Source organism: Microtus pennsylvanicus, chromosome 16 (assembly GCF_037038515.1).
Source record: "Microtus pennsylvanicus isolate mMicPen1 chromosome 16, mMicPen1.hap1, whole genome shotgun sequence".
Classification (NCBI taxonomy): Eukaryota; Metazoa; Chordata; class Mammalia; order Rodentia; family Cricetidae; genus Microtus; species Microtus pennsylvanicus.
The window spans coordinates 5,752,259-6,035,647 of NC_134594.1; the positions used below are offsets into that span (position 1 = coordinate 5,752,259).

The 283,389-nt window shown below is 45.0% G+C and overlaps 1 protein-coding gene and 1 pseudogene across 4 annotated transcripts; one reads left to right on the forward strand and one right to left on the reverse strand.

Annotated features, from left to right (window-relative positions):
- The first annotated feature begins 3,079 nt into the window (after window positions 1-3,079).
- Pld1 (phospholipase D1) lies at window positions 3,080-204,075 on the forward strand. 4 transcript variants are annotated; one of them, XM_075950991.1, is made up of 28 exons: window positions 3,080-3,217; window positions 11,880-12,028; window positions 78,121-78,308; window positions 78,635-78,762; window positions 83,157-83,302; window positions 83,836-83,941; window positions 85,702-85,767; window positions 96,341-96,399; window positions 97,712-97,804; window positions 102,067-102,219; window positions 104,660-104,809; window positions 105,755-105,838; window positions 112,184-112,265; window positions 120,224-120,334; window positions 125,866-126,066; window positions 127,481-127,694; window positions 128,476-128,589; window positions 136,842-136,970; window positions 137,891-138,009; window positions 139,583-139,696; window positions 152,151-152,261; window positions 155,368-155,456; window positions 167,740-167,853; window positions 170,146-170,195; window positions 181,860-181,994; window positions 193,181-193,334; window positions 199,635-199,752; window positions 201,253-204,075. In XM_075950991.1, exons 3-28 carry the CDS (start codon window positions 78,149-78,151, stop codon window positions 201,475-201,477), a joined length of 3,225 nt encoding a protein of 1,074 aa, XP_075807106.1. In that variant the 5' UTR covers window positions 3,080-3,217; window positions 11,880-12,028; window positions 78,121-78,148; the 3' UTR covers window positions 201,478-204,075. The 4 variants fall into 4 exon arrangements, with proteins under 4 accessions (XP_075807106.1, XP_075807110.1, XP_075807107.1 ...); XM_075950995.1 differs by lacking the exon at window positions 128,476-128,589 and having other exon boundaries at window positions 3,083-3,217; XM_075950992.1 differs by lacking the exons at window positions 3,080-3,217; window positions 11,880-12,028 and adding an exon at window positions 42,269-42,440.
- On the reverse strand, window positions 197,215-197,612 carry LOC142836600 (small ribosomal subunit protein eS27-like pseudogene; annotated as a pseudogene).
- Window positions 204,076-283,389: the final 79,314 nt, after the last annotated feature.

Genomic DNA, 283,389 nt, shown 5'->3' on the forward strand with positions numbered 1-283,389 from the left:
TTTCTTACATCTTATATTAGCCCATAATTTTTGTCTGTATTAGCCACATGGCTTGGTACCTTTTATCAGTGGGGCATTCTCATCTTGCTTCCTCTATATTTGGGCGACAACTGCAGATGAGGCTTTTCTCTTCCTAGAATTCTGTTCTACTCTACTTCCTGCTTGGTCGCCACATCTCTACTTCTTGCCTGGCTACTGGCCAATCAGTGTTTTATTAAAACAATATAATATAAGTGACAGGTTACAAGACCATTGTCCCACAGCAGAAGCTGAAGTTAGGCCCAGGCCCAGGCCCAGTGACTTTCCCTTTTCCTACTGTCTGCCAGTTCAGATGTATAACTCTTGGCTCCTTCTCCAGCACCATGTCTGCCTGCACACTGCCATGCTTCCCACAGTGAGGATAATGGACTAAACCTCTGAACTGTAAGCAAGCCCCAATTAAATGTTTTCCTTTATAAGAGTTGCTATGGTCATGGTTTCTCTTCACAGCAATAAACCTCTAACTAAGACAGAGATCATTGCCTGAGATAGACCCCAAAGCTCCCATTCTTCATCTGTATCTGTTTTGTGCAGACAATGCCATCCCTGAATACACTGGATGTAAACCATCTAGTCAAATTTATATTACCAAACAAAACAGCTTTAGATTTTGCTATATGCCATGAATTGAGATGACATGCTCAACTCATAAGTCTTTTAGTACATTAAATAAGTAATTTTTTTTCATTAAAATTGTTCCTAGAGTCTCCAAAAACTTTGTATGTTTGCAGAATACAAATGCAAATATTATGAAGTGAACATATATTATTTTTATATTCAGAAGAAAAGATGAAAGTTTTAAAAGATTTAGGAAAGAAAACAGGTGTGATTAAAAGCCCCAACTCTGACGTAAACATGTGTATTAGTTGCTTTTCTCTTTGATGTCACCTGCCAAGAAGCTGCTAAAAAGAAGTGTTCATCTGGCTCACAGTTTGAGGTGTACAATCCACTATGACAGGGAAGGCGTGGTGGCATGGACAGCTGGTCACATTGTCCTGAAGTCAGGAAGCAGGGCCAGATGATGGCTGACATCCAGCTCCCATCCTAGCTCTGTCCAGTCAGGACCCCAAGGAATGATGCAACCACATTCATAGCAGGACTTCCCTCTGCGTAAAACCTTCCTGGAAATGTCTTCACTGCCCCTGCCCCTGCCCCCCAAGAGGTATTATTGGATGGCAATTCTACATCTAATCGGGTTGACAATGAAGATTAAGCATCACAATAAATGAGACAGAATTTCTTAGTCTCCCCTCCCCCAACCCAGGCAGGTCTCAAAGTCTTCTCCAGTGCTGGTAGTCTAGACTTTTCTTAGTCAATTATTTTTTGCTTGACACCCATGAAAAGAAATAACCATCACAAAATCTCTGAGGACAGTAGCAACAACCTTTGGAATTCTAGTATTGTCTAAAATTTATGTTAGCTACATCCTCACTTCCCTGCTGGGTGACACCCCAGAGGGGCAGAATTCTTGTTATTGTTTTATTTTACAGTCTCGGCTAACGGAAAGACATATTGTTACGTATTAATGCCAAATGTCTCAATGACGACTTTTCAGAAATCAGGATGTAATTTTCCAGCTTGGTGCTCAAACATCTCCCATCAATTAAAGACAAGCTTGTAAGAGTGCAGTGGCTCATAGGCCCATGCTTCTCAGATCCCTGGGACTAATGAACCAGGGAGGGGGGGGGAGAAGGAGGTTCACGGAGCCTTTCAGCCACATGCTTGTCAGAGTATTGCCAAACCTCTCTTAGGCAATACCCTGCTTCTCAGAAGACTGTGCATATAATTGCAAAAATCTGTCAGAATCACAGGATTCAAAAGCCATCAATATTTATGTCAACAAGGAAAGCGTGATGGCCGCATGAGTCCTCGATCACTGGGAACGATGTGCTCAGAGGAGAGGAATGCAGAGGGCTGGCGGCTGCCGCTTACAGGAAAGCTGACCCCACACTGTAATTTCACCTCCTCTGGCTGCACTGAAATATTATATTTTTCATTCCATGCAGTGTCGTGAGCATAGAAGGATATTATGTAACTGGGTCTGGCTCACTGTGTAATCGTCAACAAACAGTTTCAAAAGGCCAACGGCATTAGCAGTTTGATGTACAGGGGACCAGCGCATCTTTGGGCACTGTCTGGGTGCAGTGTTGTGCAACCAACTTGGAACTGACCTGTACTCAAAATTATATTCCAGAAGGGCTTCTATTCAAACCACATGGCCACTGGTGTTCTCTTGATGACGACTATCTTAAGTGGGCTAAATAGCAAAATTGCCCTTTGGACGGTTTCGTAGGTGTAATGGGAATTTCTCAGTCTTCTTCCCATTTCAGTTTTGGTTTTCCCACTAATTCTGAATCCCCACAGATTTCTGGATTACACCCCGCTGATGGCAAATGGGATGGAGAAGTGTGGGTGTGAGGTGTGAGGGCAGTGTGTGACTGAGATGGGAATCATCGAGTTTGAGCTCCATCTGGTCCTCACAGCCAACCAGGTATACATACAGCAGAGACCCATCTACAAGCAACAGCGACAACACCAAAACAAAACACCAAAACAAAACAAAACACCCGACCAAATGCACACACGCATATGCGCACACACATGCACCCTGCAGCAGGGATGGGCAGGGAGAAAGAGAGCAGTCTTAGCTAGGTGGACCAGGCTGCTTACTCCATTCTTTGCAGACTCAGTTTGTTTTCTTGTAAACAGGCAGTAACACCTACCGTTGGTTTGCAAGGAGGTCACAGCTGACCTCCACAAAGCCTCTAGTTAAGTATGTAGCTTCAGGCCAGGGATATTTCACCAGTTGGCTAGCTACTTGCTTGTAACACGCGTCCAGTCTTGGCGACTAGATGTCATAGACAAGGACTGGACTCAGATTAGGGAAGTGAACTTGGTAAGAAGAACGCTAGCGTGAGCCCCGCGGATAACTGCGGCTGAGTTAGGAAACTTGGGGCGAAGAAAGTCTAAGAACCGAGGCGTGTAGGAAGGCCGGCGGCAGAGGCTCTGTCAGCGCGGCTGGCCGGCGCCGCCCCGCCCCACCCAGCAGACGGGTTGGCGAGTTCCGGGCGGCGAGTCCCCGCGCCTTCCCCTCCTCCAGCCGCCCTAGCTGCTCCAGCTGCGCGGGGAGCCCCGAAGCCGCTGCCGCAGCGTGTGTGCCAGCGCCCCAGGCCCGCAGGTAGGAGCCACGGGGGCCAGGCTTGCGGGACTTCCGAGCCCGCAGGGCGTCCCGCCTTGGCGCTTCGTCCTGGCCCTCTTGGAACGGACCTCAGCAGCCGCGTTCCAGGAGGTCCCCCGGGACCCCACCCCCTCCCGCCCGTAGTCTTAATTCCTGCAAAATCTGCGCTGGTAAGCGCTGGCAAGAGTGGCTCACACTGTGGCCGCAGGCGAGGACCGCTGCCCGGAGCGCAGAGCCGGGTCAGCTGCTGGTGCCCTAGACCCACTTTATCCTCAAGTCCCTGGAGATCCCTGGCGAGCTCTGCAGAATGCACCCCACCCCACTTTCCCGGGCCGGGTGCAGTAGGTCTGTACGCTCCCTCTAACTAGACCGTCTCGCGTTCCCTGAGCTCCTTAGCTCTGTGGGCTGACGCGGATGGCGATGGCACCAACATCCCGGGCCAACCAGGAAGTGCTGCATTCCAGCGGCTTAGAGTCCCGCTGAAGCACAGTCCCGGGCGCTTAGCCACACAGCTGCTGCCTCGCGGCCAAAGATGTGCCGTGTTGAAGTGGAGGGACAAGCGTGACAACTAAGGGCAGGGCTTGTGTTAGGGGGTTGTTATTTTAGCTTTAACCCAAGATAATTGGAGACAGTTCTCTGGTTAGGGAGTGAGGTCCTCCAAGCTGTGGGACTGTTGGTTTGAAACAGTTTTCTGTAGCCCAGGCTGCTCTCAAAGGCTACGTAGCAAAGGATGAGACCTTGACTCCGGGTTCTCCTGCCTCCACCTCTCAAGTGCAGGGGTCACTGGTCAGAAATTTTTAGGATTTTTTTTTTGCCAGGCCCTTCCCCATTATCCTGGGGCTACCTGCCACGCCTGTTTGTCCATCTCCCCCAGTTTCAGCTTGGCCAACTCCTGATGACCTTCTAAGGGTCCCAGGAGACTAAACTGCCCGGGAACTTCAGAGACGCTTCAAGCGAGGTATGTTAGTGGCGCTGCTAGGCGAGCCGGAAGAGAGCAGGGATCCAGTTTCAACTATTCTGTGCGACTCTTTATACAAGCATTTCTTTCCATAGTCAGTGCTTTGGGACACACAAGTGAGTTTGTAAGCTGTCTTTAAAGGATGTGTGGGGACTTTTAAAATTGTTATGTAAGCTAGTATCTGAGTTTTTACGGGCCAGTACAATTAGCTTTTCCAAATAAAAAGGGGGCAGTGAAGGTTTTGAGGGGATGGCCTCCTTGCTGGCTTGTTTCTGGCATTACAATGTCTGCACACACTGGTGTTAAGTTCCCTACAGGCTCACGTAGGGGTATTGATTTACCGATAAATACACGAGTAGTATATAGTTAATGCGGAATCCCACTCATTAGAAGTTTACTTAGTGTGTATTTCTTAATCTAAAATTATAAATGGTCTTATGTAACCCTGTAGAATAAAAACATCACAGTGACAATATTCATCTATCTTTAACTTCAATGTATTGTAAAGATTTATTTTGATTTAATTTATTTAATTATAAATATTTAATTATGTGAATGCGTTATTCCCGGTGCGGATATGTGCAATTGAGTGCTAATGCCTAAGAAGGCCAGAAGAGGGTGTTGCCTAAGCTGGGTGCAAAGAACTGAGCTGAATCCTTTTTGCAAGGGCAGTGTGTGCCTTAACTGCTGAGCTAACTCCAGTCCCATTTCCACAGGTTCTGAAAAAGTTTTATGTTTTACTTTTATTTTGTCAAAATACACACATGACTTTGCCATCTCAGCAATGTTAAGATAGATGTTTGGATGCACTCAACGCAGTTCAGTCCCTGGGCTGTCATCCGTCTCCGTTCCCCAAAACCTCCCAGCTTCCTTGCAGGGATTAATAACACTTTAATAATGATGACTACATTGCAAATTTCAGTTTTCTCACTGAGTGAGGTCGGATTCCTTTTTCATAGCTTTAAAGAAATGCACTTGAAAAATGCTGTTTTGAGATAGGGTTTCTTTCTTTTTTTTTTTCGAGACAGGGTTTCTCTGTAGCTTTGGTGCCTGTCCTGGAACTAGCTCTTGTAGACCAGGCTGGCCTCGAACTCCTAGAGATCCGCCTTCCTCTGCCTCTCGAGTGCTGGGATTAATGGCGTGTGCCACCACCGCCCAGCAAGATAGGGTTTCTTGTACAACCCTGGGACTTACTATGTGGGTGAAGATGGCCATACCTGTGCACCCCCTCAATGCTGGGCTCACAGGCATGACCACCATACCTGTGCACCCCCTAAGTGCTGGGATGATAGGCATGACCACCATACCTGTGCACCCCCTGATTGCCAGGCTCACAGGCATGACCACCATACCTGTGCACCCCCTGATTGCCAGGCTCACAGGCATGACCACCATACCTGTGCACCCCCTGATTGCCAGGCTCACAGGCATGCACCACCATACATGTGCACCCCCTAAGTGCTGGGATGATAGGCATGCATCACCATACCTGTGCACCCCCTGAGTTCTGGGATGACAGGCAAGACCACCATACCTGTGCACTCCCTGATTGCCAGGCTCACAGGCATGCACCACCATACCTGTGCACCCCCTAAGTGCTGGGATGATAGGCATGCATCACCATACCTGTGCACCCCCTGAGTGCTGGGCTCACAGGCATGCACCACCATACCTGTGCACCCCCTAAGTGCTGGGATGATAGGCATGACCACCATACCTGTGCACCCCCTGATTGCCAGGCTCACAGGCATGCACCACCATACATGTGCACTCCCTGATTGCCAGGCTCACAGGCATGACCACCATACCTGTGCACCCCCTGATTGCCAGGCTCACAGGCATGACCACCATACCTGTTTTGTGTTGTATGTGCTAAGTGAACATTCCATCAATAATGCTACTTTGTCAGCAAGACATCACATTAAAGAGTGAGAAAGGCGTAACCAGATAGATGGAGTGAGGAAGTCCGCTTGAAGGTCAGTTGGTAAGCTAATTTGAGTTTGTGGTGGGAGTACTTTGTGAGCCTGTCTAGGGGTAAGAAACGGGAAGGGAGTTATTCTTAGTACTTCCTCCTCTGGAGACGTAAAAACAACAACAGAATCTCAGTCACTTCGTCCCCTTTTAGCAGTACAGTGGGACCAGTTCACACCATGCATGAGCCCAAGCCATGGCACAGTTTTAGTACCCAAAGATCTTTCTGATTAAGCCAGTTGCTGGGTTTGGCAATTTCCTGTCCTCCCCAGCAATATGCTAAAGATAGTGTCAGAGAAGCCAGCACATGAGATACGGTCTTTAAACCTGTGGCTCCCCTGAGTCACTGTGTGCAGAAGAGCTGTCCTATGGGAGGTCAGGATTTATGTTTACAGTCCTGTGAGTCTCAACAGCACAAAGAAAATGTATTTGCTAAGGTGTTGGTTAAGAGATGTTCCAAAGGGTTCAGATGAGAAGCAGAACCTCAGGTTCCAATAAGCCTGGGATATTTCTGATTAGAATAGGGAATCGGATGCATTGCCTCACATGGTTCAGTGGGGATGCGCTATAATGTCACGTCTGCCCTGAACTCACAGTGCACGTTCAAATCTGGACCCCAGATGCTCCAGTGGTGGGCTCCCTGGCAACAGCATGTGTTATGTGAAACTTGGTCGAGTTTTAGATTTATTGGATAAGCATTAAGATGACAAAATAAGATAAACGGTAAGGGCAATCAACACTTACATGACGTCCACGTGGTTTTGGACTCCACTGAAAGCCTGTGAAAGCATCTCCTTTACACAGAGAAGGCAGTTAGAGGCACTCGGTGTCACAGTTAACACGAGCTGGGACTCCAACCCTAGAGCTTTTACATTGCTGTCTCTTTAAGAGGTTAATCTTGGATTCTGCCTCCCTAACAAGCCACCTTTCCAGGTTTGTTTTTATTTATTTTTCTCATTTTGTCCTTGTTCTTGGAGAAGGGAAATCAGCCAAGAGCAGCCTGCCTTAGTTCCTTAGAGGTAGTTCTGCAACAAAGACTTAAACTGGTTTTTCGAGACAGGGTTTCTCTGTGTAACGCTGGCTGTCCTGGAACTCACTTTGTAGACCAGGTTGGCCTCGAACTCACAGAGATCTCCCTGCTTCTGCCTCTTGAGTGCTGGGATTAAAAAAATGTGCTGTCACACCCGGCCTTGCAAACTGTTTATTAAGGACAGAAAATGTATGCATCAAACAGTGATTCTTTTAAAAGTAGGCTTGTGTCGATAACCCCTTTAGAAAAAGGAGACCGAGGATCAGCACAGAAAGGAGAAAAACAGCTATAGATACTCCAAGTAGACAGAGGCAGTAGCAGAACCTTTGGCAGGTCTCTGTAAAAGTGTGGAGACTCCTAAGAAGAGCAAGATTTGGGGAAAATCAAACGCGTTGGCTCTCTTCAAGTGGTTTTAATGTTTAAACTGTTGTTAATCCTCCTAGTTTGCTTTCTAGTTCTGTGATGAACCCCGTGACTAAAAGCAACTTGGAGAGAAAAGGGTTTGTTTCCGCTCAGACTTTATAGCGTCACTGAGGAAGTCAGGGCAAGAACTCAGGACAAGAACCTGGACGCAGGAACTGAAGTAGAGGCCATGGAGCAATTTTTATTGACTTTCTCCATCTGTCTGCTTTCTTTCTTTTCTTTTTTTTATTTTAAATTTGTTTAGCACTCGGCAGGCAGAAGCAGGAGGATCTCTGTGAGTTCTAAACCAACCTGGTCTACTGAACGAGTTCCAGTACAGGCTCTAAAGTTACAGAGAAATCCTGTCTTGAAAAACTAGAAAAAAAGTATATATGTGTGTGTGTATACATCTATATGTATATTTATTTATTTATCTTATATCCCTGCCACATTTTCCCCTTCTTCCTCTCCTCTCAGCCCCTCCCCCCATACTTTTGTCCCCACCCACAAGCTACTCCTCCATTTCTGTTCAGGAAAGGGCAGGTCTCTCTTGGATGTCAACAAAACATGGCATATCAAGTTTCAGTAAGACTAAATCCTCTCCATGTATTAAGGCTGGGCAAGGAGATCCAATATGAGAAGTAGGGTCCCAAAAGCCTGTAAAAGGGTCAGAGACAGCCCCAGGTCCCACTATTAGGAGTCTCACAAGTAGACCAAGCTAATTGTAATATATATGCAGAGTGCCTAGGCCAGTCCCATACAGTTCCCTGGTTGTTGCTTTGGTCTCTGTGAGTTCCTATGAGCCCAGGTTAGTTGATTCTATGAGTTTTCTTGTGGTGTCCTTGACCCCTCTGGCTCCTGCAGGATTTCCTGACTTCCACCTAATATTTGGCTGTGGGTCTCTGCATGTTTCCATCAGTTGCTGGAGGAAGCCTCTCCGACTGTACCACTGGGCTCTCAGTGTCCTTACTGGAGGCAATGACTTCAGGCCTGTATTAGCCAGTGGGCATGGGTTAAATCTTGAGAGCTCTTTCCCAAACTCATTCACAGATGCCTCAGATTCCCCACCTGTATAGTGAGGATACAATGGCTCTCTCAAAGCATTCTCAAAGAAGTGCGGGAAATAGTGTCTGGGCAGCGCTTAGAGCTGGGGACATCAAGATGGCACCATAAGTGTCCGTTTTTCCTGTTTTGTACACTGTTGCCTTCACCCGCCAAATCTGGCAGGAGAAACATTCTTGATAAGAGCAAGCAAAGTGGAGTCAGTGCTAGAATAGGCAATGGAGTTTGGCCCCATGGGGGTAGGCACTCAGCAGGAATCAGCTGTGTCTAGGTGAGAGACCCTCATAGTGGAAGTCAGTGAGAAAATTCTGGTGGCAGAGCTGGTCACACTGAAGATAGAAACCATGTGCTTCTGATAATTCCAATTTTAGGGTATGTATGTTGACATTAGCTTGGTAATTTTTTTTTTTTTTTTGGTTTTTCGAGACAGGGTTTCTCTGTGGCTTTGGAGCCTGTCCTGGAACTAGCTCTGTAGACCAGGCTGGTCTCGAACTCACAGAGATCTGCCTGCCTCTGCCTCCCGAGTGCTGGGATTAAAGGCGTGCACCACCACCGCCCGGCCATTTGCTTGGTAATTTGTTCTTTTTGTTGCTGTGTTACTCCCAAGTTACTGATCCCCCAAGAAACAAACTCCACGGGACCAGATTCCAATGTAAAGCTCAAGAGGGTTTTTAATATTCAAACTCGAGTTTGGACCACACCTCCAGCATGCCAACACAGTGGGTGAGAAAGTGCAGCTCTGAGCCTGGGAGGGGAGAGCTTTTAAAGGGGAAACGTCATAATCAGGGGAGTTCATGTCCCGGGTCTTGGGACTGGGTAAGGAGGACATAGGATAAGGTAGTTTCTGAAACCATTGATCAGTTTTGGGGCGTAAAACCCTAACAAAGGGCCATTAATAACTGATAAGGTATCTTCAAGGACAGGATGCTTCCTAGGAACATGTGGACCTCATTAAATTTTATGGCCCTCCTCCCTAGTTTCTTAATGGGCCATTTTCAGGGTGTCCATTCAAATTCTGCACATTTCTGGAGCTGCCATGGGCCCCTACTCATTCTACGGCGTAAGATGAAGCCCCTTCCTTACAATGGAGTTTGCAAAGTCAGACCCTCTCAGTCGCTGCTTTCGAGACAGACTCTCATTGTGTTGTCCCGGTTGTCCTCTTATTCCTGCCTCTCCAATGTTGGGGTTTTCCAGCGTGTGGACATATGGACATGCATTTTTCACGTGTTTCAAGAATTGTAAAACAGTAGGGTGCACTATCCATGTAAGAGTGAGCCAGCTCATGTTGTGTTGAGAACACTCTCTTCATGTTCTGCAGCTTTGTGAGAAGAATGCCCCCGGCAATATCAACTTCTTAGCCCCTTAAAGCATTTAAAATTGTGTCATGTGTGTGCATCGTGTGTGTGATGTGTGTGCTTCCTGTGTGTGGCGTGTATGCGTACACTAGAGAAGGGTGTTGGGTGTCCTGCCATTTCTCCACGTCTTGTCTTCTTGACTGTACTGTAACAAGGAGAAGGCCAAGCCTTTGCATCCAGCCAGGTTCAGAATTCCAGGGGATGGGGGCAGGGGGGACAGAAGTGGGGGTGTGGGGCAGGAGTGGGGGGCGGGGGAGGGGCAGGAGTGAGGGTGTGGGGCAGGAGTGGGGGTGGGGGGCAGGAGTGAGGGTGGGGGACAGGAGTGAGGGGGGGGACAGGAGTGGGAGTGTGGGGCAGGAGTGAGGGTGGGGGGCAGGAGTGAGGGTGGGGGGCAGGAGTGGGGGTGAGGGCAGGAGTGAGGGTGGGGGGCAGGAGTGGGGGTGGGGGGCAGGAATGGGGGTGAGGGCAGGAGTGAGGGTGGGGGGCAGGAGTAGGGGTGGGGGGCAGGAGTGAAGGTTGCACCCACGCCATATGCCTTGCATCCATGTAGCCCTAGGCTCAGTCGCCAGCACCAGAATCCTCTCTGCTCTAGAACAGAACAAATAACTATGATTTTGTCTTAAAGTCAATAAATCTAAATGTAAAAAGAAACCACTAATATGTCATGGCAGAATGGAATCCATATGATCATTTCACAAAGAAACTTGGCAATATGGTTAATATAGGCAAGTATTTTGATTTAGGGAATATAAATGGAAATAATCCAAAGGAAATAAAAATGTATATAGAGAACAGCCTATTTATTATAATATTTTATAATAATAATTTTTTTTATTTTTTGAGACAGAGTCTCATATAATCCACATGGGCCTTGAACTCACTGTGTAGCTAAGAATGACTTCACATTTCTGAGTCCCCTGCCTTCACCTCCCAAGCACTGAAATTACAGATGTGCCCCCACATCCCAAATTATAATAATAGTTTTGAACCTTTTGTAACTAAATTGGTTCATTCTGAGAGCTGGTTTTTATATTTCTCAGGAATTTGCTGAACTAACTGTGACAAGCATGTCATTATTAAAAGTCAATATTTCTGGGGCTGGTGAGATGGCTCAGAAGTTAGGAGCAATGGCTGCTCTTCTAAAGAACCTGGGTTTGATTCCTAGCACCCACAAGGCAGCTCACAACTGTCTGTAACTCCAGTCCACAGGATCCAATGCTTCCTTCTGCTTCCATGGCACTGCATGCACATGGTCTGTGGACACGCATGCAGGCAAAACACCCATAAACATTAAAAAAAAATAAAAATTTCTGAATTTATAATTCCTAAATTTACATCAAATAAATTATACTGACAACAAAGACTACAACCTCTGAAAACTCATCTTTCACGGGTTATTACATTCACTGCCTTCTGTTCTTTTGAAATTATTTATATATGTTGTTTTTGTGTAGGAGAAATGCTGGAAGAACTACATTTGTCTTTCTAAGCTGCATGGTCTGTAGTGATGTAAAATTGGTAGTGTGAGAAGAGCTCGGGTGGAAATAGGTACATCCTGGAAACAGGCAGACGCCAGGCTAGGCCGTCCTCTCCTCCCCTCCCCCACCTGGTTGGTGAGCACCTGTCTGCACTCCAGGCATATTATGTATGGCACTCCCTGCTTCCATGACTTTGGGCCTAGTTCTTCCATTTTGCCTTGGGTTACTTTAATGGCAGGGACCTGAGCTCGGAGAGCAGGTGTGTGTCTGCTGTGTAGTAGGTGTTCTTGAGTTACCTGTTAGATGACCCTGCCTGCATTTCATCAAACGCACCCATAACTGGTCTGAGTCTGGGTTCCCAAGTCACCCCTCTGTGACTTCTCACCTCTCTTCTCTGCCCTCACAGATGCTCCGCGCTGAGAAACCTCTGACGTTTGGAACGAGGACCACAGTCAACAGACAAGAGAGAAAACCCGGAACTTCCTTTGTGAATGCCATCATTCATTATCTTGAACGCACAGGGACTTGATTCCGCTGCTCGTATTTGTCCTGCAGGTGAGTTACCTGTGAGGGGAGGGAGCGAGCGGACTGGAGTCAGCGTGAGGCAAGTGTGACAGACTTGGAGGCCTCTTCCATTTTCGTATCCGAACAGTAGTTTTTGGTTGCGATGCTCCAGGTGAGGAGGCCTTCTCCTACACCATGAACTACCAGGAGCCTGGAAGTGTGTGTTGGTGATGTGTGTCCTGCCTCACCTCAGTGGAGGAAACAGGATCGTGTTGGCTAACAGTGAGGCCATTTCTGAGGCATATCTGTTGCGAACAAAGTTAATAGATGACAATTAAAGCCTTCACCCTGCGTTCATAGGGGTCCCTGCTCATGCTGGCATTGGGCTGTCTCCCAAGCACAGAGTCTTTGATGCCAAAAATGTTCAGTGGAAGCTAGTGAGTCTAGGAAGTGATTCTTGTGGTGTATTGCTGACGTTCTAGGATTTGTAGGCATGTCTGCACTTCTGATTCGTGGGCCGCATGTGGCTGAGAATAGATACACTGTAAAATTACGTGAACCAGGAAAGATTTTTCTAACTTGACGGTGCAGTTCTCAGGAGTGGAGTTTGTAGATGATGACATCATGCCAGTCCTGTGACATCAGAAAGCTGGGTATACCTGCGTGCATCCATTCGAACCAGGTCTGGACCGTGTAGAAGAATAGCGCCAGGTCACCTGGAGTGGCCTGGTGTTTTGATCTGATAGTAGGATTCAGTTTTCTTTAATAGTAATCTTCAAACAATATTTATTTTTCCCTAAACTTATGTGTTAAAATCTCCACCCTCAACGCTATGGTGATAGGAACTGACATCTTCGGGAGGTGATTAAAACATTCCAGGGTACAGTGGGAAGGGACCTCATACGCACAATAATACTGTGTAAAGTATTTTTTAAAACCCAATTTTATATACTTAAAAATTGTGTTTGTCTTAGATCTACAGACGAGGTATGGAGGTGATAGAGAATGTCCCCAAAGGGACACCAGGGGTGTCAGCCTTTGGCTTCCCTGGATACGTGGGTGAAGGACTGACTCTGTTGGGCCCCACATGCGTGGCTGCGCTGTCTACGGTGCATCTGCAGTGCTGTATCTATCTCATTACTAGCTAACATCCTTGCTTTCTTCAGAATTCATTTGCTCCGTCTGTGTCCTATCCAGGACATCACCTCAGAGTTTGTGATTTACCACTAAGAGCTTCTGTGCAGTGCTGGCTCTCCTGTCCAGGGCGTCCCTTGTTTCTGATGACCTTGGCAGCTTTGAAGAGCACTGACTGGTTGTTTTGTTGAATGTCTGTCATTTGGGTTTCTTGATGATTTCTTATGGACGGACTGGGTTAGGCGAGGGAAACCACAGAGGTGAAATGCCGTTCCCTTGACTTCATGATCAGACGACTTACGCGTGACATTCGCCTTGATCGCTGGCCGAGGACATGTTTGTAGCTGTTTCTATTATGAAGCTAAATTTTCTCTGCCCTGTCAATGGTGCACACATCTTGTGAAAACAGTCATAGTTTGGGTGCAAGTTGTTACGAGACACTTCTTAGGAAGGCAGGTAGCTACTGACATTTGGAATTATTGAGCACAGAAAAATTGTCCAGAACTCATTCACTTATTTATTACTTAATTTATTTATATTAATTACTTATATTTATATGGTATGAACTAATGCTATTTATCTTATATTTTGAGTATTTATTTATTATCCAGGTCTATCTCTCTTCTTCAGTTATATTTTACTTTTGAGCAATGTTATTTGAGTTCTGCTCTGTGTGTGCATGTGTGTATGTGTGTGTATGTGTGTGTGTGTGTGTGTGGTTTGTGTGTGTGCTGAGGTGGAATCCAGGACCTTGAATATGTTAGGCAAGACTTCTACCACTAAGCTACCAGAAATTGTTTAAAATGTTAGTTATTTCTTTTTGATTTTTAAAAGATTTATTTATTGTTTATACAGTATTCTACGTGCATATATGCCTGCAAGCCCTAAGAAGGTACCAGAACTCATTATAGATGTTTGTGAGCTACTGTGTGTTTGCTGGGAATTGAACTCAGGACCTCTGGTAGAGTAGTTAGCTCTCTTAAGCCTCTAGTACTGTTAGTTATTTCTTAATATGATGCTTTCTTCCTAGGTCCAAGGACTCAGGGAAACTGCGAGTCTTTTGTAAATAAAATGATCATGTGTTTAGTGAGTGGGAATGATTAGAAGTGATTACTTTATTATCATCATCATTATCATTATTAATTATTACAGGGTCTTCTGTGACTCAGAATGGCCTTGACCTTACTGCGTTGAAAATAATGACCTTGAACTTCTGATCTTCCTGCTTTTACCTCTTAGTGCTAGCATTACAGGTGTGTATCATCTTACCTGGTTTATGTGACTTGGAGACTAAGCCCAAAGCCTGTGTACTCTGGGCAAGCACTACCAACTAGACCAGCCTCTAGAAGTAATAAGTGTTATTTTATTTCTTTGTCATAGAATATAAACCACGTTGGTCCAGGAAGAGGCAAAATGCTGTACTTAAGGCTTGAATTTTATCTTGTCTCTGGTCCCCATGGCTACAGCCCTCAGCTGATACGGATCAAGGTTGACATCAAAGAACCAGTAAAAATGTCTTAGGCTGATTGGGGTCTTCAGATCTTCTTTCCCTCATGGGGTGGGCCTGGAATTGTTTTCCAGGCAGAGCCTAGTGGTAAAATGCAGGCCCATTGCTCTAGCTTGAGAGTTCTTTGATGGGGGTTGTGTAAGTGGCGGACTCCTGGGCACTGACCTGTTATTGTCTCTAAGCTCTTCCAGAGCATTAGCATCTGTTGCCTCTGTGTCTAGTCCTCCCCATCTCCTGCCATTCTGCTTATATGGTAGACCAGTCTTTCTTAGATTACCTGGATTCGGTGGCTTGAGTATGTCCTCTTTACTTTTAAAGTCTCTCTTTAATTTTTTTTATTATTATTTTATGTGCATTGGTGTGAAAGTGTTATATCCCCTGGAACTAGAGTTACAGACAGTTGTAAGCTGCCATGTGGGTGCTGGGAATTGAACTCAAGACCTCTGGAAGAACAACAATGCCCTAAACCACTGAACTATCTCTCCCTACTTTTAAAGTCGCGTTCAAGAGTCTGTGATATTTATATTTGTCTGTTTTAAAAATGAGTCATGGAGGGCCGCGGCAGCTAGGAAAAAAAAAAGAGTCATGGAAAGTGACAACCTCATGACACATTTGAGGAAGGTTAGCAATAAGATGCAATAAAGCTCTCAAATGTTCCAGCAATGGAAGAGGAATAAATTCAGTCAACTTCAGTTTGCTTTACATTGGAGACCCTCATTCATGGTAGTAATGCAACCTTTTCCCTATTAGTAAGATAGTTGAATATACCTCTTACCTTTCTTGTTTGTGTGAGAAAACACCTGACAGAAGCCACTTGAGGGAGGAGGGCCTCATTTGGGGTTGAGGCGCAGTCTGTCATGGTAGAAAGTCTCTTTGACAGGAGGTGGAGGCAGCTGTTCGTATGGCGTCCACAGTCAGGAAGCAGACAGTCAAAGATGTGAGTGCTCAGCTCCCTTACTCGTTTCTATGCAGTGTGGGATTCCAGCCCATGAACTGGTGCCACCCATGTTCCGGTGCCCATGGAGGTCGGAGGAGGTGATGAGGTCACCTGGAACTGTAGTTAGTTGCAGGTCATTGTGACTTGCTGGGCATGGATGCCAGGAAGTTGGGTCCTCTGAAGAGCAGCAAATGCTCTGAACTGCTGAGCCATCTCTCAGCTTCCGAGAGCTGGGATTTTGTGCTGAGGTGTTCTGGGCTTTGGACTTGGTCAGCAAGCACGGCCATAACGGTACTTATGGATGGCCACAGCAATTTGATGGTAGGCTTGGGAAGAAAGCCATCCCAGGAGAGCAGTTAAGAATTACTGAGTCAGCCCCACCCAGGTGTAGGATGGACTGAAGAGCCTAAGGTGGCAGGTCCTCGTGGACCTGCGGCAGGTGTGGGGACTCTTCCTTTTTGGGGGGAGAGGGTGAGAGAAGGAGCAGAAGAAAGGATCGATGCAGTCAGAAGTCCTTCTTCTCGGAACCATTTCTATAGACTGGTACCGAAGTACCATACATTCCAGTGTTATTCTCAGCTCCTTGGGATTATGTGTTCAATTTTTAGGAATGTTAAGAGTACGATCTTAAATGCAGCAATGGTTTAAAATTAAACACAATGGATTATAAATCCAAAGATTAAGCGTTCAGAATTTCATGCTGCATTATGATTTTATGTGCTATTAATTCCTCTGCTTTCAAGGACACTCTTTTTTTTTTCAAGGAGCAGAGCCCACCCGAGAAAGTGCTGCTATTAATAAGCCATGCCTTACTCTATTCTTTTTGTCTAGAATTACTTCCCAAGCTCTCTCAGGTTTTATGTGGATGCAGTTGTCCGTGTGTACTATTCTGTTGTCTGAGGTTTCTGTCCTGCCCAGTTCCCACAGTCATTAAATTTCAAAGAAATCACACAGAGGTCTACATTAGGTATAAACTGATTGGCCCATTAGCTCAGGCTTTTTATTAACTCTTATAACTTATATTAGCCCATTATTCTTGTCTATGTTAGCCACATGGCTTGGTACCTTTATCAGCAGGCAGTCACACCTTGCTTGCTCTGTGTCTGGATCTCGACTCACTTTTATCTACTTTTCAAGGTAGAAAGACCACGCACTGTGCTGACTCATCTCTCCCCACTGCCTTAGAAGTTGGACTTGGCCATGATAGGAGTGTATCTACATGGAAATTGAAAAAACACTGCACACTATAGTTGGTTTTTGTTGTTAGTCCTGAGAAGGTGGTGGGTAAACTGTTGATGGGCTGGGTGGTGCTGGAAGTTGTCACACTGTGAATAAACAAATAATGGAGAGTTCTTTTAGCAAACTCTGATACAAAAGCAAGATGTTTAGAAGGAAGCATGGGATCTTCTTTCACCATAGTTTGGCAATGGATAAAAGAGTTCAGCAGAGCCTAACAGGACCCGGTAGAATCAATTTACTACATAAACTTTATAATGAAGACTTTTATATTACAGAACACATATGTATCCAGGTACACATAAATACCCATGTAGCTCAGATGATAGAGAATATGCCTCACATGCACAAAACCTTGGCTTTTAGCCCTAGCTGCACTACCACTGTCGTGAGCTCCACACTGAGGGTCATCTTTGTATCCTGCATCCGGGCAACAACATGACAATGTCAGCCCGGGCTTGCTTGGCTTAGTCATCCTTGCTTGGAGGAAAGCGTGAGGTTAAGAAAGCAAAAGCGACAGCTGATAGAGTCAGGAGAGCATCTGGTAAATACTGAGTTCGTCCCATGTTTATTTCTCATAGGCTTTATACACCCCAACCCAAAGAGGAGGGGGAAGGCAAGAGACTTCTTTACCAAGACACAAAGAACAAACAAAGTAATTACCTTCTCAGTGCTCAAAGCACCTAGTAGCCACACCCTAGGTCAAAGCATCCTGTTAGTAGCCACTCCTTAGGTCAAACCTCCTGTTAATAACTCCGAAGGAATAGGTCTGAACTCTGACCTTCAGTATAGGTGGGACAGATCCACTTCTGTGGGCTCCCTCCACACCTCATATGAACCAGGCACAGTGGAACATCCTGTAATCCCAGCATTTGGGAAGTGGCAGAGGACCAGATGTTCAAAGTACAAGTTTGGGTTACATGGTGAGTTCAAGGCCAGCCTGGGCTGTAATTGGAGTCTTGTTAGTGCTGGCCTATCTGCTTGGAATTCTTTTACTATTATTATTGGAACTCCTTCAGTGTTACTATTATTACTGTTAATTCATTTTTATGTGTACAAGTGTGTAGCATGCAAGTATATATGTGTGCACATGCATTCCTGGTGCCTACAGATGACAGAAGAAGGCACTGGAACTTGGTTTACGGCCAGTTGTGAGCTGCCTGACATGGGTGCTGGGAGCCAGACTCCGAGAACACGACTTGCGCTCACCGTTGAGCCATCTCTCCAACCCTACTTTCAAGAACTCCAGTGCGTACGAGTGTTTGGGAAATTACAGGATTCTGCAATTTTCTGCAACCCCAGAGTCACAAGAGACGAAACTGACGCTCAGAGTGGAAAGACCCAAAGTTCTCAACCCGGGCTTAAGGCGGAGCTGAGTCGTTTCTGTTTCTTATGAGCCTGTGTTACTGGCCCTGGTGTCCACAAATCTCTGCACTCTGGTCCCGGGAGTCTATTGAACTAAATGTTTCCTCCTTCTGCCTCCCAAGACGAGCAGCATCCATTTCAGCTGTGATTCTTTATTGCCTGAGACACTTGGTTGCTCTCTGAGAACCAACAGTAGTTCACTTTTGCTCAACAATTGAATCCTATCTCTCAAACATTGCTGACCGTGTTTGTTTGTTTGTAGATAGGTTCTCATGCACTATGTAGTTCTGGAACTCTCTACACAGACCAGGCTAGCCTCAGAATTCACAGAGATCTTCCTACCTTTGCCTTCTGAGCGCTGGAACTAAAGGAATGTACTACCGCACCCAGCGTTGCCTACCGGTTTTTGTAACTATTTATGATTAGTGCCGTGGAGGACAAATTGAGGAAGAGCCATTCCTTATTCAGAAAGAGCTTATAGGTACTGGGAATTTAGCTCAATGGTAGAGCTGGGTTCAAACCCAGAGAACTCAAGGGGAAACAGAGAACTGTCTAAGCACAAATATATCAGACACGGTATGACTGGGATGTGAAACCAGGAAGAGATGTATAAAGTATCTGCCCTTCTTATGAGAAAATATGCATAGCTCACTTGTTAAGCAATGCTCACATTCACAGTGTACGGCATGAGAAGAACAAATGAACATATTAAGGAAATGACACCCCGATGCCTACAGCTTCTATCTCAACCCCATGAGGAAGTTCTTCCAGCCAGGTCCTGTGGAGCTGCTTCATACCCAGGAGGCCCAAAGGAAACCAGCCCCCTTTGTCTAAGGACACTTCAAATATCTCCAGGCAGGCAGGAATGCTGGCTCAAGCTATAATCTAGCACTTGGGAGGCACAGGCTGGAATATCAGGAGTTCAATGTCACCTTCATTTGGGTTTTGCCCAGCTCTGGTATGCGTAGCCAACTGCAATTGGTGAAAGCAACCCGTTTTCTTTGCAGTGCAAGGAGGAAGCAAATGTGAAGTCTGACACACTCCTGCATGCCGCTTGCTTGCTAAGCATCTTGCTTATGAATTCATTGATTTGCTAGACGAACATGCCTCAATTGTTTACTTATTCACAGTGTGACAGCATCAGGCAGCACACATCCCATCCACATTTGCCCATCACCTTCTTAGGACTAACAGCAAAAATCAACTGTGGTGTATACAGTGTTTTTCAACTTCCACATGGACATGTTCAACTTACGGGACAGTGGGGAGAGGCAGCAATGTGTGTCACGGCGTGTCACACTGGTGAGCAAGCCAGAGTGTCCTGGAGAGCAGAGGGATTAACAAGATGGGAAATCATAAGGCTGCCATCAGCTTTGAGTAATTTTTAATCATTGCTACATCTAACAACTGACTGGTAGCGTTTTCAGGTTTTCCTCCAGAGCCCAGGACACCACTGGAGTTACGTTTGACAGTGTGCTCTGACAGCAATTTGAAGAGATGTCTGCCAGAGGAGGGAAAAGGCTCTAGTGAGAGTAATAATGGAAGAACATGACATGGGTCCCCAGACCTTAAATGAGGTCCAGGTTAATATAGAACAGCATGGAGATCTACCTGTAGGACTCAGATCATCTTTGAGGCAAGATGTTATTCATGTAGCCCAGGCTGGCCTCCAAAAACTCTTTCACATAATCAGTGCTAGCCTCAAACTTGATCCTTCTGCCTCTAACCTCCCAAGTGCTGTGATTTCAGGCATGAGGCTCCATAGTCCTCTTTAAACATCTGGCCTCAAGCTTGATATTCTCCCGCCTTAGCCTCCCAAGAGGCTGTGACTTGCATACACCAGACCCCCCCTCCCCCCCCGCCAATTCAGGACATTTAAGAAAACTCTCCTCTGTGTATCCTTGCTGATATCTTGGCACCACCACACATGTTCCTAGAGCCTTAGCCCATTCACAGTCTTTTGCTGTGCTCTCTGCTTGGTGACCACCCACTACCAGGTGACCACCCATCTCCTGGTGACCACCCACACCTGGTAACCACCCACTGTCCAGTGACCACAACCTGGTGACGACCCACACCTGGTGACCACCTGTAGCAGGTCAGATGCCAGGATTCGTATTCTCAAGTGTGAGCATCTAGGCAAGAGGACCGTAAAGGATGCTGGGGTTCTATCTGCACTCTGCAGCACGTTCCTAGTTCCCGATGTTGCCTGGAGATAATGGGTTTGGGTCCCTGGGACTCATATCAGCAGGGGGAGAGGCAGCCCTCGCTAATTCTTCCTGTGGCCTCTTCCTGCAGTGGCTGCTGTAGTCTGCCTTTAGGCCGGAACACAGCCTCTTCCCCCTCCAAAGGCTCCTACAAACTCTGGGCTTAAGACCCATCTCCCTTTGTAGATCCCCAGGGGCACACTGATCCCCAGGATCCCAGATCCATTCTTGCTCCTAGAATGTACGATGTTCTTTTTGAGTTGTCTCCCCCATACTTCATAGATGACGTACAGAGAAGTAGGTAAGAATGGCCATGGCCCTGGTTGCTGGTTGCATGGAGGGGCCAGGGCTTGAATTGGAATCAGCTTAGATTTAGGCATAAGACAGGAAGGGAGGACCAATTAAAAATTCAATACACTTGATTTGAACTTGATGAAATAAATACCTGTGGGAATTCAGGGGGTCCTGGGTAGACGAGAGGGAGGGTGGCGAATGGAAGAGGGAAGCTTTAAGTTTACAAATGTCTCCTAGACTTCCTTCTCTGTGGACACAGAATGGCAAGAGACTTAGGTGCCAAATAGACGTAAGGAGACAGAAGAACTCTAAGCAGCGTCAGTGTTTGAAGGAGGGTGTTGGCAGAGAAGCCCAGAACTCAGAAGCCAGGCCCCTTGCTGAAGAGAGTGTGAGAGGAAGGAGGCTTGGGCCCAGCACTGACCCAGGCTGGGAAGAGAACGGCCATTGTGCTGTTCATCCATTCAGAGCTGGCATCGTGATCTGTAAATCATCCCCTCCTGCCTCTCAAGAGGGATCAGATTTGCTGCAGTTTGGGGAATGGCCTGTGAACACGATCGTGCCTTGTCAGTACTTTGATCTAGCCTTTTACAGTCAGCCCTAGGAGCTGAAGGTCTCGGCAGGTCTGCTCTGTAGTCTCTCCTTTCCCCTCGGTCACTGCCTGGTCCTGGTCCTTTGTCCCCTGCTTGATGTGTCCGTCAGGTTCCTCATTGTGATCTAGTGACACAGTAGATCTCAAGCTGGCTCAGGATGTGTGACCCTCCTGGTGTGTGAAGAAGACTGCGGAACAGATAAGTTTCTGAGGGGCTGCATGGTTGGCGTTCAGCACAAAGCACACTGGTGAGACGGCTCAGGAGATAAAGATGTGTGCCACCAAACCTGACGACTTCAGTTCATTCCTGGAACCCACATGGTGGAACGGGAGAATTGACTCTCCTGAGTTGTTTTCTGGTCTCCATACTTATGCTGTGATACACACAGAGAAAAACTCTCTCTCTCTCTCCTCTCTCTCTCTCTCTCTCTCTCTCTCTCTCTCTCTCTCTCTTCTCTCTCTCTCTCTCTCTCTCTCTCTCTCTCTCTCTCTCACACACACACACACACACACACACACACACAATGAATAAATTTATTTAATGGTATGCCCTGGACATCTAAGAGGTTGTTGGTTTGGGAAAAAGATGGCTCTACCACGGAGAAGAATGCCCTTATCGGGAGATATAGCAAAGTCCATTTTCTGCAGACAGATCTGTGGGATGAGTGAGAACAAGCAAGTCTGGATATAACCACAGGCTTGCCGTATGAAATTCTATTCCACGGGAATTAAAGTTTGTGGCTTTGTAAGGCATTTATTGCAGATGGTAAAAGCTTTTCTCATATTCTTTTGCCAAAGCCTAGAAGCGTGTAAAAATAAGGATGGGCTTTTTACTGCGGCTGTGTGTCTGTTCTTATCCCCTTAAACATTTAACGTGTCCCCTGTGCACAGCAGTGACATTTAAAGTTGCTATAACACAGCAACTTAAATGTAGAAGTCTCTTACGAAGAAATCAGGAAAGTGAAAGAAAGACATTTAGGGATTGTGTTTTTCTGGGAGTGTTGCAGTTCCCAAGGTAGTGTTCAACTTCTCTTGCAAAAGCAATTTAGATGCAGACACTTGAAAACTGGCATGTCTGGACCAAGGTACCTTCTGCCTCAGCAGTTCTAATGTGATGTCTCCAAGATGTGGTCCTTGTCGGAGAGGGAGTCTGGTGCTTGACACGTCCAGTTCACATTGTGGGCAAAGAATGAAGGTAGGCGGGGGAGGTTCTGTCTCCCTGTGAAGACCTGCCTCATTATTCTAACACGGTCACATCTTACTAGCTAAAGCCCGTCAACAAAGCTGCTGCACCTGGCCACTCTGCGAATCTCTTAGTTATTATGAACCCCATTTTCAAAAATTGAAGTAACAGTCTTGCTTTTGCGTTGCTATTATAGCTATATACTCAGAAATGTCCCCTGTGAAAGGGGTGTCTTTCTGGATGATTTCACACCAGGAACTAGCTAAGTTTGCTGCCGACGTGGGGTTAGTAAGTTACATGTATTTAGGGGTTTCTTACAGGGAAATGACTTACTTACCTGTAGGGTTGGATGGCCAACTAGGAAGTACAGACAGAATTACCGTGAGCACAAGCGGAGGCCTGAGTCGCTGAGGTGTGGGAGTCCTAAGAACGGTCCTGCCAGGGGAACTGTCTTGTTTCCTAATCACCCTGGATGCAGTCTCCAGAATCCCTTCACAGCATCAAGGTTAGTGGCTGATTGGTAGCTAGGGAACACTATAAAAAGACTGCTGCCTCCTTCCTTGCTTTAGCTCTGATGAAACAGTGTCGTAGAGGCTGGCCCCAACTAGACACACACAAAAGCGACATGTTGGGGACTGTGGCTCATTGCAGTGAGGTCAAGATGCCACCTTACTATTTGATTGCCAAGTAGTGACAGATACAGGGTAGAAACCAAGTCAGCGAGTATTTCCTCTTTTCCGGTGTCTGACAGAGCTCTGTGGATGCTATTGTAAGTATTGCCTCAGATGGCAATGTGGAACTAGTTATGCAGTTTGTTCTTTTTAGTATTTTGTTCTTATATTCCATGTATCATAGGTAGTTAAGACTTGATGTTTTTATGTTTCATGAGATGAGTGAAGAGTTTTGAGGGCCATCTGCCATTGTGACCACATCCAATGCAGCACTGTTTTTAGAACTAATGGAAATATAACTCAGTATTTAACTACTTAAATGTTTTTCCTTATCTGCACCTATTTTGATCTTCTGGATACATATGATAACTGATCTTTTTCTTCTTTATTTTTTACATTTGTTTCTGTGTGCATGTGTGGATGCATATGTATGTGTGTGTGCATATGTGTGTGTGCATGAGTGTGTGTGTGCATATGTGTGTGTGCTTTTTTTGTGTGCATGAGTGTGTGTGCATATGTGTGTGCATGTGTGGATGCATATGTATGTGTGTGTGCATGTGTGTGTGTGTGCATGAGTGTGTGTGCATATGTGTGTGCATATGTGTGTGTGCATATGTGTGTATGCATATGTGTGTGTGGATGCATATGTGTGTGTGCATATGTGTGTGTGCATGAGTGTGTGTGCATATGTGTGTGTGCATATGTGTGTGTGTCCATATGTGTGTGTGTGCATGAGTGTGTGTGTCCATGGGTGTGTTTGTGAATGCCCAGAAAACAACTTTTCAGAGTCAGGGTTTTCCTTTCGTCATGAGTGTCCCAGAGATAAACACATCGTCAGGCTTGGTAGCAATGCCTTTACCCACTGGGCCATCTTGTCACCTCACTCCTGACTTTATCATAATAAAACCATACATTTACAATGGGCAAAGCCCACCTAAGTACGCTTCACTATGTACAATTAAAAGAAAACATTATAAGCAATTAAAACATTGTATTTTACCAATCATTTTTGGTCAGCAAACTATTTAAAATAATCAGTGTTGCTCTTTCAGTTCAAAGTTTAAAACAAAGGAATCTTCTACACTTATCTACAGTTATCTTAAGAATAATCCCATGCCTCCATTTTTGGATGCCAGAAGTATAGGGTAGAAATATAGTCACTTAGATAATAGAACCTGGCATTGAGTTAATGTTTGGGAGGTTTAGGGGTCTACTTATTTTTGTTTGCTTATGAAAAGCAAGAATCACTATTCTATCACTTTAAGTTCTTTTTCTTTTTTCTTGAAACTGGGTCTCTTCATATAGCCCTGTCTGTCCTGGAACTCACTTTGTAGACCAGGCTGACCTGGAACTAACAGAGATCCACCTGTCTCTGCTTCCCAAGTGCTGGGATTAAAGTCCTGCACCACCAGGCCCAAACCCGGGAGTTCCTTTTTAATTGCATTTCTATGCACTTATTTTTTGTGTGAGCCACAGCACGCACAGGGTGAGAGGAGTTTGTTCTGGATCCACCATGTGGGTCTGCAGGATGGAGCTTAGACCCTTGCTCATGGTCTGCACCCAGCTTCTGGTGCCCATACCTGCTGAGCCATTTCACCCCCAGATTTAAATTCTTAGAAACAGAAATGGGTAACTCGCTGTAAATGCTTGTTTCAAGCAGAGATGGTCCTTTATTGTGGGAGCTTCTGACCCAGTTGAGCCCATTCTTTCTTCGGGCGCCATTTGCAATGGAGGCTTGTGTTCATCCCTACAGTGAGTAGTGCTTGTTCTTTGCTTAGTGGGAGCTCAGAAACGGACACTGCTGGTGAGACTTTCCCAGAATGTGGTTCAGAGGTGGAGAGGCTGGAAGGCCATCAGATATTCATGAGAGATGTTTATTTTGCTTTGTTTGAGAAATGGTCTCACTGTGTACCCCTGGCTGGCCTGGAACACTCTGTGTAGACCAGCTTGGCTTCAAATGCACCGAGATCTGCCTGACTCTGCCCCTTGTGTGCTGGGGTTAAAGGCAAGCAGAGTTTCAAGTGGCCTGGACTGGCCTTCATCTATCTGTATACCTGGGGCAGGTTGTGAATGCCTGATCCTTATGCCATCTCCACCCCCTAGTGCTGGGTGTATAGGTGCGTACATGAACCACTTCAGGATGGCATCTTCTACATGCTCTCCCTCCCCAGCACAGGAGTTACAGTGCAGACACATAGCCATGCCCTTCCTTCACGTAGGTGCTGGGAATCCAGTCTTGGGTACTCTTGTTTGCAAAGCCAGCACTTTACCCACTGAATGGTCTGCCCAGCCCTTCCCTGATCAAAAGCAGCATGGCTGTTCTTGGAAGGCACTAAGCCAACGTGCTCAGGTGTGCCCCACGGGCATCACGCAGTATCTATGACTTGCCAGAAGGAAGCGGGAAAGGGCTATAACAAAGATTTTGAGAAAGCCCTGGAGGAAGAGACCCAGATCTTCCTGGGAGATGGTTTCACCACAGACAGACACACCATACCTACATTGCTAAAGGTGGGTGTGGTCTCTGAGGAGAAGAGGGAATGTTGCTCAGGAGTAAGACAGGAGCTGAAGGCTCACACAGTTACTCCTTTTAGATCGCCACATTAATAGTGATCATTAGAGATACCTTGCCGCTGCTGTGTTATCACAGGTTTTGTTCCTGCAGCTGCCTTGCTTGCCCCCATTGCCATTCAAATGTGCACCTGGTTTTGCTCTGTTGGTAGTGTTCTCGGTAGTGCCCACGTCTGGCAGGGAGTAAGTGGGAGAGCAAATACGGTGCGTGCAAGAAGGAGCTAAATAAAGATGCAGCTACCTAGAGTTCAGTTTCTACAGTTCTCCCATGCAAGCAGCAGTGAGGTATCTCAAGAAATACCCTGGTCTATGTCTACGTGGTTGAGACCGACCTCTCATTACAAATGCAGCAGGCAGCATTTCAGTCATCTGACTGCGCCTGTTTCTAAACCTCTGCATGAAGCTGAAGATAGGAGGGGAGGAGGTGGTGGGAGGGCTCTGCTAAATGGAGCAGTCAAACACATTGATCAATAACTAAGGGAACAAACAAATAAATATTTAAGACTATCAAATATAAAATGCCTGTGTGTGCACACACATGCCATGGTGTGGGTGTGCAGGTCAGAGGACAGCCTGTGGCGGCTGTGTGTGCACACACGTGTCATGTTGTGTATGTGGAGGTCAGAGGACAGCCTGTGGCGGCTGTGTGTGCACACATATGTCATGGTGCGAATATAGAGGTCAGAGGACAGCCTGCGGGGGCTGTGTGTGCACACACATGTCATGGTGCGGGTATAGAGGTCAGAGGACAGCCTGCGGGGGCTGTGCGTGCACACACATGCCATGGTGCGGGTGTGGAGGTCAGAGGACAGCCTGCGGGAGCTGGTTCTCTCCTTCACCTTCACCGTCACACAGCAAGCACCCTTACCCGCCGAGCCACGTCTCTGACTCATTGTTGCAGTTTTAATTTCCCTGGTGAATATGAAGAGTTAGGACCTCATCGTGTGCTTGCTTTGTTTCCCCAGAGTCTCATGTAGCCCAGGTTGTGTAACTGAGGCTATCTTTGAACTCTTGATCTCTTAAATTCCACAATAGCAAGGAAGTTCCCTTTTCACTTCCATATTCTCAGAGCTGAGAACGAGACCTGACACACAGGGAGCAATGGGGAACTTCTAGCCTCTTTCCATAGGCCTTATTGCTTTCTTCTCCAAGAGAATCTCAGAAGGAACCCCCTCTGCTCACTTACAGTTGGAAAGCCCTTGTGTGCTTTTTTTTCTGACTATCTGGGGGATCCCCCACTGCGGGATCCCCCATTTTCCGGTTATTGCCTTGGGCCCTTCTCTTATTGTCGTGGCAAACCATGTGACACAAAGCTACCCAAAGGGAGAAGGATTTCTCTGTGTTTGCAGCTTGAAGGATGCAGCCATTGTGGCAGGGAAGGCAGGACAGTAGGCCGTGATGTATCAGCATTCGGGAAGCAGAGGATTGACAGGATTTGAGGCTGGACACTAAAGCCTCGAGGCCAGCCCCGGTAGCGCTCCTCCTCCAGAGAAACCACCTCCTAAAAGTCCCACAGCCTTCCAACACAGACCCAGAGCTCAGACACACAGGCCTATGGAGGGTATTTTACATTTAAATCACAACAGCGCAGAGCCCTGTGACCAGGATTCCATCTTCCCTGGGAACTTACCTCATGCGTGAGTCTCTCCCAATGTACAGCCCATCTCTTGACCAGCCTTCCTGTGGCCTTTGGCTCTCCTGATTCGGCCAGCTTGTGTGAAAGAAGCTCTGGAGGCTGCAGCCTTACCTCAATGCTGTCTCCTCTCCAGCTTGCCAAGGTTTCCTGGAACCCCTGGCCTCCGGATTACCCAGTCCAGCCAGGAGTCTGTGCAGCTGCCCTGCGGCCTGGCCTGCTTGCATCTGTTGATTTTTTCCTTTCTTCTTCTCCTGTGTTCTTCCCATGAGCACCATTACACGCTCTGCTTTTATGCATCTGGCCAACTCCTCCTTGCCTCAGTGAGAAATGTGGATGCTGACTGACCTCCCTGTCTCCCTGTCCCTTTCTAATCTGCTAAGCCCTTCCTCAGAGGTACCCTGCATTTCTCTCTGCAGGCATCGGCCCTGTGAGCTCATGGAACACTGTTCATTCTCTACCTCTAGATTTAGTTAGGCGGTCTTTCCAAAACTCAGATTCAAACTTAAAATTTTCTATGCTCCTCATTAGATTCAAATCTGTCTCCCCCACTTCCCCAGTCTTCCTCTACAGGGATTTTTGGTGCTAGAACTTGCCTTGTACTCTCTCGCTATGGAACTCTCTCAGTAGGATGCTCTTCCTCTCTTGTAGATAAGCATCTTGTACCTTTGTAGAGTCTACCTCGATGCACATTCTCTTGCAAGCTGGGTCATGTCTGTCTCTTCCCTGCGCCCAGAGTTCTGTGCATGGTATGCCTCATGAGCTCTTCAGCTTTTTGTGGTCCATTTCTTATTCAACTTTGAACCTTCAGTGTCTACGGATTTCTTAGCACATTGTAGGTATTCAGTGGGAATTTGAATAAAGGTCCCACTAACAGATGCAGAGCCATGGGTTACAGGCTCATACCTGTAACGTCAACATTTGAGAGCACGAGGTAGGAGGATTTCCATGTGTTGGAAGCCAACCTGGGCTATATAGTGAAGTTCTAGGTTAGGATCAGCTGTAGGGTGAGATGCTGCCTCACAAACAAAAAAAAAAAAAAAAACCAAAGATGCAAATGTTAGTCCTTCTGCTAACAGAAGGTTTTTGTGTTTTGTCTATTTGTTTGTTTGTTTTTGGGACAGACTATCACTGTGTAACAGTCCTGGCTGACCTGGAACTCTCTTTGTAGACCAAACTGACCTTGAACTCACAGAGATCTACCACCACTGCCCTAACAGAAGATCATTATCTATTGTTGCTATTGCTTGATTTAGACAGGTCATTTTGTACCACAGGCTGCGGGCCTTGAATTCCCAAGATCTTCCTGCCTTAGCCTCCAAAGCACTCGGATGACAGGCCTGTGTCACACACTCGGCTAACAGCGGAGAATTTACGCTCAGACACGTCGGGAGTAGCATGAGCAGTAGCAGCAGCAAGATGAGACGTTAGTAAATGGTCTTCTTTGTCATCTCAAGCCGTGCTTGACAGTGGCTGCTTTGATACATGTGGAAACCGCTGGCCACTGTCAGAGCTCTTTGTTCCGTCAGGTCCCTGCGGTGCTTTCCTGGTCAGTTATCTGAGAGATGCGACGAGTTTAACACCATTTCAGCCCTAGTAGAATAAACATTCCCACATTACTTTAGGTTTTGTAGATTGCCTATTGCAGTGGTTCTCGGCCTTCCCAACACTGTGACCCTTTAATACAGTTCCTCGTGTTGTGGTGACCCCAAACCATAACATTATTTTCATGGCTACTTCGTAACTGTAATTTTGCTACTGTTATCTATTGCAATGTGGACATATTTGGAGCTTGGAACCTGAACGCAGTGCCTGTCAGTCGCCCTCCTCTGTGGTGTTGTGACCACAGACTCCTCTGTCACTCTTCTCAGGAAGAAAAGGCAAAAGCTAATTTTGTTCTTAAAGGCTTGTAGTTATAATAGTTTCTTTTCAAATATCATTGCCAAGGATGGGGTCAAACTGAGTGGGTAGAGTGGTTGCCTACTGTGCAGAAAGCCCTGGGTTCGATCCCCAGTCCTCCATGAATCATGGAGCAGTAGTGCCCTCCTGTAACCCCAGACTCAGCAGGTGGAGGGGGGCAGATCAAAAGATTGAGGTCAACTTTGGCGACAGAGTAAATTGAGGTCAGATTGGACTATTTAGGACTCTTTCTCCAAGGGGAAAAAAGATCTTTATCTTTTTTTTAAGAAGTCAAATTAATTCTTGTATCTAAATTTCATTAACTTATCAGGAAAATATATTTACTTTCTCCAAATGATAATTTAGGAATATTATTATTATTATCTTTCTTTTTGCATTTATTTGTGTGTGTGTGTGTGTGTGAGAGAGAGAGAGAGAGAGAGAGAAAGAGAGAGAGAGAGAGAGAGAACGGGGAGAGATTTGGGAGTCAGATTTTTCTCTTCTTCACGCAGGTGGGGCGCAGTGATCCAGTTCACACTGTCAGTGCTGGTGGTAAGCCCTCCTACCCACTAAGCCATCTCGCCTCCCCCCACGGATGCCATTCCTGTTACTAGGAAGATGGCTTCTGTCTGTCAACTTGCATTAGCCTCCTCTGTGATACTCTGCCCACCCCCCATGCAGCAGTCATGCACCTACCATAAACGTTCACAAAGGTCTTTGTTTTGTTTCCTGGAAATGGTGATATCTAAGTGAGTCAGAGCATGTGCGATATATTCCAGAAACTTTTCCGTGTGTGCAAATTCATTGTATCTCCTCCTAGGCAGACTATGCATGATCAAGAGGTTGGTTTTTTTGTTTTGTTTGCTTGTTTTTGTACGTAATCAGCTCTTGCAGTAGGAGTGGGGAGAAGTATTGGCCACTTGGGGGCACCCAGACATTTATTTTGCAAGGACGATGGAGGTATTGCCAAGGGAAAAGGAAGAAAGGGGAAAACAACTCAGGGTAGACGGTATTCTATCATAGGAACCCAGACAGGAGGCCTGTGTCGGAGGCAGATACCCATACTCTAATGAATCCTGACGCAATGAACAGAATCATTGAAAGCCTGGCCAAGTGATAGTTCATGGGAATTTCTGCATAGCAGGCGGCCTTGGGGATCTCAGAGGAAGCCAGAGGTGATAGAGCAGAATGGTCGTGATTGGCCAGCTTCCCCAGTAGGCCCACATCTATTTCTGACCTGTGCTGAATGCCCGATTCCCTACTGAAGTTATACGCTCATCAGAACTGTTCAGTGCATTCCTAGAAGAAGGCAGAGATGGCAAAGGCTGGAAGGTGTGAGTTAGCATGAGGCATTGTGTGTGCTGGAAGTCTGCAGATGCCCCTCCATTCCAGTGATGTGCAGAGCATTGTGTGTGCTGGAAGTCTGCAGATGCCCCTCCATTCCAGTGATGTGCAGAACATTGTGTGTGCTGGAAGTCTGCAGATGCCCCTCCATTCCAGTGATGTGCAGAGCATTGTGTGTGCTGGAAGTCTGCAAATGCCCCTCCATTCCAGTGATGTGCAGAGCATTGTGTGTGCTGGAAGTCTGCAGATGCCCCTCCATTCCAGTGATGTGCAGAGCATTGTGTGTGCTGGAAGTCTGCAAATGCCCCTCCATTCCAGTGATGTGCAGAGCATTGTGTGTGCTGGAAGTCTGCAGATGCCCCTACATTCCAGTGATGTGCAGAGCAGTAGAGCTGAACCGAGTGCTTTCCAGGGCCTCTGTGTCTGCACACAAACATATGTACTTGTGCATGCACACACACACATATACACACGCATGCACACACAGAATTTTAAAAATAAAAAAGTAATGAAAATATACTTAATGAGGTATATGTGTGTGTGCGGGGGGGGGGTCCTGTGAACAAAACTGCAAACATAAAAACCTGAGTTCCGTCCTAAGAACCCACATTTTAAAAGTCAGGAGCGTGCAGTTTTGTTGACAGAGATTGACAAAGGTTCTGTCCCATCCAGTTCCACAGCCGTTTAGTCCCAAAGAAACACACAGAGACCTACATTAATTATAAGCTGGTTGGCCTATTAGCTCAGGCTTCTTATGAACTAATTCTTACATCTTTATTTAAAAACATTTATTTATTATGTATGCAATATTTTGTATGTGTGTATGCCTGCGGGCTAGAAGAGGGTACCAGACCTCATTACAGATGGTTGTGAGCCACCATGTGGTTGCTGGGAATTGATCTCAGGACCTATGGAAGAGCAGGCAATGCTCTTAACCACTGAGCCATCTCTCCAGCCCTAATTCTTACATCTTAAAATAGCCCACAATTCTTGTTTGTATTAGCCGCACAGCTTGGTACCTTTTATCAGCAAGATATTCTCATGTTGCTTCCTCTTGGTCTGGGTAACGACTGCAGACTAAGCCCTTCCTCTTCCCAGAATTCCCCTATTCTGGTAGCTCTGTCTTTACTTCCTGCCTGGCTACTGGCCAGTCAATGTTTTATTAAACCAATCCAAGTGACAAGCTTTAATAGGGTAGAAGACCATTGTTGTATAGCACAGCTTATAACCCCAGTGTTGGGAAGCAATGTCAGGAAGATGACTGAGGGTCAGTGGTCAACCTGCCTTACTGAAGCAGCAGGTTTCAGGCCAGTGAGAGATTGTCTAAAAAAGAAAAATCAAAACAAAATGAAGCCAGAGGGCATGCCTTGAGGGCTAATAACCCAGAATTGACCTCTACGCCTACACGCACACTACACCTGCACACAGGTGTGCTTGTACACACATGTGAACCCTCCCCCCACCTATAACACGGTTAATATAGCATAGCTATCCTAATGAACCATACGGGACACTGTAGAATACCCTGATTACATGACTGACCAAGGAGGGTGGCCACTGCCCAGCATGACTAGAGAGCATTTGTCACTAACCCAGACGAAGATCCAAATTCGAAACTGGAGGGCCAGTCACTATTACCTGCACTTGGCTTTGGCTTCATGGTGAAGCTGAGGAAATGTGTCCAAAACTGTGTAAATGGTTGGCTATCTAGCTTAGTGTGATTGGCTGCAGCGTTTGCAGGAAGTCAGCAGGAAGGGTCCCGATTACTCTTCTAGTGGGAACTTCAGGTTGATGTATTTTCTTGTCTCTATTGTAGATGTATGCATATATTCATACATGAAAGACCTGATCTTTATTTGGGGTACGTTAACAACGCAGCATCCTTACATAGCATCTCATCACGTTTTTGTAGGATGGAACCATTAAGACTGCCCCTTGAGCTTCAGTGCTCTCTGGCCGTGTCTGTGTTGTTTAATTACCTACTTGGCAGGTGGGATTCTATAATGCAGAATCCGTGTCCTATTTCCTGATGTGGCTCCTCCTTGGTTCAGGAAGACAAGCTGGGACTGGGTGTTTTCTTTAGTTCTATGGATTTACAAATTCACTTTTATTAATGCAGCCAGGCATGAGTGATTCACATGTTTGTTTAATGTTAAAATAAGGGCTGGTGAGATGGCTCAATGGGTAAAGGAGCTTTGTGAATCCCAATGGTCTATTTGACCCTGGGGCCCACATAGTGGAAGGGGAGCCAACTCCTATAAGTTGTCCTCTGTGGACACACACACACACACATACACACACACACACACACACACACACAGAGAGAGAGAGAGAGAGAGAGAGAGAGAGAGAGAGAGAGAGAGAGACAGACAGACAGACAGACAGAGACAGAGACAGACAGAGATAGAGAGAATACATAAAATATATTTTAAAGATTAGCTACATTTGAGATTATTCTCTCTGCCTCTCTTCCTTCAGACTTTTCAACTTGTGTTAAAATCAAGACCACACAGGCAGAGCTCTGCACTTCCCCCCTAGAGCTGAGTGTGCCCGGAGAACACCAGCCCCCCAGACCGATGACGTGTAATTGGGCCTCTTCCCACTTCCTCAGCTTGCCTCCACTCAGAACTCTGTATACATTCCCCAGTGAGTTCATGGTCTTATCTTCCTGCAAAACTTTGTTTCTTCCCCAAACCTACATTTTCTCCTTCCTTTCTCAATAAAGACCTTGTGTGACATGGAGAACCTAGATGTAGTCAGCAAGAACGACCCTATCTCCACAGGACCAAACCTTCTGTATCCGGCTGTCATTCTGTCCCTCCAGTCCCTGGTCTTTCATGGTGTGTTCCCGTGAGTTACCTCTGTCTTACACCCAGAACACCAATCTACTTCTGCCCATTCAGAACTCCGCGTCCTCCTACATCCAACATCATTAGACTTCCTTTGCTGATTGGATCATTTTTATTATTCACGCTTTCCATAGTAGCCTCTGGAAAGATTTGCCCCGCATCATGCTAAATGAAATAAGCTAAGCTCCCAAAGACAAATACTACTCGTTTTTATTTATATATGAAACTAAACTGTTAATATCATAAGGTAAAAAGTGAATAGTGCTTCCCTGAGCCTAGGAAGGGTGCTGGGGAGGGAAGACAGAGAGGTGAGGGTTAACAGGAACCAGGATGCATTTTCATGGGAAGATTAACATCTGTAGTCTTTAGAGAGTACAACATGATAGTCTATATACAGTACAGCGGGGTGGTGTATATACAGTACAGCGGGGTAGTCTATATACAGTACAGGGGGGTAGTCTATACACAGTACAGCGGGGTAGTTTATATACAGTACAGCTGGGTAATCTATATAGCGGGGTAGTCTATATACAGTACAGCGGGGTGGTGTATATACAGTACTGCGGTGTAGTCTATACGGTACAATGGGGTAGTCTATACACAGTACAGCGGGATAGTCTATATACAGTACAGGGGGTAGTCTATATACAGTACAGGGGGGTAGTCTATATACAGTACAGGGGGGTAGTCTATACACAGTACAGCGGGGTAGTTTATATACAGTACAGCTGGGTAATCTATATAGCGGGGTAGGCTATATACAGTACAGTGGAACAGTTAGGATTGACATCATCTATTAATATAGTATTTTCCAGTTCCCTATGTAAACTAATTCTAAAGTTTTGTGGTGATGGGTTTGTTATTTATTGTGACCCGATCAGGATACATTGTATACTTTTCCTTAAAACTGTCACACTGTACCCCATAAATATGCACAATTCCTGTGTTTAATTTAAAAAATCTAAAAACATCCCCTCAATCTCTTGTCTCCTCTATTTTTCCCATATATCTATTATTTTTTGTGTGCATATTTAAGACATTGTTTCAAGCAGTGCAGGCTGGCTTTGAATCACTATGGAACTGAGAATGAGCTTGAATTCCCGACTCTCCTGCCTCCACGTTGCAAGTACTGGGGTTACAGGTGTGTGGCATTAAACCCTGTTGACAGTTTCTGTGGTGCTAGGTTTTGAATCACAGCCCAATCTGTGCCTCCGTTCTTCAAAACAAAACTCTGTGAGTAAGTTAATTGGTTCATCCTGTTTCCCGTTCCATCTTTCACACCCTCCCCCTTCATCTTATTATAAACATTTCAAACTTAGGGATTGATGAAGTCTTCAAGTGAGCAATTAGAGATTACAAATACCCCCCAAGCTTGCTATTTTGCTTGGATGCCTACAGGAAGCCTTGGCTTCCCTGACAATGGGCTGTAATCTGTAATCCAAATACACCTTTCTTCTCCAAAATGGTTTTTGGACCTTTAAATTTTCTTTCTTTTTTTTTCTTTTTCTTTTTTCTTTCTTTCTTTCTCTCTCTCTCTCTCTCTCTCTCTCTCTCTCTCTCTCTCTCTCTCTCTCTCTCTATCTTTCTTTTTGAGACAGGGTTTCTCTGTAGCTTTGGAGCCTGTCCTGGAACTAGCTCTTGTAGACCAGGCTGGCTTCGAACTCACAGAGATCTGCCTGCCTCTGCCTCCCTAGTCCTGGGACTAAAGGCATGTGCCACTATTGCCTGACCCCAAAATGGTTTTTGGTCAGTGTTTTTATCACAGCAATAGAAAGCAAACCAAGACACGTGGCTTTTTATGGTCTCTCTTGAGTGGCATTTGCCCAGTGAGCCTCCTCTGGGCACTCCAGCTGAGGAGTGTGTCACCTTCCCGCTTCCCACTGTTCTGACTTTCAGCCCTCCGCTCTGCGTTTCAGGGCATTAACGTTGTATGGTTTTGTATTTAAGTCTTTTTGTTGTTGTTTGGTTGGTTTCCTATTCTAGTTCTGGACATCAAACCCAGGGTCATGGCATACTAGGCAAACACTCTAGCACTGGCCTATAGCCTCAGACTACATGTTTTAATGTTTGGTTTTCTTCCTCTGAGAGACAGAGATGATAACAGTATCTACCATACTGACTGCATAAGATGTTGAGGGTGATACATATTGGTGCTGTCATATTGTCAAATTGCTTATTTTGTGACTGTCAAATAATAGAGAAGACTTTAATTGCTTAGAATCAATATATTGCTTCACCATGAGAGATGGGATTTGTCTATAAAACACTTCTGGCAGTGACTGCTTTCAGAGGTATAAGTTGGAATCCACAGGTCCCGAAGTCTGCACAGATGGTCCTGATACACAATGGCCTCACCTAATGACGTTCTACGTTGTGGCATGACTGGACCCACACACCACCCTGTTTTCCATTTTGGTGCAGTATTCCCTGAATGACAGGACATCCAATCTGTAGTATAGGTAGGCTTTGTGTTGTTTGACTCTTCCAAACTCTAGGCTAATATTAAGTATTCTTGGCATCGTTATGGTAATAAATTAAATTATTATAGTCAAACTAAGCAGAATGGGGCCCAGGTTGCTGGCTCAGTCCTGGTCAGCCAATGTCCCTGAAGTGAATCCACCCCTGCTCCCATGGATCTTGCTTCCTCAGGCCCACTCTGACTTAGGTAGCTGGTTCAGTCCCACTCCTGTGGAATGTGTTGCCTCTGGTCCTCTCCAGCCCAAGGTGCAGTTCGTTGCCTCAGGCCTACTTTGGCCTAGGTTACCAGCTTTGACACGTTTCTGTAAATCCTGGTCTGGATCCGCTCCTGCAGAGGACCCTGGCTTGGAATTGGCTCTGCAAAGGTCTCTGGCCCCAGTCTACTCCCTCAGAGTTCCCAGGCTCGGGTGCGCCCAGACCCACAGAGGAACTGGCTCAGGCTTACTCCCTCAGAGGTCCCAGACTCATGCTCAGACCTGCAGAGGTTTCAGGTTCCTGCCTGTTCTCTTTGATGAACCAGACCAACGCTCGGCTCCACCCTCCATTTCTGAAGTACTGGGATTATAGATGTGTACAACCAAGTCCCAAAGCCGGGGCTTTGGAAGGATCCTACCAAATGGGCTACATTCATAAATCCCTTCAACTTTCATTTTCAACTCCTTGATTTCTCTATGGGTTAAAGCTAAAAGGCCACTAATGTGAGAAGAAAGCATGATTATATGGTGAGCAGCCTGTGAGCTGATGGCCTATTTAAAAAGGCAGGCTACCTGGGTAAACTTGAGATAAAATTTTCTTGAAATAATAGAGTTTTGCATAGAACTACAATAAATATAGAAATGTTAAAGAGGCAGGAGAGATGGGTCAGAGGTTAAGCATACTTGCTGTTCTTTAGAGGACCTGATCTTGGTTCCCAGCACCCACGCAGCAGCTCACAACCACATGTAACTCAAGTCCAGAGAGTCTGACAGGCTTTCCTGGCATCAGGGATCTACATCACATACACACACACACACACACACACACACACACACACACACTCACACATGCACACACACACACACACTCACACATGCACACACACACACACACTCACACTCACACACACATGCACACACACATTCAGACAGGCGCACGTCCACATAAATAAAAAAAAATCTTAAAAAAATCCAAATATATGCTTTAAGGAGGTTTAAACCCCAGCACTTTCAATTTGTGCTCTCAGTTCTCAGAATGATGTTACATTTTGGAGGGTGAGACTAGATATCAAAGTAATTTGCAGTCGTTAAGGAAATAACCCCATTAAAGTAAGAACAGCAAAGTCTACAAACAGGAGGAACCATGACAGCTGTGGCAGACCAAGGAGTAGACGTGGCAACACTGAGTGTCATTGTCCTTTCTGGCCATCCTGGCAACGCGTGTCACAGATCAAATATCAAATGCCAGTTGGCAGGCACAGAGAGCGGAGAACAAAGCCCCGTGTCAGATAGTCCATCTAATTCCAAACTAATTGCTTTAGCAGAGGCTTCTGTTTGTGTTAGGGATGATGGGAAATTAAACAGGTGTATATTGTAAATCCCATAATTCACACATTGACAGTCATAAGAGCCGTGGCTATGAACAGAAGCCTGGGAGAAGGGTGGGGTCGTCAATAGGTCTGTACTCACTGGGACTTCTTATGATGGCTTCTGTCTGGCATGGTGACAAGAGTGGCTCTCCTGTGTTCATGGTTGAGGATCCACTATGTGGGTCGTGGATGCCCCAAGCCGACAGGCCTGGCCCAGTGTGGGGGTCAGGGAATGGAGTGGTCTTACCCGATGGCTTCTGCTGAAGTTCAGAGCAGGCTGGGTTGCCTGCCAGTCAGCTGAGGAGCTAGTGCTTGTGGAAGTTTGTTTACATATGTTGTTTACATCAGTGAAGTAATGGATGTTTTTATTAGGGGATAGAGTCAGGGGCTGGGAGGAACACGAGTTAGAAATCCTGTTTTTGAATTCTGCAACTGAATTCTGGTTTCTACTCACTAGTGTTTTCTCTTTTTGATTTTCTTTTTAATTTTTCTGTTGTGGGGAAAGCATGCACACGCGTGGAGGTCAGAAGATGACTTTGGGGAGTAAGTTCCGCCCTTCCACCTTTACATGATCCTGAGGATCAAGCCCAGTTCTCCAGGCTCTGAGCAAACACCTTTACCCAGCGAAGCATCTTGCCACCCTGGGGCTCCTTTTCTGAATGCCATTCCTAAGATCCTTGTTTGTTTGTTTGTTTGTTTTGAGACAGGGTTTCTCTGCATAGCCCTGGCTGTTTTGAAACTTGTTCTATAGACCAGGCTGGCCCTGAACTTAGCTGCCTGCCTCTGCCTCCCGAGTGCTGGGACTAAAGTTGTTATCCACCACACCGTGTACCACATGACTTTAAACATTTGATCTTCTTGCCTTTCCATCTAGAGTCCTGGAATTATGGGCATGCACTACCCTACCTGGTTTATGTCTTGCTGGGGACTGAACCCTCAACTATTTATTATTGCATCTATTCACCATTCGTGTGTATATACATGTGTGTGTACACCATATGCATACACATGTGTGTGTGGAGGGTACAGGAAAGCCTGCAGGGTTGGTTTGCTTCTCTTCCTCTATCATGTGAGTCCCAGGGTTTAAATTCCGGTCTTCAGGCATGGTGGCAAATATATTTATTCAGTGAACCGTCTTGCCTGCTGGCCTCCTTAGTTATTTTTTGGAGACAGGCTCTCTAGTCCTTACTGACCTTGATTTCAAGTAGTTGAAGATGACCTTGAACTTCTCATCCTCCCGTTTCTTCGTGGGATTATGGCCTTGTCCCACTGTACCTGATTTATGCTGAGCTAGGGGTTGAAGCCAGGATTTGTGCAAGCTGGGCAAGCGCTTCATCAGCTGGGCTTTACCTTGACCCTGAACTTGGACATTTAACTACACTGCCACGTACCTGTCCTTCTTTATTGTGAGTGCCTTCTGTCTTCTACGACTCTGCCTGGTCCTGCTTCCTAGCCTCTTCACCATGCTCCCCAGTCAAGTCTTGACTAGGTGAAATTAGAGGAGTCGCCTTCCTCCCGCCTTCCCCATGACATCCTGCCAGTTTTCCAAGCTGAGCACACTTCCTTCAAGGATGCTCACTGCCCCCCCATGTCCTCATCTGCCTTGGCAGGATGAGCAAGTGCCTACTGTCTGGGCACACCTCCCTTCGCCTGTCACTTCCGGCTCTCAGTCTTGTGCTGCTTCTCTGGAGAGTCTGCTGAGAGCTGTCCCAGGTGTCTCTTGTTTGCCTCCCTTCTCTCCTACACCAACCAGAGTCTGGCCAAGGACATGGCCAGTTCAGCACAGTGTCCTGCTGTGGCCAATGGCAATCACTACAAGCCTTCCCTGAATACTCATGGGTTTGGATAATATGCATCCAAATGTATAAAGTGACATGATTTGCCTGACACACACCTGTCTTCCATAGGCTTTAACTGGCCTCAAGCAAGACTCCTCATGGTCCATGATGCAATGTCTCTGCTATTTCAGGCGCTGCTGCGTCAGGCGGTCACTGTTTTACAGTCTAGCAGCGATTATGCTGTTAAACTGTAATTGCTCAGGGATAATGACAGGAAAAAGTTTAGACATGGTAGGTACAGACATTCCCCCACAACTGTTTTCTGTCATACATGCGGAGGATCAGAAGCTCATGGTTAGGGCCAGTGACTTTCTCTCTGGCCTGACTCCGTGACTGTGTGTCAGGACACTCTTCCTCGGACAGCTCTGCTTCCTGGAGTTAGTCGGGTGTAGCCTTGTGGTGTAAGGCACCTGGCTTCCATCCACCCTGGCACTTAGCAGGAGCTCCAATAGTGCCGCCTTGTTCATTTTAGTTAAATGCTTCAGCTGATTTAGAAGCCGCATCCCAATGTAATTCCATTTTGCGGGGGTTTTAAATATGTTCCACCCTCACTGAGGTTGATATCGGGTTTGAGTTTTAGAAACATTAACTTATATGACACTCTCCTGGACACACCTGTGGAGGTCAGAGGACAATCTCAGTCCCCGCACGCTTGTGCTGTGCACCTGACTGGTTGGCTCTGGAACTAGCTGGGAGTCTTCATTTTCTACTTCCGTGTCTCTGAGAGATTATAGACCTGTGCTACCGCGTCCAGCTTTATGTAGGTCCTGGAATTTTAACCCAGAATCTTGTACTTGCAAAGTGTTCACTTTACTGAGCCATCTTCCCACCCTGAATTACTGTTTTATTTCCCTCTTTGAGGCAGTCTCGGATAGCCCAGGCTATGTCACACTTTGTAGCTGAGGATGGCCTTGAGTTTCTGGTCCCTTCTCCTGTCTGTCCACCTCCCTAGTGCCAGGATCACAGGAGAGCTACCTCACCTGCTGGCTCTAGAGAACAAATCTAGAGCTCTGTACACACCAGGCATGCCTAAAAGAAGTAAGTTATGACAGAAAAACAGAAAAAATAAATCCTAAAGATAGACTTTTTTTAAAACAAAATTGATACAGGGTTTCTCTGTAACTTTGGAGCCTGTTCTGCAACTAGCTCTTGTAGACCAGGCTGGCCTCAAACTCACACAAATCTGCCTGCCTCTGCCTCCCGAGTGCTGGGATTTAAGGCGTGCGCCACCACTGCCCGGCTAGACTTTCTTTTTTAAGATAAGGTTTGACTGTAACCAAGGCTGACCTGGAATTTAAGATCCTCCTGCCTCCCCTTCCCGAGTGCTGGGATCACAGGTGTCCATCACCACATCCAGGGGAAGGAACTTTACGGAAAGAAGGAGGCTCGCTCCCACCACTAGCTCCTCAAGCTGAGTGGAGGGTCTGCTTGTACATTTCTGTTTCAAAGCTGGTGTGACAGGGTGACTTCTTGTAGGTGGGAACATTTTAATGATCCCTACTGCACATCACTTATGGCATTGACATCGTCATAGCTGGTTCTTCCTTCCTGTTTGTTCTAACTCCGGGCAGGACTTCCTTCCCTGGAGGTCTGTTCCACCAGTCCTGGCTGCTCCTGTTCCTGCCAGCAGGTGGGGTGCTGGGACTTTTGAAGCCACTAGCTACCTACCTGCCTGAGGCTGCTTCTCTGTGTGCAGGGATTCTCCTGTTGAACCCAAGCCTGGGGGAGGGAGATGGAGGCGGCTGGTGGGTCTGAGCTCTGTCTGGGTTTTCCGGACCGGCGTTGTTGAGCTAGTGTGCTCAAGTCCCTTATGTTGCTCAGGTGCTGATTAACTTAGTTTAGCAGAAATGCATCTAAGTCTGCTTGGTAACCAGTGGGGCGGTTTCCCTGGCCCTGTTTAATTCTGGGTTGCAGTGTAGAGGAAATCAGGACCATTTTGTTGAAGCAGACCTTATGTAAATAAATTAGAAGGTTCTGAATAAAAGAGTAGCAAGTCCTTGAAATCAGCATTGTTCCTGGGTTTGAAAAGTAGGGTCAGCCTCATTTATGGTGAGTGCACCTTGTTTGAAAGTGGAGAGACAGTGTTCTGGATCAACATTGACTCCGCCGCTTGAAAAAAGTTATCAATTACATTTCTGTGGAATGAAAGTTAAAGTTAGATGGCTTATTTTGAAACTGTGGTCTATGTTATCGAAAGATAACGATCCGCGTGAAAATACCTTTTTAAGATTTTATTTATTTATTTTTTTGTGTGAGTACACACGTGTTTGAGTGAACATGTGGAGGTCGGGGATGATCCGTGGGAGTCAGCTCGCTCCTTCCCGTGTGGGTGCTGGTGACTGGTCAGTCTTCAGGCTTGGCAGCAAGGGCCTCCTCGATGGGCCATCACGCTGGCCCCTTGAGAAAAACCTTTCCCTCCTGTGTATCGAACACGATGAACTGATGCGGCAAAGCTGACTTATAGATTTATGGACACCAAGTCAGACCTGACGTTAGGAGGGCCTTTGGCTGATCTTCCCCGTGAACTCTATTAACTTTTGAGCTTTTGTGAGTAATGAGGTTAAAGCTCATTCTATATTATGTTAAAGTTGAGAGCTAGCGATAGTATGAGTTTGGCTCTGGGAAACAATAATGCCGTACATCTCTCTCATAAAATGTGAAATTACAGAGCTGTATGTTTCACGATCAGCACCACTTATAAAAGTCATTTCATGACCCCAGTAGAGAGAGACAGTACCACCCTTGTTTTACATGAATCAGCCCCTTAATACAGAGTCTAGGGGAGACAAGCTCATGAGCCGTCTCTTTGTTTAAGTGTGTGCTCTGGTTTTCTTGGGCGATCAGTGCAAAAGTCCTGAGCCTTAGCTCACTCTCCCTCTGCCCTCTCTTTCACACAGCAGTGTCTACTTAGCATATGGGGTGGGGTTTCTAGTTCATTACTGCCTCTTACTGGCTGCTGCCCTCCGTGGGGGCTTGGCCACCTTGAATTGCCTTTAGGGAGCCTGCCAAAGCTGAGCTTGGAACAGGACGGCTTTCCCTGTTTATGTGGATTCTTGGGGTGACAGTTTCCCCCCATCTCAACTCTCCACCGCTTTGGACATTAGTTTCATAGGAAGGATTCATTCTTTAGAGTGAAATGGAGCGGCTCTCTTTGCCAGGGGCCTCAGGTTAGTAACGCTTTGAACTCTTTTATGTCAGATTTTCTTTCTGTGCTGACAGGGACTTGGGGTGACAGAGACAGAAAGGAGGAGGCTTGTCCTGCTGCTGTGTTAGAAACAACCTTTTGAGTCCCTTGATCCTGCGGGACTGGAGGCTATATTCTTCTGACTAGGATATTTTTCTGTCAGTCCAAATGGAGCCAAGAGGAAATGTGTGTGTTGGAGTCGTAACTTAAAGGGTTGCAACTGTTTGTAAGCATTATTTATTTAGTTATTTTTACTTTTTTTTTGTAATGGCTTTCTCTGCGTCCTCCACATCCAGCTAGGCAGAACTCGATTTTAAGCATAGTGATTTTGTTTTAGCTTTTGAACGGAGCAGTGTGTTGTCTTCTAGCAAGTCCCCTTTTCTCTCATTCTGCCTGCTGGATACAGTTTCCCCTGGGGCCTACTCCTCACAGTTACGGTGGCTCAGATGTCAGCTCAGTTTTAGTTTGGAAACCCTGGTGCTTTGCTAGATGCCTTGTGAAATACCTACAATACCACTGAGGTGGATCCAGCATCCAGGTGGGCTCAGAGGGGACCCAGTTCCTCCCTTGTTTGTTGTGTCTGTTCACGGGTAGCTCCTGAGGTCACCCTAAAAATAAACACGACTGTAAAATTGGAGTGTGATGTGTAAGATGCGAAAGTCATGTTATAATAAAAAAGAAATGAAGCTAATAAAATAAAGTGCCAAGAGAATAGCTCGCTCGCTTTCCTGGAGTTAAAGAGACAGGTAGGGAGCAATTTTGCCTCTCTGCATTTGCCCTGAAGCCATCTCGCACAAGACCACTCTGCAAGAGGGGCTCCATTTGCCACTGCCTGAAAGTGTGTGCTTTTTAGGAACTATGGCTTCTCTGCCTTGTGTGTGTAAGTATGCATTGGTTCACGAGGATGAACTAATGTTTTAAAATATGCTAATATGTGTCTATTATTGCCACTCTCTTTTTTCCCCGATGGGACAGGCAGTGCGCCAGCATCTTCTATCATCTTTTTCTTACTGGATTTTAAAGATGAAGGGAAAAGGGAAGCAGAAATTGTGTGTGTGTGGTACATGTTTGGTACATGTGTGTGGTATGTATGTGTGGTGTGTGGTATGTATGTGTTGTGTGTGTGTTATGTGTGTGGTACATGCATGTGTTTATGTGGTACCTATGTGTGATACGCGTGTTTGTGGTATGTGTGTGGTAAATGTGTGTGGTATTGTGTGTGTGGTGTGTGTGGTGTGTGTGTATGTGTGTGTGTGTGTGTGTGGTATATGTGTGGTACCTGTGTGTGGTACTTGTGTGTGGTACCTGTGTGCGGTACATGCCTGTGTATATGTGGTACATATGTGTGATACGCGTGTTTGTGGTATGTGTGTATATGTGTGTGTGGTGTGTGTGTGTGTGAGTGTGGTATGTGTGTAGTAGATGTGTGCGGTACATGCGTGATACACGTGTTTGTGGTATGTGTGTATGTGGTATTGTGTGTGTTGTGTGTGTGTGTGGTATATGTGTGGTACCTGTGTGTGGTACCTGTGTGTGGTGAATGTGTGTGTGTGTGGTATATGTGTGTGTGGTATTGTGTGTGTGTGTGGTACCTGTGTGTGGTACCTGTGTGTGGTAAATGTGTGCGGTACATGCGTGTGTATAAGTGGTACATATGTGTGATACGCGTGTTTGTGGTATGTGTGTATATGTGTGTGTGGTATTGTGTGTGTGGTATATGAGTGGTACCTGTGTGCGGTACATGTGTGTGTATATGTGGTACATATGTGTGATACGCGTGTTTGTGGTATGTGTGTGGTAAATGTGTGTGGTATTGTGTGTGGTATTGTGTGTGTGGTGTGTGTGTGTGTGTGTGGTATATGTGTGGTACCTGTGTGTGGTACCTGTGTGTGGTACATGCATGTGTATATGTGGTACATATGTGTGATACGCGTGTTTGTGGTATGTGTGTGGTAAATGTGTGTGGTATTGTGTGTGTGGCGTGTGTGTGTGTGTGTATGTGTGTGTGTGTGGTATATGTGTGGTACCTGTGTGTGGTACCTGTGTGCGGTACATGCCTGTGTATATGTGGTACATATGTGTGATACGCGTGTTTGTGGTATGCGTGTATATGTGTGTGTGGTATATGAGTGGTACCTGTGTGTGGTACATGCATGTGTATATGTGGTACATATGTGTGATACGCGTGTTTGTGGCATGTGTGGTTCATGTGGTATATATGTGGTATGCGTGTGATACGTGTGTACACGTGTGACGTGTGTGTGTGCCTTTAAGGTTCCTTCTACTTCCTGTCTCTCTGATGCTGATGCTATAAAGAGAAGGCTGTACGCCATCTCGGATTATAACCATGTACTTTACACCTCAGACAGCCGCAGTTATTGTCCCCGCCTCCCCAGATACTTACTCTAACCTCAAATGCTCCAGGCAAACTTTAGCTTCCTGAAAAGACAACGGGGCCCTGGTTTTACTGCCCTGCAACTATACACTATGTGTTTGCTTCCACTGCATTTGGCTATGCCGTTGTGTAGTTATTAATTATTGAATTCTTTTGGGGTGGGGTTCTAGATAGGGTTTCTCTGTGTCGCCCTGGCTGTCTTGGAATTCATTCTGTAGAGCAGGCTGGCCTTGAATTTAGAGATTCATCTGCCTCTGCCTCCCAAGTGCTGGAATAAAGGCATAAGACACCATGCCTGACTAAATGCTATTAATTTAAATCTTAAAAGAGAACACTTATCAATGTGATTGTTGATGCCTGGTGATTTTTAGAGAAAAACATTAAGCCATTTCACACACTGATCATTTACCTGTGCTGAGTAGTATGGGCACATCCTTAAGAGTCTGACTATTTTATGCCTTCTGGCCATCTCAGCTTGTTCTCGTGTACTGAGCTTTCTCACCTAGCAATGCCAACCTCTGCTTGACAATAGAACCACACCAAATGACAAATAATATGAGAAGTGGGAAAATACAAGTACAAACCAGATTTAGGGGCTTTTCCAGAGCACGTAACTCAAAAAATTACGTTTTTTTTTTTTCAACATGAGGAATATGAAGGCCGTGCGGCAGTGTTGGGTGTCTGCCAACCAGGGCCGAGCTATCTCAGCCATCTAGCCCTTGACGGTCACAAAGTTCTCACCATCTTGACAGACTGGCCTAGCACATCCTGGATCCCTGCCGTTTTGGCTCAGGTTAAGCAGCCATCAGCCTTTGGCTGATTCTATAGCATCATATCTCAAGTGGAGCCCTGAGCTGGTTAATTTTTATCCACATCTGGTTTCCAGTCAGGTGCTCAAGCTGTCCCGTGTCCATCACGAAGGCTATGGCCCAGCTGATGACCCCGAAGCATGCGATGCCAGTTTTTCCTTTAGAGCGAATCTAGGTCAAGGTTGGAGACTGCCTTGGGCAGACTATCCTCCTTGAGTTAGCCTATGCCGGACACTCAAATGGCGCTAGAAGGAAAGAGAGCTGAGAGCAGCTGCCATTTTCACTTCCTCTTCCAATTCCATCCATGCTTCTGCTCACGCCTGTTCTCAGCCTTCATCTTCGCTGGAGAAGGTTTGGGAGGTCCTTGTGTGTGGTCCTGTCAGATTTTATTTAGGGACTGTAGTGATCACTGTGTTCTCTGCCAATGCTGTTCTTAACCCCGTGGTTCTTGTCCTTAACCGTGTTTACTCCAGACACTGGCCTGCATAGTCTTGGACTCACACACCAAGCATCGAGAAATGGAGTGATCCCGTCCACCTTGGGGATCCACTGTTTTCAGAATGACAATGAGAAACAATTTCCCAGGACAGATTAGTCTCCGGGAGCTTAACAAACCACACCCTTACCAGCTCTGAAGAACCCAAAGGAAGTTCGAGCTGACCTGTCCTGGAGTGGCAGTGACAGCCACAGGAAGAATGACTGCCACTCAAAAGGCACTCTCTGGTGTGGCTGCTCTTCTGAGCCTTCTATTCCATGCCCCATCCACCCCTAAAATCTTGACTAATTGTCCCCGTTTTACAGTTAGCAGCTGCCTCACAGAGTCCAGTCAGGCTAAATCAGTGGAAGACAGACAGGTTCTCTTTTTTAGAAAACGTGCCCTGGTGTTTATCATTCATGACAAGTGACCATGTCAATGCTGACGTCTGTGCTGATATTCCTATCATAGGTACATCGTCAGTTAAGCTCTGTCACTCAGGAAGGCATGCCCTTCCTGTCCTTTCTCCACGTGTGTGAGCTTGTTCTGGGCTTCCCTACCTCTCTGTTGATGACCAATGGCCACAGCCCAGTGACTAATCACAGCTTGTCTGTGGTCCATAAGCAAGACCAGTAATGGACTGGGGAGATGGCCAGTTCAGTGGTTGTTCATCTGTGGTCCCAGCATTGTGGCGGCAGACACAGTAGCACATCCTGGGCTTGCTGGCCAGCCAGTGTAGCCAGATAAGTTTCGAAAGCTCCAGTATCCAAAGTAAGGTGGAGAGTGAGTGAGAAAGATGCCTGACTTTGGCCTCTTTTTTCCTATGCTCATGCTCAGGTGTGCAAGCTTGTCCCCACCCCCGCCCTACCCCTCCCCCCTCCTCAAACATTGCCTACTAAGGTTAGAGGTGGCCACTTGGAGTGGAGAATGAGCTCTACTGGCCTGCATTCTGTCTCCTACTGACCAAAACTAGACTTGAAATGTTTTAGACTCTTTAAGGCTAAAGTTATCAAATCACTAAGATTAGGAAACTTCTTATTTAGTTTTGTGTTTTCGTCATTCCTGCCCAGCATGATTTCCTGCCGATATAGAAAAGCTCGAGTTATTTGGTCAATCCTTGGGCTTTCTGAAGCTCTGCAGAAAGCCAAGAGTATGAGATGTGTCGTTCCCTTAAAAATGTAAATGCTCATTTCAAAATGTTGGGTGAACAGCTTATGCTCGTTTGGCTAAAACATTTGGCAAATACATTTAGAAAATTTAATGGAACATAGTAGTGTAGTAGTGTAGTAGTGTAGAGTAGGGGATGGGTTTTGTTTGTGTGTATGCCTACCTCCCTCTCTGTCTGTCTGTCTGTCTGTCTGTCTCTCTCTCTCACACACACGCACGTAGAGACAGCGGAGGGAGAGAGAGAGGGTCTCATGTATCCCAGGTTGACCTCAAACTCAACATGTAGCCTGCAATGATCTAGAACTTGTGATCTGCTCGCCTCCGCCTTCCCCACGCTGGAGTACAGGTGTGTGCCATGACACCCAATTAACACAGCGCTGGGTCTGGGCCCAGGGCTTCATGCGTATTAACCAAGTTCTACCAACTGAGCTCCCATACCGGGCCACAGGCGTGAGTATGGGTAATCTCAAATTTTTTAATTTAAAGTTTTTTTTCTTCCCTTTCTTCTTTTTCTTTTTGGGATATCTGTATGTATATCCTCATCTGTCCTGGGACTTGCTGTGTAGATCTGGCTGTCCTCTAACTCACAGAGGTCCACCTCCTTTGATCTCACAAGTGCTGAGATTAAAGGTATTTGCCACCATGCCTGGCTAAGTTTTTCTGTAATAGGGATTTATTATTGTTGTTGTTGTTATTGTTGTTGTAGTATTTGTGTGTGCCAATCCAGCTGTCTGTGTGACCTGTGTGGAGGCCAGAGGTTTTTATTGCGATGTCTTCCTTAATTGCCCCTCCGTCTTGTGTCTTGCTACTCCGAGTCTCAGCCACACTGAACCTGGATTCAGTACTTTAGGCTTGACTGTGACTGTGGACAGTGAGTGTGAGCCCTTAGGACCTCAGCATCCTTGTAGCACTAGGGGACATGTTCGTGCCACTGCCTGGCTGCCACGGGGAAGCTGGGGATCCATACTCATGCTTGCCTGGCATGTGCTATCCACTGGACCATCTTCCCAGTTTAAGAATTCATTATTTATCATGCACATCTAATCAGATCGAGGTTGACAGGAGAGAGTTAAGGCAAGATGACTTTTACAAGATGGGATGATTTTGCTGGGCAGTGGCGGCACACGCCTTTAATCCCAGCAGTTGGAAGGCAGAGGCAGGTAGATCTCTGTGAGTTCGAGGTCAGCCTGGTCTATAGAGTGAGTTCCAGGACAGGCTCCAACGTTACAGCGTTACAGCGAAACCCTGTCTCGAGAAGCAAAGCAAAACAAAACAAAAATAACAAACAAACAAACAAAAGATGGGGTGATTTCACTTAATACTTGAAAGATCAGTCTAAGAAAGGCCTTGGGATGTGTTTCCCACACATCCAGTGTGTGGGGACACTTGCTTAGTCTGACAGCAGTGATGGCTGGGCAGGAAGAGCATGCCAATGTCCTGAGGCTTCCTTAGAGAAGATGGGATAACGAAGATGGGAGAAACCTGGGAATGGCCAGTTTTGGTTTTTCATGTTCTCATTTAGTAGAGGTCACTGAAGGTCGGGAGGAGTGAGCTTTTGGGGCCATAGGTTCCAGTCCACTCTGTGGGGAGTTTTTGAGTTTCTGCCATTGTCCCATAGCTACTGTTTCTACTCTTTCCTTCTGTGCAATTTAGCAAATTTCAATGACAATGAATGAAGCAATATTTCCATTTATTCTAGGTTAGGAAAAGTCAAAATCAAATAAATTACCTAGTTCTTCCTAAATAGTATTAAAGGCTGACCACCATTTCCAAGGAAAACCAAACGGCCTCCAAGCATAGCCACGGTTCTCATGATAGTTGTTTGAACATTTTGTTCTTGGTCTGTACATCTGTTTCTGATGTTTATTCTGGAAGAGAGCAGTCACAAGGGGTAACTAAAGGATATTTGATCCCGAGTGTTGGATGTTATTTTCTCATTGTTTTCCTTTTCTTGAGGCAGGATTCCATGTAGCCCAGGCTGGCTGTAAACTCCTGGTCTTTTTACACCCTCTTCTCAAGTGCTAGGATCACAGTCCTGCACCACCACTTTTAGTTTGCAAATTATTTTATTATTATTTTTATTTGCTTGTATATATATATATATATATATATTTATATATATACATACACATGTCACGTGTGTATCTGTGCACATGGAATGTGTGTCAGGCAACCAGAAGACAAATTGCAGGAACTGTTTTTCTCCTCTCATCATGTACTTCCTATGGAACTTGGATTCCAAGGCTTAGCAGCAAGCGCCTGAAAACCTGCCCAGTCATATCACTGGCCCTGGAAATTGTGTTTGATCATTGTTCTTGATATTACATAATTGATAAGTTATGAAGTTAACCCTTTAGATCTGCATTTGAGTGCTGTTCAGCATGAAGTTATATGGCCATCACAATAATAATTCATTTTTAAAATATTTTCATTGACCTCTAAGAAACTTATCTCCTTTTTGTACCAGCCCTAGGCAGTCATTGTTCGCCTATCTGCTTGGGTGTTACCTATTCTGAACAGTTCATCTGAATGGATCAGTAAATAAGACTCCTGGAACTTTTAGTTAGATGCTCACATGTTTCTGCATTGGCAGAGGCTGCGCTTTAACCGGCTGCTGTTTCAGCCTGCAGATGTGGCTCTGCGGTTACTAGCCTGCTTCTCTAGCAGTGGCCCGCTGCTCAGACTGAAGCCTGGCGGGAATTCCGTTCCTGCAAATACCAGCTTTGTTGTTACTGCCAAACGCAGATTTTAATTAAGTTTGTATTGTTCTATTTATCAATAAGACTCAGGAGTCAAAGGCTGGGGTGAAAACCTGCTAGCTCAGAGAGGCTGAGTAGCAACTAGCTGACCTTCTCTCTTTGTTGTGTCTCTGAAAGAGAGTGTCCTTGTGCTCCCCTACACTAAGTCTCTCCCCCCTTCTTCCTGTGTATCTTTCTGTTGTTTTACAGACACCCTATGACTCTGGCAACTAGTTGCTAACTTGTACTCCTACCCAGGGCTGATTTTATTTAATTAGCACAAAGGCAAAGTAGCGGTTTACAGTGTGTCAAATATCCCACAATACCCAAAAGCTGCTTCTGTAAGCATGTCCCGGTCACTGTGTGGTCTCTCCCTTCTCTGGTGTCTGGAAGAGTAGGCGTAAGACCAAAGGATACAACGTTGCCACCTATCTTACTAAATTTAGCTATTTTGTCTTTAAGAGCTCCAGATTCTTTCCCTATTCAATTTTTTTTTTAATGAATGGGTATAGATAGTATGAGATGGTTATAGGTTCTGTTGTAAAAGTGTTGGGTAGACCACTGGTATCAATTTTTTTGAGATGAGAAAATAATGAGCAGAGTGATCAAATGACAGCCCAGGCTGGCAGAAATGTTGATGGTGTTTAGTCTATTTTCACACCTATGGGGTACGGACTCAGTATTAGGGAGGTCAGAACTTCGCTAAACAGCATAGTGCACCTGGTTGTGTGTGTGCATATGTGTATGTGGTGTAATGTAAGAACTTCTGAGTTAACCAGAATCAGAGCCCAAACTGTCTTCAAAACCATACCACTAGAAATTAACATTGCCTAGTCAAGACACAAAGTTTCCGTGTAATTGTTCTGGTTTATAGATGCTACTCCCACATGCTAGGCTAAAGTGCATACTCTTGTTGATAGCCCTGATCCTTGATACTCATGATACTTCTGCATAGAAACACCACCACCTAAGCAGACAACGCCTCTGACAGTCCTGGCTCTCACCCTCTGCCACCCTTGTTCAAACATTCACAGTCTTGCTTATTAGCTTTTGGTTCATGAATTCTAACCCATCTGCACCTGTTTCTGTTTCCTGGATTGTGCTTTCTATTCTGAATGCTCAGTCAACTCCTGTATGTCTTCAAGACCCCTTTACAATATCCCTTTCCAGGGGCAGGCTTCCCAAGTGCTTGGGTTGAATATTCCTACTCTTACTTCCTACGGCACTCCCGTCGGCCGTTGATGCTCAGAATTCGCCATCACCTCCCCTGACTGTGAGCTCCCAAGGGATACGTTTGACTGCCATTGTTGCCTGAAGCCCTCTCTAGCACCTGAGACAGTCATTCAAGAGGGAAGAAGAGAGACAGTAAACTGACTGCCTATGAGTTACTAATTATGCAAGGTTTATGAGCTTAGTTTTGGATATAGAATGTGTAGCCTGGTCTGGATTAACTGTGAGCCAATGCAGACAAACAAAAAGTCTGTACTACTCCTAAATACAGAACAGCCCCACCTGGATATTAAGACTGCTAGGGCCTTCCGTTGCGTTGCGTAATGGCACCCTTCACCTTTACATCCCGACATCCTGAGGGAAGCAACGGCTTTTCTGTGGCGCAAGGCTAAGCCCAACCTACCACCTTTGCCCAGAGAGATTTAGATAAAATTAGTTAGACATTTGACAATGTGGCCAGATACCTAAGTTCATGATAGAGTTAACTACTGCTGTATAAATCCATGCTGATAAGCTAGAGTCCAAAGTCATGTGTCTGCTTAACTCTACGGCTTAAGCAGCAACTCATGGAGTATGGACAGAGGCTGTTTCTCAGTGCATGGACAGAGGGGTCCTTTGAGAACAGGTCTGTTACTGAGGCAGCAAAGGAGACAGTCTCTATCTGAACAAGAGTGCCTCGCACCAGCTGTTTGCTGTAATACATAAAATGGTGTTCATGTCTTGGAGCTGAGTAGGGATATATAAATGAGGACCCCATTTTGAACCCTGGAAAACACACACACACACACACACACACACACACACACACACACGTAGACACTCTTTGTACATATCTTAAATGGGTTAATAAAGTAGGCTGGAGAGATGTCTCAGCAGTAAGGAGCCCTGGGTACTCTTCCACATGATCTGGGTTCGATTCCCAGCAACAGCTGAGTGACTAAAAACTGTATAGAACTCTAGTTCTAGGGGCTCTGATGGTCTTTTCTGGCATCTTCACACACTGCACACACATGGTGTACAGATACACATGTAGGCAAAACACACATATACAATAAAAAAAACAAAAATTAAAGTAAATCTTTTAAGAATTAATGAATTTGGGGTCCGGCTGGATTCACTGTCGATGGAATGAGCCCCCTGCTAGTGGTGGTCTATATGGATCTCTAATCCTGAGAGCTGACCCTCATACATGGCTGCTTTGTGAGCCCTGAGACCCCACAGCCCAGCCTCTCTCCCTGAGTTTCACTTGGCCAGCTATAGTGACATTTTGTTTATGTCTAAATAAATAAAGCTTTCCTGAAGATCAGAGAAGCAGAGCGGCCAGCAACTAAAGAGTTCTTTTTACCTCTACTAATGCTCAGACTGAAGGGGTGATCCTGTCCTCAGACTACACCTCCAGGCTTCATCTACAAACCTCAGACTGCAACTGTCTCCAATAAACCTCAGACTGCACCTGTCTCCACTAAAGCTCAGACTGACTGAGCTCCTGTCTCCTCCCGCCTTATATTCCTGTCTTCACCCAGCCATATCACTCCTGTCTCCACCTCTCTAGTGCTGGGATTAAAGGCACAAGATTCCCAAGTGCTGGGATCACCTTTGTGTGAGTTCTGTTTCTCTTTTAGACAGATTTGATTTTGTGTAGTCCAGGGTGGCCTTGAACTAACAGAGATTCCTCTGCCTCTGTCTGAGTCTTGAGATTAAAGGTGTGTACCATTATTGCCTGGCCTCTAGTGGCTTTGCTCTGCACTCTGGTCTTTAGGCAAACTTTATTTGTTAAAAACATAAACAAAATATCACTACAGCCAACCTCCTCAATGTAGCATGAGTCTCTGCTTGCCAGATCTCTTGCAACAAGACTAGACCCCAGCAAATCCATCTTCTTCTTCCTTCCTTCTGTACTGGTGGGTTAGGAAGATACTTCTGCTCTGTGTGGTCCCCAAAGGACTGGCCCAGGTCTGAGGGACCATGGTAGCTGTAGAGTTCTGAAGCTAAAGTGGATACACTCTCTGTATCGAATAGGAGGATCCTCTAGGAAGGGCTCACATGGGTGACATGGGCAATAAACACTTGGATTTCAGACGTTGTGTTTTCCGATGCTTACTTTTGAATGTCTCTCTGGGTGACTCTTGAGAGTCACATGGATCCTGCTGAAACACTCACACTGTGGTGGATTGGATACGGGTGGCCCTCACATTTGCATGCTTAGTCATCAGGGAGCGGAATGACTTAGGAAAGATTAGGAGATGTGATCTTGTTGGAGGAAGTGTGTTTAGGGGAGGGGTTTTGAGGGTTCGAAAACTCATGCCAAGTCCAGAGTTTCTTCCTCTGCCTGTAGATCAATCAGGATGCCGCTCTCAGCTGCTGCTCCTCTGTCGTGACTGTCTCCATGCCTCTGTCAGGACGATAATGGACTAAGCCTCTGGAACTCTAAACCAGTCCCCCATTGCATGTTTTCTTTGTAAGAGTTGCCTTAGTCACAGTGTCTCTTCATAGCCCTAGAACAGCAGCTCAGATACATCCTGTGTTCTCCATTCTACCCTCTGGAGCCACAGAGGCAGTATCTATAACCCTAGTTTTTGGACTATTGGAAAGGTCTCTTATTTTAGCTGAATAGCCACAGACTCTGCCAATTGCACCTTGTAGTACTACAGCTTCCAGATATAGTGTCAGTCTGATGGCTGTTTTCAGGCTAGCTGTGGTTCCCTTTGTTCTTCCTATTGAATGTCGTGCTTCTGACTTGAGGCCTGGTATCTCAACTGCTTTTCAGGGCTGTGGCCGTCATTCTAATTCATCCCTAGTCTGCATCAGCTCTGAAAAAGCAATGCAGTTCACATGTGCCATTTTTATAGTTACAAATTTGAGAGAGCGTGTGAGTATGAGAGAGATAGAGATAGATAGAGAGAGAGAGAGAGAGAGAGAGAGAGAGAGAGACAGAGACAGAGACAGAGAGAGACAGAGAGAGTCCAGAGAGTGAATCCATGTCTTCAGACATGGGGTAAGTGCCTTCACCTACCGAGCCGTCTTGCAAGTCATATTGCGAGGCTTTAATAAGGCCTGTTGCTGGCTGTCGTTTGGACTGAGAATATGGGACTGGTAGGAAGACCCACAGACATGATTTACTCCTGACATTGCTCTGACCTGTGGGTTTGCCAGGTCAAGGACTCTTTCACTAGTTAATATGTATCTGAGTTGCAGTGGCCTCTGGACTTGGCATTGAGTCAGATTCCTTGGGACCATGCTGCCCAGCTTTGCTTAGTTTCCTGCTGGCCCTACAGCTTCGAGCATGCTCACCGACTTTCTTTACTGTGATGCAGTTCACGGACAATCCCAGAAGTCAAAGGATGATTCTGAACAGGTTAAGAATGTGGAGAATACAGAGGCTGGGGAGATGGTTCATAGGTGGGAGTGTTTGCTGTGCAAGCTTAAAGTCCCAAGTTCAAACCCCAGCACCCATGTGAAAAACCAGACATGGCAGCTGGAGCCTGCCACTCCAGTACCATGGGGAACAAAGAGAGTAGGGTTGCTAGGGCTCACTGGCTGCCTGCCTACCTCCCAAGTGCTGGAAGGATAGGTATGTGCCTCCACTCCGGGTTTTATATGGTGCTGGGGATCACTTGGTCTGTATGCCAGGTGGGCTTAATAGATGTCCTCAGCCCTTTAAAATGGGAAATGAAGAAAAAGGCAATTGAGCATCCTTCTTGCTGGGCCTCTCTCTGTAGGCAGAGCTCTCGCAGTTTGGTAACTCCAAGGACGCGGGAGAGCCAGCTCACAGGAGAGCAATGCTGAGCCAGCTGAGACCAGCCAGGTGCTCCTCTCGCCTGACTCGTCCACTTAGGGCACAGCAGCTGCCCTTTGCTTTGAAGCCGAGTTTCCTGTCTGAGATGATACGCCATGCAAAAAGTGAACCACGAGCTCTATTGAGGATATCTCACTTAAATCCAGTATAACCCGGAGCTTATGTTAGGCTTACTGTTGTCCACGTGTTTACAAGTATGTCAGTATTCAAACTGATGACTCAGCCCTGATAAGAAACCAATTCTGTGGGCGAGGAAGGTGGCAGGCTGGAGGTTAGCTTTGGCGGTGTTCTTTGGGAGCCTTCTGTGCTTTCTCCTTTTCTCGCTTGAGCCCGTCTCTCACTCGGAACTTACGGCTTCCGTTAGGCTGGCTGGACAGCAAGCCGCAGGGATCTGCCTGTCCCTGCTTCCCGAGCGCTGGGATGAAAAGCGTTCACCTCCATGCCTGACTATGAACGTGAGCGCTGGGGATTCAGACTGAAGACGACGAGCACCTCACTCACTGGGCTGTCTCCCTAGCCCCGGCAGAGTGTATTTTTGTTTAATTGTTTAGTGATGCCTGCTTCCAAAGACACAGGCCAGCAGATTTCAGAACCACGTGGAGTCACAGAGCACTCTGTACATATGATGTTGGCTTTTGATTTTGTTTTGAGACAGGGTCTCTCCCATTTAGTCCAGGCTGGCCTCAAAGTTGAACACTGCCTGTGGACTCAGTTCTTGCCTCTGTCGTCAGCTCCTTTGGGATCCTTATACATTCCCTGGACCTGCCCAGGCCAAGGCAGGGCTCTTCAGCCACAAGCTGGCTGCCTTCTCTCTGGAGCCGGCACAGTCTCTCTTCCTTCTCTATCTTCTTCTTTCTATTTTAAAGAAGTGTGTCAATTGGAGAGAGTTCAAATTACGACTCTGAAACTCAAACTGATGCACACATAGCCCCCAAACACCTCATTAAAATGTGCATTTTGGTTTCTGAGTGTGGCCAAGATCCTGCTTTTACTGTGAGTGGCTTGGGGGTCCCAGTACTGCTGGCCCAGGGCGAGAACAGCAGAAACTCTGAGCCTCATTGCCCAGCTTCTCCAGAGCTGGGCTGGAAAGCATCAAAGCAAACACCGGGCAGACGAGCCTTGTATGTTTCCTGGCCACTCTGATTATGTTGGCCAGTTCCTAGAGGCCGCACTCACTGGGCATAAGAACTCTTCCAGCTGGGCAGTGGTGGTGCATGCTTTTAATCACAGTACTTGGGAGGGAGAGGAAGGTAGATCTCTGTAAGTTTGGGGCCAGCCTGGCCTACAGAATGAGTTCCAGAACAGTCAGAGCTGTTACACAGAGAAACCCTGTCTCGAAAGAAAACAAAAACCAACAATAACAACAAAAAAGAACTCTTCCATCCTTTCTGCCACCAAACAGACGACTCACAGGTGCCTGTTAGTAATCTCCGCAAAGCCTGACTTGTTCATTCAAAACATGCAAATCGCATGAAAGTGTACTTTTAGTGTTATTGGGCTGAGTAAATGAAATATGTGTAAACACCTACTAAGCTCTTGCTGAATATTAACAACATGAAGGGATTCAGGAAGCATTTATTGGACACCTACTGCATGAATGTAGGAGTGTATGAAGAGTAAAGTTACTCATCTAATTTTGCTATTGAGTTTTGTTTTAATTTGTGTTGTTCTGTTGGGACATGGTCTCATGTAGCCCAGGCTGGCCTTGAACTTCTAACCCTCTAGTTTTTACTTCTAAGTACTAGAATTATAGTTTTGTGCTACCATATCTGACTAGGGGTTTTTTGGTTGTGTTTTTTTTCTTTTAATTTAAAGGTTATATTTACTGAGGGTGCACGTGTGTGTGTGTGTGTGCACACACGCGCATGCACGTACATGCTATACCACATGTGTGGAGACCAGAGGACAATTGTGAACGTTAGTCTTGTCCTTCTACCATGCTGGTCCTGAGTTTCAAGCTCAGGTTCCTAGGTTTGGTGAAACACATTTTTCACCCATTGTTCCGGTTTTTTTGAGACCAGCTATGTAGCTCAGGGTAGCCATGGACCTATTCCATCCTCCAAAGTCAGATCTACAGCTTGACTCTGCAATCAGTGCTCTTTCTGTCTGTAGTGGCTGGCAGTTTCTTAAATCGAGAGGGTTCTTTAAGACAAAGCTGGTTGTCGACCAGCTTTAGTTGCATGGAACCCGTGTGTTTGAGGACACTGGACGAAACATCTGATTTCAGAAGGTTTTTATGAGCACATATGTCAAGTTAACATAATAACATGTTGCGTTATTATACTTTCATACATGTATGCAATGTTTTTGATCATATTCACCCCCTAGGACTTCCTTTCGTCTTCCTCACCCCTCCTCTTCTGTACAGGATCCCAGCTGCTGCCGTCCCTTTTGAATCCAGCTTTTACAAACAAAATATCTCTTCCATTTAGTTCCATGAGTTTGAGAGAGTTAGCTCCAAAGAAGGAAGTTAAAAGGTAGTCTTTTGTTTCATTTCGGTTTGCTTATGAGTGACCTGCTGGCTCGAGTAAGCTGGCAAAGAGGTCCAGCTCTTCTGCACTTGCTTCCGTGACCGGCATCCACCTATTAGGATGGTTTACAAAGCCCCTGCCTTCGCTAAAATAATTTCCCAACAACCTTGCATGCTGCCTCTATTCTAACAGCCCCTAAGCATAGTCACACATGTGTGCTTAGGGAGTTACGCCCCTCTGCTTTTCCCCTCCTCCGGTACCCTTGTTTGGAACTCTGTCTTACAAAGGAAGTGACCACTGATGGGCAATGTTTCTTCTTTTTTGAGTCACTGAGGCTTGAATGATACTCTTCCTAAACGTTTCATAGTGTGCTGTGTGGTACATACTAGAAAAGATGCTTGTCTGGGGAACGGACCCCAGCAGGACGGTGCTGGGAAGAATAAGTTACCTCTGAGCAGAGCTGGTAGCTGCTGGAGTTGAAGGTGAGGTCCTGCGGCACTGACCGCGCTCTTTGCGGCCTTTGACGATGTCTCAACCCTTCCTGTCTTCATGGTTTAAGTAGTGATTTTTTTTTCCCGTAAGGAATGTAGAAATGATTTGTGCTCCTTCCTTGGGCTCAGAGAAAATCGCCTGCTTTTCCTTTAAATACTGGTACACGCTTTGACTGTTTTTTTTTTAATTGCTTATTCTTTTAAATGTTTTTATAAATGTTTTTATTGGTATATAGCTCACTCATCATAAAATTAACCCTCTTGAGGTGTATAATTTGATGATTTTAGCATGCTGTCAGAGTGGTCTCTGCAAGCACATCTTCTCTTCTCTGCTTTCTGTGTGTGCCCAGACCTTTCTAGTCTATATTTTTATTGCTTTGTTTTTGGAGACAGGGTCTCTTAGAACCAAGGCTAACTTTGAACTCTGGATCTTCCTGCCTCTAATTCCCAAGTGCTGAGATTATAGTTGGATGCTGTCATGCCCAGCTCTTCTTACTGTTTTCCAATACCTTTTCTTCCTCTTACATAGTTGAACAAGTAACAAAGACATTTTAAAAAGTGTTTTATAAATTTATTGTATGTAATTAAAAATAATATCAGATCCAAAAGAATTATTTCAACATTGGAATAGTTCTACAAATTGCTGTTTGCAAAGGAAAACAGACAAACAGAGGTATCCATGAATGCAGAGATGTAAGAATCCAGGGTTTCTGGAGAGACAACTGCGGATGCTGGGAACTGAACTCTAGCCTTTAATGGCTGAACCATCACTCCAGGCCAACAAAGACATCTAAACTCTCTTATGACATTCCTAGTTACTTTGTGACTTTTATTAACTTTATGTCAGTGGCATTTTAATGGCTGAATCAATAAATAGTCTTGTCAACGGTGTCGCCGGGTTGTTAAGCCTGGCATGCCCTTTGTCATGCTTCCAAACCTTTCTTCTACTTGAGCACATGCCCCATACCCCACCCTCCTAGCTGACCTTACTTTACAGACAGGACAGAGTGTGTTTGTGTCTCTACTGTGTCTCTGTGGGTTCGTGTCTGTGTGTCCACCTGTATGGACATGCTCTACACCCCACCCTCCTAGCTGACCTTACTTTACAGACAGGACAGAGTGTGTTTGTGTCTCTACTGTGTCTCTGTGGGTTCGTGTCTGTGTGTCCACATGTGTGGACATGTATGTAGTGTCCAGAGGCCAACTTCAGTTATCACTCATTCCTTAGGTGTCTCTCATTGAACTGGCACTGCCTGCACCACGAATCCACCTCCCAAGTCTTGGGACTGCAAGCTCACATCACAATGCCTGGCTTCTTATATTTGTAACGTGAGGTCTGGGGATCAGACTCAAGGCCTCAGTTTTGCCAGGCAAGCACTTTGCCAACTGAGGTGCCCTGAGTCTACCACCACAGCCCTGCAGCTGGTCTCTGCTGACCCTGCTCAGGCATTGCTTTGCACGTCCGAGGCTCATCTGGAAACTATTCTCCCCTGGAGGGACTTGGAAGGAGGAAGGAGCTGGTTTTCTACTTAAGCAGAGGATGTTCTGTATTTGCGAGTGAGCATCATTGTTTAGAAGGGCAATAAAATAAACAAGCACAAGTGATGTTTCTTACCCTATCAAATCCCATTTTGAGTCATCAAGTTTCTTGCTGAAAAATCAGTTACCTGCGCATCCTCAGGATCAAGGCCATCTTGCACAGGAGACCACTGACTATGAGACCCTAATACCACTTGCCCCTACCCAGTGCCTAGACACAGAGCACCTTCTCTTATGTCCTTAATCCTGCTGTGCTGAGGGAAAGAAAATATTGTGGTCATAGAAGAGGTGTTTAGCTCTTGGCAGGACTTACTAGCTGATTGATACCAAGAATTAGGGAAAGAGAATTGCTAAGAATGAGTCCCAAGATTCCAGTCTCTGCAGCTGTGTAGACAACATGTCTAAGTTATTCAGGAAGCGAGCAAAAGAAGAAGAAATGTTCTGTGGTTAGAGGAGGAGAGGTCTGTTCTGAGGCCTGGGCTGGGACTTGGTAGAAAGCTTGTCTTGCAGGAATGGGGCCTTGGCTTTGGTCCCCAGCACCAGATAGACTGGGTGTGGTGGCTCAAGCCTCGTACTTAGCAGGTAAAGGGAGGAAGATCAGAGGTTCAAGATCATCTCTGGCTACATTCGATCATGTCACAAAATATAACATAAAACAATGAAATCTATATTGGGCATAGCGAGTAGAGATTACTTATGGGGTTGGCTTTGGGGAAGTTCACAAGCAGATGTATGTTAGAACTGACTCTCAGGAAAAAAGCTTGTCTCTGGGACAATTACTGAGAGTCCAGGGGGCACCAATAGCTGTCAGCACATGGATGGCATCTGTCCATAGGAGTCTTTTGGGGGACACATCGAGTGGAAAGAAATACACTCGTGGTGGGCCCATAGAGGCACCCACAAAAGGACCCGCTGGACTGTGTCGTCACCACTAAAGTGATGACATCAGTGGGGGAAGTGTATAGAGTGAGAAAGAATGATTCTACCTGCCAAGTACGAGACTTGAGCCACCGCACTCAGTTTATCTGGCGCTGGGGACCGAAGCTAAGGCCTCATTCCTGCAATGTCTTGAAGAACCTCAGTGTGCAAACACTGTGCAGCATCAGGACCCCATTGTGGTTGAGGAGAGGGAAGGAGAAAACTAGAACACGGTGGAAAGTCACCTGAGGAAGGAATGTGAGCAGGAGGAAAGCAAGGCTGGCCCAGTAGAAAGGCTTCATGAGACAAGCGTGTGGCGGCAGCCTGCAGATTTTACAAGTCCAGGTGGCCTTGACATTTGGTGGAGGGTGAAAGTGAAGAGGGTTGCGGAAGGAGCAAGCTGACATTTCCTTAGGAGGTCAGCCTTGAGGGAGGGTCAAGAGAAACATGGTGGACGGTCCATAGATGACAGCCTGTAAAGCCAAGGGCTTTCTGCAGCCACCCTGAGAAGACTTGGGTGGGCACCAAGAAGGCAGATGGTTGCATTGGGTTGGCATTGGACAGGACTATGGGACCTACAAGTGGAGATTTGGGGCAAGAGAGGACGATGCATGCATTTGGCTCTTTGAACAGGCGTGCAAGGCTGATGGAAAGTCAAGATATTGTTGGATACTCAGTGTTGCTGGGTACCAAGGGTGTACTTAGGTAAAGGTGGCTTGCATAGCTTTCCTACCAGATAGGATTGTGATTTCCTGGTTTGAGGTGGAATGTGAGTGTGCGTGTGTATGTGTGTGTGTGTCTGTGTGTGTGTGTGTGTTACGTCTGTCTGTCTGACTGACTATCTGTTGTGTTCATGTTTACATTCTCATGAGCAGTTTGCTTAGGTAGAGAACAGGGAGGTTGATTTCTGCATCCCAGGTTTGGATGAGGAGAATATAAAGGCAACAATTTGTAGATAGTGGGGAAACCAGTGACCGTGAACTGCGGAGGTCAGGATTTGAGTCTCAGGCCGGCTGGTGGCACAGTGCCATAGGCATTTTGAACCATTACTTCTTGAGATGAAGAGAACTGAGAATACTGTTTTTTTCCCAAGTGGGATTAGCAGGAAAAGTCAGCTCGGTATAGACATGAGAACTGTTCTTGTTCTCTGTCCTGCTCACACCGCCTATCTAAGTCTTGTTTGCATCTATTCACTCCCTGTTTCCGCACAAATGGTGACGGGAACCAATAGAAACTAGGGACACGGGCCGTGGCCTTTCACTTGAAGGAGCTCAGTCTTCTAGAAGGGACACAGCCGAGCAGAAAGGTACACATCCATACTTAAAGGACTCACTGGGTTATCATAGAGGCACTAAAGAAAGGCACACATCCTGCCAGCCAGGCCTGGAGGAGGAAGTATCTGATAGGTCCACCCAGATGTCTGAGTCTATCAGACAAAGAAGATGAGGGATGTGGAGGAAGCTCAGTTGGCATAGGGTTTAATCGCCTGAGATCCATACCCAAATCCCTGTTTAAAACAGAAAAGAAAAACTAGGCATGGTGGTTCCATTCTATAATCCCTTGTGGGGAGGCAGAAGCACACAGATTCTGGGGATTACTGGACATTCAGCCTAACCTATTTGGTAAACCCAAGGCCAGTGAGAGACCCTGTTTCAAAATAAATGCGTAAAAATGAAAGAGAATGGTACCTAAGGAGTGACACCAAGGGTTGTCCCCTGCCTTCTACAGGCACAGACATATATGTGCACATGAACACGTGAACACACACATGCACACACAAAAAGACGATCTAAAGGAGGCCAAGCCACAATGGAGCAGGGCTGTCTATCCAAAGGTACAGGATTAAGCATGCAGAATGAAGCCCGTCTAGTTCCGTCCAGCTGAGCAAGACAGTGGCTACATTCAGAAGTTGACCACGGAGGAGTCACAGTAAGAGAGAAGTGTTAGCAGAGGGGACCTCACATGCAATAAGTGCTTGTTGTAAGAGTCGAAGGAAAGCCGGAAGTTGGCCAGGAAGTTGATGATGCATGGGGCAGAGAAAGGAGGGTTGGACGCAGGTCTGGGCAGCAGGAACGGCTCCCCCAGAGGTTTGGTAAAGAAGGTCCTCATTGTCCAGGTAAGGTGAGAGAGAGAGAGAAGTGTCGTTCCTAAATCCCACCTCTCCACTGTGAAGGAAAGGAAAGGCATTGGCCATTTACACGCCAGCCACAATGTGGTGCTCGGTACTCCGAGTGCTCGGTCACTGAGGTTGAGGGACTGACTGTTACACTGACAGGAGCCTCAAGCTGTCCTGAGAGTGTCGTGACCAGAAAACTAGATGGTGCAGTCAGCTGGCGGGTGAACACTGACCCTATTCATTGGTTTGGCGGCCTGCCTGCCTGCCCGCCTGCCTTGCTGCCCGTCCACCCACCTATCTCCCTTCCTCCTCCCTCTGCCTTGGTTTCTTTCTGTCTCTCTCTTTCTGTCTGTCTGTCCTCTCCTCCTTTCTCTCTCGTTTTTGGAAATAGGGCCTCACTTTGTAGCCTAGATTGTCCTGGTACTCACACTATAACTCAGGTTGGCCTTTGACTCACAGCCTTCTTTCTGCCATAGCCCCCCCCAAATCCTGGGATTACTGGCCTGGATCGCCACACCTTGTAGCGTTTCTTTTTTGTTTCAGGGATGCAACCTGAGTCTCCCCGCCTTGGGCAGGGTGTCTGTGAAGACAGTTGTTCTCAGGAGAGCTCTGATCCTCAGCCTAGAGCAGGACAGCGAGCCTTCTAGAGTGAGGTCTGAACTGGTTCTTTCCTGCAGGCATCCCGTCTACACCCGCTGGGTGGAGTCTGGAAGCTGAGAAGCTTAAATCGGTTTATCCTGCCTGTCTGGTTGGCTTGCTGATACATTCGCAGAGGTGATTCACACTTCATGCTGTGGAAAGAACCCACTCCTGAAACACGTCTGGGCAGGCAATTTGTGAAGATGACAACTGTTTTCTTTTATTTCTTCTGTGTGAGTCTCAGGCTCTGTCTTCGCAGGGCATCGAAGGGAGTTGGGCGAAATGAGTGCCAAGGCGAACACATGTACTGGCTTTAATGACTACAAGTGATGCTTACTGTGCCTTCCTTAGTCACTCTGAAGGGTCCCTAGGTTCTTAGCAGTGCCTGCCACCAGATGCAGGAGCTACAGGCACTTACTGAATTGTGTCACGCTAGCTTCTGACCCTTCGTATAAATGCACACACATGCCTGTCCACTGAGTGAGGCATTGGATTAATTTTATTCTTCTCAATAGATACTAAAGGCATGAGGTGGAACAGACTAGATTTTTGTTGTTGTTGATGATAGTTGTGGTGGTGGTGTTGGGGTGTGTGTGTGAGAGAGAGATAGAGAGACAGAGAGATAGATACAGACAGAGAGAGACGGGTGGAGGGGGACAAAGGTCAACCTTAAGTGGTTCCTCAGGAGCTATCCACTTTATCCACCTGTTTTTTTGTGAAGGTCTCTACCTGGGCCTTAGAACTTGCTGGCCAGAAATCCCCTGCACTCTGCTGATCCAGACCACAGCTCCCCATTGGGAGCTCGAGTTACCATACCTTTTAAAACTCAAATTGTACACTTGCAAGACAAACCAACTGAGCCATCTCCCCAGTCCCAGGCTAGACTTCTTCTAGAGCTGCCTAGGAGCTGATAGATTGCAAAGTTTGGATGCAGAGACTAAGGAAAGTGTAGTATTGGGATCAAAGAGGAAAATGGACTACAATCCTAAAGAGAGGTCCATAAGGGATGCTGGGCAGAATTTCATTATTCTCATTCTAGGTTCCTAGGGTGCTCACAGCCGGAAAGAATGAAGGGACCGTGGCCTTACCTCAGGAAGGAAAAGACTGTTGCTGGGCTTGCTTGCTGGAGAGCCGTGCTGGGTTATTTTTCCGTCTCTCTGGCACTGAGCAAGCAGGTCTGTTAGTTGGTTTTATTTTTCACTTCCTTAGACTGGACTGCTAGTGCCCGATGACTGACTTGCTGCCCCTTTGGTGACAGTCATTGTTAACTGTTAATACGGGCCTGTGCTGACGTCATACTTTGTGTTCTCTGTGCACTGTTCCACCCTCCAGTGGAACCCAAAAGCTTGCAGAGCTTCAGCAATACAGTAATACGTGACCTAAAAAGCAATATAGTATAGTATAAATGAAGTGATATAAAAAAGTAATTCAGTGTACTCTAAGTGGAACAAAAGGTTTCAGTGCCACCATTCAGGGGTCAGCATGGTTGGGAGAGTGCTAACATAGCATGGGGAAGGCCCGGGGTTCTAGCTCTAGAACTTCGTAAACCTGCCAAGGAGGTCGATGCAGGAGGATCAGAAGTTCAAAAGACTGTGTGAAAGGCGAGTGTGCACACTGGTTGCGAATAAGCCCAGTAGGGTAAGGTGGATGAGGGGCTGCGGAGTGGGCGTCCTCAGTAGATTCAAGTCTTACCTTTTAACTGACGAGTATTTTTTTTTCATTCAGTAAATACTGCTTGCTATGCATGATCCAGCTGCCCCACCCTGGAGTAGAGGTAGAGGCCTGTCCACACAGAGGTACAGGTGTTCCCTAAGAGCCTGACTGTGGAGGGCAGCCAGCCAAGGGAGGCTTTGTCATTTGAATGTGGGGAAAGCAGAAAAGCCTTAGGCAGGGCTTAGGAGGAGACATCAGGCAGAGAAGGGGGAGGGGTGTTCTAATGTGACAGAGACAACAAGGGTGACAGGAAGCCCAGGCCTCAGGGACAGGGTGCCCATGGACCGTGGTTGATCATTGCTCAGATCATGAAATAGCCGTGCTCCTCCTGAGATCCCACACCATGCACGCCTCGTCCTTTCCCCAGCTGATGAGTGATTTGAGCCACCTTTACCTAGAGGTCTCACTGTATCTTTATCTCTCTATTGACCTCCATAGTTACTTTTGTTCTTGTAACAAAACATCTTGTGGGCAGTCCTCGTGCCTCTGCCATTTTTTTTGTGCTGGGATTACACCTGTGGACCTCCACCCTTTGCTAAAACATAATTTTGCTGTATTGATTTCCTGGGTTAGTTTGTTTGTTTCTTTCTTGATGTTGTTTTGTTTAAAAATACCCCTCACACCTTTTTTTATTATTTTTTATTTATATATATTTTTAAGACAGAGTCTCTGTGTTAGACAGATCAGGCTGTCCTAGAGCTTACTATATAGACCAGGCTGACCTCAAACTCACAGAGATCCACCTGCCTCTGTCTCGTATACACAGCATTTTGGTTGCTTTGTTTGTTCTAAGACAGGGTTTCGTGCAGTCTGGGATGACTCTAAGATTCCTCTGCAGCTGAGGATGCCCTTGAACTTCTCGGCACATCTCCCCCCTGAGTCCAGGGGTTATACGTGTTTGCCACTAGTGTGTAATGCTGGCCCTAAAGCAGGCTCTCTGCTCTCATACGTGTGTGCTTCATTTCTCCAGTGTCCTTTATTTTCATCACTGTTTCAAGCCCATCTGAGTATGTTCTTTTGCACCCTCATGGAGGAATGTTTTAGACTGTGCCTGAGGGAAGACTTGTGGGACAGTAGGTTGTGCCATCTCTGGGTTCCCTAGCTGCCACCATACTGCTTCAGGAAGGTTATTTCAGCCACCTTGTGATGAGCAGTGAATGCACTTCATTTCTTCACCAATGTGAAGTATCTGTGGCTTGCACGAAGCTTAGCCGTGCCGTGGGGCGAAATGGCCTCTTATTGGGTGAGAACCGGAAGGACCGATTCTCTACAGTTACCTTCCTGAGAGGCTGATATGAGCCCAAGCCTACTCTCGATTATCTCTGGATCCGTGTCTTTCATATTTATGGATCTTTTCTGCTACTCATCTTTTCTCTCGATCTGGAGGGCTTTTCAAACTTATATAGTTTTACCATTTGTCTAATAAAAGTTTTAAACTTAAACATGGTTGAATTTCTCAGCATTTCCTTAGTGACTTTTCTGTTTGTTTGTTTGTTTGTTTGCTTGATTTTCTACACACAGGGTTATGTTACATAGCCCAGGCTGGGCTCAAATTTGCCTGAGTTCCTCTACCTGTTTCACCTGCGTGCCAGGGTTAAAGCCGTGAGCACCGACTCCTGGCTGTAGTCTATAATTTGCTGTTATGCTAGAGCCATTTTCTCAAGGTGCTGTTAGCAATGTTTTATATTTTATTTTAAAGGTTTAAAAGTTTGTGGTGCACATTTTAGACTTTAATACTAAAAACACATGTTGTCTATACTATAATCTAGAAGTGTTGTTATGGGAAATCTCAGAGAAAGAATGAATTTTAGTTAATATTTCTTTATGAATTGTCAGTTTCAGCATCACTTACTGAAGAATCTGATCTCACCAATGTGTTCCATCACTGTCATAAATGAGAAACTCATATTTGTACACTTGATCTGGGGATCTTTATTTGGTTTCCAGTTGTTTTACTATATCTCAACATTCCTCCAGACTTATAGAAATTATAATACAGAAATTATATATATATATACATATATATATATGTCAGAAGAAGACACAACTTATTGACTTATTTTTATAACTTCTGATATGAGTTTTAATATTATCAAGATCGGTAGGATACTATATGGAATTTTAAATAGTAAATTCACATTGAACAGCAAATATTCAAGATCATAATTTTTGAACATCTGGACTTTCATTATCCTGTGCCCTCCATTTATTTATTCTTTTTGTTGTCCCTGAGTTTTAGTAAACAATCATACAAAACATTCCAGATTAGTGAGTTCTTTGAATTTTCATTTGTTATCTGTGTGTGCGGGGGGGGGGGGGTTAAGTATGTATATATGTATGTGTGTATGTATGATGTATATATATGGACATATGTAGTATGATACATGGGAAAATCAGAGGACAATCTGTGAATTGGTCTTCCCACCCGTCTTTATGTGGGTTCCCGGGATCTAACTCAGGCCACCAGCCTTTCATGGGAAGAACCTTTTTGTTGTTGTTTGTTTACTCTTCTTTTGGCTTTTTGGGGGGCCCACCACCCACCTCCCAAATAAACCACACACAGAGTCTTATTATTCCTATGATTGCTGGGCCCCAACTTGGCTTGTTTCCACCAGCTTTTCTTACCTTCCATTATCCCCGTCCACCTTTTGCCCCGGGGCCTTTTCCTCTTCTCACTTCTGTAATCTGACTTCCACTCTGACTCTAGGCTGACTGGGTGGCTGGCCCCTATCATCCCCTCTCCTTCTTCTCTCTTGCTCCTTCTTCCTCTCTTCATACTCTCTGCCTGCCAGCCCCGCCTAATCTTTCTCCTGTCTCCCTATTGGCCATTCAGCTCTTTATTAGACCATCAGGTGTTTTAGACAGGCAAAGAATCAAGGCTTCACAGAGTTAAACAAATATAACATAGAAGAATGCAACACATCTTTGCATCATTAAACAAATGTAACACATCTTAGAATAATATTTTACAGCACCTTTACTTGCTCAGCCCCTAAAATAAATGGGTTTGAATCCATATCTCCTCCTCTTCATCCTTCTTAACCTAAGTAGGGTAATTCATGACTGTCTTCGCTGTTAGTGACTATACACAGTCATGTAGGATGTTTTTCAGATACTCTCACACCAAGCTTGGTTGTTTAATTGTGTATTTTTCAGTGCTGGGGATCCAGTCCAGGGCCTCAGGCTCCATCCCCAGCTTCCTACAGAACTGACCTGGTAGCACATGCCTATAACTCTAGTACCCAGAAAGTGGAGGCAAGAGGATCGAATAGTTAAGATGATCCTCAGCTACACAGTGGGTTTGAAGTGTTCCTGAGCTGCATGAGATCCTGCGCCAAAGCAAAATAAACAAGTAAAACCAACAATGGCCACAAAGAAAACCTCTTTGAGCCCTTCCAACTTCAAGTGCATTGTACCTGTTTGTACAGCTGGACACCGAAGCTTCCCTTCATTATTGTTTTTCTTCTCCCTGACATTATTACCCTTGATTGAGTATTTTCGTAAAACAATTGCAGCGTATTCCATGATTCTGTGTCTGTCGTGGGAGGGGAGCACATGTCTTCTTTCATCTGTTCTGTCCCCGGATGGCAGCAGGGGTGGGGACACCTGTGTTCATCTGTTCTGTCCCCGGATGGTAGCAGGGGTGGGGACACCTGTATTCATCTGTTCTGTCCCTGGATGGTAGCAGGGGTGAGGACACCTGTGTTCATCTGTTCTGTCCCCGGATGGTAGTAGCAGTACTTTAGGGGTTTTGATTGATTGGCATTGTTGTTTTTGAGACAGGGTCTCTTCATGTAGCCATGGCTGTCCTGGGACTTTTTGTACAGCCCAGGCTTGCTTCAGACTCACAGAGATCCCCCTGCCTCTGCTTCCCAGGTGCTGGGATTATAGGCCTGGTAGTTCTAACTATTTTTACTATGGCTGCTTTCTTCCCTGAAAAGTTCTGTGTCTTATACAGACAGCCCCATACAGACAGCCCCATACAGACAGCTCTTTAGAGACAGCCCCATACAGACAGACGGCCCCATACAGACAGACAGCCCCATACAGACAGCCCCATTCAGCTAGAGGAACGTGATTCTCAGGTGTAGACTGTTTATCAAGATTTCCTCAGGTATCTGAAGTCTGACTCCATACAAAGGAATGGGCAAACAACCCACATCCTAACAAGTGTAGGCAACATAGAGGGCCCTTTCAGTGACCCAGCAGGCTCACCTACAACCCAAGGGAAGTGGACACACACACACACACACACACACACACACACACGCCATCTCTTCCAGGCATTCTCCATGCTAATTAGCTCTCACGTGCTGGTTGATAGACACAGAAACATCTGTTGAAGCTTCCTGAGGCAACATAGTTGAAACATGTAAGAAGCGGGAACCTCAGCTAAAGGACCGGCTCTATCATATCAGCCGGTGGGGATGTCTGTGAGATGCTGTCTTAACTGACGGCTGATGTGCGTAGGCCCAGCTTACTCTGGGCAATGCCATCGCTGGGCGGCCCATCTGGAGCTGTATAAGAGGGCTGACTGAGCAAGGGAAGCAAACCAGAAAGCAGCTTGCATTCCTGTCTTGGCTTCCCTTCATGACGGACTGTAAGAAGAAATCATTTGTTCGTTTCTCCCAAAGCTGTTTTGGCCATGGTGTTCGTCATAGCAAATAGGACACATCCTGTGTGAGAAGCAGAGCTCGGGTTAAAATGAGGTTTGTGCTATGCCACCAGGTCTTCTAAGAACTATGCCACTCCGCATAAGCACAGGAACCAGCAGTAAGGACTGGATTTTGAAGACGAGCTGGTGCTGAATGCTACAGGAAACCCTGTCACTGAGTCAGGCGTGAGACCCTGACTCAAAAATACAATCTCAGCAGCTAACCAACAGAAGGTCCCTTCCCACCTTTATCCTATGTATATGTATACATCTCCACCTTTATCCTATGTATATGTGCATCCCCACCTTTATCCTATGTATATGTATACATCTCCACCTTTATCCTATGTATGTGTGCATCCCCACCTTTATCCTATGTATATGTGCATCCCCACCTTTATCCTATGTATATGTGCATCCCCACCTTTATCCTACGTATGTATGAATCTCCACCTTTATCCTATGTATATGTACACATGTCTCTTATTTACTTTCTCTCAACAGCTGAGGTTTTTAAGTAGTAAGAAAATGAATTTTCTCAGTGTGCTCAGTCCAGCAGAGCTGGGTTTGGGAGTCTCCGGGCTCTGCCAGAGCTCAGCTGGTATTGAAGTTCTCCAGAGCCGTGTCTCCTGCTCACACATGGGATGGGAACGGTGCATGCGTGGGCTGCATAGGACGTCAGATCCGCATAACTGTCTCCATGATATCGATCAGACTCTGCCAGGGACGGGCCGTGTGACAGAAAATCACACGCAGGCGTCAGGTGCAGCTTTGGCTGCTCCGGCCACCGTCACCACATCTCACCGAACCCTTCCTCATTTGGGATTATCAGCAAGACCCTCCCTGACTCGTGAAAATAGTTTCAGTGGATTTTCTGAATGGCTGAAAGGAAATAATTCCTTTCTGTCATCTCAGCACAGGTGGATGCCGTTTGTGTGTTGAGGGAATGCACCTATTTTGTCCACTAAAGCACTGGTGGACTAAGATTATCTTCTTGATGTTTCCGCCACCTTGTTTAGTATAGCTTTTTCCACAAGGGTAAAGATTTTTATAAATTGGTGTGTAGTTGGCACCCTTTCTTGAAACACAGTGTGTAAATATTCAGTTCTTGGCTATACAAAGTTGAACGTTTATTTATGTGGTAATTTGAATGACAGTGATCATCACAGGCTCTTGGCTATACAAAGTTGAACATTTATTTATTTGGTAATTTGAATGACAACAATCATCACAGGCTCTTACATTTGAATACTTTGTCCCCAGTTGGTGAAACTGTTTGGAAAGGACTGGGAGGCAAGGTCTTTGTTTGAGGTTTCAAAAGGCCATGCCCTACGCAGCTAGTCCTTGCTTGTGTCTCATGTTTGTAACTCCAGTTGTGAGCTCATAGCTACTGCTCCAGAGTCATGCCTACCTACCTGCTGCATGCTCTCCACCATGACAGTCATGGATTCTGACCTTCTGGAGCCATGAGCTCCGAAGGAAACACTTTATGTTTTAAGTTGCCTGGGTCATGTTGCTTTATCACAGCGACTGATTGGTGACTAAGACAATTTAGAATAGAAAGGGGCGATGTTCTGAAGCTTGAACATAATTTTTCATTCTCAGATATATAAAGAATGCATCTGTAGCTTATGTTGCAATGGTTGGCCCAGAGTAGGAATTCAATGAATGAGGACATCACTTTCCCATAAGTGTTGGATGTGCCTCTGGAAACAAAGTCAATAGAACTGAGACAAACTAGAATCAGCTGGTTCCTACAAGGGGAGCAATACTCAGCTCTAGGCTGCACCAAATTAGATGTGTTGAAAATTTCTTGCCAGGGGATATGCACCTGGGTTGTTTGGAAGGGTATCCAAGTAGGTCCAAGGATTTAGGGAAGTTTTGGCGTGAATCAAGAAGTTTTTTTTTCTGTCTCTAGGGTAGTCCCTTCAGGAATCAATGGCATCTATGGGGACTATTTGCTGCTTCTGTGTCTTAAAGCTGCCCTGGTTACTTGAGGTCAATATTGACAGTGGTTGTCAGGGATCATTATCATAAGTATGCAAATGACATACAATACCAGTTGAGATTTGCTAATGGAAAATTAAGCATGAATATGGAGAGGTAGCTCATTGGTTAAGAGCCCTGTCTGCTCTTTCAGAGGACCCACATTCAATTCCCAGCACATTCATGGTGGTTCACAACTGTGTATAACTTCAGGCACAAGGGATCTGATGCCCTCCCTTCTGGCCTCTGCGAGCACTATGTACTTGTGTTGTACAGGTATATAGTCAAGCAAACACTGTGACATAAGATATAAATAAAATCTCAGAGGAAGACAGCAGAAAAGGAGCCATGTAAACACCTTCCAGTCACTGTGGGCTGTTGTGCCTTTAGCTACACAAGGGAAAGAGTGTATCTCTGGCTCCTGGGCTCAAAGGATCTGAGCTCAGGTTGCTTATCAACCTCTTCTCTGATCTTGCCACCTTGGGAGGAAATCATACCGTTGTTAGACATTTGCTATAAAGTCTTTCCCACGAAGTCTGGGGAGAAGTAACGGAAGATTACTCTGGAATGGCCACATCAGCTTTGATGTGGCGTTCTGAGAGAAGCCAGACGGGGCCTAGAAATCACACTTAGAGCCAGCCAGAACAGCAAGCTGTCCTCACAGGCTCTGCGCCAGAGAGGAATGCGTGATTTCATTTCACATCATCTGCTTTTCTTGGCAGGGTTGCAGGTGCAGGACAGATGAGACAGGCCTGTGACTTTTCAGGTCAGCCAGTGCTCTGCTGATAGCTGGTGGCCCAACCTCCTGTCTCCTTGTCTGCTTTTTGGTATTGTGAGAGTCACAGTCAGACTGGTTTGTGAAGCTGTTGCTAAGCTACTGGAGGTGGTACAGCAGGAGCCCTTGGCAAAGGCCTGGTGCACTAAGTTCCCATAGCAATTCTCTGTTGGTTGCCAATGATCCATACCATTCATGCTGCCTTCTCAGGGCCTTTTCCCACCAGAAGGTCATTGCATGTGATCACCTCTGCAGGTTACGAGGAAGGCATCTTTCTGAGGTTTGTATTGGATTGCCTGTAGATAGCAGATTCCCTGTGGACAGCTTGCTTATTAAGTAATTTATTAACAAATAATTGCTGAGTTGTATTCTGTGAATTCTGAGTGGTCGTGGCATTGCCACATCCTTCCCCAAAAGAAACCCCATCCCCTGGAGGGGACAGGTGAGCACACACTCAAAATGTTGCTTAAGTGGACAAGGCATCTTAATGCATGCATCATAGGACACTCACAGACCCAAGAAAATACATGCTGTGTGAGAACAGAGGTCCATTGTGGGGCTTTAGACTCATAGGTGTCACCAAAGTCACAAAGAGGACTGTCCTCCCATGTTAATCACTTTTCTCACTGCCATGACAAACACGTGGCAGAAGCAACTTAAAGAACGAAGGCTTTATTTGGTTCACAGTTTGGGGACATAGTTCATCATGAGAATGAAGACCTGGAGCTAGGCACTTCAGGTGATGGGTCACATTGCAGAGAGAGAAGAACGCGGAGGTTCAGCTTGCTCTCTTCACGCGCATTCAGTCCAGGTCCCCAGCCCCTGTGAGTTCCTACTAATCTTTGTGGACATTATATTCTTCTTTTAAAATTTTCTAAGATCCAAGAAACATTAAAAGTTTTTTAAAACTTGTTTTTATTTTTCAAAATATATAGTTGGGAATATGAAATATACCAGTACTTTATAAAAAGTCAGTTAAACTAAAAAATATTTATTCAAGCTTTATTGTATCACTGGATATTTAGACCAGTTTTTGAATTTTCAGTTATGAATTTTATGCTTTAGAAAATACAAGTCTGTCCATGAAAGTAAATTTTGTGCAGTCATAAGGAGTTCTGTGATATAGATGGCCCTGTCATCATAAATTATGGGAGACCATAAATCCTATTAATTTTTTTTTCCAATGGCTTAATTATAATTCACATTCATAGTTATGATTTGGTTTTGGGCTTTGAAAACCATCCTTTTGCTAAGCATGACTAACACGGGAAAACATGGAAGGACCCTGTAGATTTCATGGGAAAAACATGGAATGACCCTGTAGATTACCCAGAAAGGATACAGGAACCAAGACACAGAATTAATTTTAAAGGAAGAAATGCTAGAGTTTTTGTTATTGTTCCTTTTTAAAATTAGATTTACCTTTTTTTCTATTAAATTTTTTTGTATAATGTACTTGCTATGCCTTAATCATATTCCTAGTGAGAGTGAGTGACCTTTCCTCCTCAACCTCTAGTGGTATATGACAGATTTGTTAACTGAACTTTGGAGTTAGAGGGTTGGCTCCCTCACGTCCCGGACATGGGACCATGTCCTCTCTTTCCTAAGCTGCTCTTCAGAGTATGGCTGCCAGCAGAACCCAGCTCCCAAAACAGCTATGGAATTGTACAATGCCCGGCATGTGACATATTCTGCAAATGTTAACTCATGTTAATGTCTACCTTACCATCCATGAGTATTATTGCTACTTTAGCTAAGAGAATGTTTATGTGTTTATTATGTGAGAAAGAAAATACCTGTTCTTTTTCCCAGCCGGTGGTAGAGGCACACACTTTTAATCCCAGCACTTGGAAGGCAGAGGCAGAGGCAGGCGGATCTCTGTGAGTTTGAGGCCAGCCTGGTCTACAGAGTGAGTTCCAGGACAGCAAAGGCTACTACATACAGATAAACCCTATGCAAAACAATAACAATTAGTTTTTTTTTAAATTTTGAAGAGAAACCCCTATTTCTTTGCTCCCTTCATTGAATGATGACATTATTAAATGGTTGCTGCAAAGAGTTTTGATTCTAGTATTCAAAACCAGAGAAAAGAAAGAAAGAGAAGCCACCTTATTTACCTCCCAGATAACGAATGCATGCAAACAGAATTGCAGCCCAGTTGTTCTTATCTCTCTGCCTATAGCACCTCCTCTTTGTGCAGGGTGAGGCAAAGACCCCCAGTGTAGACTTATAAAGAGATAAGGGAATGCATTCTTATCTCAGATGGAAACACTAAAGGGCTTATCACACTGCTGGGTAACTCAGGCTATAACTATAGCAGCTGCTCTCCCCCAAGATAGAGGAACAAGCATGAACTCACCATCTGATTATGAACACCAGCAATAGAATTGTGGGATACAAACTCATGCAACTGTGTGGAGTCCAGGAAAGCAGCAATGCTCAAATCATGCTTCTGTTTCCCTCCATTAGTGCTAAGATTTTTACAATCTGATGTGTAAATATGCAAACCCTTTGGGTCCCCTAAAATTTCTTATGATCCTTTGTTATGATTCATGGAAATTCTGGAAGCTGTCCTGACACGTTTCCATCTCTATAGTGATTGTGGGTTTGGATGATCCTCCCCAAGGTGTGGTGTTGAAACCAGAGGACAGCTCTTATTGTCATAGAACACAGGCATCATAGAAAAGATTAAATTTCTAGTCATTCAAGCCATAAAATAAAACCAATGAGTGTGAACCTCAATAACCAAGGTTATAGCATATTAGAATCAGTCAATTCCACTTTAAAAAGTCACTCCTCCTTAGAAGAGATCATTCATTCAATGGTTGGTTAGGAGCAAGTGGTAGTTTGAATAGAAGTGGCCCCTATAGGCTAATATATTTAAATAAGGGAGTGGCGTTATTTGAGGAGGATTGGGAGGAGTGTTCTTGTGGGAATTTGTGTCACTGAGGGTGGGCTTTGAGGGTTCAAAAACCCAGGCTAGGCTCAGTATCTCTCTTCTCTTGTTGTCTGTGGGTCTGGATCTGTAGAACTCTCAGCTACTCCTCCAGCACCATGTCTGCCTGTGTGCCGCCATGCTCCATGTCATGACGGTAAGGAATTGAATCTCTGAAACTGTGATCAAGTCTCAATTAAATGTTTTCTTTTATGAGAGATGCTTGGTCATGATGTCTGACCAAGACAGAGCATGTTTACTCTTGCAGAAGACCTGAGTTCAGTTTTTAGCAGCCATGTAGGGAACCTTAAAACACCTGTTACTCAAGCTCCAGGGTCATTGATGCCTTCTTCTGGACTCCACAAGCACTCCCACACACATAATCACACACACACACACACACACACTCACACACATATTTTAAAAGACATCTTAAAAATATAAGAGGTGACTCTGACACAAATTGAGTATCCTTGGACAAATATCTAAATTTCATAGAGCAATCGTAACTCTCAAGTATTAAATAACAAAATTGTGTTTATCATGCAATAAATACTTTATACTAAATATTGTGGGTTTTTCTTTTACTCTTTCTGCTTCTTTTCTCATTTTTCCTTCAGTTTTCATGTGCTCGCATGCTTCTTTCCTCTTGGCCTGAAAGAAGATATTTATTTTAGGACGGGCCAATGCCTTTCCCCTACTCACCCCAACATCGAGTAGTCTCTGTGTATTAATCACATTTTTAAAGTCTAGAACTTGGCCCAAAAGGAAGGTCATTTGGAATAACCTCCCTTTGCTATGCTGAGGAAGTGGAGAAAGTTAACCATAAGTCTATTTAATCAATAAAAATCTCTAAAATCTTTAAAAGTAAATGAATGGCAATAGTATGATATAATTTCTGACTTGGTTTTCCTTATCTCAGTTCCTCTTCCCGTTACCTTGTCTTTTAAATAATGCAAAGCTTCATGGTCTGCCTCTAATAAGTGACTCTTTGTTGAATTAGGGGAAAAGGAAGCAAATATTTTCATTGTGACCCAAGGCAACACCTCCCCGGTAGGAACTGAACAAACAGACAGTTTTGGCTAGAAGGCACTCCACCACCTACTCTCTCATTTAAATGCAAAACTACTTGGAGCAATTGCTGGAGATAGGAAGATGGTTAAGTTATCATGGAGGCTAAACAACTACGGCATCTTCTATATATAGAATTGACTATATATAGTTAAAGTGACCCTAGAGTGAAATTCGTAAGCCAAGACCCCAGGACTGAAATAGTTTTGTCCTATGAACACTAGAATGTAGGAAAATTTCATTTCCTGTTCGGCTATGACAGTTAGCATGTACAAAGACTTGCCCCAGGATATGTGTGAGTATCAGCCCTTCTAGGCAGTTCACGCATCTCCAAAAATTAGATACTTTGGAGATGAGAGAATTGCAAGGAAGGGACAGAGGTAATGATAGCCCAATGATTTGACTACAGTAAGGTATAAACTTAAATTTAACCTTCTTACAGTCAACGCAGTGTAAGAGTGGGTGGTTCCTCAGTTCACAGGGAACCCCAAAGTATAATCACATGCACAAGGCAACGCAGAATTTCCCTCCTCTGCCCATCTTTGCATTTGATCTGTCAGTGTGTGTGTGTACATGTGAGTGTGTGCATGCTTGTGCGTGAGTGCATGTGAGTGTGTGTATGTGTGCCACGGCACACATGCCAGAACATGACTGCCAGGACCTGGCTCTAACCTCCACTGTGGGGTCCAGCGCTGAACTCAGCTTTGTACATGGCAAGTGGTTTTATTGACTGAACTGTCACACAGACCCCATATTTAAAGTTACATTCGTTGCTTCTCATCCACGGTGAATGCTAAGTTAATGCTTGTGAGACAGCAAGCATGTGTAGAAGAGTTGGCCATGTGAGTCTCCTCTCAGCTTAGGCCCGGTTCTATCAGAGGTGGTTTCTATATTGGGCGATATGGACTTTTTAATCCAACTCTGACAGCAGTGCTCAGAGCTTACTCCTCCGGATTTTAAATGGAAAATAAAGTCTATATGAAGTCTTACCCCTGGGTACTGATGTGCAGTGACTCATGTTATGAAATGTCAGGATGAAATAGATCCAGCTTTCATGAAAAGGGGAGAGAAATAGAATCTCAACCCCTCTGGAAGCTTTAGGAACGGGTGTATTAGTCTGTTTCCTTTCCAGACTGTGGCTGTAGCCTCACGGCTCCTAGTGGTTGTGCACATCCTGTGGGAAGTTAGCTCTTGAGAAAATGTGAGACGGTCATACAAATCTTATTTTAATTATTGTGTGTATGGTACACGTGTGTCATAAGACTTCTGGGTATCAACATTTGCCTTTCCAGCAAGTTTTTTTTTTACCCACTCAGCCCTCTCATCAGGCTATAAATAAGATTTCCAAATCTGAATATTTGGATGTGGAAAATTCCCTCTATTTTCTTTAAGAAAATGCTGCTTATTTTACATGTATTATACATTTTATATACACTATTCTGCCCTTTCTCTCTCTCCTTTCTCTCTCTCTCTCTCTCTCTCTCTCTCTCTCTCTCTCTCTCTCTCTCACTTTGGGTCTTACTATGCAATCTTTGCTGGCCTGGATCTCACTCTGTAGCCCGGACTAGCCTTGAACTTACACAGATGTTTTTGCCTACATCTCTAGAGTGCTGGGATTACAGGTGTAGCCCACCATGCCAGGCGATTTTCTATTTTTAATTTGAACATATTTATTAAACAAGGAGGCATAGCTTCAGTTCTGCAAAAGCAAATGTATCTGAGTGATGCTTGTCCTTCCTCCTCAGCCCCTCTGCCTGCCTGTCAGAAGTCAGCATGTCACTGAAAAACGAGCCCAGGGTAAACACTTCAGCACTGCAGAAAATTGCCGCCGACATGAGCAATCTGATAGAAAACCTTGACACGCGGGAACTCCACTTTGAGGGAGAGGAGGTGGATTTTGATGCCTCTCCTGGAGACCCCAAGACTCAGGAAGGTAAGGACACACAAGACATCCTTATGGTTGGTTGCAGGGCACAATGGTAAATAACAGAGCAGCCACCTTCCTTGGCGGGAGGGCTTCCAGAAACTTACTTATTTTAACTATGATTCTATTTTTTTTTCTTTTTTATTCTGTCTGCTCATGGCTTTGTCTCTGTAAGACATTGTTCTCTCTGGTGACCAAATCCCACAGCCTACATGACCAGGCTTCATGTCCCGCAGCAGCTCTGGGACACTTGATCAGCCCCACCTTAGGTTTTACAAAGGTGCAGGGTGTTTTTGACTGTGACTGGAATAACCTGTTCCCTCTGTCCTTTGCAGAGTACATCCCATTCTCTTCGATTTACAACACACAAGGATTTAAGGAGCCCAACATCCAGACCTACCTCTCCGGCTGTCCCGTAAAAGCCCAAGTCCTGGAAGTGGAGCGCTTCACATCGAGCAGCAGGGTCAGGGCACTTTGGGTTCACCCAGTCCAGGGGTTTTTGCCAAGCATGCATCCCTAAACAGCCTGACTCCCCCTTCCCCGCCCGATTGTGATCCTGCTGGTTGAGCTTTAGTTGCAACTTCTGTGTCCTTGGCTTTTTTAACTCTGCTCTTTGGGGCCAACACCCAGCTCCCAAACAGCCACTCCTAGACTCCTTCTTACTTATGAGCCCCCGGCCGTAGCCAGGCTTGTTTCTAGCTTCTCTTAACTTAAACTATGCCGTCTGACTTTTGCTTCTGGGCTTTTATCTTTCTCCTATATATCTTTCTTTACTTCTTACTCTGTGGCTTACTGTGTAGCTGGTTGTCTGACCCCTTACTGTCCTCCTCTCCTTCTTTTCTCGTTCCTCTTCTTCTCTTTTTATTTATTCTCTCTACCTGGCAGCACTGGCTACTTCCCTCTCCTGCCTAGCTATTGGCCATTTAGCTCTTTATTGGACCCATCACGTGTTTTAGACAGGCAAAGAATCACAGCTTCCCAGAGTTAAACAAATGCAATGTAAAAGAATGTAACACAAATAGCATAAAATATCTCAGAGTAACTAACCAAACAAGTGGAAGACCTGTGTGACAAGAACTTCAAATCTTTGAAGAAAGAAATTGAAGAAGACACCAGAGAATGGAAAGAGCTCCCATGCTCTTGGTAGAATTAACATAGTAAAGATGCAATCTTACCAAAAGCGATATAGATTCAATGCAATGCCCATCAAAATCCAAGCAAAATTCTTCACAGACCTCGAAAGAATGGTACTCAACTTTATATGGAAAAGAAAAAGAAGAAGAAGAAGAAAAAAAACCCAGGATAGCCAAACAATCCTGTAAATTAAAAGAACTTCTGGAGGCATCACAATTCCTGACTTCAAACTCTACTACAGAGCTACAGTACTAAAACCAGCCTGGTATTGGCATAAGAACAGACAGGAGGACCAATGGAACTGAATTGATGACCCGATTATTAATCCACACACCTACCAACACCTGATTTTTGACAAAGAAGCAAAAAATATCAAATGGGAAAAAAAGCATATTTAACAGGTGATGCTGGCATAACTGGATATCAACATGTAGAATACTGAAAATAGATCCATGTCTATCATCATGCACAAAACTCAAGTCCAAATGAATCAAAGACCTCAACATAAAGCTAGCCACACTGAACCTCATAGAAGAGAAAGTGGGAAGTACACTTGAACTCATTGGCATAGGAGACCACTTCCTAAATATAACCCCAGTAGCACAGACACTGCGAGAAACAATATGTGGGACCTCCTAAAACTGAAAAGCTTCTGTAAAGTAAATGACATGGTCAACAAGACAAAACAGCAGCCTACAGAACTGGAAAAGATCTTTACCAACCCCACATCAGACAGAGTGCTGATCTCCAAAATATACAAAGAACTCAAGAAATTGGTCATCAAAAGAACACGTAACCCAATAAAAAATGGAGTATAGACCTAAACAGATAACTCTCAATAGAGGAATCTAAAATGGCTGAAAGACACTTAAGGAAATGCTCAATGTCCTTAGTCATCAGAGAAATGCAAATCAAAACAACTTTGAGATTTCATCTTATACCTGTAAGAATGGCCAAGATAAAAAACACTGTTGACAACTTATTCTGGAGAGGATGTGGGGTAAAGGGAACACTTCTGCATTGCTGGTGGGAGTGCAAGCTCGTATAGCCCCTTTGGATGTCAGTGTGGTGATTTCTCAGAAAATTAGGGAAGGATCTTCCTCAAGACCCAGTAATACCACTTTTGGGTATATATCCAAAGGATGCTCAATTGTGCCGCAAGGACATGTGCTTAACTATGTTCATAGCAGCTTTGTTTGTCATAACCAGAACGTAGAAACAACCTAGATGCCCCTCAACAGAAGAATGGATAAGGAAAATGTGGTATATTTACACAATGGAGTACTACACAGCAGGAAAAATAATGACATCTTGACTTTTGCAGGCAAATGGATGGAGCTAGAAAACAGCATATTGAGTGAGGTAACCCAGACTCAGAAAGAGAAATATCATATGTACTCACTCATACGTGGTTTTTAGACATAAAGCAAAGAAAACCAGCCCACAAATCACAATCCCAGAGAACCTAGACAACAAAGAGGACCCTAAGAGAGATTTACATGGATCTAATCTACATGGGGAATAGAAAAAGACAAGATCTCCTGAGTAAATTGGGAGCATGGGGATCATGGGAGAGGGCTGAAGAGGAGGGGAGAGGCAGGAAGGGAAACAGAGAACAATGTAGAGCTCAATAAAATCAATAAAAAAAATACTGCAATATATTTGCATCCTTTAATGCTCCAGAGCATAAACAAATGCAGCACACCTTCAACCTGTAAGTCCTCTTCATGGCTCAAGATTGCACCTCTTCTCATACACTCTCTTCTCATCCTCTGCCTTTTCCCCTTTATGAACAGTGCTCCTTGTTGTTGGAGATGGGGCTCTCATGGAGTTCGGCGGGCATCTCTTGCTCCTCCTTCTTCCACCTCCCCAGGGTTGAGATTATAGGTAGGAGACCCTATGCTGATACAATGTTTCTTTAGCTTGGTTAGCATTCAAGGGCAGGCGAGGTGGTTTAGTAGGGAAAGGCGCTTGCTGCCGAGCCTGAGAGCTTGAAGCCAGGTGAGGGAGTGGAGACCTGCCTCCTGGATGTTGTCCTTTGACCTCCACTTGAGTTCTGTGACATATAGACACACCCACAGGCACACAGACACTTACAGAAATAAGTAACTGCATGAATAGAAACAAAGAAATAAAAATAATATCATTCAAGACAATTTGTTGATTTAATAACTAACTGGCAAGATGTCTCTTTGTCTCCAGTATTCTTTTTCACTGAGGCTTTTGGGACAAATGACGAACTGAGGTGCCCATTTAATATATCAAAGCAGACCTGGCCACCAGGTTCTCCCAGCATCCTTCAATCCCTACCTGTTACAGGGTATGATTGGCACACCCCGAGCCCTACCCATGACTTCTCCAGCCCAGGGCTGGACTACCCTTTCCCCAGCTGCCCTTCCCTATAGAATCCAGTGGTTTTGGTTAGCCAACCCTTTTTGTCTACCGTTTACTCTCCTGGATGTCCACTCCGCCTCTCCTTATGTGATCTGGCTCAGGGTCATGTCCACTCTAGACTCTCCAGATGCCCCGCATCTGCCTATTCTCTCCCTTTTATCCACAATAAACCTCCTCCACCATACCTAGGTGCAGTCATGTCCTTCCTTTTTATTTTTTTATTGCATTCAATATCCATTTTAACTGAAGGACAAGTAAAAGTCAAGAGAAATTTTACTTTTCCTAAGGCTTCTTTAGCAAGAAAATATGAGTGCTACTTATCTCTGAAAACAAAACAAAACAAAAATGTCTGGACATTGAATTGTAGGTGCTTTATTCAGAAGCGCTGCTGAGAGAATTCTGTTGCAAATTTTGTCTCTGATTTGTTTTTGGGATTCCACTCCAGTCTGCTGACCCCCACTCTCCAGCCTCCTGGACCCCACTTTTCAGTCCGCTGGGCTCTCTTCTCAGTTCCCTACATGTGACCTTCAGTATCTGGAGCTCCACCCTCAGACTCTGAGACTCCATCCTTTCTGGTTTCTCTGGGCACTGAAAGGCTTTAGACAGAGTAAGTTACCTATGTGGAGCAAAGCGGAGTGCTCAGAAACAGACTGGAGTAGGAGAGGGTCTGGGCAACTGCTTGACTGGTGCTGCTTGGATTTCATAGTAGTAGGGGACCTTTGTCCCTCCAGCGAGGTACTAGTCAAGATTGGGTGGACATCGCAGTTTCTGCTCACAGTATACACGGAATCATAACCTTCGGTCAGGGGCCGTTGACTTCCCCCATCCCCCAAACTTCCCTATTCCTCTGCATCCTCCCAGTATTTTTTTAATATTTATTTATTTATTTATTATGTATACAATATTCTGTGTGTATGCCTGCAGGCCAGAAGAAGGCACCAGACCCCATTATAGATGGTTGTGAGCCACCATGTGGTTGCTGGGAATTGAACTCAGGACCTTTGGAAGAGCAGGCAATGCTCTTAACCTCTGAGCCATCTCTCCAGCCCCCCTCCCAGTCTTTTGAGGGCAGGTGGGCAACCACTTTTAATGCTGGTTTAGAGGCCTGATCTGTCTGATCTGCTATGCGGACTGTAGTTGACACCACCCTGGTGTCCAGCCTGTGTTCTGGCCTCTTCCTTCCCCCCACCTCCTGCTCTTCCTTTTCTAAGAGAGAGTCTCATGTGTTCTTTAATATCACTCAGCAATTAGCTGTTGCTTGCTGAGAAATTTCAGAACTTTCCCCATCTAAGATAACAACCATTTTTTTTTAAACATCTATCACTGCAGATGCCAAGTATCAATCTGTACACTATTGAGTTAACACATGGGGAATTCACATGGCAAGTTAAGAGGAAATTCAAGCACTTCCAAGAGTTCCATAGAGAGCTGCTCAAGTATAAAGCCTTCATCCGAATCCCCATTCCCACCAAAAGGTAAGTACGGCAGAACTAACATGGCTACCCCACTGTGCATGGACGGGGATATGTTTTATTCTTTCCTGGGCTGCCTATCCATTTTGGGTAGACATTTTCAATAGCAGAGCTATTTTAAAAGTAAGTCACCTCAGCTGCATGCATTGGCGCAAGCCTGTGGTCCCCAGTGCTTGGGAGCAGGGGACAAGAGGACCAGGAGTTCAAGGCTAGTCTTGGCTATATAGTGAGTTGGAGGCCAGCCTGGGCTACAAGAGACTTTTTAAAAAAGATTGATTTACTTATTATATATACTATATTCTGCACTAGATCTCATTACAGATGGTTGTGAGCCACCATGTGGTTGCTGGAAATTGAACTCAGGACCTTCGGAAGAGCAGGCAGTCCTCCCAACCTCTGAGCCATCTCTCCAGCCTTACAAGAGACTTTTAAAACATTGACAGGAATGAAAATAATAAGTCATGACATGACAGATAATATGAGGTCGTCAAAGAATAGTTAAATAGCTGTTTGCATTGTGTGTGTCTGTCCTCTAGACATACTTTCAGAAGGCAGAATGTCAAAGAAGAGCCCCGAGAGATGCCCAGTCTGCCCCGTTCATCAGAAAACGCAATCCAGGAAGAACAGTTCTTCGGCAGGAGGGTGAGTCTTTCTCTGCTGTACTTATTACTATTTGTGTGTGTGTACAGTGATCCAACTGCTGTGTGTGTACAACTGTAAAGTCACTTTTCTCCTTCCATCTTTTCATCGCTTCCCAAGATCAACCCCAGGTCTTCAGGCTTGTGTGGGAAACCCTTTTTACCAGTTGAGCCCTCTCTCTGGTTCTGGTCTTGAAAATTCTTTCTCAGCGCTGAAAGGGTCCAGCACCTAAAGAGAGGGGTGTAGCTACCCCCACCCCTATTGATGGCTGGTTAGTCTTCTCTGGACCTTACCCATCGCCTGGTCTCCCAAGCCAAGGAGGAGACAGAGTGCCTGTCTGATGGATGACGGGACAGCAATCTCCCCAGTAGAACTTCCCTGGGTTTGAGGAGAGACAGACACTCAGCACATCCCAGTTGGTTTTGAGGTCCACTCCTAAAAAGCAGATGCTTCCACCCATTTATTTGATTTCCAATAGTTCGTTTTAAATATATGTGAAACCATTTTCCCCCTTAGACTGGTGGTTATGGTCTGAAAACAGAGAGATGGAGCACAGAAGATACAGGTCAAGGGCACAGCTCTGCCCACCCTGCTCCGTGACTGCTGCTACCAAGGCAGGGGATAGTTTGTATTAGCATATTAGTAATTCTGTTGTTTTTATCAGCTCAGTCTTAGAATCTGAAATATGTGTTCTTCAGGGAAAAGAGAACACCAGCTAGTGTACCTGAAACCCTGTTTAAAATAAAAATTTAAAAAACTTACCTATTATGGGCAGTCCTATTCTGCTAAGTATGGAGGAGGAAAACCAGGCAGCTTGAGCCCAGCAGTGACGTCCTTTAACCCAGCACCCGGGAGACAGAGGCAGGAGGATCAACGTGAGTTCAAGGCTAGTCTGGTCTACAAAGCGAGTTCCAGGAGAGCCAGGACTGTTACACAGAGAAACCCTGTCTTGAAAAACCAAAAACCATACCAATTTAAAAACCAAAACCCAAACCACACAACTCAAGGCTTGTTCGCTTTAATGTTAACACTGCCACCCTGACAGGGTCACTAGGAGAGGAGCTTCTATACGTGGCCAGGAGGGGTCTCTAGATTAGGCTTACTGAGGGGAAGAACCACCTTAACTGTGAGTGCCTGCAGGCTAGGGTTTAGCCATGAGTGCCAACGGGCTAGGACATAGCCATGAGTGCCCATGGGCTAGGGTATAGCCATGAGTGCCCATGGGCTAGGGCGTAACTGTGAGTGCCCACAGGCTAGGGTATAGCCATGAGTGCCCACGTTCTAGAGTGTAACCGTGAGTGCCCACGGGCTAGGGCATAGCCATGATTGCCCACGGGCTTTTACCATTGAGTGCCCTAGGCTAGGGCACTGGACTGACTAGAAAGGACCTCCTGCGTTCCCCACTCTGGCTCTGCCCGAGTCGAGTGACCAGCCAGCCTTCCGTTCTTGCCCCAACCCCTTCTGCTCTGCAGTGGACAGCGTCCTCTCCAAGGACAGAGTTAACCCTTTCTTGCCAGGTGTTTCGTCACAGCAATGACGGAATAACACAGGCAAAGACCTAAGCATATTGAAAGTTAAGTATTAATAGCAAGAAGAGGCTGAAATAACACCCCAAGAAAATGACGAGTGTTCTACCTTCCTGCCTTAGACAGAGTGTAGTGACTGACAGATGTTCGGTGAGACCTGATCCCATCACTGTGATTGTTAAATTTTGTACAGACATGATGATGTTCAAGTGTTTCCAAAAATATTTTTTATTGTAGAAGCAACTGGAAGATTACTTGACAAAAATACTAAAGATGCCCATGTACAGAAACTACCATGCCACGGTAAGTACCCTCAGTGGGCCTGAAGGAACCCATGAGACCCTGAGCTGTAGCTAACTGTGGATAATTTCTTGAACTTGAGCGCTTTTGGCTCTTGAGCCGCACTAAATTAGTAAGGGCAAAATTGTATTGGCAGGCCATCTGGATCCAGCTTACAATGATGATATTGCTGTCACTAAACTATTCAGTAGAACTCGGTATGTCTGTGGCAATAGAGTCAAATGAAGTTGAAATGCTACCGTGGGTTAGATACCTAGAAATCAGCCCTCTTCTCCGTGAAACCATAAAACATTTCAGCGCAAACTGTCAAGCAGGGTTGCACACTGCACACCCCCAGATTATATGGAACATAACTTCACTGCTCTCTGATTGGTGTTTTCCTGTGAAAGTGAATAGCGTGGGAAAACTAGGGAAAGAAAGACCTCTTGCAAAATGTAAGAAAAGAGCTGAGAACAGTGGGGACCGAGAAGAACCACAGGGGCGGGAGCCAGGAAGGCCTGCTGGGCAGCCAAGCAGGGGGAAGCCTGCTTTGCAGGGTCAGCAAACTGAGAGCTTTGATTCGGAGAGGCCCTCGATGGGGAGGGGAGTGTTTTTTAAAAGATTAGCTTTCAGTTCTGCTGAGATCTGAACAAGGGCGAATGTCTGGATTGTGATATTCCTCTCTGGTAGCGTAGACAGTGAGGTTGACCACACGAGAGTGTTGTGTGTTGTGTGTAGAAGGTATGAGCCTGCACAGGTGCTTCTTGGCCTCTACCCTTGAGAATGGTGGGCCATAAACATCAGGACTGAGGAGGGGAGAGGAAGGGAAAGTGCCTGGCTCTGCTGTTTCTTATGCCAGAGCTTCCCCACTGCTGTCTGCGGGGGGGGGCCCAACATGTACCCAGCTGCTCCCTGTTTACACACATGGCCCGAGCCAGGTTCTCATGCTTCCGTGGTGGCCTGCAGTGCGGTGGTCACAAACCTGAGGAGCCTTTCCAGGCTTGGTAATCCTGGCATCTCAGCAAATCCACCAGTGTGGGTCTCACCTGCAGCTCTCTAGAGAAGAATGGCGAGGCGTCTTATTCCATCTAGGACTTAGGAATTTGTAGTGTTGACAACCGCCACTATTTTAGCGAGGAACGCGGTTCCCAGCTGTGCTCCTCCCTTACTGCACAGCTGTGCAGATGTGACCTGACACCCACATGCACTGTCTTCCCTTTCTCTTGCTCCTCTGCCCACGACCTGACTTGCACCTTTGCTTTTGGCCTAGAGTAGCAGTCGGTGAGCCCAGGCTTCTGCCCTCCCAGCCGCATCATTACATGTTGGAGTGTTATACGGACTGAAGGATGTGTGGATCTTAAAAAGATGTTCGCTTTAATTACTTTTCCAGTCACAAAAAGATCTTTTCAAACTGAAGCCACATTGTATTTATAAACCCAAGGCTACCTTAGAAGCACCGCCTTTGAAGGAGAAAACCTAGCTCCCGACCTAAGGAACATACCCTTCTCGCTTGTTCCTGATGGTTGGCTGGTTGTTCCTCCCTAATGATTCAAGCAAGGGTACAATTGATACATCTTAATTCGCTGACATTTCCCCTCGTGGTAAATTTCACCCAGCCTCAAGACCAGATACACAGACCGCATATTGTTTTGTAAAATTAGATTACTGTCTCTGCATTTCCTGCAACATCGTATGCCCGGCTCTGTCTCTCTCCAACTGACTTTTTGACACATGATCTCTCACTGAACCTGGAACTCACCAAGGTTGGCTGACGGTGGAACTCCCTCCTCCAATGCCTGGGATTGCAGACACTTGCTGCCGTGCCCAGGGTTTTATATGGGTACTGGGGTTCTGAACTCAGGTTCTCATGTTGACAAGATAAGCACTTACTCACTGAGCCGTCTCCTCAGCCCTTAGCTCAGACAAACCATGGGCCACAAGTCAGGGGACCGGATAGCATGTGTGTTTGTTTACCTCTAGGACTGTGCAGATCTGTGTCTGAGAGCTGGGGATGTGACTCAGTTTAGAGAGCGCCCCCTAGGTTCAAGGCCCAGAACTGCACAAACCAGTTATAGTGGTGCAATGCTGTGTCCTCAGTGCTCAGCAGGGAGAAGGAAGCAGGGAATTGCAGATTCAAGGTCGTCCGCAGCTGTGTAGTTTGAGGGCACCCTGGGCTAATTCCACAGATGAGACCCCTCTCCCCCCCCCCATCTCAAACCTACAAAACAGCAAAATGAACACCTGTCTTTGGAACCTGCGTTTTTAAACAGAAGTTTGGCTGATTCACATCAGGAGGATTTGGGAGCTAAGTTAAGCTAAGCATAGCTAAGTTGCCATGGTGACAGATGTCAAAGGCCCAAGATGGAGTTGCTTTTGCAGTTTTGCTTTAGGAGGGTTTACCTAGGGGGAGCTGGGCTAGGCCTCGAAGCTTTTGAAGCTGGCCAGGACTAGTTCTTCCCTCTGTTTTTACACCTTCCTTGGTTGATTGTTGATTTTGCGTGTAGACAGATAACGACATTCCCTCCAGGGTTCCTGGAGACTTCTTTTGTCTTTATTTCCTTCTTATAGCTCTGACAGAGTAGCCTAGCTTTCAATGTCAGTCTCCCCAGGGAGATTACCTCATTAGTTCTTACTAATTTGTAAAAATGGCCAAACGTGTCAATGCAAAAATGCGTGCTCACCTCACAGGAAATAACAGGTGATTTTGGAGCCAAACCTGAGTGGTCACACGTTGGGAACACAGACTCAGGCTTCCCCAGATACCATGTTCCCCTGTGAAAGTGGTTATGTGAAACTTTAATAATTACAGAGCAAAGAACGTCCTCAGTCAAAGTTTATCCACCGTGGGGACCACAGGTGCTCAGGTGACTACAAAGCGGGTGGCTCAGACATAGCTTTAGGTAATATTTGATGAGTTTCTTAGCCTTTGGACTTATGGGAGCTAGTGGCTGGTTAAGTTTGCCTTGTGATTCTTTGATAGTCTCAAGGAAGTTAGGTCAGACGCCGGGGATGACGATGGCTGGTTTTCAAAGGGACACTGAATAGGCCAAGATGATTTGGCTGTGGTCTGCAATGTTCTGTCTCGCTGTAATTACTCATTTGGTCTTGTGAAGTCTTTAACTCAAGGACATGTTTCCCTCTTTTTATCATCTTTTTTGAGATTATCACAGTGTGTTTCCCTTCTATGTGCACACACGCACACACACACACACACACACACACACACACACACACACACAGTGGCTATCTGACTGAGCTGTGCAACACCACGCAGAAAAAGGCAGGCAGGAATTCTTGTGGTCTGCAATTGTTCTAGGGTTGGGTGTCATACAGAATTCACAATTTGGGCGTTTTAGGTGCTAATTGGAAAATGCTTTTCTCCCAGAGAATTAAAAGAAGTGGGATAAATAACAGTCAATGTGTTGTTCCCCTTAAGATTAAAATCTGGACATAGAACAAAATGTCCAGTTTCTGAGACAAAGCCACAAACTCCTGGGAGCCCACAGCAGTCTGGACTGTCAAGAAGCCCGTATTAAGATGACTTCTCTCCAGATTAGCTTGAAAGCTTAGATAAAGCATTATAAACACCTCTTGGATCAATAATTCTGAGTTCACTTCCTCCTCCCTTTATAGGGTAAATAAAATTAACTGGAGGTAAGGAATAGGTAAGGAATACAGAGGCACCGTTTCCATAGCAACAGAGAGAAGCTGTGCTGATTTGAAAAGCTGCATTTTCAAATTAAGTGATTTGGGTATTGTTTTTCCATGACCGAATCCTTGCGGCCGTGGCGGTGGGGCACATGGACGTGAGCCTTTGTCCACCCTCTTCCTTCTCTCCGTAGTTAGGATGTCTTCGTCTCCTACAGCTGTGTAAGCTGCTGCGTACAGGAGAGAGGCAGCAATCCTTGGAGTACCTGGGCCTGTCTCTCCCCATCCCTACCTGCATGAGGTCCTGCGGGAAGCTTGTGTCTTCCTATGTCTTATGTTTACTGTTCCGACTTCTTTTCAATTCTGCCACTTGAGGCCTGAAGGGGGCTTCTGGAGGTTGCTATCCCTTATAACACCAAGATGGCCAAAAAGGACATCGTGGGCATGACTGATAAATCATCTCCATAGCGGTTGCTACCCAGAGCATTTGCAGTTTGCTGGTTGGCATGGAAGCCTTGGCACTCCCTCATTTTGCTAGCTTTTAAGTAACCAGTTGTTGATAAGGCATGGTGGCATTTTGTGCCAGAGACCCCTTTCCACCCAGTGCTAGGAACATTTGTAATTGAATTTGTTGCAACTGCCTCTTCTTCCAAAATGAAACCAAGACAATATCGATTAGTTCTTTACTCTGTAAGCCCTGTGGGAGACTGCTCAGACAAACCGGTTTTTAGTTTTAGTTTGGGCGCACCTGTCTCAGTGGAGGCCGAGTTCTCACTACTGACAAACCACCGAGAAGGCTACAACATATTCTTTGAAACTTGGTTCTTTGTTAATTAGTTTGGCCTCTCACGCACCTCGGCACATTCGCTTTTAGTGTGATTAGGTCTGTAGTAGATGAGGATGGTGGAGCAGCCTCTCGAGTGCACCGTTTGTAAGCTATCAAGACCCCCCATTTTATGGTATGTGTGTGTGTGTGCGTGTGTGCGTGTGCACACATGTGTGTACGTACCAGGCATATATTTGTTCCACCACATTCCCATGAAGGTCAGAGGGCAGCTTCCAGGTATCTGTTCTTTCCTTCTATCATGAAACATGGAGTTTGAACTCAGGGCCTTAGGCCAGTGCAGCAGGCGCCTTTACCCACAGAGCCATGCTGCTAGCCCTGGTGTGGGCATTTTGAAACTGGATCTCACGATGTAGCCTTAGCTAGCCCATAATTTACTGTATAGACCAAGGTGACCTTAAAATTGTAGTAATCCTTCTGTCTCAGTTTCCTGAAGAAAATTCTAAATTTTAAATTAACATGCACGAGAGATGGCTCAGTGGGTAAAAGTTCTTGCTACCAAGCCCTATCTCCAGGACTCACACTCTGTAGGAGAGAGTCCATTCCTAAAAGTTGAAATCTGACCAAAATACAGGAGCCGTGGCAATTGAGTGTACACACACACACACACACACACACACACACACACACCCCAAATAAACAAAACTTTTTTAAAAAAGAAAATATCTATATATTAATGGACATGTGGTTCCCTTAGTTATTTTTTTTTAATTGTTTGAGACAGTGTCTCATGTAGCCCAGGCTAGTCTCCTGCTTGCAATGTAAGAGAGGCTGAACTTGACTGAGACCAGGGTCCAGAATTACAGGCACGCAGTACCACACCTGTGTTGTTGAATATTAGCTGAAGATGTGGTACACTTGTTTATGCTGTTGAACATTTGTTTAATGATGCAAAGGTGTGTTCCATTCTTTTATGTCGCATAACTCTGTGAAGCTGTGTTACTTTGCCTTTCTAAAACACCCGATTGGTCTAGTAAAGAGTTAACAGCTAATAGCTAGGAAGGAGAAAGGATAGGTGGGGCTGACATGCATAAAGAATAAATAGGAGAAAAAAACCAGAAGGAACGAGAAAAGGAGAGAAGACACCAGGGACCAGCTACCCAACTACATAGCCAGCCATGAAATAAGAGGTAAAGAAAGATATATATAAAATAGAGAAAGATAAAATCCCAGAGGCAAAAGATAGTTGGAGTAATTTAAGAAAAGTTGGCTGGAAACAAGTCAGGCAAAGGCCAGGCATTCATGAGAAAGAATAAGCCTCCGCTTGGTTTATTTGGGAGCTGGGTGGTGGGCCCCCCAACAAGTAAAGAACAAGAGCATAGAGGAAAAACAAAACAAAAACACAACTACTGAAGGCGTAAGTCACAAACAATGCGACACCAATTTGGGATTATGATTAATAGGGTGATATTTATTTAAAGGGGAAAAAACTTACAGATCACTGTCCCAGGCAACAGCCCTCTACGCAACCAGGAGTCTAGTCGCTGGCAGAGCAGGAAGTGAAGAGAGAGAGAGGAGAGGGAAGTGGCCGCTTTTTTAAAGGGAGAGAGACCATGCCCCAATGGGCTGGTATCTCAGCGGTGATAGGCTGGAGGAGTGGGAGGACCTCCCGCAACAAACTACACACCTGTTTATTGTTTGTTATTATTTTTTGTTGTTGGTTTTTGAGACAGGGGCTTAAGGTGAAGTTCAGGATGACCTGTGGCTTGCAGGGATCTTTCCCTTAGACTTCTGACTGTTGGGTTACAGATGTGTGTGCCACATGCCGGGCTGTCAGGGTTACAGATGTGTGTACCACACACATACTGTCTGGGTTACAGATGTGTGTACCACACACAGACTGTCTGGGTTACAGATGTGTGTACCACACACTGGACTGTCAAGGTTACAGATGTGTGTACCACACACAGACTGTCGGGGTTACAGATGTGTGTACCACACACAGACTGTCGGGGTTACAGATGTGTGTACCGCACACATACTGTCGGGGTTACAGATGTGTGTACCACACACAGACTGTCGGGGTTACAGATGTGTGTACCACACACAGACTGTCGGGGTTACAGATGTGTGTACCACACACTGGACTGTCAAGGTTACAGATGTGTGTACCACACGCCAAGCTGTTGGGTTACAGATGTGTGTACCACACGCTGGGCTGTCAGGGTTACAGATGTGTGTACCACACGCTGGGCTGGCTTTCCTGGATCGTTGCTTCCATGTCTTATTCTTGCATTTACAAGTTCTGTGAAGTTACACAAATTCTCTGTCCCACAGTAATAATTTCTTATCAGGATAGACATCATCTGTCTGCTCCTTAGAGATAAACTGAAAGGCTATGGTTTAGAATTCTAAAAGATTTTGGATCTCACACCGACAACCTGTCGTTTCTAAGTAGCTACATTTTCCAGCTGAATTTCTTCACAAATCAGATAGAAAATGGGTAAAGCTGAGTCAGTATATTTTACATGAGAGATAAAAATCTAGACTTTCAGGATCCTTCTTTTTAAAATGCCGTGTGGAGATAGATTCAGTGGGGAATCAGGGGGGAATTTTAAAAAGTTATTTAAATCCTTTTAAATGTAAAAAGTTTACTTTTCCCAAGAAGACGTGCAAGTGTTTCATTGAACCTCTCGAAAGTCCTGACATAACTGAGGCACTTTTTTTTGCCTGCAAATTTCATGATTTTCTTTTCTTCTTTTTATTGAGCTATATATTTTTCTCCACTCCCCTCCCTTCCTCTCTCCTCCCCTTCTACCCTCTCCCATGGTCCCCATGCTCCCATTTACTAAGGAGATCTTGTCTTTTTCTATTTCCCATGTAGATTAGATCCACGAATGCTGAGACAGTTTTTTTTTCAAGGCTGTTTTTTTTTTAAAAAAAAAACACAGACAAACATTTCAAGGAAATCTGCTGTTTTCTTTTGTTAATCCAGTTAGAAGCCAGGTACGGCTTCCTCTACCGATCCAGCCCCACCCTGCTCCTGCTCCGGGGTTTTAGGACTACCACATGACTAGATGATTCTCCCACTGGACTCTTTGCTGGTGTAATCTCCCATCTGCTTCCCCACCCTGGGTAAATAGCTTCCCTGTCAAGGGTTTCTATTTTGAATACACTCTGTGGCAAGAGATGACTTTGAACTTCTGATTTTTCTGCCTCCACCTCGCTAGTGCTGGAACTGCAGGTGTGTAGTACAGCGATCAGTTTATGAAGAGCTGGGGGCAGAAGGCAGCCCTCTGCCAGCTGAGCTACATTCCCAGCTTATCTTGGTTTCCTCTCTGGCTATTGCTGACGTGATCCAAGCATCACCGGCACACCTGGGCTGACAACGCTTCAAAGAGAAACTTGTAAACAGGGAACATTCCGTGTTCAATTCTAGGTGTTGCGAGCATTTTCTGAGACAAACCCTGGCCTGTGTTAAGCACTGCATGTGATAAATTCACATCTTTCCTCTCATCCTCCATGTTTGCAGCTTGCCCTCTCCTCATTATTATATGCAGGGAACTCATCTAAGTAAGATAAATGTTGAGCTGGGTATGGTGGTGCACACGTGATTCCTGCATTCAGGAGGCTGAAGATATGAGATCTGAGGTCATTCTGAGCTACCTAGGTAACACTTGTCTCAAAATCAAAACACAATAACAACATGGGGGGGAGGAGGGAGGGAGGGAGGAAGAGAGAGAAAGAGAGAGAGAGAGAGAGAGAGAGAGAGAGAGAGAGAGAGAGAGAGAGAGAGAGATTAAGAACACAAACAGAGATGAATGTTGAATGACATACTGACTTTGGTTTGGTTTGATTTGATATCAGTTCTATTATCCCTGGCTATATGGTCTGGTCTTGGCGGTTTAGTTTCCCTAAACCACCACGAATTGGAAGATTAGAACTTTTGTGCCAAACTGAGTCCATTGACTGTTTTTGTGTGTTTTCTCTTAAGATTTTCTTCCTTCCTTCCTTCCTTCCTTCCTTCCTTCCTTCCTTCCTTCCTTCCTTCCTTCCTTCCTTCCTTCCTTCCTTTCTTTCTTTCTGTTGGGTCTATGGAGGTCATGCAAAAATGGGGGACAGACCACCAAAGTCTATTAAACCAGAAGCAAACTTTATTCCAGGAAAAAAGTAAAAAATTAAAAAGTAAATCTCCATGGGGCACAAAAAGCTTAGCAGCTAGCTGGGACAACAGCCAGAGATGGACTTGTAAGGTTGTGGCAATGGGCTATTTCCAGACTCCCCTTTTTTTTAAAGCAAGCAGCAACCATTAGGCATGAACAAAAGAATTTTTACAATCTCGAGGTAAAACTCAGATAGAAATAGCCTCTTTTATAATTTCCATTACCAGGGTCTTCTAGTTAGGCTAGTGTTTGTATTTAGCCCATTGCTTCTCTCTGGCACTTGCTGCTGGTGTTTGCCTAAGCTCTGCACCCCCCTGAGACAGCCAGTTTCGCACAGCAGGGAAGGGCATGGGAAAATTCACAACCAAAACGTCAGGGACATCCCATCATTTAAAAGTTAACTCAGTTCACATCGATGGCCATCATGAGTGGCCAGGGGTTATCTGAAAGCTGACCCTCAGTTTGCAGAGCGCCGCTTCAGCCTTGCAGACAGAGCTATGGGTTGTAAAGCAGAGTAACCCACTGTTAAAAGTTAATCCTTAAGCTGCCTAGAAAGCGGCTGGCAGCCTGCTCTCCTTCTCCTAGGCTTACAACTTTATGCTTCTTTATTTCTACATTCTTATTTCTGGAATCTACTTTTCTATATTCTTATTCTTGAACTCTTCGCTTTCTGTCTTAGTTCCTGTCTTGAGACAGGGCCTCACGTAGTCCGTGCTAGCCTTGAACTCAGTATATAGCTGAGGATGACTTCGAATTTCTGGTCCCCAGATTTCACCCCCCCCCCCAGTACCTGAGACCTGGTTTTATATTTGCATCTGGTGTTCACAAAGTCTTACTCGCTTCAGCCACACCCACATGTGTATCCCCAGTCTGTGTTCACACCACAGGGGAAGACTGGGCATTAGTAACAAAGAGTCAAGGGCACACAAAGATCAAAGTATTTGTTGTTTTAATGCAAAAAGCTCCACCTACCCTTGCTGTTAAGCTTAGTCTCTTTTTTCTGTTGGGAAAATACCAAAGCATGTGTAAGAGAATCGTGAAGAAGCATTTCATACAGTGTGAGCCTGTAGAAAGCCCTTAGTAAATGGTACCCATGAGAGTCATTAGCTTCCTTTCCAACTCACTGAGAAGTGATTCTGCCAATGGGGCTTGTAGCTCAGATCTGTAAGCTAAGCTTCTCCAGAGCTTGAGGAGGAAGGGTTCAGGCCTGGGCTACAGAGTGACTCCAGGTCCAGCTGGATAACTTAGGGAAAGTCCGTCTCCAAGGAAAGAGCCCTGGATCATGGCTCAGCGGTAGGGCCCCTGCCAGGTGTGTGTGAGGACCTAAGTTCGACCCCTAGCACTGGGTGAAATTCTGCTGCACCTGATGCTGCTGGTCTCTTTGATCTCCAGGGAGTTTGATTCAGAGCAGGTCTCCATCTTTGCTCTGCAGCTCGACCGCATTCTGTCCGTCCTTTCCCTCGTCCCCCACTTCCACATGCCCTCAGTCTACCTTCTAGAACCCTTGCCATCCTCTCTTCATGCGCGCTTTATTTTGTATGCACTGTACCATGAAACCCTCTCCCTGGCAATGAAAATGGAAAAGAAAACAGCGGTTGGGAGTAGCTGTCCTCTACAGTCTGCAGAGTTCTGTCTCCACCCATCCCGTCGTGCACAGCACTTTCTTGATTGTGTGCTCATTATGCAATTCCTTTTCATTTTTTTCTTTTTGGAAACGGAGTCTTATGTAGCCCAGGCTGACCTCAAATGTACTTTACTGTGTAGTAAGCTTAACCTTGAACTCCTGATCCTCATTCCTTCTCTCGAGAGCTGGATTACGGTGTGAACCAAAGCATTTATACCTAGTGGCTCCTAATACATGGCTCATGTAATTCATGAATGTCTTGTTTTTCTTCTTCCCTTCCTTCTCCTCCCTGATGCTTTCTATGTTTTCTTTCCTTCTGATATACTTTGTTTTCTAAAGTGTTTCTTACGTTTTTTTTTCCTTTTTTTTTTTTTCCAGACAGAGTTCCTTGATGTCAGCCAGCTGTCTTTCATCCATGATTTGGGACCAAAGGGCCTGTAAGTTCCAGGGTTGGGTCTTTACAAAATGTGTACGGAAGCTGGTGGGTATGATGCCACAGCCTGTGACAGTGATGGGCAGCTAGGCTTCCCTTCCTGGGACTTCTCCCGCCCCACTAGTGAGATGCTCACATGGAGAAGTGTGTCCCCTGCAGGAAGCAGGGGCAGCAGCTATCTCCTCTTTCCGGTAGACTAGGAACACTCAGTCTACATAGTCAGTACTCTCCCAGCTGGGAGGATCAAGTGCATAAGATGCCTCCTCCCAGTCTCTTCCGCAAGCTGTTACCACCCCCTTTCCTAAGTACACCAATGCAGTGCTCCGTCACACGCGCTGTACAAATAGACTGGGGATTGGCCCAGTGGCTGCTTTCCCTTCCTGATACCAGGGCTTGCTCCTACAAAGGGCTTGCCCTTTTCAATCATTATTTTACTAATTTTAATTGTGCGTGCATGTATATTTGTACGTGGGTCTGTGCACACAAGTGCAGGTGCCTCTGTAGAAGGCGTCTGGTCCCTGGACTTACGCGTGGCTGTGAGCCGAATGACATGGGTGCTGGGTTCTCCGCAAGAGCGGTGGGTGTTTTACTCACTGAGCCATTGCTCCAGCCCCACAACTTACACTTTTAATTTTAGTTAAGCGCAATGCTAGTAGCTATTTCAGAATTATCTTTCTTAAGTTATTGTTATTGCACATCTTTCAAAATTAAGATGTTGACTTTTTGTTTGTTTGTTTTGAGACAGGGTCTCGTGTAGCCTAGGCTTGCCTAGAACTCTTTTATGTAGCTTGGGATTACCTTGAACTACTGATTCCCCTGTTTCTACTACCCAAAGGCTGGGTTGATAGGCATGGGCTACCATGCCTAACAAAATACCCCACTTGCATAGCCAGTAGCTTTGGTCTCCTTACTTTATATGGCTCGATTGATCACTGTGTGTGATGCCATATAGAAATGTGTAAGACCCTGGGGGGGGGCAAACCCCATCTCAGGTGCAGCCATGGTGGCTACAGGGAGGATTTATCCTTAAGATCCTGGAGCCAGGGTGCAAAGAGCCTACATTGTGCCCAATAGAATCACCGATCCACAAAGGCCGAAAGGGCTACATTTGAATAAGTGTCTGTAAGAGTCTCTGCTGGTGGGCCCTACCTGATAGAGAGCAGTGACCAAGGGGATGGTGAAGGGAGGGACGAGGGAGTGGGGGTGGGGAGGGAGTTACCTGAGAGACAGTTTATATAGTCTCTGGCTGTGAGCTGAGCACGGCATGTGTGAACTGTAATTGCGAACTTCATGACTTGATGTGGTCTCTCCTTCAGGGAGGGGATGATCATGAAAAGGTCCGGGGGACACAGGATACCAGGTCTGAATTGCTGTGGCCAGGGAAGAGCCTGCTACCGCTGGTCAAAAAGGTAGGACTCGCGGGCGAGTTCTGTGTATATGATTGAATACATTGAGCATCGGGGTGTTTATATACTAGCTTTGCTTGTTTGTTTTGTTTTGACTCAGCCACAGTGTGTCTAGGTGAACCCTGAACTCCTGGTTGTAACAGTATTTTCTTATTGGAACCGCAGGTCACAAATAACAGCACAGAGACTTACTATTAATCATGAATGCTCAGCCTTAGCTTAGGTTTGTGCCTAACTAGTTCTTATAACTTAAATTAATTTTTTTGCTTGTTTGTTTTTTTTTTTTTTTGAGATAGTGTTTCTCTGTATGATGGAGGAGGGACATCTGTCTATGTGTTACTTTCATTGGTTAATAAAGAAACTGCCTTGGCCTTTTGATAGGACAGAAAATTAGGTAGGCAGAGTAGACAGAACAGAATGCTGGGAAGAAGGCAGTGAGGCAGACGCTATAGCTCTCCTCTCCAAGATGGCCGCAGGTTAAGATCCTTCCCGGTAAGCCACCACCTCGTGGTGCTACACTCATTAATAGAAATGGGTTAATCAAGATGTGAGAGTTGGCTGGGTGGTGGCGCACGCCTTTAATCCCAGCACTAGGGAGGCAGAGGCAGGCGGATCTCTGTGAGTTTGAGGCCAGCCTGGTCTAGAAGAGCTAGTTCCAGGACAGGAACCAAAAGCTACGGAGAAACCCTGTCTTGAAAATAAAAAAAAAAAAAAGTGAGAGTTAGCCCGTAAGAGGCTAGAGCTAATGGGTCAAGCAGTGTTTAAAAGAATACAGTTTCCATGTGATTATTTTGGGTAAAGCTAGCTGGTGGCTGGGAGCTGAGCCATGGGAAGCAGCCACAGCTCCTTCTGCAGAAGCAGCCCACCGCTCCTTCTACATCTGTAGGTTTTGTATACCAGGCTGGCCTTGAACTCACACAGATCCACCTACCTCTTTGCCTTCCTAGAGCTGGGATTAAAGGCCTGTGCCACCACCATGCCAGCTAAACTCACAGATTCGCCTGCCTCTGCCTCCTGAGTGCTGGGATTAAAGGCGTGTGCTACCACCTAAACCCATATTTTTAAATCTGCATTTTGGCTTATAGTTTGTTACCTCATCTCCTTCCTCCAAGTCTGGCTGTTGACTCAGCTTTTCTTCTTCCCAGAGTTCTCTCTCTGCCCAGAAGTCCCACCTATTTCCTGCCTAGCTATTGGTCATTCAGTATTCTATCACACCAATCACAGTGATGCATCTTCACAAAGTGTACAGATAGCCTCGGCACTCCTTCCTCCTCTTCCCATGCGGGGCATTCCAGATATTTACCACCGTGTCCAGCTCTCCAACGTGACCTTGAATCTGCTTAGAATATAAGCAGTGGTCCCTTGTCTTCTTACCCTCAGCTGTACAGAACACTGGGTAGAGGTTTAGCTAAGGATACAGGGAGTTTCTTAGGGAAATAGTAGCAGAGGAAGACAGGTAGAAAGAACAAGGATGGGAGCTCCCGAGGATCATGGGTAACATAAGCTAGCCATGCAAGCAGGAAAAGCTGCCATGGCTTCTTTTTTCCAGCGGTGGCTTCTGGAGGTGGGTTTCCCAGCCTCCCGTGGCTCTGCTGGCCACTCCTCCTCTTTCCCAAGTCATCTGCTGCCTGTCACGTCTTCCTAAACGTTCTGCAGCTGGGGAGCAGACCAGACTGGAAGAGTCAGTGGAGTCGTTGACTCGTCAGGGTCAGCACCACCTTGTTGGGGTGACTCACACATGCCAGTAACTAATGAAGGAATCAGTCAGTGACTGAACTGTGCGACCGTGGTGTGTTGTCACCTGCCCAACTAAAACGCTCTGAGATTCCAACATCTTACATTGATACAAATAAAATATACACACAGTAGGAGAATTCAGCCTTTTAAATAAGTCCATCAACGAATCCTTACTAAAGCTGCTAGCCCCTCTAGAAGCAAGCCCGTGGGCTCACGGAGCTCTGAGGGAAACGAGGTCATATGGAAGTGGAGAAGCAGCAGACGTGGTTTGGATCTAGGTGGTGATCTGGATGATGTTGGGGAGACTCCGGCACTGTGATGGCAAGGGCTCTGAGGTCGCAGCACTGACTGTAGCCCCAGGAGTCTTGGCAAAGATCCTAAGGATCCAGTTCTGAGCTCTACCCCCCAGAGAAGGGCCGACAAGGGACAGTAAGGGAAGATTTTGTTACTGATGTAAACTTGGAAGGAATCATGTTTCAATTGAAAAAACTATGGTTCTTCCTGGAAGGAGATTTTGCCATTTTAAACTTGGTAAATGTTGTGTAGAGACTATAGCTTCATCTCTGTATTTGCATGTCCTGAGTCACAGCGGAAGACATCATAGATAGACGATCGTGTTCAGGGGACAGTTAGTGTGGGACTCCTCCTTATTGCGCGAGTGCTGCTTAGGAGTAATAGGAGTTACTTATAAAGGCGACATTCATTCACAGTGCTTAGTTCTCAGTTTTTTAAACCTTTGGCTGGTCATGTGGTACTTGCCTTTAATTCCAGCACTGGAATTGGATTGGAACTTCAGTCCTCCTGCTTTGGCCTCCCAAGTGTTGAGATTGGAGGCATCAGCCATCCCCACACTGCTGAGATCTCACTTTTCTTTTTCTTTTTCTTTTTTTTCCCCTGAGAAAAGTCCAAGAGGCTCAGTTCCGTTTGGTGTGCTGCCCCTCTAGGGCATTACCCTTTGTGGTTCACACTTGGTTCGCCCTGACCTTGACCGTCTTCCTGTTAATATCTGTGTCATCTGTACTTCCTTCACTGTGGCCTGTGGTTGGTTGTTTTTACTCTAACTCTTTGGGGGGCCTGCCACCCAGCTCCCAAATAATCACATGGAGATTTATTCTTTCTTATGAATACCGGACCTTAGCTTGACTTGTTTCTAGCCAGCTTTTCTTAACTTAAGTTATCCTGTTTACCTTTTGCCTCTGGGCTTGTCCCTTTCTCTATTCTGTATACCTTTCTTCACTTCTGACTTTGTGGTTGCTGTGTAGCTGGGTGGCTGGCCCCCAAAGAGTTAGAGGTGAGTCCTCTCTCCTTCTCCTGCTCTTGCTCCTCCCTCTTCTCTTTTCTCCTTCTATTTATTGCCCTGCCTGTCCCTCTCCTGGTTTGCTATTGGCCATTCAGCTCTTTATTAGACCAATTTGCTGTTTTAGGCAGTCAAAAATAACACAGCTTCACAAAGTTAAATAAATGCAACATAAAAGAATGCAACACATCTTTTCGTCGTTAAACAAATGTGCCACAGAATGAACAAATGTAACACATCTTCAACTAAGATTTCACAACAGTCGGCTAGCTGCCCCATCTCCTTGAGCCAATCAGGAAAAGCAGCCTACACGAGAACCCAAATGGAGGCATCAAGACTGTAGAAGGTGGATCTGTCTACATTGAGTCTCTACTCGTAAAGCCCGTTGCTACACCATGGCTAGTAGTTTCAGTTGAGTTGTTCTAGATTTATCTTACATTTATCTACTTATTTGGGGGTGGGGCCTACCCTTGGCCAGACATCAGCTCTTTACAGCCAGGACCAAGGTGCTGCTCCTGCACACATCTTCCCTCTAGCACCTACCGGTTTATCCAGGACGGGTCCTGGCTGCTGCCTTCACGAGGCTCACCGGCACTCTGGGAACAAATATTTGAATGTTTTTTGTTTGAATTACGTTTATGTTGACATCCACTTTACCACTCTCTTCCATTATGAAGCTCTGAGTGTAGCATTGAATGGAGCAGCTTTGAGAGCTACTTCTGTACTGTTGAAAATTATTCATTAATGATCCTTAAACCAGAACTATTTTGAAGTGAACAACAGACTATGTGGAGTGTTGGATGTAGTTATTAAATGTTTTAGATTCAGTTGCCTTTATGGTAGTTTATGTGAGCAAACACCGCCACGTTCCATTCTTCAGCAAGGGGCTCTTCAGTTCTTCCTGTTGACATCGGGGAAGTGTTTCCAGGAATGAATGAATTCTTTTTGATTGCTTGGTGTCCACACACAGAGAAGGACAACCGGAAGGCTTGTTTTTGTAGTAATTACTCTCCGTCCTGGGAATTAAACCCAGGACCCTGTGCCTGCTAGGCTAGCATTATGCCCTTGAGCCATGTCCCTAGCTCCTGTTTCATGGCCATCTTTAAAAGGCACAAATCCATCAGGTGAGACATGACATTATATCCGTGATCTTCCAGAGTGTTTTCTCACGACTTGAGTAGTAACTGGCTTCAGTTACTTGGCTTTGAAAGCTCCTGCCGTCTTCTTCCAGGTGGTTAATAGTGAAGGATTCTTTTCTGCTGTACATGAAGCCAGACAGTGGGGCCATCGCCTTCGTCCTCCTCGTAGACAAAGAATTCAGAATAAAAGTGGGAAGAAAAGAAACAGAGACGAAATACGGACTCCGAATTGATAATCTTTCAAGGTAGAAATTTCTAATGTTTAAAATATATTTTTCCCTTCCTCAAGACCAAAATTTTCTCTCACCTATGAGGAGTAAATTAGATTTAAATGTTCATAATTGTTGCTTGGAGCTCATCCTCAATCAGAAGTAATGGAACTCTGTGTGTGTGTGTGTGTGTGTGTGTGTTCGTGCATGCGTGCGTGAGTGTGTGATGTGCATGTGAATTAATACAGGTACCTGCAGAAGTTAGAAGAGGATATTGGATCCCCTGGAGCTGGAGACCAAAGTTTGTCAACTCATCTACCAGTTTGTTGTGTGTGATCACTCTCATCCATATGAATATTTATAATTTATCTTTACACGGTTACAACAGGAATGTATATCTCCTAACACATGTTTGTACAGTATTACATGCATGCTTGTACAATATGTACATGCATGCTTGTGTATGTGCATGTATGTAGGGTGATACGGCGTAAAACAATATTGAGCTTCCTACTTTCCTTGAAGAAGGTAACTCTCAGGCTATTACTGAAACGGCTTTGTTATTAGTCTCCATATCTCCATTCCCCACACCAAGTGAATCTGTTTAAACCCAGGATTCTCCAGGCTTCTTCCAGGCAGAAGTGTTCCTTGTCATCTTAGCCAACAAGACCAGCTTCTCCATTGTCTTGGGGTTGTTTATCTCTGTTTGTTTGTAGACACCCCTGCTACAGCCTTTCGGTTCTGTGTTGGCAGTTCTCCTTACCATCCCTTCACACAATTTGTTTATTTATTTTTGCCTCCTCCCTCTTGCTTCTTCTATTATTTATTCGCCCATTTATTTGTGTGTATGTGTTGAGCCAGTCCTTTCCTTCCACTGCGTGGGTCTGGTGGATCGAACTCCCTTCATCAAACTTGGTGGCATGTATGTCTACCCATGGAACCACCTCACTGGTTCCCCCTTGTTAAAGATGATGATGATGATGATGATGATGATTATTATTACTAGTATATACATGTGTGAATGAGGGTGCATGAGCACCACTTCATACATGTGGGAGCCACAGGGAAACTTTGTGAAGCTGGTTCTCTCTTCACATGGGTCCCAGTGGTGGGATTAAGGTCATCAGGCTTGCCCTGCCCTGCTCTTGTCTGCTGAACTATCTAGCCATCCCTCATTCCATTTCTATGCTTGGAATAGTTTCCCTCCTCCACCACTAGGCCTCTAATGATACCCATCTCTTCCACACAACCATCTTCTCAGGACATCAAGGCAACTTCTGAGCCCTCTTGCTCCTCATGACTCCATTGCTATGCATGTTGGGGAGGCTTCTTTCCCACCCCAGCCCCTCTCACCTCCCTATCCCCACACCCACCAGCCTTCTGCTGGACAAAAGCTTTCAAAGGCCAACATCCATCTGTGCTATATCGAGAGGAATGGTTTGGGCGCCCTCGATCCTTATAAATAATTATAGAATCTGTGCATATGGCCCCTCCCTTGCTCTCCATGAGAACTGCCGCGTACCCTGCCCGCCAAGCATTCAAACAGAAACGAAGCTCTACTTCCCACTCAGTCCCATTTCTATCGGCACGGGGCACGGGACAGCTAGTGCCAGCGCCTTGTCCTTTGAACTTCGGTTCCAGTAACTGTTTTCACTCTTGGTAATAGCCATTTGTTCTGACACTTGGCATAAAGATTCTTTTTTTATAATCCCCCAGAATTTATTCCCAATATTTTTAATTCTGTAGCAGGTTAAAGTAGCTTGCTCAAGTGATAGATGCAAATGGACTTATTCCAGAGCAAATTAATTAGCCACGAGGAGTGATTAATTTTCAAGCTAACCTACATCATTAAGATACATTTTCTAGGTTTCCTTAGCTTTGGAACGTGCTTTGTCCTCAGAGGGGTCCCCTTCTACCATAAGATGGCTGCTCAACACCCTCATAGCGCACTCAGTGGGAGGAAGGGAGTCTTTTCCCACACTGCTGCGTTCTCAGATCTACTCTCATGGGGTGGGGCTGACTTCTGTGCCCTTGCCCCAGCCCACTAGGACTAGGGGAATGGGGGATGCTACTTTGCACAGCTTTGCTGGCTTCCAAGAAGGAAAGGAGATCTCCCCTAAGGACAGCAGAAGTCGGGGTGGCCAGTGCAAAGGGACCAGCGGCTCTGACAGAAGGGTTACCTCACTCTGTACTTGCTCCACAACCCTCTTCTTCTCCCAGCACGGTTCAGTGTCTACATCAAACCCCTTCCCCTGTGCCTGCGCGCTTGAGTGAGCAGGGAGCCTGACCAGGAAGTTCTGACCCAGTGAGCACTGTGAGGAACTCTACCGAGGTGTTTTAGACACTTGCTTTTCCAAACGTTCATTACCTAGAAATGTTGATTCCTGTTTGCTGCAGCGTGCTTCATCTTTAAATTTGTATTAAGAGCTAGAACTCAGAGTAAACCTCCAATGCCCACTTTTGCTTTTCTTTAAAGGACACTGATTTTGAAGTGTAACAGCTACCGGCACGCTCGGTGGTGGGGAGGAGCCATAGAAGAGTTCATTCAGAAGCATGGCACGGACTTCCTCAGAGACCACCGCTTTGGTTCCTACGCCGCTGTCCACGATAACACTTTAGCTAAATGGTGAGGTGTTTTGCTCACAGGTGTTCGTCTGGTGTTATGATGGTTTAAATTTACCTGGAATCAGCCTCGAAACTAAACCAGTGGTTTGCTCAACTGATGGATCATATTTAAAGATATGATCGCAGCTTCAATTTTGTTTTTTGACCATCTTTAATGGTGAGCTTACAGGCCTTTAGGTTTTGATGTTTGATTTGTTTTGTGAGAGAGGGTCTTGTGAAGCCCAGATGGACCTTGAACTCCTGATCCACCTGCCTCATCTCCCACAGGCTGTGACTGCAAGCCTGCATCACTGTGCCTAGGTAGAACTCTGGTTTTTAAGATCAGGTTCAGGACCGGGTACATAGCACAGTTACTGTGTTTACTTAGCATGCATGAATTCCTGCTACTCCATAAAGCCAGGCATGATGGCACAGTTTATAATCCCAACAACTGGGAAGGGGAAGCAAGCGGATCATTAGCTTAAGGTCATGTTTAACTTCATAATGAGCAAGAGGCCGGACCTAGATACCCAAGACCCAGTCCTAAAAAGAAAAGCAAAGTGTAACTTCATATATCTCTTAAAGGTAAAATGGGGCTTTATTTAAATCATTTATTGTTTTCCCCCATGGATATGAGCTGGTCTGTTTGTAGGCTCAGATGAGAAACCTGTGTAATAAGGAGGCCCCATGAGAGTGATTGACAGGCTGCCTTCTAAATGAAGATTGCTTAGGTCTGTCTCCTGACTGCCTTTCCTATGTAATAGATGGAGACACGATCATGTTTTCAATCTTGTTTCCAGTTACTCAAAGGAAAACAGTGGTGATGTAGACCAGGCAGAGCCCTCTGTATTTTGCCTTGGCCTAGGGTGTGTTTTTCCTTTTTGTCCTGTTTTATAAAATCAAAAAAAAAAAAAAAAACAAAACCAAACATCAAAAGAAACCAATGAACAAATCCTTTTTCTTCCAGGTATGTGAACGCCAAAGGTTACTTTGAAGATATCGCAAATGCAATGGAAGAGGCAACGGAGGAGATTTTCATCACGGATTGGTGGTTAGTATTTTCCAGCAGAGTGCTGTCTGGAGGCATCTCTGTTTAGAAATGTGCTATTGGAGGATCCCACACTGTGGAAGTCAGCAGTAGTCATGATGGCTTGGCCAAGTCTCAATCAACTAAACAGAAGACTCCAGAGAAAGGCTTCCAAATGCTCTATTGGTCTCTTGTCTAAATGCCATGACGGAGACAGTCTAGAGGAGGAAAGGTTTGTCTGGCTCCCAGTTTGAGGGTCCGTCCGTCATGCTGTGGTGGCTGGACCTGGTGCTAGCCCATGAGGGCTGTCACTTGGTATGCATGGTCATGAAGCAGAAGAGGTGAACGCCTGTGTTCTACTCACATTCTCCTTTTGATCCACTCTGGAATGCCAGCCCATAGATGATGCTCTCCTGTATTTAGGGCAAGTCTTCCCACTTCAGTTAACCCAGTATCAAAACTCCCTCATGGCCCTGCCCAAAGCTGCGTTTCCAAGGTGATTCCAGACTCTCTTAAGTGGACAACCAATGTTAACTATCACAAATATCTTATTAAAGTATTTATCGTGAATAGTCTTGGAAGCAGGCACGCAAATATTTGTGTTGGTATACTACTGTAGAAGAGTGGCTGTCCAGACGGGAAGGTCCATCCTCTCTAGCCATCCGTCTCTTACCATGTCCTCCACTCGGTCCAGGAAGCAAATCCTGAACTTTTGCTTTGACACTGAAATAGTTGCTCTTGCTGTTACTGTTGGAAGGACTGGGTCTAGGCAGCTCTTCTGGCCTCCCATCAGATTTTAACTGTCTCGCCTGTTGTGAAGACCCCCACAGGCATCACGGTGCTCGCTTTACCAAAGTCATTGGAAATCTCCTATCTAAAGTTCATGAGTTCTCAGGAAATGCCACCTGTGGAGTTGGTGTTAGTTTGGTATTTGTAGTCTAACTTCAGTTCCAGCTACCATCATCTTAGAATGTTGAAGCCCATCACAGATTCCAACATTGGCTGATTTGGAGATGAAATGGCCAGGAATACGCTGTCCTTGTAGAAACGGAAGTGACTTTCTAAATGCACTCTACCCTTTGAGAGATAAGGTCTTGCTTTGTAACGTGGGTAGACTGGGATTCACTGTATGGCCCAGGCTGGCCTTTAATTCCCAGCAGTTGTCCTGTCTCAGCATCCCACGTGCTGGGGACTTCTGACTTGAACCATGCCTGGCTCTGAACTTTTGCTTTCAGCTCTTTCTTACTTCTTTCAGATATTACTCATAGACAAAGCTTAAAAATCCCTTCCTGGTGTGTTTCCTTCTAATGCTAGACTAGGAGACAGGCAGAGAAATAGACGTGGGTGTCAGGTCCACGAGGGTGGCGCAAAGATGGGGACAGACCACCGAAGTCTAGTAAACTTTATTCCAGAAAAAAGAAAAAGATAAAGCACCGCAGGGCACAAAAGCTTGTCAGCTAGCTGAGACCACAGCTGGAGTTTGGGCTGAAACTGTGGTAGAAGTCGGTTTCTGAACTCTCCCTTTTTATAGCAAGAAATAAGACACCTTAAACATGAACAAAGGAATTTTTACAATCTCGACATAAAACTCAGATACATATTGCCTTTCTTTACAATTTTCATTAACAGAGTTTCTCAGTTACACTAGGTTTGTATTTAATCCATTGTTTTTTCCTGGTTCTCCCTAATTGTGTTTACCCGAGCTCCACACCTAAGGCTGCCAGTTTCTCGTAGCAGGGAAAATGCATAATGGGAAAGTCACGTCCATCCCATCTTCTGAAGGTTAACTCAGCTATCTTCATTGTTAATCAGGATGGCCACGGTGTTATCTTAGCACTGACTCTTAGTTTTCAGAGGGATGCTTTGGTCTGGTAAACAGAGCAGCCAGCTGTAAGATGAACTAACCCACTGCTTATAACAGCTCCTTCAGCAGCTGAGAAATAACTTACTACGAATGATTGGTCCTTGAACTGCTGAGGAGGCTGCTGGTAGTTCATTTAGGTTTACAACTGCGTGTCTTTCTTTCTGCATTCTAACTTCTACATCCTAATTTCTGGTACCTACATTTCTATATTACCACTTTTATTTCTAGACACTTCCATAGGGAGCCTTCTAATCCTAGACTAGGAGACGGGGGAGAGCATTGGACGTGGTGATTCTTGGGGATTCTTCTAATCCTAGACTAAGATATAGGGAGAGCAATGGACATGGGGATTCTTCCAATCCCAGACTAGGAGGCGGGGGAGAGCGATGGACGTGGGAAGCCATTTTCTGGTTCCCTTCAGTGCTATGGAAATCTGTAGCTCTGGGTCCTCTTTCCAGTTTGGTGCTAGTGACGTTCTGAGAGAGATGATTCTTTGTCATAGATGGCCGTCTGCAGTACCTGTGGCTTTTACCAGTTAGCTGTCAATAGCAGATCCCCTTCATGACAACCGGGTAGTCTGTAGTCATTGCCAAATACTGAATACTTTCTCAGAACTCAGGAAAGTACGTCCAAAGCTCAGTGTCGCACTATATCCATCAAAATACCCCTAAAACTTCAGCCAGGACATGAGCGAGAGAAAGGAGCTTTTCCGATGATGCCATATTTTCCTGCAAGAAAGAAGCGTCTCTTTTGGAGGTTCCGGATGGTAAAATTCAGACTTCCATTTAAACTCGGAGACAGGGAGAGAAATAGACGTGGGTGTTGGTCCATGAGGGTGGCGCAAAGATGGGGACAGACCACCGAAGTCAAACCTAGAAGCTGTAGCTGGAACCTATGTGATTTCTGCTCTACTTTCCGAAGGAGAGGGAATTAGGTCCTGTTTGTTCCGGCCACAGCCCTGGCAGGCCTCTTACTACAGCAGGCGTTTTGAAGTGAAGCCCTACAGTAACTTCCTCTGTGGTGAAGAGACTCCTCAGGGGCCATTATCCCGGAGTGCCTGCAAAGTGTCTTGTGGTTTTACTGTTTGTTTGTTTATTTATTATCAGTGATTCCTTTAAACAATGAGCATATTCTCATGTACTTTTTGGGTTCTTGTTTCCTATTTTAGAGCCCCCCCCCATTGGCTCTGGAGAATTTCTTCTGGATCCGACTGTCTTAATTATCAAGGATTTCTTTTTTTTAAAAAAATTGTTTTTTGCTTTTTGTTTTTTAACTGCTTTTCTTGTTGTTGTTTGTTTGTTTGTTTATTTATTTATTTATTTGACAGGGATTCTCTGTGGCTTTGGAGCCTGTCCTGGAACTAACTCTTGTAGACCAGCCTGGCCTTGAAGTCACAGAGATCTGCCTGCCTCTGCCTCCTGAGTGCTGGGATTAAAGGTGTGCGCCACCACCATCTGGTCTGATTATCCAGGATCTTGTGTGTTCTAGTTAAACAGCATGTTTCATTCTGGCCTCCAGCATTCTGGAGAGGAAATTTCAGCAATAAACTATTTTTCTCTTTAGTGCTTTCAAACTTTTCCAACTGTTTGGTGTTCAGCAGTTGGGTTATGATTTGGGAGTTTATCGTGTTTGGTACTCTGAGTTTCTTCTGTCTCTAGACAAATTTGAGATGATCTTGTCATTGTTTCTTCAGATAAAAAAAATTTCCTCTTCTGACAGGCAGTGTTGGCACATGCCTTTAATCCCAGCACTTGGGAGGCAAGATAGGTAAATCTCTGTGAGTTCAAAGCCAGGCTGATCTACGGAGCAAGTTCCAGGACAGACTCCAAAGCTATGGAGAAACTCTTTTTCAAAAAACAACAAAAACAAACAAACAAATTTCCTCTTCTAAAGGTTCCAAAATGCAGACAGTCTCCAAGGCTAGCTTCATATTTTTAAATATTTTCTCTCTTGGAAGTTCTATTGGATAATTTCTTTTTCTCTAAATTTACACTTATTTTTTGTGCACGTGTAGGTTTGTGTGTGTGCATGCATGTAGAGGTCAGAGGACAACATGCAAGCATCAGTCCTCTCTTCTCACCACATGGGTCCCAGGCCTCAAACTCAGGTCATCAGGCTCGGCGGTCATCACTGTACCCGCCAGCTTCCTCCCCAGCCCCTATCAGTAGAAACTGATTTCTATTTAGCTACCTTCATAACCTTCGTTCTGGTTTTGAGCTTATGAAGCGAAGTCTGGTAATTTTTTTTTTCTCCTATTTTTGTGGTGATTGTCTTTTTGTCTTAGAATTTTCCGATTCTGGATATCATCTGTTTCTCTGAGAGTTTCTCTCTTCCCGTTCATCCTTACACATAGTTGTATTTTTATATCTGCTAAGGGATTAAACTAGATAATCAGGTCAGGGAGATGACTCAGTGGGTAAAGGCACTAGCCACCACCATTCCTGATGACAAGACTCAGTACTGGAACCTACGGGGTTAAAGGAGAAAACTGACTTGTGCAGATTGTCCTCTGATCTTCAAATGTGCGGCGCGCGCGCGCACGCGCACACACACACACACACACACACACACACACACACACGAGAGAGAGAGAGAGAGAGAGAGAGAGAGAGAGAGAGAGAGAGAGAGAGGGGTGGGAGGGAGAGGGAGAGTTTTTAAATACATGTAAATAGTAACAATCTCAGCATCCATGATACCTATTGTTGGTATTTATTTCATGCAAATTGATTTTTTTGTTGCTGTGTGCCCAGTATTTTTTAAAAATTTTATTGTAGAAAAATTAACATGATGATGTAAGACTTTTAATTTTACTTAAATCTGTGGACAATATTTTCTTTATTTTTTGCTTTTGTATTTTTTTCTGTTTTTTTTTTTTTTTTTTTTTAGTCAGGATTTCTCTGTAGCCCTGGCTGTCCTGGAACTCACTCTGTCTAGCCTCAAACTCACAGAGATTCTCCCATCTCTGCTTCTAGTATGTTAGTATTAAAGGCATGTGACCCTACCGCCTGGCTTTTATTTATTTATTTTTTAATAGAGTGTTTTCTTTAGCCGGCAATGGCCTCATTTAGATTAGGCAGAAAGTTAGTTCTGAGCAGCATTGGGGGTGCTTAACAATTCTTTGTAGATTTGTTTCAATTTTGTATGTATAAGTGTTTACTGGCATGCGTGTATATGCACCCTGTGCTGAGGCAGAAAAGGGGGTCAGATTTCCTGGAACTGGAGTTACAGGTGGCTGTGAATTATCTGTGAGTGCTGGGAATTGAACCTGGGTCCTCGGCAAGAGCAACAAGTCCCCTTAATAGCCAGGCCTTCTCTCCATCCTCTAGGGGTGGGGTTTTAAAGCCCGTTTTAGTTCCGGTGCCTTTGCTCGGCTGTTGCCTGAGCTATATAATGTGCGCCACCTGGTGGTCGATCTGGGACATGGCAGCAACCTATTGGTTCAGCCTCAAACTCCTTAGATGAATTTTGCTGTGGTCGAATCCCCGAGGGAGCAGCTTGTGAAGGAGCCAGGAGACTGTAAACAGCTTCATGGGACCGCTTTCCGGAGCTTCTCCCCTCTCCACGGTCGCCCGACTGTTTTCTAATTCCTCACAACTTCCCTTATTAGTACACTCGCTTGAAATGGGAGTTTTGACTCACCCAACCCTAACGTGGGATCCTGAAACTGGGCCAACGGAAGTAGCCATTGTGGACGTAGGTCACCGTCTCGGGCTCAGTTCTACTCTAAGGGGATTCTTCCGTGCCTGTGGCTTCCCTGCTGCTGCTCTGGCCTCTGCATTGCATCCTGTTCTTTCTTGTTAAGATGGAATTAGACTTCTCTCTGCTAATCCCATTTCGAGGTTTTCCTTCCAGACCAAATCACCAATCAATCGATTACATGTACTTCAGATTCCTTTTCTGTCTTTCACTGGGCCTCGGTTAACAAACATTGCCTAGTTCATTTAAATTTTTAGTAGTGTCTTGTACCGATCCACATAGAGCTCTTCATAAAATTGCGTGTTATGCATGTTATGCGTGTGTTATGCGTGTGCAGGCATGTGCCCCAGCACCCATGTTGAGGACAGAGGACAACTTGCAGGAGTCGCTATTCTTCTACCACATGGGTCCTTGGGATCGAGCTCAGGCTGTCAGGCTGTTACTCGCTGAGCCATCTCACCAACCTCCGTTAGGGTCCTATATGTACATTCTGATAAATTTCTTAGTAAGCACTTTAATTATTAAAAATATATTTCTTTTTATTTTATGTGCATAGGTGTTTTGCTTGCAAGTATATCTGTGTGGCTTTGAACTTGTGATCCTGCTGTCTTCACCTCCCAAATGTTGAGATTAGGGGTACGGATCTTGAATTATTTTTGGTTGGACATAATTTCTTCCATGAGTTTCTCATAGCCTTGGGGAAGAGATCTGACACGGTAGACTTAGCGGCGTGTGTCTAGGTCTGGTCTGTGACACAGAGAAATTTCTCTTTTGTTTCAATCCCTTTTCTTTTGTTTTTGTGACTTCAGGTTAAGCCCGGAAATCTTCCTGAAACGCCCAGTGGTAGAGGGCAACCGCTGGAGGCTGGACTGCATCCTCAGGCGGAAAGCGGTGAGTACTGCCCCAGTGAACACAAATGTTTCTAAACTCCTTCATGTAAGCATGGAGCTGGGTCACAGCTGGAGAACTTGCTTAGCCTGTATGAGGCACTGGCTGGGTTTTATTCGAAGGAGCATAGAAAACCAACTGTCGTGACACACACCTTTAACGACAGCCCTTAGGAGGTAAAAGAAAGATTAGGAGTTCAAGGCCAGCCTAGGCAGTATGGCAATGTCAAGGTCAGCCTGGGCCTTTTGAAAGTGTCTCAAAATAATTTTTTTTTAAAAAAATATACTTATAACTTTTTACTTTAGAGCAGTGGTTCCCAGCCTTCCAAATGCTGCGACCCTTTAATACAGTTCCTGATGTGGTGACCCCCCCAAACCATAAAATTATTTTTGTTGTTACTTCATAGCTGTAACTCTTTTCCAATGGTCTTCTTAGGCCACCCCTGTGAAAGGGTTGTTCAACACACGGCTTGAGAACCGCCGCTATAGAGCTTGCAAACCAACTCACACACACATACAACACATGCACACACATGAAACACATGCACGTGTGCACACATGTGGGGGGACTTCCTGTTTGCCAGTTCATTTTAGAGAAAAGCATATGGGGTGGGAAGATGGCTCAGTAGGTGAGAGAGAGCGTTTGCTGCCCAGTGTGGACTTGAGTTTGAATCTCCAGTATACCACAGTATACCACGTATACTCAGTGCACTTAGAACCCCAGAACTGTGTGAGATATATATCAAAGCATTGCTGGTTTTGTTGACTCTGGCTCTGGGTTCAATGAGCAATCCTGTTTCAGAGGAATAAGATGGGGAACGATAGAAATGGGACATTTATGTCTTTCCCTGGCCTCTACACACATGTATGTTGGCATATGCACCAAACAACCCCCCCCCCCATACACACATATCATAGGGGGGAGGATATTAAAGACTATGGGGTTTGGTTCTAGTCTGAAAACAGGTTCCATTGAAGCTAGCCCATAGAGTCTGGGTAAATACTGATATGTCCTTTTTGTTATAAATAAGTAAACAGTTGAAGCAGTGTAGCTACATGTATGCTGTCAATGAAGTCTGTTTATGTAACTAATTTAGAGTAAACCTGGACTTATTAATCTTCTAAGTAGGGAATGCTAACCGTGTTCCTCTGGTTTGAACCTGTCTTAGTTTTTCTCTCTAGGGAAGCATGTGTTGTATTACGAGCAGAGGGGCTGCGTCCCCAGCACCCTGGCCGCCTGGCTAGCTTATGCCCCAAAATAACAACACACAAATTGTATTCATTTAAACACTGCTTGGCCCATTTCTATCTAGCCTCTTCTAGGCTAATTCTCACATATTAATTTAGCCCATTCTAATCATCTGTGTAGCACTGCTAGGTGCGCTTACCGGAAAGATTCTAGCCTACGTCCATCCTGGGTTGGAGCTTCATCGCGTGTGCCTCAGAGAACAGAGCTATCGTGTGTGCCCGGGAGAGGGGAACATGGCGTCTCTGCTCCAGAGAGCAGCGCTGTCAAGTCTGAGCTCACTTCCTCTTCCTCCCAGCATTCTGTTCTGTTTACTCCTCCCACCTATGTTTTAACCTATGAGGGCCAAGCAGTTTCTTTATTGCTTAACCAATGAAATCAACAGATTGATATATGACACTCCCACATCAAGCATGTTCTAGCAGCTGTTGGGATTCCGCATTACTGGGAGCAGTGTTTCTCCTCCAGGAGGTCTCCACACCATCTTCCTCCTCCTCTTTGTCCTTTCCCCATACCTCCCAGAGAGTTTCCGTCAATACCCAGACCTCATTGCTCATCCAAAGGGAAGAAGGTTTTTTTCTATCCATCCGGCATGGCCTCAATGGATAATGTAATCCATTCCATTCACAAAACGGGACACGCTGAGCCTGAGAAGTTCTAGTCACGTATTCCTGAAATAGTTCAGTCTATCTGTGATGTCTTTCCAGCCCATCCCAGCTAACTCTTACCGAAGGCTCGTGTCCTAGGCTCACACCTAGCCTGACCAACCAATTTCCTACCTGTTAAAGAATCCGGAACCCGCTCTGTTTTCCTTTTCTGAAAGCAGCCCCTCTCTCAATTCTCCTTAGGATTCCATGTCAGCAAACTTTTCCAGGCTTGGCCAGCAACCTTTACCCACACTGGGAGACCCTCCCGCACAGTGAGAATTTATATTTTTTATGTTTCAGTCAACATGAGCTTGTTGAATGCTTCCATGTTTAGGAGCGAGACTGATCCTAAGGGAGTATATGATGAATAAACTCTGTTATACATAAGCCGGGACAGCGTAAAGATCCTCACATGTGCCACTTCCCTGTGATCCACATGTGTGCAGCTTTCCCATGATTCACATGTGTGCAGCTTACCTGTGATCCATATGTATGTGTGTCCCTGTGATCCACACGTGAGCCGCCTCCCTCTCCTGTAGAGAAGGCAGTCTCAGCAGATACCTCTGCCTCTTAAAATGTTTCCGCCCCTTCTTTCATGACTTTTCGTGAGCCTCATCTGTAGGGTTTCATTGCAGCCATGGTGCTGGTAGCCACACGCAGTGGCCCTTTGTATTTTAGCCCTCCCTCCCTCCCTCCCTCCCTTCCTGCCTCCCTCCCTCTCCTTCCCTCTTTTCTCTCTCCCATGTCCTCAACTTCCCTTCTTTACCTTCCCTGTCTTCCTTTGACTTCCTTCCTTCTCTCCTCTTTCTGTTCCCCCTCCCATACTCTTTCCTTCCATTCTGAACTGCTATCAAGCCCAGGCTCTTGGATGCAGCTCCATGAGTTACATCCCCAAGCCTAGAGAGGTTCATTTGAGATGCCCAGAGTGCCAGGGGCCTGTACACATCTGCATAGCCCAAAAAAGGTGGTAATTGTTGATCCGGGCTCAAGAGGGAGGCCTGCAGACCTGGCCTTCCACCTCTTGCTGCCTGTTACCTGGCAGTGTTTGTCTTGCCACCGTCAGGGTCCCTGGTCTTTACATCACTGGTCTGGCTTCTTGTAGCTTTTGACGCACCAACCCTCTGAGGTCTCTGATGAACTCCCCAGCGAATGAACATCACAGCTTGATGACTGTTGTGTTCCCAGGTCAGGTGCTTCTCGCAGCTTGTCATCTTTAAATTGTGGGTAATGATTTGTTTCTCATTCCTGAGAAACGGTTGTGCTGTGGAGGGTTAGTGCTTCTTGGCACATTTAGTGGAGTGGTCTCCTCCATCTCACTGCACTGAATTTGTACTTTCCTCATAAAATTTTTACATTTGGATCATTCCAATCTGATACGTCGTATGCACATGAACATTGCTTCTCATATATAATTGAGCTTCTGAAAGCCACATGCTAGGCTTGAACAGATTTTTTTTTTTCGAGACAGGGTTTCTCTGTGGCTTTGGAGCCTGTCCTGGAACTAGCTCTTGCAGACCAGGCTGGCTTCGAACTCACAGAGATCCGCCTGCCTCTGCCTCCCGAGTGCTGGGATTAAAGGCGTGCGCCACCACCACCCAGCTAAAACTTTATTTTTTAGGCTTGAAAAGAATGGAGTGTAACATAATATTTATTTTTGTATTACTCTGTCCCAGAGGTCTGTAAGGCTGATTAAAATGAAACATTTCCCTTCTGCCTGCACAGATTATTTTTTAATATTTAATAAGAAGAATCTGCAAACTTCTCTGCTTCAGAGCGGATGTGTAGGTCAACATTGCTCACAAGAGCTGTGTTTTGTTTTTCTGGTAACAACTGAGCTGATAATCTCATCTTTCCTGGCTCTCATGATATGTGGTGGCCACAGTGCCAGCCCGTCTCGTCAGCAGGTTGTTCATCGCTCAGGCATCCTTCTGCCTCGGTTGCCACAGTTCCGCAGTAAGGACACCAGGAACTGAGGAGATAAGTTGCCTCACGCTATGGTCACCAGAACTCCTTGCCACAGTTGTGGGTGCATCAGTCTTAGAAATACGAGACTGGAAATTTTCCGGAGAAGTGAGCTGCCAGCTGTCAAAGGGTTTTGCTTTTCACAGTGAATTTGTCATCAAGTTTAGATATTTTTTTCCTTTTTTCACAAGACACAGACTGCTGGAGATATAGTCAGCCATCAAAGAGGAAGATGTCCACACTAGAGAAGAGAGACAGAGAAATACCCCTCTACCCAGAATACCAGTGGGACCCTAAGTAGGAGGCTGGAATGGCTTGCCAAGGAAGGGAGAGCGTATCTTTAACTTCCAGGACCAGATTTTAAGCAAAACTGTTTAAAAATACATAGATATTTATGTTGCGGTCGCCTACTGCTCCTTATCTTTAACTAGTGAGAATGTGATTACTCCTTTGAAGTGTATTTGTGTGTGCACACGCGTGTGGAAGTCAGAGGACAGCTTGAGGGAGTTGTGGGTTCAAATTCAGGTATCTGGCTCAGAGGCAAAAGCCTTTACCCCCTGAGCCGTTTGACAGGTCCGCTTTCTGCCCTCGTGTTTTGGAGATGGGGTCTCATATAGTCCAGGCTAACATCTAACTCTGAGCCTCTTGCCCCATCTTCTCAAGTGCTGGAATTACAGTTGAACACCAGCACACAGGGATTTTGTCTTCATTTGTTTTCTATTTTCCTACAGTCTTGCACCCTAAGAGAAGTTCTTGGCAAACAATGAATTGTTTCTCTGGGGTGTGTTTGTATAACATAATGTCAGGCAACAGACAAACTTGGCTGTGCTTTGGAAATACTTGGGCCATGCTTCTTTGAATAATCAGAGAAGAAGCTGACTACGAAATTGGGCCTTGATCGTCGTCTTCATGTGTCTTTTGTGTATCCAAAGCCCCTCCAGCTCCATGCACCACCACACCTGGTTTATGTAGTGTGGGGACTGAACCCAGGGCTTCCTGAGTGCCAGGCAAGCACGCTACCAACTGAGCTACCCCTCCAGCTTGTTGTCTTAATGAATTTCCTTAGTGTTTTAAATGCTCATCGTGGCAGACTTTGACTTGTTTGGTTAGGTTTATTCTGAGTTAATGCTTTTCTTTTAAGCTTTTATGAGTGGAATTGTTTTACTGATTTATTATCACAATCCCTGTTTGCATATAGAAAGGCTACTTCAAAGTACGACTTTTTAAATTACAACCTTAGCCACTGTCTTCTGTAGATTTGGCTTTTGGTTTACCAAAATAGCTTCCATGGTTTTATAAACCTGTACTGTTACAACGAAGCAAATGGTTTTATCACAAAGGAACACTTTTCTTTTGCCACTTATGTGGCTACGCTGTGATATGACGCACACTTTGCCATTTATGTCATTTATGGCTAGGTTGTGATAAGGTGCGCACTTTGCCATTTATGTCATTTACAGCTATGCTGTGATATGGTATGAACTTTGACATTTATGGAGTTTATGGCTGTAAGGTAATATGTTGCGCAAAAGGGAAAAATTACTGAATTTTGGGGGGAATCTGCAACATATTAACTGTTTATTCCAGGTATAAGCATATACTTATATGCTTATAAGTATATAGAAAAGCCTCATTAAAAATAGCATTTGTATAATTAGTTCCTTGTTAGTCATTGGTATTTAAGATAAAGGGGGCAGAATTTATACCCTATTTCCTTTCCATTCACCTTTTTCAAGTGAGAAAGGACATGGTATGAAATAAAATACCAGGTATAACATTTGGAAGGTGTTAGTGCAATCCATTAGAGTTAACATCTTTATCTCGAAAATCCACCAATTATTCAGGTATGTGAGAAACTGCAGGACTTAGATAAAGTACCTAATTTGCAAACCCTGCACCTCATGAATTTAATGTTTTAAGTTCAAGAGGCAGAATTTCTGAGCTGGTGTGGGTTAGTTTATTGTAACCGTTACATAAAGAGATGGCACAGTGGTTAAGGAGGTTTGCTGCAAAGCTGTGAGGACCTGGGTTCAGATCCATGTCCACAGGGAACATGCTGGGCAGGGCTTAGTGTGCACCTGTCACCCCAGCGCTGTGGAGGCAGAGACACGAGGGCCACTGGGGTTTACTGACTTGCCAGCCGAGCTGAAAAGTGAGCTCCGGTTTCAGGGAGAGAAGAGCCTCAAAGGAATGGGGAAGAGAGTGAAAGCAGAATTTCATCCATTTGAAATATGGACCATAAGGAATGATACCGGGTATATGCATACACTACTTAGGTTGCAGTTTGGGGTTGTAAACTTTGAATTATACTTCCCCACCGAAAGACTTCTATTTAGCGTTGACCATAGTTCAGTGATAAATTTTAAAATATTTAAATAGAAAAAATAGCTGAATGATAGAAGTGAAAAAATTATTTAATTTTCCTTTCTAGCCCTTAACTAGTGTTCTATTACAGAGGACTGACTGGTCATCAAAAATCAACCTATTCCCTCTTGCTTACATTTTTATGTTCTTATTTTTTTATTCAAATTATATATATTCAAATTATATGTCTGATAATCATTTTAAAAATATTTATTTTTAGTTTTTAATTATGTGTTTGTTGTGTAAGCATGCATCCATGCGCATGGTGCCTGAGAAGGCCAGAGAAGACATGGGATCCCCTGGAGCTACAGCTCTGAGCAGCCTGATGTGGGTGCTGGGAGCCAAATGCTCACCCTCGGCAGGACCACTACATGCTTGTAACTGCTGAGCCCTCTCTCCAGCTCACCATTCTTTAAAATATACACATATTGATGTGTGTGTGTAGAGGAACTCCTTCTAGCACATGGGTTCTAGGGGTCAAACTCAGGTCACCAGGCTTGGCAGTAGTCATCTTTATCTACTGAACCAATTGTCAGCCCTGTACTTTCATCTTTTATATCTGATTATAATAGTAATTGAATAGTTATAGTGAGCAATAAATAAGTTCCAAAATCCAGGTGTTCATAAGTGAAATGGAATTACATAATTGCATTCATGTGCAAGCAAGTGTATGAAGGGTATGTATCATACAGACCTACTTTCGACCTTTTTGGGTTTTTTTTTTTCAGAACAAGGGTTTATCTTCTAATACATGTAACGAACACCTGATTGTAAATCTAGTGTCCTTCTAAGATTGTAGACTCATTTCAGGCATAACTAACTCTTGAAGTGATGTGGTCTTATAGGAAACCCACACACTATATAGAGTTGACAGAATAGCACCGGGAAACTGTAGATTCATGGCTCCCTGTTGTCTGTTGCCTAAAGGCATAAACTCAATGTCATTTGAAGTTGCGGTGTTGTGAAAACACAAGGTTCTTGTTGGTCAGATGGTGAAGTCAGTGGCTCACCAGGCACATTCTGATTCAGTTTGACAGTGAAAGGGCCCCCAACAGCCCTATCTTTGCTCTGACCCACAGTCTAGGGGCAGATGCGTGTTCATTTGTTACACAGCTACTGCCACAGTGAAGTCCTATTGCTAGCACCATAGACGCTAAGAATCTAATTGTGTGTAAGACCTAGCACACTCTTCTTTAAGGATTTAGGAGTGTTTTCTTCATTTAAACTATTTTTTTAAGGCAAAAAAAGCTCTACACAATCAATCTCTACCCTGAGACATGAGGGGTGCATTTGGCACTAGCTCAGGTCGCAGTTCTCCTGAGCGGTAGTGCTTGGGATGTCTAGAAAGGCATTAAGGCTACTGGACACTTTCAGGAGCAGAGGTGTTGGCCACTGCATCCTCGATCTGTAAGTATCCAAATACCAACACTCGTGTGATGAACTTGTACAAAGGGAAGGAGGATGGTTTTCTTCTGAGTGAGATAATACGTAGCCTAGGCTAGCCTTGAACTCTGTTCCTCCTGACTCCCCCTCCCCAGTGCTGGAGTAACCAGTATTTGCCACCACACCGAAGTTTTATATTTTCTATTTGTGCCTTGACACCATGCATGCCATGCTTTGCACTGCCTGTTGGTTCACTGCTTCTATCCCAGTTCATGGACTAAAGGAGATCTAAGCCAGGGAAAGAAGGAAGGGAAGCGGGGCACAGCCCTCAGGGTGCTCATTCGTGTTTTCTTCTGACAGCAACAAGGGGTTCGGATTTTCATCATGCTATACAAGGAGGTGGAGCTAGCCCTCGGAATCAACAGTGAATACAGCAAGCGGACTTTGATGCGGCTGCACCCCAACATAAAGGTATCCTGGTCCCAGCGCTTACTGCCCCACAGCAGCCTTTCCCGTAAAGATGACCTGTGTGCTCATTTTGAGCGAACAGCGTCAAATCCTCAGAAGTGCACACAGCATTATACTTTCTTGTTTTGCTTTTCAAAATGAGATTACAGAGGGAGGGGTATGTCATCCATACCTTGTTTCTATTGCTCCTCCCTCCCCATTTCCTTCGCCCAGCCTCCTGCTCCCCCTTCTTCTTTCCCATGGTACCCTTATTTTGCTTTCATATCACACGTATTTTCATACCCTCTTCTCCCCCCCCCCCAGTTCCCTTCAGACTTTTCTTCCCTTCCCATAATCCCTTTCCAGTTTCTTGACCCTACTCACATCGCATAGATATGCACATATATAAATGTTTAGATCTAGGATCTACATGTGAGAGGAAACAGTTGGTATTTGTCTGTCTAGGTCTGAATTACTTTAATAGTTCCTTTTTCTATCGTCTTCCTGCAAATATCATTATTTCATTTGTTACTACTAAATAGAATTCAATTGTGTATACATACCACACAGTCTTTATTGGTTTGTTGATGGGCTCCTAGATCGGCTCCATTTGCTTACCATTGTGAATAGAACGGAAGACACATGGACGTGCAGGAGTCTGTGTGGTGTAACGCAGTCCTTTATATACCCAAGAGCAGCTAAGCCCTATGGCAGTTTTAATTTTAGTTTCTTCCCTTTCTTTCTTCTTCCTTTCCTCCTCCTCCTCCTCTTTTTCTTTCTTTCTTTTTTTTAAAAAAATATGATCTGAATTTGTAATCTGGTTGGCCAGTAACTATATGGCTCAGTCTGGCCTCTGACTCACAGAGATCCTCCTGCCTGCCTGACTCTCAGGTTCTGAATCAAAGGCATGTGCCACCTCTCCAGGTATAGTTTCTAGAGAGATCTGCACTCTGATTTTCATGGTGGCTGTACCAGATTACCCCACCAGCAGTAACTAAAGCTTCTGTCTCCCCTCCCCACATTTCTCTCCAGCGTTTACTGTTGTTATTTTCCTGAGGGTAGCTATTCTGCCCACCAAGATGAAATCTTAAAATGGTTTTGATTTATATTTCTTTGATAACTAAGGGTGCTGAATGCTTTAAAAACATTTTTTTTCTGAGACTCCTCCGTTCAGCTGAAATATTTCCTTATATTCTCTGTTGATGGGGTGAGTAGATCTTACATTTTTCAACTTGAGATGAAAGCTCAGCCCAGAACGTGCTTCCTGCACTGTTTTACTCAAGAGTTCTGTCAACTCTCCACGCTGCATTAGGAAAACACCAGAACCACTTGGACATAACGTCACCACCCAGTTCTCTGATTGCTAGCAGCAGTAAAGAGATTCCCTTTAGGATTTGAAAGTTTGTATATTTTGAGATCAACAATATCTAGTGTGAAATGTTTGAAGAAGCTCCTTGAAATCTCATTAGACCTAAAATCTAATTATAAATATCATTCAGCCATCAAGACACAAGACTTACGCTCTAACAGGCTTAAAATACGTAACAATTATGTATCTTACTTGATTAAAAATCAGCCCACAGGATAAGTCACCTTGCAGCTTCTCAATATTCATTCACCAGGTGTTGATTTTGTGACATCAGTAACTGAGAAGAATACAACAAATGGTTTCTCAGAAAATTGGGAATCGATCTACCTCAAGACCCAACAATCCCGCTCCTGGGCATACATCCCAAGGATGCTCCATCCTGCCACAGGCCACTTGTTCAACTATAGCAATTTCATCCATAGTAGCCAGAAACTGGAAACAACCTAGATGTCCCTCAACCAAAGAACAGATAAAGAAAATGTGGTATAATGGAGTATTATTCAGCTGTTAAAAAGAATGACATCATGAAATTTGCAGGCAAAGGGATAGAACTAGAAAAAAATCATCCCGAGTGAGGTAACTCAGAACAAGAAAGACAAGCATGGTATGTACTCACTCATAAGTGAATATTAGCTGTAAAGGAAAGGATAATCACGCTATAACCCACTCAGAGAGGCTAAGTAACAAGGAGGGCTCAGGGCGCATCTCCCTGGGAAGGGAAGATAGAATTGATTTTGAGGGTGGACTGGGGGTTTGGTAGGGATGGGAACAGGAAGGATCAGGTGTGGAAGACATGGAGGGAGAGAGTACCGGGAGAGGCAGTTGGAATTGGTGGGTCATTTTGGGGGCGAGTGCAACTCACTTTCTTGTCAGACTGTCTTTGGATTACCACCCCTCAAATAAAGACAGAGACTTCTTATTAATTATGAAAAATTGGCCTTGTCTCGGGTTTTTTCTCGACTGGCTCTTATAACTAAAATTATCTCATATTTTTTAATCGATGTTCTGCAACATGGCTCGTTACCTCATCTCCTGCACATCCCACTTCCCTGCCTCTCCCTGGCAAATTCTACTTTTCTTCTTCCCAGAGATGTCTCACTCTCTCTACCTAGATGTCCTGCCTATTCTCTCCTGCCTAGTTATTGGCTGTTCAGGCTTTTTGTTACAGCAATCAGGAGAGAGAGAGAGAGAGAGAGAGAGAGAGAGAGAGAGAGAGAGAGAGAGAGAGAGAGAGAGAGATCAGTGTAAATAAATATTCTGCGACAGTGAGGCAGAAACCTAGTCCAGTGGAAAGTCTCTGGGATCCATGAGGGTGACCTTAGTGAAAAAGTGTGTGTGTGTGGGGGGGGGGAAATACACAACAAAGAACAGCATAAAAAAAGCAAGCCACAGAAGAGGAGAAAGTATTTACAAACCATAGACTGAGAAGGGTTGTGTTTCCAGTGTGTATGGAGTCCTTCTTCAACAGAACCGCTAGAAGACATTTTCAAATGAGCCAAGGCTCTGAACAGATATTTTAGAAGATTCCAATGGCCAAACCTCACCAGAAGATATTGAATCAGGAAAACACAAATCAAAACTCCAGCAAGACGCTGCTTACCATCCACTCAGTGAGCTATAACCAGTGGTCAGGTGCTGTATGGTGTTGCTGAGAATGTAGAGATTATGCAGGTTGACGGAGTGGATAATAGGACAGCCACTTTGGAACTCTGCTAGTTCCTCAAAAGTTAAGGATGCAGTCATGGTGTGATCTAACAGGTCACTGCTAGGTCTGCACCCCAGAGAAGTGAGACCATAACTCTACGTACAGACTTACATAGAAATGTGCCTGGTCACAGCGCTCATAACAGCTCAAGGCATGCACAGTTTGAATGCAGATCAGCTGACAAGTGGATAAACACTCTTTCTTGTTCAGCCACAGACATGAGTGAGCTACAAAGGTCAACAGGGATGAGCTCCTAAAGCAGCCCACTAAAGGTGCAGGGGCTCACACCTCTGCTCTCAGTGCTTGGGAGGATGAAGCAGAAAGAGAATCACCATCAACACAAGGCGAGTCTAGGCCATGTACCAAATCCTAGGTCAGCCAGAGCTACATAGTGAGACCGTCTCAGAGAGACAGAGACAGAGAGGCAGAGAGAGACAGACGGGGGAGGGAGGGAGAGAGGGAATATGTAATACATGTCGTGTGGAAGTAGGGGGTTTATTTGAAGTTAGGAAGATGGTCAGCAAGGGAAAGAGAATTAATAAGAACAAAGCAGTATAGAACCTATCATTCTGTATGCTAACAAAATTTAATCCAGGTAGTTATGGTGCTTGTCCTTAATTTCAGCATTTGGGAGGCAGAAGCAAGTGGATCTCTGGGTTCAAAGCCAGCCCGATTACAGAGTGAATTCCAGAACAGTCAGAGCTACACAGAGAAACCCTGTCTCAGAAAAACCCTAAATAGATAAATAAAATTTAAATTTTTTTTAAAAGAATAATTTAGGCTGGCATTGTGGCTTACTCCTTTAATCCCACCACTCAGGAGGCATAGGCAGGTGGATCTCTGTGTGTCTGAGGCCAGCCTGGTCTATGTGCTGAGCTCCAGGCTAGCCAGGCCTGCATACTGAGCCCCTGTTGGAGGAGGAGAAGACAGAAAATGTGTCCTTAGAATCAATGAAAATAAAAGAACGTGTCAAAGCTCCCAGGAATTAGCAAAAGCAGTACAAAGGGAAGATGCTTATACTCCTAAGTCCTTCGTTAGAAAAGAGAAGGTCTCAAAGTGTCAGCTTAATTTACTACTTAAGGATCCAGACAAAAGAACAACGCAAACCTAAAGGTAGCAAGGGAGGGACATCAGGATCAGACAGGTCACAGGCAGAATGGGGGAAAAAAATCAGTGACCAAGAGTTAGTGTTTAGGAGGATTGACCAGTTCAAGAAAGCTTTAGTCAGAAGCAGAAAGAGAAAAAGGAAATACTCCGGTTTCTGAAGACAAGAAGCGAAGATGGAGCCACTGTGTAAGTCCACAGTGGGAGCAGGTGACCCCCACAAAACCTGTCCAGGCTAGCCCAGGAAAAGGTGTGAAATCTGGATGGGCATAACTAGTCAGGGGACCGTGATCAACAGCTGAAAACTCCTCTCAGGGTAAAGCACGGGGTTCTTGTGATTCTATTGCTGCATCCTGATGAGCTCCACACAGCATTTTTCTTTCTCTCTTTTCTTTTCTTTTTTTTCTATTTTTTTTTTTCGAGACAGGGTTTCTCTGTAGTTTTGGAGCCTGTCCTGGCACTAGCTCTGTAGACCAGGTTGGCCTCGAACTCAGAGATCTGCCTGCCTCTGCCTCCCGAGTGCTGGGATTAAAGGCATGCACCACCACCACCTGACTGAATTCCACCCAGCATTTAAAGCCTTAACAGCAGTCCTCAAAATTGGCTAGCTCATGGCCTGGGGAAAACTGCACATCAGAATTGGAAATGTGGCAAATCTCATGTTTTATGTATTCTACCACAATAAGTAGAAGCATTGGCAAACATTTTTGGTGTCTTCTTAGTTACAAATATAAACATGAGAGAGGTCAAACAGGGTCATTAGGGGCTCATCCTGAAAGCTCCATTTCTCTTCTCATGAGGCACTGTCTTGGTGGTTGTGTGCTTGTATCATCAGAATGCAAATGTAATTTATTACACATCTTTCCACAATGCATGGTGGTTAAGGATCTTACTTATTTACTTATTAATTTATTTATAAGGGTAATTATTGGGGGGTGGTAGAAAGAGAACCTGTAGTCCTAATGGTTGCCATTCAAGTCAAATGACCGCTTCCTCAAACCACCTCATCTGGCTGAGGACTTAAACCGTAAGAGGCCACATAGAGGGGCCTACACTTGGAATCCCAGGATTTTGGAAAGTGAGACAAGAGACTCTCAAGAACAGTGAGGATAGTTCTTTAAAAAAATAAGAAAGAAAGAAAGAAAGAAAGAAAGAAAGAAAGAAAGAAAGAAAGAAAGAAAGAAAGCCAGATGGAAGTCTGTCTCTGCTAATACTGAGAATACAATGTGAAGTTTGAGGGACTTTCCTTCAGCATGTGTAGAACATATTTTGTACCTGAATTCTTTTAGAAGCGGTTTCAGGGGGAGTAGACCTATTTTACTGAGATTTGAAGGGCTTTTATAGTTCACATTTTTTGTGGATTTCTCCTGTCTGCAGGTGATGAGGCACCCAGACCACGTGTCCTCCAGTGTCTATCTGTGGGCTCATCACGAGAAGCTCGTCATTATCGACCAATCACTGGCTTTTGTGGGTGGGATTGACCTAGCCTATGGACGATGGGATGACAATGAGCACAGACTCACCGACGTGGGCAGTGTGAAGCGGGTCACCTCAGGACTGTCCATGGGCTCTCTCACAGTGAGTACCTGTCACCTTTGAGGGGCGGTATAAAATCAACAGGCTTGTCTAAACCCATAGAAATACCATGATTGACCCAGTGATTCAGAGGTGGCAACTGGGAGCTATGGTGGACATACCTACTTTCCTGTAACAGTCTATGCAACCTGCCTAACCCGGGACCTGGCCTCTCTCAGCTTCTCCTATAGGAAGAGAGAGTGAGTTCTGTATAGCTTATGTCATCTCGGTCGGTTCTCTAGTTCAATTCAAGTAAGAAGCCCATCCCAGGCAGCTGCTGGAGCTGGGTTTTGTTCATATATGAGGGTGTGTGCCTGGCTATGGTGGGCATTTGTTTTTAGCATTTTCCTACTTCTGGACACAGAAGTCAGTAGATCAGTCTGGGGTCACTAGAGCGAATTGGAGCAGGAAGCTAACTAATAACTCCTCAAAGTACCTGCTAATCAGGAGCTGCTAAAAATCCTTGCTTTGTTTCAGCTTCACACGGCCCACATGCAATATGGATTAGGATTCAAATTGGAGCAGGAAGCTAACTAATAACTCCTCAAAGTACCTGCTAATCAGGAGCTGCTAAAAATCCTTGCTTTGTTTCAGCTCCACACGGCCCACATGCAATATGGATTAGGATTCAAAGAGTTCAGGGGCCCCTCTTATTTCCTCAGGGCTATGCTGCTGGCTTTTTTGAGGGTTGAGAATGAGCAATACCCTGCCTGGATACATCTCATTACTGTAATCAAATATCTGATGGGAAGCAGGAGGTGGGACTGTTTCAGCCTCAGCTTAAGGAGTGCAGTCCACCGTGTTGCTAAAGTTGTAGGGGCAGGAGCGGGGGTCCTGCTCATCCCGTTCCATTCACAGCTAGAAAGCATGGAGATGACAAGCCATCAAAGCTCAAGGCCCACCCCCATTGATTCACCTTCCCCTGCGCCTCCCTGAAGTCATCCAAAACACTGCCACCAACTGGTGGCTAAGTGTTCAAACAGCCTGCGGGGACTTCACATTCAAACCATGGCAGTAGGGAACACAGAAAATGCCTGAGGAAGGGAGTCAGCTGCTAATCAGAGTTACGTAGCACTGAATTTAAACAGTTTAATTAGTGTGAGGTAAGGGGGTCAGTGAAATGAAATTTCAGGAATTTTAGATGGGCGTGGCGGCATGCACCGTTAGTCCCGAATGTGGGAGGCAGGGGTAGGTGTATCTCTAAACTTGAGGTCAGCCTGATCTACATAGAAAGTTCCAGGACAGCTAAAGCTCTCACAGGAGTCCTCCACCACCCCGTGGCTGACCTGAGACTCTATGGAGAGTCTGTTCTGGGACCATCGCCCTTTGTAAACCGTCTCTCAGCTCTGCTTGAGTGAGAGCCCGTTGCAGGATACTGTATGCATGGCCTTTTTTTTTTTTTAAATAACTTTCTCAGGCAGCAACAATAGAATCGATGGAATCGTTAAACCTCAAGAGTAACCACGAAGCTCATAAAAACGAGCCCATCCTGAAGAGTGCGGATGCAACAGACGGCAAGCTGAAAGGAATAGGGAAGCCCCGGAAGCTCTCCAAATTTAGTCTCTACCGGCAGCTGCACCGTCGCCACCTGCACAACTCGGACAGCGTCAGCAGCATCGACAGCGCCTCCAGTGAGTCTCGCCGCCGTTAGAACTGTCTCGGCTGTGCTGTGACTCTTGACCTGTTTGTATCAATCCGTGGTGGCATTCCATGAATAGTGCCTCTAGTTGTCCGGGCTATCCTGTGTGGCGCCATGGCCCCTGTGGCACTGTTTGTGTTTTGAGACAGGGTCTCATGGAGCCCAGGCTGGTCGCAAACTCACTATGCAGTAGAGGCTGGTTTTGGGCTCCTGTCCGCGCCATGCAGGCGTCACAGGCATGAACCACCATGCCTTTTTACAAGGTTCTGGGATTAAACCAAGGGCTCTGTGCACTACCAACTGAGCTCCATGTTGGCCTCCCTTGTGTCATTTACAAAGCATATTTGTTTTCAACACAAAGTCATCATAACAGCCACTATTGATCTTTTAATGGTCACATAATGACTAAAGCTTTGTCAAATATGACAAGCTGCCAAGTGAAAAGGAAGGCGTCAGGTGTACTTCATAAACCTTTTGTAGACGAAAGTTCTCTTTTCATCCAGAAATATATTGTTTGTATTAGTAGAAATCAGATATTCTGTATCTTAAGAATTTACTATTCCTTGCAAATCTTGTTTAGAGTGTTGTGATTTTCGATCACACTAGAACTAATGACTGATTCTATAGACTTGCTTGTTTTAAAAATAATCAAGCTTGCTTTTTGAGTTTAGAAAATTTGATACCTATATCAAATATAAATATATACAAATGCACACACATATATGTAAACATGTTTCTTTGTAAAACAAAAAAGAACTCTCAACTTTCTCCAGGTTATTCTAGCCACTATAGAAGTCACCAGAATTTAATCCATGGGTTAAAGCCCCACTTGAAACTCTTTCGCCTTTCCTGTGAGTCTGAGCGGGGACTCACTAGGCACGGCACTGGTAAGTGACCTGCTGGTGTCAGAACCCCATGGTCGTTGGCTTTTGTCGCTTCCTCTGCTACATGAGCACAGTGAGTGTGTGTCCGCTCCGGCTTTCTGCTCAGTCTTCGTGCCCCTATGTCAGTTAGAACCTGCTCCATGCAAGTACAAGCTCTGCACTTCTGAGCACTTACATTCTAGTGGTAGCGTGTGCGCACACACAGCCAGCTCTGCGCAAGGCCGAAGGACTTCCTCTCACTGACCTAGAGAAACGTTCTGAGTAGGGAGCTTGTCCAGTGGGTCTGACAGTAACTTGGGGATGGTGAGAACAGTAACTTGGGGTGCAGGTGAGAACAGTAACTTGGGGGTGGAGAGGACAGTAACTTGGGGTGGAGAGGACAGTAACTTGGGGTGCATGTGAGGACAGTAACTTGGGGTTAGGTAAGGACAGGAAGGGTTTGCAGGTGAAGGAAAGGAGCCCAGTATAGGCCCTGGTATGGGAAGACCAATGCCTTAACTGTTAAGGACAAGCCTTGTTCAGCCAAGGCACAGTGATTGGTGTTAAGAGGACTCATTCAAGGCACAGAGTTCTGGACCAAATGGGGAAGACACAACTTCATTAGCTGAAAAAAAAATCATCATGTTTTAAATGGGATTGATTAGAAAATATTATCTGATACTTTTTATGAGAAGAATTAGATACGTTAAGCGTGAATTAGTCAGGGGCTAAAGTATGGGGCTGGGAATGATGGCTTTGGCAACTGATCTGACCTAAGGATGAAGAGTCAGCCACCGAGGGTTCAGATGGCTCCTCACTGTCTCATGCCTGTGATGCCTGCAGGAAGGTCACAGATGAGGAAACTTGACCGGCACTGCACAGTGTTACTACTGTGTAGTCCCAGCTCAGCACAGCCTCCCGCTCAGTATCTGCACGTATAACTCAGCAGAAGTGCAGGCACTCTGTCCGTTTCAACCTTGGCTTGATCCCGAGGCTAAGATTCTGCTCTGCTAGGTTAGGACATTGGAGCCCAACTGACAGGCCGGGATGAAGTTCCAGGGGACCTGACTAGTAAGACTGGAACTTGAAGAGCGGTTCCAACGTTCTTTAGGAATCCAGCTTTTCAACTGTATTTAATCATATGTGTTTATTGCATATGTATATGTGTATGCTAGGCCGTGGTGGCTGTGTGGAGGTCTGAGAACAAGTTGTAGGAGTTGGTCTTTTCTTTCCTAAGGGATTGAACTCAGGCCTCTGGATTTGAGGGCAAGCACCTTTATCTCCTGAGCTATCACATGGTCCCAGACACAGCAATTTTTAAAATACATTAACTGTATGTAATGTACCAAAGCACAGTGTAACTGTTAATCTTATAAATTTGAACAATATTGATACACAATGAAAAATGGAAAACATTATATGGGAGATGTCTTAGTTATTTAACGTAAAGCTAGTTCTTGATTGGCATATGAGTTTAGGGACAGCTTTCATTTGTGTCTGTTCCTGTGTGCACCTCAATGTTCTGAGGTCTGGAAGCTTTTGGGTAGCCGAGGGGACCATGACAGGGTGCCTGCAGGTATAGATATTAAGAAGAATTTTTAATTAAGGGGGGCCTGGAAAGTGGCGTTCTGATGTGTGTGTTTGCTGCTTTAGAGGTGAGGTTCAAAGTGAGATGGGAGATTGAGTGTGATTCACTGCCAAAGTGTGAAAGACTCTGCACATTGACTCCTAGTGCGTGATGGGAACAAGTGGAACTGAAAGGCGTCTGGCACATTCGGCCAACCCCTGGTGGAGGGTGTGAGACCCACAGTGGTGACCCAGGACAGGATGCTGCTGGGAAGTGTCCTTGCTTGCATTCAGCCTTTTCCACTGGTGACTTGTTTATTTTAAGAGAAAAGGAGGAAGTAAACAACTCAAATTTTAGCCTCTGGGGATGATAAGGAAGCAGGCAGTCGGGTCATCCTTAATGAGACCGAGCAGCCATTAAAGCAGAAGCTCACATAGTTCTTTAAAGATTTATTTTTAGCTTTAATTATGTGTGTGTTTCTGGTGGATGCTGGAAGCGAAAGCTGGGTCGCCTGTGCTCCTAATCATTGAACCGTTTTTCCGGTCCCCTTGTATGAACATATATGCACTAAGCTCCTATGACATACTAACCACTGTCCTAACTACTGTGAGTTAAATTAATGTAGTGAGGATGGGGGTTACACACACAGACGGTTGCACACAGTATTTCAGGCAGTGATAATTACTCTAGTGGAAACCAATGGATGAATGAACTCTAGTGAAAGCAATGGGATGAATTACTATTTTATATAACCTGAATAAAGAACGTTGCTCTTACAAGTCGAGTTTCCACTGGTGCTCAAAAAGGAGAGGAGGAGCCGGGCGGTGATGGAGCACGCCTGTAATCCCAGCACTCGGGAGGCAGAGGCAGGCGGATGTCTGGGAGTTCAAGGCCAGCCTGGTCTACAAGAGCTAGTTCCGGGACAGGCTCCAAAACCACAGAGAAACCCTGACTCAAAAAACCAAAAAAAAAAAAAAAAAAAAAAAAAAAGAGAGAGAGAGAGAGAGAGAGAGAGAGGAGGAGAATAAGAAACTATCTGGGGAGGTGTCCTAAGTAGGAACAATAACAAGTTCAAAGAACCCAAGGCAGGAGGATAATTGGGACGTTCTAGAAATATGGCTGTGGAGAAGGGAATGTTAGAAAAGCAAGAAGGTAGGGGACTGGATGGACTCTAAGAAGCTTTGTAGGCTACTGTAAGAATTTCATCTCTGGGATGGATGCTGTAGTGGCACAATTGACTGGTGCGTGGTACTTACAATATCAGGAATATTGGGGAAGTCAATGACAGTGCTAACAATGCACAGACAGTCACATGGAAGGGGCTCCCAGGACACCTTGCCTTGCAGAGACCAAAATGCAGGTGTAAGGGGTCCCTGCAGGTATCCAGGCAGGAAAGCGGACTGCACATAGAGATAAGATGAAAACAAGGTGCAGATTGACTTGTCAACCTGGCTCAGACTCGAGAGAGTCTCAAAAGAGACAGTTTCTGTTGGAGGAGAGAGCTGCCACCCCAACTGGCTTAGCTCCGAAATAATCACACAGAAACTGTATTAATCAAATCACTTCTTGGCCCATTAGCTCTAGCTTCTTATTAACTAACTCTTATGTTAATTTAAATCATTTCTATTAATCTGTATATTGCCACGTGGCTGTGGCTTACCGGCTAAAGTTTTGGCATGTCTGACTCTGGCGGTAGCTCCATGGCTTCTCTCTGACTCTGCCCTTCTTTTTCCCAGCATTCAGCTTAGCTTTCCCTGCCTACCTAACTTCTGCCTTTCTATAGGTCCAAAGCAGTTTTTTTATTCATTAATGGTAATCACAGCACACAGAGGGGATTCCCACATCAGGTATTTAAACCCAGTATAATTTGAAAAATATTTCCTGGTGTAATACAATTTCTGGTGCACCAAGAAGCATAAATACATTGAAACTCAACTCCAGTTGCATGTCATTTCTTCCCAGAAGATGAGTTTAAGAGATAGGCTATCCTATCTGTAGTAGCTTAAGGGCCTAAGGGTCTAACCTGATGTTAGTCACACAGATAGTGTAGAAGTTGTTTGGGCTATTAGCCATGTCTGGTCCTGGCTGTGGGAGTTTTGGGAGCCTCTGGCTATAAGGGTCCTGATTAGAAGAACTTGATGTAGCCCGGCCCACAGATAATGTAGGTCACCTGGCTGTTTGTTACTCCCAATTCTCAGCTTTCTTGGTGGAAGAGCAGGTTTTTCATCTTTCCCATTGGAAAGCCAGTCCTGTGTGCTTAACATTCTTGGTTTCTCTGGAGGTCTGTGGGCACAAGGATCTTGGTTCTGTGTTCCCAACACAGGAGAGATCATGGCAGGGTTCAAAGAGGAAACTACACTAAATGTGATTCCTCTTAATGAGGTCAGTAACCATGGTAGATTCAAAAAGCACTTAGCCACCCTTAAGGATTTTTTTTTGTCTTTTCAGAATTATGTTCTAAGGAGGCTTGGGGGGGGGGGCTATTGCTTTGCCTGACACTATTTTAAATGCAGAGTTTGATTGCTCTCACATTTGGGGAGCATCTGCTGAGCTCTCCTTTGTAATGCTGAGCAGATTAAGTAAGCGGGGGTTTCCGCATTATCAGTGATCCGTTGATAACGGTAATAAGGTATGGCTTCTCCAGACTTCTCTGAATTGCAATGCATAAGCTTCATCTTTTCTCAAGCTTAGGTCAGGCAGATATGGTAGCATATAGCTGCAGTCTCAGCCTTTGGGGGACAGAGGCAGAGGACTGTGACAAACTCGAGGCCAGTCTGGTTTAGCTTACGTAGGGCTAGATAGGTCATGTCTGAAAACAAAGCAAGACACAACAAAGCAAAAAGCTAAAGAAAACCAGTTTATTATCTGCTAGCTGATTGTGAAATACTTTGAAATGTTTTACCAGCTAGCACAATGGTCAGTACTCTTGCTGCAGGGGAAACCTGAATGGACCTAACCAAGACAAAGTCACAAATCCTCACAGACACTTGGAAATCTAGAAAGTTTGAAGAACGAACATTTTCAAAACCACATTACTCATTCAGAACCTGGATTGTGACCACCCTTGGATATGAATATAGATTCAAAAGATAGGATGTTGGCGGTGTAGCTCAGTGGTAGAGTGCCAGCCTAGCGTGTGCGAGGCCCTAATGCTACAGAAAAAACCTTGGAAGGTAGAGACTAAGAAAGGAGAGAGCGTTGTTTCAGGATAACGTTTTTAGGGCACAGATTCGGAAATAAACACCAGAAGCAATTGTTTTCAGTTCTCAAACTAATGCAGTTGGACAAACCCACAAGAAGCCCTGAGTCAGATAAGCTTCAGAAACTAGAAAATACCAGGGTTTAGAAAAGTGATATCATATCTATACCCTGTATTATGTGGCACTTCCACCAGGTTCCGGCAATACAGGGATGTAAGTAAAAACCACATATGTGCAGCATGAGCAGGGGAAGGCAGTCAGGATGCAAGCAGACTTCATGTATGTGCAGTATGAGTTGGGCAACGCAGTTGGGAAAACTTCCATGTCAGTTCATGTTAGCTTATGATAACAAGTGAACCATGGACACACCATTGGGTTTTCAGGGTTAGGGAACTTGGGGGTTGTAATTGAGAATTAATTTATATAGACTGGGCCAATGGAGTCTGTCTGGGTCAATTTTGGAGGCTCCAGTGAGTCTAAGTCAAAAAATGCTACACTATGGTGGAGGTCGGCTAAAGGGAAAAATTCATGAGTGATATACTTGATGTAAAGGGATCTAACAATGTGTTCAAGACTAAAAGAGATGGAAATTTCCAGAAGAATTATTAAGATGTCCTTAAGGTTCCGGAAGTGGTGGTGGAGAGGATGTGAGGAGGAGAGCTGGGCAGAGTGGTGGAGATGCCCAAATGCCTGAGAGGTTGGCACTGAATCACCCTCAGAGGGGTTGGTGCTGTAGGATGCTGTAGTTTTAGCGTTAGGTGTGACACAAAGAAATGACTACGGCAAGGCCTGGAGACTCCCAGCAGGAACAGGAAGATGTCCTTGCTGCACACTTTGTCTACTGACAGACCAGGGGGCAGAGACCTGGCACGAGGCATCCACGGAGAAGAGATGCAGCTGCGAGGATGTCGTTCAGTAGCCAGATACGGCGCTGCTGTGTCTGCTCACATGGGCACGTGTGCTGGGCTGCCTCCGTGTGTTGGGAGGACTGCTGTCCCTTGGCATAGTCGAGCCTTGGCTAGAAACAAAAGCACGTTTGAATTGTGGGCATCTGAGTCCAGTTACTCTCAGGGTTGTTTTCTGAGACTAGAAATGTAATTTCATTTTGCTATCAAATGATAACCAACTATTATAATTACCTTATATTTCAACAAGTGTATAGGCGCCCATGTTACAGTCTCAGCTTCATTTCTCAGATTGATGAAAAGTCAATAATATGTATGTATCGATGTTTGTGTATGCATATATTTGCAATTACCACACACAATATTGTATCTCAAATTTAATTCTTTTTTTTAAAAAAGATTTTATTTATTTATTATGTATACAACATTCTGCCTCCATGTATGCCTGCAGGCCAGAAGAGGGCATCAGATCTCATTACAGATGGCTGTGAGCCACCATGTGGTTGCTGGGAATTGAACTCAGAACCTCTGGAAGGGCAGCCAGTGCTCTTAACCACTGAGCCATCTCTCCAGCCCTCAAATTTAATTCTTACATGTTTGTGTTTTTTAATTTTTTTATTACTGTGTGGGGGAAGCTACACCCCTGCATATGTGGTATGACAGGTCTGTGGAGATTAGAGAACAATTTGGTCGAGTCCGTTCTTTCACCACGTGCGTCCTGGGATTGATGTAGGACCCCAGGCTAGGTCGTGGGTACCTTTGTCTACTGAGCCACCTCTCTCTGTTTCTCTGTATTGTAAATTTGGAATTGACTCTTCATCGTCTGTATTCTCACTTTCCCTGTCCCTCTCTCCAGCCTGGCTTCCCAACAGTATCCATGCTTCTAGGAAGAGCCTACGGGGCAGCGCACAGCCCGCATGAGCCTACGGGGCAGCGCACAGCCCATATGTTCTCTTTCCTTTCAGGGGTCTACAGCAGGACAGCCAAGACTGGGAGAAGATAATGAAGTCTCTTTCAAACATTAGTTGCTTTTGTTGACATTGACAATTTAAACCATTTTTCTCATACTGCGTATTTAATGATCTTTCAAAAGTTAATATTAATTTTGAGATAGAATATTAGGTGTGTGGTTACTGCATAAAAATATTTGTTCTGCAAACATTGATTAATTACTTCCTAGATGCTGGGAGCTGCAGCAAGTGGTGAAGGGCTACCGTGCCCGCTCTGAGTGTATAGGCTCCCGGAGGAGGGATATCCATCCACTCAGCGTTTCATGCAATCGCATGGCCTGGTCAAAGGCCGTAGTAAGGTCTTTGTAGACAGGACAGCGTCAGTGCTGGTGAGGCCACTGCCGGCACGGGTCTGCTCCATCTCTCTTGAGGCCAGGATGATATGGCTCATAATGGAAGACTCAAAGATCAGGCCGCAGGGAGAGAAGAGTATTCTATTCAGAATGGGTAACATGCAGACTGCACAGAGGCAAGGTGGATCAGCCTGTCACAATACAGTGAAGGAGGAGGCACACTGACGCCTGGGGCTCAGGGAAGGGAAAATGGGGAAGGAAACGACAGATGGCTGCTGGGAAGCAGCTCCTACACACACTGACCCATTGGCACTTGAACCACTTGTAGATGCTCTGGAGAGGTTTTTAAACGACTTTACGGTTTGGGTGCTATGGTAGCTGTAGTGTATGGGGCCAAACGACCTCTCATTGGCTACTTCAAGTGGTTTTATTATTATTCCTTTAGTAAGCGTTCTTGTACCCCATGTCTGCCTGATTAATGCCCCCTTTTGTGCAAGTACTGCATTTGTGATTTCAGTTCTGCTTCCCCCCTGCTTTGTTTGATGTCTCAGGGACACATCCCTGAAGTGTTCGTGCTGTTTAACTTGGGTATCCGTTCTTAAGTAGAGTGATCCATTTATTGCTTTGTGGGATGCTGCTGCAACTATGCTTTAGTGCCTCGGTTGTAAGCTTTTGTCTGTTACGTTTTATGGATAGTGTTTGTTAAAGATGGAAAGATCTTAGCCATCATCTAGGCCAAATCATACACTTTACATGGAAGGCTTTATGACCCCAAATGTAGAAGCTTGGTGCCATGTAGCTATATAATTCTGGGGCTGGAACATAGACTGCCTATAAATATGAGACTCATGTTTTTTGAGATGAGAAAGGCATGAAGCATCCACCATATTGGTAAGGGAAGAGGTGGCCTAGCTCCTGCTGCTTCTGTCTAGTGGACCTCCCTACTCACCTGGCTATAGTGTTCTCTTGGAGCACCACCTGGGGAATTCTTTTGTTATAATATATTCTGTGATCTATTCTCCCTGACCTAGTAGGTGTTGAGAATAAGCTACTCAGCTGTTAAGAACGTTAGCTTCCAAGTTAATGACTAACTCTTGTTTGGGCCTTCATTGCTATCTAAAGAGAATCTCGTGAGGGTTGGAATACTACCCCAGCCCACAGTCCCTGATCAAATGTACTTAGGCTGTCCTAGTGACAGGACTCAAGAAGAAAAGTGGGGGTGAAAGGAGTGTTAGGGTCAGGAGGTCCCTCTCCAGGGCCTGCCCAACTCTGTCTCTGAGCCAATCTTGCAATGTTCACAGACACTGGCTCCATCCGAAGCGTGCAGACAGGCGTGGGAGAGCTACATGGGGAGACCAGGTTTTGGCACGGGAAGGATTACTGCAACTTTGTCTTCAAGGACTGGGTTCAGCTGGACAAGCCTTTCGCTGGTGAGTATCAGGAGGAGGGCAGTTGCAGGTTCCATTCTGTTTTTCTATTTTGGGGCATTTCAGTAAGGATGCATGCACGTGATCTCAGTGCCTTCTGTCTGTCTGTTTAAAATTTTGTTTTTGACATTTATTAACTATATGTAATGATTAATTTCATTATGACATTTTCATAATACATATATGCATGCATACAAACATATATTATTTTGGTTTCACCTACCCTCCTTTATTCCCCTCCCTTCCCCTTCCCATTAATCCCCTTTTTCTTCCCAATGAGAAACCCTTCTACTTTTGATGGTTCAGTGAGTTTAATTGGGTTGCTTACAAGAGCATGGGTAAGGAATTACTTATAGGTGACTTATACCATTCCCTCCCCTAGCCATCATTAACTACCTCCAGATCCTCAGTGAGGAGCCAGAGCCTCAAGGCTGTGTTGAATTCTGGTGGTCTGATTTGGTCATACCTGTGTGAGTGTTATCAGTGTAGCCGTGAGAAGAAAACTTGACACTTAAAGCTTCCCAATCTCCCACAGCTGTGTTTCAGGGGGGAAACTGAACTTTTCCCGCTGAGGGTAGCCCTCGTTTGGTTCTTTTGTATTTATTCTCTCTGTCTTCCTTCTTTAGAGGGATGTGTCTTAGATAATGACTGTGCTTCTATACCTAAGAGGTGCCCAGCCTGGTGTTTGTGTATACAGATAGCCTACGGTTATTCCCACAGATCAAAAGGGAAATCCCATTGCACCTTGCCTTGTCTGCAGATCAGTACTAAGCATATATAGACTCAGTGGAGTGGGTGGATGGTTGGATTTCTTGCAGATCTATTTCCTTTGACCATGACTGTGTTGTATCTTAGTAGAGGTCAGTATTTCTGTTCTCTGGCACTGAACTTAGTGATGGGTCCTTGCCTGGCGCCCCGGGCAGATTTCATTGACAGGTACTCTACCCCCCGGATGCCTTGGCACGATATTGGTTCTGTGGTCCACGGGAAGGCAGCTCGCGATGTGGCTCGTCACTTCATCCAGCGCTGGAACTTCACCAAGGTACGGATGCTGTTGTGACTTGGCCATGTTGGTCCCTGGCCAAGGTGAAGCTCAGAGGGCTGGCAGGAAAGGGCTACCGTGGCCACATCTGTGACACCTTCTATTGGTAGGGTTATCATTGTCACAGCGCAGGGCTTCAGAGCACTACAAGAAAGGAAACTGGTTTTTGGAGTACTATGACAGACAACTCTGAATGCGGAGGGATAGATGCGGTAATCACGGCCTGTGGATTTAAACAGAAGTGTTAAGTATTTGCAGAGACAGACCAGCATGCATGTGGATGACTATTATAGGGTCTGCGGGGCATGTTTAGAAAGTCCCTTCTGATCCTGGCCTGTCCTGGCCACGTGCTGGCATAGGACCATGGAACTGGCTTTGAACAGGGAATGCCAATGAGTTGGAGCCATTTCTTTTCTCCAGATAGAACTCACTTACAAGCTACCATTGCTATAAGAGCAAGACCCTAACCTGCAGAAATTCAGCCAAGCCATTGGTGCTGTTAAGGGCCGCTGCATCTACTTAAAATAATGAGGCTGCCTATCCTGATAACCTGGAAAAGGGGCCTAGTTGAGTAGTTCCATGAATAACAGGGTATCAGTTTACTTACCGTTCATATAAAAGCTGCAAATTTGTTTATTTTAAATTCAAGTTTGGAGGGGATGCATGAGTAAGCAAGGCAGTATTACTTTATTTCTTTTTCTTTTTCTTTGGTTTTTCAAGGAAGGAGTTTCTCTGTGTTGCCCTGACTTTCCTAGAACTAGCTCTGTAGATTGGGCTGGCCTTGAACTAACAGCGATTCTCCTGCCTCTGCCTCCCAAGTGTGGAGTTAAAGGCATGCACTACCACTGGCCTGCGCAATATTATTTTTAATCTACTGTACTGTCAAAAATAAAAATATTGCTGATATTTACAGTTGTATTTTTTCTATACTCCCATGCCCTGCTCCTGATAGGATAAACTCTCAATAGTATTTTTAGCTATAAAATCCCTTCCCAGAAAAAGTATTTCCACATCACTTCTAATGGTTCAAATGCTGCTAGAAGTAGTTAAAATGCCAACTCATAGTACTAAAAGCTTTGTTTTTGAGACAGACTTTGTACGTAGCCCACGCTGGCCCAGACCTCAGAGTGTTGCTCCTGGCTTAGCCTCCAGAGTTATATTTGGTGTCATATGAGCTCCGAATTCCTGAGTAATATGAACCAAATCTGATTCTTCCTCCTGTCTTACTGTGAAGTTGTTTAAAATGAAATCATGCCTAATTGCTGTTGTCAGACATTTACAGCCCAGCGAAACATTAGCACATAGAATAACAATTTCAGTTTTGCAATTACATATCTCTGTACCTGTAGATTACTTCTAATTTTCTCCTTCAATATAAAAGAATGTGTGCTTGCTGCATAGGGAAGATAGAGAAATGCAAACACAGAAAACAAAGACAGCTTCCAGCTTTTGACGTAGAAATATCCATTTGTAAATTTTTTGGTTCCCAGGAACCTGCATTTCTTTTCCCACTCTAAATAATGGATTTCTTTTCTCATTTGAATTTTTTTTGAATTTGCCTTTTCTGTTTCAGATTATGAAGCCAAAATACCGCTCCCTTTCTTACCCTTTCTTGCTCCCCAAGTCTCAAACTACTGCGCATGAGCTGAGGTACCAGGTGCCTGGGACAGTCCCCGCCAAAGTGCAGGTGAGCAAAGGCTGCTGGGTAATGTCGTGGTGACGGGTATAATTGTCTGCCACCTTCGTTTCAGATTTTCCAATAAGCATTTTTCTGATGCGCGACTAGGTGGCTCTTTGAAAATCGAGTGTTGTGTTTACTCTAAATGATTTGGTTTGTCATCTTTCTAAAGCCCATGTGTTGTGTCTAATAAATGCATGTCCTCAGGAAGGCTACAGTGCAGGCATAGCTATTCCCATGATTCCTTGAGAGCCGCCCCTTGCCACTCTTACGCTGTATACCTGGGGCCGGTGCCGCTTCAGCACCAGGGACGAGGCTGAAACTTGGAGTCTGGGAAGGGAGTTCTCATTCAGCCAAATTTTAGTGCTTAATTAACCAAATACCTTTTAGAGGCCCTTTTAAAACAACAGGCAGTTGTTTAGTAGAGTTCTAAAAATTTACAGCTTCCATTCCAATCACATGAAATTACAAACAAGAAAACTCATGACCTGGGACTGGGGCTTCTCCAGAGCCACCCACTACTGATGGGTTCAAGCTCTGGCAGTGGTACTCAGTTGACTCTCTTTATCAATAGCCTTCAAATGTCTTGAAGTTACACAAGGTCAGAATGAGGATGGGCCACATTGGCGCAGCTTTCGTACCATCAAAAGCATTGTTTGAGCAGAAGCCCAGTCCCCCGCCTGCTGTTTGTGACCCTGGTGTGGACAGGGGCCCTAGTGGACACGCTTTTACAAATGAAGTGTCTAAGTCTGTTACCCCACACTAAGGGCAAGCATAGGCATGTGCCTACCGAAAGTAAAAATATATTACAACAGACAAAATAACACAATAAAAACAACAAGTCAGGGCCGAGGAGATAGCTCAGGTAGTAAAGCGCTTGCCACGCAAGCAGGAGGCTCAGGGTGTGAGCCCCAGAACCCATGTAAAGAAGCCAGGCGTGGAGATGTGTGCTCGTAATCTTAGCAGTGGGGAGGTGGATCCTGGGCCTCGCTGGTCAGCCAACCTAGTAAGCCCCAGGCCAGTGAGAGATCCTGCCCCCCCCCCCCAAAATAGGTTGGAGAGCTCACAAGCAATACCCAGGCTTGTCCTGTGGCCGCCAGTGAATAACATATATCTACATGTGTCCCCACTCACACAAGGACAGTTCACCTAAACACTCACGTGCAAACACACAAGCAGAAAATTGGACACACCACTTGAGAAAAGTACCTGTAGTAGATATGAAGTCATCCCACTATGAAAAGATACAAAAACGTTCCATTTGAAAGCACAGAGACATTTGCGTATGTTGGTATTTTATGAATCTATTTAATTCTATGTGGATAAGAAGAGCTTACTCATTCTGCAAGATGAGACAAGGATGCTAGTAATAAGGAAAAAAGAGGATTCAAGATTTGAACTTGCATTAAGATTGGTGTGGGGGGTCATAGAGCTTTTGTTAAGTATTGGTCAAAAATGTATTGTTGATTGGCATGGGGTGGGAGCCCTTGCTGCCAAGCCTGGTGATTTGAGTTTGATATACTGCCCTCACGTGGTAGAAGGAGACTCCGGTAGGCTGTCCTCTGACTTTCTCACCCTTGTGTGCCCGCACACACACGAATAACTAAATGTATATGATAATTTAAATATTTATGTATATTTGTGTGTGTATATATATATATATATATATACATACACTGAGATATTTTAGTTTACTGCTTATATCAAGACTCATTCACTGACTCAACCAGCATGTTTAAGTACCATATGTTTATATAAGCATATGTTTAAGCTCCATGTGTTTACACCATAAATCATCATTTGGATCCTGAAAGGAGGGGATAAAAACCACTTTTTGCTGCCTCTGGAAACATAGCTTGCTGAGAAGAGAAAGCGGTGAAATTGAAAAATTCTCTTGGCCACTCACCTGGATGCCCTAAGAGCTTGCTGACAAGGAGGGCCAGAGCTGGTTCTTGTGACAACCTGAGACAACCTGTTGTAAACCGCTGCCCTTGGAGAGGGCAGTGTAGCCCCTGTAAGGCCTGAAGGTGACCGTCAGTGGCCTTCAACTGTCTACTTCTCGGGTGACCTTCAACTTGCCCATCAGCCGAGAAGATTAGCCAAAGACAGCGTTTCCTAAACTGGCTTTCTCCCCTGTGAGATGCTGATAAGGATTTCACAGAAAACGGGCTTCTGAGGCAGCCTTACTGTGGACTGGCTGTGCCTTTGTTATGCTAATGTGCAGGCAGCACTGAAGGACTTTTATGCCACGTGGCCGTTTTCAAAGTTTATCAGACAGATGATTTCTTATTTTATCTCTTCTCATCTGTCTCTGTGTGAATACTTTGAAGCTTGAGGCGTACACATATCAAGAGCTTTCCAGTGACGGCCAGGGCAATGAAGGTCGCTGAAAGTCCTGAGGTCACTATGGGGTAAGCTGGGAATGCAAGAAAGGGACAGAATACAGAGGAAAACGTAGACCCTGAAAACTAGGGGCTAGTCAAGGAAGGGACAGAATGCAGAGGTTAGCTAACTGTCTTGGTGGCCTCTCCAGAGAGGAATGTGTGTGTCATGCTGGATGAGCCAGCGTGAGTTGAGGTCATTACGGACGAATGCACCCGCAGATCCACAGCAAGGCTGCTCTGTGCGACACAAAATGTATCTGAGAGTGGCCATGATAAAGAGGTGAAAAAGCCTGAGGGGCCACTTCTAGGAACACAGGACAAAGGTCAGCTAATCACAGTCAGTCAATGCATTAGAAAACCCTCAAGTCAGGAAAGTGCAGTCAGGTGCAGCAGCCACAGAGCCTGAGGCCTGAGCGGGATCGTCCCCGCCATCCTGGGCCTCTTCCTCACTGGAGAAAGCCTTATGTGTGTGAATCTGATCTTAGCTCCCTTCGGGCCCCAGAGAGACTCTTTCATTAAACGTATTTAATAAACAAAGGATCGCTTTACTGTATTAATTACCCCTTGTTGACTCCAATCTGATGTAGCTCAGAGCCCACATAAAACTCGAATGCCTACACACTCAGCTTTTAAAAAAGTTATAATTATGTTTATGTCTAAATAGAAGCCACTGTTAGAATTTGTGAATAGATGATTAAACCCATTTGCTGGGTCTCGGAGTAAAACAATATGAAAATAAATTGCAACATGGCAGGTGCAGTTGGTCTTCTGTGCAGCTGTCAGACAGTGGCTGCAACATGGCAGGTGCAGCTGGTCTTCCGTGCAGCTGTCAGACAGTGGCTGCAACATGGCAGGTGCAGCTGGTCTTCCGTGCAGCTGTCAGACAGTGGCTGCAACATGGCAGGTGCAGCTGGTCTTCCGTGCAGCTGTCAGACAATGGCTGCAACATGGCAGGTGCAGTTGATCTTCTGTGTAGTTGTCAGTGACTGCAACATGGCAGGTGCAGCTGGTCTTCTGTGCAGCTGTCAGACAGTGGCTGCAACATGGCAGGTGCAGCTGGTCTTCTGTGCAGCTGTCAGACAATGGCTGCAACATGGTAGATGCAGTTGATCCTACAGTGCAGCTGTCAGACAATGGCTGCAACATGGCAGGTGCAGCTGGTCTTCTGTGCAGCTGTCAGACAGTGGCTGCAACATGGCAGGTGCAGCTGGTCTTCTGTGCAGCTCTCAGACAATGGCTGCAACATGGCGGGTGCAGCTGGTCTTCTGTGCAGCTCTCAGACAGTGGCTGCAACATGGCGGGTGCAGTTGGTCTTCCGTGCAGCTGTCAGACAATGGCTACAACATGGCGGGTGCAGCTGGTCTTCTGTGCAGCTGTCAGACAGTGGCTGCAGCATTGTAGGTGCAGTTGATCTTCTATGTAGTTGTCAGTGGCTGCAACATGGCAGGTGCAGCTGGTCTTCTGTGCAGCTGTCAGACAATGGCTGCAACATGGCGGGTGCAGCTGGTCTTCTGTGCAGCTGTCAGACAGTGGCTGCAACATGGCAGGTGCAGTTGATCTTCTGTGTAGTTGTCAGTGACTGCAACATGGCGGGTGCAGCTGGTCTTCTGGTGCAGCTGTCAGTGGCTACTGAAATCACAAGGACACCAAAGTAGAAAATGCATTATTCTTGAGCTCTGTAATTCTGAGATAATAGTTTCTTTTGTCCTTCTGATCATCAAAACCCAATATATATTTTAATTATTTATTTTTATTTCATGTGCATTGGTGTTTTGCCTGTATGTATGTCCTTGTGAAGGTGTCAGATCTTGGAGTTACAGACAGCTGTTAGCTGCCGTATGGGTGCTGGGAATTGAATCTGAGTCTTTTAGAAGAGCAGTCAGTGCTTCCAACTGCTGAGCCATCTGTCCAGCCCCCAAAACTTAATATTTTTATAGTTAACTTTTCATCGTCTCAGTCCCTAAACCTAGAGTTACTTCCTGGCTACCTGAAGTTAAGGCCATGAGAGGAGAAAATGAGTTGTTTCCTTTTAGGAGCCCACATTAGTGTCTGGGCACTACCTTAGGGTCAGGACAACTCACTGCTCAGTCCTTTCTCTACCTTTGACCCTTGAGCTAGGGTTCCCATCCTGCTAGTCGATGCTTAGTATGCCTGAAGCCTTGGGTTCATTTGTCAGCATCCCATAAAATGCAGAATATCAGCACAAGCTGTAATCCCAGAGGCAAGAGAATAAGAAACACAAGGTTATCCTTGGCCACATAGCAAGCTCAGGGCTAACCTTGGATATATAAGACCCTGTCTCTAAAAAGATAAATATTTAATTTTGCAAGTTTTATGCCATTCTTCTTATAGGCTCCTGCCCTGATTTAGAATGTATAAGACATAGAGAAATCTGGGATTCTATGGTTTTTAGCCAAATAGCTGTGGTTCTGAAAACTGGCTGCAGCAGGAAGATAGGAAAGCCTAGGATAGAAGACACCCAGAGTGTCTCACCTTGCATCCTTTCTCCTTCAGTCCTTACGTGTGTTACTTCACCCTCCATCTCTTGCTCATTGCTCTACACAGCCATCTCTCTCTAGATTGTTTTCCCAGAACCATGGCTGTTCAGGGCTTCAGGCTGAAAGCAGGGATCTAGGCCAGTCTTGATATTTTTTTTCTTGTTTCCTTGTCTGTTTCTGTGAAACACTGGGGATTGAACTCAGGTTCTTGGACATAAGAGGCAAGACTTCTACCACTTTTCATTCCTAGATAATCAGAAGGGACAAGGAGGTGGATGCTTGGCTTCCCTATTCACTATTTCCTTTTCAAGAATTCATTATCATGTTTTCCAAATTGTCTCTCTCTCATTGGCCATATGACACTAGCCAAACGGGCTTTTATACCATTGTCATGATTAAATAAAATGCCGTAGGTCCCTTAGTGGTGGCAGTGGGCAGCAGGCACAAGACCATGGTGGACCACAAAGGCAGCCTGTCCCAGGCAGGGAGCCACTTGGGAAGTGAGAGACAGAGACCTATTAGGCACTCCATGCAGAGAAAGAAATAACCACTATTTATTTAGTGGGTTATGGGGGGGAGGGAAGGGGAAAAGGGAGAAGAGCAGAGAGAGAGGAAGAGAGAAAGAAAGAGAAACAGAGAGAGAGAGAGAGAGAGAGAGAGAGAGAGAGAGAGAGAGAGAGGAGGGGGAAAGGGGAGAAGTGAGGAGAAGGGAGAGGGGCAGAAGCTGCCTCTTTGGGAGAGAGATAGAAAGGAAGGAACTCAGGCTGGAAGCAAAGGGAAGATCTGCTTGCCTCAGCAGACAGGGGAGGGAGGGAGGGAGGGAGGAAGGGAAGGAAGGAAGGAGTGGGAATTGCCTTTTAACAGGACAGGACAGACCATTACAACCATACCTTGGAAAATTTAATAAAATTTACCTTTATGTTTATTGTATTGTTAAGAGGAACTCTGTAAAAGGAAGTTTTTTGTCCCCATCGCCTGTTCCCAAATACCTGGTAGCCACTTCCCAAATTACCACACAGAGACTTATATTAATTGTAAATACTCAGCCAATAGCTCAGGCTTATGACTAACTAGCTCTTTCATTTTAGGTTAACCCATATTCCTTATTTACACTCTGCCACATGATGGTACCTTTATTAGCATGACATGTTTATCTCCTGCTCCCTCTGCATCTGTTTTCTTCCTTGCTTCCATTTCAGTTTTTAATTCTTGAACTGTTTCCATTACCTGTTTGATCGTTTTTTTCTTGGTTTCCCAGGGTATCATGTACGTATTTACTCATTTCTTCAAATTTTTGTTATATTTCTCATCCATTTCTATAAGGGCATTTTTTACATGTTGTTTAAGGGACTCTATTGCTTTCATAAAGTCAATTTTTTCCTCTTCTTCTGTGTTAGGGTGTTCAAGTCCTTCTGTTGTAAGATCATTGGGTTCTGGTGTTTTCATGTTGTTTTTCAGATTGTTGGGTGAGTTCTTGCCTTGGCGCCTGCCCATCTCCTCCAATCGATGCTATGTAATGGGTCTTTTAAAACAGGATCAGGTTTCCTTGCTGGCCAGGGGCCCCGCTTACAAAATGCCCTCGCTCCATTTCCTGGTTCCTGCCGCAGGCCAAGATCCCTCTCACCACTCAGGAGGGTCTTCAGGGGCAGGACCAGGCTCCCTGTTCGCCCGTGGACCTCGCCAATAAAAGGTCTACCACTCTGCAGGCCAGGTCGCAAAAAACCTACTTGATTTAGTAGTAGTGGGGCGATCTGCTCTCAGTGTGGGCTTCACTGTTTCATGCTTGGACTATCCCACATCCGCCGCCAGGGCCTGCGTGCTAGGTCTCCGCCGCTCTCTGCTTGGGGTCCCTCTGCATCTGATTGGTGACTCCTGACTCTGCCCTTTTCCAAGCATTTATAATTCAGATAAGCCTCTATGTGTTTGTTTGGTACCAGGCTGTCAGGACAGGAAACATCTGTCTTCAGGACTCATGTAACCTGGACTGGCTTTGAACTAACTGTATAGCTGAAGATGACTTTGAATTTCTGATTCTTCTGCCTCCATTGGCAGAGTGCTGGTATTACTGGTGTGTACCATCACTCCAGTTTATGTGGTTCTGGGGACGGAGCCCAGGGCTCTGCCCAGCAGGCAATCCTGACCCTTCACTGAGGTTTAGAGCATGGTTTAGTTAATAACTCAGAGGCCTTTTCATACCTGCAAATGAGCATCATGATATGGACTAAGAAGATGTGGGTTCTAGAACCAAGCTCTGCCGCTTGCTAGCTGTGAGTCTTGGGTAAATGGCTTCACTTCTCTGTATGTATTTTCTTCTTCTGTAAATCAGGGCTAACAATGCTGTCCATCCCCTCCATGGACCAATAATGGGTGGTGATGAGTAGAAAACCTAGGCCACACACAAAGCATTGGAAGGGTGCCGCGGAGCTGTGTGTAGCTCAGTTCATAGACAGTTTGCCTGGCACTCACTAAGCCCTGGGGTTTGATCCAGAATGCTACAAAATCCTTAAAGAAAACTGACCACCAACTGCCAGGATCACCTTAACTCTGTACCCTCTGCTCTCCACCCCATACTAGGGTGCTGTCTGATCTTGGTCTTGTGCAGGCCATCACACTGGGGTTCACATATGCAGCTGCCAGAGACGCGATGATACAGATGTCCCACTTAGAACTGAGCACCCTTCACCCCCTCATCCTCTGCACACTGATCAGAAAGACCACACATAGCCAGTGTACGGCCCTGCATAGACCAGCAGCACTAAGTGGACTCAGTGGGTCTCAAACTAACACAAGGGAGAGGTGGTATAGATAGGGGAGGGACTAGAGAGAGGGAGGGAGAGCAGAGGGGAGTGCTGGACGTGATTAAAACAGGCTCTCTGAATATGTAAAATTCTCCAACAATTAAAGTACGGTGGTACACACCTGTGGTCTTAGCACTGGGAAGCAGAAGCAGGAGGAGCAGAAGTTCACGGTCATCCTTGTTTACATGAGTTCAAGTACAGCCTGTGGTATGTGAAACCCTTTCTCAAAACAGAAAACAAAAATAGACAAAATTCCCCGCTGGGAAAACACCCTCCGTTCTTTCCAGGTTCGCTCTTTGATGGTTTCTCTAGTCCAGTGGTCCTCACCTTTCCTACCACTGTGGCCCCTTCACACAGTTCCTCGTGTCCTGGTGATCCCCACCTTAAAATTATTTTCACTGTTACTATGTAAGTGTAATTTTGCTACTGTTATGAACAATAATGTCAATATCTGATATGTAGGATATCTGATCCCCCTGAAAGGTTCTTCCACTCCCAAAGGGACCTTGACCCACAAGTTGCAAACCATTGCTCTTGTGTTTCCAAAGTTTACAATGAAGAAGTTGACTTTGGATGGGTCACTAGAAGGGTTCTAAGTCAAAATCCATCTTTTATTTATTAAAATGGAGAGATGGTTCAGTGGTTAAGAGCTCTGACTGCTTTTCCAGAGGTTCTGAGTTCAATTCCCAGCATGGGAGTGTTTTCTTCTACTCCCAGTACTTAAGAGGCTGAGGCAGGAAGATAGCCCACCAGTAAAAGACCACCCTTGGCTGTAGAATGAAACACTGCTTTTCAAAACCAAACAAACAGCCTACATGGGTGAGTGGTGGGTGTGAGCCCTGATTTCCTGCACTGTGGCTTCAGCGCTGAGGTTGTAAGTGCTGGAGGTGGACCCTGTTCCCATATGTCCTAGGGCAATGGTAGCCACAGAGGCCCCAGCAAGGTGACAATGCCTCATCTGTCACGTTCTTTAGGACCATCTCCCATTGCCTGCCTTTCTTTTACATCTTTTTGGTTCCCCAAAGAGCCAACCACACATACACATATACACATGCTCAGCCCCTGTGCTTACCCCTGGAGTCTCTATTAAACACTATGATTTCTTTTTCTCCTTCAGCCCCGAGACTGACTTCTTCCTTTGGCACTGGTAAAAAGTCTATTCTTGCGAAAACTGCCTAGCCAACTGAGCAGCAGGCCTCAGACACCAGGGTTATTAAAGGAGGGAACACGAGAAGGAGACAGACACCTCGGTCAATGTCTTTGCTTCCTCAGCTGTGGTTGTTTTAGCCTGGAATGGAGGAGTGAGGCTCCATCTTGGGAGTAATTCTTTTTCTCCTCAGACTCTGCCATCTGGGGGCATCCGCAGGAATGGATGCCAGCCTCACCCTGAAGGACCGGCATATGCATGCACACACACACACACACACACACACATGCACACACACACACACACACACATGCACACATGCACGTGTGTGCACACACACAGACACACACATACACATGCTTTTATCCTAAGCAATCTTTGTCCATAATTCACTTGAACACTTACGGAAGTAACAAGGAATCGAGATTATTAATTAATTAATTAATTATGTGTATGTATGTACATACATACACTGAACTTACAGGGACTAGAAGCGTTCTGGTAAAAAAAGGAGAAACTTTGGACAGATACTAAGAATGTCCTGAAGGTTTTTTTGCAAGAGACAGTTCTATTTTTTAAGTATTCATCTTAGGCCCATTGTGTGGGAGGGTAAGGGTTGTGCTTAATGAGAAGGTTATTTTTAGTTTAAAAATAGGACACTGTACAAAGGAAAATTTCTAGTTCTAGTTAGGATTTTGTCCCTAAACCATCAAGTCAGATCTATGCCATTTTCATGCTGCATACTCAGCTTCGCGGTCTGAAAAGTATGGTTAGATTTTATTCCCGGGACATTTGAGGTACGTTTTTGGACGTGGGGCAATGACTCTAAGACTTGTCTCTATTATTTTGTTTCAAACTAGAAACACGAGACAAGCTGCTGAGGCTAAAGAAACAAAAGAAAAGAGTGATTCTCAAGTAAAAACCAAACAGAAATGAATGAGCGCATGCTTGATGTTCTCGGGGACTCCAGAATTTTCTCGACTATCGAAGATGTAGTTAGGGTGATACTCCAACTTCCGGTTCCAAAGGCAAACAGGCAGGCAGGGCCAGAAGGAAGTCAGTTTCTGTTGCTCTGTGGTGACAGGCATGTTTGAGCCAATCACGAGAGTCAACGACTAGTAATCCTAAGTAGGTTTTGCTTTTTCCTCTCTTGCTTAAATTGAACTCTGAAGTTGCCCCCAGATAATGACTGCTTTTAGTGAAGTGACTTCCCAACGTAAGTAAAAGCTTGGACTTAGGCCATGGGATCACAACCATGAGCCCCCAGGAACTGGGCAACTTCTTCTATGTGGTTGCTATGAGCATTTGAGAGTCTCCACTTTGGCATACGGTCTCTCCCACACAATGGGGTGTGTTTTCTGGGTATACAGATTGACTTTAAACATTTAAATGCCTCTGATCACCTGTCCCTCGTGGAAAATGACACCTGACCTCCCTGCTTTTCTTCCTGGCAGGCGTGGCTAATCAGAGCTGCCTATCAGTGTACCTGCTCCAAGAATTTCTTTTCATTATAATTTGGAAGACAGACCAAATTGATAAGACATGCGAGTTGACCCTTATTATGACATCTGGTTGCTGCTAATTTTTATCTTTCACGCATGAGTTTTGTCTTTGACTCAGAGCAGGTTTTGAGTGAGAAAGAAAAGCAAGTGTAGGTTTGTGGATCTCAGGGGGAGGCGAGGGCTTTCTGTCAGGGCTGCTTGTAAGTTCAGCTGCTGACTTGACAGAGCTATGCATTATTAAGTGCACACACATTTATTTCCATGTTGGGATTTATAATTAAGTTTTTAGGTTAACACACAAAAGGGGATCTCCCTATGGTGACACCAACTTGTTTGTCCTGTCATTTTGTCTTAGCAGCAGCAGTTCAGGGAGGAAAGGAAGGGCTGGGAGGTAGAGAAAGGGGAGGGAAAAGGAGGGCCACGAGGAGTGTGCACTCAGAAGAGGGATGGAGCCTCCGTGGCATTGGAATGGCCAAGGCGAAGATGCTAAAGTTATAACCCGGAGCTGTGGGTCTGGCTGTCTGTCTCCGGTGTTACAGACTTCAGTGAGGCTGCGTACCCTGAGAACCTTTCCAATGCAGCCCTCATTCTCGGGTCACGCCGCTAGCGTAACATCTTCCATTAAATTAAAGAGACCAAGAGTTGAAACTTTGGTTTAAACTTTATTTCTATCAGGTGACTAATTACGCAGTTCCTTGGAGATCCTGTTATTTCCTGGACCATTTTAACTTGGTTGGTGTTCGTGATTACACTTCCACTTCTCATATGTACATGTGTTTACCTGGTAAGATTGGAATAAGGCAGCGTGTGTTGGGGAGTGTAAATACCCCATATCAGATAAAGGACCAGTTTCAACATTCGCCTAAAATTAGAAACAACAAATATACTTTTATAGTTCTCCTCTCCTTTTCATTCCCCCCACTTTCTTCTTTCCTCACTTGTACTTTTGTGGGTTGGGGTCTCATGTAATCCAGACTTGCCCTAAACTCACTATGTAGCCAAGGGTGCTTTGACCTTCTGAGCCTCCACTCTCCACATGCTGGGATCACAGGTATGTGCCGATGACATCTGGTTTGTGGGTACTGTGGCAAATAGGGCTTTGTGTATGCCAGACAAACACTCTAACGACTGCTGCCTGCTCGGGCCTCCGAAGAGTCTTCTGCGACGATACGCAGTTACTTAAGAAAGCCAAGACGTGTATACTAAGTGCTTACTATATGTAAAAGTCATACTGCAACAGTTAAAATACTGGAGGGACTACCAGGTGAAGGTCATCGCGTGTTGGGAAGGTCATGGGATGCCGCCAGTGTTCCCCACCCTCACCCCTGCCATGCAGAGCCGCAGTCACATCTCTGATGTGGTCTGCTGTAGCTCAAATGCACCTGCTAATGCGTTGTCTTTAGTTACCAGTGCATACTGCTTTCTAGGTCCGAGGCTTGCTGGTACACACATCAGTCTTTATTCTCTGCCTTACGTCAGGGTCCTTGGCCTGTATGTAGGTGCTGCTGAAGGACTGTCATAGGGAAAGAGGACAAATTATGGTAATTGTAGTGACCTGAATAAATCTTCCAAATATTCCTTGTAGGAACCACAGCTTGAGTCTTCAAGCTCTGAATTAAAATAATGCTGGATTTGGAATGATGCAGATTTAGTTTGCTTCTCTATTGCTATGATAAATGTCATGGCCAAAAGACATTGGAGAGAAAAGACTTTATTACATCTTACAGGTTTTGGCCCATCATTCAGGGAAGCCAAAGCAAGAGCTGAGCAGGAACCATGGAAAAGCACAGCTTACTGGCTTGCTCCCTGGTTCCCAGGCCCACCTGCTTAGGGGTGGCATTGCTCACAGCAGGCCTGGTCCTCCTGCATCAATTAGAGATCAAGAAGATGCCCACAGATTTGACCACGGTTCAGGATGATGGAGGCAGTTCTTCAGCTGAGGTTCATTCTTCCCAGGTGTGACATGCTGACAACGAAGATGTCAAGGGTGTAGTCTGCGTGTGCTCCAGCTCTCCCTTGGACCATGTGGGGCTCAGCCACTGTGATCATTGCTTTAGAAGGAGTGACTTCATCGCATCGGTACAGATGGTACCTTCTCTGTTGTCTTATGTTTGCTGTGGCTGTTGTCTTGCAGTTGCTCCGATCGGCGGCTGATTGGTCTGCTGGGATCAAGCACCATGAGGAGTCCATCCACACTGCCTACACCTATGTAATCGAGAACAGCAAGCACTACATCTACATTGAAGTAAGTAGTCAGTGAGTCAGTTCCACAGCCTGCTTCCCGGGTATCTTAGTTCCTGTTGTCATGATAAACACCGTGACCCTGAGCAGTCTGGGGGAGGGACAGAGTTTATTTGGCTTACATTTCCACAGTACATTATTGAGGGAAGACGGGGCAGGAACTTAAGAGGGGCACAGGAACTCGGAGGCGGGAACTGAAGCAGAGCCCATGAGCAGCATGGCTTACTGGTTACTTCCCAAGGCTGGTTCATCCTGCTTTCTTGTCCCATTTTATTTAATCCACAGGGTTGGCAATGTGGCATTGCCCTGTGAAAGGCAGGAGGCTCCCATGTCAATCATCAATCGAGAAAATGTTCCCCGGAATTACTTGCCTATGGGCAATCTAATGGAGGCATTTTTTTAAGCTGAGGTTCCTCTTCCTAGATAACTTTAGTTTGTGTTGAGCTCACAAAAAAACAAAACAAAACCAACAACAACAACAAACACAGCTGACCAGGGCACCAAGTATCGTACAAGACTGTAAGGACCCCAGTTCAGGATTCCTTATTAATAAACATGAACTGAGTTATGAAGAATCCCACGGAAATATTGACTGAAGTCGTTTGTATTTCTACCTCCTAGCATGCCTGAATTCACTCTGCACTATCATTAACTCAAGGCTAATGGAGTCTTGCAAACCCTTGAGGTACTGACATCTGTCAGCTGATGAATACACCTTTCACTGAAAACCCCAGGATGGATGTGGGAATTTTCACCGGGGTATGGTTAGAAGGTCTAGCATGAAGCATGTGCTGTTTCAGGAGAGAACACACATGCACACAGTAAATTGTTCACACTGAGGACTGACAGAGTACCCCTGCTGTGGGGAATCCTGGGGCAGGAAAAGACAGGGAACGGAATATGGGAATGGGTGTTGCGAGGACTCTGTGTTCAGAGTCCATGAGAAAATCTGAGAGCATCAAGTTTAGTGTGGGAACTTTAATTGAACTTCAAAATAGATACAGAAATAGTACAGACTCTTTGGAACCCCTGAGAAAAATAAAGAATCCCATTAAACGGGGGGGGGGGGAGGGGACCCAAACCAACACACATCTCTCTCCTTTATCCTGGTTTTATTTTTCCATTGAATAAAAATAGAACGTTTAGCACAAATGGGTTGTCGGGGAAACCATCTGAGCCCTGTTTTTCTTCTCCTGGAGTTCTGCTACTCCTCCCTTCCGTAGAGCGACCGTCGATTAAAACATCAGCAAACAATTGTAGCTTGACTCATTTCTCAGACTTGGAGAAAGAGACAGCTAATTAAAAATATTAGCAGCCTAAATGTGTGTGTATTCCACATGGGATCATGCAGCAGATAAAGGATATTAGTGGAAATCAGGGAAGCCCACTGGGGAGTTTAATAAGACATTTGTTGTTGTTACCTGTGAGGATACTGTTATCACTGCCCCATCTGGCATCGGTCATATTGTTTAATTTTTAAAGTGGCATTAACACCAGCATCTCAGCTGCTTTTCTTGTTGCTGTGGTAAGGTAGCTGACAAAAGCAATTGAGGCAGCAACGGTTTGTTTGGGCTCCCAGTTCTGAAGAATAAAGGCGGTCACAGCAGGGAAGTCAGGGCAGCAGGAGCAGGTGGTGGCACAGTCAGGAATGGGTGATAGTTCCTTGCCTATGTAATGAGCCTGTGGCCCCAGTTTGTGGAATGGTGCTCTCCACATTTAGGGTGGGTCTTCCCACCTCAGTTAACCTCATCTGTATAAGCCCATGGGCTGGTTTCCATGGTGATTCTAAATTCCATCAAGTTGACCATCATGACTATTACATGACATTGCATGGGGCCAGCAGTGCCGTGTGGGCCTTCATGGTTGTGGACGTTTCGGGGTGAGCCGTCAGCATTTAATTTAATCCTCAAAAGAGAGGTGGGGGAATGGGAGGGAGGGAGAGAGAAAGCAAACCATGGCATGTGGCAGTCTGTCCTTGTAGCTTATGAGACATGCTACCCGGCTTTGTGGCAAGAGTTGCTTGAATCATATTTTCAGAAGAGGTTCTGCACCATGCCTTCCTGCAAATTGTCTTCTGGAGGCACCGTGCCTATTTGTGCCCTGCTGCGTAAAATCGCGTGAACTCAAAAAAAATGGTATTGCTATCATTCTTCAAGGTATTCCTTGGGATGATTTGTTAAAAAAAAAATTACAGTTGTATTGTAATTTCAATAAGCAGAACTCATAATACTTATTGGTTATTTTTAACATTCTTTTAGGCAGCAATAAAAATCCTTTGTATCATTAGGATAATAATGGAGTTATTTTCTGACAATAGTGTCAAAGAATGTTTTATAGATCTATGAATAACAGAAGTACTTGAAATAAACCTCTTTTCATTCTATTTTATTAATATATATGTACACACAAAATAGATTTGATATAATGTATATGGTATATCATATACATGATATATGTGCATAAAAGATACATATATGGGTATACATATACATACATACATAAACACACAGACACACACACATGTGCACACACATGACCACGCAACATGGGCACTCTGACCAGCACAAATACTTGTAGACACACACGACTATGCAACATGGGCGTAACATGAGGATCCTGCTCGTTGGTTGAGGGTTTCTGTCCTGCCCGGTTCCCCACAGCCGGCAAGCCCCAAAGAAAATCACACAGAGATCTCTATAGGTTATCAATCTGATTGGCCCATTAGCTCAGGCTTCTTATTAGCTCTTATGACTTACATTAGCCCATTATTCTTATCTATTTTAGCCATATGGCTCGATACCTTCCTCAGTGATCTGCGCAGGATTGGGAGGAATCAACTTCTTCCTTCCCAGACATGGGTACTCTGACCAGCACAAACATATGTGCCCCCACACACGGACACGCTGACTAGTACAAACACATGTGTCCACACATGACCACACACACATGGGTACTCTGACCACACAAACACATGTGCCCACACACATGACCATGTACACATATCCTTGAGTGAGGCATTTTCTCTGTCACCAATATAACATTGGTTCCCTCATTCTACACAATTCCCAGAGAAAACATGGCCTTACCCAAGTGTCCTATTTTTCTCGCAGAACCAATTTTTCATAAGCTGCGCTGATGATAAAGTCGTGTTCAACAAGGTGGGCGATGCTATTGCCCAGAGAATCCTGAAAGCCCACAGGTAAGGTTCACTTTGAACAGAAGTTCCAACCAAACTGCTGTAGCTGCTCTTGCTTCTCTGAGGAGGTGGCCACAAAAGCTTGTGTTGAAAATGGACTCCTCTTAGCTGGCTTGTGACTCAGTTGCTGAGAAATACTCAGTTTATCTTGGTGGGAACCATCAGCTTTCTGGTCTGCCTTTTTCCCACATGTGAGGCTTATGATCTGAGTTAGTTCATGGCAGATAGTGAACTATGCTCACACAAACAAAGCAGAGTGGACAAAAAACATTGCCATAGAGCTATATTTAAATTCTCATTTCCAAATGTCATATTTCTTTAGCTCATGGATTTATTTCCCAACAGCCTTATTCTAATTATATCCATATACTATGCAGTCCCGTAGTGAAGTGAGCAGTTCAACAGCTCGGTGCAGTCACAGAGTAGCTGGCCTAGCCCGTTTCATTGTCTGTTTACTTTAATAACACCATTATTGCACATGTATGCACATGGTACACCCACACACAGCACGTGCCATGGTCCAGAGTGGAGCAGAGTCAAGCTCTCTGCTCTCTTCTCCTACCATGTGGGGCCCAGGAGTCCAACTCAGGTGGTCAGGATTGGCAGCGAGCACCTTGTCTCTGCCAGACTTTTAGGAATATTTTCTTCTAGGAATTTTTTTTATTTAAAAAATGCTATTTTTTTTTTTAGTTTGGTGTATGTGTGTGTAGGTGCACACATGCCCACCGAGCTTTCTTGCTGTCCCAATAATTCTTTCTGTTTTATCTGTTACTATTTGTGTCTTTGATTCTCTCTGAGGTATTTTGTATCTTGTGTGAGTTAGTGGTCCACCTTCACTGTGTTTGTGGATGTAGATTCACAGTCGGCCCTGTTGATTAGACAGACTATGGCCACATGTTCAAAGGAGCCGGGGTGGAGGGGGATGGGGGACGGGGGCAGGGGAGCTTGTTCCTTCCCGCTCGGCTAGTTTATACCAAAATAATCACACAGAAATTGTATTAATTAAATTACTGCCCGGCCCATTATCTCTAGCTTCTTATTGGCTAACTCTCACATGATCTAACCCATTTCTATTAATCTGTGTTCACCACGAGGTAGGTCGTGGCTTACTGGCAAGATTCTAACCCTTTTTCCATCTTTTTTTCATATACTATGTAGTGATTTTAGAATGAAGGACATCTTAATGGTAACTATTAACATTTTATCTGTTTCATAGTTTTTATTTACATTATCTTATTGAATCTTCACACTTGGGAAAGTAGGTCTTAAAGTTGTGGATGTTCAATAAATCATGTGACTTCTGATCTTATTTACTTTTCTTGTGCCAAAAAAAATACCAACCAAATCAGATTAAGGCAGGAAGTCTTTGCTTTAGCTCATGGTGTGAAGATACAGTCCACCACCGTGGGGAGGCATGGTGGGATGTGAAAGTGGGGGGCATGGCTGGATGCAAAGTAGGGGGCATGGTGGGATGCAAAGTGGGGAGAGGCATGGCAGATGCGAAGTGGGGGGCATGGCTGGATGAGAAGTGGGGGGCATGGCTGGATCCATCTGAAGTCAGGAAGCAGGGTGAACACTGACACTCAGCTCGCTTCCCTGTTTGAACTCAGTCCACGGCCCCAGTCCACGGAATGGTGCTGCCTTCACTCACAGTGGGCATTTCCGTGTCAATGGGCCTAATCCAGTGACTCTTCCAGGCATGCCCAGAAATCAGTCGATATTAACTATCACACTTGTGTAGGTTACTTTTCAGCAATTTGGAATTTTGAAGGACCAAGTGTTTTCTCATAGCATGCAAACACGATCCATAGCGGGCTAGGAAGAATGGTGCATTCACCCCATGGGGCTTCCTCGTGTGGAGGTAGTAACTGGGGTAGGCCTCTACGGCTCTTTCCCCTTCGCCAGTCATTACAGACATACTGATCCCAGAGAGTGGGAACAAGTGAGGCAGGTTCCTGGGTGAAAGGTCATCACTGTGAGTCAGCAGTGGGGATGGCTGTCTCACCCCCGTGCTGAGGGGGTCTGGGTCGCCCTGCATTCTGTGCCTCTTGTGGTCCACTCAGCAGGCCTCATTCTCCACTGTGTGATAGAATCACCATCAGGTATCTGGAAAACTGCCCAGTTTGTCTCCGCTTCCCATTTGCTGGGTACAGTTTCCTAGAGGAAGGCCATCAGATTGCATATGGCTGCAAAGGTGACCCCAGGCATGGCCAAGATGGTGTGGCTGTCATCTGGAACACATGGAGAGCCCTTACCCTCCGGATGCTTCCTGAAGTCACCGGAGCATCTGTTGCTGCAAGGATTCATAAACAGTCTCGCTTGTCGCTGGACATACGTGTGTACGCAGAGGTTTCTCACCTCCCTGGCCTTCCTACTCCCGGAGCAATTAGGGAGTTTAAAAAAATGCATTATTTTTCTGTCAGTTTTGGCATCTCATTGATGCAGGACTGCCTGCTTTATTTAGAAAGCTCATTTGGCAAAAGGAGAAAACAAAAAATGGTTTTATGAAGTTGAAATAAATCACAGGAAAATATTAAGTTAGCAAATGAATTCATCACAGTGAATGGTGGATCGCGAACTTTGGAACTTTGATTATCTAATAACTGCAACTGGATGAGCTAGAACTTTTACTGCTCTCGGTAGCACCCAATAGTGCATAGGTACCTGTGAGATTGGGCTGGGTAGTTTAGGAGTTAGAGAGGATGTTTTTCTATGTGTCTGTGTGCATATGAGGGTGAGTGTGTGTGTATGTATATGTGTGTGTATGTATGTGTGTGTATGTATGTGTGTGTATGTATGTATGTGTACGTGTGTGTATGTATGTGTGCATGTATGTATGTGTGGGTGTGGGTGTGGGTGTGTGGAGGCCAGAGGATAGCTTCAGCTCCCATTCCTCAGGTGCTATGGGCTATCACTAGACAAGGCTGATTACTGATGAAAATGTAAGTGTTCACTTCAGAAATGCTTGAGAACGTGAACCATTGTTGTCAGTACTTCAAACCAATTAGGGAAGGCAAAAGAACTCAACTGATTGTCCAAGAGAAAGATTTAAGTTAAAAAAAAAATCAAGACTGATATTTAAATAAAACATTTAAATTAAGCCAGGGATGGTGGTGCAAGCCTTTAATCCCACCAGAGGAAAGCAGATCTCTGTGAGTTCAAGGCCAGTCTGGTCTACATAGTTCCAGGCCAACCAGATTATGCAGAGACTCTGTCTCCAAAAAAACAACAACAACAACAACAACAACAAAACAAAACAAAACAGGTCAACATGATCTTTTTATCTGCCTGCCTGCCTGCCTGCCTATCTGTCTGTCTATCTATCTATCTATCTATCTATCTATCTATCTATCTATCTACCAATCCTAAACTTCACAAAATTGACAAGCTGGGTGGTCAGTCAGCCTCGAAGATGCTTCTGTGTCCACAGGATTAGGGTCATATACCCTCACATCTAGCTCTTTGAAGCTATGAGCTCTGGGGATTGATCGGGCCAGGCCACCATGCCTACAGGACAAGGACCTCCCTGACTGAGCTGTCACTGCAGCCTAAGACTATTGTCTTCTGTCATTTCAGTTTGCACCTGAAGAGCTGGAATATTCCCAAAGTTCTAGTATTTTAGAGCGGGAAGAAATTCATCATATTTTCTCATTCCGCATTTCCCAGCATTCCTGTGAGTGGATTCGGAAGGTGAAGGGAATCATAGGAGTGTAGAAGGCAGTGTGTCTCAGATTGCACCTCTTTATTTTACTTAATAATTTGAAGTCTGTGGGTTGGTTTTCCTAGACAAGGTCCAGGCAGAAGACAAAGCCCCATTTACAAGCTGCCTTTTGTTTCGCTCAGTAGTAGTGGCTTGGGCCTTGCTTGCTCTTTCTCTTCCTTCATAGATCTCCCTTGCCAAAGACACATTCTTCGCAGCAGGTCTAGTTCAGTGGCCAGAGGAGGACAAGACAGGAGTATAAAGCAAGGTCAGGGAAGTGACAGCCGACTGCCAGGTCTGACAGAGGAATGTGGGCCCTTGGCCAGGGCCCTCCCACCTCGGGTAGATGGAAGTCCCCTAGGTGCCAGCTCCCTCTGCCAGCGTTGGAACGGAGCCTCATCCCAGCTCCCCAGAGCCATTTACTTCCTTTCCCACAGCCAACATTCTCCCCAGAAACAGGACTCTGCCAGGTCTCCATGCTGTGTTCTATGACCTGGAGTCCCACACCCAAGTTCATTCCACAGGAAACAAGGAGGAGCCAGGGGAACAACATGTCTGCTCTAATACCTCAACCTGTCTCCCACCGTACTTGAAACATACCTTTGACAATTCGAATGTGTCTGGGCAGGCAGGATAAGTCATGGCCCTCTATTTCAAATCACGTCTGTCACACCATGACCGGGTAACCCAAGGGAAAGAACAATGCCAACTGATCTAGACAGAAACCCTTTAGGGCGTTGTGTGTCATGAGTGAATGGGTTCTGGGGACCATCTCGGGTCTGCCAATTTTGATATGCGAAATTTCCCTGCCTTGGTAGACAGCCAGGCGATGAGAGCGTGCATCTCTCATGGTTGTCACCAGAAACCTGATGCACAGTGACAGTGGCAGTTGACTTCATGTGTCTGTTAGAACGGGATGGCATCGAAAACCGCACCATGAAGCTTCTTTAAAAATACACGGTTTTTAAAAATTGTTTTCCATCCCAGGTGGTTCTTACACCTGGGGAAGTTGGCGCAGGCTAATAAAAGGCTGCTGTGTGCAGTGACCAGTCGTGAACTCTAGTATCCTTGGGGCCAGCTGTCCGGGGACTTACGTGACCTTTGTAGTCTGTTGCTCTGTGTTTTTCTAATGCTGTTTCTTCACCAACAAAGAGAACAATGAAGCATCTATGTGAATGTTTATGGTGTCATTTAGGTGACGAAGCACCAGTTAAGGTGAAATCATTATAGCATTCCAGGGCCATCGTCATCTGGAAACACACTACACACTCTAAATCAAGAGTATAAAAATTCATACCGCTAAATCAAAATTCTTATCTGTACTAGGAACAAAGAGTCAAGCTAAAAAGAGTTTAATCATCCCTATTTTAAATTGTTAGGTCCATTACTATAGAACTAAACTTGCTTTGGAAAAAAAAACAATATTTTTAATTAAAAAAAAAACTCCTTACTTTTGTTTTCAGCTGCTGGCTCACAACTTCGTTCTGCCTTTGGAGAACCTGCCGGGACCATAGCAGATCTCTCTTTCCAATTGATTTTTCAATTTCTCTTTTTAAAAAGCTTTTATTGCATTTATTTATGTGTTTATTTATTTGTGTGTCTGTGTGTGTGTGTGTGAAGTTACACACATGCCACAGTACATATGTAGAGATAAGAGGACAAATTTTGAGAGTCAGTTCTCTCCTTCCACCACATGGGTCTTGGTGTTGAGCTCAGGTTGTCGGGCTTCGCATCCAGCATCCTCACCCACCGGACGTCTTGCCTGGGTTTCTCCTTGAGATGACATCATAAGATGGGAGGAGCTTGCCGGCACTGTCCTCTCCATTCAGTCTGGTTTTGCCTTGTGTCAGCTGCTGTCTGCCTTGTCATCCTTGGGTGATACAAAAGCTGTAACTTTAATTTTAATTAAACTGTTAGGGGCCATTTTTGAGTTCTTCTGGTAGGTGCTTTTCATGGATTGCTTTGTTCAGTCTTCAACTTTGTGGGGCCGGATACGTAATGCCTCACCCTAAAGAGAAGGCAGCTGAGACTAAGTAACTCACACAAGCCTACCCATGGGGAAGCGGGACCCAAAGCCTGTCAGCAGGAGCTGTGAAATGTCTCCCATAGGCTTGTATGTCTGAACACGTGGACACCTACCTATGGTGTTGTTTTGGGTTGTGGGTCCTTTAGAGGCAGAATCTCCCTGGAGGCAGTGGGCCACTGTGTGTGAGAGGTAATGTGGTGGTGGGGCTGGTGGTTTGAGACAGGTTTTTGTAGTCAAGGTTGATGACCTTGATCTCACTGTGTTAGCCAAGGATGACCTTGAATTTCTGATCTTCCTTCCACCCTTCAAGTCCTGGGTGGAATTTTTCATGTGATCGTCCCTTGTCTCTAAGGGAACAGATAGTTTTAATAGTTAAGATTTCAAAAAAAGCCAAGAAAACTATTTATTTAAACCATACAAATATTTTGTTTTTAAAGCATTTGGTGGCTAAAGTTTCTTTCAGTTAGATGCTATCTCTACCCTACAATTTTCATATCCTGTAATTTTGTGCTGTCAAAAGGCATGCCAGACTGGGTGCAGAAGTGGCGTGCTCAGGGATTAAAGCTGCAGGTATCAGAAAAAGAAGGGAAAACATTTTCAGTATGACATTTGCTAGCTTTCTTTTTTTCTTTCCTTCTTCCTCTTTTTTTCCCCCTTGTGGGTTATTTTCCAAGCCCTAGAACATTTTTAGAGAAGAGGTTACATCAGGGCACGGATGACAACAAATCCTGGCAGAAGTTTCGTTTGAGATCATTTTATTGCCTTTATTTTATTCCAAACAATCTTATGGTCTTCTCAGCATCTAGATATAAAAAGGAGCTTAAGGCTGGAGCCAGCAATCATTTTGAGCCTGACTTTGTGTCCTGACTAGGGTGGGGTTGGTGGAGAACAGTTGGGCTTAATAAGTGACTGTGTGGGGTCTCTTTTGGAGGATATGTCTTTTCAAATGTTATCAAGCCTGGGGTAAAGTTGAACTCAGGTATGCTGGCCTAACCCAACCTTCTTACGTTTCAAAGTTTGCTGCTTTGTGTGTTTGGGTCTAGCGATTTATCCTAGCTTACACAACCTCTCACAGAGTTGATAAAGATCAGCGTTAGATCATGTGAATATTTCTAGCAGGCTGCTAGATTTTGGTCAGTTCCCTCATCTACAAATAAGGGGGGGGGGGAGAAAGATTTATTGCATATTAAACCCAAACATGAAATTCAAAGGGTTATGTCCTGAACTTCCAAGAGGCAGCAGATCTAAGTCCAGCATGACTGACCCCACCACAAACTAACAGTCCCTCTGTAAAAGGTCCTGAGGAGCCCCAGCTGCAATCACTCCCATTTGTGACACAGTTCCTATCCTCAGAGCCTCTCAGTTCAGTAACAAACCTCCTGCCCCAACTGCTCATGGCTACAGAAGCATGCTGAGTCTCCCTGGGGCTTTGCTAAATTCCCAAGACACAGCTGTGAGCTAACAGCTTCTAACTGAAGGGCTCAGGCACCAGGGAGGAAGGGTTAAGAGGGCAAGGGTCTCCTTGGAAAGAACAGGAGGGGACTGGAGAGACTGCCGCCTCCTTGTGGCCACTACTCTGCTTTTAAAGGTGCAAACAGATTTACAGCAATAGCCTTAGAATAGTTATCTTCCTTAGCCCACACCCATGGGCCGGAGAGAGCTCAGTTAGTAAACAGTAGATTGACAAGCACGAAGACTAAGTTTAATTCCAAACCTACAGCAAAAGGCTGGGCATGGGAGTACAAGCATCTAACCCCGGCGCTGGGGCCTGCAGAGACAGCTGAACCCCTGGAAATCACTGACTACCAAGGCCATTTGACAAGCTCCAGGCCCATGAGACACCCTGGCTCAAAAGACAGGTGGACAAGGTTCCAGACAATGACACCTGTTCCCAACAATGACTTCTGGCTTCCATACACATATGTAGATACATGCAAATGCATTCTCACACACATGAAAACATACAAACACACAAATAAATGTAAAAAGAATCATATGAAATAAATAAAACAGAAGTGGCTGGGGCCTGCACTGTTTCCTCTGGAAATTTGCTCAGAACAGATGAACTGTTTTCATTAGCTTACTCTTACTTCTTTCATTTTTAATTTTTTAAAAAAGACCTACTTTTTTGGGGGGGGGGGGGAGACAGGGTTTCTCTGTGTAGCTCTGGCTGTCCTGGGACTCACTCTGTAGACCAGGCTGGCCTCAAACTCAGATCCATCTGCCTCTGCCTCCTGAGTGCTGAGATTGAAGGAGTGAGCACCACGGTCCAGCAAGACCTATTTTTATGTAGCGTGTGTGTCGTGTCTGTCTGTAGGGATTTGTACATGAGTGCAGTTCCTGCAGGGTCCAGAAGAGGGCGTAAGGTATAGGATCCTCTGGAACTAGAGTTACAGGCTGCTGTGAGCCTCCATCTGACTTGGGTGCTGGAGGCCCAACTCCTCTAGAGGAGTAGTGCATATCCCTAACCCCTGAACCATCTCCCCAGGCCCTTTTCTTACTTCTTAATCCCCTGCCTCAGCTCTTCAGGTCTTCGTCTAGCCCCCTCCTTCTGAAAGTGCCCATCTTGTACCAGGGCTCCTTTCTGCCTTGCCACCTTAGTACCAACGCCTGCTTCACAGTTCCAGGCACAAAGCACATGTAAGAGGGTAGACTGGGCATTTCAAGATTAGCTGCCATGTTTACATTGTCTAATTGGTTTGCTTGGGGCCATTTTAAACACGGTACCTGAATGATTTTGCCCTTGAGTGGTTCTCGCAGTGATAAGGTAACTTAGTTGTCTTCCTATGGCTGAACATTGCTTTCCAGTGTTTAGCCCTTATATGTCACATTGCCGTAAGAGTTCATGAATTTTAAAGGAAAAACTCATTTTAACCAGACTCTTGAAGATGGGAATTTTATAAAATGATATCTTAACTCAAGTGGGTGAAGCAATCGCCTGCTTGACAGGTCCTTACTCACGGCCTGTTGCCCACCAGCTCTCAATTGCTTTAAAGCAGTAGTCATTCCACCTGTGAGGGACTCCTTCCCTGCTGGCTGCTGGCCTCTAGGGGGCGCCGTGTTTTCGCAAGTGAGGGAATCCTTCCTTCCCTGCTGGCTGCTGGCCTCTGGGGGGCGCCGTGTTTTCGCAAGTGAGGGAATCCTTCCTTCCCTGCTGGCTGCAGGCCTCTGGGGGCGCCAACAGACTGGAATCTTTGCCTCGGAGGGATTTGTGTTGCACAACATATGTAATACTTTCACATACTTTTTACTAAGTCAGAAGCAATTTAGATTCCTGCCAATAGAGTGCGACTTAAACAGTAAGGGTCAGGTATGCAGCGGACTGCCATGCCCCTGCTGGGCTCTCATTGAAGGGGTGCGAGGTTTACTGTTGAATGGTAAAACAACAACATTCAGAAAAGCCTTCACCAGGACTGCGTCCACAGGACCACGGAGGTCACTGAGTGGGGGCAAAAGTAGGGGAAAGGTTTTGTTGTTTTATCTGTGTAATCCTCCTAGGTTTTACACGGTGTTACTCACTGGAAAGTCTGATTTAGGTTTTGGTTCCTTGGAGTACTAAACAGAGAATAACCATATGACTCAATATTTCCATTTTTGCGTGCGTATCCAAAAAGGACTGAAAACAAGTCAAATGGACTTGATGTGCCAAGACTGACTTTCTTTTTGTTTTGGTGGGTTTTTTTTTTTTTGAGGTGGGTCTTTACTCTGTTTGCATTCGTAGCCGAGAACTCACTATGTAGACCAGTGCAGCCTGGAACGCCCAGGTGTGGGCCTGCCTCTGAGTGCTGGGATTAAAGGCGTGCACCACCATGCTTTGTCTAATAATGCAATACCGCTAGCAGCTTTATTCCCAATAGCCACAAGGCAAAGACAAACGAAAGTGTATATGCCACACAGAATACTGTCCAGCCACAAGGGGGAAGGGCCACTGACACGTGCTGTCCTGTGGATAGACCTTGAGGGTACTATGCTAAGAAAACAAGTTAGACCCAAAGGACACTTATATGCAAAATCCATACAGGCAATTCATAAAAACAGAAAGTTCCCAGAGATCACCAGGGGGATGAAAATGATGAAAAACACTGAACAGGGAAGATAGTCGTCGCATAAAATTATGAACACAATTAATAATGAAGAATCATATACTTACAGTGGCCAAATGCCCAATTTTCATATCATATATTTACCATAATGAAAATTCAAGTTAAATGTAATTAAAGAAAAACCACCAAGTACAGCTTGACTTATTCTTCATTGAAACATTCTTCTAACCTGACCCCACCTCAGCAGCCAACAGTAGTCGCTGAGAATGTGGGTCCTATACTGAACGCTCCCTAAAATAGAAAGGTATGTGGACATGCACCCTTGTGTTGTAACAGGTCAGCCCTCAGCCTGGGCCTTGAGGCCCAGAGCCTAGGCCACCGTCTGTGGGAAGGAAGAGGCCAGTGTGACCCGGTTCTGACCGCTGTGTCAGGAAGTTTCATAGATGAAGGTGACCTAGAAGTGAAGTCCGTCCTGGGCTAGGAGCTGAGGAGCCAAATTTTATTAGCAAGGGTTGGATGGGGTGCGGTGGGCATTGCTGGGGTGATTGTGGGGATCTCACTATAGTATAATTTTAGCTAGAAAAGCAGTGGAGTCTTTAGACTATTTATAGCGCCTTCCTTCGTCCTTAAATGTCTATTTGCGTGTGTGTCTGGGTTTGTAAATGCTGCTGTGGAAAAATGGCTCAGGGCTTCCTGCTCTTTTCCCGGTTCCTGTTTACCATTTAAAGACCTTGCCTTCTCTCCTAATCAAGCAGATTAACTAGGTCTGTTCACAACGTCTCTGTATTCTTCCCAACCCAAACTATGTTTGCCATCTAGCGAGGAATCCTTGCCATTACAGCAGCCTCCTTCTAATGCCTCATTTCTCAGCCCGGCTAAGGCAGCCCAGTCAAGCTGACTCCAGTCACTTGGCAGACACTGCTGTGAAGAATACACGGACATTCAGGCCCCGTGGTCAGATCTCAGCCATCAGAATAGTGGAAGTTCTCACGGAAAGGACACTTCTGCCGTTCCTAAGAAGATAAACTCTGACAATTCAGTGTTATAAAAGGTTTAAGCAGGACAATGGATGAAAATTAACCAGCGGTGAAAACTGCTCAAGCCAACTGTTTGCACACTGTGATGCTTCCACATTCATTCCCAAGCTTTTTCTTCTTCCTGTGTGTTCTACAAACAATGCCAGGGGCTATCACAGTCTGCAACTCTCACAGTAAATGCGGCCTTGTGGGCTATCCAACCTGGGGCCAAGGACAGCTGCCGCAAAAAGTGAAACTTACACCGTGCATTATGAGAGGGGCTGCCCCTGACTTTATACTGAACCATTTTTCATCATGACCTTTGTCTACCGCAGTGTCCTACTTCAGAGTCAAAGGTCATAAATGCCTATCAGCATAACAGTCTGGGTTTCTGAGCACATCCCGAAAGAGAGCTTCATTTTCTGCTTGTTGTATCTATCGTTATCCTTTGGAAGGTGGCCTGGAGATACTGCGCTGTATATGCTGGGGATTTAAAAACTAAAACTGGCTGGGGCTGGCTCAGTGGGAAAAGGAGCTTGCCAACAAGCCTGGTGACCTTAGTTCAGTCCTGGAACCCATGTAAGGATGTAAGGAGACAACCAACTGCATAGAGTTGTCCTCTAATCTCCATGCATTGGCTGTAGTGTGTGTGTGGCTACAGCCCATGCACACCATAAAAACAATTACATTTTTAAAAATAAAATAAGGGCCACGGGGGTGACCTAGCCAGTAAAGGTGCTTGCTTGCTGCCTAGACTGATATTCTGAGTTTGAGCCCCGGGACTCACAAGTTGTTCACACACACACACACACACACACACACACACACACACACACACGAATGTTTAAAAAATTAAAATAAAAGTTAATACTAGTCACTTAGAATTCTTGATGAATCCCTGGTAATATCCTGTGGCTGGACCCTTAGGATTCCTAAACAATGGTAAGGGCTCTATTAGGGAAAGTATACTGAATCCTGTGTGTTTGCTCCTAAGACAGGGACCCTGGGAACCCCACGGTTGTAAATGGAATGCCTACAACTTGCCAAGCTATGGACTGAATCCCTATGGCTGAAATTTGTTTTATATATGTCTATCTATATCTATACATATGGAAACATATATTTAAATCAAATAGAAACTGACTTAAAATTTCACACACACACACACATTGTTGATAGCATTTTTTCCCTAAACTTATTGAAAGCCACACCCTCTTCCGCAAGAACCGGCAAGATTTATTTTAAACTGTCTTCTGCCCTGCCAAGGACTATGAGTATAGAAGAGAAAGCAGACACAATTCCCGCGTTACTGCCAAACTGGGTTTATCGCTCAGCTTGACACTCCACAGTGATAGCTGGGATCCAGGAGCTATGAAGGCTGAGCACAGGAGGTGGTGTGGAATGATTCACGTTGTCTAGAAAGCCCTGGGACCTGATTGACTGGTGGTGTAACTGATCCTTGTTTTTCTTTCTGTGCGTTTCTGTGCACGTGGTTTTGCAGGGAAGGCCAGAGATACCGGGTGTACATCGTGATACCGCTGCTGCCGGGATTCGAAGGGGACATATCCACAGGTGGAGGGAACGCGCTACAGGCGATAATGCACTTCAACTACAGGTGCCTGGACCCCAGCCCTCTGCTCTGATCTCTGCATCATGCATGGGAGCCTGGAAGGGAGCTGCAGGATTTCTGCACAGTTGATCAGTGTTTTACTTTCAAACCTTAGTCTTTACGAGGCGATAAAATTCAAGTGTTACAGTCATACATGATGAAGTGCGCCCTCTTTCCTGGTTCTCACTATGTAGCCCTGGCCGCCGGGAGCTTGCTATGCAATAAAAGACTGGCCTTGAACTTCAGAGATACCCCCACCTCTGCCACCTGAATGCCCAGCTGGTGCCTTCTTATATTAATTTTTAATACATAATATTAATGGAAAATATCTTTATGCCACAATCCCTTTATTCTTCTCAGTAAGTAGGGAGAGTTGAAACAAGAAATGTTTCGCAGGCTCCAGTCAGGCAGAGCGAAGATCACAACAGGAAGATTTCTTTTGAAGTTTCGCACTTTTCTTGTCTTCCTTTTCGGGGTGGGAGGGAAGAATGAGACTTTAATGAGACCGAAGAGAGAAGGGCTCAGGGCCTTGGTCACACTTGGGTGGAGAGTTATGTGCCCCATGCTTGGCATCAGGGAACCCCAGCTGATTCCGGTAACACCGTCTGAGGGCCCCAATGGGTGGGATTGTGGTCGTGTTTGATATCAAGCCTCACATGGCCCAGGCTGGCTTTGAACTCGCTGTGGCTGAGGATGGCTCTGAGCGTCTGATCTTTCCATACCTCCCGAGTGCTGTGATTATAAGTGTGTGCCGCCATGCCTGTTGGCAGTGCTGGGGATGAACACAGGTCTTCCTGCGTGGGATTAAAGGCATGCACCGCCATGCCCAACAGTTGGTTTCTTTTTTCCCCTGACTCTTCCAGCTTGTATCTGTATATCTGCCAGGGTTTGAAGTAAACATTGATGCTGATGCTGGCATCCCAGAGCTAAATTCACCTGGTTACAGCGACCACCTTTCTTCTACATACTTGGACTTAGTACATAGCCAAAAACGTTTTTTGAGCATGTTGGTAACATGATGTTTAATTGCTTGCTATCTGCTTTTGTGGCAATTGAAATATTGCTTTTGGAATTTTGTCAATTGTATTTCCTATGACTGTTTTTGATTTTTGAACCAGTTGGATGAAATGCACGTTTGGCTGTTGTTCAGCAAATGGAACCTTTTCTTATGCAAAAACATGTCTATTTGCTGGTGTAGGCTTGGGTAATAGCAGTCTTCCTAATTTAATTACATTCACACAGTAGGCAGATGGAACATAGAACTTTGGTTTTTTTCCTTTTTAATACACGTTTTCATTAGCATCCAGCTCAAATATTTTCTACTTTATTTTTAAAGTTTTTATTAGCATATACTCATTAATCTAGTAATTAGTATAAATAAATGAATTTTCATTATAACATTTTCTTACAGGCTTACGATTTTAATCATATTTGCTCTTTGGTCCCCTCTCCTTCAGGCCATCCCTTACCTTGTTCCCTAGTCTTTCCCTCTCCCTCCCCCATCTCTCTCTCCCCCTCCCCTCTCCCCTCTCCTTTCTCCCCGCTCCTCTCCCCCTCCTCTCTCCAGTGAGCTCCATTAGAGTTCTGTGCAGTAGGAGCCTACATGACAGGTGGTTTGTGGGATCTTGAGTGTCTTCCCACGGCTACACCACTGAAGAAAATGTCTCCCTGTCTCTGACTGTGATAGCTCCGGGGGAGGGATGGCCTCAGGGCTCCTGGCTTTCCCACTATTTAGAGGCCTCCATATTTAACAATCTTGAGGGGCAGAACTCTTCAGTAGAGCTGGTTATTTCAAGACTGGTTTTTTTTTTTTTTTTACAGTTAAAGGTTTTTTGCTGACTTGATGGAAATAACCCAGTCTAAGAGTTGTATTTTAATAATAATTTAGACTTTATAATAAATTTAGACTTTTTAATAGTCTGCTTACTTCTTGATGTTCTGACAAGAGTCTGCCCTTTTCACCTTAGAACGTAGGATGATTTTATGAATGCTCTTATGAAGACTCCTAAATCTTTGCTGTCACAAATTTTTCTAAGGGAGAGTTCATCACAGCCCATCTCTCTTTCTGAACTCTGATCTCAGTTTTATAGCGCTCGCATTGACTCTCATCAAAATAACTGTGTCTTTTCAGTAACATTCAAAAAAAAAATCCTACTCGGGTTTTAACTTCTGAAAATGGGCACAGCGTTGTCTCAGGAGAGTGCTTGTCCCATTTGCTTGGGTTAGGGTTACATCCCAGGCATTGCTGTTAGACGTGGTTGCCGGACCCTCCGTAACTATGCCTTTCCATGTTTTCAGAACCATGTGCAGAGGCGAGAACTCCATCCTCGGACAGTTAAAGCCAGAGCGTGAGTAGTGTGCTTTCTCCTCTTCTGAGATTGTTCCCAGGAAGCATCAGGACATCACAGGATGAGATATGAGATGAGCTGGCAGGGTTATTAGCTGGGTTTTTTTTTTTTTTTGTCACTGTGAGAAATATCTGACAAAGCAGCCTCAGGGAAGGCTCATGGCTTGAAGGTACAATCCGTCCTGGTAGGGGTGGCATGGCGGATCTGCAGGGGGGGTCACGTTGAATTCACAGTCAGGAAGCACAACAGGATCGATGCTGGTGTGCTCTTTGTCCTTTTGGTCCAGTCTGGAACCCCCTCTCATGGAATGGTGCTGCCTGCTCACACTTAGTAGACTTTCCCACTTTAATTAACTTAATCTAGAAAACTCCTCTCACTCATACCTCAGATTACCATCAAATTAACTGCCATGGCATCCCCGAATGTTCACATGGTGTGCTTACGGAGCACTCCTTACGTGGTGTGCTTATGGAACACTGCTCACGCGGTGTGCTTACGGAGCACTGCTCACGCGGTGTGCATACAGAGCACTTCTCTCGCGGTGTGCTTACAGAGCACTGCTCTCAAGGTGTGCATACAGAACAGTGGTCACCCGGTGTGCATACAGAACACTGCTCTCGCGGTCTGCATACAGAACATTGGTCACACAGGCCTCTTCAACAAAATGCTCAGCTGAGGTAAACCACTCTCTCTCATTAACTTGCCCAAACCAGTGTTACAATGGAAACACCTGTGCATGAGCTGATGGGCGCTAAACAGTGGAAACATCTCTGCAATTTTTATTATTTTTAGAATTCCAGTGATAACTGAGGAGTGTCACAGGACTGTCTGCGTGTATTCTCAGCCTCTCCCTTACCACAACCCTGTGTGGGTCACCCCTGTCTTAAAGATGAGGAAGACAGGTGTGAAGACAGCAGGCATTTGTCACATCTATTCATGTGAAAGCCATGGATTTTCATAGTACTTTCTTTTTTAAATGTAATCATATATTTTACATATAGACCATAGCCTCGCCGCCACTGTCTCCTGCTTCCCCCTCACTCCCTCATCAACCCACCCCTCCTGCCTGTTTGCTCAGAAAGGGTCAGCCCCCATGGGCATCAGCACAGCATGGCATATCAAGCTGCCATAAGACCAGGCATCTCCCCCTGCACTGAGTGTGGGCAAGGCAATCCAGCCTGAGGAACAGGTTCCCAAGAGCCAAAGCACCGGGGACAGCCCCTTTCCCATTGCCCTGAGTCCCACATATAGACCAAGCTACTCACCTGTCCCATGCAGGCTCCCTGGTTGTTGGTTCAGAGTTCCCATGAGCCAGGCTAGTTGTTTCTGTGGGTTTTCCTCAAATGTCCCTATCCCTCTGGATCCTACAATCCCTCTTCCCTCTCCTCAGCAGAACTCCCCAAGCTCGGCCCAGTATTTGGCCTTGAGTCTCTGCCTCTGCCTCCTTCAGTTACTGGATGAAGGGCTCTCTGATGACAACCTGGGTAGTCACCAATCCCATCACAGGGGATGACGTGTTCAGACTATGCATCCCTTGCTGCCAGGAGAATTAGCTGGGGCCACCTTGTAGACTCACGGGAGTTTCCCTTACATCAGGCTTCTTTACCTGCCTCATAAAACCCCTCTGCCCATCCCCAAACCTGATCCTTCAAGTTCCCATCCCCACCCACCCCAATCCACCCAGGAGATCTCCTCTAGTTCCCCTTCCCGGGGAGATCTGTGTGTCCCTCTTGGACTCTCCTTGTTACCTGCCTGTCTGAGTCTGTGGATTGTAGCGTGGTTATCCTTTACAGCTAATGTCCACTTATGAGTGAGTGCATACCTTGTTTGTCTTTCTGGGTCTGGGTTACCTCACTCAGGATGATTATTTTTTTCTAGTTGCATCCATTTGCCTGAAAATTTCTTGATGTCATTGTTTTTAACATCTAAGTAATGTTCCATTGTATAATGTACCACATTTTCTTTATCCTTTTTTTAGTTGAGGGGCATCTAGGTTGTTTCCAGGTTCTGGCTATTACAAATAAAGGTGCTATGAACATAGTTGAACAAGTTTCTTTGTGGCATGATTGAGCAGCCTTCGAGTATATGACCAAGAGTAATATAGCTGGCTCTTGAGGTAGATTGATTCCCATTTTTCTGGGAAGCTGATATATGATTTCCAAGTTTACATTCCCACAATCGGTGGAGGAGTGTTCCCCTTGCTCTACATCCTCTCCAGCATAAGTTGTCATTTGTGTTTTTGATCTTAGCCATTCTGACAGGTTAAAGATGGAATCTCAGAGTCGTTTTGATTTGCATTCCCTGATGGCCAAGGATGCTGAACATTTTTTTAAGTGTTTCTCTGCAATTTGAGATTATTCTGTTGAGAGGTCTGTACCTATTTTTTTTAATTGAATTACTTAGTTTTTGCTGTCTAGTTTAGTTTCTTGAGTTCTTTATGTCTTTTGGAGATCAACCCTCTGTCAAATGTAGGGTTGGTGAAGACTTTTTCCCATTCTGTAGGCTCATTTTGTCTTATTGACAGAGTTTTTGCTTTTCAGAAGCATCTCGGTTTCATGAGGTCCCATTTATTGTCAACCTTAGTGTCTGTGCTACTGGTGTTTTGTTCAGGAAGTTGTCTCCTGTGCCAATATGTTCAAAGCTGTTTTCCACTTTCTTTTCTATCAGGTTCAATGTGACAGAATTTATGTTGAGGTTTTTGATCTATTTGGACTTAAGTTTTCTGCAAGGTGATAGATGTGGATCTATTTGCATTCTTCTACATGCTGACATCCCGTTATGCTAGCACCATTTGTTGAAGATGCTTTCTTTTTTCCATTGTATAGTTTTGGCTTCTTTATCAAAATCAAGTGTCCATAGGTATGTGGATTTATGTCTGGGTCTTCAATTTGATTCCATTGATCAATGTGTCTGTTTTTATGATAATACCATGCTGTTTTTATTACTATAGCTCTGTAGTAGAGCTTGAAGCCAGGGATAGTGATACCCCCACAATTTCTTTTATTATACAGAATTGTTTTGGCTATCCTGGGATTTTTGTTTTTCCATATGTAATTGAGTATTGTTATTTCAAGATCTGTAAAGAATTGTGTTGGAATTTTGATGGGAATTGTGTTTGAAACTGTAGATGGATTTTGGTAAGATAGCTATTTATACTATGTTAATCCTACTGATCCACGAGCTCATAGTACTTTCTTACAACCTATACCATGACCATGTTCCATAATGAGACAGCTGTGGATGAGGAAACAAACCAAGGTATCACTTTTCGCTGTTTCAGTTCTTTCTAGAAATACATTCTTAAGTGGAGGAGAGAAAAAGAAAAAAGAGTGAGAGAAAAATGTTTGCTCATCATATATAATAGGGACTATCCAGACTACGCAAAAAATTTTTATAACTCAGTAATGAGCAAAATTAGCTCATTTTAAAAATATCTAAATAGACATTTGATTTCAAAGAAGATACAGAAATAACTAATAAATACATGAAATAGGCTCAAAATTATTAGCCATTGCAGAAAACCAAATGAAACCACAATAAGATACAACTTCACACACTCTAGGGTGGCTAAAATAGTGACCAGGTATTGGCAAGGATGTACAAATAATGGAACCCAAACCCTCACGCATTGCTGTTGGGAATGCAATTGGTACAGTGTCCTTTGAAAGCAGATCAGTAGTTCCTCAGAGGTTAGACAGAGTTCTGTATGTGCCAGAAATTCTCTTTATAGAAAATGCATCTATGCAAAAGTTGCACATGTGTGCTCATAGTTAAAATAGGCAAACCATGTAATGTTCAATAGCTGATCAATGTATAAGTTGTATGAGCATGTGTGCACACACAAAGGCCAGAAAAACACATTGGGTCTCCTGTTCCGTCATTTTCTGTCCATCATAATGATGGGGTAGTGTTGATAAACGATAAGAAGGAATTAAATGGTCTGTGCTAAAATATGGACAGACCATGTAAGTACTGGGCTAACTGAAAGAAGCCAGGCAAAAAAGGCCATGCACTCTATGGTTACACTTTTATGGAATGTCTTCAGTAGGCAAATCCGTATCAATAGAAAGTTCTATAGTGGTTGTTAAGGTCTGGGAGTAGGTATGATCAGATGCCAATTAGATGTGCATTGGGGTGTAAAAATACCTTAAAATTAAGTATTGGTGATGGTTATACAACTTTGTCAATATATATTTTGTTTGTATTTTGAGACAGGGTTTCTCTGTAGCTTTGGTGCCTGTCCTGGAACTCACTCTGTAGCCCAGACTGGCCTCAAACTCACAGAGATCCTGCCGGTCTCTGCCTCCCAAGTGCTGGGATAAAAGGCATGTGCCAAAACCACAAATCTATTTTTTAAAAAATCTACTGAACTGGACCTGGTAATGCAGCTCAGTTGGCACAGGACTTGGCTGGCGTGTTTAAGGGCCTAGGTTCAATCCCAGAGCCACAGAAACCAAGTAAAATTGTGCACAGCTGTAATCTGAGCATTCAGAAAATAGAGGGAGGGTCTGAAGCTCAAGGTCATTCTTAGACATACAGCTTGTTCAAGGACGTGCGGGGAAGATGAATCTCAAAAAAAAAAAAATCTGCCTAAAACAAAAAAATCTGTGAGGTGTGCCAGTTCACACCTCTGATCCCAGCACTTGGGAGTTGCAAAATAGCCTTGTCTACATAGGGAGACCCTGTTTCAAACAAATAAACAAAACCACACACACACACACAAAAAACCACCTATTGAACTGTATACCTGCTGAGCAAGCACCCAGTCACCGAACCCACAATCCCAGCCCTGTAGTGTGCAGTTAAAAAGGGAAATTTCATGGCATGGAAATAGCTATGGATTTTTATGACCTTTTCGGGGGGTTGATAGCTTTGGAAGTTATGGGTGTAGCTGGACGTGGTGATGTGCACATTAAACCCAGCCCTTGGGAGGCAGAGGGAAGCAGGGAGATCTCTGGGAGTTCAAAGCCAGTTTGGTCCAGGAGAGCCAGAGCTATGTAGTGAGACTCTATCACCCCCAAGTAGATAGATAGATAGATAGATAGATAGATAGATAGATAGATAGATAGATAGATAGATAGATAGATGATAGATAGATAGATAGATAGATGATAGATAGATAGATGATAGATAGATAGATAGATAGATGATAGATAGATAGATAGATAGATAGATAGATGATAGATAGATAGATGATAGATAGATAGATAGATAGATAGATAGATAGATAGATGATAGATAGATAGATAGATAGATAGATGATAGATAGATAGATAGATAGATAGATAGATAGATAGATAGATAGATAGATAGATAAATGGGTTTAATGTTCCCCATAGCAGCTGTTCTCAGCCTTCCTAATGATGTGACCCTTTAATATAGTTCTTCATTTTGTGGTGACCCCCAACCACAACATTATTTTGTCCTCACTTTATAACTGTAATTTGCCACTATTATGAATTGTAATGTAAATATCTGATATGCAGACTATCTGCTATGCAACCCCAAAGGGGTCGTGGCCCACAGGTTGAGAACCATTGTCCTACTTGTGTTTTTACAGGCACACATGTGTCTGTTAGTGTTGTGTATTTAGGAAGTTTTCGCTGACGATCTCTTCAGACCTAGTTGCACGTGTCACCTAATTGTACCTAGGAGAGAGCAGATGTCCCAGAGTGTCACCTTGATCTCTATGGGTTGACGAATCAGTCTATAAAAGACATATTGATGAAAGAGTAAGAAAGTCATCCTGCACTGTCTGACGGGGGGGTTTGGAAGGTGACGGTGAGGTTATAGGCGAGTTAGGAATCAAAGCAAGCTCATTCTTTCCTTTCTCAGCTGTGAAAATGTCCTGAGCTTAATATAAAGCACTTTCTTTGGCTCAGACCCTTTTTGTTTTTTTGGCTTTGCCATTCAGAGGAAATAGATTGGATTTTAACACAAGAAACAATTTCAATGGCAAGCCCGCTTGGGGGAACATTTCTAAGCACCCTGGGAACAAGTCAAAATAAGGTCTCTCTGTGGGGGAATGTTCTTATTCTGAACAGGGCGAGGAAAGATTAATTACAGAGTGACCTTTTCTGAAGCAAAGGGTCACGCTGTTGGGTTCTGTCTTGTTGGCGCTGGTGGTTTTAGAGCCCCAGTGGCCTGCTCTCTGATTGGGCGGAGGACTGCAGTGCCCAGAGGCAGGAGCTCAGTTATTCTGAATAACAAAACAGGCTGTGAGGAAGTGAAAGTCCCTGAAAATGATTCCAGTTCCAGCCAGTCTCTGAGCCTACTATATTCTGGAAACCTAGGGTCCAGTTTAAAGCCTTTCCTTATCATTTTCATAATTTTTCTGAATTATAACCTTTTAGGGCCAAATAAACTAGTGGCCAGGGGTATCTGAGAAGGATTATATATACACAGACACCCTAAACTCCGCTTTTAAGAAATAAGCCTGGGATACTTCTTGGTGGCTTTATGTTTTTGTTTTCATTGTTGTTTTACCAAAATTACCTTGTAAACGTGTGGCGGGCTTGTGGAGCCCACTTCCTTCCGGTATCCAGACAGCAGTGTCAACCACGGTCCTAGAAGGTTGTCTGCTGAGCCTCGTATCCCAAGACACTTCAGCTAGGAACCCCCAGGACTTGTCTTTTTTTTTTTCACCGTGGTGTTTTTCTGTGTTGTTCCCACTGTGGCTTGGGGACATCACATTAACACTCTTCCTGTGAAGTCAGTTTTCTTCACAGAATAAAACACCAGTTTGTGTTTGCTTGTCTTTCTTCACGGGAGCACAAGAGGTGCGAGGCGGGGTTCATTGCTGTCACAGGTGTGCGCTGGTTGTTTCTCATAGCGAGGCGGGGTTCATTGCTGTCACAGGTGTGCCCTGGTTGTATCTGATAGCGAGGTGGGGTTCATTGCTGTCACAGGTGCGCACTGGTTGTATCTGATAGGTCACACCAAGATTATCCTTTATCCTAGCTGTAGTAGGCCCACGCCACCTAGCAAGAACTTTTCCTCTTGCCTTGTTCCTCTCTCCTCCCCCTCACCCCCACATCCCACCCCCTCTCCCTTTCTTCTTTTGCTCTTCTTCTCCTTCTCCTCTTTCTTCCTTTTCTCCGCCTTCTCCCTTCTCCTCCTTCCATCTTCCTTTTTCTTCCTCCCCCTCTTCCTTTGGATCTGTATTGTGAGCTTTCTCTTCAGGGCCATTTTCCACATTTTGAGCTGCACTGTTGGAGTGAGGCGGAGGAGAAGCTGGTGTGCACTGTGGGTTGGGCATCCCTGATTGACAAGCGCTTGAACGAGAGGCCCTAGGCCTGCTGTGGAATGGTGCACATCTTAGAATCCAAGCTGCTGGCAAGTAGTCAATGTAACCCATGTATTAAAAACGATGTTGAAAGACTTCGGAATCTTAGTGGAGCTTATTCATTGCATTATTACTGGTGGAGGACACTGCCCCATCTCACACGGAGAAGTCAGAGGACAACGGTCAGGAGTCATTTCTCCTTCCACCTTTCCCTGCGTCCCAGGGACTGAATGCAGGTTTGTGAGGCAATAGCCTTTATCCACGGTGACATCACCCAGAGCCATGAGAGGACAATTTCTGGGCTCTGTCATTTCATCCTGTGTTTCTATATGCTGGCATTTTACCTCTTCCCCTCTCTTCCCATCTCTTCCTTCTCCATTGCACTCCACTTCTCTCCCCTTCCTGTCCTCTGTTTTTTTTTTTTTTTTTTGGTTTTTTGAGACAGGGTTTCTCTGTGGCTTTGGAGCCTGTCCTGGAACTAGCTCTGTAGACCAGGCTGGTCTCGAACTCACAGAGATCCGCGTGCCTCTGCCTTCCGAGTGCTGGGATTAATCCTGTCCTCCTTTTACCTTCCCCAGGACCTTAAACCCCTCCACAAACGGTCCTCCACGGAACCACAGCTCTGTAACGCGTCTCTAGCAAGTCCTATGGAATACGTGTACATCTGTGTACACTGAGAAGTTCTGTTTAACATAGCTTGGGAATGTTTAATAGGGAAATCCCTATTTAAAAATATGTGCTTTGGCAAAGGCTTTTCTCTATTGTTCCACTGAAAATCTGCTTTATATCTTAAAATGTTATAGTCTGGGTCACAAGCCCACCCTAGACGATAGGGAGAAATCCAAAGCTCAGGCACCATGGCCTGAGTAATGACGATGACGTCAAGCTGTGCAGCACAGCGCTTATGATGCACAACACAGTGATGGTGACGTGCAGTGATGGTGACGTGCAGGACAGTGATGGTGACGTGCAGTGATGGTGACGTGCAGTGCAGTGATGGTGAGGGACAGGACAGTGATGGTGACGTGCAGTGATGGTGACGTACAGTGCAGTGATGGTGAGGGACAGGACAGTGATGGTGACGTGCAGTGATGGTGACGTGCAGTGATGGTGAGGGACAGGACAGTGATGGTGACGTGCAGGGCAGTGATGGTGACGTGCAGTGCAGTGATGGTGACGTGCAGTGCAGTGATGGTGACGTGCAGGACAGTGATGGTGACGTGCAGGACAGTGATGGTGACGTGCAGTGCAGTGATGGTGACGTGCAGTGATGGTGACGTGCAGTGATGGTGACGTGCAGGACAGTGATGGTGACATGCAGGACAGTGATGGTGACGTGCAGTGCAGTGATGGTGACGTGCAGGACAGTGATGGTGACGTGCAGGACAGTGATGGTGACGTGCAGTGCAGTGATGGTGACGTGCAGTGCAGTGATGGTGACGTGCAGTGCAGTGATGGTGACGTGCAGTGATGGTGACGTGCAGGGCAGTGATGGTGACGTGCAGTGATGGTGACGTGCAGTGATGGTGACGTGCAGGACAGTGATGGTGACATGCAGGACAGTGATGGTGACGTGCAGTGCAGTGATGGTGACGTGCAGTGATGGTGACGTGCAGGACAGTGATGGTGACGTGCAGGGCAGTGATGGTGACGTGCAGTGCAGTGATGGTGACGTGCAGGGCAGTGATGGTGACGTGCAGTGCAGTGATGGTGACGTGCAGGACAGTGATGGTGACGTGCAGTGCAGTGATGGTGAGGGACAGGACAGTGATGGTGAGGGACAGGACAGTGATGGTGACGTGCAGTGATGGTGACGTGCAGGACAGTGATGGTGACGTGCAGTGATGGTGACGTGCAGTGCAGTGATGGTGACGTGCAGGACAGTGATGGTGACGTGCAGGACAGTGATGGTGACGTGCAGGACAGTGATGGTGACGTGCAGTGCAGTGATGGTGACGTGCAGGACAGTGATGGTGACATGCAGTGCAGTGATGGTGACGTGCAGGACAGTGATGGTGACGTGCAGTGCAGTGATGGTGACGTGCAGTGCAGTGATGGTGACGTGCAGTGCAGTGATGGTGACGTGCAGGACAGTGATGGTGACGTGCAGTGATGGTGACGTGCAGTGATGGTGACGTGCAGTGATGGTGACGTGCAGTGATGGTGACGTGCAGTGCAGTGATGGTGACGTGCAGGACAGTGATGGTGACGTGCAGTGCAGTGATGGTGACGTGCAGTGATGGTGACGTGCAGTGCAGTGATGGTGACGTGCAGGACAGTGATGGTGACGTGCAGTGCAGTGATGGTGACGTGCAGGACAGTGATGGTGACGTGCAGTGCAGTGATGGTGACGTGCAGGACAGTGATGGTGACGTGCAGTGCAGTGATGGTGAGGGACAGGACAGTGATGGTGACGTGCAGGGCAGTGATGGTGACGTGCAGGACAGTGATGGTGACGTGCAGTGATGGTGACGTGCAGGGCAGTGATGGTGACGTGCAGGGCAGTGATGGTGACGTGCAGTGATGGTGACGGGCAGGACAGTGATGGTGACGTGCAGTGATGGTGACGTGCAGTGCAGTGATGGTGACGTGCAGGACAGTGATGGTGACGTGCAGGACAGTGATGGTGACGTGCAGTGATGGTGACGTGCAGGACAGTGATGGTGACGTGCAGGACAGTGATGGTGACGTGCAGTGCAGTGATGGTGACGTGCAGTGCAGTGATGGTGACGTGCAGTGCAGTGATGGTGACGTGCAGGACAGTGATGGTGACGTGCAGTGCAGTGATGGTGACGTGCAGTGATGGTGACGTGCAGGACAGTGATGGTGACGTGCAGGACAGTGATGGTGACGTGCAGTGCAGTGATGGTGACGTGCAGTGCAGTGATGGTGACGTGCAGTGCAGTGATGGTGACGTGCAGGACAGTGATGGTGACGTGCAGTGCAGTGATGGTGACGTGCAGTGATGGTGACGTGCAGTGCAGTGATGGTGACGTGCAGGACAGTGATGGTGACGTGCAGGACAGTGATGGTGACGTGCAGTGCAGTGATGGTGACGTGCAGTGCAGTGATGGTGAGGGACAGGACAGTGATGGTGACGTGCAGTGATGGTGACGTGCAGGACAGTGATGGTGACGTGCAGTGCAGTGATGGTGACGTGCAGGACAGTGATGGTGATGTGCAGGACAGTGATGGTGACGTGCAGTGATGGTGACGTGCAGTGCAGTGATGGTGATGTGCAGTGATGGTGACGTGCAGGACAGTGATGGTGACGTGCAGTGCAGTGATGGTGACGTGCAGTGATGGTGACGTGCAGTGCAGTGATGGTGACGTGCAGGACAGTGATGGTGACGTGCAGTGCAGTGATGGTGACGTGCAGGACAGTGATGGTGACGTGCAGTGCAGTGATGGTGACGTGCAGGACAGTGATGGTGACGTGCAGTGCAGTGATGGTGAGGGACAGGACAGTGATGGTGACGTGCAGGGCAGTGATGGTGACGTGCAGGACAGTGATGGTGACGTGCAGTGATGGTGACGTGCAGGGCAGTGATGGTGACGTGCAGGACAGTGATGGTGACGTGCAGTGATGGTGACGGGCAGGACAGTGATGGTGACGTGCAGTGATGGTGACGTGCAGGGCAGTGATGGTGACGTGCAGTGCAGTGATGGTGACGTGCAGGGCAGTGATGGTGACGTGCAGTGATGGTGACGTGCAGTGATGGTGACGTGCAGTGATGGTGACGTGCAGTGATGGTGACGTGCAGTGATGGTGACGTGCAGTGCAGTGATGGTGACGTGCAGGACAGTGATGGTGACGTGCAGTGCAGTGATGGTGACGTGCAGGACAGTGATGGTGACGTGCAGGACAGTGATGGTGACGTGCAGTGCAGTGATGGTGACGTGCAGTGCAGTGATGGTGACGGACAGGACAGTGATGGTGACGTGCAGTGCAGTGATGGTGACGGGCAGGACAGTGATGGTGACGGGCAGGACAGTGATGGTGAAGAGCAGGAAACAAGCCAGGGAGCGAGCTAGCAAGCCTCGTTCCTCTGGTCGCTGCTTTAAGCACCCGCCTTGAGTTCCTGCCCCTACCTCCCCCAGGGATGGACTGTGACCTGGAAGGATAAGTCACATAAACCCTCTCCTCCCCACAGTGGCTTCTGGGTGTTGTGTCACAGCAACCTCATAAGACTAGGACACTCATTCAGTTATCAATATTAGTTCCTTCCATCATAAAAATGTCCTGGTTAAATTTTGCCAAAGATATTATATGTTGTGTATAAATCACCTGCTTAAAGTGGTAGATTATTTAGTCAACATTGGTGTGCCTCTGTTGGACATGGTCATGTTGATTTTAGCATTTTCTTTCTGATTTGCAGTTGGCAATCAGTGGATAAATTACATATCGTTTTGTGGCCTGAGAACACACGCAGAGCTGGAGGGGAACCTGGTCACCGAGCTCATCTATGTCCACAGCAAGCTACTCATTGCTGATGACAACACGGTTATTATTGGTAAGTGTGTGGGCTGTGCCGTGCTTCTTGTCAACGGTCCCTGCTTTCCCATGCTTCCTCGGCTGTTGAGATTTGTCATGTAACACCCAAACTGTTTCAGAGACACTCGTTTTCTTTTGTATCCTTGCTGACCTGTGCTTTGTTGCCTTTGATTTTTACTCTATACAGAACCAGAGATTTAGAGCAATGGTGGGGACTTGGTGCATGTCACAGTGTTTAAAGCAGGGCTGAGACCCCACAGCCATTCATCTGCCTGATCTCACGGATCCTTTTTAAAATGTTTACTTTTTGTTTGGTTGTTTGGATGATTGTTGTGGTGCATGCTAGGCATTTTTGTGTGGAAGTCAGAGGCCAGCTTAAATGAGTTTCCACCAAGAGGGTCCTGGGGATTGAACTCCAATCTGTAGTCTTGGCAGCAAGTGCTGAGCCATGGCACTAGCCCTCATTTTATTAATTCATTATTACTCCCTTATTTTTATTTGAGTCTAAGTGCCTAGATTTCTGGGATTTGGAGGAGAGGAAATCAGCAAGGGAAGTATTTCAAACATGATGTGTGTGGTCTGTGTTTATCATCTGACCTCATCTACAGATCCGGGGTCAGGGATCAATCAGGCCAGAAGGATGCTAAAGACTTACTGTCAGTGCACATACCAGTATGTTTGCTAATGTTTATGTTTTGAACATTCTCAGTCATGGTGTGGAACTGTCAGCTTTGCTGATATGGGTGGAGGTAGAGAAAGCATTGTGTTTTAGTGAAATGGTATAGCCCTGTTTTAAGATCAAGGTCCTGTTCGAATGATAGAAGGAGCATTTCTATATGCTCCCTTCTCTCACTGGTCCAGGAGAGAGGCATGCACATGCTGGGTTGGAACTTCTGGGACAGAGGGGTGACATCCAGCCTCCTTCTGGTTTCAGACACACTGAACACCCTGCATTAACATCATTGGACTGTTTGTCGTTTAATATTGTCACACGAATTACTGGAAAAGTGGATGAGATACAGAAAATTAATAACCTGCCCTAGCTAGTGTTTCTATTGCTGTGATGAAACACCATAACCAAGTTGGGAAGGAAAGGGTTTATTTGGCTTAAACTTCCACATTGTAGTCTATCACTGAAAGAAGCCAGGATAGGAACTCAAACAGGGCAGGAACTTGAAGGCAGGAGCTGATTCAGAGGCCATGGAGGAGTGCTGCTTCCTGACTTGCTCAACATGGCTTGCTCAACCTCCTTTCTTATAGAACCCAGGACTAAATGCCCAGACCCAGGACCACCACCTATAATGGACTGGGCCTTCCCATCAATCACTAATCAAGAAAACGCACTACGACCAGATTTTATGGGGTCATTTTCTCAATTGAGGTCCCTCCTTTCAGATGACTCTAGCTTGTGTCATGGTGACATAAAACTAGCCAGCATATAATCGCTCTGAAAACTGAGTGGTCGGTGTGTGCGTGCCTGCGTGCATGTCTGTGTGTGTGTGTCTGTGCGTGTGTGAACTTTGTTATCAGTAGAGATGGTACATGGAACTGCTGGGAACTCTGCTCATCTGTTTTAAACAAAATATTGCTTCTCAGCTGTATTAATTCCCTAGTCTTCAAAAAGCTAAATGCCATGAAGTATTTTGACACTTTTTTGACAGTTATATGCCCTTTTCATCTCTAGCCTCACTGAGAAAATAAAAAAAAATTCTCATAACTAGCAGTAATGAGATGCCTTATCTGGAATATTCTTTGGGAAAAGGGTAATTCTGAAGCAAGAAAATATACACAGATCAGTGTACATATATGTGTATAGATTCATACATGTATGAATATACATGTAAAAATAGCTTGAATATATATATATATATACACACACACACACACACACATAGGGATAAAGACTAGAGAAATTGATTCTTTTAATATTTGTGCACAACAGTTTTTTAAGAAAGCATCCTTTACTCAAAAGCAATGGTTCTCAACCTGTGGATCGCAATCCCCAGGTTTGAACAACTCTCTTACTGGTATCATTTAGGACAATCAGAAAACACAGATATTTACATTATGATTTATAACAGCAAAATTACAATTGTCAGGTAGCAATGAAAATAATTTTATGGTCGAGGCGAGGGGTCACCACAGCAGGAGGTATGAAAGGGTCACAGTACAGGTAAGATTGTGAGAACCACAGCGATTGATCTCAACTTGTGGGTCACAACCCCCAGAGGTGAACAACCCCGTGGGTCACAACCCCGTGGGTCACAACCCCCAGAGGTGAACAACCTTTTCACTGGTGTCACTAAGACAACGAGAAAACACAAATGTTTACATTATGATTCATAACAATAGCAAAATTACAATTGTGAAGTAGCAACGAAAATAATTTCATGGTTAAGGGGAGGAGTCATCACAGTATGAGGTCACATCATTAGGAAGCTTGAGAATCATTGCTCTATAGAGACTTATTACACTGAACAAAACATAACTCCAAATAGATCAAAGACTTCAACATAAAACCAGATAAATGAATGGAGATAAAAAAAAAAATCATCCTTAGTGAGGTAGCCCAGATCCGAAAAGATAATAATGTGTATTCACTTATATGTGAATGTTAGCTGTTAAGTCTTCAATAAGCAGGCTACATACAATCCATATAACCATGGAAGTTAGGTACAAAGTAAGGGGCTAGAGGGCAGGGATGGATCTCCCGAGGAAGAGAAAGATCATAAAATAAATACATCATTATGGATGGACAAGGTGGGGGACTAGAATGAGGAGTAAATGAGGAGGGAAGAAAGAGATGGAGATGGAAGGAATACAGGGAGGGACACCTAAAACTAGGGCCATTTGAGGGATACTATGGAAACCTAATACACTAGAAAGTTTCCAAAATATGTTCACATATGAAGGTGATCTGATTGAAAATCCAAATAATGGGGAAAATGGAACCCCAACAGGGCATCTCTCACCATCAAAGGAAGCCTCTAGTTTTGGGAATAAGTTACTTCTAATTGATTTTTTGGCCCATGAGAACCCCCAAACAACACAGGCTATTGCCAAGGCTGTTGATTGGTCTCTACAAACTTATAATAAAGCCCTTTTGCTGAACATAACACCTGCACAACTCCTTGAACATGGAAAAGTCAGGTTGGTGCCTTCCTAGAGCCTTCAGCCCTACTGACTAGTGTTCAGGGTGCTGGAAGGTACTCTGTTTGCTGCCAGAGGAGAAAGCCAAGCACCAGCCCAGCTGCAAACTCTTCGATCTCCAAATGATGGCCTTCCTGTAAGGTTCGCTAGTGAAGTAGTGACATAAAGCATGTGGGAATAACCAACTAATATCTGATTGGATTTAAGGCCCACTCCATGAGAAAGAAGCACATCCAAGGCTGCTTGAGGAGCCAAGAACCTAAAACTAGATAGGAGTTAGGGCAAAACCACATACTTGCTGTGGAACAATCCTCTTATACACTGTAAAGATTTGTCACTCGAATTGGTTTAATAAAACACTGCTTGACCAGTTGCCAGCTAGATGCAGGCAGAGCAGGAGATGAACATGTCATGCTAATAACAGTACTGCCACATGGCAGAGCCTAAACAAGGCATATGGGTCAACTTAAAATGTAAGCGCTAGTTAGTAATAAGCCTGAGCTACTGGTTGAGCATTTATAAGTAATATTAAGTCTCTGAGTCAGTTATTTGGGAAGTGACCAGTGGGTATTTGGGAACAGGCGGTCAGGAGAGAAACATCTGGTCATAAATACAGCTGTTCTGATAAATGAACATGGCAATAAAACGACACCTGGTGACATTTTGCTATAAACTCCCTCCTGCAGCTGGACAATGTGCAGACAATGAGAGACCCTGAAACACTCAGTCTTAATTGGGATGTCTCCATCAGGCCCCTCCCTCTAGGCTCAGGGACCCCTGCAGAAGAGGAGGTGGAAAGATAGTTAAGGGTCAATGGGGATGGAGGACACAAGGACGCAATGATTTCCAGACTCCACAGGACTGATGCATCTGAGTGCACGGAGACACTGGCAGCATGCACTGGCCTGTGCAGGTCTGAGCCAGCTGGGGTCCTAGCACTGACAGGGAAAGTGAACACAAGCCCACAGCCCTAGCCCAGAGCAATTAGTTTTCTCTGGCAGAGTCTCACTGGGCACCTAGTAGACAGCCATCAGTGGCATTTTTGGAGGCACTTTGTCTCATGCTTTGTCAGGACTTTTATTTTAGCTTCTGGTTCCTTTTTCTGAATTTTACAGGTTTTGATTTTGTGATTTCTCCATGTGTAAACGTGTGTCTCTGCATCTGTGCGCGGTGTTTCTTGAGCTTTTTCTTTGGCTTCTGTCCTACTTCGCTTGGTTTTGTTTTATCTTATTTTATTGTTAGCTTTTAAATGTCTGTTTGTCTTCAAATCCGAGGTCGGGTATGGATTGTGGTGGGAGGAGTTGGGTGAAGAGGAACCATAATTAGAATATATGTATGAAAGAGGACTATTTTCAATAAAAGGAAAAATAAAAAAATTACAAATAGGCACAGACATCTGAAACATTTAATATAAAACAAGAGAAAGGAATAGTCATAATTCTTCATGAAACTCTATAGTCTAAACCTGCTGACGTGCAGTGTGGTTTTATTTCAGTCATGTGACTTGTTTATATGAACCATGTAAGCTAATATCTTTTGTTTTTTTAGATCTTAGCATACTTTTATTACATAATTTCCAATTCTATCTTTGTTTATACACTTTTGTCTGCATATCTCACAGGGCCGTTCCTTTCTTTTCAACTGTAACCACTCTCCAATTTGCTCTTTCTATTTTCTCTATGATTGCAAAGGACTGCCCTCTTTTTTGTTAAAAGCATATTCACTTCCAATTTGTTGCTTTCATAGTTTGTTTACCCTGAGGCCTCGGTTGATTCCCCAGTGTAATCCTGGAACTGAGAACATGGACACGTTCAAGGCTGGGGTGTTTCTCTGGGACCTGTCTCCCCCAGTGTGGTGGACACAGGCCTGCAGGTGCATTGGTCCCCTCAGGATCAAACACTGTCCTCTCCAGTCAGAGGGATTGTAGCTCCTCTTTAGGATGAGGGATTTGAAAGTTTTCAGTCTGCTCACCAACCACCTCCTCTAAGTCCCTTCGGAGGTTCTTCAGCAGCAGGCAGGGCGGAGCCTGTGCTCCTGCAGTGTTCTTCAGCTGCTCCCTGCACGGCTACCTACTCCATCACAATTTCCTTCTAGCCAATTCTCAGGAGTGTTGCCTGTGGTTTTTGTCCTGCCTGGTTCCCACAGTTGTCAAGTCCCAAAGAAATCACACAGAGCTCTCCATTAGTTATACACTGGTTGGCCTAGTAGCTCAGACTTCTTATTAACTCTTATAACTTAGATGGGTCCGTTATTCTTGTCTATGTTAGCCACGTGGCTCAGTACTTTATTTGGTGAGGCAATCACATCTTGTTTCTTCTGTGGTTGGGTCATGGCCACATATTGCATCCTCTCTCTGAATTCTCCTGTTCTCCTTGCCCCACCTCTACTTCCTGTCTGGTTGTCCCGCCTATACTTCCTGCCTGGCTACTGGCCAATCAATGCTTATTTAAAATATAATTGACAGCATACAGACCATCGTCCGACGGCACAGGAGTGCCCTCAGTGTGGCGCCCACCAGCTTGTTCCTTCACATCCCCCTTCCTTTTCACCAAATGATTTTTCCTATTTCTTTTCTTTTGGTTCTTGGGACATTTTCTGCTGATGAGAAAATAGAAATTAATTTGTTTGAAAGTAATAATAATAATGTAAAGGGAATAAAAAAATCACAAATGTTAAGGAAGCTATTCACAAAACATTTAATTTTCAAAACACATAAGGAACAGTTGTAGAAGTGGATCTGTGGCTGATGGTGAATGCTGCTCTTGCAGAGGACCTGGGTTCAGTTTCAGCACACACATGGAATGGCTCTCAGGAACTCCACCTCCAGGAGATCTGATGCATCTGGCCTCAGTGGACACCCGTCACACATATACATGCCCCCTCACAGACCACATGTACACATATGCACACACACACACACACACACACACACACACACGTATGCATCACATAATAAAAAATTTAAAACCCTCAAGAAACACCTTCAAATGAAGAATGGCAAACCTCCTAGGAAGCTGGTAGGGGAATTTATAGCAGTGCCAGGAGAGAACACCCAGAGCCATATCTAGAAGACACTCGTGTTTGTTCATATAGGAATGGCACGGTAACAGTTCTTCAAAAGACCTAGATTGGCACAGCCTGATAAACATGAAGAGCACCATCAAGCCTTCCTTGGGGGAGGGAAGGGCACATGCGAGAAGGCACTGAAGAGGTTTGGGGAGGGGTCCTGTTGTCCTTGCCTAGGTGATAGATTCAGTGGTGGTTTATCATTGTTTTGATGTTTGTTTTTTTATACTCTCTTGCATTTTGCTGTGTTTTGAAAATGCCCAGTTTTATGCAGAAATGGTTTTTTAAATGATCTAGGCAATGACTTAATAAAAACAGGTCAGTTCCATATTAGCTAGTGCACAGACACAGCACATATTCGCTATCAGTGATGCAAACTCTGAAGGGTCAGAAGTCTCCTCACTATGCTCTGTGTTCTTCAAAAGGCACCGAGAACCTGTGTCCATTCCATGTACCCCAGATTCCTCCTTCCTCTTCCTCTTATGTAGAAATGAGGAATGCCCCAATCCTGCGACTCCTTTTCTGAATTTGATTTCAGAACACAGGAATATTTAACAGCAAGACTGGAGATAAAATTTGCACTTATCCGAATTTCCCTGTCAGAATTAAGTCCGTCTAAGATCTGTGTATGGGTGTCTCTGTGTGTGAAGTGTGCATGCATGATCACATATGTGTGTATATATGTCTTGTCTATGTGTCTTGACTGTGTGTCACTTTCCACCTCGTATGTTAAGGTGGGGCCCTTGGCTTCCTTGGAGCCTAGCTTGTTGTAGAACATTATTTTAAAGCGTGTTACATTTGTTTATGCTCTGGAACATTTGTTTAACAATGTAAAGATGTGTTACTTTGCCTGTCTAAATCACCTGGTGGTCTAATAAAGAACTGAATGGCTGATAGCGAGGCAGGAGAAAGGATAGGCAGGATTGGCAGGCAGAGAGAATAAATAGAAGAAATGAAGAAAAAAAAGAACAAGGAGAGGAGGCCATCAGGGACCAGCTCCCCAGCCACACAACCAACCACAGAGTAAGGGTGAAAGTAAGATAAAAAGAAGAAAAGGAAAAAGCCCAAAGCTAGATGTAACATGAACGGGACCGGCTTGTTGGGGTTTCTGCCCTGCTCAGTTCCCCACAGCTGGCAAGCCCCAAAGAAAGTCATACAAAGTCTACATTAGGTTATAAACTGATTGGCCCATTAGCTCAGGCTTCTTATTAGCTCTTATGACTTATATTAACCATTATTCTTATCTATTTAGCCATATGGCTTGGTACCTTTTTCAGCTGGCAGGTCACATCCTGCTTCCTCGGTGGTCTGTGCAGGACTGGGAGGAATCAACTTCCTCCTTCCCAGAATTCTCCTGTTCTCATTGCATCATTTCTACTTCCTGTTTGGTTTTCCTGCCTATACTTCCTGCCTGGTCAATCAGCATTTATTTGAAACATGATTGACGGAATATAGACAATTCTCCCGCATCAGCCAGAAGGTAGATGGGTTAACTTAAGAAAAGTTGGCAAGAAACAAGCCAAGCTAAGACCAGGTGTTTATAAGAAAGAATAATATCCACGTGTGATTTATTTGGAAGCTGGGTTGCATGCCCTCCAAAAGAACTAAGAGTAAAAGCAAAGAATAAAAAGCAAATATTTTGGCTCCCAGCATGGGGCCAGAGTAGAAGAAAATCCAACACTAGCTAGTGAGCCTGCTCCAGAAATCACCATTTCTACCTACCGGACACTGGATCGCAGGTGGACCGTCATGCCTGCCCAGCATTTACCTAGGTTCTGGGGACAGGAACTGAGTCCTCATTTTATCACAGCCTGTGTCCCAAGCCACACATGTTCAGCAAGGCAATAATGGAAAACAGAAAAAAATAGAGGAGATTCTTCAATGTGGCCATCTTGGGAAAAGAAGGTAAAGAGACCCAGTGAAGCCCCCGCATTTGTCTTCAGGGTTCTTCACTAAAACTGTGAGGTTTGAATGGAGAGCTAAAATTATGGCCATCTGAGCGTGCTCTCCACCGCGCCAGTGCAGTCCTGCCCAGCACTAACCCATCACGTGGGCTTCACTCTCCTGCTGTGAGGTCCTCTGCTAAGTTGTTACAACTGTGAAACCTCTTGCCAGAAGACAGTTTTTTTTTTTCTCCCAGCATGGGATTTCTGGGGGGAATTCCCATTTCTTTGGCACCCATTGTTTCTCCAGTCTAGTAGTCAGGGTGAGAGACACAAAATCTTGCATTCCTGCCAGGCCTGTTTCCCTGGCTTGTACAGACAGCACCTACTCCGGTCTCTAACATTTCCGCCCACAATGCCAGGAGTGTACTCCCGCCCGCGGGAGTTCAGGGCTGCTGCAATGGGATGGATGGATTCGGGGATAATGGATACATATGTGGGGGTTCCAGTCTGGCTCCCACCCACAGGGTTCTGATCTTGGCTAGAGAAGCACTACCCAATCCTGCAGACCCAGACCCTGAGTGGTCTCTGCTTAGGGCAGGAAGAGAGTGAACTCCCAAAGAAACACAGGGAGTTCCCTTCGTGGCACCTAGGAAGGAATGCTTAAGCTAGACAGAGGGATACAAATGCCACATTCCAGCAAATTTTCCCCACCTGCAGCCCTGGTTGCACCAACACGACTGGCTAAAGATCTGAGCAAGTACAACAACTAAGGCGGAACGAGGAGGGTTCCACACCTGCACAAAGAGCTGCAGGCCACTAAGGAATGCGGATGGTGGGAGAAAGAGTCTCAAAGGATGAACCCCCAGTTAATTACCCAGAACCAAAGGATACATTCAAGTCACACTAAATGGACTAGGCAGTATCATTATATAACAGTATCATTATTGTTACATTTATGTGCATCTATAACAGTTAAAAAGAGGACATAAATTTGAGAAAAGACAATAAGGGGCATGGAAGGGCTGGAAGAAGAAAGGAGAAGAGGGGAAATCATGTGATTATATTTTAGCTGAAAAAAGCTGGCAAACCTCATGGTGTAATGCTAAAGCTAATTAGTGCACATGCATGACTTTCCATGACCCACATTAATCTATTGTGAGCAATCAGGCAATAAGAAAGAGTGCACTGTACACATCTGAAATAAAAGACTCATCCTTGCCAAGGGGAAGTCAACATCCTTGGGGAATTGAGGTTTTATCTCTAGACCAGGCTGGCCTCGAACTCACAGAGGCCTGTCTGCCTCTGCCTCGGGAGTGCTGCGATTAAAAGCCTACGGCACTGGCACTACTGCCCCAACTGAGGTTTCAAAATAGAGGGACGGTGATACCAAGGCTACAGCCTGCCATGCAAGCGGAGGTGGAGGGCTGCAGCCATCGAGGGCAGACTGTAACTCAGATTAGCCACTGGCTGGGAACGCACACCTGGCATTTAACATTCCTTGTGCAACCTGAAGACTAGAAAGACTGTTCTGGTTTTTGTTTTTTTCAAACAAGAACAAAAATCCAACTTCTGTACTGAGTCAGTTGATGTGCCGGTTTTCTCTGAACTCTCCTTCACGAGTCAGTTAGCCAGCTTCCTTTGAGACGCAGGTAGAAACCGGAAGTGTATGAAACAATAAGCACACATTGTTTCATAAACAAGAACGCTCCAGCGTTAACTAGTTCAGAGTCTCCGGATTTTGTTGTAACAGGCTTTCTTGGACTGCCAGCCCCCAAATTATAACATGGAGATTTAATATTAGTTATGAATGTTCAGCCTTATGCTTGTCACACTAGTTCTTATATCTTAATTTAATCTGTTTCTCTTCATCTTTGTTTTTGTCTCTGGGCCTTTTATCTTTCTTTCCTTCTGTGTGTCTACTCTGTGTCTGGCTGCCTGGCGACTTCCTGGCTAACCCTGCTCATCTCCCTCATTCTTTCCTTTCTTCTCTTGTCTCTTCTCTCTTTTCTCTCTGTCTACCACCACCACCCAGCCCTAGCTATTGGCCATTCAGCCTTGTTTTTTTTTTGGCCAATCAGGTGCTGCTTAGTCAGGCAAGGTAAAACAACAACACATCCTTACATAGTTAAACAAATGTAACGCATCTTTTCCTAGTTAAAGGTTTTTGTTTTTTTCTTGAGACAGGGTTTCTCTGTAGCTTTGGAGCCTCTCTGGGAACTAGCTCTTGTAGACCAGGTTAGCCTTAAACTCACAGAGATCTGCCAGCCTCTGTCTCCCAAGCGCCGAGATTAAAGGCGTGCGCCACCACCACCCAGCTCCTTGTTAAAGTTTTATTCCACAATATTTTGTAGGGATTTTTAAATAATTATTTTCATTTATGTGTCCCTGGAGCCGGAAGAAGGCATCAGGTCCTCTGAATCTAGAGTTACAGAATGTTCTGAGCCACTTGACATGGGTGCTAGGAATGAACTTGGTCCCCAGCAAGAGCAGGAAACGTCAGTATCTGCTGAGCCATCTCTCAAACCTGTGGGCATTCTTGTTGGCTCAGCCCTCACGTTAGAAAGATGGCTGTGGATGGATCTTCTAACATCAACATCCAAAGGATGGAAGAGATGGCATAAAGTTCTACTTTCTCAGAAGCCCCTTGGAAGCTTCACGTTGTCTGGAACCATGCCCAGGCCGTCTCCTAATCTACTCACTGATAAAGATGGTGACATTATGATTCTAGGTTGCTTTAAAATGACCAAAGGTCTTGCTTGGGCTAATCCTGAGGAGGCCCCTACCTCCCTAAACGACATCTTTGACAAAATTGGGGTGTTGAGAGTCAGGAAGCATGGGAAAGGGTTGGCCATTGGCAGTGGCTGTTAGAAGTTGTCCTCTAAAAAAAAAAGAAGTTGTCCTCTTAGCCGGGCGGTGGTGGCGCACACCTTTAATCCCAGCACTTGGGAGGCAGAGGCAGGCGGATCTCTGTGAGTTCGAGACCAGCCTGGTCTACAAGAGCTAGTTCCAGGACAGGCTCCAAAACCACAGAGAAACCCTGTCTCGAAAAACAAAACAAAACAAAAAAAAAGAAGATGTCCTCTTCTGTTGTTTCTCCGTTTAGGTTCTGCCAACATCAACGACCGGAGCATGCTGGGCAAGCGAGACAGTGAGATGGCTGTCATAGTGGAGGACACAGAGACAGTCCCCTCAGTCATGGATGGGAAAGAATACCAAGCTGGCTGCTTCGCCCGGGGACTTCGGCTGCAGTGCTTCAGGTGACCCCACAGAGCCACGCTTCTGCTATTATTAGTCCCACAGCCACAGTGGGGCTCAGGGTGACCTCTCCCTTGGCACTTCTGCCATGCCAGATTCTTTTTATCTAGAACAATGTGTCTCAGAATGGAGGATATACGCAGTAGTACTGAAATGATTCTAAATATACACACATGTTTTAATAGCCGGTCCTCTTTATGCATAATAGCGCAAACTACCATTTAAAATGTAATCAATTGAAGGTCAGGCCAGATCGAACCATCTAGGTAGGATTTGTTTAAGTTTTTAAAAGTAGCTTCACATTTTTTTTGTTTGTTTGTTTGTTTTTTCAAGACAGGGTTTCTCTGTGAAACAGTTCTGGTTGTCTTGGAACTCACTCTGTAGAGCAGGCTGGCCTCAAACTCACAGAGATCACCTGCCTCTGCCTCTAAAGTGTTGGGATTAAAGGTGTGCATCACCACCACCTGGAACTTCACTTTTAAAAACCTAAATAGACAGGTCCTTCTGCAGGTAAAGGCACTCCCCACCTAGCCTGAAGACCTGAGTTGAAACCCCTCAGCTCACAAGGAGAAGGGAGAATCTTTGATTTGTCACTCACACGTGGGGACCACATGGCGAAATAGAGACGCAGTTCCCACAAGTTGCCTGCTGACCTCCACCACAGGCACTGTGACATCAGCATCTCCAGGCGCACAAAATGGATTGCAAGGATAGCATAAGCATTGCTAAGAGTATCCTAGTGCTTGCTGGCATCAGATGTAAGTGCGAACACTACATTTCCACAGTTTAAAGAGATTCCAGACCGGAGAGATTTCTGCCCTTCCTCAAGACAGACAGGCCACTGAGGGCTATGACACAGGGACTGTGTGACCCTGGGAGTCAGTGCTGATGTTGGCGCTGGCTCAGGTTCACTGCCATCTTGACAGCCATCTTCCTTCTTCCTTCAGTTCTGGCAGACTTGGCTCCCCAGATAAAGCCTCATTACAGACAAATCCATTCTTTGCTTTCAGTTCCAAGAACTCAGCAGAGGCATGCCTCAAGATACGTCAATACCTTTCCACTGCTTTTACTGTGGATTTGTCACCTTTATTACTAATTGTTTGACCCAGTGAGAATTCTTTCAAACCACTGGCATTACAGAAAAGTGTTGTTGATTATTTTTGTTTAGCAGGGGAGAATTTAAAATTAGTGCCCTGCTAATCACCTCCACTGACTTCCTACTACAGCATACACAGGGAAATAATTATTTCACTTTTTAAGCTGAAAATGTATGTCATGTCCTTTCTGTTGTGGGCGAACCAAAGTATTCTCTTTAGAGTGACGGGCTTCTTTATGTTTTTAAGCGTATACTAATCATAGAGGGACAGGATTCTGCTTTACAACCCATTTTTCCCTTGTAGAAATTTAGCAAATATAAAAAACCAATAAGAAGGTAAATTCATTTGTAATTCCACCATCCAGTGCCAACATTTTTTTAAACTTTATTTTTAAATTGATGCATAAATTGCAAAGATTTTTGGAGTGCTGTGTGATGTGTTTGTATATGTGTTCATTGAGTAATATCTAGATCAGTGTGAGGATCACTTAAATGTTCTACTTCATGTTTAGGAGGTGCCCTGGTGCACATGTGGAGATCAGAGGCCAGCTTCGGGCAGTTAGTTCTCTCCACCCTCCTTGCTGAGGCAGGGGTCTCTATTGTCTCTGCCTTGGTGAATGCTCCAGACCAGCTGGTCTGTGAGCTTCTGGGAGACTTCCCATGTTACTGTCAGAGTGCTGGGATTAAAGACGTGTACCACTGCCTCGGGCTTGCTCCGTGGGTTTTAGAAATCCAGTTCAGGTCCACAGGTTTGCATGGCAAGTCCTTTTCTCATGAACCGTCTCTCCAGCCTGTGCATATGTATCTACTCAAGCCTTGGACCTTTCTTTCTGAGGCGACCATTCCAAACCATTTCTCCTAGCTTCTGGGAACTATATAGTCTACCACCATCCAAAGTGTCCCATGAACCGCACCAGAACTTGTTACTCAGTCTACAGTGACTTAGTTCCCATTGGCCGACCAGGTTTCCGGCCCCTTCCTTGTTGCCCCAGCACTGGTAACCATCATCCTACTCTCTAACATCTATGAGGTCTTGCCCACGTTCCATCTACAAGGTCAAACCATCTCTGTCTTTCAAATCCTGGCTTATTCCTTGATGATCACTAGCTCCATCCCTGTTGCCATAAATGATAGAACTTTTATATGCGATTGAATAACACTAATATGTATGGACGAGCCACATTTCCTTTATTCCCTCATCAGTTGATGGATGCTGAGTTTGTTTCTGCATAACACCATGGGGGTGCAGTTGTCCCTGACATACTGGAATAATCTCTCTGGAGATAACAGGGCTCTCCATTTAATCATCTGATGAACCCCAGGATGGGCTCTCATCCCTAGCAATGTAGTCAGGGTTTGCTCTCCACAGCTCACAGTGTGCTAACAATTTTCAAAGGTGGCATCTAGCATTTTACTTCTCCCCCACACATGTATGAATATATATTGCATCTATTTTTTTTAATAAAAAAACCCAAATTTGAATCTTGCAGGTCCTGAATATTCTTAACATCTAAAGATTTGTGTGTACGTACATACGTGCATGCACATGAATGTGAAAGCCAAAGCATAACTTGGACGAGTTTCACGTTGAGGGTACTGGAGGTCAAATTCAGGTCTTCTGACTTGGAGGCAGTCAACTTTGCCGGCTGAGTCATTAGGCCAGCCCCTGAATATTCTCTTTTCTTTTCTTGTTTTTCCTTTCTTTTTTTCCTTTCTCTTTCATCTTTTTTTCTCCTTCTTTTTGTTTTTTGATTTTTTTTTTGAGATAAGGTTTCTCTGTGTAACAGCCCTGGTTGTCCTGGAACTCACTCTGTAGATCAGGCTGGCCTTGAACTCACAGAGATCCACCTGCCTCTGCCTCTGCCTCCCAAATGCTGGGATTCATGCCTGGCCCCTGAATATTCTTTCTTATTTAAATGCTGCAATGCTTTTCCATGTCAGTGTTGTTCTGTAGCATTTTAATGATTGCATCATACTTCATGTGTGTCTGCCATAGTTCCTTAAAAACATGCTTCGGTGTTTGACACAGCTTTCTTGCCGATGTAAAAATGGTAGGTATTTTTGTTTGTTTGCTTATTTCTTATGTGAGCAAGAACAGTGCCAATTCTTCTCAGTCAAAGGAAGCTGCATCTGCCCCCAGATTTCTTCTTAGGTCGCTAACAATTTAATGGGCTCTTTCCTTCTATTTTTTCAGTGTCTCTTACAGTAGTTAATCTTTGCCAATTTTTAATTTCAATATTTTGTGATTTTTAAGATTTTTTTAAAAATGTGTTTATTAGTCAAGAATACTTGCTCTTTTGTGAGTTTGCACTCCTTTATGACACTGCTATCGCTGCCCATGTGACTCTCCTCCCATTTCTGTTACATCACACTGAGAGTCTGTTTTCTTACACACCAGTGTGTCATCATTTTCATTTTCGTGGCCTCAGCTTTACTGTTACAGTATGGTCTCACGGCTTCCTCAGTGTAGCATGCTGTCTGTCTATCCAGATCTAGAGATATATATGGAATAGAATGAATCTCTTCACCTGGCTGTTATTTATTTATTTATATGCAGAGTCTCATTCTGTAGCCCAGGCTAGTGGCCTGAAATTCACTGTGTATACCAGGCTGTTCTTGAACTTGCAGCCATCCTCCTGACTCTGTTTACATGTTGTATTCCTGTCCATAAGCCAGGTCCTCTCACTCCTCTGTCTGATGTCATCAGTGAGGTGTCCTCTCATTCTTTTTTTTTGAACTTGTCTATAATTAAAACTTTATTGAAAAACTGACACCACAATAGGAGATCACTGTTGTATACTTTATAAAATCAAACACAGTTACATTGTCTTGGTAGAGTCACTAAACTTGATAAGGCTTTCTGTGAAAAACGCAAACTCAGGAACTTGTATAGATGTTTAGTGTTGCTTTCTCCTAAATGAACAGCCTTCTGTGAGCCTGGCTTTTCCTCCTGTGGGCTGGCACAGCGCTGTTGAACAACCTACACAAAGAACCACTGAGCATGGCTGAAAACTGTAGTAATCTTGTAGCAGCCTGGACATTTCACATCCATGAAGTAAGAATCTGGGCTCTGAACCAGCCGTTTCTTCTTATGTTTCTTCTTTTCGTCTTCCAAGGAAGGGTGTAAAAGGTCTCTGGCCAGAGGCATGGTGACGGCTCGGCCAGCACCGACTCTGCAGATCTCCGAGGTCTGTCCTCTCATTCTTTAACACCAACACAAGTCTTTATACGGCCCGTGTTCCAGTTGTTCTGTAGTTAGCAGAGACCTCTGCTGTTTGCTGAGTTCATATGAGAAAAGCTTCGTGGACGCTCCAGTGCTTACTCCCAAAGCAGAGTCTCCTGAAGTAGTCAACTGCTGGAAATGCTTTCTTATCTACAGATGCTTTAAAGAACGATGGTTATTATGCTTTCTTAATATGGCTTCTGAATCTTATCTTTTTTCTTCTTGGTGTTTTCTCGCTATTACATATGATCTCTTGATTATGATCAGTTTCGATGATATCTTCACGTATGACTTCCTATGTCAGGCATTCACAGAGATCTGAGAAAGAATTTGTATTCTATTAGTGGCAGGTGGACCTGCTGGGAATAAAAGTGACATAAGAACAAAGCAGGTGAGGACAGTGGGGAAGTGCCAGACTTCCCAGTGTCACCTGCAGGGGCAGACGTGGGGGCTTCAGAAGGACTCACAGACAGAGCTTAGTCTGAGTCTTTAAACATCGCAGCTACTTTGTCTGGACTCAGTGTGGCGGTTTTTGTTTTATTCTATATTTTATTTTGTCATGTTTGGTTGTTTTCTATTAGAAGCTTGTTCTTTTCTAATGAAAGACAGAAGGGGCGTGGATCCAGAGGGGAGGGGAGGAGAAGTGCGGGGGGGGGGGGGAGCTGGGAGGAGTAGAAAAGGGAGAATTACAACCAGGATACATTGTAGAGAAAAGAGTCTACTGTCCATAAAAAAGGAAAATGAGAACAACAGAAAGCAAAATGGTTGCATCTGGAGCTGGTAAGCCAGCCACATCCATCTCCCCCTTTCAGAACACACCATCTCCCATTTGTGACAACTGCAGTGACCTCTTCTTGCCAGTGCTGACAATTCGCTCATTCACCAAATTTAACTATGTAAAGAGAAGTCATGTTTTTCTTATTCATTTCGTTTCTATATTCAAGAGTTGAGCATAGTGCTTGACCCAAGGAATGGGAAGGAAGATAAAAGGGAAGGCAGAGTAGGATCAAAATGGAGTGGGGAGTGTAGGAGAAGTGGGGGGGCTGATGGAGTGGGGGGGTGTAGGAGAAGTGGGGGGGCTGATGGAGTGGGGAGTGTAGGAGAAGTGGGGGGGCTGATGGAGTGGGGGGTGTAGGAGAAGTGGAGGGGGGCTGATGGAGTGGGGAGTGTAGGAGAAGTGGGGGGCTGAGGGAGTGGGGGGTGTAGGAGAAGTGGGGGGGCTGGTGGAGTGGGGAGTGTAGGAGAAGTGGGGGGCTGAGGGAGTGGGGAGTGTAGGAGAAGTGGGGGGCTGATGGAGTGGGGAGTGTAGGAGAAGTGGGGGGGCTGATGGAGTGGGCAGTGTAGGAGAAACCGGGGGGCTGATAGAGTGGGGAGTGTAGGAGAAGTGGGGGGGGGCTGATGGAGTGGGGAGTGTAGGAGAAGTGGAGGGGGGCTGATGGAGTGGGGAGTGTAGGAGAAGTGGGGGGCTGATGGAGTGGGGGGTGTAGGAGAAGTGGGGGGCTGATGGAGTGGGGGTGTAGGAGAAGTGGGGGGGCTGAGGGAGTGGGGGATGTGGGAGAAGTGGGGGGGCTGATGGAGTGGGGAGTGTGGGAGAAACGGGGAGAGAAATGGAAGGTCACATCCCGTGGAGGCAGTGTGTCTTTACCTCTTACAGCTCTATGAGCTACAACAGGCTTCTGTGGTCTCTCCTGCTTTGATTCCTTTGTCTGTAAAATGGGCATGATTACAGATGGGCTTTAGTGAGATAATCTTTGGAGAGGGCTCTTCACATTGCCTGCTGGCCAGTGTTTGGGTGCTAACCTTAATGGTCAAGGGTCTGGCCATGTTGCAAAGATTCTTTTAGAACAAAAGGAGGTTTTAATGGGTTTCATGGCTTCTTTGTCTTCCTTTGGGAAGATCTCTGTCTCTGTGGGTGATCTGCCTTGCTGCTGTCTCTGGGAACTTCCCATTTCCATCACCCATTTGAAGGCTCTTGTATTTCAGGCTTGTTCTTGGCTATCTTTCTGATCCAAGTGAGGACCTTCAGGATCCTGTAAGTGACAAATTCTTCAAGGAGATTTGGGTTTCGACAGCAGCTCGGAATGCTACCATTTATGACAAGGTGAGGTTTACTCCCCCCCTCCGCCCTTTTTTTGTTCATTCTCATCACAATTTTACTGAGACAGATAGAATATTATTAGTATTAAATAATCAGTGTACCTCCATGTTGTAAAGCTATCTCTTTGTAGACACTGAAATACAACGATCAAAGGGCTAGGGATGTAACTTAGTGGTTGGGTCCTTGCCTAGCATGCCCAAGGCCCTGGGTTATCACTTAGAAGAGGCCTTAGTGACATCCTGTCCACCATAGGATGGACTCTCATCAAGAGCATCATGAGCACATGACTAAGCAGCCTTTGAAGGTGTTTAGTGACAGAGAGAAGATAGGTCGATAGGATCCAAAGATGAACACACAGGTACTCAACCCATCTCAGTTGGTTACCCATATGAACTGTGTGGTAGCTTGGTTCTCCCAAGCCTTCCTTTCTTCCTTGCGGTTATTAAGGGGTTAAGTGTTGTTTGATGGTGGATAGGTCACCTCAGATTTGTTGACCATCTGGGTGAGAAGTTGGGTAAGAATATGTCCTCCTTCGGGTCTCCTAGAGCCCCTTCTGGACAGACATCTTCTTAGTGGGGCAGAATGTTGCAAACCCATCGTACTGCCTGTTCAGCCCCTGAAATTGGGGAGAAACAGAGAGAAAAGACATTTTGGTCACAATGGGATAAACCTGCCCATGACCCTGTGGAATTATGTCTCTTGGCTACGGGAATGATGCTGAGTCTGTGGATTCCTGTCCTCATTTTTATCCAATGCCTTCTGAAATATGCAGGGTAAACTGCTGTGGTGTCTGGATTGTATTTCAGTCAGCAAAGTGTTAGATGCTAACGACTGTTAACACTAATCAAACTTGCAATTTACCCGGCAGACAGGAATCTCCAGTGAAACTCAGGGATGGTCATTTTAGCATTTCCTCCCAGCATGCATTCCTCACTGCCAGCTTGTCTTTATTCTGTGGCTAATGAGCTCTAGAGACGATAAAATGAGAATGTGGCTGTGGGCTTTTGAAATGGAAAGAAGTCTCACAGTGTCTTTGTAGCATAAAAAAAAAAACAGCAACTATACTCAGGTGGTGGTGGTGCAGCCCTTTAATCCCAGTACTTGGGAGGCAGAGGCAGGTGGATTTCTTTGAGTTTGAGGCCAGCCTGGTCTACAGTGCTAGTTCCAGGACATCTAGGGCTGTTACACAGAAAAACCCTGTCTCAAGGAAACCAAAGCAGAAACAAAAGCAGCAACTATGGTTGGTTATTTGAAATCAGGACTTACTACATAGCCCAGATGGTTTTAAGCTTATGATTCTCCTGCCTCAGCTCCCATGTGCTGGAGATTACAGGCAGGCATGTGCCACTACGCCCAGATGTAAACAGTAACCCTTTGGCCTGTGCTTTGGCATAAAATTGTTTCATAAAGCAAAGCTTTCGCCTGTGGGAATGAATCTCTTCCATAAGGTCCGTGTACTTGCTTTTAAATAAGTAACTCCGTTTCCAATTTGCCTTTTAACAGGTGTTCCGTTGCCTCCCAAATGACGAAGTGCACAACCTAATGCAGCTGAGAGACTTCATAAGCAAGCCCATATTGGCAAAAGATGACCCCATTCGTGCCGAGGAAGAACTGAGAAAGATCCGAGGCTTCTTGGTGCAGTTCCCATTTTATTTCTTATCTGAGGAAAACCTGCTGCCTTCTGTCGGAACCAAAGAAGCCATTGTGCCCATGGAGGTTTGGACTTAAGACAGACTTCTTTGCAACCCAAGGACTTCCAGTGAGGAGACCGCATTGCATATGGTGTCCTCCCAAGGGCCTCACAGCCAAAGTCAGGTCTGACGCACTCCTGGGACCAACCCACTGGACTCTCTAGAGAGGCGGAGTGGGACAGTGATCACGTTGGTGGAAGGACACTCGGCACAAGCAAGCCTTCATTATGCCTCCTGCCTGTCCTTGAGGAAAGTGGTTATGTTCTTGTTGGTAGTGTTGTTCAAACAATACCAAACACAGATATCAAAACCCATCTCCTTTGCTAATGAGAACCTGCCTGTAACTGGGATGCAAGTTGCCAAAAGTTACCTGATTCTCTTGTTCTCCTCTGATGCTCATCTATGTAGCTGGGGCCCAGCAGACATGCCCTCAGCTTGTCCATACAGCCCTGTTTAAGAGATTGTTTATCAGGGAAAAGTGTGGAGAGTCACTTCAGAGTCCTCAAGATTCTAGATGAGGCTGTATCCTTCTGGTTCTGATGTGAGGGTATAACTAAGCCAAGAAGTTGCTTTTCGTTCCTTTTCAGTCACTGTTAAGACAAAACAGGTTTTGCCTAGGTACCACCATTAGGCACTTCTGAGGAGAGCAACGGTGAATCTTGACAACAGGAAGGCATTAAATTCCAATGCTGAACAAGAGGTTTCCCTTGGTTTCCAAAGATACTACCAAGTTGTATCCTTGTCGTTGAGCCCATCTGATAAAATCTGTAAACATGTGCAAAGTATGCCAAAACATAGCAACCAGATAAACACAGAGAGAATCTCCAAGGCGTCAGTGGGAATCCAGTTCAGATAAAGGACAAGCTTCTCCGTTTATAGAATCCCTGTTCTACTTAGCCACTGGATTGACCAAAAAGCTGGATTTCTCCATAACCAACCCAGTGGATGAAATTAGCCTTCCAGAAGAATCAGAGGCGTCATAATGCCTTCCAGCTAAGAAGCAGGAGGCTGCCCTTATTTACCCTTCTGTTCTCCCACCATGACTTCTTTAGGGGAAAAGTGCTAGGTTATAAAAATGAGTGACTTTGCTTACACTGAGAACTGATACAATAACATTCCAATACGACTTCCACAGAAACTGCAGTCCCCGTGTGAAATCTGGATATCCACTTTCCCTTTCAGAGGGTATGGTGTCCTTTAGAGACCAAATTTTTGAGTTCCTTTCACATTCTAGGAGCATCTATGGATTCCTGGAAGCCTAGGGTCCTTTGGCGGTCCTCTTCAAAGCAACTCCTGACCCATGTTTTGTTGAATGAATGTGCTGGTTTGAAAGATGACACAGGACCACAAAGCCAGTTCTATGGGTTAGTAACGGAGTGACACTCACATCAAGGGAGGATGGGAACATTCCACAAATGAGGTGGGATTCGTAATCAACATTGAAAATGAATATGTTTTTATGAATAAATAAATTCTTATATGGCCAAGGATGGTGACTATACAGATAAAGATAAGATTACATTTAAAATATTCAATGTGCATGGAATACTTAAAGATTTATTGTATTTTAATTAAAAAAAATCTTAAAGACGTTAAAGTAGGTAACCAACTGCTCTTGGTTTTGTATACAATGTTCTCATAAGAACATAAAGAACCAGTAAGGGCCCCAAATAAATCATCTACTTTGACCCTTTCCCATTGTATAGATGAGGGAACTGAGACTTGTATTGGAGGAAGGGATGATGTAAGCCACCCAACATATGTGCAATAGGCTTCTGTAGCCAGTGCCAGCCTCTCATAGCCTCACGGCTACCCCGAACTGAGGACATGCAACCCGCTGTTCTGAATCCTGTGGTCTGGGTTTATTTGCCTCTGCCTGCTACAATGGGAGCCACACATAGCAGGAACTTTGTGGGTTCTTTAGTCTTCAGACCCTGAAATCGTGCCCAATGCAAAGAGGGTGCCAACAAATGTTTGCGGAGTGAATGCGATATAGAAGAAGGAGCCAATGAAAACCACACTGAATCTTCCTGCTTGTAAACTTCTGTGGCAAGTTTTCCCACTGGATCTTCTCAAAGATGAGATGCTTACCTGCAAAGACATTTACATGGAGGGGCCTTGTGGGAAATTCAAGTGTGATGAATACCTTCCTGTGGTAACTGTTTACAGAGTCCAACCATCTACCAAGATGCACAGGACATGGGCATGAGCTCGACCACAAGCTCATTGCCTGCCATTCTTGGACACCACTACTGCCTTCTAGAACTACAGCGCCATATCTGATAAAGACTTTAAAATGTTAATAGTCTGTGTCTTGAGAAGCTGCTTCAGATCTGCTCAGCGTTTCAGATTAACCACAATCTCTTGAAATGCCCATCAGTGCCCACCTAATGTTCTGCCAGTCTCTGTCATAACCTTTGTTTTCAAGAGGCCAAAAAGTCTATTGTTAAAAGAAGTGAAGAGTAGGTGCTTGTGGGAGCTGCTGTGCCCACGCACCAAGCTTAGTGCTGTGGTAGCAAGTGGGGTACAGCAATTCCCTTCAAATCAATGGGGTGGTCTTAATCCTGAGCCACAGCGCAGCACAGAGCAGCTGAAGGGATTTATGGTGAAATAAAAATATTTGTTTTTAAAGTGCTTTTCAAAGAGGATTTTGTCAGTAGGCGATCACGTTGTGGAGCGTTCATTTGTGATGTAAGGACTTGGGTAAGAACATGATATAGTTGTACTCTATCCCGAATGAACAGAGCTTGAAGGCATTTGCCAGTATGCGCTGAGAGTCGCTTTCCTGTAGAGCTGGTAAAGTACCTGTTGTATGAGCACAAGGGCCTGAGCATGGGCTTCTGGCAGCTATGCAAGAAATGGCTTTCATCTGTAACCAGAGCTAGCACCATGCGGAGGAGACAAGTGGGTGGGTGCCAAGGCTGTCAGCCAGCCACTCAGCTCATTCCACAAACTCTGAATTCAGTAAGAGAGCCTGTTTCAAAACGGAAGGCAGAGAGCAAAAGGGAAGGAAGGCGCTTCAGTGTTAGCTTCCGTACTTCCAGACCCGCACACACACGCACCTTTTCATGAACGCATACACAAAGTCTACATTGATTTTGAATTATTGTAGGTCAGTCTACAGAGTCATAGATGTTATCCCGACATTTTCACACACAGGCATCATTATCCTTAGTTCTCCTTTGTTCCCCTCCCCCCCCGTCTCCCATCATTCCCCAGTGCCCTCTACTTCTTCCTTTCAGAGTCTGCAGTTCTTCCTACAAGCATTCCTTATCCCTAACCAGAACTCTCCTTTTTAAAAAAGATTTATGCTTTTTTATTTATATGTATGTATCTTGGAACATGTGCCATTTGTGTGTGCACCTGTGGAGGCCAGAAGAGGGCACTGGATTCTCAGGAGCTAGAGTTACAGGTGTTTTGTGAGCAGCTTCCTCCTATGAGAAAACCATTTTAGATGAGAGGAAAGTTCCCTGGAAATGGAAATCAGGCCTGTTGCTAATCTACTTAGACAACACAAGTCCAGGATCAGGGGCCTGCCATGGCCAGAGTCTAGTCAGGGGCCCGGTCTAGTCAGTGAGAACATTGCCACCTTGTCACCACGTGACCCCTTCTTGGTGTAAGCCAGGGACTGGGTCAGAAGAGGGAAGGAAGGACAGAGAAAGAGAGAGCTGTTTGGCACAAGCCCATCACCCTTATGACTTCTAACTAAGGACCCCCAAAGACCCATCTCCAGCCATCACACTAAAGGCTAAAGGTTAGGGGTTCAGCAGAAGAATTTGGGGGAAAGGGTGCAAGCATTCGATGTAGAACAAACTTCTGAACTCAATCATGTTTAGCTCCAACAATCACTATTTTAACCCGGGCTGTTGCTCTTGTCCCTCCTCACGTCAGGATTGGCAATGTTAGTGTTTCATTTGCTGTCACCCTCTGTGAAAGAGGTGGGAGGACCCTTCATGTCCCCTCAGCTCCCTCTACCCTCTCTTCCGTGAAATGAGGGAGAAAAAGGATTTTGTGGGAGCTCATGAGTGTATCTTCATTTCCTTAGAAGTCTGTCTGAGGTCCGTGACTCTTGGCAGTTGGTAATCTGAAGTGAGCTGACCCAGCCCTCAGTCTGGAAATTGAATCTGGAAGAGTTCTGGGAAAGAGGCTCAGAGGGTCTGACACAGAATAAAGCCCCCTCTGTGTGTGTGCACATGCGTGCACATGCGTGCACATGCGTGCACATGCATGTATTCAGGAGTACTCACTAACCCATGTGTGCACATGTAAGATGTCTTATTCTATTGCCCTCTGCTGTTTTTCGTTCCTTTATTTCTTTGTTTGTAGACAGGGTCTCTCTGGAGCTGGGCTTGCCATTTTGGCTAGCGTGGCTGGTCAGTGGGCTCCAAAAAGCCACCTGTCTCTGCCCGTGCATTGGCCCCTGGCTTTTCCGTGGGTTCTGAGCACCTGAGCCTAGGCCATTGTTCTTCAACAGCAGGTACCCCACCCCTGAGCCATCTCTCTGCCCTGATTTGAGAGAGAAGGGGTGTGAAAAAGAGTAAGTGCCACAATGTGATTCCTCATGATGACTTTATCTACACACGAAATAGTCCTGCTTCTCACAGGATTGGAAGGATGCAGTGTAACAAGGAAAAACAGGTCCACTCCTGGGATTCCGGCTCTTTGCAGGTGGAAGCAGAAGACCCTCAACTAAACAGTGAGGCCCAGGTCAGCCTGCGCAACAGAGGACCAGCCTGAAACCCAAAAACAAAAACCTAAAAGCATCCAACCGTTTCATGGTTTAATTTAGATTTATTTTATCTTCCTTTTTTGCCATTTGTGTTTATTAATTTTAAAAGCAATCAAACATTGTATAAAGGGAAATGGTTGCAATGGTCGTCTTAAATTTCAGGTTTTAAGGTCAGGTTGGATAGCAGTCCAAGCAAACCATGGATTTGATTACCCACTGTTTCCAGGCAACAGTCATTTTCCACTTTATTCTAGATAAATGCCCTCCTCTGTGTGTTGTCCTAGGCTGCTGGATTCCGGGAACCTGGACATCTTGTCCTTCCCCTGACTACTCTACTTAAATTAGTCACAGGAAGTAGAGCCCAACACACTACCCCACCAGTGGTTTAAATGAAAGTTGATGTCCTGCAGCAGGAGCGCACACTGTAACACCTAGTGCAAACGCCAAGTGGCCGCGTAGGTGGCCCTGTCAGGCCTCTGGTTGAAGGCTTCTCGAGTCCAGACTGATCTCCTAGTTTTGATTTGGCTTTGCCTAGAATGGTGCCACACACAGTGCCTGGCATTCCTATATGACACCCCATAACTAATACATGTTACCTGCCTCTAGGTAAAGGCTTTCTGGTCCTTCTTCAGAAGACCCAGGCAGGCCACCTTGGGCAGCAGACTCAGGGAAATCACCGTTTTCTCCATCACCAGAGTTGTCCAGCCTCTCTGTCCCAGGACCCAGAATTTGGCTATGTGTTTGTCTTAGGAATGTAGTCACGTTCCTTCGGGAATAAGACTCACATGGTTTGGGTTCCGGGAAGATGTGCTGGGCTGAAGCAAACTTCTCCAGCCGAGCTCTTACAAGCAGTGCAGCTGAGCCTGTACACAGCTGGAACGCGGAACAGGGTTGGGGTTGTCTTCTGAGAGCTAAAATCAAGGAGTGTCCCTGGCCATGCCTCCCATGGGGCACTGAAAATGGTATTAGCATCTGGCTTTGCTGTGAGACCAGGACTTTCTGTACAGAGTACCTTGGCTAGGTTTGGTTTTGTTTTTAGGACGGAGTATGCATGCATTATATAATTAAAATTTTGATATCAGCAGAGTCTTTTGGAGCTTATTTCTCATTCTGTGTGGGGATTTCCAGAGCCAGGGTCAATGGGGTTGGGATAACGATGGCACCACGTGTCCCTGACATCCTATACTCACTGGCGGAACCCCCAAGCAAGGCTAGATTTGGAATCACAGCATTCTCTGGACCACAGGCGTCTTCCATGGGAGGCGCAATGACACAGGGATTGACTCTAACCCTAATCCCCATCAAGGTACTGGGGAAAACTCAGAGGTCAGACCAGGGTGCCCACAGCCCCGTGCTTAGCTTAGCAAGTGGAGTGTAGAGATATTTCCACTCTCAAAATAGCGGGGACCAGGATAAGGGGCAACTGAACACTCGTGGAGAGAACAGCCAAGACTAGAGAGTGCGCTGTGCCATCTCTGAGGACACCAGGGAAGACATAATCACCACCCACGATAATAACAGCTAATGTGAGGAACTTTCTGGGCTACAGACTCCTTTGAGCACTTCACCCTGTCCTGGTTTTCTCGACTGGCCTTACTACCTTTTCAACTCCCTTAGTTAGACTTGGAGGTACAAGAATGTCTCCCCTCCAGGCTCATGTTGATATTTAATTTCTGTTGAATCAAAGTGAAGACATGGAACCTCCCTGAAGAGATGGTTAAACCATCAGGGCTCTGCCACTGTGAATGGATGCATATCATTACCAAAGAGTAGGTCAGTAGCAACAGGAGTGGGCTCATGAAGACCCTACACATTCAATCCAATTTTCTCTTCCTCTCTCGAGTGAGCTCACAACCCTTCTGCCGTGTCCTAAGGCAGCACACCTGGCCAGATGTTGACATGTGTTCCTGGACTTCACAGGCTTCAACACTTTGGGAAAATTGATTTTTATTGTTTACAAATTCCCCACTATGTTTCTAGTAGCAGAAAGTGGAATAAGACAGCAATCAAGTGATAGTAATCTCCAGGTGGGGGTGTCTAAGCAGGAAGGAAGGCAGACACAGGGACTGAGGTACGAAGATGCTAGATGATGTCTTTTTCTATGTTTCTATTTTACATCCATTGTTGATGGTAGAAAAAGAGTCCAAACTGATGTCTCACTCCTGGAGAGATAGAGATAGAGATAGATAGATAGATAGATAGATAGATAGATAGATAGATAGATAGATAGATAGATAGAATTTCTGAAATTCTTCTGTACTTGTTTTAAGTGCCTGGGGATGGAGCCCAGGGCCTCAGAGATGCCAGCAAGTACTTTCCTATGAGCTATATTCCCAAACTACCTTTCTACACTTATTCAGAGAACAGGAATTCCTGTTATTTGCATTATGTTATCTGGTACAAAGGTTGCAAGCAGGCCTCACAGGCTTTGCCTAGCCCACAGATACATTTAGCTGAACCAAGCAATGTTGTCTAATATTGAGGATTAGTTACCAAACTCAAATACGGGATTTCGAGTAAACTTTTGGTTGTTGGGCTTCTGGAAAACAAATTCTCTAATAATTCCTGCAGGAAGTGAAGAATTCTTCCTTTTATGGGGACATCTACTGGCCAGGTCACCAGAGTGCTCCCCATGAACCTTCTGTGTGTCTGACCTGGGACTTTCTTTGGCAGCTGTAAATTGGTGCCGAGATATTGCTTATTTTTCCACCCAGGTTCCATGGAAACCACGGCATCCTCTCTTTGTGACTTAGTTATGCCATCAGGAGAATGAGAGACCATGTGGAGAAAGGCGATGGGGTGACAGGCAGCATCAGTCGCTAGAGGCAGTGAGAAAGCTGTGCAAGGCAAGCCAGATCCAGCCGAGCTACCTCGGAATCCAGTCAAAGAATCCTGCAGCTGAACCCAACCCAAACTAACTCCAGAATTAGGAGGCAGTAAGATTGGCACTGTGGTAATGCTGGTATCACAGGTAGGGACAAATCTCATCAAGGCACTCTGACTATCCTTTTGCACATTTAATTTCTCCATGACCTCATGCTATTCAGCTTCTAGACTCGCCGTGTGAAGTAGCCCACACAACGTTTTACTCTTCTTGTAGAACATATTTATAATAAGTGAATATATTATGAACATGCAACTTGATGAATTTCCACAAGTTTAACGAATGCCTGATCGGTGCCCAAATCAAGAGGGCATAGGAGAAAAAAAGAAAGAGGCTAGGGTAGACAGGATTAAAGAAAACAAGGAAAAGAAGGAGAAAAGGAGCGTGGAGACAGACGAAAGGGAGAAAAACAGAAGCAGGAAAGAAAGGGGAGAGGGAGGAGCGGGTCCCGCTTTTGCTTGCCTGTGTTCACATCACCTCACCCCTCGGGTCCAGTCACAGCAGTCAGAGGTTTCTCATGGACATTCGGCCTGAGGTGGTTGTAATTCATCCCTGTAAGCAACTGCAGCTAAACTTGTAGGTTCACAAATTGGCTGAGGCCGAAATATTTTCTTTGCCCTGTCATTGCTTTGCGATCTTGAGTGAACAGAAAGATGACCTAGAAAAGGCCAGTTGTCATGAGGCAGACGGGAATGCAGGGAGAGGAAGAAGCTTGCCAAGGGTGAAGCTTTCAAAATGAGAAGATCGGCCCTGAATGGCTTCAGGTAACCAGGGGCAGGCCAAGGGCTTGTGCAGCAGTTTCAGTAGCTTCAGGTAGAACGAGCCCGTACCTTTTCATGATCGTATAGACATTATGGCCAATAAATGGTTTCTTCAAAGAATTAAACAGGACTGCCTATGCTCCAGCAATCCCATTCTCGGTGTGCTGTATGCATAAAGGAAATAAGAACACTGCTTATTGTGGTTTATATGAGAGATGCCTCTGTAGGCTCATGTATTCAGTACCTGTTTCCCAGCTGGTGAGGCCATTCTGGGGGCAGAAGAGTTATGGAACCTTTAGACTCAGAGCCTTGCTGGAGGAAGTATGGCACAATGGCAGTGTTTGAGGGTTCATAGCCTTGTCTTTTGGCTTCCTGTGTGTACATGAAATGTGATCATTAAACTTCCTGTTCCTGCTGCCAGGCCTGCCCAGACTTAATGGACTTTGTCCCTCTGGAACTACATCCAAAAATTAGCCCCTTTCTCCTCTGCATTGGCTGTCAGGGTATTTCATCACAGCAGAGAGAAAGTAGCTAACACGGTTCAGCAAAGAGGCCTGTGGTCCACCTTTATTACGGTTCTACTCACCACAGCTAAGGTGTGGAACCAACCTAAGGTCTGTGGAGGCGGCATGTCACTGGGGGTGGACTTTGAGGTTTTGCATGCTCTCTTTCTTGCTCTCGGCTTCCTACTCACAAGTCAAAACACAAGAGCTCTTAAACGTTCCTCTGTTCCACCATCGTGGACTTCGAACCTCTGAGACTGTAAGCCAAATTAAATACTTAAAAAAATAATAAGTTGCCTTGATGAATGTTCTTTCTTACAGTAAAAGACAATTAATTGAGATAGGACTATCATAAATAACATCTGTGTTTTATACTTAAGAGGGTAGATCTTAAATTCTCTCACCCACAAGTACTCATGTGAGATGATGTTTGGCTGTGTCAATTGTTTACTATGTATATCTATATAAAATAATCATATTTTAGATCACAAATATGCAGAGTTTATTTTGAGATTATTTAAATTGATTTTTATTGAGCTCTAGATTTTTTCTCTGCTCCGCTCCCTAACACTCTTCTCCCCTTCAACCCTTTCCCAAGGTCCCCATGCTCCCATTTACTCAGGAGATCTTGTCTTTTTCTACTTCCCATGTAGATTAGATCTATGTAAGTCTCTCTTAGGGTCCTCTTTGTTGTCTAGGTTCTCTGGGATTGTGATTTGTGGGCTGGTTTTCTTTGCTTTATGTTTAAAAACCACTTATGAGTGAGTACATGTGATAATTGTCTTTCTGGGTCTGGGTTACCTCACTCAAAATGTTTTCTAGCTCCATCCATTTTCCTGCAAATTTTAAGATGTCATTACTTTTTTCTGCTGTGTAGTATTCCATTGTGTAAATGTACCACATTTTCCTTATACATTCTTTGGTCGAGTTTTATTTAGGTTGTTTTCAGGTTCTGGCTATGACAAAGAATGCTGGTATGAATATAGTTGAGCACATGTCCTTGTGGCACAATTGAGCATCCTTTGGATATATACCCAAAAGTGGTATTGCTGGGTCTTGAGGAAGGTTGTTTCCTAATTTTCTGAGAAACTGTCACACTGATATTCAAAGGGGCTGTACCAGCTTACACTCCCACCAGCAATGCAGGAGTGTTCCCTTTACCCCACAACCTCTCCAGCATAAGTTGTCGTCAGTGTTTTTGATGTTGGTCATTCTTACAGAGTGGTTTGAATTGTATTTTTCTGATGACTAAGGATGTTGAGTATTTTTTTAAGTGTTTTTCAGACATTTTATATTTCTCTGTTGAGAGTTCTCTGTTTAGATCTGTACTCCATTTTTTAAATTGGGTTAATTGTTCTTTTGATGACCAATTTTTTGAGTTTTTTATATATTTTGGAGATCAGCCCTCTGTCTGATGTGGGGTTGGTGAAGACTTGTTGCTTTACAGAAGCTTTTCAGTTTCAGGAGGTTCCATTTATTAATTGTTTCTCTCAGTGTCTGTGCTACTGAGGTTATATTTAGAAAGTGGTCTCCTGTGCTAATGAGTTCCAGTGTACTTCCCACTTTCTCTTCAATGAGGTTTAGTGTGGCTGGATTTATGTTGAGGTCTTTGATCCAGTTGGACTTGAATTTTGTGCATGGTGATAGATATGGATCTATTTTCATTTTTCTACATGTTGATATACACTTATGCCAGCACCATTTGTTAAATGTGCTTTCTTTTTTGATATTTTTTGCTTCTTTGTCAAAAATCAGGTGTTCGAAAGTATGTGTATTAATATCCAGGTCTTCGATTCAGTTTCATTGGTCCTCCTGTCTGGTTTTATGCCAATACCAGGCTGTTTTCAGTACTGTAGCTCTATAGTAGAGTTTGAAGTCAGGAATTGTGATGCCTCCAAAAATGCTTTTACTGTACAGGATTATTTTGGCTATCCTGCATTTTTTTTGCATTTCTACATGAATATGAGTACTGTTATTTCAAGGTCTATGAAGAATTTTTCAGGGATTTTGATGGGTATTGCATTGAATCTGTAGATTGCTTCTGATAAGATTGCCATTTACTATGTTAATTCTACCTACTCAAAAGCATGGGAGATCTTTCCACTTTCTGGTGTCTTCAATTTATTTCTTCAAAGATTTAAAGTTCTTGTCATAAAAGTCTTCCACTTGTTTGGTTAGATTTACTCTGAGATATTTTATGACATTTGTGGCTATTGTGAAGGGTTTTGATTCTCTGATCTCTTTCTCAGCCCATTTATCATCTGTGTACAGGAGGGCTACTGTTTTGTTTTTTTTTTTTTTTTAGTTAATCTTGTATTCTGCTACATTGCTGAAAGTGTTTATGAGTTGCAGATATTCCTTGGTAGAATTTTTGGGATTGCTTATGTAAACTATCATATCATCAGCACATAGTGAGAGTTTGATTTTCTTCTTTTCTGATTTATAGTTCCTTGATTTCCCTTTATTGCCTTATTGCTCTAGCGAAGACCTTAAGAACTATAGTGAATAGATATGGAGAGAGTAGACAACCTTGTCTTTTTCCTGATTTCAGTAGGATCGCTGTGAGTTTCTCTCCATTTAGTTTGATGATGGCTGTTGGCTTGCTGTATATTGCCTTTTTTTTTTCAGTTAGTAGAGTGCTTGCCTAGCATCTTTTTTTAAATTTTATTTATTTATTAAGGATTTCTGCCTCCTCCCCGCCACCGCCTCCCATTTCCCTCCCCCTCCCCCGATCAAGTCCCCCTCCCTCATCAGCTCGAAGAGCAATCAGGGTTCCCTGACCGGTGGGAATCCCAAGGACTGCCCACCTCCCTCCAGGTCTAGTAAGGTGAGCATCCAAACTGCCTAGGCTCTCCCAAAGCCAGTACGTGCAGTAGGATCAAAAACCCACTGCCATTGTTCTTGAGTTCTCAGTAGTCCTCATTGTCCACTATGTTCAGCTAGTCCGGTTTTATCCCATGCTTTTTCAGACCCAGGCCAGCTGGCCTTGGTGAGTTTCCGATAAAACATCCCCATTGTCTCAGTGTGTGGGTGTACCCCTCGCGGTCCTGAGTTCCTTGCTCGTGCTCCCTCTCCTTCTGCTCCTGATTTGTACCTTGAAATTTCTGTCTGGTGCTCCAATGTGGGTCTCTGTCTCTGTCTCCTTTCATCGCCTGATGCAGGTTAATATTCAGGAGGATGCCTATATGTTTGTCTTTGGATTCACCTTCTTATTTAGCTTCTCTAGGATCATGAATTATAAGCTCAATGTCCTTTATTTATGGCTAGAAACCAAATATGAGTGAGTACATCCCATGTTCCTCTTTTTGGATCTGGCTTACCTCACTCAGGATAGTGTTTTCTATTTCCATCCATTTGTATGCAAAATTCAAGAAGTCCTTGTTTTTTACTGCTGAGTAGTACTCTAATATGTATATATTCCATACTTTCTTCATCCATTCTTCCATTGAAGGGCATCTAGGTTGTTTCCAGGTTCTGGCTATTACAAACAATGCTGCTATGAACATAGTTGAGCATATACTTTTGTTGTATGATAAGGCCTCTCTTGGGTATATTCCCAAGAGTGGTATTGCTGGGTCAAGGGGTAGGTTGATCCCGAATTTCCTGAGAAACCGCCACACTGCATTCCAGATTGGTTGCACAAGTTTGCATTCCCACCAGCAATGGATGAGTGTACCCCTTTCTCCACAACCTCTCCAGCAAAGGCAACATGGCAAGGGTTTAAGGTGTGCTGGGGCAATTAGGGTTGGGTTTAGAATTACATATCAATCATTATATTGGACATATGAAATCGAGACTTGGAAGATTTTGAAATAATGGGCTTAGGGTGTAAAAGTGAAAAAGCAGACCACCATATTGCATGATGCTTGGGGCCAGAGAAAATGGAGAAAGTCAACATGCACGCATCAGGTGTACATCTAAAGTGGGAATAAACGACTACAGAAAATTAAAATGGTCAACAGACCTGAGTGGTAGAATTCAACTTTATTGTCTTTATCTTGTCTGTAGTCCCCAACTTTCTACAGCTACAACGGTCTGAAATTCCCCAGTGTCACGGGAACTTGTATCTAAGCGCTATCAATTTGACCACTTCTCTCTGGTCTAGAAGGCTCTAAAATAACAAGTCACCTAGTAAATAATGCCAGACTTGAAGTGGCCTGCAGTCTCCTGCATCCCAACTCTGCCTGCTCTTTCCATCTTAACTGCAGGTGTGGCAGCCATCACTTGTTGGCTAACCTGAACTCCACTCCCACTGTCACCTCCACTTCATGGTACCCCAAAGCTGCACTTGTGTATCCTGGCACCCCAGCAGTGGGTTACATTTGTGGCCAGAGCTATGACCCATGAAACATAAACAAACAAGCCTGGGAGTTTGTGCTTTCCCAAGAAGCAGGTCAACAATAGGAGCTCAGATTGTAAAGCCAAGGTGCTGCCTGTACCCAGACTTCCCTAGGAGCAGTGAAATAGGAAGGACCTTTGTATCTGTGTCAAGTAGTGCATGTGGAAGGAGGGAGGGGGCCTAAGAGACTTCTGGGAAAGCCCTGTGTGAGGAGACTCAGGCATGGGGACCCCAGGAGTGACCTCACTTTCTTAACTGTGACATCACAATGCAGAAACCTGCAACCAGGCAGCCAACTGCTTACAGACAGCCCAGAAGGCTCACTTGTCTTGAGACAAGAGTGACGATTAGTCATGAGTTGCTGTAGCTGGTGGAGTTGCTGCTGCGTGAGTAATGAAAGAAAGAAGAAAAGAAGGCATGGCGTAGGAGGTGCCTGGAGCCGCCTGGTTCGAACTTGGCGCCAGCACCTCTGGCCATTCGGCCAAATGAGAAGGGGCAGCGAGAGCCAGACCAACGTAGGCCAGGTAACCACTCTGAAATCTCGGTTTTCCCAAATTTCACTCTTGGTGTTTGGCAGAGTGAAGGGGTCAGGAGAACGTGGAATGATAATAACCAATCGTGAATTGCAGTCCTGTGCCAGTTTGAACCACCCACCCTGATCTCTCCTCAGGTGGCAGAAGACCAGAAGAACCGCTGCCCTGGGGACCAGAAGGAGTCAGCCCCGGGGGACCTTACTGAGTCCGCCCCCAGGAACCAGAAGGAGTGCCTCTCCGGGGACCCAATGGTCTCCTCCCCGGAGGCCCAGCTGGAGTCCCTCCCCAGAGACCCGATGGGCTCCCTTCCTGGGGACCAGATGGGCTCCGGCACGGAGGACCAACAGGACTCTGTACCCGGGAACCCAAATGATTCTGTCCCCGGGGATCCGAAGGGCTCAGCATGGGAAGACCAGCCGGGGTCTGGCCCCAGGGACCCAATGGGCGCCACCCCAGAGGACCAGCCGGACTCGATCCCCGGGGCCGACACTGGTTCTGTACTTGGGGACCCTATGGGCTCCATTCCTGAGGACCAGCTGGACCAGCAAGACTGCGTCCCCGGGGACCCGACTAATTCGGTCCTGGGAGACCCAAAGGGTCCCACCCCAGAGGACCAGCTGGACCAGCAAGACTGCTTCCCTGGGGACCCGACTAATTCGTTCCTGGGAGACCCAAAGGGTCCCAGCCCAGAGGACCAGCTGCACCACCAAGACTGCGTCCCCGGGGACCCGACTAATTCGGTCCAGGGAGACCCAAAGGGTCCCACCCCAGAGGACCAGCTGGACCAGCAAGACTGCGTCCCCGGGGACCCGACTAATTCGGTCCTGGGAGACCCAAAGGGTCCCACCCCAAAGGACCAGCTGCACCAGCAAGACTGCGTCCCTGGGGACCCGACTAATTCGGTCCTGGGAGACCCAAAGGGTCCCACCCCAGAGGACCAGCTGCACCAGCAAGACTGCGTCCCCGGGGTCCCGACTAATTCGGTCCTGGGAGACCCAAAGGGTCCCACCCCAGAGGACCAGCTGCACCACCAAGACTGCGTCCCCGGGGACCCGACTAATTCGGTCCAGGGAGACCCAAAGGGTCCCACCCCAGAGGACCAGCTGGACCAGCAAGACTGCGTCCCTGGGGACCCGACTAATTCGGTCCTTGGAGACCAGATGGGTCCCAGCCCAGAGGACCAGCTGGACCAGCAAGACTGCGTCCCTGGGGACCCGACCGAGTCTGTCCTTGGAGACCCTATGCACTCCACCCCTGAGGACCAGGAGGACCTGACGGAATCCATCTGCAGGGACCCAGTGGACTCCGCTCCGGAGGACCAGCCTGAGGCCGCTCCTGGCGAACCGATGGGCTCTGACACTGGGGATACGATGCGTTCGGCCCCACAAGACCAAGACCAGCCGGAGTCCATCCCCGGGGACCTGACTGAGTCCTTCCCTGGGGACCCAGTAGACTCCGCCCCGCAGGACCTGACTGAGTCCTACCCTGGGGACCCAGTAGACTCCGCCCTGCAGGACCAGCTGGAGGACCAGAAGGACTCAGTCCCAGGGGACCCTAAGATCTTAGACTTCGGGGATCTGGAGGAAGTGTTGGAAGACCTGATCACTTCCCTTCAGAACGGGGACCGCGAGCATCTCATCGCTTTCCTGAGCACCTACCCTGCTCATACCACCATCGAGCAGGTGCTGGATGTCATCTTCAGGCGGTGAGTGCCCACTTCCGAGCTCAGAGGCCTCACATCCTCTTGTCGTTTATGGGAAGCCTCTGCTTTTCTCTGAGCCTACCTAGTTGCTAGAGTCTTGTCAGAAGCCAGCAGCATGTAGTCAGACATTACTACCTCCAGGTTGGGCCCTAGGGACTGCTGTGACCCTAATGAGTGTGAGTGTGGGTGTCCTCTGCACCTTCAGGAAGCTCTCTATCCTTGGCCTGTTTTCCTGAAGCATTGGTCAAAGCGCTTCTCCCATTGTAAAGGAGGTTCTAGAATTCATATTGGAGCACCCGATAGATATGGGTCTTGAGTGGAGACCCGAGGAGGATAATCCGAGGGAACCTGTGTCCACTGAGATGTCCGGGTAGACATACTGCACAAACATATTTGAAGCACCTACAGAATGCAGGTGAACTAATAACCTGAGACTTTGATTCTGCTCCAGGAGTCAGCAGGCTTCTCAGATGTCTTTTAGGTAGGGAACTGGGACCCCACAGGTAACATCCTTCCTGATCTCCTCCAGGTATGCATGCTTCCGCCCCGGCTGCCAGGAGGATGAGCAGCTCAAGAAGTAAGTGAGCTTTACAACATGAGAAAGAAAGGCCTTGGCTCTGCAGGGTGGGCTCCCTTGGGTACCAAGGGTGAGGGATGGCTGATGCTTGGGGCTCACGCTCCACGTTTCTACCACCATACACCATACTGAGGTCTAAGCATTGACTGGAGGGTGAAAAGAACTGTATGGGCACGGTCCTTGCCAAGTGGGGATATGGGGAAACCTGTGGCCTCCGGTGGCCCTCTGAGACTCTACTACCCTCATCTCAGTCCATGGCGTGAAGGCTCGCTCAGCTGTGCTCCATTAGAGCCTGATCATGGGGCATATGGAGTTCCCTGCTCCCATGGACCTCTCAGCCCTGCTCATTGTATGGCTAAGGACTGGATAGCCTCTCCTTTGCAGTCTCACATGCACGGAGTCTTGGGCGGGGTGGCAAAGGAAAGTCCAGGCCACTGGGTGCCCTGTCTGTCCCTTTCCACCAGCACCATTTGCACCCTCCTGGACACGTGGACGAGCGTCTTCCCCGGGGACTTTGCCACGACATCCGGCATGTCCGCGCTGAAGAAGGTTAAGACCTACCTGATAATCCATCTGCCGTACTCGGACGTCCTCATACGGGTGCACGAGCTCCTTACGAGACTGCTCTCAGAAACTTCGGAGGAGAGCGATTAACAACAAGCCAGGTAGGTGCTTGACACTGGGAGGAGGTCTCAGGACCTGGTCTCAGGTCTCAGGAATGATTGGGGGATTGCCACACCGACTCCAGTGTCGTCTGTGTGACATGACATACGTCATTATGCCAGTCTGGAGCTGCGTGTCCTATGGGACCAGGCTTCCTGGAGGTCCATGGCAGACGGCCCGGTATAGGCCGCCGTTGAGGCATAGATGGGTTTCTCGATTAGCTGGCTATGCAGGATATAGGCTTTGCACGATCTCTTTTATGATAATGATATTCTTTATATCTACAAGACAAGGATTATCTCTTCAGGAACGGCTCTGGGATAGGGAAGCACAGTATGGGAATGTATAAGACTACAGCAAAAGAACCCTTGCCATACACGGGGGTGTATGATGAGCAAGGGAACAGAAGGGTTAATGTTGATGGACAAAGTGCGGTATAATATACTATGAATTTTATGGATAGGCTTGCTAGATCCCAACCCCCATGGTGTCTGTTGCATGTGAAGGTACAAAAAAGTATATTTCGGCAGGTGCAGAGAGCTGTCAGGCACATTTGGTCACTAGATGAGATAAAGAAAGGGTTAGAAAGAGGAGGTTGGGGGGAGGCCCAGATAGCTCCTGATCTCTTATTTCCTGTGGCGTTTGTGAGTCATCGAGCTAACTGTGTCTGGTTCCAGGGTGACACATCTGGAGACTATGGAAACTCTGCTGCTGCTCTGTGGAGAAGAGGACGACTGGGGGAGCCAGGAGCGTATGGTGCCGCCGCCTCCATCAGCTGCCCTCAGCGACCTCAGCCATGCCCTCCTTCTTGTTCCTCACAAGCTGCCTTACCCACGGGAGCATGCTAATCACCAGATGTGTCACAGATGACAATAGTGCACCCTCCTGATCTCCCTGTTGACTTAGTGCTGGCCTTAACCCCTGTGTGTGTCTTATTGTTATTGTCTGTAGCGGGGTCAGATTGCTTTTTATAATCTTTCTAAACCGTCTTTTATATTAAGTTAATAAATAACTGTGTGACCTTGACCAGAACCTTAGCTGTGAAATTGTGAACTCCTGGAAATGCTGCCAACCAGGCTCAGTGCTTTATCAGACCTACAACATTATGAAGGTCATATCAGGACGTTTAATGACAAATAAACAAACATTCCCTTCCCTCGGAATCCTGTGTGCGTCGACAAAGCTTATCTAACTTTGATGCTCTTTTGAAACCTGGCATTTGACAGTGGCATTGGTAACAGCTAAAATTATAGTACATCTTGGAGTACTGAAAATGCAGCCCTGCCAGCAAACCAAATTTCCTAATGGAGCAAGATGAAGGATGGTGAATGCATGGCGGGGGGGGGGGGGGGTTGGGGAGGTGTCTGGGCTGGGTGTGTGGTGGAGTGGGACTCAGGTGCAAATTTGTGTGCACGTGTGTGGAAGGGTGTGCATGCGTGCATATGTGCATGTGCCTGTGTGTGGGTGGGTGTATGTGTGTACGTGTGTGTGTGTATGTGTGTGTGTGTGTGCGCGCGTGTGTGTGTGTGTGTGTGTGTGTGTGTGTGAGTGAGTTTCCTGGTGGTGAATAGGGAAGAGGTTTATTTCCTCATCAGCTCAGAATCCTGTGTGCTTCTTACTAGCAGAAAAAGTACTTTTTGCACAATCTAAAATTTCAGAGTGCTAGCTTTGACTTTTGCTCTTTGCCCTCTCCCCTATGAAGTAATAGCACCGACAGTATTTTTTGAAGCATTTCTTCAGCTTTCCTAATCCTTGCCTTTCAGTTTCCTGCATCCAGGGTGCTTTTCCGTGGAGTTATTTGCTATTTGTACTTATGGTATGTATTCAGGGTTACCTTTTTCTACTAAGTAAAATATTAATCTCCCTTCAAAAAATTTAAATAAAAGCAATCTTTTCACATCCCTCAGTGTTGTACAAAATCACTAAGGAAACTGTAAAAATTGTGTGTGATATCACAGAATGTTGGGTTTTCCCTCCCAAGCTCCAAAGGCCCAGATCCATGTTCCACATTACATGCATAAGCTGGGCAACAAAGGCTGATGTACTCAAGAGCCCAGAGCTGGGTGTGGTGGCTTACACCTGTAACTCAACACTGAAAGTTGAGACAAAAGGACAGTTGGTTCTTGGAGAAAATCAACCAGATCGACAAACACCTATCCAAACTAATTAAACGAAAGAGAGAGAGAACATGCAAATAAATAAGATCAGAAATGAAAAAGGGGACATAACCTCAGACACAGAGGAAATTCAGAGAATCATTAGATCTTAATACAAAAACCTGTATGCCACAAAACTGAAAAATGCAAAAGAAATGGACATTTTTTTAGATAAGTACCATATACCAAAGTTAAACCAAGACCAGGTGAACGATCTAAATAGACCTGTTAGTTGCGAAGAATTAGAAACTATTATCAAAAATCTCCCTTCCAGAAAAAGCCCAGGACCAGTTGGTTTCAATGCAGAATTCTACCAGAACTTCCAAGAAGAGCTAATACCTATACTCCTTAATGTATTTCACAATATAGAAACAGAAGAGTCATTGCCAAATTCCTTTTATGAAGCTACATTACCCTGATACCAAAACCATACAAAGACCCAACCAAGAAAGAGAATTATAGGCCTACCTCACTCATGAACATCCATGCAAAAATTCTCAATAAAATACTGGCAAACCGAATCTAAGAACACATTAGAAAAATTATCCATTATGATAAATTAGGCTTCATCCCAGAGATGCAGGACTGGTTCAACATACGCAAATCTATCAATGTAATCCACCATATAAATAAACCGAAAGAAAAAAACCATATGATCATTTCATTAGATGCTGAAAAAGCATTCGACAAATTCAACACCCCTTTATGATAAAGGTCTTGGAGAGATTAGGGATACAAGGGTCATACCTAAATATAATAAAAGCTATTTACAGCAAGCCCACCGCTAACATTAAATTAAATGGAGAAAAATTCAAAGCCATCCCACTAAAATCAGGAACATGACAAGGATGTCCACTCTCTCCATACCTCTTCAATATAGTGCTTGAAGTTCTAGCAATAGCAATAAGACAACATAAGGGGATCAAGGGGATTCGTATTGGAAAGGAAGAAGTTAAGCTTTCATTATTTGCAGGTGATATGATAGTATACATAAGCGACCCAAAAAACTCTACCAAAGAACTCCTACAGCTGATAAACACCTTTAGTAATATGGCAGGATACAAGATCAACTCCAAAAAATCAGTTGCCTTCCTATACACTATGTATATTGCCTTTTTATGTTTAGTTATGTTCTTTTTATCCCTGATCTTTCCAAGACCTTTATCATGAAGAAATGTTGTATTCTGTCAAAAGTTTTTTCAGCATCTAATGAGATGATCACGTGATTTTTAATTTTTAGTTTCTTTATATGGTGAATTATGTTGACAGATTTCTGTATGTTGAACCATCCCTGTATCTCTGGAATGAAGCTGACTTGATCATGGTGGATGATGGTTCTGATGTGATTGATTTGTCAGTATTTTATTTAGTATTTTTGCACCAATGTTCATGAGTAGGATTGGTCTGTAATACTCTTTGTTAGAAATGTCTTTATGTGGTTTGGGTATCAGGGTAATTGTAGCCTCATAAAAAGAGTTTGGCAATGTTCTCTTTGTTTCTATTGTGTGGAACAATTTGAGGAGTATTGGTATTAGTACTTCTTTGAAAATCTTGAAGAATTCTGAGCTGAAACTGGTGCAGGAGAATTGTCTGTAATCTGTCAATCATGTTTTGAATAAATGCTGATTGGCCAGGTAGGAAGTATAGGCAGGAAAACCAGACAGGAAATAGCAACAATACAATGAGAACAGGAGAATTCTGGGAAGGAGGAGGTTGATTCCCCCCACTCCTGCCTAGACCACCGAAGCAGCAGCATGTGATCTGCCGCACTGAAAAAGGAACTGAGCCACATGGCTAACATAGATCAGAAAAATGGGTTAATCAAGATGTGAGAGTTAGCCAGTGAGAGGCTAGAGCTAATGGGCCTATGAGCTTATAATTTATGGAGACCTATGTGTGATTTTCTTTGGGGCTAAACAGTTGTGGAGTAAAGGGCGGGACAGAAACCCCAACAAACAAGCCAGCCCTCATGTTACATGAAACCATCTGGTTCTGGGCTTTTTTTGATTGGGAGACTTTTGACAACTGTTTCTATTTCTTCAGCAGTTATAGGTCTGTTTAATTTGCTTATCTAGTCTTGATTTAACTTTGGTAGTGATACTTGTCCAGAAAGTTGTCCATTTCCTTTAAGTTTTCAAATTTTGTGGAGTACAGGTTTTTGAAATATGACCTGCTGATTCTCTGTATTTCCTCCATGTCTGTTGTTATGTCCCCCTTTTTGTTTCTGATTTTGTTAATTTGGATATTATCTTTCTGCCTTTTGATTCGTTTGCATAATGGTTTGTCTATTTTGTTTATTTTCTCAAAGAACCAACTCTTTGTCTCATTGATTCTTTGTATTGTTTTCTTTGTTTCTATTTTGTTGATTTCAGCTCTCAATTTGATTATTTCCTGCCTTCCCGTTCTCTTAGGTGAGTTTCCTTCTTTTTGTTCTAAAGTTTTCAAATGTTCTGTTAATTCACTAGTGTGGGATATTTTCAGCTTCTTTATGTAGGCAGTTAGTGCTATGAACTTGTCTCTTAACACTGTTTTCATTGTGTCCCATAAATTTGGGTATATTGTGTGGTAATTTTCATTGAATTTTAGGAAGTCTTTAATTTTTTTCTTTATTTCTTTCTTGACCCATTGATGATTCAGGTGAGCATTGTTTAATTTCCATGCGTTTGTTGGTTTTCTGGAATTAGTATTGCTGTTGAATTCTGGCTTTAAGCAATGGTGATCTGAAAAGATACATGGGGTTATTCCATTTTTTTTGTCTAAATTTAGGTATTATTTTTTTACTGAGTATGTGGTTAATTTTTGAGCAGATTCCATGAGGTGCTGAGAAGAAGTTATATTCTATTATGTTTGGATGGAAAGTTCTGTAAATGTCTGTTAATTCCAAATTGAGTCATGAAATCTGCTAGTTCACTAATTTCTCTGTTAGGTTGACCTGTCCATTGGGGAGAGTGAGGTATTGAAATCTCCTGCTATTAGTGTGTGGGGCTTGATGTGTTTCAGTAATGTTTCTTTTACATATGTGGGTGTTCTTGTATTTGGGGCATAGCTGTTCAGGATTGAGACTTCATCTTGACGGATTGCTCCTGTTATGAGTATAGAGTGTCCTTCCACATCTCTTTTGATTGATTTTAATTTGAAGTTTATTTTGTTAGATATTAAGCTAGCTATACCAGCTTGTTTCTTAGGTCCATTTGAATGGAAATTTCTTCCCCAGTGCTTTACTCTGAGGCAGTGTCTGTCTTTGAGGTTGAGGTGTGTTTATTGTATGCAGCAGAAAGATGAATTCTGTTTTTGTATCCAATCTGTTAGCCTGTGTCTATTTATAGGTGAGTTTAGTCCATTTATATTATGGGATATTAATGACCAGAGATTACTATCTCCTTTAATTTAGTTTTCATTATTCATGATGTTAATTTGTGTGTTTTCTCTTCTTTGGGATTTGCTCCTGTGAGATCAAGTGTCTGTTTTTGTTGGTGTAGCCAACTTCCTTGAGTTGAAGTTTTCCTTCTAGTACTTTGTGTAGGAGTTTGTTTTGTGGCTAGGTATTGGCTAAATCTGGTTTTGTCATGGAATATCTTCTTTTGTCCTTCTATGGTGATTGAAAGTTTTGCAAGGCATAGTAGTTTGGGTTGGTATCTGTGGTCTCTTAATGTCTGTATAATGCTTGACCATGACCTTCTGGCTTTCATTGTCTCCAATGAGAAGTCAGGTGTAATTCTGATAGGCCTGCCTTTATAGGTTACTTGTCCTTTTTCCTTTGCAGCTCTTAATATTCTTTTTTTATTCTGTATGTTTAGTGTTTTGATTATTATGTGGCAAGGGAACTTTTTTTTTTGATCCAATTTATTTGGTGTTCTGTAAGCTTCTTGTAGGCATATGTTTCTTTAGGTTGGCAACGTTTTTCTTCTATGATTTTGTTAAATAAATTTTCTGTGCTTTTGAGTTAAACTTCTCCTTCTTCTATACCTATTATTCTTAGGTTTGGTCTTTTCATGGTGTCCCATATTTCCTGGATATTTTTGGTTAAGCTTTTGTTATATTTAATGTTTTCTTTGACTGATGAGTCTATTTCTTCTATTTTATCTTTAGTGCTTAAGATTCTCTCTTCTATCCCTTGTATTCTGTTGTTTATGTTTGCGTTTGTGGTTCCTGATCATTCTCTCGTGATTTCTGATTATATAATTCCCTTGGTTTGTGTTTTCTTTATTGTCTCTATTTCAGTTTTCAAGTCTTGAATAGTTTCTTTCATATATTTTATTGCTTTTTTCTTGGTTTTCTTTAAGGATTTCTTCTAATTTGTTCATTTGTCTTTTCTTACACTTTTAAAAGGGAATTTCTCATTTCTTCTTTAAGAGTTTCAAACATTCTCTTAAAGTTATTTTTTAGGTAATTTTCTTCTGCTTCATCTATATTTGGTTGTTCAAGTCTTGCTGTTGTAGGGTCTCTAGATTTTACTGGTGTTGTGTTGGTCTTTGTGGTTTTACATGTGTTCTTACCTTGTCTACTCATTTTTTCCTCTAATTGGTGTGGTTGGGGCTGTCTGTGATTCTGGTGATTAGTTTTCTAGATGCCAGTGGATCCAAGGCTCAGATGGTTGTTCCTCATGTACAGTCAGTGCCACAGTTTTAGTTACCCCATTGGTCACTCCATGTTCCTGGAGGACACTCAGCACTTCCAGGGTTTACTCTGCTCCTGAGTAGTTTTCTGACTCAGCCCTGCTCTGGTCTAGGTTGCTGGCTCAGACCTGTTTCTGTAAATGTCCCATGTCTGGGTCTGTTCCTGTAGAGGTCCTTGGCTTGGGGTTGGTCCTGTAAAGGTCTCTGTCTCTGATCTTCTCCCTCGGAGGTCCCAGCCTTGGGTGCACCTGGACCTATAAAGGACCTGGCTCAGGCCTACTCTCTCAGAGGTCCCAGACTCACACCCAGATCCGCAGAGATTTCTGGTTCCTGCCTATTACCGCAGAGGTCCCAGACAAATGCCTGGACCTGCAGAGGTCCTGACTCAGGTCTACTCCCTCAGAGGTCCCAGATTCATTTCTGGACCTGTAGTGGTCTCTGGCTCTGACCCACCCACTCAGCAGTTGCTCCCCCTGTACCTGCTCCTGTGGAGTTTGCTGTCTCAGGTCTGTTCCTCCAGGGCTCAGGTAGCTTGCTCAGTCTTGCCTCCACAAATGTCCCTGGTCTGAATCTGTTCCCACTTCCATGGTGCTTACAGTCTCAGGCCTGCTCTGGCCTAGGTCAATGGCTCAGTCCTGCTCTTATGGAGCTTGCTACCTCAGGCCTGTTCCAGACTAGATTACTGGTCTAGTCCTGCTCTTGTGGATTCACTGCCTCAGAATTGTTCTGGCGTAGGTCACTAGCTCAGCCCTGCTCCTGTGGAATTTGTTGCCTCAGGCTCACTCTGGCCTAGGTTGCTGGTTTAGTCCTGTTCCTATTGCTGTCCCAGCTATTTTAAGATATTTTTTAAAAAATTTCTGTGTACAAGTATTCTGTCTGTCTGTTTGTTTGTCTGTGTATATGTGTTCCATGGAGACCAGAAGTGGGTGTCAGGTTCCCTGGAACTAGAATTGTAGACAATTGTGAACCAGTCTCCATTGCTCTGCAAGAACATCAGGGGCTCCTAACTACTGAGCCATCCCTACAACCCCAATACACACAATTTTTATTTGTTCCCTCTCCCAAGGAGTCTAGTGGTGGCAGGGGATGGAGAAGGAATATAATAACTCTTATCTATTATAGGTATTGCCTCATTTCCCTGAAGGTTCTGTCTTCCTTGACATACTTACTCATTTAAGTGCATTTAATGCTGAGTTGGTTCAGAAGATGTGAAAAATGAACTGAAAGTTGTCATATTTCCCCTCTCCTCCCTGAACTAATGATATGTGAAGCCGATTACACCCATCCATAATGCTTGGAGCAGAACCAAAAGAAATGGGAGCTATTTTTCCTATTAGAGTAATGCAATAAGGAGTGGATTTTATAAATCTTTCCTTGGTATTTAAAAAGCCTCAATTGTTATTTTCAAAATGTGAAATATTATTAACATTATGATAATGGAATTAAATGTCAGGCCAAAAATCTCATTTAAAAGATTATGAAAAATTAAAATGAAAGAGTTTTCCCATGATAGATAGAAAGGCTATCTACTTTCTAGACAATAGACAGAAGGACTGGCCTAGAATTGTTCCAGAAAACTGTAGGCAAATGCTCAGTGACTTATGAGAAGCAAAAACGAAGTCTGCAAATCCAGACATGCTGTTTCCTGAACCTCTTTTTTATAATGTTTTGTCATTCACAAGAAAGTTGTCTTGAGTTCGCCATGCAGGCCCAAAGGTAGTTCTTGGAAGGCAGCATGACTCTGTCTCCCCATGCCTCTGATTACCGACTGCTCTGCCCAGAACAATGACCCATCTCTGTACACATGCCTCTCTGTGTTTTCGGATTGGGCTGGGATGTCATTGGATGATACCCTTATCTTTTATCATTTTCATATGCCTGGCTTTTTCCAAAGTCTGAATTTATGTTTTCATCCTTCTCTCTAACTTTGGGTAAACTCTGCAATGGGTCCTCATTGCAAAGGGTTCAGTTAATAATAGTCTACCCCCCCCAGGACCTATTAAGATCCTAGTTCTTGTTTGATTTGTTTTTATCTTGGTATTTCCCCAGTCATTTCCCCCCTCGCCACAAAAAACATTTCAATGAATTTTATGTTTCTTTTCACTTTGATATGTTGCAAATATATATATAATGTGTTGTGAGTTTCGTTCACACAGTGGTATAGATCACATACTATTTGTAACATAGACCTGTACTGCGATTCAGTTCCTCCAGATAGACACCTCTGTTCATTCACATTAAGTCACTGGGTTTTGTGTTGTACAATTAGAACGTTTCTACTCAATAATTTCCAAAAAATTGACACCCAAAGTTACCTCTAACGATGCAGCACCAGAAACATACTAAAGTGAAGATCTTTACACCATGGGGCTGCTTGAGTGACCTCACAATATGGTGGCTGGCTTCTCCAAGCACGAGTGGTCCTGAGGTGAAGTCAGAAATTATTGACTATGCCATTCTATTTGTTTTACTAGTCAGCAGGAGAGCAGCATGCAGCTGTGTGAACAAAAGCAGGGAGAGCAGTAGTCTGCTTGGAACCTAGCAGCCTCATCTGCCCAATGATGTCCCCTCCAAGTTAGAGCACTTGCTTCTTTCAAGTGTATGCACTTCTTCCATTGTCTTTGTGAGCTGATTGTTTCTTGGGAGTAGTCTGCTTCTTCAGTGTATACTTTCTTTCCATGTTTGTAAGCCATAGTCTTCATATTCCCATTGAGTTCTTTTATAAGAATGGTCAAATGGATACAAGTTCATGCCTAGCCAAGGGGATGTATTGCGTTCCAGGCCTACTAGGTCTACATAGAAAGAACCTGTTTTTTTTTTTTTAAAAATAAGTACATTGTATACCATACATATTAACATATGTGATCTCTTGTTAGACATCAAAAGACAGAGAGAGAAGGAGAGAGAATAATGTGCTTTGACATTTTATGTCAGGGAGGCTGCAAGGAGGACTCACCTTCTGAAAGCAGCGTTTCACTGCAAGCCGAAAGGGTATTCTATGGAAACACTAAGACATCATGTGTTCTTTTGTTTCTGCTGATCTGAAGCTTCTGGGTTGTTCACAGTTTGAGATGGTGATGTCCTCTGAAAAATACTTATGGGCAGGAATAGTAGTGATGTCTTGGAGAACTAAATATCTACTCAGAAAAATAATGTGTATGGATTTATGGCTATTGCTTTTTAATTTTTTGACGAAAAACTGCCTTTCAGCACAGATGTGGCTGTCACCATTCTAGGTAGGAATATGCATGAGTATTAAGAGGCTGAGGATAAATAAGTTCCTCCAAGCCTCACAGTCTCACCAGCACGTGTTCCTCTCTGACCGTGTATTGCGTTGACTGCTGTCCTGGGGCTCTGAGGTCATCTCAGTGAGGTTTTCTATGGAGTCTCCTGATGGCTGCTAATGTTGGGCATCTTTTCATTTGTTTATTGGTCATCAGGTACCCTCTTTAGAGAAATACTTTTCTCCTCTGGTTGTGACTATCCTTCTGTTTCTGCACCACTTGTTGAAAGACTCCAGAGGTGGACAGTAGATGTCCTTCCTTCCCATCGTGAGAGTCATGGCTGACTTTCTATTAGAAAACAGGTTAACAGGAAGAAAACATGAATTTATGTAATCTGAGAGCTATCAGAAAAGGAGAAATGAAGATTTAGGGGGAACATTACACTTTGATGAGAAATGAGGTGCTGGTGTGACTGGTTATCTAATGTTGCTGTTCTCAGGGGACGGCTCCCAGACTGTCTGATCTAATGATGCTGTCCTCAGGGGATAGCCCCAGCCAGCCTGTCTGATCTAATGATGCTGTCCTCAGGGGATGGTCTTCAGCCTGTTTGATCTAATGATGCTGTCCTCAGGGGATGGCTCCCAGCCTGTCTGATCTAATGATGCTGTCCTCAGGGGATGGCCCCAGCCAGCCTGTCTGATCTAATGATGCTGTCCTCAGGGGATAGCCCCAGCCAGCCTGTCTGATCTAATGATGCTGTCCTCAGGGGATGGCTCCCAGCCTGTCTGATCTAATGATGCTGTCCTCAGGGGATAGCCCCAGCCAGCCTGTCTGATCTAATGATGCTGTCCTCAGGGGATAGCCCCCAGCCTGTCTGATCCAATGATGCTGTCCTCAGGGGATGGCCCCCAGACAGTCTGATCCAATGATGCTGTTTTCAGGGGATGGCCCCCACTCAGCCTGTCTGATTTATGATGGATGCTGAGATGGCCCGCACTCTGGCTGGCTTGGAATTAACTATGTAAATTGGGCTGGCCTTGAACTCCCAAATATACTTACCTCTGCCTTTTTTACTTGAGTGCTGGGATTAATGGCATATGCCACCATACTTAGCATTATGTTTGATATTTTTTATGATTAAAAACAAGTTCGGGAGAAAAAGGTAAAAAGTAAAAACATTCATTTAGCATAACATAAGCACATAAAACCATGACATGAAATATCATATATATGTATGATATATGTATTCTAATATATATATGTGTGTGTGTGTATTATATGTATATCTATATATTTAGTATTGGGTCCACAGGGTCTGCACAAAGATGGGAACAGACCACCAAAGTCTAATAGACCAGAAGCAAACTGTATCCCAGGGAAAAAATAAAGAAATAAAGCTCCATGGGGCACAAAAAGCTTATCAGCTAGCTGAGAACACAGCCAGAGATGAATTTGTCAGGCTGTGGCAAAGGCCCATTTTAGAACTCCTTCATTTATTACAACCATTAGGCAATAAGAAAAGAATTTTTGCAATCTTAAGGTAAAACTCAGATACAAATTGCCCTTCTTTTCAATTTTTTATTTAAAACACTGCTTGGTCCATTAGCTCTAGCTCCTTATTTTTAATTTTATAAATTTTTATTGAGATCTACATTTTTCTCTGTTCCCCTCCCTGCCTCTCCCCTCCCCTTAGCCTTCTCCCAAGGTCCCCATGCTCCCAATTTACTCAGGAGGTCTTGTCTTTTTCTACTTCCCATGTAGACTAGATCTTTGTATGTCTTTCTTAGTGTCCTCATTGTTGTCTAGGTTCTCTGGGATTGTGATTTGTAGGTTGGTTTTCTTTGCTTTATGTTTAAAAACCATTTATGAGTGAGTACATGTGAAAATTGTCTTTCTATTCTGGGTTACCTCACTCAAAATGATGGTTTCTAGCTCCATTCATTTACCTGCAAATTGTAAGATGTTGTTAATTTTCTCTGCTCTGCAGTACTCCATTGTGTAAATGTACCACATTTTCCTTATCCATTCTTCAGTCAAGGGACAAAAACTCAGTCAACAGAGGAGGTACATTTGTGAGTTCCAGGCCAGCCTGGTCTATATGGTGAATTCCAGGCCAGCCAAAGACACATGAGACCTGTCTAAAATACATAAACAACCAAAGGAATGGAGAGGGAGTGGAGCTCATCATGCACACATTAGTTCTTTGCTCTCTGCTCTTGATTAGCTGCTGTGACTGTGATTTCCCACAAGGATGGGATGTGCTCTTCAAATATGTGGTAAGCAAGCCCTTTTTCCCATAAGTTGAGTATTTTATCACAGCAACAGAACCTGATGGTGTGAGCACAGAAGTCAGAGGACTCCTCGTGAAAACTGGTTCTCTTTTTGTGTAGGTTCTAGGGATCAAACTTGTCAGGCTTGATCACAAGCTCCCTCTACCCACTGAGCCCTAGGATTTTTATTCTGAGACAGAATGTTGTAATGGTGACCCAGCATGGCCTTGAACACCCTCTAGCCCAGGCAAGCCTTGAGCTTTCAATGGTCTCCCAAGTAGCTGGGAGTGTCGGTGCAGTGCAGGCACTGGAGTATAGGTGCAGTGCAGGCACTGGAGTATAGGAGCAATGCAGCCACTGAAGTATAGGAGCAATGCAGCCACTGGAGTATAGATACAGTGTAGGCAATGGAGTATAGATACAGTGCAGGCACTGGAGTATAGGTGCAGTGTGGTCACTGGAGTATAACCACAGCTATGGAGATAGATACAGCATAGGAGTGCCCTCTGGAAAGTGGGGTGAGTGGGCTGTCAAGCACCAAGGCTTTCACAGCAATGCTCCCAGCCTGTCTGTTAGGATCTGTGTTCTGACACTTCAGAGCCCATCCTGAGGTCTGATCCAATGGGAGAATTTCCAGATTATCTTTTCAATTTTGAGCTAAAAAGAATAAAACTGCTGCTGGAATATTGCTAGAGGTTACAGTCAGACCACAGAGTGTGTGTTGGTTTGCTAAGAAACTCTGCCTTGTGTGAGAATTCCACCTGAGACTTCCAGCCTTTCCAAAGCTGCTGAGTTCCTTGTGTTGTGATACCCCCCAACCATAAAAGTAATTTCTTTGCTACTTCACACCTGCAATTTTGATACTGTTATGAATCCTAATGCAAATATGTGTGTTTTCTGATGGTCTTGGGTCCCCCCCACAGGTTGAGAACCACAGCTGAAACAACTGAAGCAGTCTGTCAGTCTCCCCAAACTCCAGCATCTACCACCGCAGAACCCAATGGGTATAAAAGTACAGTTACAATTAATAGAGTTTACTACTTTGAATCTTAATCTTTGCTCTCATCATCATTACTGAGTCTGTGTAGAACCTGAACACCAACTCTGCCTCCTTCTCTGCTTTATCTATGCAGAATATATATGATTTCTCTCTCTCTCCCTCTCTCTCTGTCTCTCTGTCTCTGTCTCTGTCTCTGTCTCTGTCTCTCTCTCTCTCTCTCTCTCTCTGTGTGTGTGTGTGTGTGTGTGTGTGTGTGTGTGCATGTGTGCTGGGACCTTCAGAGACCAGAAAAAGGCTTTGGATTCCCCTGGATCTGGAGTTACAGGCAGCTATAAGCCCAGGATGCTGGGAACTGAACTCAGATACTTTGTTAGATCAGCATATACTCTTAACCACTGAGCCATCTCTCCAACCCCCAGGATTTGTATTTCAACTTCCTTATGACATTTGAAAAATTATTTTTGCTTATAATTGTTTACTTAAATTCCATGCTTTCGATTTTTTAGCCTAAAGAGTCTAATGCTGATATTTCAGTGAAGCTTATGATTATAGTGGCTCACAGTTTGAGCAGTGACACAAAAATCCCTCCATGAAATGGAATTTACTTGTCCAGGTTAAGTACTAAGTTTCAAGGAATGAACTGAAGAGGGGGTTTCCAGGGCCACAGTAATGTGAGGATTGAGGTTGACAGAGCTCTCTGTTCCCCAGACACAATTCCCCAGTCCCGTTCCTAGTATTACAACTCAACACCAGTTGTAGCTACCCCTCACTCCTTCCCGCATCTCCTGTATCCCGCAAACCATCGCCTCCGAACCTCCCTCTCCATGCTTGTTTCTTTGTCCCAGCACCGCAAATGCAGCAGTCACACAGCCTGCTGACCCAAGGGCTCCTCCTCCCAGAGCAACAAGCAGGCTCAAGGCAGACCCACACTTCTCCTACTGCTCTTGAGATTCCCCACCCCGGTCTCATTCCCAGTTCTGTTAGCAGAAAACCTGTTGTGGTCTCCCTTTCCTATCTGACCCCGCCCCCAAAGGATCACAGAGACCTTCTCTTCCAACCTTCCTCTTCCCAGTATCCCTGCCTCTTACACCTGTAAGCATACCCTGGAAACACCAGCTGAGCAAGCCAGTTAAACAGGCAACACAGGGCCATCACATTCTCTGGAAACTCGGAGAGTAAATAGAAAAAAGAAAGAAAGAAAGAAAAAAAAAACCCCACCAATTCAACAAAGAGAAATCCAGAAATCAGCTCCTGGATTTAAAATCATCCCCAAACCAGATGTCAGTATAAAAACACAATCAATAAGAGTCAAGGCAATGTGTCTTCACCAGAACACAACAGGCTCTGAATATTTCAACATAGATGAACAACAAGAAAATTATGAAGAAGATACAGGTCCTTAAAAAGGAACAAATAAATCCCTCAAAGAAAACCGAGAAAAGAAGAACAGCTGAAGGCAATGAATCAAACTGTTTAAGACCCGAGAGTTTCCATAGAAACAATAAAGAAAGCACAAACTTCTACAGAGGCATGCTTCACCAACAGAATACAAGAGATGGAAGAGAGAATCTCAGACATTGAAGATATGATAAAAGACAAGAACATATCAGTCAAAGAAAATGTTACATGTAAAAAATTCCTGACACAAAGCATCCAGGAAATCTGGTACACCATGAAAAGACCAAACCTAAGAATAACAGGGATAGATGCAGGAGAAGAAACCCAGCTCAAAGGCTCAGAAAATATTTTCAATAAAATCAAAGAAGAAAATGTTTATCAAGGTACAAGAAGCATATAGAACACCAAACAGATTGGGCCAGCAAATAAAGGTCCCTCGCCACATAATTATCAAAACACTAAACATACAAAACAAAGAATATTAAAATCTGTAAGGGTTAAAGACCATATAACATATAAAAACCAACCTATTAGAATTACTCCTGACTTCTCGGTAGAAACTCTAAAAGCCAGAAGGGCCTGGACAGACTTTAAGAGACCACAGATGGCAGAATACTATACCCAGAAAAAAAAATTCATCACCATAGAAAAAATAAGATATTCCATGATAAAGTCAAATTTAAACAATATCTATCTAAAATCCAGCCCCGCAGAAGGTACTAGAAGGAAAAATTCAACCTAAGGAGTGTCAGCAGAATTTATCATGAGCTACTGTGGGTCATAATATAATTATAGCTTATAGTGATTGATAATTCAGATGCCAATCCACCAGAGAAATTATTCTCAGATGAAGAAACTCTGCTAGGCAGGGCCTGCAGGGCCACTGACTCTGAAACTGATGCTTTCATCTGTAATTTCACTTGTGCAATAACAGCGATGTATCTCCCCAATACCATGCATTTTTCATGTGACGTTTACATGTAATCTCATGACTGTGTCTCAGTCTTATGGGCACACATATATCTGTGGCTAGTCAGAAAGATTTTAGCTATATAATTTTGATATACAGAAAATGTACTAGGACATGCTTCATAACTAGACCTATTTGTCCCACAATGTCTGTAGACACTTAAAATCCTGCCTATTCCTTTTGTTAAGAATAACTGCACATAATTGGCTCACTTTCACCTCAGAGAAAGTTCAAACTGGATTAAAAACTTTTGGTAACTGGATCACAACTTTAAAACTTTACAGCTGTGCACACAGTCTGAGTCACAGCTGTCTAACCAACTGCTACACAAAGCTCCCAGAGAAAAGCATGCCAATTCTTTGCTTGCAAGTCTGCTTACAATAGACCTATGTCTCAAAGTTTGTCACTGGGCCCTGTGCCCCCCCCCCCCGGCCTGATCTGGCCACAGTCTTACTCCTGTAACCTTGGAACCTTGTGTTGCCATGGCGACAGCTCAGCTCCCTATCACTTACCCTAGGAATGTGCTTTTGATCAAGGACAGGTATATCTTCTAGTTATTTTGTCACTTCAAGGTTCCTATAGGAGGGAAAAAAGTTAGAGGAAGAATTAGAATTAGGACAGGATAATTAGAATAAAAGCAGAACAATAAAGAGACGGACTTGAAAAAGCACAGAGGGAGAGAGTTCATTCATTTGCCCTCAGATACCCTAAGAAGAAAACTGCCTTTTTGCTTGCTGTAGTGGCCAATCTGAATCCTGAAGAGAGTCTTGGGGCTGGACCCTAAAGGCTCCCATTGAAGGAGAAAGAAAGAAGGCAATTAAAAATTTCTGGCTTCTAGACCAACTACTTGAAAATTAAATGAGATATTAAAGTTAAGATGCTGTGGGGTTGGAAAGGTGGCTCAGTGGTTGAGAACGCTCGCTGCTCTTCTAGAGAGTACTCGAGTTCGTTTCTCAACACCTAAGTCAGTTCACAACTACCTACTGTAGCTCCAGGTACAGAGATCTGATGTCATCTTATGCACACACACACACACACACACACTGAATCTTTAAGAAAAATAAGATGCTTTGAAAACAGCTGACAGATTCCTTCAACTCAGTAGAGAATGGGAATTAGCTCATTCTATCCCCCAGGTGGCGCTAGAACTCAAACTTGAGCAGCACCCTGGCTGGTCTTCGAGTGCAGGCTTTGAACAACATCCTGGGTCCCTAAGGGTTTCTCAAGGAGGTTTCTGCCAATCCTGTCTTAGCTCCAGAGCGTCCCCTGAACTAACCTTACCACGACAGTTAACTCCCATCGTGGACTTTTAGCCTCCCTCAACTTCTTTCTTCAAATTTTTTTGAATTTTATTGACAAAACCTTCAAATTAAAGAGGTTCAGTTGACTGTGAACAAAATAAACATGGTAAAAATCACACAAAATTGCTATATTGTTGAAAAATGGATACAGATACTGTAGAAAAATACAGAGCAAAGACAAGATACATACAAACTCAGGAGAATGGTTTCAGCTATATCAAATGTGCAGATTTTTTGACTTTTGAGTGATCCAAAGGGCACTTGATTATTCTCTAAATTACATACTTCAGAAAATTGTATATATGATAGATATCACAGTAAACATAAAATATTTAAGATTAGTTTCTCTGTCACTTACAACATAGATGAAGCTAATTACATTTCTAAGAATATCTTTCCTTCAAGATACTGTGCTCTCTACTTGGGTACCAGCCCGTTTGGGCCACCACTTCCACTGGAGTTTCCTCCCTGTACAGTCCTTGGCGAATGATGGATCAGATCAATCAATCGCTCTGCAACCATCCCAACAAGCAGTGGTTCAGCCAGATGTGAGAAGACATGGAGACTAGCCCTGACTCAATTCAACCCAAGATGGTTTACTAGCTCCATGGGACAGAGGCCTTCAATAACATAGGTTTGGATCTCAGTCCCTGGGGCCAACGATTAAGAGACTAAAGTTCCTTCTCCAACCCCTACCCTGTCTTTCTCCAGGTGATGTCCAGGGCCGGGGCGATAAGATCAGCTGGTAAAGTCCTTGCCATACCTGAGATCAATCCGCAGCACCCATGGAGCACAGGCTTGGATCCCCAGTGCTGGGGAGGCAGAGACGGGAGGATTCCTGAGGTTTGTGGATCAGCCCGCCTATACTACTTAACAGGAAGCAGGCCAATGAGAGCTCCTGACTCAGCGACATAAGGTGGATTGTTCCTGGGACCGAGACCTAGGACAACCTCTCAAACAGACACATACACATTTTCCCAGTAACGTCCAATCTGAGTTGTGTAGAGTGCATTGAAATGTCCACCTAGGTACGCTGGAGCCATTAGTGGCACAAGATGCAAGCTGGGCACAGCATGCTCAAGGCGATGCACTCTCCTGGAGGCCTAGAGCTAGTTTGAACTTGGAGAGGTCTGGTTCTTCTCTGGGATATATTTGGAATTTCTTTTTAAATATTGATTTTTTTTATTATTTTAATCATGTGTTTATGCATGTGTGCCTCTGCGTACGTGACTGCAGTGCCTGGTGAAGTCAGAGGCATCTGATCCCCTGTAGCTGGAGTTCTTGGTAGTTGTTGGACACAGACAGAGCAGGGCACTAAACTCCTGTCCTCTGCAAGAGCAGCAAGTGCTCCCAATCACTGAGCCATCACTCTTGTCCCCGCCCACATTTTAATGACAAGGTCTCTTGTATCACAGAACCCTGGGCTGCCAAAACCCGACTATATTGCTGGAGGTGACCTTGAACTTCTGATCCTCCTGCCTTCACCTCCTGAGAGCTAGGATTATAGATAATAGGCTACTACACCCTGATGGGGTGCAGGCACTGAACCCAAGGATTTGTGCATATTAGGGAAGCACTCTGCCAAGTGAATCACACCCCAGCTCTGGGTATATGTGGAGTTACAGTTTTAATGGAGTGAGTAAGTGGGGGTGAGAGAATCATCTCAAATCCCTTGTCAAATGTCTAACAAACAGACCCAATTACAGAATCATTGGCCACATTGGGGACTAAATGCAGCCGCGGTGTCCTTGCTCCCTCCCATAGTCAGCTTTGGTACTGAAGCTACTGAAGTCAGGGCTGGTTGTGGTGGCACACGCCGGTAGGATTTGCTGAAGGAGGCAGAGGCAGGAGGATCACGAGTTCGATGCCATGCCTCTCCTCTCCAGGGCAGATGCGATGGAGCAAGCCGCTGCTGAATCTTTCCCCGTAAGACTAGTGCTACACAGATTATTAGATATGGGTTAAAGCAAGATATGAGAGTTAGCCAGAAGAGGCTAGATATAATGGGCCAGGCAGTGTTTATATGAATACAGTTTGCGTGTTGTTATTTTGGGGCATAAACTAGCCAGGCAGCCGGGAGCTGGGTGGCAGGAACGCAGCCCCTGCCAGCGAGTTTTACATGAGACAGCGCCTGCGTACAGGGTGCTGACAGGGGCTTCTAATGTTATGCTCAGGGTTTCAGTGTGGTTCCACTCTATCCCTCTACAAGGAAGGGGGAAAGGAGCACATAGCTTGCCTCTTTGTCCTTCACTCAATGGGCTTTCAAAGTGTTGGCTCTAGAAAGAGAGCCAAGAGTCCACAGCACACGGCGCACGGGCTTGGCTGAGCCGTAGGGACACGCTGTGTCTTTATCTGCCACCCTGACCTCCTGCACAGCCACTTCACTGTCTCTGTGGGTGGCTGGCAGCTTTTCCCACGAGTTAAGTATCTTGAAATGAGGACTACTAAAGCCCTATGGGAAGACAGGCTGGGAATCACGCAGATCCACTACTGGGTCCAGAGAATCGCTCGCTGGTGAGAGTACTTTCCTACAAGAAGAGAGCTTGAAAAACTGCCCAGTCCTCCTGGAGCCTGCTCAGCGGTGGAAACAAATCAGCTCTGAAAAATACAATGCCATCGTTGCTCTAAAAAAGTGGTATTTAAGCAGCATGGGAGTAGCCTACGAGAAATTAATGCAAAATCAATTCGGGCCCATAATTTACATCTGTTGCCTGGCTCAGAACAGCTCTCTTCCATAACTGGAAATCTATGGGCCTAATTCTGGGCTGACTGGAAGGAGGGCTATGTCTTCCAGCATGTAGCTAAGCAATCTGTCACCAGGAGGGAAAGCTTGTAACCAACCCCCAGCCATAGGAAGCTGGACTGTAGCATTAAAAAAAAGGAAGATAGAAATATGAAAAACCAGAAAAAAGAAGGGTGGAGAGAGAGAGAGAGAGAGAGAGAGAGAGAGAGAGAGAGAGAGAGAGAGAGAGAGAACACCTAAAATCCATATGCAAGGACTTATGCTTGTTTGTAGGTCTAGTACGTAAGCCTGCCCTCACCCAGCCTGCAGGCTCCCCACCTGAGCACAGTGCCTAGAAACCTTGAGTTGCTCCGTGCTGAAGGTCAGCGGTTCTTGCCCCAAGAAACACAGCCCTGTGACCCCTGAGCTGAAACTTGACCTCTCATCAAGTCACTGGACCCACACTGACCTGCAGTGGGCCTTTCTGTTTCTCTTCAGTATTCTGGGCACAATGCGGATTTGTTTGGTTTCTTGCTATTGTTTTTTTTTTTTTAAAAAAAAGATTTTACTTTTATGTATTTTTGTGTATGGGTTTCACGTGTGTGTGCTGGTACCCAGGTAGGGCAGGTTCCCTGGAGCTGAAGTTACAGGTGGTTGTGAAGTTACAGGTGGGCGCTTAGAACCAAATTTAGGTCCTTGACAAGAACGCCAAAATGGCGCAGAGGAGAGGAGCAAGGAGAGGAGCCTGGTACCCAGCAGGTCTTGCCTTTGCCTTCCACCCTGCAAGCAGTGGGGTGAGCAGGAAAGATGTGGGGTGAAAGGACGAACAGACAGGGTTACTGAGGAAGGGATATTGGCAGGTGGAAACCACAGAGGTTTCACATTACACGGCTGTCTTCCAGCATCCATACGTCTACCTGGCGATGAAATACAAGGTGAGGATTCTGACCTCACTCAAGGCAATGCTTTCCTAAAAGTGGGTTAAGACAGCGAGTCAGTAAATGGGTGTGGAAGGAACACAGGTTAGCCCTCTGTAGTTGCCATAGAACGACCCCCTTGCCTGCCAGAATAAGCAGCTTATTTTCTTGTGCTTGAAGCTGATTCAGGTGGTAGTACAGACCACGAACATCCACATGACCTTCAATGGTAACGCCTATTCTGGACATCAACATGGCCTCCTGCAGGAGCACAGACCACGGGCATCCACGTGACCTTCAATGGTAACGCCTATTCTGGACATCAACATGGCCTCCTGCAGGAGCACAGACCACGGGCATCCACATGACCTTCAGTGGTAACGCCTAACATGGCCTCCAGTGAAATGTTCCACCAGCTTCTAAAACAGCTAACACTTGTTCCCTTGAAGATCTAGGAATGAAGGAGTTTAGAAGGGGAAAGGTGATGAAGTTGTTTGTCTTCTTCTAAAGGTCAGATCCTAAATTCGTGTTTCCCTCCCCGACTCATCTTAAGGCCTGAGGCAAATCACGTATTTCTTGTCTACTTTTCTTTACCAAAAAAAAAAAAAAGGGATCTTATTTCATGATCTCCCACCTGCCTTTCAGAGCTTGCTATTTTGAGATTATCCCATGTCCTCCTTTGCTGGAAGCATAACTCCTTTCAAGAAGCAGGGAATGGGTGCCATGTTCCCCAAGTGCTTCCAGCAGAGAACAGTGCCACAGCTCAGTGGGTCTTGGGCCACGTGGTTTTTGTTCCCTGGGGATTGTTGGCAATGTCTAGACATTTTTGGGTCATGGAATCACCCAAAGAGGAAGTATAATGACAGAAGGGAGGGGTGCTGCCAAACACCACCACGTGTAGGACAGTGCCTGCCACAGCAGTCATTTGGCATAAGCAACCGCTTCCCTTCTCAGCTGACGAGTGGAGCTCACTCTTTCTACTAACCCATGGCAAGCTTTGACTTGATGGGCCCAGAGCCCGAAGACCTCCATGTGCTGCGTGTTTCCCTCAAAGCTTTCCCCAGCACTCCTCTGCAGCAAGCTGAGCTGAAGGGTGTCCGCTCCCAAGCTCTTTCCTCAGGGAGGAATCATCAGGGCCTTGTTATCAAGTTCCCATGACACCGGCTCAACCTGAGATGGCCCTCTTTTCAGGATTGCCTGCCAAGTCTGCCTTCTGTTTCTTGTCTGGGGATGATGGAGCACCAGACTTATCTGCTTAGAGAAAAATGCTTACTTGCTGGTTTCTTCACTGGGGACAAGCCCCAGAGAGTTGCACCGGGAAAATCCTCTGAGCTTGCATCCTCACAGCAACCAGACTCAAACCCTCAAGACCCACCGAGACAGCTGTGCTAATGGGTGGAGGTGAGAGGCAGAAGTCCCAAAGAAAAGCTTCCCTTCTTCCTATGGACTCCTCCTCCCTCTGTGCCCAGGTTCCATTTTCTCCCTTCTTCCCCACACTCTCAACCACGGGCAGCAAACTCCCTCAAAAATGAATTTTCCCATGTTCTTTAGGGAAGGACTGTGGTGACCTACAGAAAGACAATGCTGGGTCCAAAGCTATGAGCACCCCTGGGGTCTTTGGTGTCCCCAAGGGGCTGACAGACCAGATAGTGACTCAGAGGAGATCACTTGGCTGCCCCAGGATGGGTTGGTATTGGGGGGAGGAACGACCAAGTTCCCTATGTGCTGCTCCACATTGCTCCCCAGGGCTCAGGATCCCCTGGTATCTTGTTGTTTATTCATTTTCTTGGACAGAGATGTAGCCTGGCTGGTCAGATTGTCTATGTAGCCGAGAATGACCTTGAACTCGTGATGCTCCTGAGTGCTAATCTCGTAGGCCTGTGACACCTTGCTCTGTCTCTGCAAGGCTGTTAGTGAAAACCAGGGCCTCGTGAATGCAACACAAGCACTCTCCCAGCCAGCCACATCACCAGCCCCATATGGCACAGTGTTACCGCAGCTGAACAGCATAAGACTGTAGAAGGAAAAAAAATCCAAAAAGCAAATCAAAACCAAACAGAAAATAGGAATGATGAAATCTCTCTGTATGTTTCATTCAGTAGTTCAGTTGAAGGCAGCATCTCACATAGCCCAGGCTGTCTTGAATTCACTTGCATAGCTGATGATTGACCATGAACTTCTGATTCTCCTGCCTCCAACTCCCTGATGTTGGCATTACGGGTCCTTCCATCTCCTTGCCTTATTTTCTATCACATAAAGGTTCTCGTGGTTACAATGTCCGTGTCCTAGGTTTATATTTCATCTTACGTTCATCTGGCATACAGTCTATGGTTTTCCATGTTTGACCCTCAGAACCCTGTGACGTGGTCAATGTTATCCCAATTTTAACATAAAATAACATATAAAGAATAATAAACACAACCTAGAATAATCAAAGACTTCAAGGAATTAAATCAGTAGTGCAAGAGGCCGAGCCAGGATTTGGTCCCGACTGTAGCTGTGATTAAATATAGTTAGTTACATCATAACACTTCCTTCACAGTGTTTTGTGGTCACAACCCCTTTGGGATGAAATGACCTTTTCACAGGGTTGCCTAACACCATCAGGAAACACAGATACTTACATTATGATTCAGAACTGAAGTAAAATTACAGTTAGAAACAGCAACAAAATTATGTTATGGTTGGGGGTCACCACAACATGAGGTACTGTATTAAAGGGTCACAGACTAGGAAGGTTGAAAACCACTGTCTTAGACAGTCATTGGAACCCAGTTTTTCTTTCCCCTCCTCCTCCCTCACCCTTCTGAAACAAGGTCTCATGTAGCGCAGGATGGCCTGAAACTCGTGTGCAGTCGGGGATGACCTTAAATTCGGTTTCCTGTGTCTTCCTTCCAAGTGCTGTGGTTACAGGCATGCACCACTACATCCGATTTACTCAGTATTGGAGGTAGAGCCAGAGCTCCCAGTACACTGGGCAGGTCCCGCGAGCTACTCTGTGAGCTACCTTTCCACTCGGAAATTCAGTTTCTTAAACCATCACAGCCTGTGTTACAACAAAGCCTCCAAGTGACTTTAATGTGCTAACTCTTGAGAATCGCTGATCTGGGAATGCCATTGCTACGTTGCCTTAAGTGTGAGGTGGGGAGGAGAGCAGTAGAGGAAGCAATAATTAGAACCAGAGCAATCCACAGACACTTGTCTTCTTCTTTGAACTGATACTATCTGAGATGCCTGGGGAAAAGGCTCAGTTCTTTACTGCAGACAGGACAGTGTGAAGGACAGGACCGCCCTTAGGACCACCCTGACATCTAACTAGCCACAACCGAGTCTCTCACTTTGCCTTTCAGTTGACCTGTCTCTGTCCTGCCTGCACCGTGCCAGGCCTTCCTTTCCCACGCTCCTCTGCCTCCCGTCCCCCTCTGATGCCACATTAACTCTTTGCTCTGGTGTTGTTGTGTAGCTTCTGGAATAAAACCTAGCTCCTTAGTCTGACGTTCAAGGACCCTGAAAATATTACACCCTGATTTTTTTATTCTCTCTGTCTCTGTCTCTCTCTCTGTCTCTCTGTCTCTCTCTCTTTCAGACAGGGTGGCTTGGAATTCCTTATGTAGCTGAGGGTGACCTTGAGCTTCTGAAGCCTCTACCTTTCAGGTGCTGCGATTATGGTCTTAACTACCATGTCCAGTTAGCGCTGGGGGTTGGAGCCAGGACTTCATGCATGCTGGGCAAACACTCAATCACCTGAGCTCCAACCCACCCGGAGCCTATTTCTTCTTCTTAACTTTAAGCACCTGATACTAAACATTGCTGTTCACCGTAGCTTTTGTTTACGTAGTTCTGACTAGAATCGCTTCCTGCCACTTCCTCCACATTTACAAGATCTGGCTTCCATGTCATCTGCTCCTGGACTCTCTAACTACAGAGCTCTTCCCAGGGTTTGTCTTTATTACATGCTTGATCATTCTAGACAACAGGAAGGCAGATAACCGTCCTTTTCCATATTGCATTTTCTATGGGGCTCCACACTATGACGAAGCTCGACACATGGTCGGTGTGTGTGTGTATGTTAGTACGTGTTTGTGAATGTGCACATATGTATTCGTGTGTGACTGCGGAGGCCAGAGTTTGATTTTGGGTGTCTCCTCAGTTACTTGCTACCTTCATTTTTGAGACAGGGTGTCTCACTGAAGCTGGAGCTGACTTCTTCAGGCAGACTGGCTGGTCCAAAAGACAAGAGATGCCCTGTCTCTTCCACCTCTCCAGTGCTGGAATTTCAGGCATGTGTTTTTACAGGGCGCTGGGGATCTGATCATGTTTGCAAACAAGCATTTTACTGAGCCTTTTCCCTAGCCCTAACACATAGTTGTCTAATTAATGCACACACGAATGTTGTGTACACACACACACACACACACACAAACACAAACTGGAAAAAATTTCCATCTCTTGTTTTCCTAAAAGTTCCCATCAAAATTAATGATACTGTTTTTCTAACAAATTGCTGTCTATTCAATTCTGGTCAAAATGAGGCCAGCGCTTTAACACAAAGTTACCAGTTTGAGGAGACCAGCAGAACCCGATAACTGTTCCCACAGTGTCTGCAGCTTCGGTAACAATACAGAAGGAACTTTCAGAACCTGCTGCCAGTCTCTGCGCGGAGCCAGCCCAGCCCTAGCCGTTGCTCGTGTCAAGTGAACTTAAAACAGAACAAACTCTCCAGGGATCACTCACTGGAGCCTTGACGGTCTCTAGTTAAAATTGCAGGGCTGGCTTGCATCCAAAGATGGGGGGGGGGGAGGGAAGAGAGAGAGAGAGAGAGAGAGAGAGAGAGAGAGAGAGAGAGAGAGAGAGAGAGAGAGAGAGAGAGAGCGCTTCTTCTCAAAGACAGCGATGTAATTAATGAAATCCTTTCTGTTCCATCTCCACATTGTCATTCACCAGACTTCCCTCACACGGCCTAAAAGAGGAGTGAAGGACATTGTCAGCCTTCAGCCATCAGACTCTGAGCGAGCAGAAAGCAAAGTGGAGACCTGAGTTTCCCTTTCAGCAGGGAGTCAGTTGCCATGGTGAGATAGAAGCCTTCCCCAGACTTCAAGAGCAGAGTGGTTCTGATTGGTTCCCGCAGGCCGAGCGCTCCAGGATTAGAGCTGCTCTCCCTCCAGTCACCGGCTCCTGGCTTCCAGCGCGGGCAGGCGGGGCTGTGCCTCCTTGGCCTCAACAGTTGTCTTCCTGGGAGAAATAGGCGATCTCCCAGCACTTCCGCTTCCTGTTTACCTCCAGTGGGGGCAGAAGGAAGAATGTGGAAATGGCGTAGCACCCCTGCACCGCTGGTGGGCGCCTCTGCCCTTGCCACCGAAGCAGGACTCCTTCACCGCCAATGAGTAGGGCAGCTTCTTGGTGTTCTCAGTCCCGGATTTGGCTTTCATGTCTCTGGGCGAGCTTCCTCCTTTCTGAGCTTATTTTCTGTACATAAAGTTTCTCATAAGAAACACATGTATTTCCTACATCCATATTCCATCCATGTACACACAAAAGCTTTTCTTTTGAAGGGTCTGTTGTTTTGTTTGTTTGCCTCAGGAGCGGTGATCGAACCCAGGGCTGTAGGCATGCTATGCAACACTATGACTTACCTAAATACTTATCCACAAATATGAGTGAAAAAGCACTGAGATAATAAATGCTAATAATATTATAGTGTTTACTCTGGCAAGTGGCTAGTTTTATTCCTTATTCCTTCACACATCCCTGTAAATATCTGCATTTTCTATGTTATTTGTCTTGCTAATAAGAAAAGAAACCAAAACATTGTTTCAAATTTCTAAATAGGTCAATCTCAGGAGTGGATCACTGGGGACATGAAGTTTGAAACATAACAGTAAGGAGTATAGATTGGTGCATCTAGGCCTCCAGGTTAAAAGCACGATGCAATATTGGAAGGTGAGCAAAGCTGCTGGGACAGGCATGAATCTCAGTAACACCGTGAGAACTGAGATCACAGGGGAGGAGCGTCAGTGGCCCCTGCTCTGAGGTCACAGGGGAGGGGTGTCAGTGGCCCTTGTTCTGAGAATTAGGAGAACCATCCCAGGAGCTAGTAAGCAGTCATGTGCTTTTCCTGTGTTTTTCTTCCCAGGAGGAGTGAGCTAGATACCTTCTTCGGGGAACTGGTCTAAAATGGCCACACCTCTATCTCTTTAGCCACAAGCACCACCCTCTGCAATGGCCTTGCGTATGTCGTGCAATGCGCTCTGCTTCCTCACACTCCCAACTCCTGAAAGCCAGGCCTGGTGTTTGTCAGGTTCACATGAAACTCAGACGAAAGGCTGAGGTGCCTGTATCATAGTAATCCTGCCTGGCCTGCCTACCCCCTCCCCTAAGCCTCTCCAGCCCAGTGCCTCTGCTTCCTATAAAACCGCTGCCAATTTCAGCCCTGAGCTCTCTTGGTTCGAGGCCCAGTTCAATCCAAAGTCTTCCAGATGCCTCTGGCTCTACTCTCCCTCATCTCTACAATAAATTCTCCCCCTCAACCATACCTTGGAGTGGCTATGTCCTCATTTCATTCAGCGTTGAGCCCTTGTAATTCCAGAACTGAGGAGACAGAGGCAGGAGGACAATGAGTTTGAATTCAGTTCAAGCTACATAGAGAGATCCTATTTGAAAAAACAAATAAAATCTTTACGTGTAGCTGAGTGGTTGAGGGCTTGCCTAGCATGCATGGTGCACTGGGCTTGAGAGCCCCAGCAGTGAGAAAGAAGGAAGAAAAGAGAGAGAAAAACACAAGGGAAGGGGAAAGAAAAAAGAAGGGAAGGAAGCATTCCACCATACAGGCTGTAGGAAATGCCAAACACTTGCAAAAGTTCTCATTCTTTACACTGAAGACCTCTGGAATCCACAACCCCATCATGAAGGGGCCTACCCCAACCCCCTTTGAGTGTCAGAACAGTGAAGAGTTAGCCACACTTGTGGGGAGCAGTGAAAGGGGTCATCGGGTCCCACAGCCCTAAAGGAGATGGTAGAATATACTCCCCGGAATCAGGCCACTTTAGACCATAGAAATTCTTCATAATGAAGTTGTCCCACTCTAAATATAAACTCCCTTCTTAAAAAATCTCCAAGTCAAACTTTGATACAGTGTATTAAAAACAAATGGATCTCTAGGAACAGGGACTGGTCAATTTTACAGTCCTGCATCTAACTTCAATGGGTGGCCAAAGTTGAAATCCACTGCCATCAATTCTCAGTAGACACTGTTACCTGCTAGCATTGTGTTCTTAGCATATCACAGTGTGAGACTGGACCATGACACCCATTAACCTCAGAAACAAGCTCTTCTTAAGATTCTGTAAAATTTAAAGTAAATTTACTTTCTACTTAAACCAGCTAGTCATTTTTAAAACTACACTTAAGGACCTTGGCTGGTACAACGTATAGCATCTCTGATGCTGAGCCCAAAGTTCTATTCTTTGGCCTTGGTTTACCAACTTCTCCAATAATGTTTGACATTGTTGATCTGTTATTTCTTTCCTAAGGCTTGTCCAGACATTTGGCTTTTGTCTCCATTCCAAAACTCAAGTTACCAATCATCCATTCAATCCCTTTCTCATTCCTCCTTCCATGGTGTCGAATCTTCCCAGTTCAGGACACTCTCATTTCATCCTGGGATTGAAGCTGATCTATCTTGAGTGCACATCTCTCTCTCTGACACCATCTCCATATCTGGCATCTCGGCAGACACACCATCTCTACGCGGCACCTCGTGTGTATTAGTCAGACTTTCCCTTCCTGAAAAACACCCGAGCAAAACACCTGCAGGGAGGAAAGGCTTGTTTTGCACACAGAGGTTTCAGTCCATCATGGCAGGGAGGGTGGGAAAAGGCAGAGCCACTGACATCTTCGTGATTAGGAGGGAGAGAGAGAAGCTCTTGCAAATCCCCCTCAAAGGGATAGTCTGAAGGGAACCCCAAATTCATAGATGTTGCCAGGCCTCCCCAGACTTTCTTTTTAAATTTGGGTGGAAGCCTCAATGATTCTGTAGGTTCTGCATTGCCTGTGTTCCAAGATCAGCATCGCATGGATGCAGCTGAGATCTGGGCGTGCCTGGGAGTTTAAGCCATGTGTGGAGACTAGCCAGTGGCTAGTGTAAGAAGATGAAAGCTAGCTCTCCTGCCTTGAGGTAATCGAGACTGGCTCGTGACAATCTGACTTGTGGTTTTATTCCAGAGCAATGTGTTTATTGGTATTTACCTGAATTAGTACTCTTGCGAAGCGTTGTGCCTTGCAGTCCTGAATCTCAGTTGTCTTACTGAACATTGATTATTCAGTTACTCAGTGTCTCCTCAGCTAAAACCTTCGACTTCCCAACCCCTAAGAACCTAACAGTCGTCTGGCTGTGGCATCGACCTCTGAAGCCACAAATATTGCTAGGTGTCTCCTCTTTCTGGATTGTCTTTGTCCTGGAGGTTCCGGGAGCGATATTCTGCCTCCTTCTTCCTTTTGGACTAGCAATATCAGGTGTCCATCAGTACTGTTGCTGGGATTCTTGATCTCTTAGCCTTAACAATCTATCCCAAGGGTTTAATGGGTGAGAAGTAAGGAAAGCACAGTGATGAATGTAGGAAATGTCCCCATAGGTCACGTGTTTGAACACTTCGTTCTCAACCAGCGGCCTTGGTTCGGAAGGTGGGGTCTTGTTGGAGAAAGGACTGAGTAAACCTTGTGGTTTTATAGTCTGGCTCCACTCAGCTTCTTTCTGACTGCAGGTGACATATGGCCAGCTGACTGTTGAACAGAACCCTTCTCTCTTGAGCTGCTTCTTTTTAAAAGATTTGTTTGTTTATTATGTATGCATTGTTCTGCCTGCATGTATGCCTACATGCCAGAAGAGGGCACCAGATCTTATTATAGATGGTTGTGAGCCACCATGTGGTTGCTGGGAATTGAACTCAAGACCTCTTGAAGAGCAGCTTGTATTCTTAACCTCTGAGCCATTCATGCTCTTTTTATCTGGATATTTTACCACAACAACAGAAACGGAAACTATTATGGGAAGGCAGGTGAGGGGGGCTGCCATAGTATTCCTGCCTGGCTTGGGCATGGGCTCATAGCAGGGCATGTTTGTGGCCTTTGCTTAAATGAATGGAATTCAACAGAGCAGCTCAAGCTGAAGGTTGCTAAGGGCTGACACTCAGCTCAAGGATATACACTTGGTGGCACAATCGACTTTTAATTTGAAAGTTTTATTGCAGTGTGAAGCCTAGCACACTAAAGCAAGTATTTCTTGGTGGTTGCTAAGAAGGTAAGCGACAGAAAGCATTTGATTTGTGCATTCGGGTTGGTGAGAATAAGTACAGGAATGTTCTCGGGCTGTTCTGCTAGAGATCTAATCTCAAGGCGTATGTAATAGGATTAGAATATCCCTATCTCCAGCTTCAGTTTGTTTGTGCATCCCTTCGCCTTGTATCAGCATGCAGAGCTATCAGTAGCTGCACTCTAGTTGATTAAAATTTGGTAGTGCTGACAACGGGATCTGGTAAAATTCTTTTACCTATATTTCGACAGAGCTCTTAAGCCTTTGTGGCCCGGAACTTATGTCTGGCTACCAAATCCTTAGCTGCAGGCAAATCCTTGTTTTCCCACGTGCTGGATGAGCTCAGGGCTAATGGTTTGAAGCTGTCATCTATCTGGGATGTTTGAGCGTGCTTTCTAATTGAGCACGGATCCCAAGACGCTGCGGCTTCGGCTTTCATTTTCTCTCCCTCTTTGTCTTGCTCTAAACAGCCTAAATGCTCCACCATTCCTCCATGAAGATAGTGCTACTGATGTATATGCTAATAGATACCCTGAAGACAGCTACGTGAATGCGTGTGTGTGTTCTCATGAGTGTGCATCTATAGCTAATTTGGAAAGCAACCCCTGCTGCTGGTCAGCAGACACTGTTCTACTTGCTTTTTGTTTATTTGTTTTTAGAATATTTTTAAAGGTTTATTGACATGTATTTTTCATTTATGTGTATGTATATAGAAGGGTGAATGTATGTATGCCACATTGCAATGATCACAGGGCCAGAAAAGGGCCCTGCATCTGAGCTGACATCACATGCAATTGTGAACTGGCTGACATGGGTGCTGGGACCTGAACTCTGGTCCTCTGGAAGATCAAGCAGTATTTATAGTTACTAAGCCATTTCTGTCTCTAACTGGCCTGAAGTTCATTAAGTAGGCTAAACTGGCTGGCCAGTGAGCCCGGGGATCCGCTCTGCCTGTCCTTGTCTCCCTAGCACAAGAATTACAAGCATGTGGCCCTGTGCTCAGGTTCTTTTTATGTAGATTCTGGAATCCACTCCAATATACAAAATCTACAAAACCAAATTTAGGTCCTCAACCTTGCAAGGTAAGCACTGTACTGACGGAGCTGTCTCCCCAGCTCATTAGAGAGATGCGTAGGAGATAGTTTAGAGGTCTCTGTGCCCCGAGTCTGTCCAGGTTAGAGTAAGATGTGGATAGACAGGCTGCTCTTCCAGCTGACAGAATTCCTCACCCAGTCTTCTGCTTGGAGAGGAATATGACACGAGAAATGAGCTCTGGGTATTTGCTCTTGTATTAGCTACATTTCTGTTGCTGTGACACAATGGCATGATCAAAGCAACTTGTGAAAGGAAGGCTTACTTTGGGTTTACAGTTCCGGAGGGATAAGTGTCCATCACCATCACAGTGGAGGAGGCGAGCAGCAGGTGGACACAAAGCCTCCCATCTGATCCCCAAACAGGAAGCAGAGTGTCCTCATTAGGACAGTCTTTTGAAACCTCAAAGCCTGACCCCAGTGATGTACTTCCTCCAGCAAGGTCATACCGCTAAAGTCGCCACCAAGAACCTAGTATCCAAGTGCATAGACTGGGAATATCTCATTCATACACTACATCTCTCGTTGACATGCAGTCTGACTGCACGGTGCTGCTACGGCTGCTTGAAACTTGAGCATGCTTAGTGTGTATTTCCTTTTAAGAATGAAGATACATAACAGTTTCGTCTTTCCTCCCATAGGAACTCCTTATCAACACAGGGCAAACCTTGAGGTAAGGATAACACATTGCAGCTTTTTCCAAGAACATTTTAAAACCTAGCAAATCTCAGTCCATGACTGGATGACAAAAGAGTTCTTTTCCTAAGTATTTTTATTAACGGTGAATCTGAACAGGTACTTAGCCATCACATGTTAATCATGCACGGCCCAGGAATCTGAGATTTTATTTGCAGGGCCCTCCACTGTTTGACCACTATCCAATGTCCTCTCTCAAATATGTATAAATCTATAGTGACCTGGACAAATGCTTCTACTTCCCTATGCCACTGAGTTTTATTACAAGCAAATCGAATGCCACGGGCTTGTCTGTCCCTAGAGTGACAGCATCATGCGCTGAAAAGGAAAGCTGACTTCAGAGCTGAGCCCAGGATGACCTCACCAGCATGGTGACAGCTGTAATGACAGGAGAGGGGAGGCTCTGGAAATGAGAGGATGGGATATTTGGGTGTTGTCTTGGTCACTGTTCTACTGCTGTGAAGAGATGTCATAACTGGGGCAGCTCTTATAAAGGAAAACGCTGAATTGGGGGCTTACTTATAGTTTCAGAGGCTCAGATCATTATGACCGTGGCAGGGAGCATGGTGGCCTATTACAGGTAGATGTGCTGCTGGAAATGCAGCCAAGAGCTACATCCTGACCTGCAGGCAGAGAGAGAGGGAGACTGAGGCCAGCTTGCGTGTTTGAAACCCACCCCCAGTGACATATTCCTCCAACAAGGTCACGCTTCCTAGCCCTTCTCAAATGGTGCTGCTCCTTGATGACTAAGCATTCAGATATATGAGCCTATGGGGGCATTCTCAGCCAAACCAGCATAGGTGGAGAGTCTAGGAGTGAATTTGTTCTTTGTGCTCCACGGAGGGCTGGCCTACTTTATTACTGGAGGAAAAGGAACTATTTGAGAATGAAGAGGCACCAAGGGCTGGTGGCATATGGCTATGATTCCAACACTCAAGCTGGGATAGACAGGTAGCCACTCCTTAGAGGCCAGTCTTTTCTACATAGCCTCTTCTGAATCAGCCAAGGGCCAAACAACAGTGGGGCTGGAGAGGTGACTCAGCAATTCAGGGCACTTCTTGTTCTTGCAAAGGATAAGAGTTTGATTTCCAGCATCCACACTGAGTGGCTCACAACTGCCTGCAACTTCAGCTTCAGGGGATTGCAACAACCCTCTTCTGACCTTTGAGGGAACTAGCCCTCATGTTGAATGTGTACATCCAAACACGCAATAATAATAATAATAAAATAAATATTTTTGGTTTTGTTTTGTTCTTCAAGGCAGAGTTATTCTGTATAGCCCTGGCTGTCCTGGAACTCACTATGTAGATCAGACTGGTCTTGAACTTAGATCTTGAACCAGTCTTAGAGCTGTCTACCTCTGAGGATCAAGACTAAAGGTGTGTGGGCCCTCATGCCTGTTTAAAAATAAATTTTAAAAGAATAGCAAATGAAAGAAAAAATGGGCGTGGGAGAGGGGATGGGAAGGAAAAAGAAAGAAAGGAGGAGAAGGAAGGAGGTTAGGGAGGCAAGGAGGAAAAGGGGAGGGAGGGAGTTAGGGAGAACAGAAGGAAGGAAGGGAGTGAAGAAAAGGAAGAAAAGGAAGCAGGAGGGAAGGAAGGAGTGAGAGAAGGAGGGGAGGGAGGGAGAAAGGGAAGGGACGGATAAAGGGAAGGAAGGAAGGGAAAAAGGGAATGAAGGAAGGGAGGAAGGAGAGTGGTTGTTAAATTACTTTTTATGTTGCTCATTGAATCATCTTCGTTTCATAGGTGAAAACTCTACAGTTGAGCAGAGCCATCTGTGATGGGCCTTAACATAGACCATGCTTCTCTGTTTGGTTAGCAGATCCTTAAGGACACTCATCAGCTTGGGTCATGTTTAAAAGAAATAAGCTGTATTTCATACACATGTGTATTATCAGACACAGGAGAAAATTCTAGCTGTCAGGCAGCCAAAGCTTTTGAAAAGGAAGCTTTTGGAAAAAGAAGCTGTTTTCCCTACCGTTTAGGAGTTCCACCTGGACCTAAGACCACTTTAAAGACAGAACTCTAGTGTGCGCATGTGTGTGTGGGAAGTTCCTGTAACACAAGGCTGCTTTGTGAGGAGAGCCTGTGTCCTGGACACTCTCTCAGCAGCTGTGTGCCCTTAGGTCATTGAGTAAAAATTCCCTGCTGAGGAGGAGCCCCAACAGATAGCCACACAAATGCCCACTGCTAGGCCTGAGCTCCCCAAATCTAGATGAGCTACGGGCCAAGAAGGGTGGGATATAGGAATAGGAGCCCAGATTTTAATGCTACACTTAAGGACGCGAGGCTGTGATTCCCACTGCATTTACATCCTGTGCCCTTCTCTCTCTCTCATTATTGATTCAAGTCTTTCTCCTGAAGAGCGTGTCCTTGCCCTTAGTTGGCCTCCCAGAACCAAGAAGAGAGAATTAGAAATAAGTCAGCAGCTTAAGCTGCGTAAGATCGCTTCCTATAAACAGGAGCTGGAAGAGGCTCTCTGTGACTGGAATGGAGAGCATGGCTTAGGGGATTTATAGGAAAACGTCTGAGGCGATTACATCATCCTGTCCACGAGGGAAGAATCTGGGAAGTATGCAGACCTCAGAGCTGCAGGGTGCAGTGGCTTTCCTGCCTGCATGCCTGGTCCCTGGGCTCTACACTGCCAGGTAGCAGAGTTGGTGGCAGTGGCACAGACGGTCTAGCCTGGGATAGCAAACTAAAATGATTAGAGGGGCCAGGAGGTCACAAAAATGAGTGATAATTGTTAGATATAAGATAATAAAGGATGTGGGGCTGCAACAGAGCTGAAGGCACATGCGTTAGAAAGAGAGTAAGGGGGCTGGAAACGGCTCTGTTAGCAAAGTGCTCGCTGGCCAAGCATGAGGACCTACGTGCAAATTCCGGAGCTCATGTAAAAGACAGAAGAAATAAGAAGCCCAAAGTAGAACAATCCCGGTTTTCCTGGCTCTGGAGAAGCAGAGACAGGTAGATTCCTGGAGCTTGCTGGCCATTTACCCTAGTCTGCTTGCTGAGCAGGTGGGGGGCTTAGGCTATTATATATAAATTTAGACTATTATCGATTTTTCTTCTCTCATATGTTACATCCTGACCACAGTTTCCCCTCCCTCCGCTTCTTCCGGTCCCTCCTCCAACCTTCCATATTCCCCAGATCCACTCCTTCTCCCTTTCCCTTCAGAGAAGAGCAGGCCTCCCAGGGATAGGAATCCAACAGGGCGTAAGGAGTTACGATAAGACTGAGCACAAACCCTCATATCAAGGCTGGACAAGGGAACCCAGTAGGAGGAAAGTGTCCCCAAAGTAGGCAAGCCAGCCAGAGATACCCTCTCCATTTCCATTATTAGGGGTGCCATAAGAACAGCAAGTTGAAGGACCATAACGCATATGCAGAGGGTCTAGTGCAGACCCACACAGGCTCTGGGATTGCAGCTTCAGCCTCTGGGAGCCCCCATGAGCACCGCTTAGCTGATTCTGTGGGCTATTCTCCCAGTGTCCTCAAACCCTCTGCTCCTACAGTCTTTCCTCAGTACTCTCTTCTGCTCATCCCCTCACCTGACATCTTCTGTTCCCATCCCCATCTAACGATCCATGAACATGGGTAACATTCCAATCTTCTGATAACTTCTCCAATTTCCTTCTTCAAATAATACTTGAAATTACTGTCATACAGGTCTCTTGCTTGCTTAGATAGAGTTATCTCAAGATATTTTACATCATTTATGGCTATTGTGAAGGGTATTATTTCCCTGATTCCTTTCTCAGCCCCTTTGTCATTTGCATATAGGAGGGCTACGGATTTTTTGAAGTTAATCTGGTTGTAGTCAATCAAGTCACCAAAGGTGTTTATCAGTGTTAAGTTTTAAACCCTTTGACAAATGGCTGACATGTGTATTTAACATATTAAAGTGGGCCTGGCTGCCAGCTTCTCCCTGCATCCCTCAGTCCGTACCTGTTACAGGGCCCTCTTGGCTGGAATATCCAGCCTTACCTTTAGTTCTCCAGCCTAGTACTGGGCTACCTTTCCCAGCTGCCCTTCCCTATATAATCCAACCATTTTGGTTCCTCTGCTCTCTTTTGGGCCTCCTGGATGCTGCACCTTGTTTTCCTTTCTCTCAACTCCCTTCCCTTCCTCCCTCCCCTACATGGTTCAAAGTCAAGTCCACTCTATACTCTTCCACATGTCCCTGCCTCTAGCAATGCTTGCCCACCTATCTGTAACAAATTTTCTCCTCTTTCACCATACCAAGGAACAGTCACGTCATTTCCTTTCTCTTTTATTTCTCCCCTCCCCCATTCATCTGGTATCAAAACCTAGGACTGAGGCAGGAACCTTTAGAGGTAGGAGGAGGTCTCTGGTAGAATTTTGGGGGTTACTGTTTTTGCTTCTATGTTCACAAGGGAAGTTGGTCTATAGTTCTCTTAATTCATTAAATCTTTGTGTGGTTTGGATATCAGGATGACTGTGGTCTCATAAAATGAACTGGGAAATACTCCTTCTGCTTCTCTTTTGTGGAATGATTTAAAGAGTATTGAGATTAACTCTTCTTTGAAAGTCTGGTAGAGTTCTGTGCTAAAACTCTCTGGCGCTGAGCTTTTTTTCCCCCCTCTTTGGGAGTCCTTTAATGACTGCTTCTGTTTTGTGAGAGGTTGTAGGTCTATTTAAATTGTTTATCTGAACTGGATTTAACTTTGGTAAGTGGTATCTATGGAGAAAATTACCCATTTCTTTAGATTTTCCAATTTTGTGGAGTAAATTTTGTAAAGCAAGGCCTAATGATTCTCTGGATTTCTCCAGTGTCTGTTTTGTCCACCTTTTCCTTTCTGATTGTGTTAATTTGTTTATTCTTGCTCTGTCTTTTAGTTAGTTTGGATAAGGGTTTGTCTATCTTGCTGATTTTCTCAAAGAACCAGCTTTTGAAATCATTCTTGGTCTTGTTCTTTGTTTCTATTTTATTGATCTCAGCCCTCAGTTTGATTATTTCCTGTCTTCTACTCCTCTTAGGTGTGTTTGTTTCTTTTTGTTCTAAAGCTTACAGGTGTGATGTGAAGATGCTAGCCTGAGATTCTTCCAATTTCTTCATATAGGCACTTAGTGCTGGCAACGTTTCTCTTAGCACTGCTTGAAAGCACTGCAATGTATCCTGTCAATTTGGGTATGTTGTGTATTCATTTTCATTGAACTCTACAAAGTATTTCATTTCTTTCTTTTTTTTCTGCCTTGCTCCAGTAATCATTCAATAGAGTTGCTCAGTTGCCATAAGTTTGTAGGCTTTTGTTTCTGTTGTTGAAATCCACCTTTAATCTGTGGTGGTCTTATAGGATACAAGAGGTTTCTGAATTTTCTTATATCTGTTGAGCTTGCTTTGTGACTGAGTATGGGGTCAATTTTGGAGAAAGTTCCATGAGGTGCTGGGAAGAAGGCATTTTCTTTTGACTTTGGGTGAGATGTTCTATGGATACTTGTTAGGTTCATTCGATTCATAATGTGTTTTAGTTCCAGTATTTCTCTGTTTAGTTTTGTCTGGATGACCTGTCCATTAGTGAGTGTGGGGTTGAAGTCTCCCACTATCAATTTGTGAGGGTCAATGTGTGATTAAACTTTAGTAATGTTTTCTTTACAAATCTGGGTGCCCTTGCATTTGGGGCATAGATGTTAAGAACTGAAAGATCACTTTGATGGATTTTAACTGTGGTGAGTATGATGTATCCTTCCCCATCTATTTTCAACAATTTTGATTTGAAGTCTAGTCTATTAGATATCAAGACGGCTACACTAGCTTGCTTCTTGGGTTTATTCGGCTAACCCTTTTCTCTGAGTTAATGTTTGTTTTTGATACTGAGGTATATTTCTTGCATGCAGCAAAAGGATAGATCCTGTTTTTACATCTGTTCTATTTACTTGTGTCTTTTCATTGGGGGACTGAGTCCATTGATATTGAGAGATGCTATGGGACAATAGTTTTACCCTGTAAAGATTTGTTTCTTGTACTTGTTTAATAAAATGCTGATTGGCCAGTAGCCAGGCAGGAAGCATAGGTGGGGTGACCAGACAAAAAGTAGAGGTGGGGAAAGGAGAACAGGAGAATTCTAGGAAGAGGAAAGATTCAATCGGCAGTTGTCACCCAGAGACAGAAGAAGCAATATGAGAAAGAATGCTTCACTGATGAAAGGTACCAAGCGATGGCTAACATAGACAAGAATAATGGGTTAATATAAGATGTAAGAATTAGTTAATAAGAAGCCTGAGCTAATAGGCCCATCAGTTTATAACTAATGTAGACCTCTGTGTATTTCTTTGGGACTGAATGATGAGGGACCGGGTGGGATGGAAACCTCTGTCAACAGAGAGATGTTTGTGACCAATGGTTATTAATTCATGTTATTTTGTTATTGTTAGTGTTGGTAGTGTTTGTGTGTGTGTGTGTGTGTGTACTTTCCTTCTTTTGGTTATGTTGGTGGGATTATTAATTGCTTATGTTTTCATGAGTATAGTTAACCTCCTTGGGTTGGAATTTTTCTTCTATTACCTTATGTAGGGTAGATATTGTTTAAATTTGATTTTGTCATGGAATGTATTATTTTCTCCATCTGTGCTGATTGAAAGTTTTGATGGGTATAGTAATCTGGGCTGGCATCTGTCATCTCTCAGGGTCTGTAGCACATCTATCTGTCCATGTCCTTTTGGGTTTTAGAATCTCTGTTGAGAATTCAGGTGTAATTCTTCAAGGTCTGCCCTCATATGCTACTTGGCCATTTTCCCTGCAGTTTTTTGTTTGTTTGTTTGTTTGTTTTAGAGGCAAGGTTTCTCTGTGTATTTCTGGCTATTCTGGAATTCACTCTGAAGACCAGGTTGGCCTCAAACTCAGTGATCCAACTGCCTATGCCTCCCCGAGTGCTGGGATTAAAGGCATGTGCCATCACTGTCTGGCTCCCTTGCAGCTTTTAATATGTTTTCTTTGTTCTGTATGTTTAGGGCTATGATTATTATGTGGCATTAGAACTATCTTTTCTGGTCCAATCTATTTAGTGTTCAATATTCTTCTTGTATTTTTATAGACATGTCCTTTTTAAGTTAGGGAAATTTGATTTTATAATTTTGTTAAAGGTATTTTCTGAACTTTTGGATCTTCTCCTTCTTCATATTATTCTTAAGTTTGGTCTTTGCATAATGTCGCAGATTTCCTGGATGTTTTGTGCCTGGAGATATCTATGTTTTTCTTTTTCTTTGACTGAAGCATCTATTTCTTCTATCATATCTTCAGTGCCTGATATTCTCTTTTGTATCTCTTGTATTCTGTTGGCAATGATTGTACCTGTTCACTTACCTAGATTTTCCATTTCCAGAATACCCTCAGTTTGTGTTTTCTTTATTGCTTCTATTTCCATTTTCAGGACTTGAAAACTTTTATTCATTTCTTTTAACTGTTTGTGCTTTCTTGGATTTCTTTAAGGGATTTACTCATTTCCTCCAATTTTTTTGTCGTTTCCTTGATTTCTTTAAGGGACTCACTCATTTCCTCTTTAAGGACCTCTATCCTCTGGATTGATTATAGGACTAGGTGCTGATTTCTGGGTTTGTCTTTGCTGGATGTGTGTTTTTCCCTTTTTCTGTGTCCTCTTTAGCCTTTTGGCTAGAGTGCTCTTTGATTGACTTGAGGTCAACCAGGATACTGTGACAGGGTGTGTTCAAACTGAGAGAGTGGGGATGGTTTGAAGGGGGCTGCCTACCTAGAGTTCTAGAGAATAGTTTGAAGTTGAAGGCCAGGATATCATGATGAGGAAGGGAGGGCCAGCTGGGAGTGGACTGAGTGGACAGTGAGAGAGTTTTGGTGGACTGAGGCCAGGGTGCTTACCTGGCGTTATGACTGCCACTGTGCCCTCTGGTGGGGCAGAGGCTTCTACCAGAGTTGTGGGCTGGGATATGGTAACAAGGACAGTGAGACTTAGTCTTAAAAAGGAAAAGAGGTGGACAACACCTCAGAAATACCTTATAGAGCTCTTCTGTAGCATGGGAAGTCCTTCTGCATATGTTTGCTTTTACTGATTAATGAATAAAGAAGCTGCTTTGGCCTGTGATAGGGCAGACTAGAGCTAGATGAGAAAACTAAACTGAATGCTGGGGGAAAAGGCGGAGTCAGTGAGACACCATATAGCCACCAGAGGAGAAAGATGCAAGCCAGCCGCCAGCTGGAACCTTGCCTGTAGGCCACAAGCCTCATGGTAAAATATAAGATAATTGAAATGGGTTAATTTAAGATATGAGAGATAGCTAGCAATATGCTTAAGTGATTACCAGCAGCGTTTTAATTAATACAATTTCTTTTTGATTATTTTGGGTCTGAGTGGCCAGGAACAAATAAGTAGCCTATGTCAACACTACTGGGCTACACGTGCATGTGTGGTACACACACACGCACCCGCACACATACACACACACACACACACACACAACACACATGAGAAAGAATATGTAAATGAAAGAAAATTTAGCCATAACTGAATATTATTTCTGCTTACAACATATAGATAATCCAAACTAATTTTATGAATGAAGAAATAAAGATTCAGAGGAGGGAAATGATGTAATGAAAGCCGTATAGCCAAGTCCTAGCAGCACCAGGAAGAGCAGCCTAGACCTGGCCTTCATTACAGTACCATGCCACATCTCTGCAGCTCCTGGGTGGAGGCTGACTCACTGGAGAAAGCCCCTCTCCTTAATTATGGTAGCCAATGCCGGGCATTTTATTAACCACTAAGAACTCATTCTAGTGATTCTTCACAGACTTCAGTTTACCTAACAAGCCAGACCAGTCATGTTACCACACTCACGGCCTTTCTTCCACTCTGAACATCTCCCTTTGATAGTATAGGAAGAGGTTCCCTTTACTCGAGTCTTCTCTGGTGCCATTTAGGAGGCAGTAATACCTTAGTATACAATAGCAGGCAACAAAGCCACCTTCTGCATCAAAAATGATTAAGTAAATTGTCTTGATCATCATTTGAGTTTGCTGAAATTTTTCCTTTAAATTCTCTCTAGGGTAATGGAGGGGTTAAACTAGATGTGACGTGCTTTGAAGGTTAGGAATGATAACAGGTGGGACAGATGATGTCTCAGCAGCTACGAGCACTAGATGTTTTCACAGAGGACCCAAGTTCCATTCCCAGAACCATATCTAGTATCTTACAACCACATGTAACTACAGCTCCAGGGGATCCGATGCCCTTTTATAGCCTCTGAGGGTACTGTATGTGCATGGTGCTCATTCAAACAAATATGCAAGTATGCATATACATAAATAAAAATTTAAAGCACTTATTTCTTTTATGAAGAGGGTTGAAGAAATTTGTAAAATAATTTATGCCACATTACATTGAGATGCCACTTAAGAGTTCTGAGTTCTGTAGTTTTAAAAGAGTCCTTTGGCCTCTCTGGGACCTGCTTAGCCCATATTTAAATTGGTAAGACTGTTAGTCCAGTTTGCCAGTGAGCACCCCAGCCCCAGCCTCTTCCTGCCTCTTCCTCCTGAAAGCAGCCATAGATGGAGAGATAGAGAGAGCGAGAGAGAGAGAGAGAGAGAGAGAGAGAGAGAGAGGGAGAGAGAGAGAGAGAGAGAGAGAGAGAGGGAGAGAGAGAGAGAGAGAGAGAGAAGAGAGAGAGAGAGAGCGAGAGAGAGAGGGAGAGAGAGAGAGGGAGAGAGAGAGAGCGAGAGAGAGAGAGAGAGAGAGCGAGAGAGAGAGAGAGAGAGAGAGAGAGAGAGAGAGAGAGAGAGAGAGCTTTTTCTTTCCCACCGCACTCACACTTCGTGCTCACACTTGCATGTCATGGCACGATCACATGACTTAGAGAGACCCAGGCAATGTCACAGCTTTCTTTAGAAAATAAGATACAGTAAAAATAGAAGAATCACTTTGAAGTAGTAGTTAGTGTCTTAAATATGGTAAATATCTCCAGTTCTTTGCACTAAGGATTACGTGGTACAAAGCAAGAAGAACAGACAGAATGATACCACTGATGACAAAATCTGGATGCAGAGTAAAGCAGGACCTTGACAGTGACTCGTGAGGATGGAAATGTGGGACTCAAGCCTCTCTTCATCGCCACAGTGACGGTAGCAGTCTGAAAGAGAATGGCCCCACAGGCTCTTAGGTTCGAATGCTCAGTCACCAAGGAGTGGCACTGCTTGAAGGGATTAGGAGGCAGTCTTGCAGGACAAAGTGTGTCTCTGGGGATGGGCTCTGAGGTTTCAAAAGCCCAAGCCAGACTCTCTTTCTCTTCTCTGCCTACAGCCCAGGAAGACAATGGATTAGACGTCTGAAACAGTAAGCAAGGCCCAGTTAATGGTTAAAGGCAACTCTTAGAACAGTTACCTTTGCTATGCCGTCTCTTAACAGCAACACAACACTGAGTAAGGCAGTGACTGAGCAGAGGCAGCTTCCAGCCTGGAGTGCTAGTAAGTAGATACAGATCAGGTGGAAGAGAGACGCTGGGGAGGAAGGGCAGAGTAAGATGCTGAGACCGTAATCTATCAAGCTATATAGAAAAGTTGCTCACACTTTTGCTGATACCAGCCTGAGCATGCGTGTGGTGAAAGCCATGAGGCCGCAATTGTGCAGAATATCCACTTCTCCATAAGTTATGGGTGAGAGACTAGTACATCAGGCCCTGGGAGGGCACGGAGATGGAATTTCTTCCTAATGAACTTAAATTAACTCTGAAACAAAAGTTCTGCTGGACCTCCTCTATCAAAAGCAAAACTTGAAGGAATCAAATTGCTTTCAAGCAACTTAACTGCCTGTTAGAATGAAGACCCAGGAAACCCAGAGTCTATTACCTAAAGAGAGCAGCAGGAAGTTATGACCCATGGCGACAATGCCAACAATCAGCACAAGGGACACTGGACGTTACCGAAACTGTGGAGGAAAAGACCTTACCGTAATAGAAGGAAACTGCCATCAATCTTCCACTGAATTATAAAAGTGAAATTATCAAAATTTGATCAAACAAACTTCCCCAATGGAAGATGATATTACATCATGACTAATGACAATTATTCCATTGTCATTTACCATAGCAAATGCTGAGGTGACCTAACAACAGAAGAATAGCTGAGTTTATTAAAGATATTTATTATCTAGAAAGTATGTCATCTAGAAAAAAATAGATAATGTTAGTCATTTAATACCCAGGGAAAAACACATACCCTATATTATCAACACTTCATACAGCACTTGGGAGGAAAATATGCCAGATGTCATGGAGGTTTGCTATGTCCTTAGATTCTATGCCTGGGGACCTGTGACCCACAGCTGCTGTGTTAGTTGGTGACCAAACACAGCTGCACTCATTTCATTAGAGTCCAGTGTCCACAGGAGATAAGTCACCACTCTCCCAGGATGCAGTGTGCTATCAAGTGTGCTGATGTCACTCAGCCCTTTAGATCAAGATGAAACTCACATTTTTAAGGTCCCCAGGGATCCCAGACTGAGGCTGGATTTTAGCAGAGTGCACTTCCGACTGCTGCTCCTGGGTCCTGATTCCACAAGAATCTCCTTCTTAGGCACCTTGGAGGGAACCTCACCTAAGGCAGTTGATGCCAGGACTGATCTGGGAATCATCTTCTTTAGGGTTATGGGACTCTGAAGTTTGTTCACATTGTGCTGACTTGAGACCTAGTGAGCAAGCTCAGCAATGCTGTAGACCTTTGGAGAGACTTTTACATGTCAGTGGTGTTGATCATAATCCCAAAAGGCTGGAATCCCAGAGACTGAAATGCTAAAAGCCTCAGTTCCCATTGAAAAGAAGGCTATACAAAAGAGATGAAAAGCCTTACTGAGGGAGGAGAGTGGTGCTTTCTATTGTACCCAGGTTAGTAGCACCATGTTCAGCAGAGTGAATACCTGGAAACTTGTTTAAATCACTGTTGGGTGTGCTGTGAAGGTATTTCTCCAGGAAATCCATGTGTGGGTTTGACTTGGCTAAATGGAGAAGGTGCACCATCAATGGGACAAGCCCACTTTACTCTCCCAGAGATGCCAGAGAATACGCACGCTGAAGGTGAGCTGGTCTCTTTAGGAACTGGGAATCTGGCTTGCGCCACATCTTCTAATCCTTGGGTATCAGAAGTCAAGGCTCACCACCAGCTTCTGAACGCTAGTGTTTGGACCAGAACTACCATGACTGGGTCCTGAGGCTTTCAGCTTTGACTCATGGTTACCTCATAGGTGTTCCTGGTACTGAGGACTTCAGACATGCACTCACCACCTTCACTCCACCGATACTCAAAGGCCACCGTGCAGCATAGAACATCAGTGTCTCAAGGGTGACTGCCAACAAGCCAGATGGCCTGAATTTGATTCCCAGAATCCTTCTGACAGAAGAAGAGACCAAGTCCTGTAGTTTTTCTTCTGACCTCCACACAAATGCCATGGCATGTGCATGTCCCCAAATAGATAAATGCAGCAAGATGACCAACCTACTCTGTGGAAAAAATATTGAGGCTCCTTTAATAAATGAGATTTGCCTTTTTGCACATTTGGAAGAAAGATTAACATTTCTTAAGATCTCTGTTCATTGGGCCGCTGCATGCGTAAGGCAACTTACACATTTTAAAATCAGTCTCATTAAAAACTCAGGTGGTCTAACATGGTAATTCAGATGGCCACACTATAAACCTAGGTGATCACAATTACCAACCATACTGATATGCATTTGTTCATTTTGCTAGATTTTAAAGAATTGTGGTGTGTGTGTGTGCGTGCATGTGTGTATCTATCTGTGTGTCTGACTATGTGTGGGTTTGTAGATGTGAGACTTCAAGTGCCCAAGGAGTCTAGAAGAAAGCTCCAGATCCCTTGGAGCTAGAGTTACAGATGGTTGTGAACTGTCCAAGGTGGGGGCTGGGACTGCTGGTCTTCTGCAAGAGCAATACAAGCTTCTAACTGCTAAGCCAACTCTCCAGCCCCTTCCTTCCTGACCTACTTCTTTATGATAATGGCTTGCTTGCTCACATCTACTGCCGTGGGCAGCGGAGTGCTTGTACTGGCAATGTGTTGCTGTTTTCCATTTTATTGTTCAGTGTGCCTTGTAGGTGTGTTCAGCTTGCAGCCCATGGGCCATGTATAACCAAGAACGGCTATGAATGCAGCCCAGAACAAACTCATAAGCTTATTTGTTAAAATGTGAGATATTTTTGCAATGTTCTTTGCAACTCAATTGCACAGGTCAGGTGTGAACTTTGTACACGACAGTACCATGTCTTAATATCAAAAGACTGCACATGACTGAAAGTGTTCTATCATCTTTTTTTTAAATACCCCCACCTCTTTAAAATGAAACCAAATATATTTTAACAAGTTCTTAAATTGTTATTTTTCAGAATAACATTTTTAGAAATTTGGTGTTTGGGAATCTTAGGCCTTTTGGGATTTGCAACTAGAATGAAAACCTATACGTCAGAGGATGTGGAAAAATATTCAAGTGAAATTGAAGGCTACCATCTGGGTGAATTTCTGGAAGTTCAGTGTTACAGGGCATGCTGAGGGACTTTCAAGAGTGCAGACCTCCTTACTGTATCTGGACCGTCCAACAACCAAAAAACACTGCACATTGTGGCCTCTTTGGGTTTTAAAGATAGTACATTCTCCATTTGTGTACGCTGCTCCAGGTCAGTTGCCCTGTGAATTAAAAGACTTTTAGTTTTGAGTGGAACCCAGGACAAAGGAAGGTTCAGATAGGTCAGTTTTCTATGAGAAATTCACTGTCACCTGAAGTATAGTATCCAACAGATCCTTGATGTCAAAGACAGAAGAATGTTGCTTGAAGCCTCTGAAGTGTCCCCATGGGACCTGAGGATTTTGCAGCAAAACTATGCCATCCTAAACATTAAACTCTTCTTTCTTTCTTTCTTTCTTTCTTTCTTTCTTTCTTTCTTTCTTTCTTTCTTTCTTTCTTCCTTCCTTCCTTCCTTCCTTCCTTTCTTCCTTTTTTCTTTCATTTTCTTTCTTTCTTCCTTTTCTTTCTTTCTCTTCTTCTTCTTCTTCTTCTTCTTCTTCTTCTTCTTCTTCTTCTTCTTCTTCTTCTTCTTCTTCTTCTTCTTCTTCTTCTTCTTCCTCCTCTTCCTTCCTCTCTCTCTCTCTCTCTCTCTCTCTCTCTCTCTCTCTCTCTCTCTCTCTCTCTCTCTGAGATATAGTGCTTTGCTTGCTGCTGGGCCTTAGAAGACTGACCACTTCACATACTGAACACTTCACATGGGGTTAGAGTCACCATGCAACATGAGCTGCTAGTCATGAAATCACTGCTTAAAGGGCCATACCAGTAGGAACATGGAAGACAAGAGTGGTTTGAATTGCGTGTGGGCTGACTCAAGAGGTATCAGAAGAGAAGAACTTCCATACATTGACTAGAGATCGTTCTTGTGAAATTTTGGTTTGAAAGAAAATGACCCCAAACCAAGTGGCACTATTAGGAGGTGAGGCTTTGTTGGAACAGGTGTGGTCTTTTGGAGGACATGTGTCACTGTGGAGGTGGGCTTTGATGTCTCATATATGCTCAGGTCACGCCCAGTGAGACAGTTCACTTCCTGTTGCCTTTAGGTCAAGATGTAAGAACTCACAGCTCCAGCACAAGCCTGCAAGCTGCCTTGCTTCCTTCCATGATGGCATTGGATTAAACCTCTGGGCTCTAAGCAACCCATCAAAATTAAAAGTTTTCTTTGTAAGAGTTGCATGGTCACGGTGTCTCTTGACAGCAATGGAAACCCTAACGAAGACAACCACACCACCCATCTTCGATTAGAAATGGTATTTGAGTAGTTTGAGCACAAAGATACTCCAAAGGGAAATAAGTCACGTGAAAACATGGTCGAAACCCCAGGATCCTCACTCCTGCCTCTTTCTTCCAGCTTACACTTGTGGGGCATTGGGACAATCAGCTGACAGAGAGACAGAAGAGGCAAGTCTGGCTTCATGTATGGTCTGACAACAGGTATGCAGGCACTGCCTGAGAGCTGGCTTCTTCAGGATCGTTGCCCCTCTGTGGGTCACACATTGTAGTAATCGGTGTTAATAATCAACCTGAAAGACTCTAGAATCACCTCGACAGCCCTCTGGGCATGCTTGTGGTGGAAGATCTGCTCACCATGGTGGCACCACTCCGTGACTGGGCTCCTGGTTCATATAAACGGACAAAGGGTGCTGAGCAGGACCAAATCCCCCATCTACATTTCTGTACTGGGCATGACAAACTGCTTCCTTGTTCCCACCACAATGGACTCTAACTTGAACTATGATCTAAATTAAGCCCTTCTCCCTCAGTTGCTTCTGCTATGGCATTTTCTCATCTAGCAAATAAAGAAGCTAAGACTTCCGCAGCATCGCCTTGAACTCTTCCATCCGGGAACCGTTTCAAGGTTGTTTCCAGGGAAGAAACAACGGCATGGTGCATGCTTACATTCTGACTTACGGGCAATACCCAAAGGCTGGAGAATAATCAAAGACTTGGAAGGAACATGGATGGAGAATTGTTAACAAAGAAATTTAGGAGTGCTGAGTATGGGCGGGAAATAGAGGTGAAGGTTTTTGTGCTCCAAGTAAACGTCCATTCAAAGGTGTCAGAGGCGGCTGATGTGGTGAAACCCTGGCTGGATGAAAGGATATTCAAGCTGCGTATAAAGCATGGTGGCCCTCAATCTTCCCATTAATTACTCTCAGCGTCCCCGTAAGCACTGTACACATTCCTTCTCTGCTGTGACAGAAAGTTTGGTGCGGCACGATTGTGATCTTCTGCCCCAAGTGTGGGTGTGAGGGTGTGGGCGGCTGTGTGGGTGTGCTGTTCTGTGGGCACCAGACTCACAGTGAGCTCTGGAAAACCTTTAGCTATAGGCTGTGAGTTAGACTGTTAGCATCCTTCATTCTGAGACCTCAGACCTAGCTTGCCTTCTTACTTGATGATTAATACGCCTGAGCTCGAAGAAGGCTGCTTATCATTATAAAATCTTCTTCCCACTTAAAAAATGCACCAAAAAAGAATGTGCTTAATTATAAGGTATTTGTTGCTGGAATGTGTGTGTTTATCTGAAGTATCTAAATCCCCAACCACATATATAACCATCCCACGGATGAACACGCGGAGCACAAAGGACATCATAACAATCCTGCTTAAGAAGCAAAAAGTCCTATCCCGTCTTATGCATATGTGTTTCTGTTATTTCTTTCTTTTTTTTTAATTATAAACTGTTTGGTCTATTAGCTCAGGTTTATTATTAACTAGCTCTTACAACTTAAAATTCACCCATAATTCTTGTCTATGTATAGCCAACATGGCTTGGTACCTTTCTCAGTAAGGCATTCTTATCTTGCTTCCTCTGCGTCTGTCTGGTGACTGACTCTCTGCCTTTCTTCTTCCCAGAATTCTCCTAGTCTGGTCCCCCTGCCTAGCTATTGGCCAATCAGTGTTTCATTAAACCAATATGAATGACAAATCTTTACAGTGTACAAGAGCATTATTCCATTGCATTTCCCCTTCTCTTCTGTTATTTCACTTAGTTCATCAGAACTTGCTTTCTTGACTGACACAAGCCATGTGTGTCACAGAATTATTTCCTGATTGTGAGCTGGGAACTCTGAAAGAAGTCACTTTACTTTGCTGAGACAGGCTTGCAAATTCCAGTCTTGGATTTTTTTTTTTTTTTTGGCCAGCTTTGAGATTCAGACGGGAAACTGTCCTAAAGTATAGTGATGGCTAGAGCCAATTCATCCGGCTGCCCGGTATCCTGTACGAAATTCTTCCCGACTGGCCAGGTGAGGGGCTTCAGGCTCAGAATCTCAGCACCTGGAGTCTGACACAGTGAGGCCACCCTGGTCCACATAGGAAGGATCAGGATAGTTAGAGGGAGATCCTGCCTCAAAAGACAAAAGTCTTGGGCTGAAGCAATGGCCCGGTGGTAAAGAGTATGTTCCAAGTTCTGTTCTGTGCAACTCTGCAAGGCTCACAACCATCAGAACCCCGGCTCCAGGGGATCTGACATCTCTGACTTCCTAAGGCACTGCACATATATGCACGCAGACACATAGACACGTATGCACATAGACACATGTTCACACATCCCCACATAGACACAGATATGCACACCATTAAAAATGAAATACTTTTAAATGTTAAACCCTTTCTGATTCAGCGAAATACATACTACATAGTCCAGCTTCATCACCACCGATCTGGAGCCTTGGTGTCCTTCCCGTCTTCAGCTCGACTGGATACGTAACCAGGGCAAATCTGAGAATCTATTTTTGCATGCACTGAGAAGCATGGGAGCATGGCTGTGTAGAGTGCATTAAGGTTATAATGTTCTAGAGTAAGAGCTTTGGGTCCCTTGTTTAATAGACATCTTTATTGGGAAAATTCACTTGCTGTTTGGAAGGAGAGCAAGACAGAGAGAGGCAGTTTCTGCCAACAGGCAGCTAGTGTGTCTGTGTGTGGTAATTAATTTTAAGTGGTTTATATTGGCAGATCAAAGGAGCACGCTAAACACAGCAGATAGGATCCTAGCCTGGGTGAAACTAGAGTGGGCTGAAACCAGCCTAACAAGCCAGATACAAAGAAATTAGGAAAAAAAAAAACTCAGAGCAAAAGGGAGGGAGACCAGAAATCCTTAGGGCTTTTGGCTCATGTAGGCCACCTTCCACAGGCAAATACTTGCTTTGTTTTCAGACTTTAAAAATATGCATTTTGGAACAAATGCATGAGTTAGCCTTCAGGAGGACTTCAGTAAGGTGTGCAATGAAATTGAGCAACGCTAGTCTCTGCATTTCCCTGACTTCCTGCTGTGTGGTTGAATCCACCACCGCATACAGTCTTCACAGCTTTTCTGTCCGGTGAGACGGAGGCTGTGGCTGTCATCGGCATGACTTCTCCCTACCGACTGTTGTTTAATGCACGACAGAACTCAGGGCTTTAAACAGAGACTTCTTATTTCTCATGGACCCCAGCTAATTGGGCTTAGATGAGAAGTCCTCTTTCAAAGTTTTAGGTATTGGGTATGCAAAAATGGCCAGAGGTCTGTGGTAGCTCCATTGGTACCTGGTGTCTACATAGCCTTTCACTCGAGTCTAACTGAGCACAGAGTATCAGAGCCTTGTCTTAGTAGCTTTCCTCTCTACTGGTCTTCAGGGGGGATTCTGAGTTTCCTCAGTTCTGTGAAAGTCCCCACAGGTTCCTTTGTCTGGATGTGCCCCAGGCACTATTTTGACAGGCTGTTGGAACATTTAGGAGGTGGCCTTATTGATTTCTGGAGGTGAGTTTTGATGGTTTTCAGTCCAGTTCCTCTTCCTGTCTGCCCTCGCTGCCTCCTGATCCACGTATGTGTGAGCAAATGCCCATGCTACCCCTCTGAAGATTTCCTGCCTCCATGCATTCTCTACCTCAATGGACGAGATTTTCAAATCATGGTTCCAAATTAATCCTTCTCCCCCAAACTTCCCGTCAGGCAGTTAGTCTCAGAGATGAGGAAGCAACTAATGCCACAGCAATCTCAGAGTAGTGGGGTTTCTTCAGTGCCTGCTTTCTTCCCCACAGTCAAGGATCCAAAGGCCCAGGGAGAAGCTGCAGGGTCTCCTTTAGTCAGACCTAAGAAGTCATGGAGTCACTTCTACCAATTCTCTTTTAAATTCTAAGACAAGTTTATTGCCTTGCAGAAGAAAAGCACCCCAGAGCAGGTGAGCTGTAAATCTCAGCAGCTGCTTAGAAGACGAAAATGGAAGACAGGAAGAAAAAGACCTTGCTGTTTGAGTTACCAGTGTGGAGGTCTGACTCAAGGCAGCAGGCAGCCTCATGGCAGGGGGTGGGACTTTGGATGGAGAGTGGGGAAGCCCAAATTATCAGAGATAACATCCTTAGGTTCTGGTCAGCTTCAGAAAGGGATAGAAAACAAAGAAGGCTGCACCGCAGGCACCTTCCTGTGCCCTGACCAATTCTGTGTGGGTCAGAAGTCACATCTAGGGCCAGGACCAAGGAGGAGATTTGATGCACAGATGGAGGTTCTAGAAGGTGAGGCTCAATGAAGGATGCTGGTTTAGTTTCTGTTGCTGTGATGGAACACTATGACCAAAACAACTCACGGAGGAAAGGCTCACACTTTCACATCATAGTCTGTCACTGAAGGAAGTCAGGACAGGAACTCAAACAGGGCAGGAACCTGGGGGCAGGAGCTGATGCATTGTATGCCATGGAGGGGTGCTGCTTACTGGCTTGCTTCTCATGGCTGCTCATGGCTTGGCTTGCTCAGCCTGCTTTCTACCAATCTTGGCCACAATAGGCTGAGCCCTCCCGCCCTCCACTGTTGATCACTAAGAAAATGTTCTACTGCTGGACCTCATCGAGGCATGAGGCTTCTTTCTCTCTGATGACTTGATCTTATGTCAAGTTTACATAAAACTGGTAAACACAATGATCTTTTAAGACTAGTAATGAGTGTATGTATGTGTATGTGTATGTGTAGACCAAGTAAAAATACACATTTTATAGCAAATCATGTACATGAGGAAATGAATGCTTTCCAAAGTCAAACACACCAAAGGTAGTTCAAATGACATTCAAGTTCTGTTTTCTGTGTAATTCCTGTATTCTATGCTTGATCTATGAAGCTAAAATACAGAAAATGAATTAATTTACAAAATAATATTTATTAAAGTACCATACAAAAGGGATGGAGGGTTTTGAAGGAAACCAAGAAATAAAAAAGGAACTGGTATGGACAACTGTATCCACATAAAGCCTGAGAGTGCTTGGGAAGTGATTCTAGGCAGAAAAGAATAGAGTTCAGCATGGCTTATTGATAGCAGCATTTTCTCAGGTGGGCTCTGTTTGTTAGAGGCAAATGTGTCTCATTTTTAGAGAGGTTTCCTGACTCAGCTTTAGCTGCAAAAAGTTTGAAGCCCTTTGAAGAGGTTCTGCCACAAAACATTAATTGGTGTTTATGAATAGCCTACAGCATGCTTCTTCGTGGCGGCATGAACCTTGAAACGCCATACAATTGTGGCAAAAAACATGGCTTTGGCCAGTACCTCCACCTTGAAGCTGGATTCTCAGAAAGCTAAGAGATGGGGTGGATCCACCCATTAAAACCACAACTTTAATCCTAGCCATATTGTTTAGCAAATTAAAGACTGATGTGATCAGAAAAAGAGAGATATACAGTAAAAATGGGTTTAGATGAAGAAAACCTCTAAGTGGTTTACAGTGTGTTTAAAAATATATGTAGGCTTGAGAGAAAAAGGAAAAAAGGAGAAAGTCCTTAAAATAAAAAATAAAGTTGTGGTGGTGCACAACTTTAATCCCTGCACTTGGGAAGCAGAGGTAGGCAGTTCTCTGTGAGTTCAAGGACAGCCTGGTCTACAGTGTAAGTTCCAGAACAGCCAAAGATAAACAGAGAAACTTAGTCTCTATTAGCTAAAAATTAAAAATAAAATAAAAGAAATAGAGTTTAAAATAAAGTCCTGTAAAGATAGAAAACACACAGAGAATATGGATACAGTATATTGTTATGTTCTCTTTGAATTGTTTGAGTGCTGAGGAAGGAGAAAAAGCTGCTAAAAGAATTTGATTATAAATGCTGCTGGATTAATCCAATATATGTATATTGAAAATGCTTTGACTTTAAATTTTAAGTCAAAAGATAGATTACGTTGGAGAAGAGGTTTTGCTTTTTTTTCCCACAGGAAATGAGGGACTGTGAATTCATTCTGCATTAAGAAAAATCAGGTTTGACCAAGGAAGACTCCCTGAGAAATCTCTGATAGGAGGAATGGCCCAGATGTCTGAGCTATGCATTCAGAACAGTTCAGAGACAGCTGCCTGAGATAATCAAGCCTCACAGGATACTCCAGTCATGACTTGATCATAATTCTAAATTTTCTTTAGGTCCCCATAAGATTACTTCAATCAGCAGGAAGTAGCTTCGTAAACTATGCCCACATTCCCCCAAAATGGACTATGGATATTTTCCTTTGTTTAGAATGTTGGTTACAAGTTGTTATGGATAATGGTCAGGAGAAAAGCTAAACAAAGGATATTAGATTCAGAGCTCTTGTTTTTTTTTAAGGGGGGAGTGCTGTGGGACAATAGGCTTTTATCCTGTCACTTGTATTATTTTTTATAAAATGCTGATTGGTCAGTAGCCAGGCAGGAAGTATAGGTGGGACAACTAGGCAGGAAGTATAGGCGGGACAACCAGGCAGGAAGTAGAGGTGGGGCAACGAGAATGCTGGGAAGAGGGTAGCACAGTCTGAAATCATGACCCAGATGCAGAGGACACAAGATGTAACTGCTTCGCCCAATAAGGTACTAAGCCACGTGGCTAACACAGACAAGAATTATGGACTAATATATGTTATGAGTTAATAAAAAGCTTGAGATACTAGGCCAATCAGTTTATAATTAATGTCGACCTCTGTGTAATTCCTCTGGGACTTAATGACTGTGGGAACCGGGCAGGACAGAGTAAACTCAGTCAACAGTCCTAGGTTTCAACAGCAGATACATGAAAAAAAATATATAAATGAAATAAAAAAAAAGAAAGGGTATGACTGTTCCTTTGTATGGTAGAGAAGTAAGTTTATTGTGAATAAAATGGAGAATATAGCCAGTGGCAGAGATATCTGGGAGAGTCCAGAGTGGCCCTGACCCTGAACCATGCCACGTGAGGAGAGGAGGGGAGGGGAGCCAGGAGAAAGAGGATGAGGGGACCTGGAGATCAAGAGGCCAGGTTAACAAAAACAGCTTGATTATCTAGGGAAAAGCTGTTGTGGAATATTCCTTTATACTGTGTGAAGATATGTCACTGTGATTGGTTTAATACAAATCTAAACAGCCAATAGCTAAACAGGATGGTGGGAGGGGGGAGGGGGGGAGATTGCTGGGAAGAAGAACAGAGAAGCCAGATAGATGTGGAATGAGTCGAACACACACAATGGTATAGTGGTAAAAACCACGTGGTAGAATGTAGCTCAACATAAATATGAGTTAATTTAAATTATAAGAGCTAGTTAGGAACGGGCTTACGCTTTCTGCCAAGCTTTCATAACTAATAATAAGTCTCTATATCATAATTTGAGAGTTGGTAGGAGGAACAGAAAAATCCACGTGCAAAAAGCCTTTGGAGGAAGGGCAGCCCAGCCCTAGGGTTGGAGAAGTTTAGGGCAGAGGGTGGGGATACCAGACTAGAGGGCCCTGTAACAGGAAGGGATGAGAGATGCAGAGAGGACTGACTGGTGGGCAGCAGGAACTTTGATATGTCAATGTATACCTCAGCCTTTGTCCCAGGCTTGAGAGCTCCAAAATTTCTGGAAAGCTGAAGTTTATAAGTAACACTGGGATTTGAGTTAGAAGTTCAGATTTGAGAGCTCAGTCCAGTGCTCCAGTGTGGGTCTCTGTCTCTATCTCCATCCATCACCAGATGAAGGTTCTATGATGATATGCAAGATATTCGTCAGTATTGCTATAGGATAGGGTCATTTCAGGTTCCCTATCCTCAGCTGCCCAAGGAACTAACTGAGGACCTCGGCTTGGGCTCCTGGGAGCCCCTCTAGGGTCAAGTCTCTTGCCAACCCTAAGGTGGCTCCCTTAACTAAGAATTGTGCTTCCGTGCTCCCCTATCCAACCTTCCTTTATCCCAATCCTCCTTTTCCCCCAAGTTCCCCCCATCCTCCCCTTCTGACTTTTCTCTCCCCATCTCCCCTTACCCCCATCCCACCCCACCCCCAAGATCCCAATTTTCTCCCCGGCAATTTTGAGCAAAAGGAGGGAGAACATAAGCAAAGAAGTCGGGACCACGAGGGGTGCACCCACCCACTGAGACAGTGGAGCTGATCTACTGGGAGCTCACCAAGGCCAGCTGGACTGTGACTGAAAAAGCATGGGTTAAAACTGGACTCTCTGAACATGGCGAACAATGAGGGCTGATGAGAAGCCAAGGACAATGGCACGGGGTTTTTATCCTACGCAATGTGGGAGCCTAGCCAGTTTGGATGTTCACCTTCCTAGATATGGACAGAGAGGGGAGGACCTAGGACTTACCACAGGGCAGGGAACCCTGACTGCTCTTTGGACTAGAGAGGGAGGGGGAGAGGAGTGGAAGGAGGGGGAGAGGAGTGGAAGGAGGGGGAGAAGGGTGGGAGGAGGGGGAGAAGGGTGGGAGGAGGGGGAGGGAAATGGGAGGCTGGGAGGAGGTGGAAACTTGTTTTTTTTTCTTCCTTTTCTCAATAAAAAAAATACAAAAAAAGAAGTTCAGATTTGAGTCCTCATACTACAGCCCTGGTCAACTCATTCAATCTTTTTGAGACTCAGTTTCCCCAAAGATAAAGGGAATCTCTTTCTTTAACATGTCTTCCTCTGGGAGTGGTAAAATGTGTGATACGGCTTGTTCTTGTTACTCATGAATTACTGTCTACATTGTGGGCTTCAGCTGAGAAGAAATCGCAGACCAGTGAGAGGTGAGATGTAGGCAGGTTAAGACTTGAGGGTCATAAGCCAAAATGGCATGGAGAGTGAGGTGCTCCAGATACCCCGTGGAGCTCCTCCCACCCCTTCTTGCTGAGGCTGTGTGCTCTTGCTAAATTAGAACTACCTGAGGCTCCGAGGAAAATACTCCTTTCACAGGATTGCTCTGTTAAAGACTAAATAGTACACCAACGTTCAAAAAAAAGAAAAAAGAAAAACCAACAACAAAAACCTCTTTTTTGTTTGCTTTCTTTTTGTTTTCTTTTTTTTTTTTAATTTTCGGACAAGGTCTTCCTGCATAGAAGTTGTTGTCCTGGAACTCTTTCTGTAGACAGAGATCCAACTGCCTCTGCCTCCTGAGTGCTGAGATCAAAGGCATGTACCACCACCACCACCAGGCTTCAAACAAAATCTTAAAATTCACTCCTTAATGTGTTTATTTTCCCTTGACTTTGAAATGCTTAATGTGGATAGATGTGCTGAAAATGCTACAGGGGAGGCTATAGCGAACTCGATGTTGCAGGCAGAGTCCACTAACACAGTCCTGCAGGTAGACATGGGTGGGGGTGAGGGACAGTGCAGCCAGGACCTCTGCTGGGCCATTCAATGGGTGGGAATGGGGGACAGTGCAGCCAGGTCCTCTGCTGGGCCATTCAATGGGTGAGGGTGGGGGACAGTGGGGCCAGGTCCTCTGCTGGGCCATTCAATGAGTGGGAATGGGGGACAGTGGGGCCAGGTCCTCTGCTAGGCCATTCAATGTGTGAGCGTGGGGGACAGTGGGGCCAGGTCCTCTGCTGGGCCATTCAATGGGTGAGGGTGGGGGACAGTGGGGCCAGGACCTCTGCTGGGCCATTCAGCCAGGTCTATAGCTGAGCAGAGAGCACAGCAGCTGTAAATTCCAGCTCAGACTCACAGAGGCTTCCTGGGGAGCAGGCAGTGTGGTTTTCAGGACCAAGTGGTACAGATGGGCCAAGAAAGGTCTGCTCATTTTCCCCTTTCTTCCTGGCACTCCTTGCAGTTGGCATGAGGAAGACTAGCTGGTGCTAAGGGTGTTGCCCCGGGAAGAACAAGGAACCTTTGGACTCCAGAGCACTGTGAAAGTCTTCCTGCAGGTGAGTAAACAGAAGACACAGACGAGCCATCACCTGACGGAATCTGTGCGTAGTCCTGCTTCCCTTCAAGGATTCATTTTATTCCTTTGCCATGGAAGCACTGATAAGTTAATATCACTTGTGAAACAAATATAGCTCTTTTAGACTTTAAAAAAATTTTAACTATCAAGTTCAGTGGCTTATTATATATCCATAAAGTTATAATCATCATCACTGTCTTTATGGTATTTTCTGACGTAAAAATGATTATGAATCACTCCACACGTTTTGAGCCCTGGTCCTCCACAAGCACCAGGTTACTTCATGTCTCTGTGGATTTGCCTATTATTCATGTTGCATATGCATGAGTAGTATTTTCTATCTTTTTTTTTCCACTAGGTATGGCATTTTCAAGATTCATTTAAGTTACAGGCTATGTCAGGACTTCTCTCATTTTTATTGACAAATAACATTCTATTTTATAGATGGTCCATCTGTGTTTATTCAGCCGCCACCTCATAGACATTTGAGCTGCTTTGGTTTTGGACTGTTTCAAATAATATTTGTATGACCATTTGTGTAAGAGCTTTTGTGTGGCTCTATGCCAATAGTCTTGTCTACAGTCTTGACTATATAGTGTGGGGGTAAATATTTGACAGTCACCTTGATGTGATTTAGAATCACCTAGAAGACACACCTCTAGGAGCGTTTGTGAAGATGCTCGCAGTGGCAGTCAACTGAGAGAGGAAGGCTCACCTGGAACATTGCACCATCCCATAGACTGGGGTCCCAGACTGAACGGGACACTAGCATCCACATCTGTTTCCTGACTCTGAATGCGGTGTGACCAGGTGCCTCCCATCCCTGCCCCATGCCTTTTCTGCCACAATAGGACACACTCCCAGCACATGAACCCAAACAAACCTTCCTTAACTCATGTGTGTCAGGGATGTTGACATAGCACCGGTAAAACATACTAGTATGGAAAAGTGAGTTCAAGCCTGGGCTGTTGCTAACATTAACCTGGCTGTGTTGATCTTGGGCCATTAGAACTGGCTAATAGAAGGAATGTGGAGGCCAGAGAAGCCCTAGAAGGCTGGAACCAGAGTCTAATGGGTCACTCTGGTGGCAGTTTGGAAGACCACAAGGCAAACATAAATACAAAGAGAGGAGGTCTAGCTCTTGGTAGCAGTAATTTCCCGTGTCTGCTCTGCTTGCCAGAGGCACACAAGCACTCTCATCTAAGAGAGGCTTCCTGACTCAGCTTTAGCTGCAAAACCCTGCAGCTCATTAAGAGGTCCTGCCACGAAACACTTAAACGGTGTTGACAAAAAGCTGATCGCATGCTTTTCAGTTTTCAGCCGTAGCAGGTAAAAAGCTGCATCGTTTAAAAATGCTGGCTTTCTGGGCCATCCTGCCAGGGCAAACTCTGACTGTTTGAGGCAGGAGGGCCGACTACAGAGAGAGGACTTGTGTGTTGTCTGTGGACATAATGCTGCAACTTACTTGCTGGCAGGGACCTTGAAATGCCATAGAGTTGTGGCAGTAAACATGGCTACAGCCAATACCTCAGCCATGAGGCTGGAAAGCTAAGGAATGGACTGGATCTAGCTGGCAAAGCCATGGCTTTAATCCTACTGATATCGCTTGCTAAATTAAGGATTCATGTGGTCAAAAAAGAGACATATACAGTAAAAGAAAGATTCAAAGTCAAAGAAAATGTTTAAATGGTTTACAGTGTGTTAAAAATATATGCAAGCTAAACGTTAAAGTTCTTAAAGTAAAAAACAAAAATAAGGAAGAAAGACAGCAGTTGTGTGTGGTAGCACACACCTTTAATCCCAGTGCCTAGAAGGCAGAGACAAACAGATCTCTGTGAGTTCAAGGTGTAGTAGCTTACACCTTTAATCCCAATGCCTGGGAGGCAGAGACAGGCAGATCTCTGAGAGTCCAAGGACAGCCTGGTCTACAGAGTTATTCCAGGTCAAAGATACAGAGAACCTGTCTCAAAAAGCAAAAAATAAAAGTAAAAATAAACGAAATATAGTTAAAATAAAGCCGTACAAAGATGAAAAATAAACAGAGAATCTTGATACTGTATGCTATTATGCTCTCTTTGAATTGTTTGAATGCTGAGAAAAGAGCAACAGCTGCTAAAAGATATTTGTTTATAAATGCTGCTGAACTAATCCAACATAGATACTTTGAAAATGCCTTGACTTTGAAATTTGGATCTAAGGACATGATGCTTTGGAAAGGAGTTTCTTATTTTGTTTTCACAGAGGATGAGACCCTGTTCATTTCTTCTATTCCGATATGGTATGATGGACCACGCCCTCCTGAAGGGTTGCTGTGAACACCTTCAGAAAATTGCTTCGCTCAACTGCCAACTGAGATGAAACTAGCACACAGGTTATACCATGAAAGACCTGATTAACGACGCCCCTATTCAGCAGGAAGCAGTTTGGAGAGAAAAAACTGTGCCCATGTTCCCATATATGGTTCATAAACGTTCTTTAACATTTAAAGGGGGATATGATATAGATATGAATAATTTGTATTAGTATAGATTTTGCTTTATTGATAGAGATTTAAGGTCAATTTTGTTATATGTATATGCATATTTCTGCTATTGATTAAGATATTGTGATTGTGTAGTTCATTAAAAATGTAATGTATAATTAAGAAATATAGGTTAATGGATAATCATCAGTAATAGTCAAGCTTGTAGTCATGTTAGTTAGATTTTCTAGATATATAGAGATACATTTCAGTTAGATAGACATTCTTCATATCTTTCAAAGACTGCAGAATATGGCATTAAATGTTTTAATAACTTAGGACTTTTCATGACAATGAGGTACTCTGCTCCTGGCAGCACCAATCTACTTCAAGAAGGAGATGGGCATCGAAGAGGATCCTTATGGAGTTTGATAGCCATTTGGGCAAGAAACTGCTCTTGCCTGGACTATTGCATAAACTGGACACAGAGAACCCGCAGAGAGAGGACTACTGAACTTGCCTAAAGGTGAGATGATCTTTCGGGGTTCCTGATTCATGAAGGAGTCTGCAAGACATTCTGCAGGACACAACAGATAGTGACTGAACTGACTTTGAATTTTCCTGCTTCATGATAATGTCTGCTGGGTACCATGGGCCTGAAGGCTGAAAATGGATGCCCCAAAGGTACAGAGAAACTTTGGATGACTGTCCAGGCAGCGAGATGTCTCTGTCATTTCTAGAGTTTTGGATTTCTTGTTTGCTTGGGTAATATTATATCCTTCTGGAGTCTTTGATGGAGTTAAAGAATATATAGATAGTTATAGTTTTCCTTAGTTATGAAAAAAGATAAAATAGATGTAAGTATTGTAACTTTTACTTGATAACTGTTTTGTTATATGTAATTTTGCTATGTTAAAGTTAAACCCTTCCTTTTTTGGTTTAAACAGAAAAAGCGGAAGTGATGTGGGAGTGTCATATATCAATCCGTTGATTTCATTGGCTAAGCAATAAAGAAACTCCTTGGCCCTCATAGGTTAAAACATAGGTGGGAGGAGTAAACAGAACAGAATGCTGGGAGGAAGAGGAAGTGAGCTCAGACTCTGCTCCAGAGAGCAGAGACGCCATGCTCCGCTCTCCTGGGCGGACGTGAGAGCTCTGCTCTCTGACACACACATGATGAAGCTCCAACCCAGGATGGACGTAGGCTAGAATCTTCCTGGTAAGCGCACCTAGAGGTGCTATGAAGATGATTAGAAATGGGCTAAATTAATATGTGAGAATTAGCCTAGAAGAGGCTAGATAGAAATGGGCCAAGCAGTGTTTAAATGAAAACAATTTGTGTGTTGTTATTTCGGGGCATAAGCTAGCCAGGCGGCCAGGGTGCTGGGGACGCAGCCCCGCTGCTATTACAACAATGTCGCAGTGTTAAGGGCATTTGCCTTCATACTGGATTATCTGAGTTCTATCCCCAGGTCCTAGATACATTCTACCCCCCAACCCACTACCTCTACACACGTGACAGGACATGCTGCCCCTCCAATAAATGTAATGGAAGTATTTAGAAAGATATCTGGGACACAGTATACAATTAATTCATGCAGTGGTTGTCTTAAAAGGGGACTCAAAGGCAACAAAGTATTTGGATTGTTGAAAGTCAGTCTAGGGACTGAAGGGTTGGCTTAGTGGTTAAAAGCCTGTGGTGCTCTTACAGAGGACCTGAACTCAGTTCCCAGGGTGCTTGTCAGGCAGCTCACAGCCTTCATGTCCAGAGGAAGCTAGCACCAACATCTCCAGTCCCTCCGGGCACCTCTATCCACATGCATATATCCTGCACTCACCCATACACACAATTTAAGAAAAATCAAATCCTTGAAAAGTCACTCTGAAAGGAGTCTGTACCCTGATGTTAAATCTCTCTGCCAATGTAATAAATCAGATGAGGCTGAATTAAAAGTTCAGGTTTAATGAGCAAAGCATTTGCAACTTCCAGGTGGTCTCGGGAGAAGGAGGAAACCACTGAGGGAGAACTACATGAGGGGGCTTTAAATGCCCTCCAGAGGTGGACCCACAGGCCGCAGGCCTTTCTGGGTGGGGAACGGGGAGGGCAGTCTCAGGGAGCTGCTGCTCGGCATGCTGGGTGCAGGGTCTGGAGTGGGGCCCCCGAGCTGGAGATCCCAAACACACTCCATGATGGGCTGAAATTGAGCACTCACAGATTTTCTCTGGAATGTGTTCCCACCTGACAATGGAGGAGATTTCAGCAAGGCAGGTTCCAGTTCCATTTAAAGAAGCAGCTTCCAGCATTTAGAGCTAACTATCTAAAGGAAGTGAACTCTTTTGTGAGGGATGGAGGGGTAGTTTTTAAAATAAACTTTTAAAGAAGGTTTTTTTTGTTTTTCTTTCTTTTTTTTTTTTTTTGCTGGAGTTGCAGGTGATTGTTAGCTGCCATACTGGTGCTAGGAACCAAGCTTGAGGCCTTTACAAAAGTAGTAATTTGTTGTAGGAGAGAGGGCCTGCTTTTGTTTTTGCTGCCCACCAGCTTATACCCGAAATAATCACAGAGAAATTGTATTAATTAAATTACTGCCTGGCCCATTATCTCTAGCCTCTTATTGGCTCTCGTATCTTGATTCAACCCATTTCTAATAATCTGTATGTCACCATGAGGTCGTGGCTTAGCGGGAAAGATTCAGCATTTCTGACCTGGCAGCTCCATAGTGGCTCTCCCCTCTGCTTTCTTCCTCCCAGAATTCAGTTCTCTTTTCCACACCTACCTAAGCTCTTCCCTATCAAAAGGCCAAGGCAGTTTCTTTATTCAACCAATGAAAGCAACACGAATACAGAAGGACCTTCTACACCAGCAATTTCTTCTAACTACTGAACCTTCCCTCCAACCCGTAGATTTTATTCATTTAATTTTAGTTTTAGAGCAAACTAGAGAGGATGCCTTCCACATTCCCAGTGTCCCCCACTGGAGTGAGGTGCTTGCTGCAATAAACCAATTTATAGACAGACCCTCATCACCCAAAGACTGTGGATGGTGTCGAGGTTTGCTCTTGGTGTTGTGACGTTTTAGACAACTGCAATGACGTGGATCTACCCCAGAGTATGGTACACATTTGTTAGTTTCACTGTCTGAAAAGTCTTTGTGAGATCCAGTGATTTCACAAGACAAAATAACAGATACTTAGTTGCAGAATTGCTCGGGGAAAATCCATGATGAACGATTTCAGGTATTATTTGGGCAGCAAGTTGGTTCAGGACAATTTTGTATTCTGTCAATTATGTTTTAAATAAACATTTATTGGCCAGTAGCCAGGCAGCAAATATAGGTGAGACAACCAGAGAGGAAGTAGAGGTGGGTTAAAGAGAACAGGAGAATTCTGGGAAGGAGGAAGCCTATTCCTCCCTAGTCCTGTCCAGAAACCGAAGAAGGAAGATGTGACCTACCCTGCTGAAAAAGGTACCAAGCCATGTGGCTAACATATACTAGAATAGTGGGTTAGTATAAGTTATAAGAGCTAATAAGAAGCCTGAGCTAATGGGCCAATCAGTTTATAATTTATGTAGACATCTGTGTGGTTTTCTTTGGGACCTGATGACTGTGGGAAGCGGGCAGGACAGAGACCCCAACAAGCAGGCCCACATTACAGCATGAGAACTCTGAAATGCACTGAGAAAGCCATGAACAGCACAGTCAGCTCTGCTGAGAGTGCAGCAAGCAGGCGTCTTTTGTTTTACTTCCTCCAGAGCTCCAGTGTGGACCTAGCACAGGAGAAAAGAAAATCCTGTGGTTTGGACAATGTCTGAGAGTTTTTAAACTAACATTCACTCAGCCTGTGTATGCCATAACAAAATACCACCATCTGCTGGGTTTACAAAATACAAATTTAAGCTAGGCATTATGGCACACCTGTAATCCCTGCACTTGGAAGGCAGGAGCCTGGCCTATGGAGTGTGTAGGGATAAGTCCTGCCCCTTGAGGTGCGTGTTCGCCTAGGGCTAATGTCTGCCTATAAATTTGGCTAGCGTGCTCCCAGCTGTCCCTTCTGCTTTCCTGGTCTCCACAGGAACGGTGGTTCTGTAAGTCTATTTCTACATTAAAACTATATATATTTTTACAATCTGTCTGCATTCGTTTACGCCGCTACAGGAGTGAGACCTTGTGTAAGAAAAAGAAATTCCCATGGATGAGGTAGAAATGGAGAGGACCAAGGTGACTCTTGCTCTCATGTGGTTTGAATCTCTTTTTTGCTGTGGAAATGGCTGCCTTCCTCCTGTGTCCTTAAATCCACACACGAGAGAAATCTGTGTCTCACCCTCTTTGTAAAAGCTCTATTGGGTTAGGATCCTACCTACAGTCTCAAGACTGCAATTTGCCATGACTATGTCTGTTCCTGTCACATCGTCAGAGTGAGAGGAGACAGGACTTTAATATGGGTGAATCTGGGGGGTGCACCCTGCCCAGTAGACATGAGGTCAATTAGGCCATCTTGCTCCTGAAGTTTGAGAATATTCACCTCATACTTATTTGAAAAGAAGCAAACCAAGCCTTCCAGGAAGGGGCTATCATTTGTCAAACTATTATGGCTGCCAATAACGTAACTCATTTCCTCTGCTTCCTCTGTAACAGAAACTTGTTCACTGGGAGATTCTCTGGCCAGGCAGTGTGCCTGAACTGAGGGGACAGCCAAGGTGCCAGGACAAGCTTTGCCCAGTGTCCACTACTGTTCTGTCTTTGGGGCTTTAATGAAGATGTTGGCTGCAGCTGGGAGCACTCCTTGCTTCTCAGCACAGCTCCTGGAGCTAGTTTCTCTGATAGTTCACACTTCCATAACCAGCAAAGGAAAATGAGGCCACCGAATGTCTGGGATATACTTGAACCCGCGTTAGTTACTGTTAACCTCCATGTCTTTTCTTTCCCACTTTATCCTCATGGTATTTTGCTGCCCAGCTCAGTCAATATTTGATGCACAATGAATCTAAGACCTTGAGAAATTTCCTAACTTGCACACACAGCTAGTTAGAGATGCCAGGCTTAGGGCCTAGGCTGCTGGGAATCCCATCTAAAGTCAAGCTCCTCACGGAAGGAGACCAGCCAGTTTCATAGCAATCCTTCCCTTGATGGGCATTGTCCAGACCCTGCAGCAGCTGTTGCTGGTTTTCCGTGATTAAGCTTGGTTAACTGGGTATTTACCATATGAAGGAGCTATTCATAAGGTAGGCTTTGCTTGTTGAGCAAAGCTTTGGAGATTACATCATCAACTGACTATATCCTGAAGAACTGGTCAGTATGATTGCTAGTTACTTGTAACTGTTCTGAGGAAAGCTTGCAGTCAAGACCTGTCTTAAAAGCCTCCGGGAGCCGTCACCTAGTTGTTCATGGTCTGAACAGTAGTATTCCTTTAAGACAACCATTCCTCTAAGTAAGCCATTTCTCTTCACAGATACTCAGTCCTCTCTGTCTCTGATCTCTTTTGACAGTTCATGAAATGCACCTAGGGATGCTCTAGGTGAAATGTAAATCCAAACTGGAAGGAAAACAGCACACTGACCTTCCACACCAGGTGACGTAGACATTCTGGGGGCTCTGACATACGGACCCTGCTCTTGTCTTCCACAGTGTTTCTGCAAACAGAAGCAAGTGTGATGTCATCACTGGGAACCGAGTCTCTGGCATGCCAGTGACAGTGCTTTCAGGGAGATGTGACTGACGGTGGAGGCATTGCTCTCTATATGGGGGACACCATCCCATGACCTGGGGTCCTGGACTGAACACAAAGGAGGCTTTTAGTTGTTATTTTTAAAGTAGTTGCAGTCATCTCCCCTGCCTCCTTTTCCTTCCTAACTTCCTAACTAGCTCAAGTGAAGATAATTAGCTCCTTTTTAGGATTCTCATTTTCAGAGGTCATAACTTTCTGAGAAATGCCTGCTCTTGTTATCAATTGCTTGATTTGTTGCTATGTTTTTGTTGTTCTGCTGTTGAATGAGCGGTTTCTCTTTATAGTCTCAGGTCATGGAACTCTTAAATTGCTCTCCAGTAGCTCGTTCCTGGGCCACTGGCACTCTTCCTCCCATGCAAATCTTCTCAACACCCTAACTGCCTTTCCTTCAGTTCTTTAACACTTTGTTGTTGTTTATTCCTGTAAAAATAACTATTCCTGGACCCTCAGGACCTGGGAAAGGAGACTCGCTCCCTATTGCTGTGAAGGAGGAAGAGAGAGGGCATGGTGCCTTCGATTGCTCCCTTCTACTTGGCATCTGCAGATCTTTTCAGTTCAGGCAGAGATGAACTTGTAGCTCACTGTAAATCAGAAGACTGTGAATTGGAAATGCATTTGACACACCTACCAGATGCTGTAGGTTACAACGCAGAATGCTGTCCAGTGTGGTCATTTATTCTCATGATCCCGGGCCCTGGTTGACCACACTGGCCACCACAGAGAGAGAGTCACACTGCATCATCACGAGGCAGAAAAAGACCAAGATTCGGAATTCAAAATG

Bases quoted from the DNA above. Each gene is read 5' to 3' on its own strand.
- Pld1 (XM_075950991.1), top strand. From the start codon at position 78,149: ATGTCACTGAAAAACGAGCCCAGGGTAAACACTTCAGCACTGCAGAAA. The intron at 83,942-85,701 runs GTGAGTCTTTCT...TTTTTATTGTAG, and splicing joins AACAGTTCTTCGGCAGGAGG to AAGCAACTGGAAGATTACTT. The intron at 120,335-125,865 runs GTATCCTGGTCC...TCCTGTCTGCAG, and splicing joins GGCTGCACCCCAACATAAAG to GTGATGAGGCACCCAGACCA.